The 288358-nt window shown below is 37.7% G+C and overlaps 4 protein-coding genes and 2 non-coding genes across 32 annotated transcripts in view; 1 reads left to right on the forward strand and 5 right to left on the reverse strand.

Moving 5' to 3' along the window:
- Positions 1 to 4473: 4473 nt before the first annotated feature.
- On the reverse strand, positions 4474 to 64493 carry Gxylt1 (glucoside xylosyltransferase 1). 3 transcript variants are annotated; one of them, XM_074083142.1, is made up of 9 exons: positions 64208 to 64493; positions 53692 to 53784; positions 44656 to 44827; positions 42359 to 42484; positions 38911 to 39162; positions 24257 to 24380; positions 23675 to 23847; positions 11741 to 11888; positions 9568 to 9703 (listed from the first exon to the last, which is right to left on the reverse strand). In XM_074083142.1, exons 1-8 carry the CDS (start codon positions 64411 to 64413, stop codon positions 11757 to 11759), a joined length of 1278 nt encoding a protein of 425 aa, XP_073939243.1. In that variant the 5' UTR covers positions 64414 to 64493; the 3' UTR covers positions 9568 to 9703; positions 11741 to 11756. The 3 variants fall into 3 exon arrangements, with proteins under 3 accessions (XP_073939242.1, XP_073939244.1, XP_073939243.1); XM_074083141.1 differs by lacking the exon at positions 11741 to 11888 and having other exon boundaries at positions 4474 to 9703; positions 64208 to 64489; XM_074083143.1 differs by lacking the exons at positions 11741 to 11888; positions 53692 to 53784 and having other exon boundaries at positions 4474 to 9703; positions 64208 to 64488.
- Positions 64494 to 73447: 8954 nt separating this feature from the next.
- Yaf2 (YY1 associated factor 2) lies at positions 73448 to 145299 on the reverse strand. 7 transcript variants are annotated; one of them, XM_074083146.1, is made up of 7 exons: positions 144574 to 144641; positions 120823 to 120894; positions 120631 to 120730; positions 117676 to 117758; positions 115908 to 115963; positions 75529 to 75681; positions 73448 to 74804 (listed from the first exon to the last, which is right to left on the reverse strand). In XM_074083146.1, exons 4-7 carry the CDS (start codon positions 117691 to 117693, stop codon positions 74567 to 74569), a joined length of 465 nt encoding a protein of 154 aa, XP_073939247.1. In that variant the 5' UTR covers positions 117694 to 117758; positions 120631 to 120730; positions 120823 to 120894; positions 144574 to 144641; the 3' UTR covers positions 73448 to 74566. The 7 variants fall into 7 exon arrangements, with proteins under 7 accessions (XP_073939247.1, XP_020025363.1, XP_073939248.1 ...); XM_020169774.2 differs by lacking the exon at positions 144574 to 144641 and adding an exon at positions 124584 to 124644; XM_074083147.1 differs by lacking the exon at positions 144574 to 144641 and adding an exon at positions 124595 to 124632.
- Positions 145300 to 156418: 11119 nt separating this feature from the next.
- On the reverse strand, positions 156419 to 156523 carry LOC141426065 (U6 spliceosomal RNA). Its single transcript, XR_012451174.1, has one exon. It is a non-coding gene; the product is annotated as a U6 spliceosomal RNA (small nuclear RNA).
- Positions 156524 to 184055: 27532 nt separating this feature from the next.
- Positions 184056 to 206707, reverse strand: Zcrb1 (zinc finger CCHC-type and RNA binding motif containing 1). Of its 3 annotated transcripts, XM_074083173.1 has the most exons (9): positions 206517 to 206707; positions 205344 to 205429; positions 202469 to 202497; positions 195805 to 195916; positions 195393 to 195500; positions 191905 to 192017; positions 191731 to 191806; positions 190719 to 190865; positions 184056 to 190552 (listed from the first exon to the last, which is right to left on the reverse strand). In XM_074083173.1, exons 2-8 carry the CDS (start codon positions 205425 to 205427, stop codon positions 190734 to 190736), a joined length of 654 nt encoding a protein of 217 aa, XP_073939274.1. In that variant the 5' UTR covers positions 205428 to 205429; positions 206517 to 206707; the 3' UTR covers positions 184056 to 190552; positions 190719 to 190733. The 3 variants fall into 3 exon arrangements, with proteins under 3 accessions (XP_073939274.1, XP_020025356.2, XP_073939275.1); XM_020169767.2 differs by lacking the exon at positions 184056 to 190552 and having other exon boundaries at positions 190676 to 190865; positions 206517 to 206706; XM_074083174.1 differs by lacking the exons at positions 184056 to 190552; positions 202469 to 202497; positions 206517 to 206707 and having other exon boundaries at positions 190676 to 190865.
- Positions 206708 to 206727: 20 nt separating this feature from the next.
- Pphln1 (periphilin 1) overlaps positions 206728 to 288358 on the forward strand; it is a 111927-nt gene continuing 30296 nt past the window's right edge. The window contains exons 1-12 of one of the 17 annotated variants that reach the window (XM_074083154.1): positions 206745 to 206827; positions 217243 to 217291; positions 217543 to 217634; positions 230549 to 230797; positions 235492 to 235553; positions 239352 to 239399; positions 240758 to 240829; positions 262084 to 262295; positions 271161 to 271217; positions 273576 to 273655; positions 276893 to 277012; positions 281704 to 281844. In XM_074083154.1, coding sequence (XP_073939255.1) covers positions 206759 to 206827; positions 217243 to 217291; positions 217543 to 217634; positions 230549 to 230797; positions 235492 to 235553; positions 239352 to 239399; positions 240758 to 240829; positions 262084 to 262295; positions 271161 to 271217; positions 273576 to 273655; positions 276893 to 277012; positions 281704 to 281844 — 1251 coding nt within the window. In that variant the 5' untranslated portion in view covers positions 206745 to 206758. Of the gene's footprint in view, positions 206828 to 207424; positions 207702 to 217242; positions 217292 to 217542; positions 217635 to 230548; positions 230798 to 235491; positions 235554 to 239351; positions 239400 to 240757; positions 240830 to 262083; positions 262296 to 271160; positions 271218 to 273575; positions 273656 to 276892; positions 277013 to 281703; positions 281845 to 288358 lie in introns of those variants that run through there. The other 16 variants (XM_074083167.1, XM_074083157.1, XM_074083161.1 and 13 more) reach the window with 16 other exon arrangements.
- On the reverse strand, positions 232185 to 232311 carry LOC141410644 (small nucleolar RNA SNORA40). Its single transcript, XR_012435471.1, has one exon. It is a non-coding gene; the product is annotated as a small nucleolar RNA SNORA40 (small nucleolar RNA).

Here is a 288358-nt window from a genome sequence, read left to right on the forward strand (position 1 = left end):
ATGTCCATTACTCTGAAGTGAAAGGAGGAGACAGATGCAGCACCTGCTCAGTTTGCTTATCATTAATAATGCCACAGTAGGGGCTTACAGACTGGAATGTTACTGGATTCACACACTAGGAAGGTCATTCTTGTTAGATTTTGCAGAAGAGCTGGAAAGGAGAAAGAATGGAGGTTTGAAAACAACCAAAGCTGCGGCAATCTAGATAAGAGATAAGCATGCTCTGATCTATAGGGATAGGATAAAGACTTCTAAACTTATTAACATCATCTCCCTAATCTGTGTTTTGTAGTCAGTCCTTCTGCTTGGAAAACTACCTCAACCTTCTTGCCTGGTGAGCTTTTCCTTTAGATTTCAGTACAGATGTGACTTCCTCTAAGAAGCAGTTTAAGTTGCCCTCTCTCTGTTTGCCTGTCTTGGCAGCAGCACCCGTGTCCTATTGGATTAGCTCATCGTTGGCTGGAGAGCACTGGCCGATGACAGGAGGCTCAGCAGCACTCCTGGCCCAACCCAGTCTCTTATCCCACCTCCAGTTGTGCTTGTGACAATTAATTACATCTCTAGACACTGCCAGATGTCCCCTGGGGCAAAGGTGAGCTTCTTTAACTTAGAATAAGGTAGTCGGCCTCTGTTCCTATATGTTCTACATCATGGATTTAACCAATCACAAATCAAAAATACCTGCCCCAAAAGAAAATTGCATCTGTGATTTTTAGGTATTACTAGTAATCTGGAGATGATTTAAAGTGTATGAGAGGATATGTGTGCGTTATGTACAAATATTTTATGTAGGGAAGTTTAGCATCCATGGATTTGGTTATGGGGAGTGGGGTCGTGGAACCAATGCCCCTCATATACCAAGGGACAATTAACCATTTCCCTACCACTGGTGTTTAGGTAATTCAGGAGTTTATTATGGATTTGAGTGTAACATTCATAAAGGAATCATGATGATCCCCAAGGGTGGACTAACTCCTTACACTTCCATCTGTGGTTCACATTAGCAGCATCCAGCTGCCTCTAAAAAAATATATATATCCAGATTCCCTTTGGTTTAATTTTCTTTCGGCATAAATGGAGACATTTACTGGAGAATTTTATTTAATGCCTTTATAAGGAAATTGGCCAGAGTTCAAACCCTTTTCCAAACTTAGCAGAAAATTTTGTAACATTTCTCAATTAAAATCCATTCAAACCTGAGCATCCACTGTGCAGTCACAGCACTAGGTGACAGAAACACTGCAGTAAAACCAAATGTGCCTGCCTTTAGGATATACATCCTAAACATGCTCCATCCAACATGGGAGCCACTAGCTACAAATGCTCAAAATTCAAAATGGGAAAAATTCAGTGTCAAAGTGTGAACCAGTTCACCAACATGATTATATTAACTACAGATCCAGATGATAAAATATTAGTTATACTGAGTTAAATTAAAAACATGTTATTACCAAGGCATGGTTGTACCCATCTGTAATCCCAGCACTTGGAAGGCAAAGGTAGGATTGAGTTTGAGACCAGGCTAGGTTACACACTTTCTATCTATCTATCTATCATATAGCTAAGTATCTATCTACTAATCTATACATATATGTACTTAATCTACTAATATATATATATGTATATATATATATATATATATATATATATATATATATATATATATATATATATTCTGTTGGGTAGTAGCACTAAAGGATTAAACCCCTTTTTAAATGATTAATACATATTAATTGCTAAACAACTAAACAACAGTGGGCAAAGCACAGGCAAATTTGATTGTAAATTTTTAATTCCCACAAATTTTAAAAATTTAACTATTCAAAATATTCTTTAAATAACAAAGGGAAAAGAACACTGAAGTATCAGACATGCCAGTCTCACAAAGTAGAGGTATTTCTATTTATTAATGTCAAATAAATTCCATAGTTTCAAAAGATTGAAAGATAAAATTTTAACAATTTGGCATTTACATGGAAGCTTAAGGTAGTTTTATTCATAAATTAATGTTCTCTAAATAATATTTAACTATAAAACTAGTTATTTCCCCTATCAAATAAAAAACTCATTGCTTACATTTTTTAAAAAATTTCTTTTATTCATATGTGCATACAATGTGTTTGGGTCATTTCTCTCCCCTCCTCCCTCCTCTTCCTCGCACCCCCTCCCTCTTCCTCCCACCCCCTTCCTTCCAGGAAGAAACTGTTTTGCCCTTCTAATTTTGTTGAAGAGAGAGTATAAGCAACAATAGGAAGGACCAAGGGTTTTTGCTAGATGAGATAAGGCTATACAGGGATATTCCTCGCATTACTTTCATGTACATGTGTGTTATATTCTAAGGTGATTCTTCTCAAACTGACCTTTTCTCTAAATCCTAGACCCCTTCTCCTATTGGCCTCTGATGCTTTTTTTTTAAATTTTTATTTTATTCATATGTGCATTTAAAAAAATTTTTTTGATTCATAGGTGCATCTGTCACTTTAAAGTTTCTGCATTAGTTCCTTTGCATTGAGGACATCAAATGCTATCATGTTTTTTTGAGTTTCTTACCTATCCTCATATATCCCTTGTGTGCTCTCACCTTATCATGTGACCAAAGTCCAATCCCTTGCTGTATTTGCCCTTGATCTAAAGTCCGCATATGAGGGAAAACATATGATTTTTGGTCTTCTGGGCCTGGCTAACCTCGCCGTTGCCTACACTTTTGTACTTTCTAAGTGTACTGATCTCTATTTAAGGACACTATCCTGAACATGAAACTATAAAAGAGATGAGTCTAATGTACTGATGGATGCCAATACGTTAAATCAGTGGGAAAAGGCAATTTGTATATGAGTGAATACAGTAAAAGCCATTTTTAGAACCCTATCAGTGGGCATATTTTGTGTACACGTGCAAAGCAAAAGACTGACAAGGTGCTGGGAGTACAGCTGAGTAGCGGAGTGCATCCTTTGCATGTGTGAGATCCTGGCTTCAATCCCAGCACAGCAAAGGAAAAGGGAAAAAAGAAAAAAAGACAAGGATACACACCAAATATTCTTAGTTGTAGATGGACAGGAGGGACTTTTTATTTTCATTTCATATACTTGTAATCTTAAATCTTTCTTCAATGAGGACATCTCATACTTTACAAAAATACTTTTTTTTTTGCAGTAGTGGGGTTTGAAGTCAGGGCCTACACCTTGAGCAACTCTACCAGCCCTTTTTTGTAAAGGGTTTTTTCAAAATAGGGTTGCATGAACTATTTGCCTAGGCTGGCTTCGAACCACAATCCTCCTCATCTCTTCCTCCTGAGCAGGTAGGATTACAGGCACGAACCACCAGTATCCAGCTTACAAATAATTTAAAACATGATAAAGACTACTTGGAAATACTTTCCAATTTAAAGGAACTTTTGATGTTGGCAGTACTGGGGCTTGTATTTGGGGCTTACTAGAAGGGGTTCTACCACTTGGGCCACATCCACAGCTGTTCTTAAGCTGTTTAATTCTGAGGTAGGATCTTACTTTTTGCTCAGGCTAGTCTTGACCACCATCTTATTTTATGCTTTTCACCACAGTTAGGATAACAGGCACACACCACTATACCTGGCTTTTTTCAGTTGAGAATCTCACGAACGAAAAGTTTTGCCTGAACTGGCCTTGAACCACAATCTTTCGGGATCTTGGCCTCTCAAGTACCTAGGATTACATGCTTGAACTCTGGCAACCATAGCTGAAAAACTTTTAAACTCTGCTCAGAAGCCATTATCACCTCAACAATCTTTCAAAACCCTTTACATTATGATTGTGACCTCCTAACCCCTACTATATAATAAAATATATAGAACTAAAACTATTAGATCATAACATTGTATTTTTTAAAACAGGATTATTCCTTGGCACAGAAAGGACTAATTTTGAAATTTGGCACCCCCTTGAAATTAAAGCAAATGCTTGTCAGTAAATTAAGGTATATGGTCTGTTGCCTACTCAATAGCTATCTCCCAATCTCCCTTCTCTCCTATCCCAATTTTGCCCATAAATCTGATATTGTTCCTCTTCCTCCAAGCAGCCATTCCTTAAGGGAAGGCCATTTTTAAGGCTAGGAGCAAAGCCTCAACCTTTGGAACATGATCAGGTAGCACTGCTATAACTATGAGGGCAAGTGAAGCCTTCTTATATAAATGACATAAATTTCACCCTCTGGTTGTCATCTGCCAACTGGAACATCTGCTGTCACATTGGAACTCAGAGGGGCAACCACACTCACATGGTGAGAATGGCAGGGAGAGACAAAAAAAAGGTGCCTGTGTTCTTGATGCTCTGCTGCTGAATCAGCCAGTCAGAGAACTGCCCTCTCTCTACCTAGACTACTGGTTATGAAGCACCCCAACCTAAAGATCATAAAACTGTTCTTTGTTTTGTTTTGTTTTTGGTGCTGGGGTCTGAGCCCCTAAAACTGTTTGACTACTAAAATAATTCAGACACATGATTTGAAAAAATTAAACATTTATTGGAGTACATGTTTATTTAGTAACAGCAATAGTTTCTCAAGAAAAAGATGAGCTGAACCCCTCCACACAGAACAAAGCACATTTCCACTTGTGTTAAACCCACATCTATAATTTTATACTCCTTTAATAACTTTCAAATTATAAAAAAAATTGAAGGAAGATATTCACATTATTCTAAATCCAAAATATTTTATGGTCAAAAGCAGTTTAAGTGGGTAACCTCTATGTATCACAGTACACAATGGTGCCTTCCTGCATCTTCACAACAACTGCTACTCAAAATGTATGAAAAAGCAAAATGCCCACAACTTTTTCCAGTTTCTGATTTCCACCATCTCCTTCACAGATCTTCTGCTACAGCAACCATCAAAAACCACTGGTCCAGGTCCCAAATGTTGACAACAATGAACAATGCAGCATGTTCTGCTAAATTCTGAATAAATGACATATTCTACAGCAATATTATAAGCCCTGATTATTTTTGCACAACAAAAATAATATTCCAGCATTTCCTGAAGAGATTTCATATAAAGGTTAAAAACAACTATAGTCAATTTCCTTTTTGAATGGTAGATACACTGTTGCATTCTCTTAAATTGCTTCTCAATTTGAAGGGTTACTATGGTGTGCTGTATGTGTAAAGTGCTTACCCATTCCAACTGCAAATACAAATTAAACCAAAGCCTCTTCATCAGTTCTATGTTTGATAGCAAAATGTCTGATCACAGATCCTCCAAATAGTGTTCACAGTACTAGTGGTGAGAGAAATTCTATGCAAAGGCTCTCTCATTTGAAAATTAAGTTTATAGAAATTCTAAAGACAGTTGGAATTATTAGCAAAGAGGTCACAAATTTTCCGAAAGTATGACACTGATTTGCAATCAATTAAAAATTGCCTAGACCAATATGCTATTCTATGTTTTTCCTCATAATTCTACAATTGTTAAATATTAGAATAACAACACACACATTTTTAGATTTTCTTTCTTATTAGTTTGTTTTGGCTTTCCAAGACAGGATCTTGCCATGTGGTCCAGGCTAGCCTTGAACTCGAAATCCTACTGCTTCAGCCTCCCAAGTGCTGGGATTACAAGCAAGGACCACCACACCTGGCTTTCTTAAATCTTCTAAGAGCTCTTATACTTGTCTTAAATTTATATAACTCAATTTTGAAAACAAAGTTTTGTGTTCAGTGAATTACGAAACAACAAAACACCAGAACGATTCAGCCAGACTTTAACAGGCAAAAAGGGTTGCTTTGGCAATGTATGAAAGATAACTTCTATAGTACAAATCATTTTTTATCTACTACTATTAAATATTAAAATGCAATAAGGCAATTATTACTTTAAGACACTTGAAATTGCATTTAATAAGTGGATAACTGGCGTCATACCTGACATATTGCACCCCCACCTTTCAATGAAGTCTGCCACACCCCAGTGTCCCTTGGGGATATGTGGTTGGTTTTACCTAATCCAACATTTGGGATGGCTTAAAGGGCAAAACTGAAATAAAATGTTTGAGTTTCCACATGTCTCAGCTCATATATGGTATTCAGTAAAAGATAAAATGTTGGAACATTAGTACTAAATGATCATAGTGTAACGAAGAAACATATCTAGTATCAACAAATAAACCTGGTTCTGCTGCCCACTCTCATGGTAGCCAGCACCTTTCCTGACCCTGTAAAATGGACTAAAGCAAACAGACAGCAGCAGAGGGGCACAAGTGAAAAAAAAAAGTTTACATACCATTTCTCTCCATCTCTACTTCTTGATTTTCTCACTTTCATTCCATCTTTTCTCATACTCTTACCTTTCACCACTCTCTCCTGTTCCCTTCTCTTTCCGCTCCCTTTCTCACTTCCTCTTTTCCTTCTTTAATTATTCATGTACACCATTCTTTTCTTCTCTACCTTCTCTTCCTTAAAAAGTCCTCCTTACATAATGTAAGCAAATACACACTGAGATTTATGTCAGAAAGCATTCAGCCTAAGGAAATTGACCTCTCCAAGGCAAAACAGAACCTCCACGGCAACATAAGCGTGGCATAATGAGCCTCACAGAACACTTTGCAAAAAATTATCTCTTCTGAATCTCGTCTTCTTGTGAGGTTTGAAAGGCATACTGATTGTACTTAAAAACCTAAGGCACAGAGAAAGTTAAATGACATACCTGAGGCCCATAACCCAGAAAGTGATCCAGACCTAGTCCAATATGGTCTTTTGTCATTACACCAATAACATGCAACTGAAGGCTAGCTGAGAGAGCAATAAGTAAGCAGTATGATTGTTTCAGGCTCTAATGTGTCCAAAGATACACAGCATGAACTATTCTTCATAAGGAAAAAAGTATGTACTTTCTTAAAACATCACAAAATATATTTTCTAAAGGTTTTCCAAGTCCTTTCAAGATGACTACTTTATACAAATCAAAGTTGACTACATTTTAGTATCTTTCCACTTTGGCAAAATTGTAGCCCAGAGATGGTTCTGAGGTCAGAATTGTTCTAACATGAACTCAGAGAATACATAATGTAATATATATAAACTGCATAGGTACACTGTGTTTTGTAAAAGACTACTTATACTGAAAAATATGCAACATGTTTTCTGTAATTTAACCCTATTAATTCTGAGAATTGCATTTCTTGAATTTTCAACAAAAACAATTACATTGTCTAAAGATGAAATTCAGAAAATTCATTTAAAAACTATTATAGACATTCTCTGATACGATTCATATTAGGTATTAAAAAAAAAAGACCTTTTTTTTACCATAAGCCAATTTATGGCAAAATTATATCAGGTTGGATAGACCAGATGAAGAACTTTTCAACTAATCTACAATAGGAACTGTGGAGCAGTGTAAATAAGCCACACTACAAAGGAGACCGTGGCATACAGATTAGTTGACTAAACTATGACCACACCCTATACAGTCCCAATCAACCATATCGGAGCCCATGGGCTGAGAGTCTCCATTTACTGAGAAAATTAAATCTCACAGAACTTAACTATTATAAATTCTTATCTTGTCAAGAACTCCAATTGCTTCTTCTAATTTTGAAAATCACATTTGTGATTTACCAACTATGCCAAGAATTCTAGCATCCTAACTTCCACATTAAAGTTGGCAAAATAATTTCCAGTGGTTTTCAAACTAGCTGGTATCAAAATCTAAGGAGCTTGTTAAAAAACAGAGTCATCACGTGACTTGTATTTGCACCCTGATTCTGATAAACCAACTAAACAATGACGTATTTGAGACAAGAAGGAAAATTTGCTTAAGGACTGGCTATCAGATGAAGCCAAAGGGCTGCTTTTGTTAGGAATGATGTCATTGCAGTGAGCAAAGCACTCACAGTAGTAAAGTAAAATGATGCCTGGATTCTCTTTAAGTCAACCAAGAAAGGAATAAACAGAGCAAATATGGTGTGATGCTTTATGGCGAGGGTTGGATCTAGATGATGATAACCATGGCACTATGCTCTCTACTTTGTGCAATTTTTACTTATTATTTTTTACAGTGCTAGGGTTTGAGCCCAAGGTCTCACGCATGCTAGGCAAGCAACTCTAGCACTGAGCTATATCCCCAGTTCACTTGTGTCATTTTAAAATCTCCTTCCCTTCATGATTTTTCCTTCTCTATTTAAGCATTAAAATATAACAAAAAAAGAAGATAACCACACAACACTTGAAAGACAAGATAAGTGCCTTAGCATGGTACATGCTAAGTACTCAGATCTGTAGCTATATTAGATAGCAGGTCAAGAATGCCAAAACAAATATTTTTCTCATCTTCAAGATTTAAAAAAATTGCTGGTGGAGTGACTCAAGTGGTATAGAGTGCCTGCCTAGCAAGTGTGAGGCCCTGAACTCAAACCACAGCAGAGCAAAAAAATTAACTGTCTTCACTGATATTCAAAAAAGGAAGATGTCCACATTAACCTAAAACTACTTTTTCTATAATTAGATGTAATAATCTTCCTAATCCAAATCATCCACCAACATTTTTCCTAACTTAAAGGTTCTAAACATTTGCTTTTCTGAAAATAAACTGTAAAGTCATTTTGAGGTAGAAGAAAAATCTAAATGGACCACTTTCCCCCCTACTCTACTGTCATTAAAACTACTGATCACAGAAGTATATAGCTTATACATTTTGGTCCATTGCATTTTCTACCATCATATTAATATTACTATTAAGGTTCTCATTTTATTGCAAGTATAATATATTTTGCTTCCAGAACATCCAGTAAAGCTGAAATTTTCACTTAAAATGATTTTTTAAAAAATGTCCCCAAATATCTTAGAGCTGAGTTTTGGCAAGACACTTTAACACATACAAATGAAAATACTGTATTTTTCTCTCAAACACACACACACACACACACACACACACACACACACACACACACACACAAACTCTCTGTTTTCATTATTTTTCCCCTTACTATTATAGCTCAGTGTTTTTAAATGTGCAGCTTAAAATCTAAAAATAATTTTAAACATGATTGTCACAAAAATATAGAACAGAGATGAAATGTATAAGGATACACACAGATTGTCAATAGTTACATTGGTTACATCACATTTCTTGAGAAACAGAACTTTTCTGCTCCTGTAAACAACTTTTTTCTCACACATTTAAAGTGAGGTTAGTGCTGACATAGATTATTGCTATACTCACAGTTTGAATGTCTCCACTGTGTATGAGGTACATTTTCTCCATCCATACACCCTACCATTCTCACTCACTGAGATTAACAGCCAATAGAACCATTCAAAAATATTTATCAACACTGGAATGATAGTAAGAAATGTTACAAAACATAAGAGAACAAAAATGTCTTCTTTTTGGAGCCCACGATTTTAATTTATTCTTCATTACATGAATATACTGTTCTTTTAACTTCTTCAGGAAAAAATATTACTCTGGAGATAAATAATTCCTTCCTAAATACTTCATCCAAGAGTATTCCTTCAAGCTTATCCTCTGATACTTTGCTGCTTTATCCATTCAATTCAGCAGTCATCAAGAATCACCTTTCCTTTGGTGGTCTGTCATAACGGTCTCTTATGCTTTTTGTTAGTTGCTTGATAAATATTTTGTAAATTTTTCCACAGTATGTATGCACTGTTTTCTGTAGCTCCAGTTCTAAAGGTTTTAATAGGGAACGGACATTGTCATCTTCAAAAGAACACTAGAGAAAGAAAATTAAAAGGCAAAGATATGCATAAAAATTTAATTATTTTCCAACTTCAATTAGGTTAATATTAACAACTGCCATTTAATGTCTCACAAAAAATATGTGCTTAACAAACATTTTCAATGAATTAAACAACTATGAGGGAAAAGAAAAAGAACTATGAGAGAAGGAGACAGTGATAACAAATCTCTGGGGAATCAGGGAAAGCTTTTCAGAGGATAAGGAAAGCAGAATTCATGTCAAGGGCAGAAAAGACTCAAACCAAACCCACTTGAAGGTATCTGCAATATGAAAGCTGGATTCATTATGGGGGGAGGGTGGGGGATTTTCCAGATATCCCCTTCCAAAAACCACTCTGGTAATAGTGCTGAGGCTAAATTAAAAAGGAATGAGACAGAGGCACAGAGTGGGAACAGTGCAGTATGATACCACAGTTGAGCATTTCCTAAAGAACCCTGTCCGCATAGTATAGTTTGAGGAAGTGTCCCCAAAGGCTTGGTTCCATCCCATGTGCGAGAGATGGTGGGATCTTTAGGAGGTGGGGTGTAGTAGAAGGAAGTTAAGTCACTGAGGCATGCCCTAGAGAGAATATTGGGACCACAATTCCTATTCCTTTTTTTTTTTTCCCCCTTCCTCACTGCCATGAGGTAAACGGCTTCCTCTGCTATGTGCTCCATCAAGATGTTCTGCCTCCTAATAGGTTCAAAGGCAATGGAGCCAAGCAACTATGAACTGAAACTTATGAGACCATGAGTTAAAATAAACCTTTCCTCTTTGTGAGCTCCCCTTTCTCAGGCTTTTGTTACTACAATAGAAAGCTGACTAACATACTGAACAAAAGGATCTTGAGAATAAATACTTTTGAAAACTGCTAAATATTACACACTCTTCAGAAGTATTCAGAGTGGCATAGGAAATGTCTAAAAAGTAAATCAAAACATGTATCAGTTCAATGTTTCAATGTTCATTGGCTCAATAACTTCAAAATGTATTTTTGACCAGGTTCTTTTTTTTTAACTTCAAAATATACAAATATCCTGGGGAATATATTTTGAAACACTGTACTAATAATTAAGTAGAAATAATCTGCGATCTCAACATTTTCAATCAGGCATATTTTTAACTTAGTGTTTTCAACTAGGTGTATTTACAATTAGAAGGGTGGCTGCTAACTAGCTGTGTGGAAAAAAAAAAGAAAAGAAAGATAGATCAGTCTTAAAAATAGAACACTTTACATGAAAGTTTGAAGTCAGTGAAAAATGCTGAACCACAAGAGATTCAGAACTTGAAATGTGAGAGGTGCAAATGATCTGAGATTATCCCCCTACTCCCAAGTTCACTAGCACCCAAGGGTCTTGAAGAAATGAAAGCTCTACTCTAAGCAGTTAGCGAGTCTGCAGGAAGACACAGTCAAACTACCAAGAAACAATATGAACTTATGTGCTTACTTATAACATGCATTTATCAGTGAAGAGATGCAAAGAGAACCTAACCCTTGGTATCTCTTTAGCAAAAAAAAAAAACTATGAGCATTAACTGTGAAGCCATCATTCTTGCAATGATTTTTTTAAAAAAGAAAACAATTAATCACATACTGAAAGTGAAAAAATTAATTTAAAAGGAGGGGAAGCTTAGCTAGGAACCATGTAATGAAAACAGTAAAAGCACATGGAGTGGTTCCTACATGCCAGGTGCCACTGTAAGAGTTTTATATATATTCATGTATTTAAGCCTAACAACTTCATAAAATCATTCCCACCAACTTCATCTCTCATCTCCATTTCACAATGAAGCAACCAAGGCAAGGAGTGAGAATTTTCCCAGTTAAAAGCTGGTAAGTGGCTAAGTCTGGATTCTGCCCCAGCAGCCTTGTTCCAGAAGTCCAAGCTCTCCACTACAACAAAGCAACTCCTCTCAAATGAGCAAACAAAGCCCTGCTTTCACCCTTCAAAATCTCTTTTGAAGGATGATGTTCCACCAACAGTGGAAAACTGAGAAAAGTGATATATTATCACACAGACGTGTACTTACCTAAAATTGTTTGGAGTTAAAAGTGGCTGCCAGGTTGAAGAAGGTAAATTTTGTCAAAAGTGATACTGTCAGTGTATATAAAAAAATGCATGGGAGTGACTGTGTTAGAGGCAGATAATGGAAGACCGAAGTGAAATTTCTTTTTAATCTATACAATAATAAAATAAAAGGTATTTAAGAATAAGAGGAAGTCAGTGAAAGATGTTGATTCTCAGGACTATGCAGTACTTGAGATGCAATTCATTCATTTTCATGTAAATTTAAATCCCAGTTTGTGGCTAAAGCATGTTTTTCCTTCACTAGGGAAAAAACAGAAGTCTTTTGATGTGTATTTTCTGAGATAAAAACAACGTCTCAAGAATTAGACCTACCTCAGCCCCCCACATAACAAAGCAATTTGACCCCAAGGGAGAAGTTATCAAAAATTCCTCTATACAAATACACCCAAAAGATACTGCACTCTAGCAGTCACATAATCTGTAGGGCCTGCAGGACTGCACAGCCCATACACAGCCTGCATCTAGGTGTCCCTTTCTCAGAGGCTGCAGGTGCCTTCACCTGACTTCGGGCCTCTTTCCACACTGTCCTATGCCTGTCGTGCCTTTTCCTGTCAGTCTGGTACTCATAATCCTCACAGCTTAAATCAAATGTTAGCTCCTCTCCCGACACAGTAAAACATTCCTTCCACTGTTGTAGGACCTAGTACAAAAACTTTGAGGAAGTAAAGAAGGCTGTCATTTGAAAGGAAGTCAGTCAGTCATGAGGCTGTGATGACCACAATTAGGCAGTGTGAAGGGTTTTAAAAGAACTGAATATGCATGAAAAGTACAGAAGAACAGCAGTTCAAAATCCAACAAATTCTGAGGGTCAACTACATCCAAGGAGGTACAATGGAAGGGAAAACATGCAAGACTTCTTTACAGGGACAGTTACACAAATATAAACAGGGTGTGAAGTAAATCAGAGATAATACAGAAACACTAAGGAAACAGAGTAATTCAGAATGAAATACATGAATCAGAAAATACCTTATAGAGCCATAAAATGTTTTGTTCCTATTTTGAATTTGCAAAGTTTAAAATTTAATATTTTTATCTACTGAACTAATATTTCACAATTATGTATGGACTCTAAAAAATGATTTGCTGCCAGACACAGCTATGTATTTACATTTTAAAGATGGTTCACATCCTTTATAAATCATATTGTTCAGTGCATTCAATGGCTATGACTAAGTTTCTGTTTGAAGCTTGCAAATACCCTTTTCTTGATGCAATTCTTTAAAAAATTGTACTTCTCACTGAATTATAGATAAGGGAAGATAAAAACACAAACCACAAGCATCATAGAAGACTGATTAACTTCATTAAGTTGAAAAATGGATAGATACAGACTGTAGTTAACAGAGACCCAAAACAAACACAAAAAATCATTAATTCAGTATTTGAAACCATTTAAAACTGAAGATGTTTTTTTAAATCAAGTGCAATTAATCAACTTAAAACTATTACTCAGATTTTAAAAGGCATATAATTATAAGCCAAAGGAACTAAATCAAATAAAACCAGGGAGATTTAATTCACTAATAACAGATTTTTTGAATTGTTCAAAGGAAACAAAAGAATCTCATTTTTGTAGGAATGTATTTCTTTTCTCTATCCTACAGTCTCAGATCCCCAAAAGTACGTTTCTTCATTTTTATTGCCTTCTGACAACCCGTAGTAAAGCAATATTAAAATATATTAATTTCTGAAGGCATACAGAGCCTGATACATTAAAAAGAAAATCAACATTAAATTTTATAATTTTTCCATGAGTGTAGTTACATCACGATAAACCGATTTTTTAGTAACTTTATGTGTCAAGTTTACAGGACAAGGGACTTAGCAAATAATTCTCAAACATGTCAGCCTACAATGGTACTAGCACACTTTGTCTACTTCTGAGTTTGAGAATCTGATCTTTGGAGAAAAGTTCAATCCCTTATCACAGTGTACAATCACGTTGTCATGGCACTACCTATCTTTGTCCCAGTCACCACCTTCATCTGCCACTCTATGTCTGGCCTGGCCAAGGATCTTTTCACAGCCTTTGAACCTTGCTCTCAGTTCAGATTAACCTGCTCATCTGGCAAATTCTTACTTATTCTTCAGTGCCCTCTTCACATAACTCCTGTTCAGGCCTCCTCAATTCTAGTGCAGTCTCTAGTTAAGTTCTTTATCATTACTGCTGTCAATAAAGCCACACTATACCAGAAGTTTTCAGTCACTCACACATAATGAGAATCCAGTAAACAGGGATCATTAGCTCTTCTTCTAAGCCACACTTAGGCCAAAGTAGCACTACCATTAAACAGTAAGTTTACTTATGTTCTATTTCCCCATTTAGTCAGATTAAGCAGTTTAGCAGAACAGAGTGCACATCTAGGTGAGAACTGAATAGTCACATGTACTGTTCCCTGGGTAGTAGTGAATTAGCCGCCATTGAGGGATACAGCTGACAGCAACAGCATAAATCTGAAGCTGCCTTGGATGTGCCAAATCTTGATCCCTAACATCTTCACAGACACCTGGTTCAGGTATCCACCGAGAGATATGAAGTATAATCATTTCCCCTTATCAACCCACAGTGATTACACAGAATGAGACTGAAAGAACAAGAAGAGAGGAGAACAGATATTAGGGCAAGGGTAAAGGGGGGGGGGGGCATTAACTTTTTTTTTTTTTCTAAAATCATTGTAAAGCAAATAGTTGGGGAGTGGTGGTGCATACTGTAATCCCAGCACTGGGAAGGCTGAGGTAGGAGGATCACCAGTTTAAGGCCAGCCTGTGCTACATAGAGACCATGTCTCAAAACAAAAAGAAAGCCCTATCTGTAAAAGCAACAAATAAATAAACAAATAGGCCAGTTAACCAAAAACTTAAGATATGCTCAAAACTTGTAAGAAGAAAACCATAAAACATCTAAAAGACAAACAGAAAGACAGTCCTTGTTCTTGGTTAGAATGTATCAACATCATTGTCTTTCTTGTCTATTTTCTGCTCCTGTAATCAAACCTGAAGTTGGGCAATTTATAAACAAAAGTGGTCTGTTCAGCTTACACTTCTAGAAATCCAAGAGCATTACTAGAGCATCTGCTAGGCCTTTGGTGAGGGCCTCATGGTAGAAAAGTGGAAGAGCAAGCAGGCACACATGCAAGACAGGCCGGAGGAGGTGGCAAGGATACTTTTATAACAACCCACTCTCTCAATAACTAAACTACATTAAAGTGCACTATATTATTTCCTTTGTGAATGTGAAGTCCCTATGATTCTTCCTAAAAAGGCCTCACTGGTCCCACTACTTCTCAATAGTATTACATTGGCAATTAAATTAAACATGAGTGTTGATGGGAATAACCCACATGCAACCTAGAGCAACCAACAAAATTTCAGTAGTCCCCGATGAGTTAATGTATAGAGCTAATATGGTCTCAGTAAAATTATCAACAAGCTTCTTTACAAAATTAAACAAGTTGATACTTGTGGGAAAATAAATATACAATAGCAAAGGAGCCATAGAAAAGGATAGATTATGAAGAGGGAACTAGTCCTACCAGATATTAAAACATAACACCAAGCTGTTATTATTAAAATTGTATGACGGTGGGGAGGAGGTGTCCCAAACAATATATACACATGTGAACAAATGTAAAAATTTTAAAAAAATTTTTACAGTGGGCAGACCACTGGAACAAAACAGAAACTCTAGAAATAGCAAATGGAATTATAGCATATGATAAAGTCAGTATCCCAACTCTTTGGATTGACAACAGACTTTTAAATAAATGGCATTGAAACAACAGGGGAACTATTTGGAAAAGGATCTAATGATATCCACTCCTCATCCTAAATAAGAGTAAAGATATGAATGTAATAAATGAAGTCATACATGGTAAATTCTCTTGATACCTAACTCTATAAGCTGAATGTAGCTAGGAAAAGCTCTCTTAAACATGACTGGGTAAAAAAAAAAAAAAATGCTGATAAACATGATGACATAAGATTTTTTAAGCAAACTCTTGAGTGGCATGAAATGCTATAAAACAAGTCAAACTGGAGAAAATATTCATGATAATATGTCATAAACAAAAGATTAATACACAAAGAACTTTTAGCAATTGAAGGGAGGTAGAACCAAAACCTCTACGTGGAAATGGCTGAACAATTCTGCAGACATGCTAAAACCATTGAATTATGCACAGGAAATGGGTCAGCATTCTAGTGTATAAATATGCTTTAATAAAGTTTTTAAAAAATCTACAAAAGAACAGGCAAAAGCTGGATATGATGGCACCTTTTTATCCCAGCTACTTGAGAGGTTAAGGCAGAAGGATTACAAGTTTGAGACAAGCCTGGGAAACTTAGCAAGAAGCTGTCTCAAAATAAAAAAAATTAAAAATAAATAAAAACAGGTGTATAGCTCAGTGGTAGAACACTTGCCTAGTATATTTGAGGCCCTGGGTTCAACTCCCAGAACAAAGACAGAAAAAAGTTGAGTTAAAAGAAAATTCATTTCCCAAAAAAAGATGTAAAAAAGGCTCTTAAATACATAAAAAGACACTCAACTTCATTCATACTCAGCAAAATGGAAATTAATACTACACCAAGATTCCATTTCTTACCCATAAAAATGACAAGATTTAAAAACTTAATAATATATTAAGTTTGGGCAGCAGGCTGCCCACATGGCAGGAATGCAAATGGCCCACATGGAGGGAAACAGACAATGTCTTCAATACAATAATCCCACTTATAGGGAATTTACCTTGAAGATTCACAACCCAAAATACAGATACACATACAGCAAGCTATGCAATGCTGCATTATATTATAATTCAAAATACTGACAACTTTTAAACGTACCTAACACAGAGATAATGCATTTTTCTTTTTTTGGTAGTATTAGGGTTTGAACTTGGCTCCCTGCACTTTCTAGGAAGGCACTCTACCACTTGAGCCATGCCTCCAGTCCTGTTTTGCTTTAGTTACTTTCGCAGGTCAGATCTTGTGTTTTTATCTAAGGCCAGTCTCAGTCCAAGATCCTCATATTTAACACCTCCTGCATAACTGGGATTACAGACATAAACCAACATGCCTAGTATGTTGGGATAGGGTCTTACTAACTTTTTGCCTTCGGTGGCTTCAAACAGTAATACTCCTGATTTCCGCCTCCCAAGAAGTTGGGATTACAAGAATACACCACCATGCATGGCCTCACTTCCAGAATATTTTAAGCATTAAAAAAAACCTAGCTCAAATGAATATATACAGCATGCTATTCTTTGTATAAGTAAAGAAAAATTACAAAACAAACATATCCTATTTGTTCATTTTACAAACAGAAACACAGGATGGATAAGCCAGGAAACTGTAACACTGAAAACCTATGCAGGTGAGGGAGAGGTTGATGGGAAGGGATGGGAATAAGTGATACATCTAAGTAAGGTCTTATATGGTTTTGACTTTTTGACTATATTAATATTCCACGTATCAAAAATATATATAAACAAGGACAGGGAAAAAACCTAAAACTATATTAAAACACATGGATACAACCATCTTTCAAGTAAATTAAAATAACCATACTGAAAGGGAGGAAAAAAAATAATTCAAGCAACTTCTGAACACAGTACTGAGTTCACACCCTCGCCTGAGGGCAGCAAAGAGAGAGGAGAAGTCTAAAAATAAATCTCAAGCCTTTTTTAGGAGGCTACTTTTTGGGGGGAAGGGAAGGTAATGGAATGAATGAAGCTGCTTTTATTTTCTCCTTTTTTGGGAGGAGACAGTACTGGGGTTTGAACTCAGATCTCTGCACTTGCTAGCGAGGTACTCTATCGCCTGAGTTACACCCCAGCTCTTTTTGCTTTCATTATTTTTAAGATGGGTCTTACATTTATGTCTGGGTCAGCCTGGACCACAATCCTCCCATTTATATTTGCCACGTAGCTGGGATGACAGGTGCATACCACCACATTCAGCTTTTTATTGATTGAGATGGGGGTCTCACTAAATTTTCTGATTGGGCTGGCCTTGAGCCATGATCTCCACCTCCTGAGTAGTTAAGAACCTGGCTTTCAATGGTCCCCGAAAACAAGCAGGAGTAGCAATACTTATCTCTGACAAAGCAGACTTCAAACCTACATTGATCAAACGAGATAAAGAAGGACATTCCATACTAATAAAAGGGGAAATAGACCAAAAGGAAATAATAATCATCAATCTGTACGCACCCAATGTCAACGCACCCAATTTCATCAAACATACCCTGAAAGACCTAAAAGCATATACAAACGCCAACACAGTGGTTGTGGGAGACTTTAACACCCCATTATCATCAATAGATAGGTCATCCAAACAAAAACTCAATAAAGAAATCCAAGATCTAAAATATGCAATAGATCAAGTGGACCTAGTAGATGTCTACAGAACATTTCATCCAACCTCTACACAATATACATTCTTCTCAGCAGCCCATGGAACCTTCTCCAAAATAGATCATATCCTAGGGCACAAAGCAAGCCTCAGCAAATATAAGAAAATAGAAATAATACCATGCATACTATCTGACCACAATGCAGTAAAAGTAGAACTCAACAACAAAAGTAAAGACAAAAAACATGCAAACAGCTGGAAACTAAATAACTCATTACTTAATGAAGAATGGATCATCGATGCAATAAAAGAGGAAATTAAAAAGTTCCTAGAAGTCAATGAAAATGAAAACACAACCTACCGGAACCTATGGGACACAGCTAAGGCAGTCTTGAGAGGAAAGTTTATAGCCATGAGTGCATATATTAAAAAGATTGAAAGATCCCAAATCAATGACCTAATGATACATCTCAAACTCCTAGAAAAACAAGAACAAGCAAATCCCAAAACAAATAGGAGAGAAATAATAAAAATAAGAGCTGAAATCAATGAAATAGAAACCAAAAAAACCATACAAAGAATTAATGAAACAAAAAGTTGGTTCTTTGAAAAAATAAACAAGATCGATAGACCCCTGGCAAACCTGACTAAAATGAGGAGAGAAAAAACCCAAATTAGTAGAATTAGGAATGCAAAAGGGGAGATAACAACAAACACCAAGGAAGTCCAGGAAATCATCAGAGACTACTTTGAGAACCTATATTCAAATAAATTTGAAAATCTAAAAGAAATGGACAGATTTCTAGATACATATGATCATCCAAAACTGAACCAAGAGGAAATTAATCACCTGAATAGACCTATAACACAAAATGAAATTGAAGCAGCAATCAAGAGTCTCCCCAAAAAGAAAAGTCCAGGACCTGATGGATTCTCTGCTGAATTCTATCAGACCTTTAAAGAAGAACTGATACCAACCCTCCTTAAACTGTTCCATGAAATAGAAAGGGAAGGAAAACTGCCAAACACATTTTATGAAGCCACTATTACACTTATCCCAAAACCAGGCAAAGACACCTCCAAAAAGGAGAACTATAGGCCAATCTCCTTAATGAACATTGATGCAAAAATCCTCAACAAAATAATGGCAAATCGAATTCAGCAACACATCAAAAAGATTATTCACCACGACCAGGTAGGCTTCATCCCAGGGATGCAGGGGTGGTTCAACATACGAAAATCAATAAACGTAATAAACCACATTAACAGAAGCAAAGACAAAAACCACTTGATCATCTCAATAGATGCAGAAAAAGCCTTTGATAAGATCCAACATCATTTCATGATAAAAGCTCTAAGAAAACTAGGAATAGAAGGAAAGTTCCTCAACATTATAAAAGCTATATATGACAAACCTACAGCCAGCATTATACTTAATGGAGAAAAACTGAAACCATTCCCTCTAAAATCAGGAACCAGACAAGGATACCCACTATCTCCACTCCTATTCAACATAGTACTGGAATTCCTAGCCAGAGCAATTAGGCAAGAAGAAGGAATAAAAGGAATACAAATAGGTAAAGAAACTATCAAAATATCCCTATTTGCAGATGACATGATCCTATACCTTAAAGACCCAAAAAACTCTACTCAGAAGCTTCTAGACATCATCAATAGCTATAGCAAAGTAGCAGGATATAAAATCAACATAGAAAAATCATTAGCATTTCTATACACTAACAATGAGCAAACGGAAAAAGAATGTATGAAAACAATTCCATTTACAATAGCCTCAAAAAAAATCAAATACCTAGGTGTAAACCTAACAAAAGATGTGAAAGACCTCTACAAGGAAAACTATACACTTCTGAAGAAAGAGATTGAGGAAGACTATAGAAAGTGGAGAGATCTCCCATGCTCATGGATTGGTAGAATCAACATAGTAAAAATGTCGATACTCCCCAAAGTAATCTACATGTTTAATGCAATTCCCATCAAAATTCCAATGACATTCATTAAAGAGATTGAAAAATCTACTGTTAAATTTATATGGAAACACAAGAGGCCAGGAATAGCCAAGGCAATACTCAGTCAAAAGAACAATGCAGGAGGTATCACAATACCTGACTTCAAACTATATTACAAAGCAATAACAATAAAAACAGCATGGTACTGGCACAAAAACAGACATGAAGACCAGTGGAACAGAATAGAGGATCCAGATATGAAGCCACACAACTATAAGCAACTTATCTTTGACAAAGGAGCTAAAAATATACGAGGGAGAAATAGCAGCCTCTTCAACAAAAACTGCTGGGAAAACTGGTTAGCAGTCTGCAAAAAACTGAAACTAGATCCATGTATATCACCCTATACCAAGATTAACTCAAAATGGATCAAGGATCTTAATATCAGACCACAAACTCTTAAGTTGATACAAGAAAGAGTAGGAAATACTCTGGAGTTAGTAGGTATAGGTAAGAACTTTCTCAATGAAACCCCAGCAGCACAGCAACTAAGAGATAGCATAGATAAATGGGACCTGATAAAACTAAAAAGCTTCTGTTCATCAAAAGAAATGGTCTCTAAACTGAAGAGAACACCCACAGAGTGGGAGAAAATATTTGCCAATTATACATCAGACAAAGGACTGATAACCAGAATATACAGGGAACTTAAAAAACTAAATTCTCCCAAAACTAATGAACCAATAAAGAAATGGGCAAGTGAACTAAACAGAACTTTCTCAAAAGAAGAAATTCAAATGGCCAGAAAACACATGAAAAAATGCTCACCATCTCTAGCAATAAAGGAAATGCAAATTAAAACCACACTAAGATTCCACCTCACCCCTTGTTAGAATAGCCATCATCAGCAACACCACCAACAACAGGTGTTGGCGAGGATGCAGGTAAAAAGGAACCCTCTTACACTGTTGGTGGGAATGTAGACTAGTACAACCACTCTGGAAAAAAATTTGGAGGCTACTTAAAAAGCTGGACATCGATCTACCATTTGATCCAGCAATACCACTCTTGGGGATATACCCAAAAGACTGTTACTCCAGAGGCACCTGCACATCCATGTTTATTGCGGCACTATTCACAATAGCCAAGTTATGGAAACAGCCAAGATGCCCCAGCACTGACGAATGGATTAAGAAAATGTGGTATCTATACACAATGGAATTTTATGCAGCCATGAAGAAGAACGAAATGTTATCATTCGCTGGTAAATGGATGGAATTGGAGAACATCATTCTGAGTGAGGTTAGCCTGGCCCAAAAGACCAAAAATCGTATGTTCTCCCACATATGTGGACATTAGATCAAGGGCAAACACAACAAGGGGATTGGAGTATGAGCACATGATAAAAGCGAGAGCACACAAGGGAGGGGTGAGGATAGGTAAGACACCTAAAAAACTAGCTAGCATTTGTTGCCCTTAATGCAGAGAAACTAAAGCAGATACCTTAAAGCAACTGAGGCCAATAGGAAAATGGGACCAGGAACTAGAGAAAAGGTTAGATCAAAAAGAATTAACCTAGAAGGTAACACCCACGCACAGGAAATCAATGTGAGTCAATGCCCTGTATAGCTATCCTTGTCTCAACCAGCAAAACCCCTTGTTCCTTCCTATTATTGCTTATACTCTCTCTACAACAAAATTAGAAATAAGGGCAAAATAGTTTCTGCTGGGTATTGAGGGGGAGGAGTGGGTGGTAAGGGAGGGGGTGGGGGCAGGGTGGAGAAATGAACCAAGCCTTGTATGCACATATGAATAATAAAAATGAAAAAAAAAAAAGAACCTGGCTTTAACAAAGCAATTCTGAATTATTTTAATATATTGTACATTTAGGCAAACTAGGAAATGTGTTGAAGTTGGGATCAGGATCCTAACTGTGGAACTGAAAGGGGATAAAACACAGCAAGGAAAAGGCAGCGCTTTGGAGAACTGGGTTGGAATTGGAGGCGTCAGGGTGAACAAGATTCTGTGTGTCTGTGTTCTATGTCTAAGCTTTGTCACTGAAAAAGGAAAAGCAATAAACACGCCCAACATCCAGAGCCTACTAAAGGGCATCAGAGCTCCTTTGACAGATGGCTAATTTCAGAGCTAGGGCAAGCAAAGTAGAAGATAAATCTGCAATTTTTTTGTTGGAACAGAAAACAGGAGTTATTTAAAAAAAAAAAAAAAAAAGATGGAGGCATGTCAAAAGGGTCCAAGAAGTGGCCAAAGGAGGCTCCCACCAGTCAAATCTCAAACAACTTCAGCACTAATATAATTGGAGGGAATAACGTATTATAAATCATGGGAAGCCAGGCACCAGTGGCTCACACCTGTAATCCTAGCTACTCAGGAGGCAGAAATCAGGAAGGTCACAGTTTGAAACCAGCCCGAGCAAATACTTCAAGAGACCGTATCTTGAAAACACTCATCACAAAAGGAGGGTTGGTGGAGTTGCTTAAGGTGAAGGCCTTGAATTTAAACCCGAGTACTGCAAAAAAATAAAATAAATCATGGGAAGTAATTACCTAAAGAGTTCATACTGATTAGAGATAAATTAAAACAGGCAATAATGGAGGGTTCAGCTCTTCCTTATAGAATGCTGACTTGCCAAGTGAGGTAGGGAACTCAGTACTAGAACTGGATGACCATCAATCCACAACTGCCATGGGAAAGACTGTTTTCAGCAAGAACCAGCAGTGTATGCTAAGTCTAGAAGTTTTGAAAAGAAGCAGAATATTTACATGCTACTAAAGACTACCCCACAGACTACTTCTAAGAGGGAAAATGACAACACTGAAGAGAAACTGAACAACATTTAGCTGAGTGGTCAAAATCAACATCACTGGTGCGTGAGGGGGATAGAAAAAGGTGACTATGACAGTTAAAGGATGCAACATCACATAGAATCTTCTAAGCAGGACTGGATAGTCTGAACCTAATCTCAAGGAAACGTCAGTCAGTCTAAAATGAAGAGTATGGTGGAGGGGGTGAATTCAAATATGATATATTTGATATATTTTAAGAACTTTTGTAATTGCCACAATGTACTCCCACTGAACAAAATAAAAAAAAGAACATCTGAACAATTTTTAAAGAAAAGGTGAGGGTAGAGGGGATCTAGTTTCCAAAAATGTCAATGTCTTAAAAAAAAAAAACCTAAAAAGCTGTTCATTAATCAAGTAACAAAAAGACACATAGATGACAGATTAAAGTATCAATATTAAATTTTCTGAATTTAATATTTACATTGTGATTAGTAGGAGAATGTCCTTATTCTTACAAAAATATACTGATGTTTTTAGGGGTGAAAAAGAGCACTATATGTAGCTTTCAGGCAAAGGGTTCAGAAAAATGCAATCTATAGACACAGAATCAATGACAAACCAAACAGAATAAAATGTTAGTAACAGATGAACCTCAATAAAACACTTAAGGAACTTCTTTGCACTGCTTTTGTAAACTCTCCATAAGCTGGCATGTTTTCTCAAATGAAAGGTTAAAAAACAAAGCCTTACATTTGTCAGTGCTTCATAAACAGCTCTGAAGGCTGGCTGCTTGTCATCGTGGTAAACACCTCTGTTCCCATGAAGAATGAAGATTCCTTCTTCTTCTGCTTCTCGGCAATTGCTTCCATATATACAATGATCTGGTCGATAATTCCATTGACATGGAAAAACAAAAAGGCTTTCTACAGGAAGAAAACCAAACAATGAGGCAAATATCGCTAAGTCTAAAAAAAAGAAAACATTGCAAATATTTAGTTTAAAATACAGCTGTTAGGCTGACGGTATGGCTCAGGCAGTGGAGCACCTACCTGCTTTGTAAGCATGAAGCCCTGAATTCAAACCCCAGTCCCACCAAAAAATAAAATACAGCTCTTAAAGAAAAAGACTGAAAGATGGTGGAAAACATGTTTAACATTTAGATTTCTTCCAACTAAATCAACAGTCAAGAAAAAGGTCTTACTGTCTCAAATGTAAATAAATATGACAACAATTAATATAAGTCAAAATCAAATAAATACATTTCTTCCTTTTTAACTATCATCTGTGACTGTTTTTACAAATGTAAAGAATAAAAGGAATTTAAATGATTACCTGGATTATGAAAAAACATGATATTCAACAGATCTTGATCACCCCATGTGATGTTTAGCTTATATTTTTTAAGCAATGGCATAAGTATGTCTCCCCATTGTAGCCGTACAGTTGTCATATCATTCTGTTGATAAGAACATGAAAAAGAGTCTCAGAATTGCAGGTCTAAATGGAAGCATGACAATTCCTCATTCTTTCATTAGCAACCATTAGAGAGCCACAAAGAAAAATACAAACTCCTTTTATCACAAAATCTAGTATAATTCTAAATGAGAGGAGACTGCCCTGTAGATGTAGATAACAAAAGCTACATGTAGCGATGGTAATACTAAAAGTCAGCAAAGAAAGAGAAAGTAACAATTACTACTACCCCTTAATTTTAAGATGGTGAAAGTTCTTGTCTTAAAAAGCAAAGAAAAAGGGCTGGCTGAGTGGCTCAAGTGTCAGAGAACCTGCATAGCAAGCCTAGCAAGCATGAGGCCCTGAATTCAAGCCCCAGTACCACCAAAAAAAAACAAAAAAGGAAAGAAAAAGTAGTATGTTAAACTGACCAAGATCTAAAGGACAAGATTATTGTGAGAGAAAATATAAATTTTATTTGGTAGCTACTATAATTTTCCTATTAGTTATTGTTGTTAACCACTTACTGTGCCTAATTTATACATTAATCTTTAACACAGCCCTGCACGAATACAGTTTGGTACTACCCAACCTTTCAGGCATCAGGGGATCTTGGAACATATTCCCCTCAGATAATGGGGGCTACTGTACTGCAAATAAGACACAAAACTAGAATATGGCGACTAGGGCACGGAAGCAGACTGCATGAGCTCCGTGAATCAAAAACCTTCCTGAGGTGCTGGAGCCACACCTGGCAGAAATATAGCACCAAGGAGAATCAAAACTTCGACACCATGAGCCCCCAGCCTGTACAAAGCTTCTCCACACCATGTTACACTGAGAAAACAGGAGGGCTCCCACGCCACCAGACGCCAGCTCCAAACCTGCTTAGGAGACATCTGACAGACCAACAGGTGAGCACCAAGCGTCATGAGGTATTCCCCCAGCAACATGAGCAACATGAAAAGTCAAACTATACTACCAAAGTGAAAAACAATCGGCTAACCTCCACACACGCTGACAGCAGGGGGCCGCTGACAGATCACTGACCTTGTCCAGAAAAAGTGGGCACAGAGAAAGGGGTAAGGCAAAGAAACAAGCCCCCAGTAAACCAGCACAGCAAAAACCCAACTCCAAGGCAGGACCGCTAGTGGGCTACAGAGCTGATCCCCTGAACCTGAAGACAAAATACAAACTTAAACTGCCACACCTCACTGAGGGAGGAGCTGATTAAGCAGCTGCCACTGAAAGACAGAAGAAAACAAACAACCACCTGGCAAGACTACAACAGAGCTTCCACTTAAATACCAACACCAGGACTGGATGCTGGAGGAGTAACACCAGAAGTTAAATAAAACTGAAATTCAATTGTTCCTGAAACTGGAGGTTTCTTTTGTGTGTTTGTTTTTGTTTCTTGATTGTTTGTTTGTGTTTGTTTGTTCATAGCTCCCCAGTGACTTCTTTGGGGCTTTTTTATTTTGTTTTGTTTTGTTTTGTTTTGTTAGTTTTACTATTGTGAGTTAGTTAATGCTAAATTACACCCAGACCAGGGGCAGAAATAGCAGACACACACACTTAGCTACAAACCCTATAAAGCCAGAAAACAAAATTAAACCAAGGGGAAGAAAACAGATGACTGAAACCACCAACTAGCCTATCAAAAATATAGTGAACAGTACCAAGCAGAGTGATGGGAAGATGAAAAAGGCATGGAAACCATTCTCCCCACCAAAAACAATTTAATACAAAATTCAGAGGGAAATGAAGAAAATGGATACCCAGTTCCAGACTCCAACAAAACAAAGATAAACACCACCAAGGAACCCAATGATGCCCACAAGAACACCCTCAAATAAGAAATCCTGTACGTAATCACTGAGAATTTCATGGAGATGTTACTAGATATGGTTAACCAAAACATCCAAGAGGCACACAGGAAATTTCAAGACACCAAAAAAAAATACGAGAGAAGACAAAAAATAATAATAATAAAAAAATACGAGAAGACACAGAAATAAATGAACTCATAGGAGCCCTAAATAAACACCAAAGTGAAACACTATAAATAGAGAGATAAATGAATTAAAGACAAAAAAGGACAATTTTAAAGAGGAAGTGACCTATGATATGGAAAACCTCAGAAAAATGAAACAGAAAAACAAAACACAATGGAAGGCCACTCCAGCAGACTACAACAAGTGGAAGACAGAATCTCAGAACCTGAAGATAAAAATGGAAATTAAAGGAAAAACTGAAGAGCTATTAGTCAAGCAACTCAAGACCTGTGAAAGTTATATGCAAGAACCCACCGACTCCATCAAAAGACCAAGCCTGAGAATCATGGGCATAGAAGAAGGAGAAGAGGTGCAAGCAAGACAGATTTGTAATATATTCAACAAAATAATAACAGAAAATTTCCCAAATCTAGAGAAAGCTATACCCATGCAAGTACAGGAAGCCTCCAGAACACCAAACAGACTTGACCAAAATAGAACTACTCCATGACATATTATCATTAAAACAATAAGCACAGAGAATAGAGAAAGAATACTGAAGGTTATAGGAGAGAAAAAAACAAATAACATACAAAGGCAAACCCAACAAAATCACAGCAGATTTCTCAACGGAAACCTTAAAAGAAAGAAGGGCACAGAGTAAGGTATTCTGGGCACTGAATGAAAATAACTTCAACCCTAGGATACTCTGCCCAGCAAAACTATCATTCAAAATAGATGGCAGGGAGAAATGAACCAAGCCTTGTACGCACATATGAATATTAAAGAAAAATGAAAAAAAAAAACAAAATAGATGGCGCAATAAATGACTTCCATGATAAGCTGAAACTGAAACAATATATGACCACCAAACCACCACTACAAAAGATTCTTCAAGAAATTCTGCACACAAAAAATGAAAGCAAACAAAACCATGAGAGGACAGGCAGTACCAAACCACAAGAGAAGACAAGACAAGGAATCAGAGAGTAACATTAATTCAGCTGCACACAATCAAACCCTTAAAGAGCAAAACAACTAAATGATAGGAATCACCACATTTGTATCAATACTAGCACTGAATGTTAATGGACTTAACTCCCCCATCAAAAGACACCATTTGGCAAACTGGATTAAAAAGGAAGATCCAACAATCTGTTGTTTACAGGAGACGCATCTCATTGACAGAAACAAGCACTGGCTTAGGGTGAAAGGCCTGAAGATTTACCAAGCCAATTGCTTGGCAGGAGTAGCAATACTTATCTCCAACAAAGTAGACTTCAGATTTACATTGACCAAATGACATAAAGAAGGACACTCCATATTAACAAAAGGAGAAATAGACCAAAAGGAAATAACATTTATCAACCTATATGCACCCAATATCAACGCACCCAATTTCATCAAACATACTCTGAAGGACCTAAAAACATATATAGATGCCAACACAATGGTAGTGGGAGACTTTAATATTCCCCGATCACCAATAGAGAGGTCATCCAAACAAAAAAAATCAATAAAGAAATTCTAGAACTGAATCACATCGTAGATCAAATGGACCTAGCTGATGTCTACAGAATGTTTCATCCAACTTCTGCACCATATACATTCTTCTCAGCTGCCCATGGAACCTTCTCCAAAATTGATCATATCTTAGGGCACAAAGCAAACCTCAGCAAATAAAAGAAAACAGAAATAATCCCATGCATTCTTTCTGATCACAATGCATTAAAACTACAACTCAACAACAAAAACAACAGTGGAAAACATGCAAACAATTGGAAGCTAAACAACACATTGCTCATTGATCAATGGGTCATTGATGAAATAAAAGAGGAAATTAAAAGGCTACTGGAAGTTAATGAAAATGAAAACACAACCTACCAGAACCTATGGGACACAGCAAAGGCAGTCCTAAGAGGAAAGTTTATAGCCATGAATGCATATATTAAAAAGATCTCAAACTCCTAGAAAAACAAGAACAAGCAAATCCCAAAACAAGCAGAAGGAGAGAAATAATAACAGTAAGGGATGAAATTAATGAAACAAACAAAAAACATACAAAGAATCAACAAAACAAAAAGCTGGTTCTTTGAAAAAATAAACAAGACTGACAGACCCCTGGCAAACCTGACTAAAATGAGGACAGAAAAAACCCAAATCATTAAAATCAGAAATGCAAAAGGGGAGATAACAACAAATACCATGGAAATCCAAGAAATCATCAGAGACTATTTTGAGAACCTATATTTTAACAAATTTAAAAACCTGGAAGAAACGGACAAATTTCTAGATACTTATGACCATCCAAAATTGAGCCAAAAGGATATTAATCACCTGAATAGATCTATAACACAAAATTGAAATTGAAGCAGCAATAAAGAGTCTCCCAAAAAAGAAAAGTCCAGGACCTGATGGATTCTCAGCTGAATTCTGTCAGACCTTTAAAGAAAAACTAACACCATCTCTCCTTAAACTTTTCCACAAAATAGAAAGGGAAGGAACACTGCCTAACTCATTTTATGAAGCCAGTATTACACTTATCCCAAAACCAGATAAAGACACCTCCAAAAAGGAGAACTAGAAGCCAATCTCCTTAATGAACATCAATGCAAAAATCCTGAATAAAATAATGGCAAACCAAATCCAACAACATATCAGAGATTCACCACAACCAAGTCGGCTTCATCCCAGGGATGCAGCGGTGGTTCAACATATGCAAATCTATAAATGCAATACAGCACATTAATAGAAGCAAAGACAAAAACCACTTGATCATCTCAATAGATAACAGAAAAAGCCTTCGATAAGATCCAACACCACTTCAAAATAAAAGCTCTAAGAAAACTAGGAATAAAACAAATGTACTTCAACACTGTAAAGGCTATACATGACAAACATCAGTCAACATCATACTTAATGGAGAAAAACTGAAACCATTTCCCGTAAAATCAGGAATGAGACAAGGGTGCCCACTATCCCCACTCCTATTCAACACAGTACTGGAATTCCTTGCCAGAGCAATTAGGCAAAAAGAAGAAATAAAAGGAATACAAATAGGTAAAGAAACTGTCAAAATATTCCTATTTACAGATGACATGATCCTATATCTTAAGGACCCAAAACACTCTACCCAAAAACTCCTAGACACCATAAACAGCTTCAGGAAGTTGGCAAGATACAAAATCAACTTACAAAAATCATTAGCTTTTCTATATACCAACAATGAACAAATTGAGAAAGAATATATGGAAACAATTCAATTTACAATAGCTTCAAAAAGAATACCTAGAAGTAAACTTAACAAAGGATGTGAATGACCTCTACAAGGAGAACTGAAGAAAGAGATCAAGTAAGACTAAAGAAGGTGGAAAGATCTCCTGTGCTTATAGATTGGTAGAATCAACACAGTAAAAATGGCTATACTCTCAAAAGCAATCTACATGTTTAATGCAATTCCCATCAAAATCCCAATGACATTCATCAAAGACATTAAAAAATCTACCCTAAAGTTCATTTGGAAACACAAGAGACCACGAATAGCCAAGGCAATGCTCAGCAAACAGAGCAATGCAGGCGGTATCACAATACCTGACTTCAAACTATATTACAAAGCAGTAACAACAAAAACAGCTTGGTACGGGCACAAAAAACAGACATAAAGACCAGTGGAAAAGAATAGAAGACCCAGATATGAATCCACACAGCTATGCCCACCTTATTTTTGACAAAGGCACAAAAATATATGATGGAGAAAAGACAGCCTCTTCAACAAACGTTGCTAGCAAAAGTGGTGATCCGCCTGCAAAAAACTAAAACTAGATCCATGTTTATGATCCTGTACTAGTATCAACTCAAAATGGATAAAGGACCTTAATATCAGACATAAAACTCTGAAGTCAGTATAGGAAAGAGCAGGAACTACTGTGGAATCAATTGGTATAAGCAAGGTCTTCCTTAGTTGCAGCTCAGCAACTAAGAGAGAGGATGGACAAATGGGACTTCATAAAATTAAAAAGCTTCTGCACAACAAAAGAAATGGTCTCTAAACTGAAGAGACCACCCACAGAGTGGGAGAAATTATTTGCCAGCTATACAACAGACAAAGGACTGATAACCAGAATATACAGGACACTCAAAAAACTAAACTCTCCCAAAATCAATGAACCAATAAAGAAATGGGCAACTGAACTAAACAGTTCTCAAAAGAAGAAATTCAAATGGCCAAAAAACACATGAAATTCAAATGGCCATGAAGGAAAGGCAAATCAAAACCACACTAAGATTCCACCTCACCCCTGTTAGAATAGCTGTCATCAAAAACACCATCAACAAGTATTGGCAAGCACATGGGGAAAAAGGAACCCTCATACACTGCTGGTGGGAATGCAAGCTAGTGCAACCACTCTGGAAAACAGTAAGAAGGCGTCTTAAAAATCTAAACATAGATCTGCCATATGATCCAGCAATCCCACTCCTGGGGATACACCCAAAGGAATGCGACTCAGGTTACTCCAGAGGCACCTGCATATCCATGTTTACTGCAGCACTATTCACAGTAGCCAAGTTATGGAAACAGCCAAGATGCTCCACTACTGACGAATGGATTAAGAAAATGTGGTATTTATACACAATGGAATTTTACTCAGCTATGAAGAAGAATGAAATCTTACCATTCGCAAGTAAATGGATGGAACTGGAGAACACCATCCTGAGCAAGGTTAGCCAGGCTCAGAAAAATACCGAAAACCGTTATGTTCTCCCTCATATGCAGACTTTAGATCTAGGGCAAAGGCAGCAATGTTGTTGGACTTGGGTCACACACTAAGGGAGAAATTGGGATAGGCAGGAAACCTGAAACTTGAAAGTGTTTGATGTCCCCACTGCAAAGGAGCTAATACAGTAACCTTAAAATGACAGAGGTCAATATGGGAAGGTGACTGGGAAGTAGTGAAGAGGTCAGGTAGAGATCAATCAATTCAGGTTGTAATACACTTGTGCATGGAAGCAATTAGGAATCTCTGTATAACTATCCTTATCTGCACTAGCAAAAACACTATGTCTTTCTTATTATTGCTAATGTCTACTCTTCAACAAAATTGGAGAAAAGGGCAGAACAGGTTCTGCCTGGAAGCAAGGGGGGTCAGGAGAGAGGGAGGGGCCAGGGGGAGAAATTGCCCAAACAATGTATGCACACATGAATGAATAAAAAAATTAAATAAAATTCATCACTGAATAGAAAAGAAAAAAACATACTGAATAGTGTTATTGCATCTGAAAAGGTTTATTGTATGTTTAACGTAACTTTATTGCAAGAATATTAAAATGGGTAGGAAAAAAAAACTAGATGGAGCAATAAAAGTCTTCCACAATAAACAGAAACTAAAACAATATATGACCACCAAACCACCACTACAAAAGATTCTTCAAGGAATTCTGCACACAGAAAATGAAAGCAAACAAAATCATGAGAGAACAGGCAGTACCAAACCACAGGCGAAGACAATCCTCCTGTCTCTGGCTCCCAGGTGCTAGGAAAGCATATTGTGTTTTAGTGTTTGACTTTAGTCGTATGTATGTTTTTACTCGATTTATCAATTTCAAATGATCTCTCTGAACTTCTAATTATAAATGATCAGTCTGAAAATAATAGTGACCATGGTAATAGTAACAATAGCTAACACTGAGCATGTACCATGTGCCAGTGTTCCCAGCACTTTTTATCATTATATATTAACAGGATTAACCCTAAACAACTGATACAGATCAAGATACTAAAACTATATGCATTTGAAGGACATAGTCCTCATCTTAAAAACAAACAAACAAAAAATACACACACACACACACACACACACATTTGGATGATACACAGATTTAACCATTAAAAATCAAATATGTACTTGATTACATATATATTTTAAAAATATATCTATTCAGAGAAAATCTACCAAAGAAAAATTATAGAGTTCAATGGGGTGGGGAGGTGGACAAAAGTACTAATATTATTTGCTGATGACATAACCTAGCATTATCTAAAATAACCAATGAAAAACAATGAGATATGAGTTTAGTGAGGAGGGTATCATATATAAAGGAGTTCGTGTCAATGTGAACAATGGAAGGACAGCCAATAATGGACAAAAGATATGGACAAAAAAACAGCAGAAACACAAATGTCTAAAAATTATATGAAAAGATTTACAACCATACTGGAGTACTGGAATTTTATTCTACATAAGGAAAATACCAACTAAAAATTATTTTTTAGCTACCTGGTGGTTAATACCTGCAATTCCAGTTACTATATAGGTGGAAATAGGAGAATTGTTCAAAATCAGCCTGGACAGAAAAAAAGCTAGCAAGATCCTATTTTAAAGAACAAGGGATGGCAGTTCACACCTATAATCCCAGCTATGCTAGAGACTAAGGTAGAACATTTATGGTTTAGGGCCAGTCTTGGGCAAAAAGCAAAACCTATCTGAAAAATAATTAAGGCCCAAAGGGCTGGGGGCATGCCTCACGTGGAAGAGTACTTCCCTAGCAAGCACAAGGCCCTGAGTTCAAACACAAGACAATAAAATTAAACCACCCATTCTCCAAAATATCATATACACCCTAAAAATGTGATTGTGTGTAATGACACAGAAATCAGCCAATTATATAATTAGTAAATGAAAAAAAAAAAAAAAACCCAAGCTGAAGATCTGTATAAAAGGGTGCTATAATAAGTGCTAATATATATGTGTATTTTTTTCAAAATACATTTTTGAAAAGGTTCAGAGAACATAACAAGTTTATAGAATCACTTTGAACAATAGCACGAAACTGGGAAGAGATGTATGTGGGGAGGGTCTTTTTATTTTTTTTAAGTTCCCTATATATTCTGGTTATCAGTCTTTTGTCTGATGTGTAGCTGGCAAATATTTTCTCCCACTCTGTGGGTGTTCTCTTCAGTTTAGAGACCATTTCTTTTGATGAACAGAAGCTTTTTAGCTTTATGAGGTCCCATTTATCTATGCAGTCTCTTAGTTGCTGTGCTGCTGGGGTTCCATTGAGAAAGTTCTTACCTATACCTATTAATTCCAGAGTATTTCCTACTCTTTCCTGTACCAACTTTAGAGTTTGGGGACTGATATTAAGATCCTTGATCCATTTTGAGTTAATATTGGTATAGGGTGATATACATGGATCTAGTTTCAGTTTTTTGCAGACTGCTAACCAGTTTTCCCAGCACTTTTTGTTGAAGAGGCTGTCTTTTCTCTACCGTATATTTTTAGCTCCTTTGTCAAAGACAAGTTGGTTATAGTTGTGTGGCTTCATATCTGGGTCCTCTATTCTGTTCCACTGGTCTTCATGTCTGTTTTTGTGCCAGTACCATTCTGTTTTTATTGCTATTGCTTTGTAACATAGTTTGAAGTTAGGTATTGTGATACCTCTAGCATTGTTCTTTTGACTGAGTATTGCCTTGGCTATTCGTGGCCTCTTGTGTTTCCATATGAATTTAATGGTAGATTTTTCAATCTTTTTAATAAATGTCATTGGAATTTTGATGGGAATTGCATTAAACATGTAGATTACTTTTGGGAGTATAGACATTTTTACTATGTTGATTCTGCCAATCCATGAGCATGGGAGATCTCTCCACTTTCTATAGTCTTCCTCAATCTCTTTCTTCAGAAGTGTATAGTTTTCCTTATATGTGGGGAGGGTCTTACCTTTTTATTCTACATACAACAAACTGAATTTTTGTAAGCCTAATTTAGTTTTGGAATTAACTCAGGGACTCACCCTTGCTGGGTATCGTGCTACCACTTGAGCTACACCCTCAGTACTTTCCTTCAGGCTAAACTCAGACTGTGATTTTCCTACCTTCTTCTGAGTAGCTGAGAGTACAGGTATGCACCACCACACTTAGCCCTTCTGTAATTTTTAAAACAGAGAAAGTTTTAATTTTAGCAATTCTACTACCATAATGCTTATGTATATTTACGTCAACTAGTTTCATATTTAGAAATATATATGCCTTGAAAATGTATCACTGTCAGCCCATGGTACATATAGCCTACCTCATACAATGTATTCTCAAGTATTCTTCAACAATTCATTTATGGCCTCATTTCTAAAACATTCACCTGATTGTTCTTTGTCAGTAACTGGCTACTGAGGTGCTACTTTGTGTCTAGCATCATGCTAAATATTCAGAATATAAAGATGTACAAAAGACATACCCTGCCTTCACAAGGTTGAAAACAGACCAAAAAACACTTTACAAAGTAACATATGGCAGGCCACAAACAGGGTACGGAAAACATTCAAGGAAAGGATTCCAAAAGAGCCTAATTTCTATTCTTCTGATTTTCTCTAATTAAAAAAAAAATTAAGAAAAACTGAAATATATAAATATATAGCTAGGCATGGTTGCCTGTAATCCAAGCACCGGGAAGGCTAAGGCAAAAGGATTGCAAGTTCAAAGCCAGTTTGAGCTACAGAGAGTACCCAGCTCAAAAAGTAATAAGGATTCAACACTGTAAATATAATCATTACACAAAAAACAAAGAATATATTAATAACTTAACCAATGTGGCATCACTGCCTATCGAGAATTAAGATATACAAAGAACAAAAAAGTAGACTTATTATTTTAGCTTTACATATATATATATGTAACTCTACTTTATCAGGTTGAAACTGAACAGCAGGAACCAGGTAACAACAAAGCAGAGAATTTAAAATATGACCTTTATTCTAAATGGACAATCTGTGACTTTCTGTATGGTAACATGCATGGATATATATGAAATAATTTGAGAAGTGATTATAAGTAATCCAGTTACATGGCTAAAGATCTAAACTTAATTATAGAAATTACAGAATAAGAAAAACCAAGGCAATGTTTGCTACAGATAGACAGGAAAACTATCAAGAAAAATATAGATGAGAAAATAAATTAAAAATTAAGACATTTTATAGAATCATCTCAGCCATCACAAATGAACAATATTTGGAAATGATGTAAATCTAAGTGTGTTCTTACAGGGCAAGAACAGAGTTGTTTATTAACACATGGAGGGTAGCTATGAAGTAAATTCTACCTACTGGATTTATGTAAATCAACCCTCTGTTCTTTCTCTTCATAAAATCAGTAACACACATAGAAAAAAGCTCAAAAGCTTAGAAATTATTTCAACCCCCACATCCACATCTGTAGCTGGCTTAAAATATGCCACAAACAAAAAGAAAAGAGAGATGGAGAAATTACTGAGGTATTTAAGAATGGTATTTAAGTAAATAAAAGGTAAGCAAAAAAGCAGTAGTGAATTTGAACTATATAGCTGTATTTTAATTTTTTTAATCAAATGATATTAAAGCATCACTCCAGTTCCTTGCAACATTAAACTTCCCATAACTATACAAATTTCAAATGCAGTTATTGAGAAATCACATTGTTTCTTTCCAGATAATCTTACAGCACCATCTTCTGGTATAGTATTAACAAGCATAGTCTAACAATCAGAAAAAAAGAAATCATATTATTATCCCGGTTTTACTTAGTAAAATGCTATGCTCCATAAAAATTATAACACAATGACAAACTAAAGAAAGATATTCTTTGTTACTCAAGGACAGAAGTCACCTAGCACTGGTCTCATTAATGCATCAATTCTGTAAGACAAAGCTGTATTAAAAACAAGATTCTGTAAAGTTTCAAAAATGAAAGGCTTATAAAGTAAGGTTTATCAGATCAATACAATATCAGAGTGATGAAGACTAACATGTTGGTACATGGTGAAGCAGTTCTGCAGCCTAAGCAAAAATGAGGAAACACAACTAAATGAAGTGAGGATTTTTTTTTTAATTTTATATTAACAGTGCAAGAGCATTGCATTGTGAAAATTTCAGATTCATATAGGGTACTTTGAACAAGTTCGTCCCTTCCTAAATGAGGTAAGGATTTAAACAGACATGTAGAAGGGAGAAATTACTCATGATGTCAATTCTAATCTACTAGAAGTCATAGAATAACATATGGAAAATATATACATCTAAAAACATACATATAGGTTCATAAGGCCTAATATCTCTTAGTATTTAATTTACTTCTAACTAGAAATAAAGAAATAAACAGAAAGGAAAACAGTGGATGTTTGCTTAGAAGTCAGTCTTTAGCTAAGGTTTAAAATCTGCTTACCAAGTGTCATGCTCTGTACTACATATCTTAAGAGGATCTCTTTGATAGCATAGATAAATGGGACCTCATAAAACTAAAAAGCTTCTATTCATCAAAAGAAATGGTCTCTAAACTGAAGAGAACACCCACAGAGTGGGAGAAAATACTTGCCAACTATACATCAGACAAAGGACTGATAACCAGAATATACAGGGAACTTAAAAAACTAAATTCTCCCAAAACTAATGAACCAATAAAGAAATGGGCAAGTGAACTAAACAGAACTTTCTCAAAAGAAGAAATTCAAATGGCCAGAAAACACATGAAAAAATGCTCACCATCTCTAGCAATAAAGGAAATGCAAATTAAAACCACGCTAAGATTCCACCTCACCCCTGTTAGAATAGCCATCATTAGCAACACCACCAACAACAGGTGTTGGCGAGGATGCAGGTAAAAAGGAACCCTCTTACACTGTTGGTGGGAATGTAGACTAGTACAACCACTCTGGAAAAAAATTTGGAGGCTACTTAAAAAGCTGGACATCGATCTACCATTTGATCCAGCAATAGCACTCTTGGGGATATACCCAAAAGACTGTTACTCCAGAGGCACCTGCACATCCATGTTTATTGCAGCACTATTCACAATAGCCAAGTTATGGAAACAGCCAAGATGCCCCAGCACTGACGAATGGATTAAGAAAATGTGGTATCTATACACAATGGAATTTTATGCAGCCATGAAGAAGAACGAAATGTTATCATTCGCTGGTAAATGGATGGAATTGGAGAACATCATTCTGAGTGAGGTTAGCCTGGCCCAAAAGACCAAAAATCCTATGTTCTCCCTCATATGTGGACATTAGATCAAGGGCAAACACAACAAGGGAATTGGACTATGAGCACATGATAAAAGCGAGAGCACACAAGGGAGGGGTGAGGATAGATAAGACACCTAAAAAACTAGCTAGCATTTGTTGCCCTTAACGCAGAGAAACTAAAGCAGATACCTTAAAGCAACTGAGGCCAATAGGAAAAGGGGAACAGGTACTAGAGAAAAGGTTAGATCAAAAAGAATTAACCTAGAAGGTAACACCCACACACAGGAAATCAATGTGAGTCAATGCACTGTATAGCTATCCTTATCTCAACCAGCAAAAACCTTGTTCCTTCCTATTATTGCTTATACTCTCTCTACAACAAAATTAGAAATAAGGGCAAAATAGTTTCTGCTGGGTATTGGGGGGGGGAGGGGGAGGGGGCAGAGTGGGTGGTAAGGGAGGGGGTGGGGGCAGGGGGGAGAAATGAACCAAGCCTTGTATGCACATATGAATAATAAAAGAAAAATGAAAAAAAAAAAAAAAGAGGATCTCTTTTAAACTAAGTTAGTTAGATAATCCCATTTATTGTGCTTACTTTTCAGTCAACAGAAGTGACATGTGGAAGCTAACTAGCTGGCTAGTGGTTAAACAGTGAGCAGGTGGCAAAGCTACACATAAAGCCAACTTTACTCCAAAGTCTACAAACTACAATGACTTGCAGCTTACCCTAACCAACTAATCCACATGAAACTGGTAAACAGTAGAACACAGTATATATTCAGAACGCAGTGAATTTAGTCTGCCTCTTTCACCGAACCCATAATTTGAAAGATTAGAGACAAACATGGATTTTTTTTTTTAAGTTAACTTCCAATATAGCACCATAACAGTCAACACTTATATGTGTTAGTTATTGTTTTAAACTCATTTAATCCTCACAAAAGCCCTAAGACTTTGGTATTGTTAACTTATTCCATTTCATAGAGAAAACTTAGGCCCCAAGATAGTTAAAACTTAACCCAAGGTCACTGAATTCCTAAGTAAGGTGCATGGCTTTTAACCAGACCAACAGACTGTAGTTTATGCTCTCAACCACAACTATGTGTTGTCCTAAGATGAGCACACTTTATATTCAGGTATCTTATGATGCACAGCTACTAAATGGCAACTACTTCCTGCAATGGCAACCTAGGGAGATGTTGTTCACTACTTGGTGTGTTGATTTTTCACTTCATTGTGCACGATGCCATCTGGTTTGACTCTCTGTAATGCTCTACTAAATAGAATGCTTTGAATTGGCTTTTCTTCAATTACTCTAAAGAGAAAAATTCTGGGGGGGGATAAAGAAGAATGATAGCAAGGGGGTGAATTTAAGATATATTTTAAGTGCTTCTGTAAATGTCACAATGTACAACAATAATATAATAAAAAGGAAAAAAAAGAAGAGTTCTGAATAGTCTGGATTTTTATAAAAAACTAAATTGGAAAGCAAACGATTTCAAGAGAAAAGAGTAAGGCTAAACAACTACCTGTATCAGCTGCTTACCTTGAAGTATTTCCTTCTCATTCTCGTCATGTTCATCAACATAACTCCAGAGTTGACTCCAGTTTTCCCATAGTATGGGTGCCTAGCAAACCGATTATACCATCCTATTCGAGGCTCCTCATGTTCTAGTGCCATTGCAGCAATTTGTGTGGAATTAAATTTCTTCAGTAAAGACCAAATATCATCAACAGGTCGTAAAAATAGGATGTCCGTGTCAACATACAATAGTGAATCAACTTCTTTCAGGATTAGCTATGAGAAGAGATGTTTGAATAATTAGCTATAATTCTATTTATTTATGAATTTCTTTTTCTTTCTTTTTTTTTTTAACTTGGTATTGGGGTTCAAATTCAAGGCCTCACATTTGCTAGGGAGGCACTCTCCTCCAGCCCCTAATTCTATTCATTAATTTAAAAAATAGATAAATAAAAGGAGCTTTAGTTATAGACGATATACTAATTTTAGTTACAGAAGATATACTAATTTACATCATTCCAGTATCAACTAGTAACTGGTACAGCCAAATTGAAATCAAGGCCATCTGGCTCAAGTCTATGGTCTTATTTCTAGGCTAACATCTTCCAGCAAATCAAAGAAAATGTGCACTTAACAAGGGTGAAAATAAGACTTGTCTTAGGAGAAAAACTGGCCATGTTGCACTTTCAGAGATATGTTAAATCTCCTGATGACACTTTCCATAGAGATTTTCAAGAATAATTTTTTATTCTGCCTTACCCACAAACTTTAGAACCTGGCTCTTACAATTTTAAATTTACTGCCTATCCTGGAATATTAGTAAAATTCAATGATTAGGTTAAACTTAAACCTTTTTAGTTAAGAATACAATGAGACCGGGTACCAGTGGCTCAGCACCTATTATCCTAGCTACTCAGAACACAGAGATTATAAAATCAAGGTTCAAGGTCAGCCCAGATAAAAAGACCCTATCTCAAAAATACCCAATACAAAAAAGGGTTGGCAGAGGAGCTTTAAGTGGTAGAGTGCCTGCCTAGCAAGGATGAGGTCCTGAGTTCAAACCCCTGAACTGCAAAAAAAGAAAAAAAAAATCTAATGATTGATGTTAGAGCCTAAATAGTGACCGTCTCTTATTCAGAGACTGGTGAAAAAGAGATGATTGTAACTGTGTCGTTTTTTGGGGGGTAGAGAGGAGTGAGAAGAAATGTTTGTAATATCAACACTCTGCTTCTGTATCATAATGCATCATGTGTTTACAGATCAGTGTATTCTTAGCAGACCAGGAAGACACTAAAAGCTTCAAGTTCAATATTGGCAACCACTGACAACTGGAAGTCAGATGTAAGGTTGTATGATAAGCACATCAGTATTTGTCTTTGGTTCCTTTTGGGGGAAGAAGGCACAAGCATAATTTATATTAATTCTTTTTATTCATCTATTTCAAAGGAAGAGAAGCTCAGTAAAAAAGTTTATCATTAGGAAAAATAAAGCATTGATTTTCTCAAATCTGGTTAAAAAGGTGTCAATGTAACAGTAAAGTATGAGGACAATTGGACAGGTTTCAAGTATTTTCTTTAGTACTTAAAAACTAGAATAATTAAATAATCTGGCAAATTTCATATCACATCAGCAATTAAATTTACTAATAAAGTAGAACAAAATGGCAGTAACTTCATGCTTTTCTTTCATCACTTATTATTCTTCAATAACATTTATGTATCTATTTATTTAAGGTCTGTCTCCTCCATCAGACAATAAACTATGAAAATAAGCAACCTGTCTCTTCCAGTTCATCCGTATACACCCAGTACTTTAGTACAGGCGAACGGCAGAACATAAGCACTCATATTAGTTAAATGAACATGATACCGCAATAACTGAACATAAAATTTATACTAAAAACTTATAAAAGCCTAAAACTTCTTTGGCTTTTTTCCAACCATAATCCCTCATTTGTGTGCTTTCTACAATGGAAGGCAAGACTGAGAAAGGTCCTAGGGTGCAAATTTTTTAACCACAGCATCAAAATACTGCTGAGGCAGATTTGGCTATGAAAATTATAACTTTAAATCTATTTGAGCAGAGTGGCTCAAGTGGTAAAGCACCTGCCTAGCAAGCATTAGGCTCTGAGTTCAAACCCCAGTACCACCAAAACAAAACAAAAAATCTACTTGATATCCTGGATTAGGTAAACTACAGTCTTAATATGCTAAGGCAGCCTTAAGAATAACAAAGAACTGGATGTGAGGGCGATCTGGCTGCGACATCTGTCACCCCATTGATCGCCAGGGTTGATTCGGCTGATCTGGCTGGCTAGGCGGGTGTCCCCTTCCTCCCTCACCGCTCCATGTGCGTCCCTCCCGAAGCTGCGCGCTCGGTCGAAGAGGACGACCATCCCCGATAGAGGAGGACCGTTCTTCGGTCAAGGGTATACGAGTAGCTGCGCTCCCCTGCTAGAACCTCCAAACAAGAATAACAAAGAACTAATGGTTCTTCCCCATAATTCACATGCTTTCTAGGAACATGTATGCTTTTAAATTCAGTATTTATACTACTGTAAGTATTTTCTGCTTGTTAATTTTTAAATTAACAATACTATAAGAATTTTAAATGTCATAGTTGTCTAAAGAACTACTGTGAATTTTAAATTATGAGTGAAATCACAAAATGGAAGCGGAGCTTTGTTTGATATATATTTTTAGATTAAAATGGAAAATCAGGGTTTTTCACAGAATGGCTCCACTCAGCAATGAGTTCACTACCTTATGTTTTGTGATTGCATTTATACATAAGTTAGAAAAGGCAAATGAGCGTGGTGTAAGACAGAAATGTCATTAATAATGCTATTCTTTATTTCCCAAGCTAACGCGTATAGTTTACAACTTGAAGGACTATGCTGGCAAAAGACTTGGCTCCAGTGTGATCTGACCATTACTTCTTTCCTAGAGATAAAACAGTTCATAGTAACTGCATGAGTTAAGTGTAAAAACTTATTTCAACAAAAAATTTCTAAAAATTTTTCTTTTTTCTTTTCTTTTTTTGTTGGACTAGGGATTGAACTCAGGGCCTTGCACATGCTAGGCAAACACTCTATCACTGAGCCCTGTTGTTTTTTCTGTTAATTTTGTTTTTATTTTCAAATTTTGTTTTTGAGAGATGGTATTACTTACTTTGGCAGGACTGACCTCCAACCCATGTTCTTCTTGCCTCTGCCTCCCAAGTAGCTAGAATTACAGGAATACACCACCATGCCCAGACAAATTTTTAAATTTTTAATAGGGTTTTATTACAAGTTTAACTTGTTCAATGGAAAGTTTTTTTCTCATATTCAAAAGGAAAAATAGCATATACACATGTGTACTTATTCAGTTATCTAGGCGTATTTGTAACTCTTTAGACTCATCTACATAAAAGTAAGTTTCCAATTTAAAAAAAAAAAAAACACAAGTAGGGTGGGGGTGGGGAGACTTACTGGCAAGAATAACCTCTGGGAAGCACATGGTTTGAAGAGTTTTTTCCACTCCACTGCATTCTCCTTTGGAAAGGTTATGGGGTATAATGTATAATTAAATTTCTGAAGAAATGACCAGCTGTCAAGCTAAAAAATAAAAAAAATTAAATTTAAAAGTTTAGATTTGTTTCATGTTCAATTTTCTCTGTAATATCATAAACATACAGTTATGGAATGAGAAAGACAAAAATAAGATCATATACATTTTATGTGTATAGTTAAGAAAAAGATTCTTACCTTTGTAGATGCCACAATATGCACCACTACCCAGCACAACAATAAAAGGAAAAAAAAAAAATTCTTCTTTTTCACCATTCTTTTTGTTTACATTCAAAATCTAAAAATCACAGTAATATGCCAGAAAAGATTTTACCATTAAGAATAAATTATCAGAAAATAAATTTTAAAAAGTCATCAAGTTGGAAGAGCCACACAGGAATTTGTCTTCCTTAACTTGACCTGCGTAAATTCTCTCAATTTCTAAACAAATTAGAATCGGAAAAATCAAGTGCTAACACAGTATGTATAACAAAATTTTTACATTCAAATTCAGACTAATATAAAAATAGTGCCTATTTGTGCAAAATTTTAATGTGCACAGCCAATCCTGATAAAATATTCTGAATATGTATTCAAAGCCAATTTTTAAAAAATCATTACCAAAAACATATACTGAAAATCTATAATGAGCATTCACTCTTCAATATCTTGAATGAATTTCAAAGGCACTAAACTGTTTCAAACCCACTTAAGTATTGCCTGTCATTGTTGCTTAACAGACTTGTTCTGATGGGTTTTGTTGTTGTTTTGAGGATACAGAACTTTTTTTCTGTTGGAGACAGGGCCTCGCTACATTGCTCTGACTGGCCTCAAACTCCTAAGCTCAGGAGATTCTCGACTTAGCATCCCAACTATCTAAGACTAAAAGCACATGTCACCAGGACCCACTTTTTAAAACTGCTGATTCAAGTTATCTAAAGAGCATGCAAAAACAGCAAATGGGTGGGGGGGAATGACGGGACTAGTTTATAAAGCAGGATAAATATGATGTCTTTTGAATTATGACTGTATTCAAGTAATTTTTAAAATAGTAGTATCTTCCAACATAGTCTACAGAAATACCTTTGCAGCAACACTCTGCTTTGGTGTCTGCGTCAGTTTAAAAATCTAACAGTTTCCCTTCCCAACTTATAAATCACTGAAAGATCCTTTCAATACCAACTTCAAAATGGAGTATTTGGCATTTTCATTTAACATTACAGTATTTAGTTATTTTGGATACCAAAAGCATGCTCTACCAAATATTTGATATGCTTTCATCAAAAGCAATACCAGATATTCTCAGCATCAATTGTAACAGTCAAAGAAAGCCAAAGCTTTCTCATTGTATTTTCAAGTTTCACAGTTAGTAGGCCTATTACTATTCTTTTACCCTCTAGAGTAAGAGTAATTCCTCAGTTAATATTTTAGAAAATAACCCAGATAAAGAGATCAAGATCACAAAAGTATGTATCAAAAACATATACACTAGACATAAACTCAAGTAAATTTTTAATACTTCTTGTAATCAAAGATTTTAGCAAAAAACTAAAAGACCTGAGATCACAAGTGGTATTTTTCCTTTAACATACAAATGAACTAAATTCACTTGAAAAAAAATTAAAGATCAAGCATAAAAATCCAAATCAGTTTAAAAGCTTGATTTAGTGGAGAAAAGATACAACAAAAGGGCGAGGGGAGTAGAGCGAGAGAATGACAGGACACTCGCATTTTCTTTATCACCATCTAAGGTATTAAGATCTAGGTCAATTTCTCTTATTATGTTCTGTTCCTTTATCTGACCACTAATTCTTTACAGCAATTTTTGTTGTTGTTATTAAAGAGGTTATAAGCCTGCTCTCATTTTCTACCCTCACTAACAGCCAAGTATGACTAAATCCATGCCAGAGGAATTCTGGATTGAAATGTCACCACTACTCTACAGAGTGTCCTTAAAGAAAAGGAAGGGACTGCCCTTCCTTCACTTCTTCCTCTCTTATGTCATACATTGATGGCTGGAGCTTGAGTAGCCATATTAGACCATAAGGTAAAAGCCTCATGCTGCAAATGGCTCAGCTACAACCAGAAAAAAAAACAGCCTCTCTCCAGTTTTGAAAAGCAGAATAAATATTTTTGTTCAAGGAAGGAATAAAACATTCTATTACAGCAAACTACTAAATATTCAACTCTATGAACTTGATTAAGTCTCAAATACTTACTCTGTCTTTAAAGCTATCATGTAGTTGATCTTCAGCAAAAATATGGAATTGCAGAGGTTTGACACTGAAAATAAGAGCTGACTTCAACATGATCATGGTTTCTTCCAGTCTTTCACCACAGGCGACAACAGCAAGATGCATTTTCTCAATAGGCTGTGTTTTCAAACTGTATCTAGTAAGAAAGAAAAATACATTTCCCAACAGTTTTTAGCACATGTTCACAACTACAAAGTACTTTTACCATATTCAAAAACAGAAACTCAAAACTTCTATTTAAGAAACAAAAACATATCAAATTACAAAACGTCACAATTCAAGAACCAATCAGTCATGTTTCTCAACCAATGTTCCTTACTAGGGATCCTTGAACAAAAACTGACTTTCAATTCTCCTAGGAATTCATAACTAGTCCCATTGTAGCTACAGAAAAGTTAATTCATTACTCATACTAGATACCTTAGGATATGAGGACTTAATTCTCTCAAGAAATCTGTCAAGAAAGAGACCATTGCCTGGCTGACTTGAAGGACTTCCATTCAAATTTTCAAAAAACTCATTAAAGCACATTCTTATTCTATTTAAAACCCCTTCCTACACCTCCTTCCACCTATATACAGACTACTATGAAGCAAACCAGTCATAATTTCAATCATAAACATTCCAGTATTACGCCCAGTCTTAAATCATGCTAACTACACCCCAAGATAAAAACATTTCTTTTTTTGGTGGGAGGGAGTACAGTACTGGGGTTTGAACTCAAGGCCTCACACTTGCTAGGTGCTCTACAACTTGAACCACTCCACCAGCCCTGTTTTAGGTTGAATATTTTCAAGACAGGGTCTCTCGAACTATTTGCCTCGGCAGGCTTCGAACTTCAATCCTCCCAATCTCTGCCTCCAGAGTAGCTACGATTGTAGGTGAGTCACTTCTTACAGTGGTTTAAAAAAAAAAAAGCTTTCATTAAAATACAGCCCAGAGTGGCCCAAACCTGTAATGCCAGCACTCAGGAGCAAGAAGATAGATACCTTCAGGCCAGTCTGGGCTACATAGCAAAAGCCTGCCTGGAAAAACAAACAAAAAAACATGATTTGAGAATCTCTAACAGGCAGGATTGCTTAATTTTAAAAGTAAGCCAAAATAGCCATATGCTGTTTTGCACAGAACTTTGTACACCCATAGATAAGAGGTAAGGCCCTGAGTTCAAATCCCAGGGCCACCAAAACCAAACAAACAAAACAAAAACAAAAATAAGAGGTACAATAAACCTTAAGAAAAAAGCAAAATGTTCGTAAAGGGAGAGAAACTCCTCCTAAAATCAGCCCCAGGACACCTTCTCCCAGGAATTTTAGTAAGGATTGTTTTGGCCACACTGCCCCCTCTTTTCTCCCAGTTTCCACAGGAGTAGTGTCAAGTACATTGTATTTACTTTTATCTTTGGTGTCACTTTGTAGTAAAAGCATTACATAAGGTACAGATGTCAATACCTAAATTGACAAAAGGATATTCATTTCTGAAGATGTCTATGCCTAGGACACACCTTGGTGTTCCTATACACCAAGGACGGGGAAAGCAACTGGAATAGGGAGAAATAGAAAATCAGCTTCTCTACTGCAGGAAGTACTAACTAGAACCTTCTCAGCAGTCATAGCAAACAGCCACCCCAGTAATTCTAGCCACAACTGAATAGTCTGTAAAAATGTGCTATGTGCTGGGTGCCAGTGGCTCACACCTGTAATCCTACCTACTCAGGAAGCAGAGATCAGGAGGATCATGGTTCAAAGCCAGTCTAGGCAAATAGTTTGTGAGACCCTATCTCGAAAAATACTCTTCACAAAAAAGGGCTGGTGGAGTGGCTCAAGGTGTAGGCCCCAAGTTTAAACCCCAGTATCCCCCTGCCAGAAAGAGAAAAAAATGTGCTATTTTAGTCACAGTATGAAGTAAAAGTTCCTGCAGATTTAAAGAAATGTCATCCAAAAGGACATTTTAAAGTCAAGCCTATTGTTCCATGAGTAAAAGAAATCCTCAGATAGTGCAGTATCAACACCAGCATGACACCATGACAGCAGCTGTCTCCACATGCAGTATGGAAAGCTGGCCCTGGCCAAAGAGCCCAGCAATCACAGAACTGATTCCTCTGTGGGTTCTGTGGGCTAAGCAGAGACCAGGAGAACTTTTACGTGAAAAGGCTGCAGCCCCCTGGTCACCAAGAGAGGGACCCCTGCCAGATGGTGATTTTTGCCAAAGGCCATAAGGAGGATCAACCTTCACAAAACCCCCTAGGCCAGCCAGCCTTCCCACCCACCCACCCTAAGTGATTCCAGGCAGTCTCCAGGTGCTGAGCTAAAATTCCTATTCCGAATCTACTAAACATAAGTCACTTATAGTACAACCTCTAAACTGTGTGACAGGAAAACCGCACATTTAGTTCATGTGATGGGGTCCACTTATAGACTGGCAGTAGTTTTCAAGTATCCCCGAATGACGTCATTGTAGCGTTTTCCTGAACTCGGTTCCATGAGCAACCTCCAGAGGGCCCTGAACAATGTCATGGCTTTCCCTAACTGAGCACTGTGTCAGGGGTCTTCCTTAGCTTATCTCTCATTTTCACTACACCGTAGTGCCCATTTTAGATATGAGAACCAGAAGCTCTCAAACAGAAAGGGGGGGTAGGGTAGGAGCTCAGTGCTGGGTAAAGTATTTGCTCATCATGCACAAGGCCCTGGGTTCAATTGCCAGCTCTTAAACAAACATAACAAAAAGCATGACAGTAATGAGTAACTTATTAGATTTTTTTTTTAAATGAATCCATGAGTCCAAATGATATTCAATAAAGGAGTAAGGGGAAAGAATTCCCTCATATGTGGACATTAGATCAAGGGCAAACACAACAAGGGGATTGGACTATGAGCACATGATAAAAGCGAGAGCACACAAGGAAGGGGTGAGGATAGGTAAGACACCTAAAAAACTAGCTAGCATTTGTTGCCCTTAACGCAGAGAAACTAAAGCAGATACCTTAAAGCAACTGAGGCCAATAGGAAAAGGGGAACAGGTACTAGAGAAAAGGTTAGATCAAAAAGAATTAACCTAGAAGGTAACACACATGCACAGGAAATCAATGTGAGTCAATGCCCTGTATAGCTATCCTTATCTCAACCAGCAAAAACCCTTGTTTCTTCCTATTATTGCTTATACTCTCTCTACAACAAAATTAGAAATAAGGGCAAAATAGTTTCTGCTGGGTATTGGCGGGGGGAGAGGAAGGGGGCGGAGTGGGTGGTAAGGGAGGGGGTGGGGGCAGGGGGGAGAAATGAACCAAGCCTTGTATGCACATATGAATAATAAAAGAAAAATGAAAAAAAAATTGCAAAACACACACACAAAAAAAAAACCAAATACCAACCAATACATGTAGAAGGAATAATAGAACTATAAAGATCACTATTTTGCAATCATCTTTGTAACAGATAATCTAACTAAAAACTGCATAGTAACAAAGTATTTTCCCCATACATTACAAAGGACACGAAGATACTGTTATAGTGCAGAAATGGAAGAACATCACCTTAACCATGTGATCAGATATAATCTACGTGATAAAATATTATAATGTTAAGTATATGTCACCAGCTGACTCCTCATAGCATGACCAAAGAAGAATATAACACCTCCTATACAGCACACCTGCCCCAAAGCCGGAATCTAACATGAGAAGACGGTCAGGCAAATCTAAATTGAGGTCCATTCTGAAAAATAAAACATATATATATCATCTCGTAAAGACTCCACTGTCACCCTCCCTCTCGCCATCTAAAAAACTAAGCCGGGGAATAGTACTAGAACAGAGGAAAGTAACGACATCTGTGAGCTGATGAAATGGACATCTGACTGGGTCCTGAATGGGGAGGAGACTAACAAAGGACACTAACAGGAAAAATTGTAGGTGTATTGGAAAATGCCCTTATTTTTAGGAGACACCTGCTGAGTGAGTGTGTGTGTGTGTGTGTGTGTGTGTGTTCGTTCCATGGTTCGGGGGTGGGGGGGAGGGAGTGTCAAAATGGGAGAGGCAAATAAGGAAAAAGTTAGCATTTAAACAAGGTTATGAATGACAAGTTCTTATAAAATGCAGTTAATGTCCAAACCTTAGGAATAGGCTTAGAATAGTCTTATTTTAAGAAAATCTCTGCTATAAAGGAATTATAACCACCTTTCTTATTTATTTAGTCAGCATGAATACCTTTCAGTGTATTTTTCTAGCTTAAGATTAACTTAGTATTCTTTCTATAAGAAACAAATAATATTTAGGATAGGAATTAGGATTACAATGAAGTATACGAAGTCAAACTAAATAGAGTTAAAATTTTATTTATTTATTTATTTATTTACTTGCGATACTGGGGTTTGAACTTAGAGCCTTCACCTTGAGCCACTCCAACAGTCCTATTTTTGTGATGGGTTTTTCCAAGATAGGGCCTCTCAGACTATTTGCCTGGGCTGGCTGTGAACTGTGATCTTCCTGATCTCTGTCTCCTGAGTAGCTAGGATTACAGACGTGAGCCACCAGTGACCAGCTCAGAGTTAAATTTTTAAGGAACAATCTCTTCATACTAAAACATATCATGAAACTTGCAGTTGAGTTGGGCAATGGTGGCTCATGCCTATAATCCTAGCTACCTGAGAGGCTGAGACCAGGAGGTTTGCTCTTTGAGGCCAGTCTGGGCAAACAGTTCAAGACACCATTTCCAAAATAATCAGAGCAAATGGACTGAAGCTGTGGCTCAAGCAGTAGAGTGCCTGCTTTGCAAGCACAAAGTCCTAAGTTTGAACCCCAGTCCCACCAAAATGATACCCCCTCAAGAAAAAAACCTTGCAGTTGAATATAATGGAAAACTACACTGAAAAACTAACAATAATTTCCTTAATGTACAGCTCTTTTTAAAGAAGTTTTTTCCTCTTACTATAAACATTGTGTTGAATTATACTGGATGAAACTAAAAAAGTTGGATATAAATGACTCTTGAAAAAAAATGACTCTTGTTTTAAGAGTCATCTAAAACTCCAATATGAATGCTAAGTATTAACTTCTATAATTTAAGATAATACATAAAAATACACCCCTTAAAACTGTTGAGACCCCTCAAAACAATACAACTGACCTTAAACCTTCCTTTGACCACAGAACCCATGAATCCAAATTGAATCCAAAAATCCAGAGGAGGATGATGCCTCAAGGCCGTGTAGGCAAAAGCGAGACCCCAGTGGAAAGATAACAAAAGCGAAAAGGGCTGGGGCATGGCTCAAACAGAAGAGTGCCTACCTAGTTAAAAGCCCTTAGTTCAAACCCAGCATTGCAAAAAAAAAAAAAAAAAGCTAAACAAATGTAGAAATATGTTCAAGAAATAACCAATGAATGAAATCATTTTGGCCTAATAAATGCTAAAATTATAACTGCCAATAGTTATGGTGAGTCTAGTACACTCACACAATACTGGCACAAGATTAAATCCATGAAATTTTTAGAACACAATTTAGTGATATAATTCATTCTTTGTAACATATATTCAAACTTTTTATATGCTTTATATACTTTCCTAATTTCTTTTTATTTTAGTTCTTTTCCTTCTGAAACTTCTTTTCCTTCTGAAACTTTTGCAGTACTGGAGCTTGAACTCAGGGCCTACACCTTGAGCTCTTTTTTGTGTGTTGAGTATTTTCAAGATAGGATCTCAAGAACTATTTGCCCAGGCTGGCTTCAAACCACGATCCTCCTGATTTCTGCCTCCCAAGTTGCTAGGACTACAGGCGTGAGCCACCAGCACTCAGCTTCCTTATGTAACTCTTCAATTCAGTATCTCTAAAATATTGTGTTTTAATGTATTAATTTTTGTATGATTTGAGCTTTTAAAAAAATAGATCTTGGGGACGTGGATCAGCGGTAGAGTGCTTGCCCAGCATGCGGCCTTGGGTTTGATCCCCAATACTGAAGAAGAAAAAAAAAAAAGTCCCTTAAAAATATCAAATCTTTCTCTTTATGGTGGGAACTGCCAAGCACTGGGGTATAAAAGAGAACTACAATCCTGACCTGCCACAATTTGCAGTTGTGTAAAGACAGATTTTTTTCTTTTTTTGGTGGTATGGGACTTTGAACTTAGAGCTCTGCACTTGCCAGCAGATGCTCTCCTACTTGAACCAGGCCTCCAGCCCAAGACAGAGTTTTGTAAGAAGTGGGAAAGCATGGTAATTGCTTGAACAGAGACAATCAAGACTGCTAAGGAAGCTCGTTACACAAACATCTAGCCTAATGAGGAAGTATCAGGGAAACCTTCCTGCCAATGATCCTTGTGATATTTGTTACCTGCTGATTGGCTATGAAGCATCTTGGGAGGCACAGAGCTTAAATGAAGACCATATGCTATCAACCAGTTAAAAATAGAAGTGAATAAAGATTCATAATCACAATAGATGTGGTACCTACAGAAATGGAAGGGAGGCAAAGTGGGCAGCAAAGAGAACAGGAGGGAAGAAATACTCACTGCTAGAAAGTGTCAGGAGACAGAGTAAGAAGAATCAATGAAGACTGACACAGGACAGTCATAACCCAAGATGCAAAATACTGATGAAGGAAGGTCTGAGGAGCTAGACCATGTCCACTGAAACATTAAGTTTGGAAGCATCTGAATCTACGAGGTAAAAATGACCAACATGCAGCTGGAAATACAAGTCTGGAATTCAAAAAGGAGCTGTGAATGGAAACTATGGTCCTGTGATTACCCAAGATTTAGGAAGCAGTGACAGTGAAGTCTGGGAGAGGCCAAAGAACTGAGACCTGCTCTTCAAAACTGGAGACCAACCGAGCTGAAAGAGGAAGTAGAAACTGGTATCAGCAGAAAAGTAAGACTGAGCCCCAGAAGAACAACTTAAGAGGTCAGGATGACTTCAATGAGCTTCTACTGGTAGATCTACTGCTCACAGGTGGTTCAGGTATGAAGTTTTGTTTGTTTAAGAAAGTAAAGCCAATAGGTGGGTATGCTAAGAAATTTCCTGATGATGGGAAAGAGAATAAACAGATGATGCTTTGAAGGTAAGTAGAAAAAATTGAAAGCAAGTTAAGCAAGTTGGGTATTTTGTGTTAGGCTTGGTTTTAAGGACAAAATATTCAGAAAAGAGATATGCACAAACAGGATACTCAGTAAACACATATGTGTTACTTAAGTTCTCAAAATGAGAAAAACCATAAAATGCTTTCCAAAATTCAATGGAATAGAGTGCAACTCAATGGAAGAGTATAGAATTTTAACATGGTAATTACCAAGACAGCGCTTCACGGGGAAAGTATCAAACTTTTAACCTCATAATTCAAAATCAATCTGTATCTTAATTAAGACCATGTATAAGCACAGTGTCCATATCAATGATTTTTAAAAAAAAAAAGCAAAAACACTTGACCCAGGCACTAGTGGCTCACACCTGTAATCCAAGCTACTCAGGAGGCAGAGATCAGGAGGATTTTGGTTCAAAACCAGCCTGGACAAACAGTTTGCAAGACCCTATTTCAAAAAACCCATCACATAAAAATAAAGGGCTGGTGTAGTGGCTCAAGGTTTAGGCCCTGAGTTCAAACCCCAGTACCAAACAACAAACAAAGAAAAACACTTGAGACAGGAGTTGAGATGACTTTTCTTTTTTACATATTATCTTATGTTCATTGTATACCAGAAGATTTGGTCAAAAGTATACAAAGAATTCAAATTGGGAAAGATGGGACAAAACTTAGAAGAACAGTGCCTACGAAGGGCCCTGATGCCAGACAGAATGAGACACCAAGGTCCACAGACAGTAAAGGAGAATTTCTAAGAAGATTTACAAAGGAGGTAGATAAGCTTCTAACACTGAGGCAAAAATGAAGTATTGCTTAGAGTAAATACATAATGCCTGGAGCTGGCGGAGTGTCTCAAGTGGTAGAGCACCTGCCTACTAAGTATGAGGCCCTGAGTTCAAACCCCAGTACTGACAAAACAAACAAACAAAAATACACAGTTGCCTACAGATACAGTATTAAAATTTAAATGAATCATAAAAATAATAGTAAAAATAGATTACTCTCAAAACAATGTTACTCTTAACAAGGGCATTTCCAGATACTGTCCTACTATCCCCTACCACTACCTGAGATAATCTGAGAGTCACTGCCTTATCCCATTCCTATCAACACTTGCTTCCTTCACTGAAGATCAGAGCAGGAAGGGAAAAGAGATCAGCCAACTGATAATCCTTTTTTTTTTTTTTGGTACAACTGGTGTTTGATCTCAGGGTTTCATACCTGCAAATCAGGCACTCTACTGCTTAAGCCACATCTCCAGTTCATTTTGTTCTGGTTATTTTGGAGATGAGGGTCTCTCGAACTATTTTTCCAGACTGGCTTCAAATTGCAAACTTTCTGAACTCAGCCTCCCAAGTAGCTAGGATTACAGGCATGAGCTACCAGTGCCTGACTCCAATACTTTCTTTATCAGTAACAAACAAAGCCAAACTATTCAGTAAATTAAAAGGTCAATAAACAATGTCATTTCATTTGCTCCTTCAGCAACTATAAACATTTATCCTCCCATTCCCCAATACTCAATCACTCAGCTAATAACTAATATAATTTTTCTTCAGTTGTCCCATCAACCTACAAGATGTTTTATCAGTACACAGGTTTAAATTAGATAACAAACGTGTGAATGTGTTTGTAGCTAAATGTTCAGGGGAAATCTGTCTTTATCACCTGTTTAGCATTTTATCACCTGTTACCCAAAGTTAGATCATAAATTCTTCTAACAATAGTTTATCTTAACATCCTAAAAAATTAGAACATTTACACGCAGTATGTGTTAAAAATTAGTGGTAACAACAAAATAGGAAAAAGAAATAGAAAATGATAATACAAAATTACAGGAAAAGAAATACTTTTACTTTCTATTACAGTAAAAGCTTTGAATGTCTACTATCTAATCTTACCTACACTGATCTACTAATTAAATATTAAGTGCCTACCTAAAAGTCGCTTCCCAAAAGCAGTTCATTCCACAAACATCAGAGGGCAGCATCCAATAGGGATTCCAGTAACACAGAGAGAAATCTTTACACCTAACAAACAGTGAGACAGAAATAAGAGTTCTACGTGAGTGTTTCAGTTGGGAAATAACAACATTTACTGAGCAACATGGTAACTTAACTTACTGTTTGTAACAAAATGGCAAATCCAAGTTGCTATGGTAAGTTGAAGTTTTTTAGAAAACTTATTTCTCCCTTACTTAGGGCACTGTTATTTTATATAAACTTTAAAACTTTTAAGTTAAAATACACTATAGATTGTGATATACTAAAATCCCTCCTCTTATGACACAAACGTCTGAATATTTTCTTCATGGACTACACATGTTATCCTAGAACAAAATTCATTTCATCCAAAAATGTTTTTGCTTACCCTGAAACAAAATGAGTGTCACAAATGCTGGGGGAAGAAGGAGGAAAGCTCACTAAATGCTTTTAAATTAATCCTCAACTCGAGCTACTTGCATGATGTTTTAAACTAAAAAATAAGAAATCTTGCTGATACTTAGAGCTCCATTTCATTTCTACATTATCTCAATTTCATTACATTATACAAGCTAAAATGGAAGGTCAAGTATGGTCTTTCTTAAGATTGCATGGTGGAGCTAAAATAGAAAAAAATGCCTCATATAAAAAAAAAAGCATGTTTTTCATTGTTATTCCTTTTCAAAACAAGCATCTAAAGCTTTACAACAGTGGAGGTCTGGGTACTTATGTAAGCATGAAGTAGGGGTGAGTTACTAAACCACACCACTTCCACTTTATCACCACAGTCCTTTGTTTTCTCCCTCTAAATTAAGTTTGTAAGTTACTGTGCTTACATCAGAAGGCCTGTGAAATTTCAGATTTGCACAGCTCTCTGATGTCAAGGTCTAAGGCAGGGTTTCCCAGCCCTAGAGGTATAATGAAATCACTGGAGAGACCCACATCAGACCTATAAATCAGACTCTCTGGGAACAGGGTCTGACAATGATGATTTTTTTAAATGCAACTACAGAATTCTGTATACTACTCCATAACTACAAAATTACAATTTTAAAATCACCAAAAAATGTTAACATTGTAATTTGATTTTCTTTGAAGGACATTTTCTAGTACAGCACAATAAGTTAAAAATTTTAATTTAAAGGGATGATAAAACAGAAAAAGAAAATAAAATGTATACATATCAAGCTGGATGTGGTAGTGTAGACCTATAATCCCAGTCCTTGGGAGGTTGAGGTAGGAGGATCTCGAGTTTGAGGCCAGCCTGGGCTACATAGCAAGACTGTCTCAAGAAAAAAAGTGTACATCATTAACACTTATCACTTAATTAGAAAAATTTGGGTTTGTATCCTCCTAGGCATCATTATGTATGTTTAAAATCCTACATTTGATATCAGGGAGTTAAACACTGACATAGTTCTTTTAAATCATCTTTCAGATACTGACATTCTTCCAGCATTATTTCAAGAAATCTACAGTTTATTTACAAATCACCATCTACCATGCAGCTTTGTTTAGGAAGAAAAACACTATAAATGGATACCTCCTCTGTCAAACTATTCTACAGTGGAAAACGGACATGGAAATCTTAGTGAAAAATTCTACTGTTCCATAAAAATTACTTCAAATTATGTGTTTGTAACAATATCATTTGCAGCCTCAACTTTCACACTATGTTACAAAACAAATCAGTTAAGTGTTGTTTTCCAAATCTGCTTGGTCTTAAAGTCATTTACTAATCCAGGCCTACTTAATCAAGAATCTTCTCCAGGCATATGCCTGGACAAACTGAATATTTAGCCAACGACACCAGCCAGTTAGGTATTAAGGTCAGACCTGAGTAAGAATCACTGTTATCAAGAGTGAGTAGGGCATGAACCATCATTCCTATAATCCCAGCACTCAGGAGGCTGAGGCAAAAGGATGGTCAGCTGGAGGACAGCCTAGCTGTGAGACTCTGCACCATCCTGTCCTGCTCCCCACCCAAGGGTAGAAAAAAAAACAAAACCTGAAAAGCTAGTGGCTCAAGCCTGCAATCCTAGCTACTTGGGCAGCTTAGATCTATCTGGAGGATCATGGTTTTAAGGTTCCAGGCCAGACTGGGCAAAAAAAAAATTGCCAGACCTCAGAAAAATTGGGGTATGGTAGCACACACCATGTCATTCCAGTGACAGAGGGAAACAAAGTAGGAGGACTGAGGTCCAGGCTGATGTGGGCAAAAAGCAAAACCCTATCTATAATAACCAGCACAAAAACAGCTGGAAGCGTGGCTCAAGTGGTAGAGTGCCTGCCTCTCAAGTCCTGACTTCAAGTCCCAGTACCCCCACACACATAAATTAAAGTGTGTCAACTTGGAGTTTTTATCAAAAGTATCATGCCTATCATGTATACACTCTCAGTTCAACCTCTAGGACACCCCCCCCTCAAAAAAAAAGTACTCATAAAACTTCTCATATAATTGTCTACTTACAACTTATATAGATTTTCTAATTTTGTTTCTGCAAATGATTCAATCAATATATGATCATTAAGCACAATTTAGAAAATTTAAAGGCCTAACAAATCATCCACCACTGCTAACATTTTGGTATCTTTGCTACTCATATTTTTAAGATACCTGCTCACAAATATTTGACTATGAAAAGTTCACACTTGCTGCCATCATGCAGAAGTTGCTGAGACTGCTTAAGTTTCTATTAAATAAACAACCGGGTGAGCTACAGAACACTCCTCAAACTCTGTCCACAGGCAGTACCCACCAAGGAGCTTCTAAACTAAAGAGATGCTCTGCCGTATTACAATTAAACTACATTGCTAAAGAATATCTTAACAAAGTTGATCCAAGTTGGAAAGGCCATAGACGGGAGAATAAAATTCAACTAGACCAATACATGGGACAACTTAGTAATGGGTTTAAATCTTGGGAAGCCCTGAGCCGCACTAAGCCCCCTGCACTTCTGCAAGTGCCAAACTGAGTGCCAAGTGGAGTGGATTGGGGTGGTCTCAAATTCTCTGACACTTCTATTAGTAGGTAGGTTTTATCTCCCCTCACTCAAAACCTAAATGGGTTTTCACTGCTTTGACAAGGAGACAAGGATAGGACACTGTCAATTTTTAGGCCCTTGCCTTAAGAGCATGGAGATTTCCACGCCTTATTTCTTGGAACACCCAAGCCCCCTTCTCCATGTTACAAGAAGCCCAAGACAAAGGAAAAAAAAAAAAAAGCCCAAGACACATGGAGAAATCCTTTGAAAGAATGCAGGTCAACAACCTAAGTTAAGACTCTCAGCCAAAAGCCAGACCAATTGCTAGTCATGTGACAGGGTCACTGCTATACCATTCTGATCTACCAATGTACAGGGTCCTCTCACAATCAAAGAATATTAACATCTGGTTCACAGTCTTCCTCTCAGTGCCAAGTTCCATTTTCCTCTATCCACCTATTCAATAAATTATCTGAGTGAGAATGACTAAAGTACACATATATATATGCATGTTTGTGTGTGTGTATATATATATACACAAATACATGCAAATAACAGCATAATGAAACCCAATGAAAACTTAGAAAGGAGGAGGAGGAAGGACAGGAGGGCTCAGAGTAATATAGACAGGGTAAATTTGATCATACTACATTGTACATATGTAACTAACACAATGTAGCCCATCTGTACAATTAGTTAAGTAATCTGCTGAGTGACCACATACACAGGTCAAACACTGAACACAGCAGTGAGTAAAATGAACATGGATCGTACCATTTAGTGGGGAACGATAAAATGCCATCTTGGTTGTTGCAAAGTGGGAAACATGCCCAACACCCAGGTTCCACAACACTTCACCTCCAGTAATTTCTACTCCTTCCTTTCAGTTAAGAGATCGTATCTTGGACCTTTTGAGCACCTGAAACTACAATCCTAAACTCCAATATGTAATCTCAGACTAGTCTCTGTTAATCTTGTATCCCATTAAAGTTCTGGGAAAATTACCCAGAACTCCAACCACATGCTTCCTAATAAGCCCTATTCTGTACTCATTTCCCTCCTTATTCAGACTAGATCATTTGGTTCATCCACTCACTTTCCTACATCCACAATGTCTACTTCGTTCTTTAACACCTTTCCAGTAAAAACTTAATTTGAAGCAGAACCATTCATTCACCTTCTCAGATAACTACTTAATTAACGATGCCACTAAGGTGACTAGTGAAACTATAAATTCAGAGTTTCCTCCTTTAGCTAGCCCTTCAGCCTCACTACCAACTCCATGCACAGTCCACGTGCCCATCTTCCTCACTGGAGTCCTAAAGACCTCCTTACATCAATTAGCCTTTCCTTCTCCTTACTCAACAATACTTATTTGTATAGTAGGCTATATTTTATTGTTCATACATCCTTAAGTATAAAAGGATTGTACAAACCAATCATTACCATGTGACTTGTCTGCCTCTAAAGGGAGAAGAATATAGCCCTGCCTGATTCACTGACTTGTAGCTTATTCAAATGACTTGCTTTGGTTGAAGTAATATGAACAGACATGATCTCATCCCATCAAAGTAGAAGCTCCAAATGGGATTGTGAAGTTCAACCTACACTCTCACTCATTCCCTACACAAAACTGGTCATAGCCAATGCAAGGACTGCTTCTTCAGCCTGGGTTCCAGCATGGGAAGATATACAATGCAGAGTCACAGCCATGAGCATGCAACATGTGCAAGAAATAAATGTTGCTATAAACCGCCTAGATGGCTGGAGTTGTTATGAAGTGAAGAATAATAAAACTCCTAATTCCCTTTTAAATAAAGTGCACAAGTCAAATAGTATAGTCAGTATTGTACAATCATGTCCCACTAATTCTACTCCTAAGTACTTGTTCAGAGAAAACATCTATGTTCACAAAAAAAAACATACATGCATATTCATAGCACCATTATTCATAATAACCAAATAGTAGAAAACCACCCAAATGTTCATCAACTAATGAATAAAGAAACAAAATGAAGCATATCCATTCAATGAACTATTATTGGTCATAAAAAGGAATGCAGTAATACAGAGGATGAATCTTGAAAACACTAGCTAAGTGAAAGCCAGACTCAAAGGGCCTTATTTTGTGTGACTCATTCATGTGTAATGTCCAGAACATGCAAACCTATGAAGACAGAAAGTAGTTTTGTGTTGCTGGTGGGGGAAGAGAGGTTGAAAGTGGAATGGTGGAATTAAAGCTAATGGATATAGGGTTTTATTTTTCTCAGGTTTTTTGGCAGTACTGGGGTTTGAACTCTGGCCTCACACTTGTTAGGCAGGTGCTCTACCCTTACTCATTTCCTTCCCTATTCAGACTAGCACATGCCCAACCCTTTTTTGCTTCATATTTTCAATAGGGTCTCTTGTTTATTTCCAGGGCCACCTCAGAGCATGATCCTCTTATTTACCCCTTCCTTGCAGCTAAGATTACAGGAACAAGCCACCACACACTGCCTAATCTGATAGTTTCTTTGCGTGGTAATGATTAAATGCACACAAGAGTTAATCAAATTTGCAGTCAGAGCTGGGAGCTGATGGCTCAACATCTGTACTTCCAGTTACTTGGGAGGCAGAAATCAAGAGGATCCACATTCGATGCCAGCCCAGGCAAATAGTTTGAGAAATCCTCTCTTGAAAATACCCAACACAAAAAAGGGGTGCAGTGTCTCAAGTGGTAGAGTGACTGCCTAACAAGTATGAGGCCCTGAGTTCAAACTCTAGTACCACCAAAAAAAAAAAAAAATTGCAGATGAATTTGGACAGAAAGAGTAGTTTTGGGTTCATTTCTTGACCAAAATCATGGTCACAATTTATAGAAAGGCTGGTTTTCTTTCTTCACTTATTGGAAATAAGAATATATATGCTAATAAAATACACATGCCATCTACCATTTAAAAACAACAACAACACCACCGAGGTACTGCTGTCAAGAAGTGGAATTATTTTCTTTCTTAACTCCCAAATATCCACTCTGTCATTAATGAAAAACTAGCTTTGGAGATTAAGATAGAAAGCAGAAGTTCACACTGTGAACTCATTATATACCAGCCACTGTTAATATAAACAACAAAGTAAGTTAGGAAAAGACGACACAAGACAGCAGTGTACTTTCAGACCCCCTTCTCCCCCAAAAAATTAAAGTTCAAAAATAGTGAAAAAGTAAAAGTAGTTATCCAGTTTTTGGGTAACATTCAAAACAGTAACTCCACTAAATAATCACAGTGGGCAAAGCAGAAAGCTGAGCTAAGTGGGTATGTCTTCAGTAAACGTTAACCTACACAAGCAGTGAAGTCGACATATGCAACCTTTTTCAAAATTGTGGATCAAACTGGAACAGTTTTACTATGGCTCCTCATTTCCTAAGGCTTAATGCACTTAGTTCTAGGTGGCTAACCATAACAAACTGATCAAGAGTTACACAAGAAACCTCTGTAGTGATGAGACAGGTCTCCATCTTGATTATGGAGGCAATTACATGAATTTAGACCTGTGATAAAACTGGTGACAATCTAAATAAGGCCTGTGGGTTGGATAATGTGAACATTTAGGGTTGTAATACTGTACTATATTGATACATATATATTTTAGATACAGTAATAGTGTGCTTTGGTTCTGTAAGAAGTTATTATTGGGGAAAAGTGAGTGAAAGATAAATGTGGTACCTCTGCAACTCCCTGTGAATCTGTATTTCAAGATGAAAGTTTGTTCTTTAAAGGGCAAAGTGATCGCAAATAAGCATTCACCAAATTTTGGTACTTGGCTGAGCAGGGTGGCTCAAGCCTGTAATATCAGCTACCTGGGAGGCCAAGTTCAGGAGGATCTGGTTCGATGCCAGCCAAGCACAAAAATAGTTCACAACACCCCATTTCAGCCAATGGCTGGGCACAGAGGCATGAAATTGTCATTCTTGCTACATGCGGAAGCATGGAAGCAAGGAGGACTGTGGTCCAGGCTGCCTAGGCATAAAAAGCAAAACCCTATCTCAAAAATAACCAACACAAAAAGGGGAACATAGCTCAAATAGTAGAGTGCCTGCCTAGCAAGTGTCAGGCCCTGAGTTTAACACATAGTACGACCAAAAAAAATGTGTTTCAGTAATTGAAAACTTAAAAATTGAAATATTTTATGACAGATTTTAAAAAGCATCAAGCTGAGTGTTGTCGATGTCTCAGACAACTATATTCCCAGCTACATGGGACAGTGAAGCAAGTGGATCATTTGAGTCAGGGAGTCCAAGGTTGACCTGAACAACAAAACAAGACTCTGTCTTTAAAAAAAAAAAAAAAAAGTATTTAACAATTATGTTCACTACAATAACATTTCCCAAACTTGAAGTTTACTTAAATACATTGACAGAAGACCTTTTATATATTTTAAATTAAATTAAACCAAGAAAGGCATTTTCATTGAAAACATTCCCAATAGCCATGAGGCTTCATTAACACCCGTATACAACTTAGAGTCAGGGAAAAAAAGCAGGCAGTGACACTAAGAATGTGGCAGTTTGAGTGGAGAGTTGCAAGGCCTACGCACCTGCACTGTGGCTGGGCGGAATCAAAGATGCTTGTAGACATTTTAAAGGAGACCATCTTTGATACTGCCAAGTCACCATGATTTAAAGTCACTGCCTGGGTAACTCTCATTGTCTCTAGACAATATAAGATTAATTTCTAGCTCTAAACCAGACCTTCACTTCTTTCCTTAAATCTCTAATTTCATGAATATGCAGGAAGAAAAGGGCCACACTATACACAAATGGCACTGAAACAATTATGTAACCATTTCCAAAAAAAAGTGAGCATCACACAGTACACTCCTCACCCCCTTCAAGAAAGAAAATTGGACTAAAAATTAAAATGTACAAAAAAGGTAGGGGGAAAAAAAGCCTCTAGTTAAAATTTGTTTTCTTATGGGTAATAAAAGCTAAAACTAAAGAAAACATAGCCAAAATGAAAACAAAACTTTTAAACTTCATAAGGTATATACATTATGAAAAAAATTTAAGAGGAGAGGGTACTTTGACAGACATGACACTTAGGGAATAATCTTACCATTTAAAAATAATCAATCTATAGATGCTATTTCAATTCTCACAAACTCTAATATCACAGAGACTCATATATCTAATTAATAAGGAAATGTGTTCCAGGTCAGCACAGCCAGTTCCTAGCAAAGGTGAAGTTTGTGATTCCAAAGTCCTTATTTTTTCCAGTCGTTAAATTCTCACTATACCAACTAGTGTACACAGGACCCAATAGAAACAGTAACTTGTGGCCCAACCAGATCTGAAAAGGAGGGAGGTGACCATTTCACAATGTTTATGCATATCAAAACATCAAGTTGTAAAAGTATTTCCCACATTTTATAGGTAAAGAAATTAACGCAGAGAAGTAACAATCTGACCAATGCCTCACTGTGACTCTTAAGCATTTTCTAATTACTAAAAAAGTGATTCCATTTTTTTTCACTTTTGTGGTGCTAGGGATTGAATCCAGGGTCTTCTGCATGCTAGGCAAGGGCTCTACCACTGACCAGCAGCTCCAGCCCTTGATTTTTGAGATAGGAGCTTGCTATGTAGCCTGTGCTGGCCTGAACTCAAGATCCTCCTGCCTCAGCCTCCAGAGTGCTGGAATTACAGACTTGGACCACCACACTTGACTTACAATAACGGTTGCAAACAGAATACACTAACTGGTAACAGATTTCACTAGAAAATTTTTTACTTAAAAATCAAGGTTTAGGGCTAGTGGAGTGGCTCACGAAGTTAAGAGCACCTGCCTACCTAGCAAGTGTGAGACCTTGAGTTCAAATCCCAGTGCCCCCCAAAAAAAAGAAAGAAAAATTAGTTTTTCTTTAAGGAGTTGGAAGGATTTTTTCCAAGTGTTTATTTTCATGGCATTCTGTACAAACAATACTTTTTTTTTTGGTAAGATTTGATCAATGAACTTCTGGATATAAACTTAGTCCAGAGATGAAAGAGAATAATTCTAATCTTTCAAGTAAGATGACACTGAAAAAGTATGATGCAAGCCAGGTGTGTAGGTGCATACTTGTAATACCAGCACTAAGGAGCCTGAGGCAGGAGTATCTCCAGATCTTGAGTTGGAGGCCAACCTGGGCTACACACAGGGAGAGCCTATTTAAAAAAAAAAAAAAAAGAGGGAGTGAGAGAGGAAGGAAGGAAGGAAGGCAGGCAGGTAGGAAGGAAGGAGGTCTGAGGGTCTGAGACAGTACTAAAAATTGCCTGGTTTCATTCAATATTTCACTAAAATATTGCTTATTTACAGTTCTATTCAATACAAGAAAGACAACTTTAAAGGCATCACAATAACACTAAACTCAGAAACAGTTTAGCTTCCATAAATTCAAGTCTTCAGTCACTGCGTCTCCCAGGACAGAAAACTGGAAGATGTTAAAAGCCTGGCTCTGAAAGTAGTTCTGTTTTCACAAAAACAAAGTCCTGATAACCTAGGAATTTCTCTATGATAAAATCAGAGTTAAAAAAAGAAAAAAAAAAAGACAATCCACTTTTTTGAGGCTGCTCCTGTGTCCAAACGTCCCCACTTTGATTCTGGAAATGATCATCAACTCTCGGAATATGTTAGACAGCAGCTTTATAGCTGGTCCCTCCCTCCTCAACAACGCTCTCTTTCTCCACCTCGCAGCATCTGCTCTTAGCAGAAAACAAACCCCCGGGGTCGTTCCCAGGGGTGCCCACAAATAAACGTACCCATCTTGATGGGCAGTGCCAAACGCCCAGATTTTGAGTATTAATAACAAATTGCAAAACACTCTCTTTTTCCACTTAAATCTCATGATTCCAAATCTGGCAGTGATTTCTACATACCTACCTCAATCATTATGCTGCTTTACATTTACCGATTTTTCAAGAAAGATACAACCCTGCATCCCATCCCACAAGATTTGAGTAGGGTTAAGTATCGCTCATTTTTCTTAACTTCCTGTATGTTTCAGAGTAAAACAGACTGTTTCCAAAGAAAAATTCACAACCCGCACAAATGTCAGGTCCAGATGTAACTAATCTATTGATGAAAACTGTAAGCGTTGACACAAAAATTAAAGACACTGGGGGTGGGGGCGCTAAACGAAGGCGCCAGCGTGATGTTTAACTATCTCAAGTTCAACTCCATGGAAACGAGAGGGAATCCCACTGGGCAGGGAATCTTAACAAAGTTGCAAGTTGATTCAGTTTCCAACCACATCAGGACTGGGAGGGAAGGCAAGGCAGAGCGTGCTCAGCGGTGGGCGCTGCGCGGCTCGCGGGGCTGGGGAGAGGAGGGAGGGAGCGGGGGGGGGGCGAGGGACCGCCGGAGAGCACTGGGAGGCGCGCTCCCGCCCGCGAGCGACCGGACCCGGCCAAGCCAAGCCTGGAGCCCTCGCGCCCCCAGCCCGACCTCGCCGCCAAGACACAGACCGGCCCGTACCTGTCCGACCGGCTGGGACGCGCCGCGGGGCCAGCGCCTCCCGTGCCGCCGCCCGCCAGCCAGGAAGCCACCGCGGCCTGCGGCTTCCCGCCACCGTCGCCGCCCGCTCCTTCCTCCACCGACACGGCGAGCTGACTGAAGGCGTACAGTAGTGAGCAGAAGCCGCAGGCCAGACACAGCACCACGACGCGCAGGTAGCGCCGCATCGCCCCGGACCCGCGCCGCCACCGCTGCTGTGGTCGCCGCGCCCGCCAGGGCGAACTGGAGCGGAGGGGACCACACCGCGCAGCCGCGGGAGCAACAAGTTCCTCCTTCGCCCCTGCCCCGCTCCCGTCTCCTCCCACTCTCTCCTCCCCTTCCCGCCCCTCCCACCACCCTGGCGAGCGAGGCCTAAGAGCCCGGAGCTGGTCCACATCCCGCCTAGCAGCCAAGATACCGCCTCCGCCGCCGCGGGCGCCCGAGGTCCCGCCCCCAGGCCGGTCCCGCCCCGCCCCCAAGCCCACGTGGCCGGACGCGCCGGCGCGTTGGGGGCCGGAGTCTGGTGCTTTTGGAATGTTCTCAGCGCGCCAGGCGTGGCTGCCTGGTTCTGGGTATTCCCGGAGCCCGGTAACCCTAAAGTTCTGTGCTCTGAGAGGTGAGGTAAAAGGAGCCGGGCTCCAGAGAAGGCTGTTGATCCAAATTCAAATAATGGTTCTTGCCGGTTGCTGGTGGCTCACGCCTGTAATCCTAAATACTTGGTAGGCTGAGATCGGTAAAATCAAGGTTCGAGGCCAACCTGGGCAAATAGTTGGGGAGATTCTGTCTCTAAAATAGACGGAGGAAAATGGACTGTGGTGTGAATCAAGCAGTGGGGGGTATCTGTTTTGCAAGCGCGAGGCCCTTAATTCAAATCCTAGTCCCGCCAAAAATGTATGTTGTGTGTGTGTGTGTCTTTCAACATGGTAGTCTGTGATCGTTGAGCAACCTAAATTCCAGAGTGTGTTTCTTCATCTTTAAACTGGCGAATCCTTGTCATAGGGTGATTATAAAGATGGAATCGTGTAACGAAGGAAAGACGCCTAGCACTTAGAAGGCACTTAGCCAAGCCCCTTTATGTGCCAGTCTCCTCAGCAGGGACTCTTCCTCAAGCCCTTAAATTTCTGTAATGTTGCACAAGCCACTCCAGCCAGCTATCTTCTAAAGTTCTGTTTCTTTTTGCCTCCCTTACTTCCCAACATGCTGTAATTGAGGGAGGGGAATCTGCCTAATTTTTTATTTTCTTTAAAACTTATTTGCATATCCAAAGCACAATTGGTATCCTCCCCAAAGAGTTTCTCCTTCCTTGCCTGCGTCTTCTTCCTCTTCCTCGCTGTTTCACTGACCTTTATAGAGCACTGTGTCTTGGGGTATACGGAAGCCAAGTGGGGACGAGGGTGAAACCGTGCTTACTTGGAAGTGCGTGCAACTTGGCGACACAATTAATTAGGATATGGACCCGTAAGGCTGTGGAACATACACCCAAAATTGCCATTGGTTCTACCTCTGAGTGTGGTCAAGAGGATAGCCCTGGAGTCTAGAGTTGGGTAAGGGAAATAATCCTAGTGTGATGGATCAATGAAACAAACTCTTGTGTTCAGGCATCTGTGAGAAGTTTGATACCGCCAGCTAAGGGAATGCAAGAGTGGATACTAAGTTGAGCGATAAGACAAGGAAGGGGCCAGATATTTGAGTGCCTCGCCTGGCATACCCAGTTGTTTGAACTCAAATCTGCCAGACAATGGTAAACCATTGAAGAGTGTTTCAGTAAGGAAATAACATGATCACATTTGCATTTTAGAGAGCAGATTCTGGCTGCAGTGGAGACTGGCCAGAGATGAGAGATTGGAGAAACCAGCTCCCCTGCCAAAAAGTGAGGTTTAAAAATACACACACAGTTCGTGGAGGAAAATCACACTGTTAATTGTGCAAATTGCATCTGGATCGTTGGGTTTGGCCAAGAAAAGCAATGTGGAGAAATGCTGCACAACGTAGTAGTAGCTCCAAAAGTGCTGCAGAAGTGCTGGCTCTGATCATGGCAAAGGCACTGAACGCCTCCTCCCCAATATGGACTAAATTTCTTGCCTTACCTGACAAAAACTGAAAACCAGAATGCTATCAAGATGTGTAAGGAAAATAAAAACATACATTTGTTCATTCGATAAGCATTTATTGAATATTTTCTACATGCCAGACAAGGGGCTCAGATGCACAGTATTCAGAAATACGGAGTGTACTGCCCAGGAGACAGATCAGTAAAAACAAGGAGAATACTAAATATTTCCAGTACGCCTTACAATTCTTAGGGAAATAAAGATAAACTTAATGAAGCACAGAGACTAAAAGCATTGATAAGAATGAAAATAATTTTTGAGAAAGTTGAAGGGTACCAAGAAACTAGAGTAAGAGCTAGTACTCAAGAACGTTTAAAAGATGGTTAACAAGTGTTCTCTTTTCCCGCAAACTACATGTAGTAAAAATTAATAACTTTTTCACCCATGGTTTGCTAAAATATTGGAATGGCACAAAAGGGGGCCAGGCAGTTTTCGTTTCTGCAGCAATCTATGGAAAAGACCACATCCAGAGGGATTATTCATTTACTTGACATCAAGGTTCTGAACTACATCGTCCCTTTAAGTTCCTTTTAATCCTTTAATTACCAAAGGAATTCTATTGAAAAAGTACAGAAGGCATTATAAAAATAGAAGTGGTTTTTGTATTACCCATACATCTCAAGTGGTCATCTTAAAAGTCTAAGGAATTGTGCTGACATTCCCTCAGATCATTTCCAGGATGTGTACATTTTTATATCACTAAAATTAATTTTAAGTTATTGAAAATTTTAAATATCTTGATGCCATAGTATTTCTTTCATTTATATTATATATATTCCTAAATCTATTGGTTATATCTAAATTACTAAATCCATGTTGGTCTTCCTTTATCCTATGAAAAGGTATATTTAAGTGAATAAAAAGAAATTTTAAAGTAGCAGTATTTGTTATTTAAATTAGGAGACATATCTCTATTATGTGGAAAATTCCAATTCAAGATTAAACCAAATCTCAAAAAGCTTCTGTTTAAAGGATTCACCTTGCTTTTATAAATTACATGTTGGACATATAATGGAGGGGTTTTTTAAATGGCTTTCTTAAATCACTCTAGAGTAGATTTGGAGTCCTGCTTAGCATTTCCTTCCTACCTCTGAGTTTTTTATTCTTTTTATTTTTGAAAGTACTGGGATTTGAACCCAGGGCCTTTGCTAGGTAGAGTGCATGCTAGGCAGGTGCTGTACCACTTGAGCCACACCCCAACATGAGTTTTTGATTTAAAAAAAAGTCCCAGCCAAGGGCAGTGGTGCTCGCTTCCCTAATCCCAGCACTCAGAGGGCAGATGCAGAAGGACCTCTAGTCAGATGCCAGCCTGGGCTACGTATCAAGACCCTATCTCAAAAAGCAAAAACAAAAAAATCTTATGGGAAAAGCTAAATTCTATTCCTTTTTACAGGAAAATTCAAAAAAAAAAAAAACCTATACATTAAGATATTTTGTTGTTTTAAAAAACAAAGTGCACACTTGTAATTCCAGCACTGGAGGCTAAAGGCAGGAGGATGTCAAGTTCCAGACAAGATCTTGTCTCAAAGAACTGAAATTCAGAGAGGTTCATTAACCCGTTACACAGTTAATAATGATCACAATTTGAGAATCTTGGAAAATCCAGAGTGCGTGTCATTTCCCCATTGTACCATGTTACCTCACTGTGAGTAAATAAATCTACATTCAGGTGATTTCTTTTTAATATGCCCTCTGGTCTCAAGTTTGGCCAGAAGGATATGAAGGTCACCAAGAATAACTTAGAGGCTGCCAATGACTTTTGTTAAAAAGTGTTTTCAAGTCTGACCAAGAACTCCAACATTAAAAGCAAAAAAAAAAAAAAAAAAAAATCTACATTGAGTGATAGTGATTAGAAGGGAAAGCAGAAAGGAATCCATGTTATGTGAAAATCTCATCGGACTGGTCTCGGAGGTTAAAACAAACTTTACAGAGTGTCAAGTTAGTTGCAGAGCACAAAGAATCAGAAACTCAGACAAAAAGTGAAATTTATTCTCACCTCTATTTGGCTTATACTGTATTTCTTCTTTTTCCACAGTCCAATTCCTAGAGACTTTGTTGGACTGGAGGAAAAATTGGAAAATAATTCTGTTAAACAAAAAGTTATGTCGTTAAAAGTGTCTGTTCAGACTAGTAAATGTGGGAAAAAGAGTATAACCAGGATTAGGAGGAAAGAGTGAAATGATTCTCTTCATTGGCTAAAAAAAAAAAAAAAAAAAAACCTTTTAGCTATAGGCCCCAGTGCTAGAAAATGAGGCAGTGGAAAGCCAAGCATGGTGGTGCCCAGCCCTTAGCAGAGGCAAGAAGGTCTCAAGTTTGAGGCAAACCTTGGCTTCATAGTAAGACCCTGTATGGGGTTGGGGGAAGACAGTGGAAAACCAATGAAGGGATGTCTTATGCTCCTGTATGACCTGAAAATGTAGCTTGGCTTTCATTTCCAGCTATAAGAAAGGGACAGATAAAGGGAGCTGGCCAGGTGGGGAAAGAACAAGGAACACCCACCCTATAGACATCTCATACCTCACCCAGGGTCAGTCTTTAGAAATCATTTTTTTTTGTGGGGGGAGGGGTGCTGGGAATTGAACCCAGGTCCTTTTGCATGCTAGGCAAACACTCACCCTCCCCATAATCTATTATTTTTTAAAAATTTGTTTAGCCCATGAACAAAGCATAAATCAGGGCTCATAATTACAGTATTGACCAAATTAACAAGGCTCTCCTGACACAGGTTCCTCAAAAATTGAAGGCTGAAAATAGTAAGAATTGTGATAACATCACATTTCCAAAGTCCAGAATTTAGCTGAAAACGAAATTCAGAATTCTTATTACCTTTTTCTACACAGAAATAACATCACTGGGCAGTCTTATGTTTGGTTTCTTTTATTCTTACATTTCTATAGTTTAATAGAAATGTATTAAAATGATTCTTAGCTAGGTGTGGTGGTTCACACCTGTAATCCCAGCACCCAAGAGGCTGAGGCAAGAGCAATACAAGTTTGAAATCAGTCTGGCCTCCATAGTGAGACTGTCTCAAAAACCCAAAAATGATTTTTTTTTTCCTGAGTGTCCCTCAGAGTGTTTATTTTTCTTCTGTGCTAGAAATAAGCTTTTTTATATTCTATTAAGACTACCTCTTGAGCCTAAGGCTAGATCTCTGCTATTTTGGGAACTCAGCCTACTTCCTCTTATAAAGATGTGTTCACCATCTAGGATGTCCTTTAGTTGTCTTCTCTCAAGCTACTTTTACAGTCTCCCAACTCTTCCTATTTTTGCTGATCCCAAAAGTAGACACAGGACCATTTCATTGTTGCTATTATGAATTAAAAGGTGACAATAAAAATGACATGTTCAGTCTAACTTATATCTTGGTTTCCAGCTTAGTTTCTGAATTTCGTTGCTAAAAGTGTTCATGAAAAAGTAAAAGACATGCCCTTTCTCCACACAGGTCAGCAGGTGGAAGCCTACATGTAATCTGAGGACCTACAAGAGTCCAGTAGATTGCTTTAATTCTTCAGGAATTCCAGTGGGAAGTATCTGTTTCACTGGATCCCTGACCCCAGATTTCCCACTGGGACATACCTTCACACCTTGAAATAAAGCAGTTAAAAAAATTATCACTAGTCTTATTTACACACAAGAGTTAAGCCAGTTTATAAGCACAGGATAAAAAACAAACTCAGAATCTGGAACCAAATAGATCAAGAATAAGAAGTTAGAATATAGACAAGCAGGTCATTGAGTCCTACATTATTAAATTGTGCCAGTTTTAATCTGAAATTTCTTTCCTCGTAGCTACAACAAAAGTTGAGAAAAAAATCAATTAATGTATCATTGTTCATAAAAACAGGTCAGATTGATACAGTACAGCTCTCCTGGAATTATGTCTGAGTAAAATTTATCATTTGGACAGTGATACATCTTTCTTCAACCCCTTCATGAGAAAGGAATGGCAGACCTCATTCAGCTGTCTTAACTTTTAAAAAGTAGGAGATGATGAGTTATCTCAAATTAATGGCTAAAATCTTAAACTTTTGAAATTTCAAGCTGAAGTAATAAATGGTAGCTGGCTGAAGATACTGGTCATACCCAACTTTTTTTTATCAGACCTCAAAATGAGGGCCCAACACTTTCAATGTGGATTTGCAGTGGATACTTCAGTCAGGGTGAATTTTCTAGAAAGAAAAGGGTGGCAAGTATGATCTCTATTTCTGTATTGTCTACATAGTTTTACTGTTTCGGTGGTGGCACTCAGTTAGCTTTCTCCAAGATTTCAGTTCCATAGCTTTGTCCTCTTGGCAACCAACCCCATGTACAGTGCTCACCACCCAAAATATACTTAGTATTCAATGAGTTAAATAATACTAGCTAGATCAGGAAAACACTGAAAAGTACGATAGTTAACCATCATCTATAATACTCCCACTAATGGGACAAGAAAAAAACAGCATGTGAAACATGTCCCAGAGCACTGAAACCTTCCAGAACACTAACTGATTCTTCTGTTCATGTATCTGGCCTTATCAAAGCATTTCACATGCTACAGAGCTGGCCCATTCTATAAAGGCAGGAAGAGATCTGCACTAAGCACAAAGTCTAATAAATACATTTAAAACACAGTATTTAAATGACCTAGGCTACTAGTAGAAATGTGTGCTCAGAAAAGTATGTAATTCGTGGTAAACTTCTCTTAGAGCTTCTTAACGGTGAATTGGTTTTTGATGAAAAAACATTCTAGTGTATTATGCACATTACTGCCCTAGTAAACAATTTAAGTACTCAATTTTAATGACTGAGTCATTATGAAAAGGATTTATCATAGCATGTCACTAAAACATCCTCAAAGACTGATACGCTATAAATTCTGTGTTCTCTCCCTTCATAGTGATTCTCCATTACCCAGATTACATCGTAGTGCCCCTTGCCACTTCTGCTGCCTTTCTTTTTCCCTTTCCCCTTCACTTTCTTTCTTCTACTCCTGACTTTCCTTGCTTTTGATATTAATGGGGCTTATTTTTCATCATCCTTAATAGCCAGTGAAGATATTCTTTTCCTTTTGCTTAAATGATCAGTCACATCCTGTGTTCTCTGTCACTGACTTTTGATTTCACTCAGCTATTTTTGTCACTGATGACTTTTCTGCACTTCAACTTTTCTACATTTTTTGTTCCAGACAACTCAAGGTGCCGGAGGTGGGAAGGGGTACTAAGAAGTCAAAGCATTATTTTACTGTTAGCCTCTCCTTACACACATTTTTTTTTCCACTTAATTCTCAAAATACAGTACAGAAATTTCTATCAGTGGCTTACTAGTTCCTACACTAGGTCCTTCAGAAAAGAAAAGGTAAGTTGCAGACTAAGAAAGTAAAAGGAGGCCTCAGCAGAAGCTACAACTAGACCATTTGCCATTAATGCATGTAATATACCAAAATTAGTCTTTCAAGCAACAAGGATTGCTATCTAAAAGAAAGTCAACATATATACTATCAACTTAAGAAGGCTGAGGTTTTTCTTCCTTCATTAATGTTTTCACTTTGTCTATTATAATCACTACAATTTTAGATAAATTTGATAAAAATAAAGCCTTTAAGTTATTAATAGTTTCTATTGTATAATACAAAAAGTTTTAAGAATATGCTTTCTTGTATGCCTCAATGTATACCTTCACTCTTACTTGTATTAAAGCAAGATAATAAATTCTGAAAAACATCCAAATTCTTTGTGTACGGAATTTGGTTAAAAGAATCCGCCACTAAAAACCACATGGTAAAATCATGAAACAGAGCTAAAAATGTAGCCCAAGCTGAGGCTCTGAATCATTTTGCATATTTTAACATGAGGTGCAAATATTTACAGAATTTGCATGTTTTCCTGGTGTGGAAGTATATTTGAGGTAGAGTGAAATGAAGGCAGGTGAAGATAATTGTGATTAATAAAAGGAAAACAAAATTTCAAACTAGGCAACTCAGTTCATTTCTACAGCCTCATAGTGTACGCCATCAGGTTCATTAATAAAGCAAAAATGTTCTTTGTGGGACCAAAGCAAACATCTGTGTAACCTACTCTTTTACGTTACCCAAGAGGGCATAGAAATTATTTTGTTACAGAAAGTTTTTTGTATTTTTGTAATGAGATTTTACCTATAATGACAGTAAAGGCTCACATTTACTAAACAACCAGTATGTGTCAGGTAAGTGTTAGGAACTGACATTAAGATTGACATTTAATCCTTCCCCTAACCCTATGAGCTAAGATATGACCATCATTATCCCTGTTTTATAGATGGGAAATGGGTTTGAGTTAATTTATGTGCTCAGGCTTGAGGTTTATAAGAGATTCAAACACAAGGTTTCAGTTAGCACTCTGAAATCTCTGTGTCATACTATCTTCCCACCTATGCCCTACTCAAGTAAAATCCCATCTTCTGTGAGATTTTTTTCTCCTACAGTCCATTTAAAATACATCCTGAAAATACTTGATTATGATGTAATGCCTTAACACCACAGTTTGATTTAAGAACTGGAATATTTCCCTATTACAGTTATTTTTAATTCTTGCAGTTCCCCTCAAATGAATATATAAAATATTTGAAACATGAAAAACAGAGGTAAAGACCAAAAAAAAATCATGTTTTAAAAAGAACATAACCAGTTACTTGGTATCCTATTAAAAGTATCTTATAGTAAACACAAATTTTGATTTTTCATTTAACAACACTAAAGGATGAGGTATATGAATGTTTTAATCACAGACTTTTACTGTATGCAATTAACTGTATTTCACAACTAGCATCTAACAAAAGACAGTACCACTGCGCCCGTAAAAAGTACTGCAATTAAACAGAAATTACATTATCACAAGAAACCACCAAATACAAGTGTCAGGGTCTACAGTCTTTTTTTTCTTCAAATGATATCATGATGTCTTTTATGTGCTATTTTGTATCCAAGATACCTTTTCAAATTGATTTACATTTCAAAAGTCTCCTATGGGTGGATACATACTAAGCAAACAGAAAGCAGGAGACCCCAGGAGAATTTAAGAATTACTGTGTGGTTCCAAGTTGGATTTTTAAATACAACATAACACATTTTAATTGTAAACAAAAATGCAAAATCTGTAGTCATAAAAATATTTTATTGGTAATTGTACATATTAGTGAGCGGGGCTGTAAATACTTTATTTCCGAATATGGATAAATGCATAAATTGGCAGTGTGTGTGAAAACAGGGTACTATGGTTTTCATAAGAATTGTTGTACTTAGAGGCCAATTAAACTGACTTAAGATTAGTTATTTCCAAGTTCTGAGCAACAGTTCCCATTTCTGTATTAATTAGACTCATAAGTCTATGACCCTGGATAAGTTTAGAACAAGGAAACAGTGATAAAACTATTATTTACGTTAAAGCTTTTCCAAAATTGCAGCTTTTAAAATATGGCAAGTTTCTTTTCTATTTTTGCCAAGTGATTATAATTATTTGAATTTTAATGTTTTATATAATACAGAAAATACCAGTGTTCAAAGACAATAGCACTAAACCTGAATTAAAAGCTAAGTAATCAATGTTTTATTGTTTACTAGTCTTCTAGCAAACATTACAATAAATGAATGTTTTGAAAAATAAGCAAACAAGCAAAAATGGATAAAATCAGAAACAATAATTTAGTGAAATGTGTCAAAAACATTGGAAAATGTTCATACAAATTCTTTATTTAATAACAACTTTTCTATTTAACCACACCAAGTACCAGCAGGTGTATTTAAGAGGATAACCATTATGAAAATCCTGTTGCAGCAATAGTTGATTAAGTTGATCTTTGACTTGTATACATATAACTATTTGTTTCACAATTCTCAAATAATACATATTTAGGCAGCTTGCACTATGTAACAAAAAATTTAAACTTGTTACATGCCAATAGTAGAGAATTCAAGAATTATGTGTTAGAATTCACTAAACTAAAAGTGAAAATAGACTTACCAATAACACTGCGTAATGAATAATTCAACCACATTTTCATGGCACGTAACTTCAGAGACCAAAATGTTAAATCTGTTTGGTAGGCATAAACTGCAATAAAATCTAATAAATTCTGACAGATTTTTACCTTACGTAAAACTCAAATTATGGATTGTGCACAGATGTGTTTGTCATGAAAATGTGGTATTTGTTGGCATAATCTGTATATCTGCATGGTAGGAGAGAAGTGACTAAGAAACTGAAGAAAATCATCTTTAATGAGATTCTCCATTCAATGATGAGGCTTCTCCTCTGGGGGAAGATGATCTGGACATTCCTCTCTCTGTGTTATCAGAGCTGGAGCCGCTCTGACTGTGTTGATCTGCAGAAGCAGCACTACATGCAGGCGGTGACTTTGTTTTCTCCTTAAAGTCTGTAATAATGACTGTTAGATCTCCAACGGTAACTTCCAAATGCTGAGCACTACTCCGATCCACATTTTTTAATCTTGGCCTAAACACAAAAAATGATGAATTTTTAAACTAGCTTTTCCCCTACCAAATTTCTGAGTAATACTAAGTAATATATTAGGCAAAAGTCACAAAATTAATGTATATGTAAAGTCACAAAAATATTAAATGTTTCAAATCATTAACAGTAATAAAAGTAATCATTTATGAACCTTCAATGTGCCAAAAAACTTGACTGCCTAGAAGTAGTTCCTTAATTATACATTAAATTTATACTACAATTAGCAGGCAGATTATTAGTTTTATTGAGACAAATGTTTTAGCACAACAAGGAGACAGCTGCACCACAGAGAAAGCTGATGAAAGCTAAGGTCAGGCTGAATGCAAGAGCTCTCACTCCACTGATGGGCACTGACTGTTTTGAGTGGACCCAGAACCATTTCAATTGGTCAAAGCCCATGCAATTATCAGTTCAATATTTTGAAAAATGCTTTCCTGGATGCTTTTTGAAGGAAAAAGAACAGATACAACTGTCTTTTAAAAACCCAGTAAAAGGAAAAAAGCATCCTTACATTTAAGCTTTTATTTGTTGACCTTTGGTTTGTCAGTATACCTTTCGAACTCAGGGGAACTTTCATGATACTTTATAATAAAGAGATGAAATATTTTACTTTCACTGTATATGTAAGAATATAAATATTAAAAAAGAATATTAAATGGTTAATTTTATTATTTCAAAAATGCCATAAAACACTCTTCAAATTTACCTGGTTTTCTTATGACTGTTCTTTTTGCTAGTTGTTTCCTTTTCACTTTTTTCTTTTTCTACTTTATCTTTTTTCTCTTTCTTTGATTGTGTAGGGGGCACAAACTGCTGAGTAACCTGCTGTGCAACCAACTGGGAGACAGGTCGAGGTTTCCTGTGTGCATGTTAAAAAGAAAGGTTTTTAATTATAACATTAAAATATGTTTTTATGAACGAATACTTCATGTTATGAGAATATATATTATGATTTTCATATGTAAAACATAAATTATCTTTCCTGTTCAACAAAAATAGAACTATAACCAGTTAAAATTTATAGTGCAAGATAAATGGTCAAACCATTAGAATACAACATATAAAGTAACTTGACATTTAAAATGTGTATCAAAGAAAACAGGAAGGCACACATGTAAGTAAACATGAATTTTAAAAATTAAACTAGAAACTTTATACTGAAATAGTATTTTATTGGTGCTGGAGATTAAGCCCAGGTCCTTGCAGGGGCAAAGCATGAGCTCTTCCACTAAGCTATACCCCCAGCCTCTGAAACAGTATTTTAATTTATCCTTTCTCCTTCAGAGAAGGATATATCTAAATCTCTATGGCAAAGCTGTTTGTTCTTTCCTTTAAAAGCTTTAATTTATTCATTTAATAGATACTTAAAATTGAGTGTCAAAATGTCTTACTCACATCTTTGGAATTCCTTATGTCTCTAGCAGAAATCTCACTGTACATTTTTGACTTAGGAAATCTGTTCAGTCCTTTGAGATTATCTACTTACTAATTTTGAAAGTAGGACTTTTACAGGGATATCCTAAATGTTGCCTGGTTTCCCCTTTGGCACTAGTGTAAGTTATCACGCTGGTAGCCCTGGCTCAAGGACCCCTCCAACTTTATGACAGAAATTGGGCAACTGAGGTCAAGATTCAACGTAGTCTCTAAGTTTTTAAGAGAAAGAAATGTAAGGAGAGGGAAAGCAGGAAGGGAAGCAATAAAGGAGAATAAGAGAAAAATGTATTTTAACAGATGGTCTACAAATAATGGTAACTTCATTAAAATCATCCTATTTTGGATAGCAGATTTTAGGTTTTTAAAAAAAAATCTGTTGTTTTGTTCCTTTACAGCAAGATAAAATAGAAAATGGAAAATATTGCACAATTGAACAATCGCAGCTACAAGGCTGGGAGGAAATGGAAAACAGTATGTAAAGCAGATTTCGGGAGATGGATCATGAATTTTGTTTAGAGCCTACATAGAGTGAAGCACTGGAAGGATAGCCAGGACAGATGTCCAATAAATAATTTTAAAAATAGGATTGAAAGGAATCAGGCTCAGAGATCTAAATTGAGAGTTATATAAATAAAATGGATGCTGAAAAGTATGGTAATTAATGGCTGGACTTAAGGAAGTTAACTTTAAAAAGGATTAAAGCAATGGTTCTCAAATTTAAGGTACAGCAGAATCTCCTGGAAAGTTTGCACACCTTGCTAAGTCCTACACCACAGTTTGTGATTCTGTAGGCTTCAGGATGGAGCCCAAGAATTTGTATTTCTGACTAGTTTGCAAGTTATGCTGATGTCTCTGGTCTAGAGACACCAGAAAAGAAGCTTGAAGAAGTACAATATATTTGGTGACTCCTAGTACTACTGTAGCATCAAGTTTGAGATGGAGAGCAGGGAGCAGCAAAGAAATGAAAAAGGGTGGACAGTACCCAAAAGTGAAAAGATAAGGAGTATGGTTTACCTTAAGGATGGCAAGTCACTAGAGAAATTGAGACCTAAATTTTATAAAGAGTGTTGATATTCATCTGAAACAGAAATGTGCAACAAGCAGGAGAATTGCTTGGAACCTACTTTAATTGATAAGGCAGAAATGCAAAAATAATTTTTTTAAATGCCTAAAATAAGGATGTAGCAGTATAGCTAAAACATGCTGAAGCAGAACAAAGATCACAAGGTAACTGACTAGATGTGCCCTCCTCACTTCTGAACCAACAAACATTCTTTAAGCAAAACACACAAAACTCCTTGCCCTCACATAGCTAACATTCTGTAGGCTGTAGATGTGTTCTCAATGTGCCCCTCTCCCCAGCTCAAATTCTTATGTTGAAACCTAATCACCAACGTGGTAAGACTCAGGAAGTAGGGAGGTGACTAGGTCATGAGCCCTCATGGGTGGAATTAATGCCCCTTACACCAAGTGAGAACATAGCAAGAGGTACCATTTATGAACCAGTGACCCCTCACTGGACACAGAATGTGTCAGTACTTTGATCTCAGACTTTCCTGCCTCCAAAACTGTGAAAAATAACCCTGTCTATGGTATTTTGTTATAGAAACCCAAATAGATTAAGACAGTGGGATCAAACAAAGCTAAAACAAATAATAAGCACAGAATTTTGGATGTAGGTAAGTGCTATGTAAAAAAATTAAGTAACATATGAAGTGTTAGGGAGGAGGTTGTAATGTTAATTATTATTCCTCTTCGAGGCTATATGCTCTATAAGAAAAGGGAAGTATCTTTATGCATCGCTGTATGCCTACTGCCTAGTACAGTACTGAAAAAAAATACTAGATACATAAAGAATGAATGTTAAACCAGGTGGTGGTGGCTCACACCTGTAATCCTAGCTACCTAGGAGGCAGAGATCAGGAGGATCGTGGTTTGAATGAATGTTAAAGAATGAGTGAAAAACAAAATAAAGGTTTAATGAGGAAGAAACATGTTTACTTAAAAATATTTATTTATAATTGCACATGCTTAAATGGTATAGGGTGACATTTCAATATACGTATACATGTAATGATCAGTTAAGGGTAACTGGCACATCTATCACCTTACGTGCATTAAAAAAAAAGGGGGGGGAGGTGCTGCCTTTAAGCCTACTCATTGGCCAGGATCAGGCACTTACTACACAGAACTAAACAAGCAATGAAAAAGTTATGTAGAAAAAATTTGTGATACTGGCATATGGAAAGAGCAAGTAAACTTAAGAGTGTGACAAGGCTGATAAAAAGTCTTTTTATGCTAGTGCCTAGTGAACAGTGAGTCACTTAAATTTGAGTTAGTCCAAAACTAAAAATGGAACTGAGTAGTTTGTCATCATTTTGTCTCACAAATTATTACAAATCTCAGTCTCTTCATAATATTATGACTTTGTCAACTTCATTTTTTGTACACTTTGTATTGTCATTCCTTTCACCTCAAAATTTAATGCAAATTGACAGGGTACTGGTAGCTCATACCTATAATCTTAGCTACTTGGGAAACTGAGATTGGAAGGATCATAGTTCAAGGCCAGCTCCAGCAAACAAGGTGTGGAGTCAAGAGACTCCACCTCCAAAATAACCAGACCAAAAATAGACTGGAGATGTGGCTCAAGTGGTAGAGTGCCTGCTTTGAAACACAAAGCCGTATGTTCAAACCCCAGTCCCCCTGCCAAAAAAATAGGAAGTGTGGGAGTGTGGCTTAAGTGTTATAGTGCCTACCTAGGAAGCAAAGGGCCTGAGTTCCAACTCCATTACTGAGCAAAAAAGGAAAAAGCTTTACAACAGGCATATAAAAAAATGCAAATGATTTACAAAGTGTATTGAATTAAAATAAAGTTGCAAACATTAAGAAAAACCTTTTCTTTTGAACAGAGTAGAAATTCTAAAGTTTCTAGCAATCAATAAAGTGAAGTTATTTAGTAGCTATTATTAACAAGATTTATAAAACTTATTCACTTTATTTAGTGCTGCTTTTAAATAAAGTTGTAAGTTTTCTAGGGTTTTTCTGGCTTCACCAATGATCTAAGTACCTACCATGCAGATTTTCAAGAATTCAGCTGTTACGCTGTTGAGTATGTTGATGAGTACAGAGTATTTTACAAGCATGGCATCAATCCCTTACTCCTCTAGCATTAGTGTCTGAGCCAGCACCTTCTGCTGTGATACTCTTCCTCAACATCTCATTTCCACTTTCATGGAAGAAGTGAGTAATCCTAATTCCCCAATTCACAAATCTTACAACACAGCTGCTACCAAGTCTTTTTTTGTTAACAGACTTTTTCCTTCTCCTGAATAATTTTTCCTTTTTTTAATGACCTATCAATGTGAAAATAGAAGTATAGTAAAAAAGTAAATATTAGCAAAGCATGATTTGCTTCATAAAACCATGAGGTTGAGTTAAATAGTTTTTCTTTGGTGATGCTGGGATTTTGAACTCAGGGTCTTGTGCTTGCTAAGCAGGTGCTCTACCACTTGAGCCACATCTCCAGCCCTTAAATAATTTAAAATGAGTTGTGAATTGAGCATTCTCCTAATGTACTAATAATACTCTCATTGGTAAGAATAAGATATTCAGTAATATACTCTCTCCCTAGGAGGCAAAACCAACACAGAAAGAATAATTAGTTGAATTAGTTAGGGGAGGGACTGGAACAAGGACACAAGCTGGAAAACAACCACATCAAACTAGAAATGCAGTAATATATGGAGCTGTAACTATAGCCTAGTCAGACTGGAATGGAAGGGACACAGTCAATCTGATGATAGTTCAGAATAATATTCTGCTATGTACCTGGACATAGGAGGATAAAGAACCCTCAATAAAAGGAGTAAAATATTATTCTTTTCTGTTCCTCGGTAATTATATCTCTTTTCATTTTAGGCTTTCCTAAATGGATACTATACAACTATTCCATTTTTTATTCTTGTTTTAATGATAAGGGTTAATTTTCACTTAAACTGCTCCTCAATTCTAGGACTGCTTAATATAGTTCAACTCTGGGAGAAAAGAAGATTAGACAGAAGGGTGGAGGGGGAAAGGGTATGTGTGTGTAAATTACTAAAATAGTTTGCTGCTGTTTAGCAACTGAATGAACTTGAAAAATTCTACATGGAAGGTAGCAGGAAAATAGCTGCCACTGTGCCCTATTAAAAAGAAAGTCCTTTCATTTCCAGGGATCTTACAGTTTATCATCCCCATTCTATTTGTTGAGAAACAGAAGGAAGGGAGTAGGGAATTTTAGAGTTAAGAGTTAACTCAAAAAAGACAAAAAGAAAAGACAAGATTTCATTTATAAACTACCTTTTTTATTTGTTCAGGGGTTTATCATTTGTGGTGCTGACTGTACTCTAGTAATGTCAAAGGTTCTGTGATAAGGAGTTGATGTGCACAGAAAGGTCATAGCCCAAATGTAGTACTCTTTCTCCTACTTATTTATGTCAATAATTAAGGGGTAACTTGTGAGATACACTATTCACAAATTTGGGGATCTGTATGTATCTGTAATACACCCTCAAATAGACTTAGGTCTGCTGACTTACTGCCATAAAGAAAAAGGGGAACATTTCTAGAACCAGTTAATAGATAACTACTATCCACTAGAACAAAATAGTTTTAGGAGCCATCTTACCTTTCATGTGGGTGGGAGGCCAATATATGTCAACCTGACGTGAAATTTATAAGTTCTTCCCTCCACCTCTACCAACAAAAACTGTGCTAAATATTATAAGAATAATTGTTTTTTGTTTTGTTTGCTGAGACAGGGTCTTGCTATGTAGCCCAGGTTAGCCTAAGTTGTGATCGTCTTGCCTCAGCTTCCCTAGTGCTGAAATTATAGACATTTGCCATTGTTCCCAGACAATAATAATGCTTTAAACTCTTATCAACCTAATCATAAATTAGTTTTGTCAATTTGGATACAAAAGACAGATTTAAAAGCAAAAACAACTGGGCACTGATAGCTACTGTCTATAATCCTAGCTGCTCTGGAGACAGAGATCAAAAGAATCAAGGTTCAAAACCAGCCTAGGCAAAATAGTTCACAAGACCCTAATCTTTAAAAAACCCATCACAAAAAAAAAGGGCTAGTGGAGTGGCTCGAAGTGTAGGTCCTGAGTTCAAAGCCCAGTACTGGAAAAAAAAGAAAGACTGATTCTTTTCCAAACAAAAGGGAATATTACTCATAGCTCAGAAAGAAGTAATCTGCTTAGTGACTCTCAAGTATATGGTAAATTGAAGTAATATAATAAAGCTCAATGAATAAAAAAAATTGAACCCAAATCTGTTGTGAATTTTGTGATATACTACTACTAAAAGCCCAAAAATCTTACCAAGAAAAAACTGTATGAGAAGCCACCTATATGACAAATTTGCTGTACATTTGCAAGTGTAAGGTACAGGCACTGAATATTAACCATGAACCAGACAAACATAATCACTGCTCTCATGGTATCTACTTAGCAGATGAGGTAGAAACCACACCAAAAAAAACTAGATGAAAGTAAAAAAGCACTTTGTTTTATTTTGTGGAGGTATAGGAAATTGAACTCAGGGCCTTGAAAGTGCTCTTTCTACATGAGCCAAAACCCCAGACCTTTTGCTTTTAGTTTGCTTTCCAGATAGGGTCTGGAGCTTTTGCCTGGGCTGGCCTTGGACCAGTATCTTCCTACCTACACTTCCCAAATAAATGGGTTTACAGATGTACCACTATGCCTGCCTTGTTTTTGAGATGGGGCCTCATTTTAACTTTTAGTAGAGCTCACCTTGAACCTTGATCCTGTCTCCACCTCCTGAATAGCTGGGATTACAGGGTGGACTACAGTTAACACCTGGCTGTGAAAAGCACTTTAAAAAATGGTGCTTACAGGATTACCAGAGTAGCTCAAGTAGTAAAGCACCTGCCTAGCAAGCACAAGGTCCTGTATTCAAGCCCCAGTACTATAAAAAAATAAAATAAAAAAAAAATAAAAATGGTGCTGTGATTAGTAAAAATATGAGAACTTGTTATAGACAGAGATGAGATCACTTTTGTTTTTAACAATTATACTAAGAAAAATAGCCATCACATGGATCTTTAAATATTTTTAGTATTTTAAGAAGAAATAAGGAACAATAAAAAACTTGATTAAAACTTTTTATTACGAGCTGAATGCTGGTGGCTTACATTCCAGTGATAGTGTAAAACAAATAGGAGGACTGTGGTCCAGGCCCGCCTGGGCAAAAAAGCTAGACTTTATCTCTAAAATAATCACAGCAAAAAGGCCTGGAGGTGTGGTGGAGGTGTGGCTCAAGCTGTAGAGTGCATGCCAAGGAAATGGGAAGCCCTGATTTCAAAAGTTCAAACCCAGTACTACCAAAAAATTAAAAAGAAAAAGTAAACCCAGTATTTTATTCCATAATAACTTGGTTTTGAAGGTAGACCACTGTCCCTCAGTATCCACATGGATTGATTCTAGAACACCCCTCAACTTCAATGCTAACAAAATCTACAGATGTTCAAGACCCTTATATAAAATATCATAGTATCTGCATATAACCTATGCACATATAATTTAAACTGTCTCTTGATTACTTAGAATACCCAAAAAATATAAATGTTATGTAAATATCTGTTGTATTATATTGTTTAGGGAAGAATGGCAAGAAAAGAGTCTGAATGTGTTCAGTATAGAAGCATTATTTCCCTTGAAAATTGACCCTGTGGTTGGCCAAAGGTTTTGATTTGTGTTATGTCATAGTGCTGGGGACCAAAACCAGGGCTCATGCATGGTAATACGTATGTGTTCTACCAGTGAGCTACATCCCAGCCTTAAAGCTTTTGCTTTTCTTCATTTAAAATGTAACTAACTCCTGAAGGCTATGAATAGGGATTCCCGATTTTCAAATACATCTGTAATAGATTTTAACTTATCTTTACTTCCACTTCTCACACTTGCATCAAACATTTTACTTTTGAAAACCTTAAGTTTTTAAAGACATGACATTTTCTGTGCTTCAAAATTACCAATTTTCATTTTTAGATTAGATACTGAGGAGTACCTATCTTCAGTATCTATCCATTTATGAACCATATCAACTAAATTTTTGCACCAAATATAGAAGATGAAAGAGTACAGTCACATGGGGTTTTTTGTGTTTTGGGTTGATCCCCAGCACCACAAAAATAAAACAAACATTTAGGCTCCTTTATAAACCAGCCTGTAACTATTTCCAATGTTAATGCTGTCTGTCTTTTGTTCCTCCAAGGCACTATGCTCTATGTTTGATTTAGTTATACAATACTAAGAAAATCTTTATTCACACAGTTAAATACAGTAGTCCTTCCTTATCCTTGGTGGATATGTTCTTTGAACCCAGTGGAATGCCTGATACTGCAGACAGTAAGGAACCCTGTACATCCTGTTTTTCTATGAATATATACCTATGATAAATTTTAATTTATAAATTAGGTACAGTAAGAGATTAACAACAATAAAATAGGACATTTAGAATAATATAAAATAGCATTAGGTTAATATGCTACAATAAAAAGTAATTGTAGTCTCTCTCAAAACATCTCATTGTACAGTAATATTTTCAGAACATGGTTGATGGTAGGTAACTATGGAAAATAAAACCATGAATAAAAAACTGTACTTAAGACCAGGCACTGGTGACTCACACCTATAATCCTAGCTATTCAAGAGGCAGAGATCAGGAGGATCATGGTTCAAAGCCAGCCCAGGCAAATAATTCACAAGACCCTATTCAAAAAAATCCTTCACAAAAAAGGGCTGATGGAGCGGCTCTAGGTGTAAGTAGGCTCTGAGTTCAAACCCCAGTACCAGAAAAAAAAAAAAAAAAAAGGAAAAGAAACTACTTAAAATGACAATCTTTTAACTTTAAATTCACCTTGACTCCTGGAAAGCACTTCAATTGAAATAACTTTTTTTTATTGTTTTATTATTCATATGTGCATACAATGCTTGGGTCATTTCTCCCCCCTGCCCCCACCCCCTCCCTTACCACCCACTCCGACCCCTCCCTCTCCCCTCAACCCCCTCAATACCCGGCAGAAACTATTTTGCCCTTATCTCTAATTTTGTTGAAAACAGAGTATAAGCAATAATAGGAAGGAAAAAGGGTTTTTGCTAGTTGAGATAAGGATAGCTATACAGGGAGTTGACTCACATTAATTTCCTGTGCGTGTGTATTACCTTCTAGGTTAATTCTTTTTGATCTAACCTTTTCTCTAGTTCCTGGTCCCCTTTTCCTATTGGCCTCAGTTGCTTTTAAGGTATCTGCTTTAGTTTCTCTGTGTTAAGGGCAACAAATGCTAGCTAATTTTTTAGGTGTCTTACCTATCCTCACACCTCCCTTGTGTGCTCTTGCTTTTATCATGTGCTCAAAGTTCAATCTCCTTGTTGTGTTTGCCCTTGATCTAATGTACGCATATGAGAGAGAACATACGATTTTTGGTCTTTTGGGCCAGGCTAACCTCACTCAGAATGATGTTCTCCATCAATTGAAATAACTTTGAAGCTTGGAACAGAATAGAGGGAATTTTAGTATAAAACTGATATAATTCTGGTATGCAGTTATTAATAACCACTCATATACTTTATCATAATAAAACAGATGGGTCTTATTGTACATATCAGATATTCGGAAGACAATCAGAAGGAAACCAAAAGAAACTTTGTTTTATTGTGGAGGTTGGAGAGAATCTGAGGAATGTAGTTTGAAAGCAAAACTAAAAAGTAAGGGCAGATGTGGAAAAGAAAAATTGGTAATTTAAAATTTTGCCAGTGGGCTGGGGGTATGGCTCAGTGGTACAGTATTTGCCTAGCAAATGCAAATATGAGGACCTTGGTTCAACCCCCAGCATCATAAAAGAAAAAATTTTTGCCAGTAATATTTGCCTTTATTCAATGAACTTGAAAACTAAAAATAAGCACTTTATTTTGAAATAAATTTTAAATGAACTACATATTACATGTAATTGCTGATATAATTATTAACACATAGTATTAATATAGAATAGTACATAAATAACATAGTAAGTGTATCCATGTTAAAATATGGTGCACAGAACACATTTACATAATGTATGCTGATACTTTTTTTTTTTTTTTTTTTTTTGTAGTCCTGGGGTTTGAACACAGGGCCTTCACCTTAAGCCACTCCACCAGCCCTATTTTTGTAATGGTCTTTTTGGAGATAGGGTCTGGCAAACTGTTTGCCCAGGCTGGCTTCAAACCACGATCTTCCTGATCTGTGTCTCCTGAGTAGCTAGGATTACAGGTGTGAACCACCAATGCTCTGCACTATTTGATATTTTAATGACAGACATACTTAGAAGTATGTGTCAAACATTCATGGGACACCTGCAGTCCTTCTACAGAATCTTCGTCTTCCAGTCTCCCCTGTAAAGCTATTTATTTTGTGGGGTTTAATCCCTAGTTGATAAAAGATTATGCTTTACCTATTTTTGTATCCCTAGACCTTACATGCAGTAGATACTCAGTAAACATTTCTTGATATTGAAGATCACTGAAAATGCCAGTTAAATATGGTATGTAACTATAACAGTAAATCATATAAACACTTGTTTGAAAGTTGGTACCAACTTTCAGAGATATGCTTTCTTGAAAAATATTGCTGATTCCATCTTATTTTGAGTCAGTTATTTCTTTTTCATGAAAATGGAATAGTTTAATGGACAGTTCTGCTTTTTCATAAAAATCAATTGCTAAAAAGAGCCATAAGTCATTTTCTCCACCTACAAATAATGAAATAATTATAATATTAGCACCATTTAACTTTTTGCAAAAAAAACCAAAATACAAAAAAGGCTGGTGAAGTGGCTCAAGCAGTGCCACTAGCAAGCAAGTATGAGACCTTGAGTTCAAACCCCAGTGCTGCCAAAAAAAAAAAGAAATTGAGGTATGGATTTCTGAGTCCGCATTTGCTTAGTACTCATCCTATACCTCTCATTTATGCCTAAGGTGTGGCTCTGAGGAATATAATTCTAAAACTGCTGATCCAAGGAATCCATGCTATAGCAATTAAATTTCTCTCTCAGGTTCAACATATTCTTCCTTCTTGTCACTTGCCTAAAGGTGTTTACAGAATGCAAGGAAGAATATCCTTCACCATTTCAAATATCTATGCTGGAATATTTAAGAGAGCTTGTACTCCAAGGTCTGTTTATATTTAAATTTCAACACCGAACACTTCTGTAGAAGACCAGACACAATTTCCCCTCACCTCCTAGGAGGTAGCAGCAGAGAAGACTTGATTCTTTGGCCAATTCTAAGATAATTCTTGGAAAACACAAACAAAATAGATTACTTACATCAGCTTTATAAAAGCTAGGTTAGAGTTTTCAGCAATTAATTACCTGAAAAATCTCTCACATCACTAAATAGCATCAGTTTGGTATTAGCTTTTCTCTCAATTTGAATGATTAAGGGCAACAATCTTCAGAGCTACAAATAAGTCACCCTCAACTTTTCCCTCCTCTTAGTCAAATAAACATTAGGTGCTTTCAATTTTTCTTCCATTTCATTAAAACCATTCCTCATCATTCCCATTGATACTACCCTATCCTTACCCAATACCTACTTGGTTCTGCATCTTCATCCCTCCAATCCAAGATTACTCTTCTTTAAATTAGTGTATTTAGCAAATATTTATTATGCATTATGTTCAAATCACTGTTCTAAGTACTGAGACAAAGTACTGAACAAAACTTACTATCATGTGCTATTTTATCAAGGGTATGAGTTTAACTTTTTTTTTGGTGGCACTGTGGTTTGAACCCAGGCCCTCATCCTTCCTAGGCAGGCGCTCTTACTGCTTGAGTCACCCCTTGAGGGACGACCTTAATTCTTATTTTATAGAGAAAATAGAAGCTATTCAATTAAAATCTCTACAACCTCTGACTGTACCCATAAACTCAGACTTTCCCATCCATATTCCTATTTAAGCCATTCCTCTCTCTACTCACTGAGACCCTTTTCCAGGACAGCACTCCTGTCATTAACTTCCTTTTTTCCCTGCTCCAGTATTTTCTTCTCTACTGGGTTATTCCTGTTAGCATACAAAACTTACCTTAAAAAAAAAAAAAAAAAAAGAAACTGTCCCTTAGTTTAAAACTCTTTCCAGGTGCTATCCCATTTCTGTTTTCTTTTCCACAGCAGGCCTCAAATGAGTTGTCTACACTCACTTTCCATACTTCTTTCTCCCACTTTTGTGGGCTCACAACAATCAGACTTTTGGTCTTAGTTACTAAGTGGTCTTTTATGATTCTACTGAAATTGTTTCTCTCAAGATGACCAACAACCACTTTACCATATCCAACAGCCAAATGGATATGTCTTAAGACTTTCCAACCTGCATTTATCACTCCTTTCCTTTCTGAAAAAACCATCTTAGCCTTTAGAACATTACACTCTTCTCATTTTTCTCCTGCCTCATCAGCTACTCTTCTACAGTGTCAGTTACAGGTTACTTCCCAGCTTTCCAACATTTAAATCTTGAAGTGCCCTAGGACTCAGTCTTCAGGTATCTATTCTTTCTGTACTAACCTCTCAGCTCAGCCACTATTCAAAGTGTGGCCCATCAACCAAAAGCATCAGCTCCTGGGAGCCTCTTAGAAATGTAAATTCTTAGGCCTAAAGCTTGAGAAGTGCTACTCTAGGTGACTTCTTCAGTCCTTAGCTTTAAATATCTTTATAAGGGTTCATAACTCTGGTTCCACATTAGAATTCACCTATGATGCTTTTTAAAAGTATCTGTGCCTAGAAAACAAAATTCAAATTTGTTGAATTTTATAGGATAAGATTTATAAAAGTAATATTTAAGAAAAAACTAGATTTTAAAATGGAAAGTAACAAACTGAACAGTTACCTTACTAACGAAAGTGATCCCTGTATAATTTTTTCTACACATAAAAGCTTTCCTCAAAGCTGAGGGCAGAGAGCTGTAGCTCACGAACTACCACTGAGTCCTGAGTTAATTCCTAGCACTGAAAGGAAAAGAAGGAAAGGAGGGAAAGAGAAAGGGGAGGGAGGGAGGAAGGGAAAAAAGGGAGGGACGGCTGGCTTTCCTCAAGGTCATAAATACATAAAACCCCTCCTAGTGAAACATGAAAAAAATGTAATCCATATGATCCAGCCACTTCACTCTTAAGATACATACCTAGGGAGAATGAAATACATATGTTCATATAAAAGCTTACATGTGAATGTTCGTAGTAACTTTATTTGTAGTAGTCCCAAACTGAAAACAACCCAAATTCATCTGTGTAACAGAAAGCAGATCAATGGTTGCCTAGTGACAGATGATGGAAGAGGAAGGAGGTAAGGAAGGGAGGAATTGAAATGGGGCACAAAAAAATGTCTGGGGATGATGAATGTGCTCACTATCTTGATTGTGGTTATGGTTTCACTGGTATATTCATATGTCAAAACTTACCAAACTGTACACACTAATTGTGCAGTTTAGTGTATGCCAATTATAACTTATTAAAAGCTGTCTAAAAATGTTTAATCTAACCACTAATCAAATTAAAACAGGAAAGCCTGGATTAAATTTAAATAAGAATCTGTAGGGATGGTATCAGGCTCAAATTTTATGAAGTCCCCAAGCTGATTCTAATGTGCATCCAACACTGAGAAAAACCGACTGATGCTCCGAAACTTTCATCACCAGCCCTAACCTCACTCCTAAAGTCCAGAGGTACATAATCAAGTGCCTACTTAACATTGCCATTTAGATGTCAAGTAACCTCAAAATAACCTATATTTACTGTTCAAAAACATATTCTTGATTCCCTCCTTTTTCCATCCTTCCACTCTTTCATAGTCTTCCCATCTTTAGTAACACTCCCTTCTTCCATTTGTCAAACCAACACTTGGAAGTAGTATTCATTCCCCTTTCTCTCAGACACCAGCAAATCCTTTCCACTCGTTCTTCAAAATCTATCTAGAAATGAAGAATTCCTTACTACCTTGACACCATCCTTGTAATATCTGCATAACTAATGTTCCTCGATTGTTCTGCTACACACTATTCTTCCTCAAAGCAGCCACTGTGATCCTTCCAAATGTAAATTACACTAAATTACTCTTCTGCTTAAAATGTCCAATGCTATATTAGTAAGGGTTCTCCGGAGGAAAAAAACTGAAAGAAAAAATATGTATATGGGTGCTTATTAAGAGTGGCTCACACAATCAGAGACCGAAAATTTCCACAATGGCCATCTGCAAACTGGAAAACAGTAGCTCAAGGACACACATATACACACAAAACCCCTCACTTTTAAAAACTGCGAAAAACCGTGATTCATATGATCCCGTTATTTCACTCAAATATGTACCCAGGAAGAATGAAATATGCATGTCCAAATAAAAACTTAAAAATGAAGATTTACAGCAGTCCAAGAAGCCGAGCCTCAGAATAAGAGAGGTCAATGGTGCAGCCCCAGTCCAAGGCTGGGCAAGTCTGCATTCAAAGTTGAAGAACCTGGAGTATGAAGTCCAGAGGCAAAAGCAGCAGAAAAACACACCTGGCTTGGGAAGAGTGCACAAGGGGGAGGAAGCTTCCCCTTCTGCTTTTTCTTTCTACCTAAGATCCCAGTCTATTAGATGGTGCAGCCCACATTCCGAGCAGGTCTTCCCCAGTGAGTTCCCTGACCCACCTGCCAATGTTCTCTGGAAACACTCTCAGACACACACAGAAAGGTATTTTACCAATTCTCTAAGCATCCCTACTCCACTCAAGTTAACAACCAAGATTAACCATCATAAATAGGTTCCTTCTCCCCTTCCCAACCAACGCTTTCCTTACTCCCACTTTTAAACTACTTACGTTTCTTTTTTTCTTTTCTTTTTTTTTTTTAACGGTACTAGGGTCTGAACTCAGGACCTACACTCTACAGCCCTTTCTTGTGCAGGGTTTTTTGAGGTAGGGTCTCAGGAACCACTTGCCCAGGCTGGCCTCAAACAGCAATCCTCTTGATCTGTCTCCTGAAGAACTAGGATTACAGGCATGGGCCACTGGCGCCTGGCCTTACATTTATTTTTTCATTCTTCACAAGTGCTATGCACATAATAGACAATAAATAAATAAATACTGAATTGAGAAAGCTTATTTATAAAATTATTTGTCACTTAAATTTGCACTAAGCCAGAGAAATGGTGGACAACTTTGTTTTTTAGCAGTACTGGGGTTTGAATTCAGGGCTTTGCACTTGGTAGGCAGGCACTCTACTGCTCTACCACTTGAGCGACACCTCCAGGCCTTTTTACTCTGGTTAGTTTGGAGATGGGGGTCTTACTGTTTGCCCAACTTGGACTACGATCCTCCTATTTTTCACTTCCTGCAATAGCTGGTTATGACAGGCATCTTGCAAACTTTTTGGCCCTGTGGGCCTGGAACCTCGATTCTTCCTATCTCAGGCTCTAAGTACCTATGATTATAGGCATGAGCCTGTAATCTTAATCTTTTTATTAAGGACCACTTAATTAGTGGTTCCTCTAACCTGTCTACAAATTTGAATGATCTGAGGACTTAAAAAAAAAACAAAACAAACAAAACACCCTTGTCTGGACCCTACATTTGGAGACTCTTATTTTGCCTAGTATCCTGTTTTGTTTGTTTGATTGGTTGGTTGTGAAGTTTTAAAATGATCTGAATTAAGAATCAATGCCATCGAATCTGGATACTCTTTATTAATTTTTCTAAATATACAGATTGCAGTCTTAAGAGATGTTATTTGGAGTCTGCAGAAAATGCTCATATTTTCCGAGCTTTTCTTTTATGATATAAACTGAAAGTTTACTCACTGATAAGACCAAGTCTAAACCAAGTCTTTTCCAGAGATTAATTTTTCTCTTTTATGGTTCAATTTCCATTATTGCAACCTATATTTTACGGACGGCTTAACCAATACAAGTTTTTTTTTCCCCCTTAGTTTCTCTCCTTTGCTTCATTCATGAAAATGTTTACTGTGGCAGCCTTCTAAAATGCCCTACAACAATCCCTGCTTCCCAGTATAAAGCTAATGGAATCCCATCCCTGTGAGGGGGATGGACCTAGCAAGGTGCTTCTAACAAGTAGATACATAAAACCTATCCAGATGTCACTTCTAAAACTAGGTTAATAAAGACTACTACCTTGCTCACCTTCTGTTGCCTTGTTGGCTCCCCTCTAGCACAATACTAGGAGAAGCCTCTAGCCTCTACATCTGTAATGAACTGATGTCCTCGGTCTAAATGCCAGCAGGAACTGATATGCCTGTCACCAGCCACCTAAATAAGCCTAGAAGTAATTCTTCCTGTCTTGCTTGTTGTTTTGATTGTTTTTGTGTTATTATTTTTTGTTTCTAGTTGTTTGAGTCATTGCTCACTATGTAGCACAGGCTGGCCTCAAACTAACTAGATAAGGCAAGCTGACTTCGAAGGCCTCATCCCTCTGCCTCAGCCTTTTGAGCGCTGGGGCTACAGGTGTGCATCATCACGCTTGGTTAATTCCTCACCTCTAGACCACTGAGAGAGCTGCAGCCCCAATCACAACATAGATTGCAGCCCCAGTCACAACATAGATGGCAGCCTCGTGAGAAATCCTGAATCAGAGCACCTAGATAAGCTGTACCTAGCCCGCTGACCCACAGAAACAGATAATATTTGCTGTTTTAAGCAGCTAAGTTTTGGGATAATTTGTTAAGCAGGAGTAGATAATTAATAGATATATTTACACCTGTAATAGTCTAAGTATTGAGATGCCTTCTTCACTACAGAAAATCTGGTACCCAAACTGCAGGATGGCTTCTTTGATACACCTAATTCTGATCAACTGCATCTTTATATATTACACAGAAGTTATGGTAGTCACATAACTTATACTGGACTACAACTAGTCCTCCATCAGATTACAGCACCTTCAGGGTGGGTCAAGCTGGACTCTGCTGGAAGTTACTGAAGTAAATAAAATTTGCTTTGCCCTTCAATTAACATTCTAGTTTGCATTTCACTTCTTTGTAATGTTCATCTTTTTTCTGTATTTATTCTTGTTACAGAATTTACTTTGTCGAGTTACTCTGTGCTACTGAACCTACTGCTTTTACACTACTTCTTTACCTGGGGCTGGTGAGACATTGGTTTTCAGAGTTATTACCACACAGTAACACTGGTCCTTTCATTTTACCTCTCCAGCACCTTCTACGAGACAGACCTTATTAATAATAAGCACATCTATGATTCTTTAACTGCTCCTGCACAGCTTAGTTTTCCAAGCATGGTCTGTGTACCACTCACTAGTGGGCCCTGTCAGTCTATCAAGCACTCCACCGGCAGCATGGTACAACCATAAATTTAAAAGGTAATTGTGACTCTGGAAAAAAATTTGGAGGCTACTTAAAAATCTAAACATTGATCTACCATATGATCCAGCAATACCACTCTTGGGGATATTCCCAAAAGACTGTGACACAGGTTACTCCAGAGGTACCTGCACACCCATGTTTATTGCAGCACTATTCACAATAGCCAAGTTATGGAAACAACCAAGATGCCCCACTACTGACGAATGGATCAAAAAAATGTGCTATCTATACACAATGGAATTTTATGCAGCCATGAAGAAGAATGAAATGGTATCATTCGCTGGTAAACGGATGGAATTGGAGAACATCATTCTGAGTGAGGTTAGCCTGGCCCAAAAGACCAAAAATTGTATGTTCTCCCTCATATGCGGACATTAGATCAGGGGCAAACACAACAAGGAGATTGGACTTTGATCACAAGTTGAAAACGAGAGCACACAAAGGGAGATATGAGGATAGGTAAGACACCTAAAAAAACAGATAGCATTTGTTGCCCTCAACACAGAGAAACTAAAGCAGATACCTTTAAAGCAACTGAGGCCAATAGGAGAAGGGGACCAGGAACCAGAGAAAAGGTTAGATCAAGAAGCATTAACCTAGAAGGTAACACACACGCACAGGAAATTAATGTGAATCAACTCCCTGTATAGCTATCCTTATGTCAACTAGCAAAAACCCTTGGTCCTTCCTATTACTGCTTATACTCTCTCTTCAACAAAATTAGAGATAAGGGCAAAATAGTTTCTGCCAGGTATTGGAGGGGGTGAAGGGGAGAGGGAAGGGGCTGGGTGGGTGGTCAGGGAGGGGGTGGGGGAAGGGGGAAGAAATGACCCAAGCATTGTATGCACATATGAATAATAAAAAAATAAAAATTAAAAACAAAAAAAAAAAGAAGGAAGAATTAACCTAGAAGGTAACACACACGCACAGGAAATTAATGTCAGTCAACTCCCTGTATAGCTATTCTTATCTCAACTAGCAAAAACCCTTGTTCCTTCCTATTACTGCTTATATTCTCTCTTCAACAAAATTAGAGATAAAGGCAAAATAATTTCTGTAGGGTATAGAGGGGGTGAAGGGGAGAGGGAGGGGGTAGGGTGAGTGATAAGGGAGGGGGTGGGGGGAAGGAGGAAGAAATGACCCAAGCATTGTATGCACATACGAATTAAAAAAAAATAGTAAATTGTGATGTTTTTCATAGGAACCCATCTATTGTATAATGTATAATTCAAACTCTTAAAGACTGCTTTAATTAATAAAAATGGAGAGGAAAATATTCCACAAATGCCTTAATTCAAAATAATGATGCAAAAGTAAAGACTAAATGGTACTTCAATGGAATACAAATGTTAATCAGTGTGCACTGGTGTGAGTGAGTCTGCAAGTGTGATGTTTACGCATATGTACCTGGAAAACAAAAGTGTAAGTGAGAAATGTATTGGTAAGTATCTAAAAACTGTTTTTTAGTATCTTTTGTCTCTAGTGATGAGTGTTATTTAGTATGATCTCTTGTCAAATAATGGCATGAAGTACCAAAAGCTTCTGAGTAACTTGCAAAAGAAAGTACCTCTCTGGAAAACCAAAGTAAAGTTTTAGAAAACAAGGGCACTCAAGTGGTAGAACACCTACCTAGTAAGCATGAGGCTTTGAATTCAAACCCCAATACCACCAAAAAAAAAGACAAAGAAAAGAAACAAGGGCAAAATATGCTCTTCGATGTGATGATTTCTATCACCCAAAGCAGAGAAGCTGAAAACTTCAAAGGCATAATCTACATATTATAAAGGGAAGTTTTTTTTTTTTTTAATTCACAAAGTTGGGTGAGGATGTAGCTCAGCCTGAGGTCCTGGGTTCCAATCCCAGCACCAGAAAAGAAAAAAAATCAGTTTATTAGCATATGCATTTGATGAGAAAGCAGAAGAAAGGAGAATCACAAACTTCTTTTAATATATGTGGCTGAGCACTGTATAATGTTAACAGCATACAACGTGGAAGAGTTAAGACTACTGCATGTGCATGCTATCAGATACTTTTGCTTTAGAGTTAGAACCATAAATGTGAAAAAAAATTAATTAGATCGTTATATAACCATGGAAAATCTATTTGAGAGAGAAGTAATCAGTAACTCTGATTTACCATTCATCCCAAATTACAGAAAATTATTTCCAGAGAGTGATTCTACACCACAAAGCGAACTTTGACATCAATTTGAAAAGATGGGCTAGAATCAGATAAAACACTATCTGTTGCCAGGCGCCGGTGGCTTACCCCTGTAATCCTAGCTACTCAGGAGGCAGATTAGGAGGTTCATAGTTCAAAGCCCGTGCAAGCAAATAGTTCTTTAGACCCTATATTGAAAATACCCAACACAAAACAGGATTGCTGGAGTTACTCAAGTGGCAGAGTGCCTGCCTAGCAAGTGTGAGGCCCTGAGTTCAAATCCCAGTACTGCCAAAAAAAAATGATGAAAATTAAAAAAAACACTTTGTCTAGATACAAAGTTATCTTTAAACCTTGTTTCTTTAAACCTTGGTATAAAACTAGCAATCAAAAATACAACTCCCAACTTTGATTCCATGTAGTAAGAATGGTTGTAACATTTTTTCCATAAAAAAGAAATCATAATTGAATATTGAATTTCCCATCCTAATGTAAGCGGGCTATTGTAGGGAAAAAGCATGTTACATGTCAAGGCACTGACAACATCTGAAATTACTGATTCTATGATATCTAGAGCCTTACTCAAGTGGTACTCATATCTGAAAAATATGTTTGGAATTTCAAATAGCGTAAGTATGGACACAATACAATTTATTTTACTTTCCTTTTTTTGCAGTGTTGGAGATCAAACCTGGGCCTCATGCATGCTACTAGACCAAGTGCTCTACCACTGAGTTACATCTCCAGCCCATTTTTTTTTAAGGGCAGGTTGATCATCAAAAGACTGACTTTCCCACTGACAGTAACTAGGAAGCTAATTAATATTGCATTTTCCACTGCCTCAACTTGGAATATTCAGACTTTCAGTACTGTAGTAAGATGAAGTTCATCAAAAGTGGAGACGTACAAAAACAGCCTTCAGCAAGAAATTATTCTTAAGCTCTGGCTTAAGGTCAATCTGAATATCCAAAATTATCTGAACAAGCCATTGTCTACTACCAATTCAGTAATCTGTAATTTTTAATATATTCCAACAATTCAGTGTAGCAGAGCAGGTAGTATAAATTAAGAAAAGAAACATACTAAATTATACTATATGGAGAACCTAATCTATAGTTCAAACTCAGTTATGCGCTCTACACAGAAGCCCAATAAAAAAACATTCTTTTCATATTTCTCTTTTGTAAAACAAGAATTGTGAAGGATAAAAAAGGCTGGGTATAGTGGCTCAAGCCTGGAAACCCAGTTACTCAGGAGGCAGAAATCAGGATTTCAGTTCCAGGCCAGCCTGGGAAAAAAATAAGACCCCAGTCTCAACAGATAAGCCAGAAGAAATGGCACAAGCCTGTAACCTATATACAAAGAGGTATAGGTAGGAGGAGCAAAGTTCAAGGCCAGCTCTGGTCAGAAATACAAGCCCCTATCCAAAAAATAACTAAAGTGAAAAAGAGCTAGGAGCATGGCTCAAGTGTGATTGAGAACCTGCCTAGGAAGCATGAGAGGCCTTGAGGTCAAAGTTCAGTACTGACAAAAAAATTAAAGTAAAAATACCTTAAGATGTTACATATAAGCATTAATAAATATTAATAATTAGGAAACATTTATTCTTATTCAGACAACTGTGTGTATGGAAACATCTAAAGGCCAATATGCATATGCAAAAATTATCTTAGTAAATTTTTTTACTAATGGCAAAATTACCATTAGTTAAAAATTGACTTAGGGAGGCATTTTTATAAGAACTTAATCTTTCCTTCTCATTTTTGAACAAAATGGCAATGCTACACTCTAAAGCCCTGATTTGAGAAAAACTAAAAACTATTTGGTTCCTCATCTTACCTGTGTTTCTGAATTCCAGAATTAGGGCTAGATAACTGCTGCTTCAATTTCACACCTAATTACCTTGGTGACAGCTATGCTCCAAGGTGGTCCCCCTTGAGCCTCACACCTCCTGGCATTCACACCCTTTTGCAGTCCTCCCACACTCAACAGTGCTGACTTAAAAAATCAGAATACTACAGAACTGAGTAAGGGAGACTTCTTAGGTTAGGCTTTAAGAGACTGTGACTTTCACTTATTCACTCTTGGATCACTGACTTGGGGAAAGCCAGCTGCTATGTCATTAGGACACGTGAGCAGCCCCAGGGTGAAGTACAGATGGCAAGGAATTTAAGCCCCCCTCCCCCCCCAGCAACAACGGTATGAGCAGCCATCTTCAAGATGTTTCTGCTGAGTCAAACCTGAAGATGACTAAAGCCTCAGCAGACATCCTCTTTTTTTGTTTTTTTGACACAGGGTCTCACTATGTAGCCTTAAGTTTGCTGGTATTGCAAGCTTCTGTCACCACAGGTTATGCTACATTTTAATCATAACCTCAGAAGAGATCCAGAGCCAGAATCACCCAGCTAAGCTGCTCCCAAATTCCCAACTTACAGGTACTGAGAAAATAAATGTTTTAGGGCAAGCTGTTTCACAAAAATAGCTAATAAATCTCACTACCAAATATCTTTATGAAAAGACAGTGGTTTCTGGTGTACGAAAGGGGACAAAGAAAGAAAAAGAAATGGAAACTAATCAAAGGAGAGAGAATAAATCATCATAAAGTGTTCAAAAATATTTTAGGTTGTCATTATTTCTAGGTTCCTAAGACTATTTAATTTTCTCCATATTGTCTAAATATTTAACAACATACATTTTTAAAAACTGAAACCATGTAACATGTACAATTTTATTATATAAAAATCTATTTGAAAACAAATGAAATTCAACTGTTGAGATAACTATTCAAAGCATGTAATATATGAAACTCATTGTGCAATATGCAACAGGGACTGATGAGAATAATTTCAAACACCACAGAACCTCAATTTAGTAGAAGAAACACACATGAGGAATCCAGATATGGCTTAGAATACAGTGTTCTCTGAAATATATAGTGAATAAATATGAGAAGCAGGAAATAATAAAATAACACACCTACAACTAGAACAGTCAAAGTGGAAAAGAAGTATGTTAGGAAGCCTTCCTTTAAAATGATTCTTGGGCTGGAGGCATGGCTCAAGCAGTAGAGTGCTGCCTGGCAACTATGAAGCCATGGGTTCAAACCCCAGTACCATCAAAAAAAAATAATAATAATTCTTAAACAGAGTCTTGAGTAATGTGTAGAATTTCAACCAATGGAGTTGGTAAAGGAAAGCACTGCCATGTCAAAAGGATGCATGGGAGAATAAAAGGGGGTGGGGTAGTGGTTCAAGTGGTAGAGTGCTTGCCTAGCATACACAGGCCAAGTTCAAACCCCAATACCACCCAAAAAAACAAACAAAACAAAAAAAACCTGCAACACCTGCAGGACTAAGAAGTAAAGTGAATACTGAGATTTTAGTAAGAGAAAAGGCTGGAAAGGCAAGACAGAGTCAGGCTATCTACTAAGAGGGTCTGGAGCCTGGATTTGATTCTGAATGATTAGGGAGTTATTTATCACAAGCTTAATCTATAGGGGAAATTTTATGTTAGTCTACTTTTGCATACATTTTAAATGTTCTATAAGGAAAAATTTAAAAAGCTGAGTCTATTTTCAAATCCAAACTGCTAATAATGCAAGGGCATGAGGGACAGGCTGGAAACGAGAACTGAGAGCATGATGCTGCTAACAAAAGAAATGTTAGAATTTGAAATTTGGCCTTGTGTGTTACGTGGTTTGTATACGTGCATGTGTATGTACACATGGGCATATGTTCACAGCTTACAATGGGGTTATGTAAAACTAAAACCATTAAGTCAAAAAATTGTAAGTCAAACCATCATATGAAAATCACCTGTATATACACACTGATAGTTAAATATGATGTTGTACACATTATTATCAAAATTATATGATAGCCAGGCATGGTGACACACACCTATAATCTCAGCTAGTTGAGAGGCAAAGATAGGAGAAAGGAAGTTCAAAGCCAGTCTGGAGAAAAAAGTTAGTGAGACCCTATCTTAAAAACCAAGCTAGGAGTGGTGGCATACACCTGCAGGCCAAGGTAGGAGTACCATGGTCCGAGGCTGGCCCTGGAGGAAAAAAACGCAAGACCCTTTCTGAAAAAGAACTAAAACCAAAAAGGACTGTGGTGATAGCTCTAATAGCAGAGCACTTGCCCAGCAACCTCCAGGCCCTGAGTTTAAGCCCCCATACCACAAAAAAAAAAAAAAAAATTATATATAGTGTACATTATTTTTGCAGCAAATACAAAATCTTTAGAAATCTTACTTTTTTTGTGTGTCTTAGGTTAATACTAATATTAGGTAAAATTTCTTAAGTACTAACTGATGATGCTACGATGGGCAGGGTAACACATACTAAGTATCAGAAGGAAATTATTCTAGGTATAAGCACATTTTGTTAATAACTCACATAAAAATAAACATCACTACAGCATGTACTTCTCTAAAGAATAAAAGCAGCCACATTCAATTTTGAGAGGGTTACACATAAGTTCTTTTTGTTGTTGTTGATTAAGGAGATGAGATCGCGTTATGCTCCCCAGACTGAGCCCAAACTCCTAGGCTCAACTGATCCTCTTGCCCCGGCCTCTCAAGAACCTTGGATTATAAGCATGAACCACCATACCTCCCAAGGTTTCATACAAATCTTATTCAAAATACAGTTTTAAAATGTTACACAATGCTGTAACAATTTGTTTTTATCATTTTCTTCAGACTTTTGTTTTCTTAAATAAAGATGCCTCTCACCAGAGATTTCACTGTAATTTAAGGAATGTTCGTGTTTTATTATTTTGCAGAACTGGGTTTTGAACTTAGGTCTTCACGCTTTCTAGGCAGGTGCTCTACTACAACCCTTTTTTGTGTTGGATATTTTTGAGACAGGGTCTTGCAAACTATTTGCCTGAGCTAGCTTCAAACCTCGATCCTCCTGATCTCTGCCTCCTGAGTAGTAAGGTAGTAAGGATTACAGGCATGAGTCAACGGTGCCAAGAATGTTCTTTTAAAGGTAGCTGTTCCCCAAAATTATGAAGATTAAAAAGTATTAAGCCTATTCAATCCCCTACACACACACACACACACACACACGCACAACACTGTAAAGCCTAAACCAGGTATGGTGGTAGATTACACCTGTAATCCCATCACTTGGAGGCCTAGGCAGGAGGGTCTCTAGTTCAAGAGCAGCCTGGCTACATAGTGAGACCCTTCTCAAAAAAACTGAAAAAAGAAAAAAGAAAAAATGCCTAATACCACCAATACTAGTTTGTTTCCTTTTGATTATATTACATATTAGTCTTGATTTTTCAGTCATAAGAAACCAACAAATGGTTACCTGCTGTCTGCTAACAGAAAATCTGGATCAACAGTTATGAAGTTCATCTTATCTACCTACCTACCTATCTATTTTGTGGTACTGAGATTTGAACTCAGGGCCTTATGCTAGTTACTAGGCAGGTACTCTACAATTTGAGCCATGCCCCCCAGCCCAATGTAGGTAGTTTATAGCAGAATAGTTTATGTCTTAGAATAAAAATAATATTCTGAATGAAAATACACACTCGTATGTTTGCTATGATAGGTTTATATTGTATCACAAGCTAGTAAGGACCACCTTGGGTTGTACAAAAGTGAATTAATCTGGAATGAATGAGTCATAATGAAACATTCTAAAATAAGTGAAAAGGGAGAGTTAGGAGTTTAATAATAACATTACATACAAAGAAAATCATTAAATGGGAGTTATTAGAAGTCAGAGGGGAGGAAAAGCATAGAAAAAGGGATTTCTGCTGATGAATGGAGAGTCCTAATTTAAGAAGGACAAATGAACCTCAACCAACTCTCAGCATTTCTCAACCCAAAGAAATGTCTTTCCAAAGACAATAAAGAACTATTATAGGATTCTCCAACCCCTAACTGATCCTATAGTAGTAAGCCAAGCTTATATTCCACATCAGCTTATGAAAAACAAATTGCAGTGATTTTAGTAAATTCCCTGTTTCCCATCTACTTCAGGATATCCAAAAATTACTTCAGCACACAGAGCAAAAATTCAAATGCCTGGTTGAAATGACAAACTTACAAATGCATAGGAATAACGGGTCAACCAACCAGCAGGCACAAATAACTACTTCATATTTTTGCCTTTGAGAGATGAGAAGCATAAAGAAAAAATAGAATTAGGCTCCCCAAATTGTGTAAATATAAAAGAAATTTAAGAGGGTAAATTTCATTATCTTACACAGGATAGCTCTTAACATTTATTATGTACTAATAAATGGGGGCTATGCACAAAGACTTCTACTACACAGACCACAGACAAATACAACTTACTAAAGAACATTGCCACTGCCAGGCTTGGTAGTACATGTCTGTAATACCAGCACGCTCAAGGGTAAGGCAGGAGGATCGTGAGTTCGAGACCAGCATGGGCTACACAGTGGGACTCTACCTCAAAAAAAACCAAGGGCTGAACCAGCCATGGTAGTGCATACCTGTAATTCTAGCACTTGGGATGTGGAGGAAGAAGGATTGCAAGTTCAAGGCCAGCCTGGGCTATGTAGTGAGAACCTGTCTCAAAAACCAAAAGAAGACAAAAATCAAAAAATAAGTAAGGACTGGGACGTAGATCAGTGGTACAGCACTTGTCTAGCATGTGCATGGCCCTACGTTCAATCCCCAGCACTACAGGAAATACAAACAAACAAAAAACTCTGCCACCAAGTTAATGTAGACCAACACTGATTACAAATGCAGCTCAGTTTTCCAAAATAATGTTTACTTCCTATAAACCCAGGATTAACTAAGTTATTATCACAGTTATCCTGATACAGAGTTCAATGCAAATGAAAGACACTATCACATTAGCATTCAAAGTATAAGTGCAGTCCAACTGAACACGTAGGCCTGCGTACTTTATCGTACATTAACTATACAATTACAATGGTTTTTACTGTCAATTAAAAATTAAATGTTAGTAAGACTTTATGAGTAATTAAAGAATTAAGTATTTAGACAAAATTGATTTTTTAGCTGAATAAGGTATAAATTTTAGATTTTTTTGTGGTACTGGGGATCAAACTCAAATCTTCATTCATGCTAGGCAGGCACTCTACACTCTCAGCCCTTAAAGTGTAAGATTTTTAAAAAACAAAACTCTTTACTTTTGTGATAAAATATATTACATGCTTCATTGCTTTTGATAAACATTATAATATAAAAAAGCTATTAATTTTTCTTTCAGTGGGACCAGGGTTTGAACTCATGGCTTTACACATGCAAAGCATGTGCTCTACTTCTTGAGCCACACCTCCAGCTGATTTTGCTGTAGTTATTTTGGAGTTGGGGGTTTCACAAACGATTTGTCTAGGCTGGCCTCTACCTGTAATCCTCCCAATCTTAGCCTCCCAAGGAGTTAGAATTACAGGTGTGAGCCAATGGTGCCCAGCTATTAAGCTTTTTTTTTTAGCGGTACTGGAGTTTGAACTCAGGGTCTACACCTTGAGCCACTCCACCAATCCTTTTTTGTGTTGGGTTTTTTCAAGATAAGAGTCTCATAAACTACTTGCTTGGGCTGGCTTCAAACTGAGATCTTCCTGATCTAAGCCTCCTGAGTAGCTAGGATTACAGTTGTGATTCACTGGCACCCAGTTAAAAGCTACTAATTTTTAAGGGTGTCTTAGTAATACAAAGTATCATACTAAACTCGTTATCCTCATTTACCCATTTAGTTTTAACTTCCATTTTACAGTATGAAGAAATCAAGGCTCAAAATGTTTAAGATTTCAAGTCGTACTGAGCTCCAGGTCCACCAAGTTCTAAAGCCCATACGACAATGCTGAGTTATCCTGGTAACTCAGGAACACCGTGCAGAACTTTATACAGGTTTCTGTGGGGTCATTAAGATGCTCTGGGTCATCCACCTATGTCTGCAACAGCAGCTCCAAAAACTGTCATTCTAGCTGGCGATTCTTTTGTCTCCTGTCTTGCTGTCATCTTCTCAATGTATTTGCTTTTGGGGATCTCAGTCATCTATTTACAACTCCAAACTCCAAGCTGATTAGTGTTTAATGTCTATTATCACAACCAAAAAACCCTAAAAGTTGCCAACAAAAAGATCTTATCATATCAGTAACTGTATTTTATAAATAAATCTTTTTTACTAGTGTTACAGACTGTGATGTGGAAAATGAAGACTACATATAAAGAACAGAGCTGTAATTTTTAAAGCTGCGTGGAGGCAAAGTAGCTCAAGTGGTAGAGCGCTTGCCTAGCAAGCATGAGGCCCTGAGTTCAAACCCCAGTGCTGCAAAAAAAAATAAATAAATAAAGCAAATAAAGCTGCGTGGACACTCTCGGGACCTATGGAGAGGGAGAGATGAACAATGACTACAGATTTTCTGAACCCCCTTTAAGCCAGAGCAGTTGCATTTTTGCTTTTGTAATTGGAGTTCCAAACGAAATTTCATTTAAGATTTTTTTTTAAACGTCACTGGGTGCCGGTGGCTCATGTCTATAATCCTAGCTACTTGTGAGGCTGAGGGTGGGAGGACTGCAATTTGAGGCAAGCCATGGCAAATAATTTGCAAGACCCCATCTCCAAAATAACCAGAGCAAAATGGACTGGAGGTGTGGCTTAAGCAGTAGAGCACCTGCTTTGCAAGTATGAAGCCCTGAGTTCAAACCCCAGTCCCACCAAAAACAAAAAAAAGCTTCTTTTTTTTAACTTGAAAACTATTCACATAAGCTAGCTAAAAATACTGCAAAACATACTGAATGGGAGTTATGGAAAACAGTTAAAAATTTAACAAGATGGATCATTTTTGCATACCAATTACCTAATTCTCAAACAAAGCACTGGATATTTATATAGGGTAAGATTACTTCCATATCATGCTTCTCTAATTTCTATAACTTTTAACACATTTAGAATCTGACCATAGTTTTGAGGTGCATATTTTTAATTAAGGTTTGATTAAATACTTTTTCAGTAATGTTTCATTTTATTAAGTGTATTTCAAGCTCTATTGAGATGACCAGAAGTTATTCCTTTATCCACTAATATGTTAAACTATATTAAAAATATTCCAGGTAGGCGCCAGTGGCTCATACCTGTAATCCTAGTCACTTGAGATGCTGAAGTTTCGAAGATCATGGCTCAAGGCAAATAGTTTGCGAAACCTCATCTCCAAAATAACCAAAGCAGCTGATGGAGTGACTCAAGTGGTAGAACACCTGCCTAGCAAGCATGAGGCCCAGATTTCAAACCCCAGTACCACACACACACACACACACAAAGTTAAAATAACCAAAGCAAAATGGACTGGAGGTGTGGTTCAAGTGGTAGACCACGTGCTTTGCAAGCTTGAAGCTCTGAATTCAAACCCCAGCCCCACCAAAACAAAAAAGAACATTCCAATACATCTTTACAGTACAGGAATAAATTCTACTTAGACATAGTACATTGTATTTTTAATATGCTACTGGATTTCTACAACATTCTCAGATAAAACTGATCCACAATTTTATTACATTATCCCTAGCAGATATTACCAATATGGTGTTTGCTCTATTGCTATATTTTTGTGGCACTAACATTTATTGAGTTCTTTCTATATGCCAGACACTATACTAAGCATTAATTTGTTTAGTCTTCACAGAAACCTTAACTTGGAGGTTCTCTTACTACTATTTTATAAAAATAATAGGAAATTTCAATTCCTTCTTTTTGTTCTCAGTCAGCTTAATTACCAGTGAAACTCTTCTGGCCTTGTAGGTTTAGAGTTTCAGTCTCTTCAAAGGTCAGGTTTGATAATTCTTATTTTCCTACAAAATAACGTGTTTTCCTATTGGGGTAGGAGAGGGGATAAGACACTGTCGCACTGTGTAGCCCAGGCTGGCCTCCTGCCTCATCTCAGTACTGGGATTGCAAGTGTGCACTGTCACACCCAGCTTCTATTTCTAGTTTGCTAGTTGTGTTGGCTATTCTCTTACAATTGTTGGTATCGATGTTATTTTCTTTTTCATAATCCTAATTCTGCTTCTTTCTACCTGCTTCTTTGGTTAAAAAGAAAAATGTTTGCTGATCTTCCTTATTTTTCCTTTAATCAAAGAATAAGTTTGGTTTTGTTTAACTATGTTCTCCAATTCATTACTTCTTTAGTATTCACTTTTTCTAGCCTTCAATGGGTTTTATTGTCCTTTTCTTGCATCTTTAAACTAATGAAGTTCTTTCAGATAATTTCATTTGTGCCCTGTATACTGTTTTTGTATTTCATTTTTATTGTGATTATTTTCTAGACAGACTACAATTGCCAGTTTGCAGTGTCTTCAGACTTTTGTCCTAAAATTTTGTTTCAGTTTCCTGAATATTTTTACATTTTTCAATTCAAGTAATTGAGGTTTTTGTCTTAGAAAGGCTTTGTGGCTTTCATTCTAGCTCTTGCTTTTGTTATTAACTTAAACTTTCATTGTGGAGTATATGGTTGATAATATGTCTACCTTTAATTTGTTTCAGTTTTCTTTTTAATGCAATCATTTCTTTCTAATGTAACCTGTTTTTGAAAATCTTCCATAGGGAATTGAAAAAACATTTTTTTCTCTTTACTGTAAAACAGTAGATATATTTATTATATCAGCTTTATTAATTATTAGTCACATTTTCCATGTTTTATTTTTTTAACCTCTTTGATGTGTCAAGGACTGAAAAATGTTTTAAAGTCTTCCATTACTGCCTCTCCCTTCCAGAATCTGTTTGCTTTTCACTCTACCCACTTCTATGTTTAATCTTTTGAAAAAAAAATATCTGCCAGGCATGGTGGCAAACACCTATAATCCCAGCACATAAGAGGCTGAGGCTGGAGGATCATTTGAGCTTAGGAGTTCAAGACCAGCCTGGACAACATAGCAAGACCCGTCTCAAAAACAAAAAGCCCAAAACATGAAAAATATTTGCAGTTCTCTTTATGAAATGCTTATTTTTTTCTCATGTCACATTTAGAGCTTTTAATTCAACTTTTTCCAGTAACACCAAGCCACTGATTACTTTTTTGTTTATATTTTGTTTATATTTGTTTATATCTTGCTTTAGCTATCCATTTACTTTCATTCCCTTAGTAGTTTTTGTTCTGGTGTGTGCCTGTTCTAAACATCAAGTGTATAGCTTGATGTTTTCATTTAATCTTTACTCCTGCTAAACAGCTGAGCTTATGAAAGGCATTTGTAGTTTAACAAGCACATCTGGTCTGTTTCTTGTAATTTCCCTATTTTTCCCCTTTTAGACTTAACTCCTTTTGTTTTCCTATACAGTTAATTCACATATTAAACAAATGTTAATGAAATGCCTACTATTTACCAAGCATCATGCTTAGCAAGAGGAGTGCAATGGTAAAGAAAAAAGTTAGCTGCACATGTACAATTACAAACTGTAGTGTTCATTTTTCCCTATCTCACCTAATAACACCATGGGAGACTCTAACAGGAGCAGGTGAAGGAAGATTTCTTATAAGATACAATACACTAAGATTTAAATAATACAAAGAAACAAAAGAATAGAAGAAAGACAATTTTAGGCAGAAAGTAAGCACCATGTGTACAAAGGACGCAAAGAACTTGGTTTGTTATAGAAACTGAAAAAGTCAATAAAACTAGAGAATACTGAAAAGGGAGTAACTGCCTGAGATGAAATATGATAGGCAGGCCAGATCAGGTGGGACTTCATAGGTCATGGTAAAGACCTAGGTTTTGGGCTGGGGATGAAGCTCAATGTCAGACTGCTTGCCTACCATGTACAAGGCCCTGAGTCTGATATCCAACTCTGAAAAAAATAAAATTAAAAAGTGACCTTGATTTTATTCTAGGTACAATAGCTATCCTGAAAAACTTTTTCTCCCTGGTACTGACATTTGAACTCAGGACCTCATGCCTTGAGCCACACCTCCAGTCATTTTTTGCTTCAGTTATTTTTCAGGTAGGGTCTCACATTTTTGCCCGGGCTGGCCTTGAAATGTAATCCTCTCAATCTCCCCACCTCAAGTCTAGAATACTTTTAAAAAAGAAATGACAGATATAGTATATATATCTATCTACAGATAGATACTCATTTTTTAAAAATGTTGTATGAATAAATTGAAGCATGACACATACTGAACTAGGAAGGCCAAGAGGTACACTATAGAGTAGACCAGACAAGAGGTAATGGTGGCAAATGTTGGAGATGATCAGAAGCAATGGATGCAAAAAATTTTAATGCAGGTGGTACTATCAGTCTTCTCTTCCCCCACATATAGTTTACTTATAGTTCTATGCAAAGTCACTTTTATATATAGCACTTTTTTTTTATAGCAATACTAGGGTTTGAACTCAAGATCTACACCGTGAACCACTCCACCAGTCCTTTTTTTGGTGATGGGTTTTTTTCTGAGATAAGGTCTTGTGAACAATTTGCCCTGGTTGGCTTCGAACCACAATCCTCCTGATCTCTGCCTTCTGAATAGCTAGTATTACAGGTGTGAGCCACTGGTGCCCAGATATAGCACAATTTTGTTGTTCTTATAATGAAGACATATCTATTTGTTTACATAAATGTATTTATTCAGTAAGTATTTATTAAGCACATATTACTAACAAATAATGATCTGGGTATAGGAAAGAAGAAAAAAACCCTGGTCTTACAAAACTTACAAATTATAAAATAAAATTAAGCCTCTTTTCATATATCTGATTATGTCTCACAATAACATTCTAAATCAGTAACATAAAACTTTTTTGGTGTTATTTATTCAACTCAATAAACTTTTAACATCTATGTTTCAAGTCCTTTGCTACAGGTACACAGAATACTCACTCATGGAGCATACATTCTAATAGACACACACACACACACACACACACACACACACGCAGAATATCAAGTACCAGGCATTACCAGAAGAAAAAATACAACAGGCTACTGGAATAGAATGTTATACAGACCTGTTATTCTTCTGGAAGTAAATGAGTAAAGCCCCTGAGATAATGTTACACTTCAACAGAATCTTGAAAGAAGTGAGGGAGGTAAGCCAAGTAGGTATTTGAATGTGAAACATTCTACAAAAGGCAAGATCAAGTACAAACACCCTGAGGCAGGAAACTGACATAGTCAAGGAACTCTAAGGTTACAAACTACCTAACTGCAGTGAGCAGGAGAGAAAAGGATAAAATGAGTCTGAAGAGGCAGCCAAGGACCAGATTAGATAATGCCTTCCTGTGGACAGTAGAAAGAACTTGGAATTTTATTCTAACTAGAATGCAAACTAAATAGGATGGGAAGGTTCTAGCAGAATAGCAGATCCAATTAATGTCAAAATAAAAACTACCTGTTTCCTACTTGGAGACCAGATGGCAGGGGAACAGTGCAATCAGAGACACCAATCAGAACTTACTGTGATAGGCAGGCAAGAGGTGGTTTATATTATATACTTATATATATTACAAGTATTCGAACTGATGGAAATCTAAATATATTTTATAGGTATAGCATATAACATTTTCAGATGAAGGGCTGGTGGAATCATTCAAGTGGTAGAGCACCTTCCCAGCAACTGTGAGGCTCTGAGTTCAAATCTCAGTGCCGCCAAAAATAAAATTCAGAAGAGTGGGAAATACAAGGTAAGTGCCACCAAAAATAAAATTCAGAAGAGTGGGAAATACAAGGTAAGAAAGAGTTATTGAGACAGGAGGAAGATCTGGGGAGAGCCGGCTGCTGGTGGCTCATGCCTATAATTCTAGCTACTCAGGAGACAAAGACCAGGAGGATCCCAGTTCAAAGCCCTGGGGAAAATAGTGTGTGAGACCCTATCTCAAAAAAAAAAAAAAAAACACTACAAAAAAAGGGGCCGGTGGAGTGGATCAAGGTGAAGGCCCTGAGTTCAAACCCAAGTACTGGGGGAAAAAAAAAAAAAAAAAAGATTTAGAGGAGAGGGATATATGCTCAATTTGTACATGTTGAGTTTAAGATGCTTAGAAAACATACAAAGGGAGTTGCCTAAGTAACTGCCTAAGAGTTCACATGTAACGAAATGAGATATTCATACCTCACTCTAGAAAACACTGTCTTATAGTCACACACTAAACATATAGCCGTCAAATATCAAGATCTTCTAAACACCAATATTAGTTAAAATAGTACACTAACAGGTAACTAACACAACAGACACAGTTTTAGCTTTTAGTTTATAGTTTAATGTGAGAAACAGAAAAATACACAAGCAGCTAAAATGTATCATCTAAGCCCTATTATTGGGAAAGTCCAAGTTACTCAGGAGAATCACAGTTCAAGGCCAGCCCAGGCAAAAAATGAGTGAGACCCCCCAATTCAACAAAAAAAGCTGGGTATGCAGGTGCACATCTGCAATCCCAGCACTCAGGAAGCTGAGGCAGAAGAATTATGAATTCAAGGCCAACCTGGGCTACATAGTGAGACCCTACCTCAAAAAAAAAAAAAAGAAACAAACAAAAAGTAAAAAGAAATATTAAGTTTTGGAAGTGTGGAAGAAAGAAACCACCACCTTTGGCCAACTTACATTTCATCTAAAGAACTAGACAGAAGACGACTAGAACACTGTTCAGCAAAAGATACTATTATTTATGAGGCAGTACACACATAGAGGGTATGCAAAGGAAGAGGACACAGTGGGGCTATAAAAGGGCATATTAATTCAGAAAGATTTAGTAATAACACAGTATAATAACTGGTATAAAAATTTTAAAGTAGGTTTTGCAGAAAAAGTATACTGAATCTGAGTTTCCCCAGAGGGCACAAATGACACCAAAAGAGAAGAGTCACAAAGATACAAATTTCTGTTTATAAGATGAACAACTACCCATGAACACTTTAAAATAAGCAGAATTGGAAAAGCCTTGAAAGTATGGAGCTTCCCATGACAGGTGTTTAAAGAGGTCATCAGAAATGTGTGTATGATTTTGTTTTGAGTGGTAACTGTCCTTTTAATTCTAGGACTTTAATGAGGTCAAACAAGTAAGTGCCAGTGTATTATACAAGCAGTAAATGCACAAGTAATGCACAGACAGGGAAATCAATTTAGGCTAAGGATGTGGGAACTGTGATGATTTCTACTTTGATAGAGAAATATGAAAGAGAAAGTAGGCAGAGTGCTTGTGCCTGCCCTGGAGAGCAGAGTGTGAGAGCCTATGAGAACTTCACATGAGCACAGCCGTGTCAAATAATCTGCAGGAAGGGAGCGGGAGCAAAATGCAGCACTGCTGCTTGGATGTGTACACCATGACCTTCAGACAGACACGGTACCAGTACAACCAGAAAGTAGCAATGGCAGGTTCCCCCTGTTCTGATAACTACAAGGTCATGCCACCCTGAGAACTGCTGCTGTGCTGACTTCACTATCCCACTTCCTTGTTTGCTGCTGTATATAACAAACTCACTGGAGGTGGCTGAGGCTGTTGTGTGTCTCCACCAGAGCAACCAGCCCACCTGATCCCAGCTTTTCGCATGTTTGTCTTTTGTGCTTTCTCAATTTCCCATCTCTCCCAGTTAGGTTCCTAGGACAAGCTCACGCAAGTCACAAGAGCCTGCAAGCCCACCTTAGTCAGATGTGGAGTTTGAACCAGCCCATACAAAAAATTAGAAGCACCCAATCTCAAGCCTCAACCAATAAGCAGGGCATGATGGCATGTGCCTGTCATCCAGGTATGGCAGAGGCATAAACAGGAGGATAACGGTCCAGGCCCACCTGAAAAATGCAGACCCTACCAGAACAATAACTAAAGCAAAAATGGCTGGTCATGTAGCTAAACTGGTAGAGCACCTGCCAAGCAAGCACAAGGTCTTGAGTTCAAACTCCAGTATCCGCATCCCGCCCCCCAAAAAAAGAAGGAATTTAGGCAGAGATAAAATCTTTTGGCTAGATGTCAAAAGTTCTCAGTAAATGAAGACGGATATTAAGTAATAGAGGTTTGACTCATGAATGAATATAACCAACTGATATTGGTTTAGGGAGTAATATACTATTAAGTAAAACACAGGATAGATCTGACAACTAAACTGATACATGAAAATGAATGAGAATTAAATGGGGAAGAGGGAGGAACAGGTGGAAGGAAGTCAGGCGTGTGTAGGTGGGAAGAGACAGAGAGTGGGAAGAAAGGTAAAATAACGTCCAGAGATCAAAACATGTGCAAAGGTCTGAAGTAACAGATCACAGAAAGGATGGAGAATAAATAGCTAGGACATAACTTTAAGATGTGGCTGGCAAGAACTACAGCTGAAGAAATAAACTGGAACCAGACCATAAGGATTTCTGAGCCATTTTAAGGAATGTGGAATTATCTTCAGGTATCCCCTAAACTTTACTAAAAGTTTCATAACAAAGAAAAGAAAGTTAAAAGTAGTAAGGAATCAGATTACCTAAAATAAGAATTCCAAGTCCAATTACCTACAGACTAGATAAATAAAAAACCCAAGTAAAGTGGACCACATGTAAGAAAAACCCAAGAGACAACAGGAAATTATGAGAAATGTGGAATGCAAAAGCCCTAACTAAGACTGGGGCAGATGTGATTCAGTATGCTAGATCTTCTGAGTTTTAAAAAGACAGAAATTCAAATTGTCAAGATTAATCTCATTATTTTAATACTGACAATTAAACTTCTTTGAAACATGATTCAAGCCAAGTTAAGAAGACCAAACAAAAGACCATGAGTCAAACTGCTATTTATAGAACCCCCAAAACAGTGGAAGGAGATATTTAAACACTTGCTGAAGATCTGAGCAGAAATGACAAGTAACCACTTGAAAAGACACAGTGACTCTCTTATTCACTTCTGAAAAGGATTTAACATTTAGTTGGTCTCAGCAAATATTTAATAATGAAGCAAACACTGGAATTTGCTGAAAGTGTCATGGCAGTAGATAGGACAAAAGAGAACAGAAAATATAAATGAGAAAACTAATCCAGTGCTTCTTTGCTCTAGCATTAGCCTCTTCTATTGGTTTTTAGTTCCTCTCACAGTCAGCTGCTGGCACATGCTGCCTAGATTCTTTTATGTCACTTGGTGTTCTTTCTTTGGCTAAGTAATGGAAATTTGGCCAACACACCAGTAACCACAATTAGCAACTATCGGCTTTCATCCAGCTAGGGGCAATGAAATTAAATAGGATGAGTGATCACACTGGATAGGAAAAGAATAATATTCATTGCTTTGTTTCAACTTCAAGCCAGAAACTAATGCTAATTCCATGGCCTATCTTAAAGCTGTCCACTGTTGCTGAAAATGCTATCTTATCAAGGGTAAGTAATAGTCAAATGCTTCACTAATTATGCTGGGCAATGCAACAAAATGGTATGCCTGGATAGCAGGATAAAGAAGAAATGAGGTAGAGTTTGAGATTCTGCTAGAATGGAGTTGGTATAACAAGGAAGTAGGTATAAAGACTGCATACTTGGAACAGATATGGAAAGTAAGCAATAATGAAGACAAGAAAATAGGTAGCTCAGGAAATCTCGGTTTTGAATATTTATAGTTCCACCTACTAGGAAGGCTTAGGCAGAAGAAAAGCTTGAGCCCAGGAGTTCAAGGCCAGTTTGAGTTAACACAGGAATACCCTGTCACAGGGGGAAAAAAACAAGCAAAATTTGGTACCATTTGAAATAAACAAGAAAATTCTGCTGGCATAGGGATGCATGAATAGTCAGTATTGCAGGTTATAAATTCATTTACAGAGCATAATTTTCTTAAGTGCCCCTCATCTCAGAAAGGTGAAACCAACAGGCTATCATTATTAAGTCATGTGCTTGTACTTTAGATGGGGCTCACTTTGCAGTATTTTCACTCTCAGATTGTATCTACAAGGGAAAAAGAGCAGAGAACAATGAGTTGATTTGAAAAGCTCTATGCATGAGTATCTAAGGAAAGGATATCCAATCCCCATAAGGTGAGATGTTGGATTTCACTTTATAAAAAAGAAACCATCACATAAGGAATACTCTGTTTCTTAGCAATGACTTTAACACAAGAGATTGTTACCCTGCTGGGTAACAAATAGTAATGCATTAACCTACCTACTCTAGCCTATGTAGAAGGCTTGGGTCTGACATTCCAATATTCTAATAAAAAGCAGGAGACAATATTCCAATTAAAAGCTTATGTGAGAGCTGGCAGAGTGGCTCAAGTGGTAGAGCCCTGCCTAGCAAGCACAAGGGCCCCAAGTTCAAAACCCAGTATCAAGGGGGAAAAAAAAAACTCAGAGGAGAGAAACTTCACACTTCATCTAAAGCAAATAAGTAAACCTAGACATCAGATCTATGGAAAGACTTACATGCTCTGTGAAATGTAGGAATAGACAGTAGGATTTCAGATTACTAATGATCATGATGAAAGCTGTATAACCATGAACAGGTGAAGCAATGAAAGAAAAAAGACACTTGCGGCACCTTTAATGAGAAGGAGAAGGAGACTTAATATAAAACCAAACTTTTCCAGATGCTCTGCACTATACAATACAGAAACCATGTGTGGGTACTAAGCACTTGAAATGTGCCAGATCACAGTAAGATATGCCATACCTATGTAAAATATACCCTACATTTCAAAGACTGAATATGGAAAAAGATTACTGTAATACATTACTAACAACTGAAAGGATAATATTTTATTTATTTGGAACTAAATAAGACACAGTATTAAAAGGTAATTTACATTGTACTTTTTTTAATTTGGCCACAAGTAATTTTAACATACATGGCTCCTTTTTGTATAGTATTTTAATATATTTTATATTTATTTTATATATTATATATTTTGTATTATATTTCTATTGGGCAGTGCTAAATTACTCCTGTTTATTAACGTAAGCCTTAAATTCATATGATTTTTTAAAAACACGTTATTACTGAATTTAATGTTTTGTTCCTTTAGTTAATATTAAGCTTGAGAACATCTTGGATAAGATGACATTAAGGTAAGAACAGTGACAGCTTACCAGACTGTCCAAAAAAGAGAGCCCAAATTTCTGGGCAGAGGCTTGAGCAGCAGAGTTGTTCCACCAAATAGTAAGCAGGTTCTCTTTGTGTTCTCTCTAGCAAAACGGTGACATGGTAAGAAAGAAGCACTGTGTACACAGAAGCAGGATTCGGATTCAACCAGGCTTAGCTGTATCCATCAGCATAATAGTATGCTCTACTTGGGGATCTGCTTGCTACAATCCACATGTTCAATTTATAGAGTAAACATTCCTTGCTAGGATTTATTCAATTTTACACATTCTCAGAAATTTCTATTTATATTTTGCCCTTTTGAGAATTTCACGTACAAGAACTCTAACTTACCACCAAAGAAAGCACATCTCTCTTGCTAAAGTGAAATGAAATAACAGCCATTACTTTTTATAAGATACCCTGACAAATTTTAAAAGGCACTGAATTTCCCACATTACAAATATTAATATCTGAAAACAATCTACCTAGAAACTTGAAGAGAACAGGATTTTAAGAAATTACAAATTTCACAAATATAAACAGAACACAATCTTATAAGATAGCACTGACTCAAAGACAGTGAATACAGTAACACAGAGAAAAACAATTGTCCTATCCCAACATAAGGCAATTAGCTTGAAAAAAATGTATTATATTTGGCAAGATAAAAATTAAATGAATATTTGAGATCCAAAATTTCCTACAGAAAAAGTTTACTCAAGTCAAGAGTTCTTTGGCACAAAACAATTCAAGGCTTCAAATAGTGCACTCAAGTCAAATTACCTTAAGTGTTAACAACAAATGGAAGAAATGGAACCAATGGAAGATACCCCAAGTAGTTAAAGGAGAACTTTGGATAAAGGTGCTAGCTAATTTGAGAGTTAAATATGAAAGTGCATCAGTTATTCATTCAAACATCTAGGAATCTACTAAACATAAGACATTACACTAGAGCTGAGTGTGGTGGTTTACACCTGTAATTCCAACTACTGGGGAGGCTGAGGCAGGAGGATTGCAAATTAGAGGTCACCCTGGGCTACACAGGGAGACCCCGGAGATTTGGGACAAAGAAAGATAGGGAAGGGAGAAAGAGAGAGAAGAGATGAAGATAGAGAAAGAGAGAGAAAGAGAGAAATTATACTAAATTTTGGAGATACAATGGTGAACAGACTATAATGTTTGACCATTACAGAGTTTATTTTTTGGTAGTTTCGTGAGAGAACAGGAAGTAGGGTCACCATCAATAATTTCCATGCCCAATACCAAAACCTTCCCTCCTTCTTCTATTTGTATTTGAAGGAAGAGAGGCAGAGACGGAGGAACAGGAAAAAAGAAAAGAGATCTGCATCTAACAACTGAATTAAGTCATCCTCTTTAGCTCCTTCCCTGTAAAACTCTGAGCTGAGTAAAGAAACAAGTTAAAGTCTACTCACCTCCCTCTCATCAATACCTAGTGCTCACCTGTTGGCTATCTCAGAATGAGGTTAATTTAGTGTTATTGTTCTAGGCTATTACTTTATTTTTCTACTATAGACCAGTATCAAGAATAAATGAAAACTGAAACAATAAAAGTCAATCCTTACAGGGATTTTTTGCACAAAAATAAGTAGTCATGCATAGTCTATAGGGAAAAACATGCTGTCTATAAAGCTAGTTTCCTTTCTACCACCATCACCAGATCTCCCTCACATCCAGAGGTAACTACGGCCATGAATTTGCTGTAAATGCTATCACTTTCCATTTATAAGGTCTCTCCATATCACGTACATCAAAAGGCAACGTGAAAACTGGAGCCAGGCAACTGAGGCTCAAATCCCAACTTTGATCTCAGCTCTGCTGTTTATGATCTGTGGGTCAGTACTAGGGTTTACCTATGGTTTGAGAGTATCCCCAAAGGTTTGTGTGTTAGAAGCTTGGATCACAATGTAGTCATATTGAAAGGTGAAGGAAACTTTTAAGAGTAACTACCTAGTGGGAGGTAATTAGGTCAATGGTGACATCACCCTCACCCTCAGAAGGGATTAATGCTGGTCTCACACCATGAATTATTTTTCTCTAGAGCAAAATGTTTAAAAAAAAAAAAAAAAAGCAAGACTGGCCTCTCACCATGTGATCTCTTCTGCACATGCTCCCACCACTGTGATGCCATCCACCTTGAGGCCCTCAACAGAACCAGAACAGATGGGGTTACCTGATTACAAACATTCAACCTCCAAAACTGTGAGCTATATAAAACTGCTTTTTAAATAAAGGAGTTTGTTATGGCAAAAGAAAACTGACTAATACCGTTATTTACCCCTTGATGCTTCAACATTTCCATATGTAAAATGAAGATAATGAAGAGCACCTATCTCTGAGTTCTCATGAGGATTAAAATAATTAATATTCACAAAGTGCGCAGAATAAACATCTAGACACAGAAAGTACATTTGTTTCTTAAATTAAAAAAAATCATCAAAGATAATAATCTAAATGTAGATGATATAATCAATCATATTATAACTCCTTTGTATTTTATTTGTATATGTGCCCTCCTACTGAGAGTCATTTAGTTTTTTCCTAATGAAAATCTGCATACAAATCTCATAGGGCAAACAGTCAAGTTTCTCTACACTAATACCTTGACTAGTAATTAATTGTCGGATACTAGGAAATGCACATTTTCAACTGCATTAACACCCCCTCCTGGGCTTTGCAATGTAATGGATGAAAATTGATAGCTCATAGGCTTTAAACTGTATCTCCCTACAAATGAGACTAAGTATCTTCAATTCATTTGACATTTCAATTTCCACTTTCCTCTTCTGCAAAGTGCTTTTGTATCTGTTGCTCATTTTATTCATATCATCAGTGTGATGGTTGTTTTTAAATTTTATTTTCTTCTCTCTTTAATCTCATTATATTTTTCCTGAAGACTGGAATGTATTTTAAGGATTTTTTTTTAATGGGAAGTAGAGACCTATTTTCCTCTCCATATAAAAACAATTCAGTCTATTTTTTCTTCCCTTGATGATAGGAAAGGCCATCTTTTGCATTTACTAACTTCCTGAATATGTATTTCTGAACTCGATTGTACTACATTAATCTGTCTTTTCCCATATTAATACTACACCATTTCAAATGCCATAATTTTTTTAATTGGGATATTGCTTAAAGTATACAACTACTGAGCACACAGCTTGATTTTAAATTTAAATACATATATCCCCCCTATGTGATTCAACCCAGACCAAGATACTGACATTTCTCACACTCCAGACTATTCTAACCCTTCCTTATCAGTACCATGTTTCCCAGATAACTGCTATTCCAATCTCTTTTTTTGAAGAGGGGAGGAGCGAGTAGGGAACTGGAGATTGAGCTCAGGGCCTTGTGCTTAGTAGGCAGATATTCCACTACTTGAGCCACTCTACCAGCCCTTTTTGCACTGATTGTATTTGAGATAGAGTCTCAATTTATATCCAGGCCAGCCTGGATCTCAGTCCTCCTACCTGTGCTTTCCCACATAGCTGGGATGACAGGCATGTGCCATTCACACCCAGGTGCTGGTTGAGAGGGTGTCTTACAAACTTTTTGCCCAGGCTGGCCTCAAATGGTAATCCTCCTGCCTCCTGAATGGCTGGGATTATGGGTTTGAGCCACCATGCCTGGTCTACTATTTTGTTCTCTTATCACCATACATCAGTCCTGTTTTTGAACCTCCTGCAAATGAAATCATATAATATGTAATCTTTTATGTCTCACTTCTTTTATACAACATTAAGTCTAGAAAATTCATTCTATATTGTGTGTAGCACAAGTTTATTGTTTTTCATTGCTGTGTAGTAGTTCACTCTAAATACCGCAATTCTAAAACTGGTCTTGATATACACACTGCCAAGTTCCTCCTCATTGTTCTTCTTCTTCTGTAAGTATCTTGGTTATTCTTGTTCCTTTAACTTTTGCACATGAGGCTCACTGTTCACAAAAAAGAATCCCATTGAGACTGCTGTCTAAAACTACATGCAATTCACAGAGAATTAACTTTAGTAAAATTTGTTATTAAATAAATTTTAAATAAACTTCCTACCCATGAAGAGTATAATCCTGCCTTTTATTTCTGTCTCTATATTTTTCAATAATATTTTGGGTACTTTATAGAATTTCCTATGAAGAAGATACTTTTCATTTTTTAAATGACAATTGCCAATCTGAATGTTGACCATAAATGTTGAATGTTGAATTCTCTTATTAATGCAAACAGTATGTTCATTTCTTTTAAATTTTCTAGGAAGAGGCTCATCTCATTTCTCTTCCTTTCCAATCCTTTTGGATTTTACTTCTTTTTATTGCTTATCTTGTTGACAGAAATATACTTGTCTTACTTTTGACTTTAATGAAAACGTGTCTAAGGTTTTAGTGTTACACGTGACTGGGAGTGTGGCTCAAATGGTAGAGTAACTGCCTAGCAAGCACAAGGCCCTGAGTTCAAACTCCAGTACCACAGGGGGAAAAAAAGATTTCCAACCCTTTAATTTAATACATGAATTTATCCCTAAGCATATTTCCCTTGTACCTCTCATGTTTTGGTACAATGCTCTTGCTGTGACACAGTTCTAAGTATTCTTTTGAGGCAGTCAGGTTCTTGCTTTGTAGCCCAGGCTGGCCTTGAACTCTTGGGCTTAAGCAATCCTTGCCTCAGACTTCCAAGTGCTGAAATTATAGGCATGAGCCACTCTATGCAGCTCTACCACATGATTTCCACTCATTTTTGTGGTTTTTCTGAGATGGCAGGGAAGGGGGTGGTCTCACTATGTTGCCCAGGCTAACATCGAACTCCTGCCTCAGCCTCCCACATTACTTTTTTTAATTCTTAAAAGTGTTTTATCAGTTTTACTTTAGTACTGCTTCTCCACCATTCTCTGTATTCCCTCTTCTGAAACTCCAATTTAGGCATATGCTTTCGTACTTTTCATGTCATCTTCCTGTGCTATTCTGGAAGAGTTCAAATTAGTGACTTCTCTCTTCAGTTGTGTTTACATACTTATTTATATTTATTATCTCTGAAATAATGATTTTTGTTCAATTATAATGCAATGTGCTCTTAACGTAAAAAAGGGAAGAGATATATTTTAAGGAACTTTTAGGCAAAATGTTCTTTGAAAAGGTCTCCTCTTTAATGACAAAAAAAATGTAGCTCTTAGGGGTTCTACTGACTGCTATTCTACAAAGCTGGCCCACTGTGCCGCCTGCATCAAGAAAGAAGAGGCTCTATTCTTCCCACTTTAGAATTACAGAAGGCAAAGCCCAGTAAAGTTCTTTTAACAACTTTCTCCTCGGCTTTTTTTTTTTTTTTTTAATTTCAAAGCCACAGAAATGTCAAAAGTAAAATGAATACCCACACACCTTTCATCCGGTTCAAAATTGTTAACATTTATCACCTTTGCTTTATTTCTTCTTTTTTCTCTGTCTACATACACATACACACCCTCCCACCTAAATAACCACATGCCCTTTTCTCTGAACCTATTCCTGAACCCATCAAAATACCTTACTTTCAAATATTCCAGAAAATATCTTCAAATAAGAGAACTGTCAGTATAACCACCATGTCACCACTACACAAACCGTGAGATTCAACAGAACCTTAGATAGATGTGCAGTATAGACTGAAAACTAGTATTCAAGTCATCTGACTACATGTTCTTTATCTTGGCTTGTCTAATAATTGAATATGAATTAGTTCTATGGTTATTGTCATTATTTAGAAGAGATAATCTGTCAAAGAACATTTTCTTTGTTTAATGACGTTATAATTAGATTTCATTTGCTCCTTAATTGGACAGGTATTCTTACAAACAATACCTGTCGAATTATCCAAGTAAATGAAACAAAAGCTTCAGATTGCAGAAATTAAAGCTAGATAAACAGAATGGAATTGAACTAAGTACCCAGAATATGGATGAAAATTTTATTAAGACAGCTATAGCAGGGCACTACTACAAGTTCTAGGTACTAAAAATGCCTTAACAGTTATCTGATAATAATTCAGAATAAGAGAAAAACCAAAAATAAGAAAATTTACTTAATTCTAACATTTACGTGCCAACTCAACAAATTACCTACAGAATCAGAGAGCTCAAACTGAGCCAAACTGAACCAATTCTTCTACATTTCACACATCAATAAGCCCTTTCATTACTAATAGGGAAGTGGTAAATATAATTGCAACATACCCAAAATTATTTTTCCAATATACCTTTAATGAGGATAAGAGACAAACTGAAAGGTATGTTATTAAGCAGCACTAGTCAGACTAGGGGTGGAGCTTAGTGATAGAACATGTTCAATGCACAAGGCCCTGGGTTTGATCCCCAGCACCTCAGGAGAAATGGAAGTAGGGAAGAAAGGGAGAGGGAAAGGGGAAAAGGAAAAGGAAAGGAAAGAACTGCTAATCAATTGACATAGAACTACCCAGTGTTTAGTACTACTGTGTCAAAATAATTTGATGAAACTTGGTATGTGCATACATTGTACACTTCAAGTTTTTATTTCACAAGACATCATAAATAGATTCATGAAAGAATTCATCATGTAGTTTTCCTATGCTGCTTTAGAATACAGTATTTACCAAAAACTAATAAATATGTAATTTTAGAAAAATTAGGCAAATAATCACTTTAAATTACTGCCACATGTTTTATTAATGTAGTCATTAAGTTTGTTTTATCATTCATAATCCACAATAAACATGGAAAAAGAAGCTGTTACAAACAACTTCCTTTCTTTCTAAAGAGAAGAAATTTGAGGAAAAAAAAAATCTCAAGTTTGTGAAAGCCAGATTACTTACCAGTAACTTGAGTTATCCTATTGGGTCTTTTCCCTCACAGATCCACCTCTCTTGCCCTTCTGTGCAGCATGAGAATCTTCCTGATGGGCATCCACTGGAACTGAGGGGGCATGCAGTACAACGTATATGTAAGAAAGTTGGGGGTAGGGGATTTGGGAGATGCTAGAGACATGCTTCAGTGCACTTGCTTACCTTCCTGAATTTGGAAATTTCAACGCTTCCTTGGTCCTCGAGGCATTCACAATAACTTCAAAGAATGTGGATCTGTGGAGATTACCCAATAGGAGAACTCCAGTTACTGGTAAGTGATCCAGTTTTTTCTTCTCTATCAGAATAAGAAGATTATTTAATTTTATTTGAGATTATTAACACATGTAGAACTATAGGAGAAAGGGATGTAAATCTACCAGACAGCTATATGTGCACATACCAAAGAAAACATTTTCTTAACAGAGTGTCAACAGAAACTCCTGTTATTATCAGAAACACAAGAAAAAGAAAAAAGATTTGAATGGAATCATTTTAAAACATCCACTACTGCCAGATGCCAGAGGCTCACGCCTATAATCCTGGTTATTTGGGAGGGTGAGATCAGGAGGACCGGGTGATATGAGGCCAATCTGGGCAAAAAGTTCGCAAGATCCCATCTCAACCAATAGCTGGGTGTGGCAGTGTGAACCGCTCAGCCCAAGCTACACGGGCGGTTGAGTTGGGGAAGGATTGTGATTCCAGGTGAGCCTGGGCAAAAGAGTTTGTGAGACTTTATCTCAAAGGAAAAAAACTAGTCATGGTGTCATGTACCTGTCATCCCAACAGAAACAGGAGGATCAAGGTCCAGGCTGGTTTGGACAAAAAGCCAAGATCTCATCTCCAAACTAACCAGAGCAAAAAGACTTGGAGACAATGGCTTAAGTGGGAGAGCACCTGCCTAGCAAGAACACATCCTGAGTTCAAACCCCAGTATCATTAAAAAATAAGTAAAATGTCCACTATAATGGGAGCTGTATTTTAAAAATATAAGCTATCAAACTATTCCATTTACTGAAACATCACCAATTATTTCTTAGTATCAGTACAAGATAAATAATTGATCAAAATCTGCCATTTCTTAAGATTATTAGCAACCATGGTGGCTTCTATACTAAAATATATACCGTCACCATGGTTGGTTAACAATCTTTTAGACTTTAGATTAAAAGCATCAATACAATTCCTACTGTCACCCAATTAAGTCTTTAAAATAATCTTTTATCACCTAGTAATAAACCAACCACACATGCACATTAACTTATGCCAGTCACTAATAAATAATAATGCTAATTTTAACTTAAATCCTTGCAACAAAGGGAATACAGTAAATTTTTATAAACTTTTGAAATAGTTTAACATAACCAAAAAGGTCATTTAGAGACTGGCACTGAAAGCTAGGTTTTGCTATCATTACCATTCCATAAACCCAACTAAGGTGAGTGTGTGTATGTGTGTGTTGTGCTGGGAATTGAGCCCAGGGCCTCACACATGATAGACAAGTGCTCTACCACTGAACTACATTCTCAGCCTTCAGAATGATGTCATCAGAGCAGCTCAGGAAAAAAACTGCAGAGATTTGGATATCCTGTGTGACTGCTATAATGCTCATCAACAAATTTGTACTCCTTAGTAGTCAAAACCCAAATCAAACATTTCACTAAGGAAAAACTGCATCATAAAATCAATCTGAATTTAGGAATAAACTGCATAGATTAGACTGTGGCAGCTAACTCACTTCTACTATCACCCTTAGCTGTGGTTTTGATGATTTCAGGTACGTTATTTCTAATTGTCATTTAAGACTCAAAATTCTAATATCTGGCATTATGGTTATGAAAATTTTTTCTTCATGTAAATCCTGGAAGTCTGTTAATAGTGTAATATCCAGGTGCCAGTGGCTCACACCTGCAATCCTCACTACTTGGGAGGCTGAGGTCAGAAGGATCACGATTCAAGGACAGCCTGGGCAAATAGATAATGAGACCCCATGAGCAAAATGGACTGGAGGTATGGCTCAAGCAGTGGAATGTCTGCTTTGCAAGCATGAATCCCTGTGTTCAAACTCCAGTCCATGAAAAAATAAATTTTTGTATTAAATACACATTTGCACATACTTAAGTAACATCACTGATGGTTCAAATGTGGGTTGAGTGTACATACACACAAAGATAGGTAGATACACAGTGGAGTTAAACATTAGTTAACCAAAATGAGGTCAAAGTAAATTATAAAATTACCTAGTAAGTAATGTTCTTTATAAAAACTGCCTTCTTTTTAACTCCTTTAGCTCATGAGACAGCTTAGGTAAAGTACAGAAACTTGCATTATCTGCTTTTTCCTAGCTAGACCTACCTTCTCACTATCACCCAAAAGGGAAAAGCTCTAGAGGGCACATGAGTTATAAATTATGACAATGATATTCTTGCTCTTTTTATACTTGACAAAAATCTATCAAGTTCATTGTCTAATTGACCTTTTTAGTCCCATGTACACTTACACTTCTCTCAGAGTCCCCAAATTATAAATACCATTTCATTTCTTAATAAAAATTTTCCTTTCTCTCAGTTTTATTCCACTACTACTTCCTACACCAACCCATAAAGAAACAAAAGCAGTGCAACTGCCAGGCATTGGTGGTTCATGCCTGCAATCCTAGCTACTTGGGAGGCAGAGATCAGGAGGATCACGGATCAAAGGCAGCCCAGTTCTCAAGACCCTATCTTGAAAACACCCAACACAAAAAAGGGTTGGGGCCAGGCACCAGTGACTCACACCTGTAATCGTAGTCACTCAGGAGGCAGAGATCATGAGGACTGAGGTTCAAAGCCAGTCCCAGTAAACAGTTTGAGACCCTATCTGAAAAACCCCATCACAAAAAAGGGCTGATGGAGTGGCTCAAGGTGTAGGCCCTGGCCGGGTGCCAGTGGCTCCATGCCTATAATCCTAGCCACTCAGGAGGCGGAGATTAGGAGGATCTGGCTCCAAGACAGCCATGGCAAATAGTTTGAGAGACCCTACCTTGAAAATACCCATCACCAAAAGGGCTGGCAGAGTGGCTCAAGGTGAAGACTCAGAGAGTTCAAGCCCCAGTATCACAAGGGGGAAAAAAAAAAAAAAAGGTGTAGGCCCTGAGTTCAATACTCAGACAAGAAAAAGGGGGGGGGGGCTAGGATTGTGGCTCAAGTGGTTGAAAGCCTGTGAAATACTGCCTAGCAATCATGAGGCCCTGAGTTCAAACCCCAGTAACCACCAAAAAAAAAAGAAGTACTATTTTGTTTACCCAAATTAGCCTAATTCAAGATGGCAAACTATATTCATTTGTAAAGGAATAGCAACAGAACCTACTTCACAGGGCAATTATAAGATTTAATTAAATGAATGTAAGTAAAGCATTTAGAAACAATACCAAGAATCTAACCTGAATCAAACTATTAACATAACCACCCAGAAACTGGATTATTTTCAGAAGACTTTCTACACCAATTGTGGAGCCATTAAAAGAAGAAATTCTAAACTTAACTCAAATTTGTTCTTTACATTAGTAGTTGCAATATTATTTTAAAACTAATTTATATATTGCAAGATAAAGTAAGTAATTTACATTAATGATATTAGGAATCACAGTTTGCAGCAAAAAAGAACCACAAAAACATGTTAATGTTAAAACTGAATTGTACCCTAAACTCAGGAGGCTGAGGCAGGACGATACTGAGTTCAAGGCCAGCCTGGGCTACACAGCAATATCCTGTCTCAAAATAACCAAAGAAAATCTGGGGGTGGGAGTATATGCCAGTGATAAAGTGTTAATCTAGTATGTGCCAGATTCTAGGTTCAATCCCCAGGACCACCAAAAAAAAAAAAAAAAAAAAAGAAGGGCGCAAAGAGAACTGGGGATACAGCTCAGTGCTAGACCACTTGCCTACCATTTGCCTACCATGCTTGAGGTCCTGCACTCAATCCCCAGCACTGCAAAAAATAAATAAATAAAATTTAATTGTAATACCAATAAAAATACAATTTTAATAATACATACAATTTTCAAAACAGTTCATGAAACATTCAGACAATAGTTACCAAGTAAACTACACTATCATACCAATATGTAAATTATATCAGCTAATACTACAAAATAAACCACAGTATTAGATTTACTTTAGTAAAGGCTGATACTCAGACTTTAAAAGTTGCCAAATATTCCTGCAAATTGTTTTCCATGTTACAATAACTAACTTCCATAGTTTGAATCTTGTAACTCCAACTGCCAACAAATTATAAAATGAAAATATGAGCAAACAGTATCTATCCGTGTTGTTGACTGATATTTGATGGTTGAGACACTAATATCCAAATTTTGTGAATGTGTCAGAAGTAATAGGATGTCACTTTCAAAAGTTAAAAGGTCTGTGACTTCCTTTTGGGGGGCTTTGCCTCGATGTCTGTCAGGTGTCTTGCTTTGGGGCTAGCCAGCTGCCATGTTTGGGGCAACCTTACAGAGAAGCCCACATGGGCAACAGCTTCATGAGTAACTTGGAAGCAGGTGTTCTAACACCTGCTGACAACCGTAAGAGTGAGTTCAGAAGTAGATCTGAGGTGACTGCGGCTCTGGCCAACAAACTGACTATAGCTTTGTGACTGAAAAGATGAAGCAAAGAACATAATTATAATATTAAGATTAATCTGGTGGAGCATGGTGGTATATGCCTGTAATCCTAGCACTTGGGAAACTGAGGCAGGAGATTCTGAACTCAAGGTCAGCCTGGGCTATGTAGCAAGTTCCAAGCTGGGCTAGAGTGAGACTATCTCAAAAAATAAGTAAAAAATTTAAAAAATAAAATTAATCTTACCAGATTTTGAAGCCCTGATTAGTTTTCAAAGCAATTCTTAATAACATCGCTAAAATGTAAGTGCCTATTTTCTGTGTAAAACTGATTTTATAAAACAATGGTAAATTTTTCTGACAATAAATTTCAATATATTCTCAGGTCAACAGCAATATTTACTATAACAATGAGTGACTCTGAATGTCTCATTTTCCTTCCTTTGAAAGGGAAGTTATTCCTCTTTTATTTCCTTCTCTTTTTTTGGCTGGGGGCGGGGGGGGGGGTGCTCCCGCAATGCTAGGGTTTGAACATGGCCTTTGTTATACCACTTGAGCCAAGCCCCAGCCCCAACACTCATTTTTGTTTCCAGTAAATAAATAACTTTTAAGTAGCAATTCCTCTCTTACATTTTGCTTATGGTTAATCGTCTGACTTTAAAATAATACATTCACTATCACTAAAGAAGGATACAGGGCAGGGGGTAAATTTTCCTGGTAAAATGCTCACATAGCATGTACCAGGCCCTGGGTTCAATACCTGTACCTAGAAATACAAAACAAAAGTGAATATAAAGCCATAAGTACTGACAGTTCCCTACTTTTTTTTTTCCCCTGTGCTGGGGGGATAGAACCCAGGGCCTAGTGCATGAACCTAGTGCATGCTAGGCAAGTGCTCTACCACTGAGCTGCATCACCAGCCCCAAGCCATAAATACTGAAATGCCACACCTTTCAGTATCTTCAGTGGATGTTCATTAATTACCTTTTTCATGGAGTCACACATCAAGGTATTAACAACACTAGGGTACAAACCCATCCTATTTGAAGTAATCTCAAAATATTAGTGCTCTGTTATCTTCCACCCAACTAAAGGAATAGCCTAACTAGTTTTTCTGATTCCACTCCTGCATCCTGCCAACACATTCTCTTTACAGGAACCACATAACACTTTTTTGGCTTCTCATTACACTTCCAGTCAAATCTAAATGTCTCCGTGTACAGTGGCTCATGTCCAAAATCCCAGGTACAAATCAGGAGGATCAAGGCTGGAAGCCAGCCTGAAGAGGGGATGTTAGTGAGACCCCACCCCCAATTCAACCAGTAAGTTGGACAAGGTGGTACATGCTTATCACCCCAGTTACGTAGAAGGTCCCAGGTAGGAGGATCATGGTCCAAACCAGAACCAGGATATAAATGCAAGACCCTATTCACATAATAACAAGAGCGAAAAAGGGATATGAGCGTGGCTCAAGTGGTAGAGTACCTGCCTAGCAAGTGTAAAGCCCTGAGTTCAAACCCCAGTACTGAAAAAAAAAAAAAAAAACCTAAATGTCGTATCATTTAAGACTAAAATGTGATCTCGTAGTCTTCCCACTTCAGCTTCATCTGATGTCACCCACCTCTGCCTCACCAGACACCAGTCTTTGCTCAATATAAAATGAACTTTCTTACTGGAAGGACTTTACACTTGCTGTTAACCAGAAGTTTTTTAAGAATACCTCCTGTTATCCTTCCGTTTATGGCTAACTCACCTCCCCAGAGAAACTTACTATGTTATATTATTATTAGAATTACTATTTCAAATAATTCCCCTTGTTATCACTATCTGCAACTATTTTAGCTGTATTCTTTGTTTTGAATCTGAAATTCCATGAGTAAGGACATGTCTTGTTCTCTTTTCTGACTTCATTACCTAGCCCAGCATCTGCTCCATAATAGCATTCCAAAAGTTGTTTAATGAGTAATTGAAAGATTTTCAAAATTTACCAGCTACTCACTGATTTTCAGTTCTGAACCGAATAGCCAGGAAGCTATTTCTTATACTATCTATGCTCTAAATAACTTTCTAACTCAGGAGTCATAAAACCACAATCTTCCCAGGCAAGTTACTCAGGAGGCAGAGACCAGGAGGATCACGGCTCCAAGACAGCCAGGGCAAATAGTTTGAGAGACCCTATCTCGAAAAAACCCTCACAAAAAAAAAAAGGGGGGGGGTGGCTGATGGAGTGGCTCAAGGTGAAGGTCCTGAGTTCAAGCCCCAGCACCACACACACACACAAAAAAAAAACCCACAATCTTCAAACATAAATCCCATCAAATCCAATGTTCTTAAAAAACAGTTATCACTTTATAGATCAAAAACAGTTTTTTTTTAAAAAGTGCTGTGACTTCCTTAGTTAGCTAATCAATAAAAAATACTATGATTCAAACCTCCTAAAAAGAGAAGACTGGGGCTGGCACAGTGATTCAAGTGGTAGAGTACCTGTGTAGCAAGTATGAGGTCCTGAGTTCAAATCCTACTACACCCAAACAAAAGAAGTTTCTTCACCATACATGAAATAACTACGTAATTTCCCAAAAGCTTTCAAAGTTACCATACACTTACTTAACTACTTAAAAAAAAAAAATTCCTGCCACCAAGATATCTACTCAGAGTTTTGGGGTTTTTTAATTAATTCCATTATGATCTAAAGCTACAATTAAGACCTACCTTTTGTATGGTTTTTAAATACAGGTTCTGAGGGGGGAAGGGAAGGGACGGAGGTAGAGGGGAGAAATGACCCGAACATCGTATGCACATATGAATAAATGAAAAAAAAATAGAAAAATAAAGACAGGTTCTAAAGACACTAAATAATTATAGCATTATTCCTTGGGCACAACGTAGTTACTAATATAATTTTACTCATCTTCTATCTACCAATATTAACCTCCTTTATTTAACCTATAAGATATAATTCAGGACTATTATAATTATCATGAAAAGCTTATGGCAAGCACTATATAGGATTATTATATTGTTCAAACTTAAAACGTACCTCTAAATACTATACACATTAAAACAAATGTCACACTGGAAGTGACAGCACACACCTGTAAAACCAGCATATGGGAGGCTAAGGCAGGAGGATCAAGGCCAAGGCCAGTTATCCAGCAAGACCCTGTCTCAAAAAAAAAAAAAAAAAATTACTTGGGCTGTAGGTGGTCCAAGCAGAAGAGTGCCTGCCTAGTAAGCATGAGGCCCTGTGTTTAAACACCAGTGCCACCAAAAGCAAAATAAAACTACAAAAAAAAAGAAAAAAACATACGACTCGACAGAAAAAACTGAAATGCTATCTGGTGAACGTAAAAGCCAATTCATGTGATTAAATGCACCCTAAGCATCCTCTTTCCTCTCTTTCTGTAATAATATACTCCCCTGTGCTTCTTACTTCCTAATTATTTTTGTCTCTTTCATCATCTTTGGAGGATGCTCATCTCCTGAAAAAGAAAAAGATGTTTCTCAAAGGTCAGTGCTAGGTCTCTTTCCTCTTGCTATGTGGTCTATTCTCTCCCAGATCTGTCAGACGTACTTCCTTGGTAATCATACATGCTAATGATTAGCAAATATGTATTTATAGCCTAAACTTTAATCACATATCTAACTGAACTGCCACAGATTTTCCCTCTCAGACTTCTTCCAGGCTCCTCAAGTTTAACAAATCTAAAATTGAACCTATTCCCCAAACCTGTGTCTGTGAAAAGTGCCACCATTCACCGAGCTGCTTAATTAAGCCAGAACCTACATTCATTCCCAACTTTCTGTACAAACCAATTTCCTACCTCCCATAATCATGTTCAATCAACCATCAAGTACTATAAATGTTTCTCCTGAACACATCTAAAATCTATTGTTTCCCTCTCCCCACTAGCACTGTCCTTGTTCAGGTCACTACTGTATCTTACCTAGCTAGACTACAGCAATGACTTCTACTGAATGGTTTCTCTGCCTGTCATTAAAATTCAGCAAACAAGCAAGCACGTCAGAGTAAAATGGAACTGGCTGTGTGATTCCAATTATACACTGTACTGATGTAAAAGAAAACATTTTTAAAACTGCTAAACAAGTTGAAAACAAAGGTAATGTAGTTTGCAAGATGGAAATTTAAACTGCAATGTGATTCTCAGACCAATGGTACTGCCTCAGGAAGACAACAGTTCAGAGACACAGAAAGGAAAAAAAAACACATTTTCAATATACTATGTAAATACAACTATCACTTTTTGCACAGAATACTTCCAGGCATTTATTATGGCCAAGGAACAAGGGAATACTTCTTGAGAGAGATAACCTGAGCAATTATAAAGAACAAGAAAGAAATTGTGGAAGAGGAAATACAGGACAGAAGAACCAGCGTAATACAGAAGAGAGCACAGTGAGATAAAGACAATATCCACACTGTGACAATTCCAACCTTGACAGCAAGAATTTAACTATGGCAAATAGTAAAAATAGATAGATAGATAGATAAAACACTTACTTTTAACTGCTCAACTCTTAAGTCTATATTCACTGCTTATACTACCAGCGTATTTCCTAGATGTTAAAACTTACTGCTATGGCCTACATGCTTATTTGACAATTCACATCATGATACTAGGATATATATCCTCTTCTCTTCCTCTCTCACACACGAGAGACTGAGAGAGACAGTGAATAACTGAGTGAGTGAGAGAGAGAGAGAGAGAGAGAGAGAAATAAAGGAAGAGGGAGAATAGGTAAATAAAAGTATCCTTGAAGCAATTTGCGGAAAATGTTATTTTTAGTAGGAACCACTTACTCTCACGCTCTGGTTTCGTTAGTTACCACATTAGAACCCATTATGTTTTATAATGGGGACTACTGTAAATAGTCCATCCTATATGGATTCTATTATTTAATCACCACTTGTGTATTTGATTGCTGTTGCTAACATTTTTTGAGGACTTACTATATACCAGGAGCTGTGTCTAAGTATTTATAAGGATTATCTCATTTAATCCTCTCAAAAATTCCGAAGTAGTATTGTAACCTCCATTCTACAAATGAGAAATAGTGATGCTCAAAAAGTTGGGTAACTTTTAAGAGGTTTCAGTGTTAAGTGGTGAAACCAATATCCAAACCCAAAAGAGCTCCAGAGTCCATACTCTTAGCCACTACACTACATAAAATTGCAGGGAACTCCTAAAAATTGAAGTTCTCTGGTTTTTTTTGCTTTCTATTATCATACTGAATATAGAAAAAATTACAAATAGGTAAATGTAGAAGTAAAACTAGGTATTTTCATGCACTAAAACTATGAACATGTAATAAAATCCTATACAAGTATAAGATAAGATTATAATTAATATGTAAACTGCCAAAGAATGTTACAGGAAAAAATGTAAAGCTAAAATTGGCAACAAGGGAATACTGATCAAATTTGATAATCATATTCAGACAGATAGTGGAATAATCTTATTAATTTTATCACAAAGCATAATTTGATAACATTTATGAATTTAACATATCTCTCATCTGTAAATTATGCTGCTTATTATTTACCCAATCAATTCTTATGTAGTTTCTTGCCTTTGAAATGTGAGGCTAAGAAGTTCAATCACTGAATTGAAGAAGTGGCTCAAATGGTAGAGTCCTGAGTTCAAACCCCAGTGAGGCCACCCCACAAAAAATGTACAATCACAAGTAAGTCAGCCTGTGCTAAACAGAAGAACTTGTGGGGTAGAACGGGGCAATGACTTTCAAAGATTATTTTGTAAAGCACTTTTATGAACTAAAAATGTTACATCTAATAAATAAAATACATGAGAGCACAGATTATTTGGTTGAAGTTTGTGGGGGAGCATGGAGCCTAACGTCCTTGCTCCAACTAGCAGCCACTAACACAATTCCATAAAACCTTGAGGGCACCAGTCAACACAACTGAAAATCTCTGCTAGGCACAGGTGGTTCACACCTGTAATCCTAGCTACTTAGGAGGCAGAGTTCAAAGTCAGCCCCAGGGAAATAGTTCCAAGAGACCCTATCTTGAGATAACCCATCACAAAAAAGGACTGGCAGAGTGGCTCAAGTAGTTAGAGCTCCTGAGTTCAAACCCCAGTGCTTCCCCCAACCAAAAAGAAAAATCTCTGTGCCCTTCTAAGGCACAGGCACGTTTCTTCTATCCCAAGAAATTTGTAACTTGAGTTTAAATGGCAAACCTATCTCCTCTTTACCAACTACTTCCTGCAACTTGCTCTTTCACAAGAGACTTTCCAAGGATGGCCTTGGACAAGCTGTATAGATGAAGGGATGCAAGGCTCTGTTATGGATATCAGGGACAAGGAAAGAGGGAGGAAGTATAACATTTTTGGACATAACCGAGGTTATTCATGGAGGAAGTGTCTGCCAGAGAAGGGACACCATATATATAGACAGAGGTAAGAGAGATATCCATATACCCACAGGCCTATACACCCATCATACATAAAAAAGGAGGGTAAAAATCCTTTAGAGAAAGCAGCTTAAGTGGAATGAATATCTGAGACCTGCACATCTCAGCATCTTATTGTGAAAAAACTAGAGCTTTGTTTCTCAAACTTTAATGTGTGTAAGACTAATGAAAACACAAGTTCTGATTCAGTAAGTCCTTAGAGGAGCCTGAGAAGCTGCATTTCTATTACACTCCCAGGAGATGTTAATACCACTGGGCAGTGACCACACTTCTATAACAAGGGCCTGCAGAACGATATGCCCCAGTGTGTTCTAAATTGGGGGGGGGGGGGTCCTGTTCAGATAAGACTGAGAACTGTTCCATAAATATGCCAAAACAAATTGGGTTTTGGAGGACTTACTTCTCAGAAACTTTTATTTTTTATTTATTTATTTTTTAAAATTTATTTATTTATTTATTTATTGTGGTACTGGGGCTTGAACTCAGGGCCTACACCATGAGGCACTCCACCAATGCTTTTTGTGAAGGGTTTTTTTCAGAATAGGGTCTCACGAACTATTTGCCCAGGCTAACTTTGAAAAATAATCCTCCTGATCTCTGCCTCCCGAGTAGCTAGGAGTCCAAGTGTGAGCCACAAGCACTCAGCTTATTGTTTGTTTATTTGTTTGTTTGTTTATTTTGTGGTACTGGGGTTTGAACTCAGGGTCTTCACCTTGAACCACTCCACCAGCCCTATTTTTTTTTGTGATGGGTTTTTTCCAAGATAGGATCTCTCGAACTATCAGCCAGGTCTGGCTTTGAACCAAGATTCTCCTGATCTCTGCCTCCTGAGTAGCTAGGATTACAGGCGTGAGCCACAGGGACCTGGCTCAGAAACTTTTAATTTATTAAATTGTAAAAGTATATGATAAACAGTATCTTCCAAACATTCCTATTTATTTTCAAAGAACATTACCTAGGACCATTTGTGAATCATACTCCCACCACATTGGTGGGAGTAGTCATGTGAAGTCAGAGAAGGTCTTTGATTAAAATGTCTACTCCTTGGGCTATGGGTATAGCTCAGTGGTAGAGCACTTGATTGATTGAAGCCCTGTGTTCAATCTTCAGCACCTCAATCAATCAATCAATCATTATTTTAAAAGGAGAGAAATAAAAAGTTCTCCTCTTTTCTCCCATTCTTTCAATAACAGATACTTCAATTTCTACTTTGAAGTTCTACCACTTGAACCATGCCACCAGCCTGCAAGTTCCACTTTTAAATGTTAACCTTCATGAATAAAAAAAAAGAAACACAAAATTATTTTAGAAGTAGCTCCCTCTAGCTAGAAAGATAATAGGCATTTGTTTTCTACCTTATCCTTCTTTAGAATCTTCAATTGATTCTTTTATCATGAGAGAGTGATCTTAAGAAAAAAACTCTATCACCCATTTCCCCCAGATTATTTACATTCAAACTAGACAGAATTACTTTATTCAGATTTGCATAAAACATAAAAGTTTTTTTTTACTAAAGGAAGAACCATTGGTGAGATGAAAAAAACAATAATCAAAACATTTCAGACATGAGACTTTGGGCCCTGGGGAGACAAAAGATAAACAGCACAAATGGATGAAAAAGATGAAAGGAGACCAAAACAACTTTGCATCATCTGCAAATGCGCCTAGAGCTCTACCTCTCTGCATCAAATATTATCTACTTGCTGCGTTGTAGGCTGACTGTCTCTAGCACCTCTTATAATAGAAAAGTAGGATACTATACAAAAAAACCTGCATCAGACGATAAAACATATAAAGATTAAGTGGTTCAACTTGTACATCTAAAAATTGTCAGTGTAAACTTTACCCCCAGTATTCACACAGTCACACATTTTCACATATAATCAAAAAGGTTAGAGATTATACTGCCAGTGGTTCGTAGTAGTTTTATCACAAATAGAGAAATAACCTTTGCTGGGATTTCTGCTAAAAAACAGGATATCAAAGAAGTCAGAGTACACGGGAAAATAAATGTCTCTATGAAAGTCATCATAATAAATTTAACAAACATTTGTACTTCAGAGATACTAAAATAGGGAAAACAGTCATTTTGTTCTTCATTCACCATCCTACTAGAATAGATTTTACATTTTAACAATTTAGTTTTTATTTATAAGCAGTAGGTTCAATGTTGTTATAAATCATCAAGATGTACAGCACTAGATCTAGGTTTAAGGAAAATTATAAGACGACATCATTTAAATGCTATCACAGTGGGACAGAGGAATGGCTCAAGCAATAGAGCACCTGCCTAGTAAGCTTGAAGTCCTGAGTTCAAACTTCAGTACCACCCAAAAAAAAAAAAATTCTATCATAGCAAGATAATAAAAAGGGACTGGGCATTCAGATATCTGAATCTCACACTAACCAGCTACTACTCACCTTGAACAAGCCACAGTCTCTCTGGTCTGTTTTTTCACTATCAATATGATATTAGGCTAGAGCCATTAGTTCAAAAAAAAAAAAAACAAGAAAGGACCTGATCCAGCCGACTTCAAAACATTATTTGTTAGTTCTTTAAGACAATACCACAAGAATCTTTTAAATATAGCTGAAAATCCCCTCCATGAAAAAAGTGTCCTCAAACCATTTCAAAAGTTTAATACTAACATCCTAGGATAAACTCTTGAAGATCTTCCCTCTGAAAACTTGTCTTACTCCACTCACTGCATCAAGTAATAACTAATCTGTCTCAGAAAACAACCAAACTCTCTGGAGACTCTCAAAAGTTTCCTTCTATCTCTAAATTTCTGAGTAATCCTATACTTCTCTATAATAATATTATCAAATAGATTCAGAATATTTCAAAACAGATTATTATCTATCATAAAACAGCTCATGTAACTAAAGATACTTAGTAATCACGAAAGCCAATAAACAAAACACTCGTAGATGTTCAACAAATATTTGGTAAAATGGATAATTTAAAGTTGAAATGACAATGCTTTATATACTTGTAACACCAGTAAAATTACAAACTATGTGGAGAATTACTTAGGGGAAATATTTTTCTAAACATAAGGTTTTATTATATTCTTGAATTAAAAATCAATTTTCTCCCAAGTATGCTGCCTTATATCTAACTTTGAAGGAAAGGGGAACAAGCAAAGAAACATCTTACCTAGCTAGGACAGCTTCATAAACCTCTTTGTCAAAGAGAAAAGAGAGAAAAGATCACCAGGAGTCACACAAGCTGGGTTCATGCAGGCTCTAATAAAATCTTGTACCTGAATGACCATTTTCCTCACCATCTATGGGGTAGTCTGATAGCAAATACAAGGCCACAAAGGCATGCACCCTGAACAGAGTTAAGTCCTACAGGAGTGTAAAAAAAAATACTGCTTTTACTAAATTCCTACCTCCAAAAGCCACCAATTGAAACTAGAAATTAACTTGGCAACAATAAACTCTCCAAATGTATTCCTGAAGAGTAAAGGCCTCCCCATTTACTAAGCACTTACTCTGTGCCAGGCACTGTGGTTATGGGCTTTACAAGATTTTTAATTCTTCAGTGATAATTTTAAAGAAAAGGGGAAAAAAGTCTGAGTAACATCTTAAAGATCACTACCAATACAACCAACAAGATACCTCAGGAAATAAACATTCAACTTAATAATGTACTATTGTAAAGAAAACCTTTTATGCAATACTGAGGTGTGAACTCAGGGCTTCACCTTGCCAGGCAGGTGGTCTACCACTTGAGCACCAAACCTTTTGTGCTTCAGCTATTTTTCAGATAGGATCTCAGATTTTTGCTTAGGGCCAGCCTCAGATGCGATCCTCCTACCTATGCCCCCCACATAGCTGGGATGACAGGTGTGCACCGCCATGCCCAGCTTGTTGGCTAAAATGGGGTCTGCTAGCTTTTTTCCCAGGCTCAAACAGCAATTCTTCTGATCTCTGCCTCTCAAGTAGCTGGGATTACAGGTATGCACCACCACACCTAGCCTATTACAAAATTATTTTATTTCCCCAAGACAGTTACTGGGATAAAAATTTTTTGAGGCATAGTCTTGTTATGTAGTCCAGGCTGGCCTCAAACTCATGATCCTTCTGCTTTAGCCTCGTGAGTGCCAGAATTAGATATGCTTCACCATGCCCAGCCCACTAAGACAATTTTTAATTAAGTATATGTAAAACTGGCAATCCGTATCATGATATAAATTTGTCATAGGCAAAGCATTGGTATAGACCTTTCCTGTGTTCAGAGTATGATTCTATATACCTCCACTTGCTCTCAAATCATCCTATATGACTGGTAAGGAAGACAAAATTAGAATTGGTATAAAAGAAACCCAGATTATATGAATCCCGGGTGATGTTTTCACCCTTTTCACTTTTTGTTATTGTTGTTTTTTGGAGGTACTGGAGTTTTAATTCAGGGCCTCATGCTTGCTAGGCAGGCACTCTACCACTTGGGCCATTCCACCAGCCCTGTTTTGTGTTGGGTATTTTCCAGATAGTCTAAAGAACTATTTGCCTGCGGCTGGCTTCAAACCACGAGCCTCCTGATCTCTGCCTCCCAGGTAACTAGGACGACAGGCATGAGCTACCCCCAGTTCACTCTTCCCACTTTAATATAGGGATTTATAAAACTATCCTAGTTAGGCAAAACGTTTCTTTGTTTATTCTTTGCATGAAGGTTAGATACAGGGCCACCACACTTGGTAGAAAATTTTAGTCTACTGAAATCTTCAGTTATACAACTATCATCTTTACAATAGCAGTTTCTTTAGCAAATATATACATACATAGCTTCAAAGAGAGCATGTGCTTTAACCAGCTTGACTGAAATTTCTTAGGGAAGAGGTAATCGATCAACTTAGAAATGTACCATGCTGTTAAGGCATGGTTTACTGAAGCACTTTACAAATAATGGCCATAATAACTGACTTCATACTTAATTTGAGAACAGGTATTCTCCTCAGACTATGTTAGAAAATTCAGGGGTGGGGGCAGGGGGGAGAAACGAACCAAGCCTTGTATGTACACATGAATAATAAAAGAAAAATGCAAAAAAAATGCAAAAAAAAAAAAGAAAATTCAGTTTCAACTCCTTCTTATGCTTATTCATTCGCAAACACACTCTATGTTGTGGTCCAGAATTCAAACTCTTAGAGGGTTGTAACTGGGAATTATCCACAATTCTGTACTCTAAGCATAATTCATGGCCCAATAAGAATGTGCAGAATTCTAGAATTTTGTTCGGTACCACTTCCAATAATTCATCCATGTATACTGAAGGGCTCTTTTCCAAATAGTGACATATCCTATATCAGAATTCCCACTTTTTCAAAGGTTATCTTTTTAAAAACCCAATAACCTGTTCTTTCTAACACCTATATACCTATTTCAACAAACCTCTATTGCATACCTATTATTTCCCAGGCACTCTGCCAAGCAACTGTGAAAAAGATAATGAAAAACTCCAATTTCTCTTAAGAAATTCATAGCATAGCAAGGAAGTAGACGTATACATGCTGCTGAATGCTATAATATAAGCAGACATCACAAATAGACCTTGAAGAACTATTCAGGTTATAGAAAGAAAACACAGCTACTCCTCATAGCTTTAACCAATGAGTATCCTCTCCTCTCTTGTTAGTGCATCCACTTAGGAGAGAATACTCAAGCTTCATGGGAAAGAAAGTTACAAATTAACACTGCATTTATGAGAAAATTCTGAAGCTAAATGAAGACCACATCAGATGTATCCACAAGAGACACACAAAAGGAGGCAGGATTAGATGGGCCTCAGAGAATGTCACAGGGAATAGATACACGACCTAGGTAATAAGCAGGAGTTCACTAAGCAGGCAAAATGATAGCAAAATTCTAAAAGAGACAATCCAGAGGAAGACTGCACATGAGGGATGAGTACAGGTTAGAATCAAAGTTGAAACAATGACAATTTCTACACTTAGGTTACAGAAAGGAGTTTATGTTACATACAGGTAAGGTATTTAGAATCAGATATAGTTATGCAGAAATTGGTATCAGAGACTTATTAAGAAAAGGAGTGCTAGAGCTATAGGAAACTGTGTTTCAATTTAAAAACAAAAAGTCACCAAATACCACTGACAGTGAAAGAAGACTGGGATTAGGACACCAAGTTCAACAATAAGGTAGTTTATCATTTGGTTGACGGCCTGGCTCAAGTGAAAGAGTGTTAACCTAGCAAGTACAAAGCCTAGTACCATTAAAAAAAAAAAAAAAAAAAAAAGGTCATTAGTTATGAGAGATATAGCAGCAGGGCTGGAGGAGTGGCTCAAGTATGAGGCCCCGAGTTCAAACCTCAGTACCACCAAAAAAAAAGAAAAAACACAGTCAAGAATAAAGTACAAAAAAGAATACCTAAGGAAGTCAATCTGTTGTATGCAACGACCCAAGCCAGCAATTCACAAACGTTTTGACTTCAGGATCTCTTCATACTCTTAAAACTCTCAAAAGAGTTTTTGTTTAATCTGAGTTTTTCTATATCTATTATATTGAAAATAAAAACAGGTACTAGGAGTGTAGCTCAATGGTACAGCAATTCCTAAGCATGCATGAAGCCCTGAGTTCTATCTCCAGTAATTCAATACATATATTCGTTAGTTCATTTTTAAAATGAACCAGGAGTGATGGTACACATTTATAATCCCAGCACTCAGAAGGTTGAAACAGGAGGATCATGAGTTTGAAGCCAGTGAGACGCTGTCTCAAAAAAACATATCACTTGGACAACCTAACCACTACGGCCAAAAAAAAAATATATATATATATATCTATCTATATATATATATAGATAGATATATATATACGTATATATATAGATAGATAGATAGATATAAAAATATATATATGTATATATACACACACACACATCTCACATTTTAAATGAAATAGTTTATGAAAAAAACTATACTTTCCAAACAAAGATAATTTTACATAAAGAATGGCATTGTTTTTGTTTTGTTTTCTTTTGCAAACCTCTAACATCTGGCATAATAGAACACATCTGGAGTGTCATACCTCTTTCTGCACTGAATTTGTTGCAGTATCTTGTTTTGGTCCAAGAATATAAAGTATATCTGTACTCCAGCAGGTATGTAGTTGAAAAATGGAGGGATTATTTGAACAGTTTTTATTTATTTATTCTTGAGACAGGGTCTTGCTTTGAAGCCCAAGTTGACCTCAAACTCTCAATGCCCCTACTTCTTCCTCCCAAGTGATGGGATTTCAGGTGTGTGCCACCACCATGCCTGACTTTAACATCTTTTTCATATAATTGTGTACACTCTTCTTTGATTAAAACACAAATGGTTGTTTCTAAAGGTTTAGTTGCAATGTGAAATCTAAAAACATATCAATGAAGCTTTCATAATGTTCTCTCTGAAGCCCTTTAGTATTTTGTACTTTCAACTGACTATCCATGTGTGGTTTTGTAACACACATTGATTATTAGGAACTATTGGTTCACTGAGTTATGTGCATTTTCCAAATGTTGGCATATTTCACCGTAAAAGATCAGAAATTACATCCATTGATATCACTACCAATTAAAGTACTTGAGGAAAAACAAAAGATGAAAAAAAAGAAAAAGTAAAACATATACACACAAAACCAAAAAAGTACTCAGAAGCTCAAAAGCTCACTGCTGTGGTTATAAGCTTTCAAAAATTGGAGGGGAGACAAAAGAGAATAATGGAGGGGGTGAATTCAACTATGATACATTGCAAGAACTTTTGTAAATGTCACAGTGTACACACAAATACAACAATAATACGACAGTTTTTAAAAAGACAAGCCACATGATGGAAAATATTTGAAAATTTGATAAAGGATTTGTATCTTGAATACACAAGAAATGTCAAAATGTAACAATGATGAAAATAAAAGTGGGCTCATATAAAGGAAAATATACAAATAAGCAATAAAAAGATGATCAATATCAAAAAAGTAAAAAAATCTAGTTTTCTTGAATTCTAGTTTTCTAGATTTTTATCCTTGATAACAAATGCTAATCAATTGTTTTCCTTGAAATGACAGACTCACTGTATCAATTTTTGAGAAAATATCTGCTAAATATCCAAGTCTGAATAGCCAGTTTGTCAGGCAGTCTTTCAACTAAAAATGGTGTCCTACAAAAAAAGCAGCTAGCTGTGCTTGTGATTCAAATAACTACCCAAGTGCCTTCTCTTTGGAATCAACCACTGGACTTTGGTATGCAGCAGAACTGCTCTTCGTATACTTCTTATTTCATCAGATAGACTACTGGAAAACATACGAGATTTAATAACACTAGCAATTTTTACTACTTCATCAAGGGTATTCTTAGGTGAGATGGGCATTTTTACTGCATGTGCTTGGTGGTGAAGATTACAATGAACATGGCATTTGGTGCCACTCCTTTGATTCAGGCTAAAGTGCTAGCAGTTTTACCTACCACACTGTCTCAGGCACAGTCACCACAACTGTGAACACAGTGAAAGGGGCAAATAATAGCTCAGTATTATTATGAAAATAGCTTGAAGCTCATAGATTAACTTTTATAAAAGGGTCTCAAGGATCCCTATGGTTCCTTATTCCACACTTTGAGAACCACTACTACACAAACACTAATCACTTTCACCACATCCCTGTAACACTGAACCTATATGAATACTCTAACCCAAGATAAAGAGAGGAGGAAAACAAACAAAAATCCTCCTAGAATAAGCAGTCTCTGAATGACAAGAGGTTGCTGGAAAGGTTACTCGACAGCTAGGGGAAAATCAAAGGTAGCAATTCTGGAAAAAAAATAAGTAAATAAAACACTGAATTAGATGTCCTTCATTTTTTTTCCACTCCTATTCCCACACCAAGAGCTTAGGAGAATCTGTTTCAAACTTCATATTAAAAGACAGAAAGCAAGTATGACAAGATTTTCATCAGATTAACAGTTGATTTCTTCAGTTTCTTCAAAATGTGAACCTTTAGTTCCATTTTATAGAAGCTGAAATAATTCTTTCTTTTTACCAATAAGAAGATCCTAACCATAATACTGTGTTTAGTTGTAAAATATTTATTTTAATATTGGCTCATACACAGAAGAAAGATATACTAATAATACTTCAAAATATGACAGAGTTCAAAGTGTTTCTCATTTGACAACAAAATCATTAAATTTTACAGAAGAAGCAACAAAACTTTGCTCACCATTGTATGTCCAGTTTTTGTACAATAAAAGATGCTGAATGAAGTGACGCAAATGAGGTATGAACCCAAGTTACCAGACTCCTATTGTCAGACCTAGGGCTCTTTTTATATGACATCTTTTCCATAGCTCCCTACAATAACATCTGTGAGAAACCTAATACAACTATCACTGTATACCCTGAGAAAAGAGAACATTTCTTGTTGTACTAGAAACCCTTCTATGAGCTAGGTATTATTTTATAGGTTCTCATTTAGACCACAGTTCAAAACTAAAGCAAACAGCTATATCTAAATGTTGCTATCTGAATTAAGCAATAATTTTCCACTCTTATATGAAAATACTAGTTTTAAGTCATCAATTACTACCTTCACACAGACTATACCAAATATTTCATTTCTCTGATGATTCAGAATAGTTCTTAATTTCCTAAAGTGTATTATGCTTGTATTTGGGATTCTTAGTGCCTCAAAAAGAACTTCAGATATAAAGGAAGAGACTGAGCAAGGACCTCTGACAATAATTTGCCACTGTGGCATCTTTTTTCTCTTGAAAATATTCCGTCAGTTTGATATTTATCACTTTCTCATAAAACCAATGTAGAAAATTCAGGTAACTAAGCTATCTTGTTATTTACATTCTAAAATTTTAGAAAGAGTACTGGCAGAGTGGCTCAGAAGGTACAGCGCCTGCTTAGCAAGTGTGAGGCCGAATTCAAACCCCAGTACTGCCAAAAAAATAAAAAGAAAATTTTAGAAAGAGATTAAGCAAATCTAAACTAGTTCAGGTCATCAAGTAAGAAACTGAAATTCAATCATCAAAATGGCATAAGTTTAAAGAATATAATTTAACAATTGAAACCATGTCAAATCACATTTTATTCTGACATACATGCTACAAATATGTAACCTCACTTACAGGATGACATGACCTACTAAAGATAAGAGTCTTTAAAGAATATGGGTGTGTGTGTGTATATATATGTTTGTGTAATTTATATATAGTATCTATATTTTCAGTAAAAACCTTGAAAAGGAGACAATGAACTCCTGGCTCCCTGGAGACTTAAAAAGAAAAAATGTCTCAAATGTCTAGGAAGGCTTAGACTTGGCCTTGCATTTGGCTACTGAGACAGAATCAGTTCACAGGTCAACCTGACCCAAGGGATTCAAATCCCTCCTGCTGGTCACACAAACAAGTCATTAGCAAACTGCAGCTTTCTGTTCTGCAGCCATCCAGGTTCTGCTTTGGTTTTCACCAGCCTTATTCTTGAAACTACCCTAACTGCTAATTAACATGTCAGCTGTGGGAAAATACTTCTTCCAACTGCTGAGACTTGCTTCTCAGTAGTGTTCTGCAGTCCTTTAATCTTGTTTTCCTACTGTCAGTGGAGAGGGAAATACTTTGTGGTGTGAGCAATATCTGCCTTATTATCAATGCCCTGTTCCATTGTCTGTAAAAACATGGATTTCACTCTCAATTTCAGAAACAGCAGTAAGAAAGTAAGAGAACAGAGAAATAAGAGCCCTCAGGTGTAACTTAGGGCCAAAGTCAAAGGGAAGAGAAAATTCAGAGAGAGGAAGGAAGAAGCTGAGAGGTCGCAGTGCAGAACACTTACTTTTAGGAACAGAGTGTCCCTTAGACTTCTGGTGAGTTGCCCAGAGCCTCTTCAGTTTCAATCCAAATGACAATGCGTCTCTGAGTCCTCCTCAAGTAATGTTTCCACCACTAAAACTTGGATCTACAAGAGCTCGGATGTACTGGTAAAAAAAAAAAATGTCAGGGGCCCCCAGGTGGGCCTCAAGCCTCTTTTAAAGCAGGCCCACTTCTCTGTCCTGGGCCAACGCCCCTGTGCACTCTAATCCTTCTTCTTCCAGGAGCCACGCATTCAGCCTGTTTCTTCTCTTCTGAGCTGCCACCACCTACTCTATTTCTCAGGGTTCCTCTAACCCCAAGGCTGGCTGTGGAGTAGGACACCAGCTTCCCCCCTTCCTTGCTGTCCCTGCAAACAAACATACAGGCTTTTCTAATTTCAGCATTTTGCCTAATGGCTACAAGAAAATAGAGGAAACAACAAAAAGCAACAACATAGTACCAGAAATTAAGATTGTAACTGTCTCCACTTAAAAGTACCTGTCTCCAAAAACTGTATTTCCTAAATATCACTTAGAGTATTTTAAAAGCCACAGATTACTAACACAGATACATACACGTATTCTCTGAACCAAATCCAACCTTATAAAGGCATAAAGATACTCTACTTTTCAAAATACTTAAAACACGGGTCCAAAAATGGCAAACAGGTAACTTTTGTTAGAATGTTCTCGTCTCCCCTTGAATCTGACAGATGTTAAGCTTTTAATTTTTTCGTCTGTTTATTTGATGAGACAGGGTCTATCTCCGTAACTCACACTGGCCTGAAACTTGCTATGTAGCTCAGGCTGGCATCGAACTTGTGATCCTCCTGCCTCAGCATCCTGAGTGCTAGGATTACAGGCACACATCGCTACGCCCAGCTTAGAAGCTTCTTTTTAAGGGGTATCACAAAAAACGTTCAAAATGTTTTATTCAAAACAAATGAGAACCATACAAAAAGCATATTAGGGACAAGTATGCCAAAAACAGCTAGTTTCACTGAGAAAACAAATTTAGAGATTTGTCTCTACATTTTAAAAATTTTAATGAAACTATAAACGGGTTAGGATACTTTTAGAAATCCAATTTACTAAATATTTATGTCAAAATTATATAGGCCCTCTTTTTTAAAGCAACAGGAAACTTATTAGTGTACTTATTGTGGTAATTTAGACTCTAATAGACTTTATAATTGTCAAAATAAATAACCTTATGTAAACATTAAACTATAAATCACAGGATAATGAATTAATTCGAAGGCTACATCCCTATAAAGGTGAAGGAACTCTGTAAGTGTTGACAGATCACAAATGCCACTGACTTTGAATTTCCTGGATGATTTTCTTTATTCACTTAATTCACTTCAGTGGTTTTTTAGAAGACGGTTGTAATATTCTAAGCTTATAATACAATTAGGACCAAAAATAGGCAGAGATCATTTTCTCTATTTGTCTAATAGATTGCCATTTAATCAAACTAAAGATATCCAGACAGACTTTCAGTAAAAACGTGTTCTGGTGACTGGGCTCACCCCCAACTACTTATTTACAAAAATATTGGAGAACTGGAATAAAAGCACGAAGCAAACCTTGTTCTGACCCTTATCTATTAAAAAAAAAGAAAAAAAAAGGCGAGAGAGAAGTTCGATCTACTAGGCATTCTGCAGATACTTTTTGAGGATGAAATCAAATCGCATCCTTTGCTCTAGGATCCCTGCACCCTAGCACAACAATGCAGCCTACGCTTGCAGACCGGGAGGAGTGGGGAGGGGGTCCTGCACCAGCGGTTGAAATGAAATCGCAGTAGCTAATGCTCCCTTAAATAATTCACAGCCCTCGGCAGCAGAAAGCCTTGGAGCCTCTCAACGAGCCCCAGCCGCCAACCATGGCCGGGGTCGCGCGCGATCTGTGGGGGCTGCGATTCGCGGGGGCGCGCGTGTTGCGGGCTGGGGAGAGGATTTGGGGGCCAGCCGCCGCAGGGGCGTCGTCTGCGGGGCGGCCCGGGACTCACCGGGTGGAGGTGCCCTTCCGCACATCGCACATCATGCACTTGAAGGCCTCGGCGCTGTTCCGGAAGGTGCAGACGCTACAGTCCCAGTAACCCTCATCCGAGGATGGCTTCGGCTGTCGCTTCGGCCTGCAGGACACAACCCGGACACGACGCAGCGCGGGGTCACCAGCAGGCCGCGCCCGGCGCCCAGGCCCGCGGCCGCCCCCGCCCCGCCCCCCGCCCCGACTCCGCGACCCCCGCCCCCGGGCCCCCGGCGCGCCGCGCTCCGGCTCGGAGGGGGAGGGGACCAGGAAGGGGCTGGGCGCGAGCGCGGCCGCGGTCACCGGGGGCCGCCGCCATCGCGGCTCCATTGTGGGGCGGCCCCTCACGCGGCAGCGCTCGCCAGCCGCGGGGCCGCCCCCGTTCTCGCCCCGGTGCCTGGCTGCGAGGGGACCGAGGTGGCCGCCCGGAGTCCGGTGCGCGGGCCCTGCCGCCCTGCGTGTCCGGGCCCCGGGGGGCCCAGGCGCTGTTACCTGGTGGGGCTCTTCTTGTCTCCCATGGCTTGGCTACCAACGCACGCCCGAAGTCGTCGCCGCGGCCGCTGTTTGTCAATACCGAGGATAATGAGCCGGGCGGAAGCGGGCGGGGGGAGCAAGAGGGGGCGGGGAAGGCCGCACCGCCGCGCTCGGAAGCCGCGGCCGGATCCCACGCAGCCTCCAGCTGTCGGGGAAACTCCTGCCCGGCGCACGTGACCCGCGCCAGCCAATCAGCGGCCGCGCCGGAGACTTCAAACGCGGCCAGCGCGGCGCTGCACCAGCGGCGACTTCGCTGACCGGCAGGCGGGTGGATGTGTTGGAGGTGCGGGGGTGGCCGCCCAGCGCCCCGCTCCCCTTAACTCCCTGCTTGCGAGGGCCCTTGGCGAGGAATATGTCCTGCAGGGTGGCGGGGTGCTCCGTGATCCCCAGAGAAGCCTGGTTCCAAGTGGGGCTCCTCCAGCACCGGACCAGGACCTCTAGGTAGAACCGTTTTCCGGGTCTCAGCACCCAAGGGACCCGGAGGAAAGCGGAGCCCACATTGAGCGCCATTGCTAAATGCCTTAAAAACGCTGTCTGGTTTTATGCACACCAATGCTCCATCAGGTAGGGTTTGTCACCCTTAATTTAGAAGACACGAAACCGAAGCTCCAGAGAGGCTAGGTGATTTCCTCTAGGTTACGTAATTAGGAAATTACAAAGCCAAGAGTGACCTTGGTTAAATTCCAGAAACGTTCTTTTGGCCTCCCGGCCAAAGCTGCAGTAGCTTCTTAGAAAAAGAAACTAATATTCCTAAATCGTTTTATTATAAACGAGTTTGCAAGAACGCTTATAATCCCAAGCACCCGGAAGGCTGAGGAGGACCAGGAGTACCAGGCCAGCCTGGGCTATATAGAGAGACCCTGTCTCAAAACAACAATTAAAATAATAATTTTTAAAAACTGAGTGCATGTGCCCTGAACGCTGATGACTAAGAAAAGAACACCTTCCCAGATCTCATTACCTCAACACACTGGAGGCCTTGTACTAGATTTAGCCGCTAATTTGTATGCTGTCTGAAGTTCCAGTCGCACCTCAATAATCCACAGTCAGATTAGAGGCAAAATGCTGTTAACATTACGCCACCGCTCTGATCCACTGCTAATGGCTCCCAGACTCCTGAGTGTGCATTTTCCCTACCTCCCCATCCGAAAAGCTGCCTCCTAGCAGACTGCGGCTCAAGTCGTTTCCTCGCCAGCCCTACTTAGTGCACCAGGTTCGCTTCTACAAAGAACATTTCCGTCATCTCTCTGGGCATCTGTCTGGGTTTACATTAAGTTCACATCCCTTAAAACAATAATTTGATAGCCTAAAAAAGCAAGGAAAGGATACTCTGGAGTTCTCAGCCTGCTTTCCCTTTTCTGATAGATCTTGGAAATTTTGCTTGATTTCTACAATTTTCAACTTTTTAATTTACAAAATGGCCTCTATATGGGGTTGTGTGTTTTATAATAAAATAATATCTTTAACCGCCTTTTTTTTTGGCAGTATTTTTGGGGGTTTGAACTCAAGGTCTCTAGCTTACTAGGCAGGGGCTCTACCACTTGAGCCACTCTGCCAGCTCTTTTTTGATTGGGTATTTTTCAATATAGGGTCTTGCAAACTATTTGCCTGGCTGACTTTAAACTGTGATCCTCCTGATATCTGCCTCCTGAGTAGCTAGGGTTACAGGTGTGAGCCAATGGCGCCCAGCATTTTTTTTTTTTTTAAATCTTTTTGAGACAGAGCTTCACTATGCAGCCCAGGCTGGCCTGGAACTCAGGATCCTTCCTGCCTCAGCCTCCCAAGTGCTAAGATTATAGGCATGGGCCTTCATGCCCAGCTATAAAATAACTGTTTTGGGTTTTTTTCCTGGCAGTACTGGGATTTGAACTCAGGGCCTTGTTCTTGCTAAGCAGTTTTTGATCCACTCATCCAGCCCCTAAAATAACATTTTTTTACCCCTACCCCCTCTAAAATAACACTTTTTGAGCACTTTGTGCCAGGCCCTTTGTAAATCTTACAGAAATGCATATTGTAAAGTGCTCAAAGTACTATGCAAATGTTCTCATCAAGTAGTCTAACTCTTCATTTTAAAGACAAAGAGTTTAGGGCTCAGGTTAAGTGGTAGTCCTTCAATGCACAGGGCAAGATTAGAGCTCGGGTATCCTGTTAGTCTTTCCCCTTGCTTTCTGACTAACCAGATCACCGCAGTTCACAGTGGTGATTTTTGCAAATGTCACTTCTCAAGTCTCAAACCCTGATTTAGAAACCCAGAAAGCATAAATATGAAGTATACAAGAGAAAGAAATCTATGGCCCAGTCTTAATCCCTCAGTAATGCAATGGATAAATTTAATTAGAAGTCACTTCATTTTTTCTTCTGTACAAGAGTTAAAATTATTGTCAACCAGGGGCTGGTGGCTCATGTCTGTAATCTTAGCTACTCAGGAGGCAGAGATCAGGAGGCTCTGGGTTCAGAGTCAGCCCGGGTAAATAGTTGGAGAGACCCTATCTTGCAAAAACCCATCACGAAAAAAGGACTGGTGGAATGACTCAAGGTGTAGGACCTGAGTTCAAACTCCAGTACCACAATAAATAAATAAAGTAAACTCCACTCCTGAATCATGAACTCGGAAAAGGCAGGAACTTTGCAAGGTTTTTTTCTTTCTTTCTTTCTTTCTTTTTGGTGGTACTAGACCTTGAACTCAGGTCCAGGGCCTACATCTTGAGCCTCTCCACCAGAGCTTTTTTTGTGAAGGTTTTTTTTCAAAATAGTGTCTCACAAACTATTCACTCAGGCTGACTTCGAACTGTGATTTTCCTGATCTTTGCCTCCTGAGTAGTTAAGATTACAGGAGTGAACCACCAGCACCTGGCATTTCACAGGGTTTTGTTGTTCTTTGTTTTTGTTTTTTGAGGTATTGCCTCACTACAGAGCCCAGATTGGCCTGGAACTACTCTATAGCCCAAGCTGGCCTGTAAAGGAACTTACTTGTTGTCTTCATTACTGTCTCTCCAGCCCCTACAGCAGTGTGACACCTATTTGGCACACAGTAAATATTCTGAGTATAAGCACATTAACTTGTGTCACAATTCTTGAATGAGGTATTTTTCTATATTGGGACTTACAATTTTTTAAGCATATTGCATGCAGTGGGTGGTCAATAAATGCTGAAATTTCCAACAACTTTTCAAACTGAACTTGACAACTCCACCAGCCCTTGTAGAAGAACCAGGAACCTAGTTTTTGTATAGCACAAAAATACATGCCCTTGCACTAAACCACTACTTCCTCTTTATGGCATTTCTCTAAGAAATATCTCTACCTATACTAGACTACCATGGCAAAAGTAATACAGGAGCTACTACTATTTCACCACAAAAAGTCACATCTTTTCCTTATAGTAGTTCCTTACTATCTAGAACAGTGGACCATGGCGGATAGAGAAGGTATTTACCACTAGAGGGCCAGGTTCTTACCCATTCAGAATCTGTTTAATACATTATACCTGTGTTCAGTACTTTAGTCATGTGGTTCACAGTGACACAAGTCCTTTGATAATAATTTTAAGCTGGAGGCATGGCTCAAGTGGTAGAATACCTGTACAGCAAGTACAAAACCCTCAGTTCAAAGCCCAGTACTGTCAACACAATAGTTTTAACAGTTTCACAGTAGTTATGAAGTTGTCTAGTGAGGTACCTTTTAAAAATTAAATAATCCCTAGGTCATTGATAAAATAATGGCTATTTATTATCTATTATGCTTCCTGGAGTAGGAGAGACTGAAGAGGTTACAGAAAGTGTACCTAAAGCTGTGTACAAGTGAACAGTAGTATGTTCTCTCTGGAGTGAATATAAATGATTAAGAGCCCTTAGATCAGCAGGCAGACTGTGGGACCCTAGAGACCCCAGCCTGTTCTGATAAGTTCTAAGTTTACTAAGCTAACAGAGCAAAGTTAAAAACCATGCACGGTACTTTTTCCCCTTATCCTTGGGAGATACTTCCCTGAACCCACAGTGGGTACCAGAAACCCACTGAAAGGCACTAAATTCTGTATGTACTCTTTTTTTCCTATACATCAATACCTATGGTTAAGTTTAATCAATTATTTGGGGGGGGGGCAAAATGGAGATTGAACTCAGAGCCTCATGCTTGCTAAGCAAGCATTCTATCACTTGAGCCATACCTCCCTCAAGTCTTTTTAGTTTTTTAGATAGGGTCTTATGTGTTGCCTGAGCCAGCCTTGGATGGTGATCCTCCTACCTCTGCCCCCTGAATAGCTGGAATTATAGGTTACGCCACCACATCTGACCTGAATTTCATTTATAAATTTTCACAGTAAGAGATTAACAACAATAAAAATAAAATACAGCTGAGCATGATGGATCATGCCAGTAATCCCAACACTTGGAGGTGGATGCAGGAGTTGAGTTCAAGGCCAGCCTGGACTACAATAGTGAAACCCTTTCTCAAGAAAAAAATTTTTAAAAATAAAATAGCATCATTTTAACAACATAGTCATGTAAAAACTATATGAATATCTTTCTCAAAATTTCTTCCTGTATTATAGTCACTCTTCTTGAGATGATATCACCTATGTGGTAAAATGAAATGAGACGAATGACAGACATTGTGATGTATCATCAGGCTTAACCAGGTAAGGTTTACTTGAGCACAGAACTGTGATACTTCAATGATTGATCTGATAACCGGGACTACTACTATATATATATAAGTAATATGCTGTCAGAATATAGCGTGGGTACCCTGGACAGAAGGATATTTCAGGTCCCAGGTGGAACAGAGCAGCAGGCTGTGAGATTCCATCACAGTATTCAGAAGTGTATGTGATTTAAAATTTAGGAATTGTTTATTTCTGGAATTTTTCACTTAATATTTTCAGACCATGGTTGACTGGGGGTTGCTGGAATAAATAGAGGAAAGCAAAACCCTGGGTAACAAGAGACCACTGTGTTGATCTTGGATACACTCATTAAGCAACAAGAGCTAATAACTGAAATCATCTTGTTCATAAATGGGAGGTTGGGGTACCTAAGGGAGAAATGAGCTACAAACCTTCACTGAGAGAAGACTGTTAAAAGGAAAGATAGAAATAATAGGCTGCAGATGTAGCTCAGTGGTACAGTGTTTGCCAAAGGCCCTGGTTTCAATCCCCAACACTGAAAAAAAAAAAAAGGCTACAATAGTAAAACCAACCACATTTAAAAGGTTGATTTATGTGTGGCTTGATTGATTGGTTCTTGTTTTATGTTTGCAAAATGGAGAAGCCCTTACTGATTCTTTTGAGTATAAAATTTATGTTAGCTGGGCTCATGCCTGTAATCCTAACTACTCAGGAGGCAGAGATCATGAGGATCAAGGTTCAAAGCCAGCTTCAGGCAAATAGTGCATGAGATCCTAGCTCAAAAAAAACAACACAGAACAGGGTTAGTGGGGCAGCTCAAAAAATACAGTACCTGCCTAGTAAGTGTGATGCCCTGAATTCAAACCCCAGTATTGCCAAAAAAAAAAAAAAAAGAGAGAAAGTTAATGTTACCAGTTGTGTTCATTTTCTAGGGTGCTATAACAAAGTATTGCAGGCTACGTGGCTTAAACAACAGAAAATTATTTTCTCACAATTCTAGAGGCTACAAGTTCAGATCAAGATGCTGGTTTTCTCTCAGGCCAATCTCCTTGACTTGCAGATCTCCTGTCTCGGTCCCTCTGTCCTCACATGGTTTTCCCTTTGTGGGTGTCTGTGTCCTAATTTCTTCTTCTTATAAGGACACCAGTCCTTAGATTAGAGCCCATCCTAATGACCTCATAGTAATTTAAAGACCCCAATTCGAAATATAGTCACATTCTTAGTTACTCCTGGGGCTTGGGACTTCAATATATGAGTTTGGAAAGAGATGCAATTCAGTCCTCAATATCACTATAAAAAGTTCAAGTATCAGCAAATATTTTTAAAATTAACATATCTAGCTGATACTATAAGACATTCACAATCCTAATGTGAAGCCCTTAGACTGGATGTGTTTGGTAAAGCAGGTAGGAATTTTCAAAAGCACAAATAGTACTTAATTACCTAACACTCTGATTAGTTCCAAGGTAGTGCCCCATAATCAAACACTGAAAAACAAATATTCAAACTAAGTGGGAAAACTAAAGCCTATGAATTACCTCACATTAATTCTCAGTTTTTCCTGCTAAATGATTACATGTCAGGTAAAATATGAAAACACATCCAGTTTTCATTGCTTTTTGAATTACAGAATTGCATACAGGTTGTGGATCTGTAAGAATTTGAATAAGAATTAAGATTTAAAAGATTAAGATTAAAAATGCTCACATTCAGGCTGGGCATGTAGCTTAGTTGTAGAGTACTTGCCTAGAATGCATAATACCACAGGCTTCATTCCCAACACTGCCAAAAAAAAAAAAAAGTCCACACTTTCCACTTTGGGAAATAAACCTTGAAGTGTGTGAAAAACTTTTCCACAGAAACAGTCACTGTAGTTATTTTAAGAAACATTGAGAGCAATGTGTGGGACTATAATCACAGCTATTTGGTAGAATGAGCAGGAAGATTGCAAGTTTGAGGCCAGCCTGGGCTACATAGTGAGATACCATTGTTAAAAAGAGAGAGAAAGGACCAGGCATGGTGACTCATACCTGTAATCACAGCTACTCCAGGAGGCAGAGATCAGGAAGATTGAAGTTTGAGGCCACGTGGGCAAAAAGTTGTTGAGACCCCATGTCAATCAATAAAGCTGGACATGGTTGTATGGACCATGATGCCAGCTACATTAGAGGCATGGATAGGAGGATTAAAGTCTGAGACTGGCCAGGTTAAAAGCAGGAGACCCTGTTTGAAAAATAACTAAAGCAGAAAGAGTGCAGTTCAAGTGGTTGAGTGCCCATCTCACAAATGTGAGACCCTAAGTTCAAATCCCAGTACTACTGCCAGGCGCCAGTAGCTCACGCCTGAAATTCTAGCTACTCAGGAGGCAGAGATTAGGAGGATCACAGTTCGAAGCCAACCAGGACAAATAGTTTGTGAGACCCTATCTCGAAAATACCCATCACAAAAAATGACTGGTAGAGTGCTCAAGGTATAAGACCTGAGTTCAAGCCCAAGTACCACAAAAAAAAAACTATACACACACGTATATGTATATACATATATATATGTATTGATGAGGAATTTGTGATAAGAGGCAATACTTATGTTGTAATGTGAAGAATGTAGAATATAAAATTGAACATACAATATAAGCTGAAGCTTAAGAAGAGCTCAGAAAGAAACACCAAAATACTAATGGAGGTTTAGTAGTCTCACAACTTTGTTTCACCATGGTTTACCTGTTTTCTAAAATTTGTGCTTATTTGTTTTATAATACTAGGAACTGAACACAGGGCCTCAAGCTTGCAAGGCAAGCACTCTACCACTTGAACCATGCCTGCTGCCCTTTTGCTTTTACTTTGTTTTTTAGATAGAGTCTTGTGCTTTTGCCCAGCTGACCTGAGACAGTGATCCTCCCACCCGCCCCCTCACCAAGTAACTGGGATTGTAGGTGTGCCACCACATACACCCCTGTTTTCTAAAGTTTGCTCCTAGTCTTTTTTTTTTCCCCAGTGCTGGGGGTAGCTCCTAGTCTTATGTACCCTCTTTACTCTTCAATTCTCTCCCTGTATCCTACTTCTTTCTAATAGGTCTCTATTTCATCTCAGGGTCTGCCCCTAACTACCTCTGAGCAGTGCTTAATTCCTCCTGCATTTTCTCTTGTCTCCAAAGCATCCCAGGACTAGCTTTAAAGTAGCCTCCTGTTTCTACACATTGGCTCTCATCTACCCACCCTAAATCCAGGAAGGAGTGAAAAGGGAACATAAGAGTCATTAAGAGTTAACCTTGAGCATAGCGTTAAGAAGCGTTTTTCAAGACTTTACCCCACACCTCTAAGAAGGGAGGTGTGGCTCATGAGTGCTGACATCCCAGAAGGGCTCATGTAAAGCTGGTTCTGTCTATGTGGGGAAAACTGAAAACTTCTTCCCAAGAAAGGAACTGCTGTTCTGGGCTGATGCTTCCCCAGGCAGGAGGAGGACTGAAAGTGGAAGGTAATAAAAAGCCAACGAGAAGCACATAGCAAAGGAGCATCTCCCTCCTTCTTCCAGCTTTGTTTACTTTTCCTTCAGTCAATCCCTTAGCTAGGCTGAGCTCTTTACCTGGTAAGGTGACCCAAATAGCTAGACATAGTTAGTTATAAGTTCACACCTGTAATCCTAGCAACTTGGGAGGCACAGATCAGGAAGATCACAGTTCAAAGCCAGCCCGGCAAATAGTTGGCAAAACCCTATCTTGAAAACACCCAACAGAAAACAGAGCTGGCAGAGTGCCTCAAATGGTAGAGCATCTACCTAGCAAGCATGAGGCTCTGCATTCAATGCTAGTACTTTCCCCCTACCCCAAAAAAGAGATGACCTAAACCTTCATTCCTGAAGAGTTTGAGTACTCAGTGGTCCTGATTTGGTTTACTTTCTATAGCTTCCATTAACTTTTATTATTGGACACTGAAGTACTAAGTGGTACTCTCAAGACTACCTTGAGCTGAAGACATAGTCATGTTGACCCTCACAGTGCATCAGTAATCCAATTTCACCTTTGTAGTCAGGTTAAATCTCCCTATCCAGTAGAATAACTGCCTCGTTTACCTGTTGGTTCAAGTGGCACAAGGGGCACTAAATACCCAAGTGGCGTTTTATCTCCCAATTCAGTAGAATCAAGGATGTGTCTCATCCCTGGGAATCAAGGCCTCCCACTAAGCAGAGTTCAATGCTGAGGGGATAGAAGGCAAAACGTACGGGCGTAGGTATAATCATGAATAGAGACACTCCCTTGTCCATCTCCTGATTCCTATACTAATCTGGCATGGGAAAGGCAGCACTATATATTGACCTCTGATTCAATCCATACACTGATAGCCTCTCCACCTTTTGGCTAAGATTAAAACCCATGTATCCACTGTGTCTTGTAAGACAGCCTTCCATTCTCTCAGGAGGTTGTTTTTGAATCAGTGGAGTCACTGTTCTATTAGTCTAGGTGCTTCTAGGAGACAGAGTCTGGTGTGAGTAGTGAATTCTGTAGAGATAAGCCTATTCCTACAGCCTTTTTTCATGTGAAGTAAGTTCATTAATCAGAATCAACTTTGCACAGAATACAATAAAAATGAATAAGGCCTTTTGGGAGTCCCTTTATGTGCCAGAAGAGCGTTATTGGCAAGGCAGGCAAATCCATACCTATTCTCCTGAAAAGGTCTCTGTTCCCTTCCATAGGGGAAGTGGTTAGACATATTCAACCACTCACCAGGGCTGGCTTGTCCCTCCAAGGAAGCATGTCATATAGAAGACCCCGTGTGGCTTGTCTTATTGGCTAGTAAGGCACTCATCAGTAGCAGGGGAGCAAGGTTACAAGGTCATCCTGGTGGGAAGGTCATGTTGCTTCTCCATTATGTATAGCATAACTACTTTGCACATGAGCCATTGAGAAAGCACTAGGATAGCTGGAGAAAGTGACTGACATTAAGAGAGTGAGTCACACTGGGCACCAGTAGCTCACACCTGTAATCCTAGCTACTCAGGAGGCAGAGATCAGGAGGATCGTGGTTCATAGCTAGCACAAGCAAATAGTTCACAAGACCCTATCTTAAAAAACCCCTAAAAGGGCTGGTGAACTGTCTCAAGTGATAGCACACCTGCTTAACAAGTGGGAAGCCCTGAGTTCAAGCCCCAGTACTGCCAAAAAACTGAGTCACTTCATCTAATTATTGAGCACTTCCTTTACAGAAGATGCCCTTTGGTGAATAGTTGCATAGGACACAAACATATTAGTGTTCTGTTGTCCATGCTGAAAGGTCCATCCATACATATCTTCAGGGCAAACAACATGGATAAGCAGATTGCTCTAAAATATAGTTCATAAGAGAATTTATTTCAACCACTGCTCTTCAGGGCCACCTCTCATCCACATCTATTAGGTACCGGCATATCATGCGGAACGATTTGTAAAGCAAGCGTGCAATTGGGATTGTTCCCCTCCTCAAACCCATCACTTGTAAGAAACTCCTCATGAGGCAAGAAGTGTGGGTTGACAGAAAGGAAGAGTCATTGTTGATGGAATCTTCCATTTCTGCTTATGTCTGATATCTTTTTTTTGGACTCAGGGCCTCACCCTAGCTAGGCAGACATTCTACCACTTGAGCCACCACTGTTTTGTGTTAGGTATTTTTGAGATAGGTCTTGTGAACTGTTTGGCCATTTGAACCATCATCCTTCTGATCTCTGCCTGCTGAGTAGATAGGATTATAGCCATGAACCACTGGTGCCTGGCTTTATATCTAATATCTTATTGCCATTTGCACATGATGATAGATCGCCTCCATGCCCACATAAACTTATGGTTTGTCTCCTATAATGGCCATTTCAGAAAGGCAAGCTTTGTATGACCCTTGATGTCAAAGCCCATGTCTAGGCATTCACTCTCTACCCAGGGCTAAATAGCAATATAGGAGTAATATTAAAAAAAAAAAGATAGGAGTAATATAATTTTATATTGTCTACAGAAGAGAGTGTAGGTTTTCTCCAAACCCCAGAAGTCCACATTATGATTTTTCCCTGATGCAAAGGGTATTTGCTTACTATGTAATAGAATGAATATTTTAAATGTATGGTTGAGTATTTTTAAAATTTCTTATATTTATTATTTTATTTCTTTTATTCATACAATGTTTGGGTCATTTCTCCCTCCTTCCCCCAACCCTGAGTATTTTTTTTTTTTTTTTGGTGGGACTAGGGATTGAACTCAAGGCTTCGCCCTTAAGTTTTAAATGTTTGCTAGGCAAATGTTTTACCACTTGAGCCACACCCCCAGCTCATATAGTATTTTTATTTTTATGTTAGAAAACTTTTGTTAAGACAATGTTCTAGCTGGGCACAGTGGCATTTGCCTGCAATCCCAGCACTAAAGAAATGAGGCAGGATAATGAGTTGGAAGTCAGCCTGGGCTACATAGAAATAATTTATTAAAAAAAATGTTCATTTTATTTTATTTTAGCATCACTGGGGTTTGAACTCAGGGCCTCTCTCTTGCAAGGCAGATGTTCTTACTGCGTGAGCCACTCCACCAGCACCATGTTCTTTTGTCCTTTGATCTTGCTCAAAATTCTATTTTAGTGTCTCTTATTTTCTGCTAAATTTTCCTTCACTTTCCTATTGTATTTTTATTATATTTTCATCCTCTTGTTTTATTGCCTTTAAAAAGTATGGAATGCTTCACGAATTTTGTCACCCTTGTACAGAGGCCATGCTAATCTTCTCTAATACCATTCCAATTTTAGTATATGTGTTGCCAAAGTAAGCACATATATTGCCTTTCCACCTGATCCTTTTCCAAGTTTTCCTCATTTTTTTGACTTTGTCTTCAAAGCATTTACCTCTCCTTAAGTTTCCTATTCTTTTTACTTTTTTACCTCTACCTTCCATTTCTTTCTTTCTTTCTTTTTTTTGTCAATACTGAAGTTTGAACTTATGACCTCACTGTACCATTTGAGCCCCTTTTGCTTCAGTTATTTTTACTTATCTTGTTATTTTTGCCCAGGGCTAACATCCAACCACTATTTTCCTACTGATATCCCCTGTATACCTTGGATTACAGGTGCATACTACCATGCCTGGCTTATTTGCTGAGATAGGCTCTCCCTAACTTTTCTTTTTTCGGCCAGGGCTGGCCTGAAACCTCCATCTTCCTGATTTCTGCTTCCCAAGTCACTGGAATTATAGGTGTGTGTTGCTATGAGTAGTCCTGTGTTTCCTGATTAATTATATTTTATTTCTGCTAATTCTTATTAGTGCCATTTAAAGTGGTTACCACATGCCCTGGAGATAATATTTTTATATTTATTCCTGTGGGGTTTATAGGATTCCATTCGAAAAAATGCCAGTGAAAACATTCAGTGTGTGTGAATATTTATTACAGTATGGTTAGATTAGATGTTGAGAAGGCCAGAGTTCTAAGTTCGATATCCTAAAAATCAGAGAGGGTCTCAAAATGAGATTCTTTGTTCTCTGCAGTTATAATACATCAGTAATTCCACATACCCTTGCAAATCTGCATTTTTAGATATTAAAGGAGTGCAAGGAACATGATTTTATGTACATACACATAGCCAAGAAAGGTAATAGTTCCTGGGGGCCTGTGGCTCAGACCTGTAATCCTAGCTACCCAGGAGATAGAGGTCAGGAGGATCATGGTTTGAAGGCAGCTCCAAGCAAATAGTTTGTGAGACCCTATCTCCATAAAACTGATCACAAAAAAAAGAGCTGGTAGAGTGACTCAAGCAGTAAAAGTGCCTGCCTAGAAAGTGTGAGGCCCTCAGTTCAAATCCTGGTGCTGCCAAAAAAGAAAAAGAAAAGAAAGTTAATGGCTATTTATTATTAAAAAATAGCATTTTAATAAACTCCAGTTAGAAAGATTTTATCCCTAGTCATATATTAAGGGATTTTATAAGCTTCCAATGCAACGTATAAATATTGTGCTACACCTAGAACCACTAGAAGGTCAAATATATTTTAAACATTCTTATATGAATAGTTTTGACCCAGAAATGTCTACTGTAACGTATCTAAACAATTTAAAAGTATCTAAAATCTCTCTGCCAATAAATAGCACAAACACAGCTGCAATATCAAATTTCACAGTAGGAAAAATAATATTTTCCTGAGACATGATCACGGAGAGTGATATTTAAAGAGGAATTTCAATCTGTTGTCCTAAATATCTTCATGAGAAAATGATTGAACTAATATCAGTTTTTGAAGTCATATAAATAAAACTCCCATGGCTCCCACAAGGATTTCTTGCAACAAACACATTGCCATTCAAATAATCCATTTTATTTGCATATTATATTCTAGAAGCAAACACATCTTATCATGTAAGTGGTATACTCAAGTGACATAGTTTACATGTTATATATGACTTTACTCTTCTCAGGTTAGTATATTTAAATTTTTATGATGAATACATTTTAGCAATGTTATGGTTTGAATGTGGAATGTCCCTACAGGCTCACTGAGTTCAATGCTTGGTCCTCAGCTGGTGGCACTACTTTGGCAGGTTCTAGAAACTTTAGGACCTACCTGGAAGAAGTAGTTCACAGAGGGCAAGTTCTTGGGGGTTATCTTGTCCCTTGTCCCTGGTCCCTTCCTTGGTCTCTTCTTCCTGTCCGTCATGAGGGAAGAACCATCTCCAATACTCTCCTGCCACCATGATGTTCTGCCCAAGAGAATGGGGCCAAGTTACCATGGACTGAACCATCTGAAACCAAGAACCAAAATAAATGCTTCCTCTTTTAAAGTTGCTCATATCAGTCAGTCATTCTGTCACAGCAACGAGAAAACAACTAAGACAGGCAACAAGCCAAAACTAGTGGTTTAGGGCATTATCTATAACCAGATGCCTGGATCCAAACTCTGGCTCTGAGCCAGGTATGGTGGTGCACACCTGTAATTCCAGCACCCAGGAGGAGAGGCAGGAATATGTCAAGTTCGAGGCCAACCAGTGCTACAGAGTGAGTTCTAGGCCAACCTGAGCTACATAGTGAGACCCTGTCTCAAAACAAACAAAACAAAAAATAAAATAAAAACCAATCTGGCTTTGAAACTTATTAGCTGTGTAACCTTGAACAAATTACTTTACCTGGTGCCTCACTTTCAACTCCATAAAATGGGGTTGATAGTAATATATATTTATAGGATTATGATGAGCATTAAATCAATCAATATATGTAAAGCCCTTAGCAACAGTGCCTAGCACTTGTAAATAATCTCTAAGTGCCAGCTGTTGTTCAGCAGGATAGCTGGACTTATCGTTTACTACCTGAATCATACTGTACAAATTCCTGAACCTTTCTGCACCTGTTTCCCCACCTATAACATTGGAATGATAACAGTAACTCACAGAGTTACTATGGGCTGGGATACATGAAGTACTGTGGCTGTATATAGTAAGCTGCATTTACCTGCAGTCCTTTCTTGATCACTTGTGTGCCGGTGCGGCCTGATAAAAGGTGTTGCCTGTTTATCCCCAAGTCACAAAAGCCCAAATTCCAGCGTAGTGGACTTTCTAGGCAGCCTGTCTCTCTCAGGCCACTGAGTATTCCCATGGGGTGGCCAGGCCATCTGCCAGAATTCTTTCTGCCCAGACCTCCTTATTCCCCTGTGAGGAACTAGAAGTTTACAAATAAAAAGAATTATGATTATTTGCATTTATTTTAGTTGAAACTACGAAGAGAGAGGTATAGAATTCCCTGGAGGTTCTCTCTGGAATTAGCTCTGGTTCTTTTACTGAAGAACTGTTTTGGATTTTTTGTGTTTTGTTTTTGTTTTTGTTTTTTTAGCATTTTTACATTTACTCATGTGTATACATTGTTTGGGCCACCCTCCCCCAAACTGTTTTTAAGCTAAGTATTTTCTGTATCTAAATAGTTATCAAATTAGTTATCACTTAGCTTCTATGGGCTCAATTTTCTCACTTGCAAAAATGAAAGGATGGTGTTTTTTTTAAATCTCTCATATCTCTTCTAGTCCTAAAATTCTAAAATTCTACCATTCTGTCTACATAGTGCTTGGATGTTGTGTAACCTGAGCGAGATGGAATCCTAGTTTCTTTTTTGTTTCCTCCCTTTCTTCCTCCCTCTCTCCCTCCCTCCCTTCCTTCCTTCTTTCCCTTTCTCTGTTCCTTTCATTTCTTTCTTTGTTTTTAGACAGGGTCTCACTTTGCAGCCCAGGCTTGCCTGGAACTCCCAGTCCCCTCAGTGCTGGTATTACAGGTGTGCCCCACCACACCCCAAATCTTAGTTTCTATTTGAATTAAAGCTGAAGCTCCAATACACTGATTGTGTGTTGGTGACAGTTTCCTAACCTGTAGGTCACAACTAATCCTATAATTTACTTTTATTATGGGAAGAAAAGGACCGAAATATTAAATTGTAATGTTTATCATTTCTTCTTCCTTCCTTCCCTCCTTTTCTTCTTTCTTTTTCGACATGTTCTTCCTATGTAGCCCAAGCTGGCCTCAAATTTACAATCTTTCTGCCTCAATGCCCTAACCTCCTGCGAGCTGGGATTACAAACATATGCTACCATGCCCAACTAATTATATACATTTCTAGAACTTTTTTGGTTTTGGTGGTTCTGGGGTTTGAACTCAGGGCTTCACACTTGCTAGGCAGGTGCCCTACCACTTGAGCCACTCTGCCAGTCCCGCATTTCTAAATTTTGTTACAACACTCCTGAACTACTTTGAGATAACAGAATTTTATAGATTTGAAAGCATATAAAAATGTTTGCAAATCACAACATACATTTTAAGTTTAAGTGGGGAAGTACATGTATAAAAAAGTTCTTTGTAGGACTAGCTGGTAAAATGTTCAAGAGACTTCATGTACAGGAGGGCAGCCCGGCCAGCTGTGGGCAGGATAAGCAGCTCTGCTTTGCTTTGATGGTTCTAGGTTTCCACATTTTTCAGTCTTATTTATTTATTTATTTTACAGTACTGTGGTTTGAACTCAAAGCCTTCACCTTGAGCCACTCCACAAGCCCTATTTTTGCGAAGGGTGTTTTGAGATAGGGGCTGGTGGAACTATTTGCTGGGACTAGCTTCAAACTGCGATCCTCCTGATTTCTGCCTCCTGAGTAGCTAGGGTTACAGGTGTGAGCCACCAGCACCTGGACAGTCTCTTTTATTTAACAGATGTTTTTTGTGGCTATGTAGCAACATTTCATTATGATTGCAGCTTGTATTTCCCTTATGACAAACGATGTTGCACATTATTTTCATGGGCTTACTAGCCATTCATGTATCTTCTTTCATATATCATCTCTTCAAAACTTTTGCTCATTAAAAAAAAGTGAAGGCCAACTTGGTGGTGTACTCCTGAAATCTCAGCACTTGGGAGGATAAGGCAAGAGGATTGCATGTTCAAGGTGGGCTGGGCTTCATAGTGAGACCCTGTCTCAAAAAGATGGAGGCCAGGCAAGGTGGTTCACATCTGTAATTCCAGCTACTCAGGAAGCAGAGATTGGGAGCATGGAGGTTCCAGGATAGACCATGCAAAAAGTTAGCGAGATCCCATTTCAACCAATAAGCCAGGCATGGTGGCATGTACCTGTAATTCCTGTTATATAGAGGCATAGATGGGAGGCTTGAGGTCTGATACTGACCTTGGGAAAATTCTCAAGACCCTACCCAAAAAATAAGGCAAAAAAGGGTTGGATGAGTGACTCAAGTGGTAGAATACTTGCCTAGCAAGCATGGGATCCTGAGTTCAAGCCCCAATACCACCAAAAGAAAATGTTTGCCTTCTTAACATGAAGGTTTTAAAAGATTGAAGTAAAATATGCATAATATTTAACTTTTTTTTGGTGGTACTAAGATTTGAACTCAGGGCAGGCACTCTACCACTTGAGCTATGCCTCCAGCCCAATACTGAACTTTTTGCCCGTTCATACGTGTACAGTTCTCTGGCTTTTAATATAGTCCCAATATCCTGTCAGCATTACCACCATCTAAACCCAAAATGTTTTCATCCTCCCCATTGATAACTCTGAACTCATTAAACAATAAACCCCCTTCCTGTATTCCACTCAGTCTCTGGTTGCCTCTGTTCTACTTCCTGGTACATTGGTTTTCCTCTTCTGGGTACCTCATATAAAGGGAATCATACACTATTTATCACTGAGCATTAATGTTTTCAGAGTTCATCCATGTTGGAGCATATATGAAAATTGCATTCCTTAGTATGGCTTAATAATATTCCACTGGATCAAATTATTGATCTTAAGACATCTTTTTATGTTGTTTGCAAGTCCTTTATCAGATATATAATTTGTAAATTGTTTTCTCCCAGACTGTTGCCTGCTTTCTAAAGTTTTCTTTGAGGTTTTTCAAAAAGCAGTAAGTTAATTTTGGTGAGGTTCAATGACTCAATTTTTCCTTTTTTTTTTGGTATTGGCCTTTGAATTCAGGGCCTACACCTTGAGCCACTCCACCAGCCCTTTTTTGTGATGGGTTTTTTCAAGTTAGGTTCTCCTGAACTATTTGCCCCAGCTGGCTTCAAACTGCAATCCTCCTGATCTCTGCCTCCTGAGCAGCTACAATTACAGGCATGAGCCACCAGTGCTCTGCTCAATTTTTCCTTTTAAAGACTGTTCTTGTTTTCTGCAGTACTGGGGATTGAAGCCAGGGCCTTATATTTGCAAGGCAAGTGCTCTGTGACCTGAGCCACCCCCAGTCCAGGACTGTGATATTTTTCTTTTTTGTTTTTTTTTTTTTTTTTTTTTTGGCAGCACTCACTCTTGCAGGCAGGCACTCTTACCACATGAGCCACTTTGCCAGCCCTTTTTCTGTGATGGATTTTTTTGAAATAGGGTCTTGTGTACTGTTTGCCCAGGGCTGGCTTTAAATTGTGATCCTCCTTATCTCTGCCTCCAGAGACACTAGGATTACACATGTGAGCCTGGCAGGATTGTGATTTTGACACTGTATTTTGGAGCTCTTTTTCTTAAACCAATGTTGTAAAGATTATCTTCTTTGTGTTCCTCTAAAAAGATTTTTTTTTCTTGGACTGAGGTTTGAACTCAGGGCTGCACACTTGCAAAGCAGGCACTCTACCACTCCAAACCATTTTGTTTTAGAGGTGGATTTTGTGAACTATTTGCTGAGACTTGCTTTGAACCATTTAAGTTTATGATCCATTTTGAGCAAACTTCTATATAAAATTTCAGGTATGGATAAGGTTTACATCTTGCATGTGGGTCCAGTTGTTCCAGCACAATTCGTTGGAAATATGAATCTTTCTCCTTGGAATTGCCTTTGTGCCACAGTCAAAATCAATTAACCACATTTTGGTGGCTTAATTGTTAAACTCTGTTATGTTCCATTGATCCATGTGTCTGTACTTTTGCCAAAACCACACTGTCTTGATTACAGTTGATTTATAGTAAATCTTGATACCAGACAGTGTATCTTTCAACTTTCTTCTTATTTTATTATTTATAACTTCTTTTTTGAAATTGCTTTGACTATCTTAGTTCCTTTTCCTTTCTGGAATCGGCTTGCTAATATTTATAAGAAATCCTGCTGAGATGTTGATGAGGTTGGGATAGTTATTAATTTGATGGGAATTGATATCTAACATTTCTGATTCTGAATTTCTGTAACAAACCCTTCACTTCTAAATAAAATATAAGGTTGGCATAGCCAACCCCATATTGAAAATGAAGTTCTCTCTGTCTCTGTATCATTTGAATTATTTGTAGGCAATTTCATGTTGTGATGGATTATGACCTGTTATTAAGCTTTAATGATACAGTTATGGTCCTTTTCATTTGTTGGTTTTGTTGTATTATTATCCTTATGAAAATGGTGATTTTTCAACTATTTAGATCTTGAAGGCTTTTTTGGGAGGTGCTGGGCCTTGTACATGCTAAGCACACATTGTGCCATTGACCATCAAATCCTACATGAGCTAAAGTTTTGGTGTGTTTATTGTAAACTACACAGAACTAAGCTTTACAATTTTAACTATTTTATTATTATTAATATATATTTTTTTGAGACAGGGTCTCACTATGTAGCTGAGGCTGGCCTGGAATTTACTCTGTAGCCCAGCTGGCCTTGAACTCAAAATCCTTCTGCTTCTGCCTCCTGAGTGCTGGGATTGCAGGCATGCATCACCATGCCCAGCTTTAACTATTTTTAAGTGTATGTATGGTTCAGTGGTATAATCTATTATAACACTGTTGTTCAATCATCACCACCATCCAACTCCATAAATTTTTTCATCTTCCCAAACTGAGCCACTGTACCCATTAAACAGTAACTTCCATTCTCCTCAGCCCTGACAATCACCAATTAATTTCTGTATATGCATTTGACTGTTCCAGGTACCTTATTGAAATGGAGTTACACAGCGTTTGTCCTTTTGTGGCTGGCTCATTTCACATAGCACAATGTCTTTGAGATTCAAATATGTGTCAGAATTTCCTCCCTTTTTAAGACTGAATAATATTCCAATATTTATGCTACTTTTTTTGCAGTACTAAGGCTTGAACTCAAGGTCTACACCTTGAGCCACTCCACCAGCCCTTTTTTGCAAAGAGTCTTTTTGAGATAGAGTCTTGGGAACTATTTGTCCAGGCTGGTTTCAAACTGCAATTCTCCTGATCTCTGCCTCCTGAGTAGCTAGGATTACGGACATGAGCCACTGGTGCCAGGCTTATATGCTACATTTTTTAAGCCACTCATCACTTGGTGGACACCTGGGCTGTCTCCACCTTTTAGAAATTTTGAGTAATGCTGGTGTGAACATGAGTATATAAACAGTTTTTGAGTCTCTGCTTTCAATTCTTTTGGGTACATACCGAGAGTGGAATTACTGGGTTATGTGATAATTCTGTATTTAATTTGTGAGTAACTGCCATACCAATGAACTATTATTTTAAAAGAATGATGCAATTATTTTGCATGTTATTGATAGATTTATGAGAAAGATGTAAAAAAAACTGGATTTTTTTTTTTTGGTAGGACTGGGGTTTGAACTCAGGGCTTCACTCTTATAAAGCAGGCACTCTACTGCTTAAGCCACACCTCTAGCCCATTTTGGTTGGCTATTTTGGAGATGGGGTCTAGCATTCATTTTGGTTGGTTATTTTGGAGATGGGGGGCATCTAGCAAAGTATTTGTCTGGGCTGGCCTCAAACTGCAATCCTCCTGTTCTCAGCCTCCCAAGTAGCTAGGATTACAGGTGTGAGCACTGGTGCCCAGCTTGGATTTTAGATTTTAAAGAACAATATTGTAGATGGTGGGAAGAGTCTGGAAGAATATCATGAGATTAAGCCACACCCCAGCTTCCAGATTTTAAAATATTAACAGTCTTTTTATTATGACCTCATCCAAAATTTGTCATAATACTGTTTTTCAAAATCTATGAGGAGGTGAAGAGGGGGATAAGAAAGAGTAATAGAGGGTGAGAATATGATCAAAGTACATTATACACATGTATGGAAGTATCACAATGAAACTTCTTTGTACAGTAAATATATAAATAATAAAAAATAAAAATGTAATAATACAAACATAAAAATGTAAAGCATTACATTTTAAAAAGCCTATGAGGATCTGGGGAGAGGGGGTGACACATATGCTTGTAATCCTAGCACTTAGGAGGTTGAAGCAGGGTAGTGAGCTTCAGGCCAACCTGGGCTACATAGCAAGACCCTCTCTCAAAACAATAAAAATCTGTGGAGGACTGGGGATCCAGCTCAGTAGTAGAGTACTTGCCCAGTATGCATGACACCATGAACTCAACCCTAATTACCACAAAAGAAAAATGTAAACCAGAATTGTTGGAAAGAAAAGCAAAAGTTCAAGAAGCAAATGAAAGAAAACCCATGAAGAATTAAATATTTATTAAGCAATTGATATTTGTTAGCATAGTGCTAGATGCTGGGAATTTAATAACAAGACCCTAGTTCACTTGGAATCTATTGCAGACATTGAAACCAAAAAAAAAAAAACAGGTAAATAGCCAGGCACTGGTCACTCACACCTGTAAGCCTAGCAACTTAGGAGGCAGAGATCAGGAGGATCTCAGTTCAAAGCCAACCTGGGCAAATAGTTCAGAGACCCTATCTCAAAAAAACCCATCATAAAAAAGGGCTTGTGGAATGGCTCATGGTGTAGGAGCTGAGTTCAAACTCTAGTATCTGAAACAACAACAACAAAAAGGTAAATAAATGAAAAGGATACTCACATCTTAGATGAAAAGTACTTATGATTCATCACATACAGAAGTGGTGCAAAGTATCCAATAAACTTTTCTTTCTTTCTTTATTTTTGAGGCAAGTTCTCAATATGTAGCCCAGGCTGGCCTCAAACTCACCATCCTCCTGCCTCCACCTCTTAAGTGCTGGCATTGAGAAAGACTCTTCTTGACGGAGCATGAGCCTTGGCCTCTTCCACTCTAACACCACTGGAGGTCTTGGTTTGAATTTCAGAGTCCATTAATCCTAAAACTTGACTCATCTCTGTCATCATCATCACCCTCATAATTGCAAACCACAATGCCCCTCATCTGCCAACATTTCTACTATATTCTGTCTTTAAAAATATTGCTGTCATATTACTGCTTTTCATAGTCAGCCTTCTATGTCAGCAGGTTCCAAATCTTTGGATTCAACCAAGTATCAAAAATATTTGTGAAAGCCAGGCACCGGTGGCTCAACTTGTAATCCTAGCTACTGAGGAGGCAGTGATCAGGAGGATTGCAGTTCGAAGCTAGCCTGGGCAAATAGTACTTGAAGCCCCATCTTGAAAATACCCTTCACAAAACATTGCTGGTGGAGTGGCTCAAGGTTCAAGCACCAGTACTGAAAAAAAAAAAAAAAAGTGAAAAAAATGTGTCTGTGTGAACATGTGCAGATATTTTCTTATCATTATTTCTTGAACAATATAGCATAACAATTATTTACATAACATTTATAATGTATTAGTTAATATAAGTAATCTAGAGATATGGGAGGATTCAAATAGGTTTTATGCAAAAATAGATTAAGAATCCCTAATCCAAAAATCTGAAATCTGAAATGCCCCAAAATCTAAAACTTTTAAGCACTGAGATGATGCCACAAGTGGACATCCACACTTGACTTCATATGACAGGTCATGGTCAAAACACAGGTACACTTAAAAATATTGTATAAAATTACCTTCAGCTTATTTGTATAAGCTGCATACAAAACATAAATGAATTTCATGTTTAGACTTAGGTGCCATTTCCATGATAATCTTATTTTATATGTTCAAATGTTCAAAAATCTGAAAAAATCCAAAATCTGAAATACCTGGTCTCAAGCATTTCAGATGAGGGTGCTCAACCTGTATGTGCCATTTTACATAAGGGACTTGAGCCTCCATGGATTTGGAACCAATCCCTCACAGATATGGAGGGCTGAAGGCACTTCCTCCCCAGCAATTCACTCTCCTGCTGGTGGCCATCCACACCCTCCAGCCCTTCCTCTTGTGCCTTTCAGAGCACTCTGCACAAACCAACCAACCCTTTTCTCAAGAACATTGCTTTTCCTTTAAAGTGTTTTCCTCTTTGAATTGCCTTCTAGATGGCTTAGGGCCAATTTTGTGGATAAACTCCACTTCCTTCTCCATCTGATAATCTGGTTCTTATTTCTCCTTTGTTTCTCTAATACTTGAAAAAAAGTCACTATGTGGTTAACTTGATTGTACGACCTCTTTAGAGGTCTTTTAGAACAACATGAGATTGTAATAAAGGAATATTCTGGTACTCAGTGCTAATTGCTTACCCAAATCTATTGTCTCCGCTTACTAACAGAACACTGGTTTTTCTTAGAATGCCAGTTATTCCATATCAAAAAATTTTCATTAATACCATGAGTCACATGCTAAGAATGGTGTCATTGGAAGCAAGGAGGAGTCCTGGGCACCTCCTGGAGCTCTGGGAGGATCCCCAATGATCTCATGAAGGTGCAATACCAACCCTGACATTTTTAGGCTTTTTATTTCATAAGAGCAATACATTCTCTATTGATTAATCTGTTCTAGGTAAGATTCTCTTACAAACTACCAAGTGGAAATCTAATGCTTAAACACTGTATCTCAGTTTCCTTACTGAATGTTCCTCCCTCACTCTAATCTTCACTAGCTGCCTTCTTCTCATATTGCTTTGACTATAACCCATGGAGGAGAGGTTGTTCATCCTGTCACACTACAGATAAAAAAGGCCATGGAGGGGTCAATCAAGAGATCCTAGCTACTCAGGAGATCAGGAGGATTGAGGTTTGAAGCCAGCCACGACAATAGTTCTGGAGACCCTATCTCAGAAAAACACATCACAAAAGACTGGCAGAGTGGCTCAAAGTGTAGGCTCTGAGTTCAACCCCAGTATAGCCAAAAAAAAAAAAAAAAATTTGAGAGAGAGGGAGAGAGAGAGAGAGAGAGAGAGAGAGAGATGCCTCTGCTCTGAAAAGTGACTTATACCCACCTCTGACACAAAGCATAGCTGTCAGGGAGGAGATGTGGAACCCTGGGGACAGATATCAGGCCTGGGAGGGCTTCTGCACAGGTAAAAGAGATTATTCCCCACCCCAAGAGATCCATGACAGTGGATTGAGAATCAACAGAAGAAGCAGTGGCCACGGAGGGAAAGCAATCATCACAACACACAGTTGGACACACAGCCTAAGAACCTAAATATAATACCAGTGACAGAGTCTGTTTTAAACCCCTGCAAAAACTGTAAAGCGTATGTCATAAAGTACTGGCCATGTAAGAACTTTCCCTGTTCTCTCCTTTCTTCCTTTCTGGTCCTGGACCTCCAGGGGCCAGAAGCTGTGAACATCAAGCTGAGGAAAGAGAGAAAAAAGGAACTAATGGTTCCGGTAGCAGCAGTGAGGAGGCCTTCTTAAGTAGGCTCTGGCTGCAGGAAGGAGAGGAGAGGATTTCATTCAAAGTCAATCTGACATGGTGATTCTTACAAAGAACTGGCCATACTAATATCTACCTTCAAACTGTGTTTTTTGTGACTTCAAATGAATGGAAAAGGGTCTATTTTGTAAGAGAGACCTGAAGAGTCATGGAGGCCTCCTGGAGCTCTGGAGGGAGCAGCAAATCTACTTCCCTCACTAAGAAATTAAAGGAATAATCGTTAAAGGCATGAAGTTAGTTCATTAATTACAACCCTTGTGAAATGACATGGTTGCAATTCATCTATCTTGTTTTCTAGGGATTTAAGATGGGGGAAAGGCATATGTAGAGTCTTTACAATAGATAGAGCCAATACAAATACAAGCAGCATCATATATACATATAAATATAAATATAACATGTATCCAAAAGTGGGACTGTTAGAGGAGACTAAGGGAGGAGGAAAAGAAGAAAAGAATGACAGAATGAATAATAATGAAATACATCACACCTGTGTAGGAACAAGACACAAAGAAACATACTGAAAACTTGTTGAACAATACAGGGTAGGGAGAAAAGGGTGAGGAAGAGCAGTGGAGGGGGTGGTAGACTGATTTAAGCACAATATATTTATAGGTAAAATACCAAGGCAAAATTCTACTGAACAATGAATAGACACCTAAACAATAAAGGAATGTAAAACAGGTCATGTTAAGGGGAGGGCAGTGGTGGAAGGGGGAGGGTAAAGGAAGAGGGTAAAGGAGGGTGAATATGGGTGATATGCTTTCTATACAAGTATGAACATGAAATATTGAAACCTGAGGAAATCACCTTAGGAAGGGGAATGGAGTAGGAAGGAGACTAATGGAAGGGATGAATCAATTTGGGGTATAACACATGCATATATGGAAATGTCATAATAAACCCCCATATAACTATAATATACTAACAAAAAAATTTTTTTGACATAGGGTCTCACGAACTATTTTTCCAACTGATAGCTATCCTGATCAAAGAAAAGAGTTGTTTTTGTTTTTTTTTTTCTGCAGTGCTGGAGTTTGAACTCAGGGGCTATATCTCCACTAGTCCTTTTTGTGAAGAGTTTTTTTGAGATAGGGTCTCACGAACTATTTGCCCAGGCTGGCCTCAAACCTCAATCTTCCTGATCTCTGCCTCCTGAATAGCTAGGATTGTGGGTATGAGCCCAGCAGCAAAAATATATTATTTTTAAAGATGAAGGGACAGGAAGGTAAAACAGGTCCTGCCCAGGGGTGAACACCTATGGGAGCGGGGAGGGCATAAGGAAAGTGTGCAGTAGGGTGAATATGGTAGATGTATTTTCTATTCATGTATAAAAACAGAACAATGAAAACTGTTGAAATTTCTCTATGAAGGGGGGAAGGAAGATGAGGGAGAATGATGGAGGGGATGTATCTAATTAAGATATACTGTAAGCACATATGCAAATGTCACAGTGTAACCCCCTGTAACAACTATAATATGGTAATAAAAATTTAAAAAAATTTTTAAAAAGCCAGGTGCCAGTGGCTCATGCCTGTAATCCTAGCTACTCAGGAGGCTTTTTTCCCCAGTTTGGATTCCCTTTCCTTTCCATCCAAGACCCTCTAGTGCAATATTTCAATTTACTATACTATTTCAGACCCCAGCCTGGTGTTGCATCTCATCCTGGCAATTAATTTTGCTGTCTGCCCTTTTCCGGTTTTATACACAGGCTGATGAGCAATACTGAAGAAAAACCACTTAACCCACACCTAGCAAATTCCTAGTCTACAAACTCAACTGTGCTTCTAGTACTTCTTGCTAAATCTTTTATGTATTTTCTTGGGTCATTTCCCTCTTCCTCTCACCTTATCGAGAGGAAGCTATTGTAATTCTTTGCCACTCATTTCAAGCTCTGTACCCTGAATGAATCATATTTCATAGAAAATGCTGAAGCAATTTTTGTGGTTAAGTTCTTTCCTCAATTCCACCTGGAAATTTACTGATTTTTCATGTCCTTCCCAATTTTCTTTTTTTTTTTCTCTTCTTTTCCCAATTTTCTCTAGTCTCAGGTAGAAACCATCTTTCTACTCGCTGAATCGATTTTATTCACCTGTGGTACTTGTGAATCACCAGGGCTTTTGGTTAAAATGCAAGTTTCAATTCAGTAGGTCTGGGTAGAATCGGAAATTGTTCACTTCTTTTCCTTTTTTGGGGGGTTTGAACTCAGGGTTTCAGGCTTGTGAGGCAGTTGCCAGAAACGGTGCATTTCTAACATGCAGTGCTGATGGTACTAGCCCATAGAACACACTTAAGGTAGAAAGGCTGTTGTTTGGTATCTACTCATCTCTGTTTGCTCCCCGAAAATCCTTTCCAAAATCTTTTCTTCTTATGTCATCACCCTGTCTTATACCTTCCCTTTGGCATTAATTTTCCATGGTTGCATTACAAATTACATAAAGACTAGCATCTGAGAAATCGGTTTTCATGAATTTAGAATCCAGGCATGTGTTAGATGGGGACTCTGGCTCAGGGTATCTATCACAAGACCCCAATCAAGTGTGTTCAATTCCCAGTACTGACAAAACAAACAAACAAAGCAAAACACCAATCACGATGTCATCAGGGAGCTCGGTACCACCAGAGATCAGGAGCATCAAGGTTCAAAGCCGCCCAGGCAAATGGTTTGAGAGACCCTATCTCGAAAAAAATTTATCACATAAAAGGGCTGGTGGAGAGGCTCAAGGTGTAGGCTCTGAGTTCAAACACTAGTACCACACACACACACACATGTCAGCAGGGGCAGGGCAGGGCAGGGCTCAAACAGAAGAGGTCTCTTACCTCGTATGTGAGTGGCCCTGGCATCAATTCCCAGACACACACACACACACAATGTCAGTGGGGCAGTGGGCATCACAGAGGTTATCTAGGGCAGGACTCCCTTCCAAACTCACCTGCTTGCTGGCAGGACTCAGTTTTTTGTGTTTGTTTTGTTTTGTTTTGTTTAACTTAGTAGGGGAAGAGGAGGGGCTTAGGCCAGGGGACCTAATAGGGAAGGGGAGGAGGAAGGACTCAGTCTTTTGCAGGTTGTTGTTCTCAGGGCCTCAGTGTGCCACTGGCTTCTGGCCAGGAGACTCTACTAGCTGTTTCCCATGTGGATGTCTCCCTAGAATAGCTTACAACATGACAGCTGGCTTCCATCAGAGTGCACAGAGAGAGCAAGATGGAAATCCAGTCTTTTCATAGTCCAGTCTTGGAAGTGACATTCTATTTTACTATAGCCCATTTGTTAGGAGCAAGTCACTAAATCCAGCTCACACTCACTGGGATGGTGTTGCACAGGAGCAGGACCACTGGGAGGCAAGGACCACTGGGGGGCAAGGACCACTGGGAGGCAAGGACCACTGGGGGCCATCTTGGAAGCCATCTACTACACCTTCAAGGATTGGCTGCCTCTTAAAAGAATCTACACTTGCAGCCCGGTGCCAGTGGCTCATGCCTGTAATCCTAGCCGCTCAGGAAGCAGAGATCAGGAGGATCATGATTTGAAGCTAGCAAATAGGTCTCGAGCCCCTGTTTTGAAAAAACCCTTCACAAAAAAGGGCTGTAGTGGTTCAAAGTGTAGGCCCTGAGTTCAAACTCTAGTTCTGAAAAAAAAAAAGAATCTATTCACTTTCTCAGTTATGTCAATTTTCATTCATTATTCAGATTTTGGTTGCCACTCTCACTACTTATTGAATTTCCCCTAATGTCAAATCCAAAAATCACTTCTCAGGACTCATCTTACTTAGCTCTCATAACATCACTATCTCCTATTTTTATTCTCACTCTTTGAGACAAATCCTTTTTTAATACTCTTTCTTGGCCCCTCTTAATCTACACATATTTCAAATGTACATGTTGCTTAAGTTCCTGTGTTTCATCTTCTTCTCATCTTTACCTATATCTTCCATTGTCACAGATACATGATAACGCTAAAGAATTTTCTTTGGAACTCCAGAACAGTGTATCTGACTTCTTGCTATCCACTAAGCATCTCAAAACTGAACTCATCCTTTTCCCCAACTATGTTTTTCTTCGTGCTTTTTATGTCTTGGTTAACATTCTGATATCCTCAACTGCCCATGTGGGAAATCAGGATTTATCTTAGAATCTTGTCTGTCACCCTCCACATCCAGTGAAACCCTGGGTCTTGTCACTTTCAACCCTTTAACATGTGCCTGCCCTAGCTCCTCATACTCCCTCAGCAATCTCTTCTAAGGCTGGGGGTGTGGCTTAAGAGGGAGAGCCCCTGCCAAGCAAAAGCAAAGTCTTGAGTTCAAATCCCAGCACTACAAAAGAAAAAAAAAATCTATTTTCCATGTTGTAAACGCTATGGGGGGGGAGTACCTTGCTGACCTCTGAATCCCTAGCACTAACCCTGATAGAAGGGTTCTTTGCTAAATATTTCTAGTTGGCCTCTTAAAACTAAAACTTAATGTTCTAGAGCTTAAAGGTCTTTAATGACTTTTAATTACTCATCCAAACTTCTTAGTATTCTATTTGTCAGTGTGTAATTTGTTTGTGTAACAGAGGAACTCAGATGCCTAAATTTTTTGAGGACTTTAATCTGCCTCTACATTTTTTTCTGCCACTTCCTATGCTAACACCATGTTTGCTACTACTTTTCTTGAGTTCATTTCTAAGGTGCTGCTTCTAAGTTGTCACATGCAGAGAAAACACTTTGAAAATCTGAAGGGATGGATAGCCAGGCTCATGCCTATAATCCATGGAGGCAGAGACCAGGAAGATCTAAGCCAGCATGGGCAAGTAGTTCAGAAGACCCTAACTTGAAAAAAACTACACAAAAAAGAGTTGAAAGAGTGACTCAAGGTGTAGGCCCTGAGTTTAAACTCAAGTATCACAAAAAAAAAAAAAAAAAAAAAGAAATCTGAAGAGCTATCTTTTGGGTAAAGTATGAGCATTGGTATAAATATATAAATATTGTAACTTTTTCTTTGGTTGATCACAGCTTTTTCCCCCATTTTCTACTTCTTGGTTATTTTGCAGAGAGAAAGGTTGTTAGATGAATACCTTTTAGATAATTATAATTATTACATATAGCAATGAAATATAATTATATATTGTATATAGCAATAAAAATAAATATCCACATCAGTTTTGTATATAGCTTGTATATGGTAGATGGAACTAGCCTATTTTCTCTTTTCTTCCATTTTTTAAAACATGTATTCATTGTACAGGGATGATTTGTTGTGATAATTCAGAATAGCCTTACATTGCACATTGATTAGATTGTCCCCCTCCAACTCCCCCCCACAGCCACCCCCTTCCCATCCCACTTGAACTAGCCTATTTTCAAATCAACATTCTGTTATGTCAATCTGAATAAACTATAAATGACTTTCCCATTCACTTCATTTTCTTTTGGCAGTACTACTGTTTGAACTCATACCTTAACACTTCCTAGGCAATTGCTCTACCACTTAAGTCATGCCCCCAGGCCTTTTTGCCTTAGTTTGTTTTTGAATAAGCTTTGAGCACTTTTGCCTGGGCCAGCCAGCTTCATCTCCTGAGTAGCTGGAATTACAAGCATGGGTCTCTATATCTGGCCTCCATTCACTCCATTTTCTTCAACTTTATCCATCCCTTTCTTTTCCTGCTTTTCTATCACTGCAATCTCAAAAGACAGAAGTTAGGTATAGAACAATGTAAATAACTGTAAAACAGCTGGACACTGATGGCTCACGCCTATAATCCTAGCTACTCAGGAGACAGAGATCAGGATGATCTCAGTTCAAAGCCAGAGACCCCATCTCAAAAAACCCTTCACAAAAATAAGGCTGGTGGAGTGGCTCAACAAGGTGAAGGCCCTGAGTTCAAGCTTCAGTACCAAAAAACAAACAAACAAAAAACTGTAAAAGAGAAGTCTCAAAAAATTTAAATGCTTTCTGTTTCCTATCTTGTGATTTTTTTAGTGGTAAAAGTATGTAAAATTACCATTCCACTGGCTTATGGATAACTTATCCCTCTTACCCATATAAATTAATGGAGATGGGAGAGTGTTATTTAAATAAATGCACCACTGATACTTTTTTAAAAGGGCCCATTTCTAAGTATTTAACCTCTTGTCTAAAAAAAGCAAAAACTAAATCTACTGAACAACTCTATCTATAAGTGAGCTGATTGGTCCTGCTAAAATAAGACAAATAATGTTTGGAACCACTTTCAATGACAACACTCTTAAGAGATATATGTGCAGACACAGACACATGAAAAAAGCAAATAAGCAAAATGGGTAATCCATTAGAGATCCCAGTTAGAATTAGCTGTGAGAGTCTGTGTGGGTGCTACAAAGTAGATCCACTGGAGATGAGGCTTGTTGATTCTGTTTATCTGAAGTCAGAGCCAATAATCCCAGTGATCCCAAGAATGGTGATACATGTTTTTCTACATTTAGAAAGAGCCAACTGGCAGAACCTTTGCAAATGGGCCAATTCCTCCTCTTAGTAATGATACATATAGAACTCTGCTGATTTACTGCTTGCTGGTCATGTGCCTTGAGTTTTTTCTTATTAGCAGAACAGATTTATATCCATTCACAAGCTTTCTGGCTCTGTGCTTTTGCCAAAACCTGAATGCACTTAAGAGACAGAAGGGTGAAATTCATATTTAGGGAACAAAACCAAGCTACTTGACTCATGGGAATCTGATGTTAGGCTCTATCAAAGGTCAGGTTTGGGACACTGTGCCAGACAGTGGAGGGGCATCTGTAAGGCTTAGTGTTCTTCAATGTGCTGCAGCAGCACGTCTTTGTTAGACTGTGCAGAGAGCTTTCTTCTGCTCTCTCTCCATTTGCTTCTTTTCACTCAGGCTGATCCAAATCTTAATTATCTGTTGGGTTCTGCTCTTTCTGTTTATCTCTACGAGTTTTTATCATGACAGTGGGCAACTTGGTTTCTGTCCTTGACCAACCTCTGATTCTGCTTTTGCTTTATTTTACTAGGTCTCATTGACCTGTTGGGTCATCCTTGGTATCCAGTTTCAACTTCTGTCCTGCTTTTATTTTAGCTCTTGCCTAACAGCCTGTCAACACCTTGATCAATCACCCAGCACAAAATACAAAGACACATTAGAATAGCACAAGCTGGTTTTATTAGCCCCTGTGATCTCCTGTCTACTAAAATGGCTTATTTATAGTCTTTGGTTGAAACTGGTTGATAGTGTTGAATTATAACTTTTAAGGAAGAATCTTGTGATGGGATGGGTAGAAAATAACATTTCTTTCCTCACTCCCATCGTCCATGTGTGTAACATGAATGCTGAATATTCATGAGAGGAAGTATTTAATTTACTGAACTAATCCAAGCTGAAGCCCCCTTTGAGACATAATTTGGAGTTATTAGTCCACAAAAATGAATGTAGAATGACAGGCCTATTAATTATGAGACAGAACTCTAAGAAAGAAAAATCTTAATATTTTCCCTTAATTAATGACACTGTATCTGTGATTTCTATAATTTTCTGATTTTTGTCTCAGCTAAGAGCTAAAATTGTTCATCATACCAGCACAAGGAGGCCCATACCCCTATGAGTTAATGTTTTACATATTTTAACTCCTTCATCAGAGCCACCACTCAGTATGTAGTGGAGATTTTTTAGCTCTTAATGGATCATTTCATTTCAGAGGCAATGTCTTTGTTGTGAGGATTAAATCAACTGAACAGAGCAGCAAATGATATAGATTTTTCTATTATAATTTGTTAAAATTGTAATAATGGATTAGTGTCCTGTTGGTGCTGGATGGTACTTAGTCAGGAATGTTTGAGTTTGGTCTTGGGCCTATTATTTCTGTTTGTGATAATGTTGAGGGAGCTATATACACCATGGGGACAAAGCATTTTTTCATTGTTAACTGTACCTTTGGCTCCAAATTCTAATGTAAAACCACAGAGATCTTGGCCAGAAAGGTAGAATTCCACTTTTTTAGGCTAGAGGACATAAATGCCAATATGCAAAGCAAGCCAAATGGCACTTCTGTGCTCTCCTTCCTTCCTCATCCTCTCATTCACACTCAAATACTGAAACTTGCTACGCCACTGGTATGAAATGACACAGAACTAGACAACAAGGGAAGAAATAACAAGAGAAAAGTTATTCCCTGAGAACAGAGTACATTCCTGGACCTACCCATGCCAGAGTTAAGACACAAGCCTGATTACATGAAAAGAGAGGCAGAGAGCAGAGAAAGATGACATGATTTGGCTTCTGCTAATTCCCAAGTCTTCCTTCCATAACCTAATGAGTGCAGAATTGAAAAGAAGAGGAAGAGCTGGCTCCATTTTGGAAGTACAGCATTAACTTTCACTGCTATCCTAGTCCATTAGGGCTTGAAAAATGGCCATGCACAAAGCCACTTTTCAAGGCCATTAAAATGGTTCATAAATCAAATCAACTCAAAACATCCAAACTGCTCTTTGTGGATTGAGTCAGAGGACAAAGTGACAGAACAAAGTATTACCTTTGCCTATGAGCAATTCCTATCTTCCAGAATTGTGAAGATAATTGGCAAAAATGTGTACATGGCATATAGTAGGTCCTCAAATTGAAGTTATTTTTCTTTGTTTTGCTAATTTTTTTTTTTTTTTTACTGTACTGGGGTTTGAACTCAGGGCCTACACCTTGAGCCACTCCACCAGCTCTTTTTTTGTGATGGGTAATTTTTGAGATAGGGTCTAATGAACTCTACCTGGGCTGGCTTCAAACCAAGATCCTCCTGATCTCTGCCTCCTGAGTAGCTAGGATTACAGGTGTGAGCCACTGGCACCCAGCTTGTTTTGATAAAATTTTAAAGGAAATCCTATATGCTAGACATAGAAACATACAAACTGAAAGAAAAAGTAAATCTTATATAGTATTTGATATAATAATTGCATCTCCCAGAACTGTAGCAGAAAGTGATCGTCTAAGTTTTAAAAATTTAAGAGTGATTTTATATCTGTCAGTAATTGGTGACCACATATAGTACATGGGTATAGATTTAAAACATTTAAGATGAGTACAGTGTTTGACAGTTATGTTCCATCTAGATTTAAGTCACATTTAGAATTTGGCTAGGATGTTAGCCAAAAGAGATTTGCTATAGTTTCATGAGACAAAATTATAGCATGAATCATCTCTCTAGTCTATTCAAATGAAGAATTTTTTCTCAGAAAACCACCAGAGTTCACAATTTGATGAACATGTGCTTCTGCAATTTAATTCTTTAATGAATTTTTTATTAGCATATAATAGTTGTACCAGGGGTATACATTGTGACATTTACATATGTGTTTACAATATATTTTAATTAGGTTAACCCTCTCCATCGTTCTCTCTCATCCTCTCTCCCCTTGATTCTTTAATTTCAAGTAGTATGGCAGAGAAGGCATATGTGATCTAAAGGTACATATTTGGGGTTATCAGATGAGAACTAAGTGAAGGAATGCATTTTCCTATTTAAAAGGAGGTAGAGGTAGTGGCTTGATATTTTCCAAGATAAAGCTATCATTTAGATAACACAGAACATAAAAATGCAGATAGGTATCTTTGTAAGCAAGAATTTTAAAAGATCAGTCATCATTTTTTTTGACAGTGTAAGACAAGTGCAAAATGTTGAAAGAACATGTACTGAACTCATTATTTAATACTGCAGGCACAGAATATCTAAGTTCAACTTAAGAATTCCTGATGCTTGTGGTGAAGATGAAAATGCAGGTTTAAAAAAAGTTCATAGGATTTAACAGGATTATGAAGCATTTCTTCATTTATACTGGAATTTTTTATTGGCTGAGCTTTCACAGTAAGTCAGTTCAATCTTTAGAGCTATTGTAACTTCAGAGTATTAGCATCTGGCATTCTAACTGCAGTTAATTGTGATGCCCTTAAGTTACTAAAAAAAGGTAATAGAAAACTGACTTAAGCACAATATATTTACATGTAAAATACCAAGGCAAAAATTCACACTGAAAAATAGACACCTAAGCAATGAAGGACAAGAATGTAAAACAGGTCATGTTAAGGAACGGGCAGGGTAAATGAAGAAACTAAAGAGGGTGAATATGGTACTACTTTTTATACAAGTATGAATATGGAGCACTGAAACTTGTTGAAGTTACCACAAGAAGGGGAATGGGGTAGGAGGAGAATAAGGGAGGGAATGAACCAATTCAGGATATAATATACATAGAAATGTCACAATGAAACCCCATGTATAACTACCACAAACTATCAAAAAACAATTTTTTAAAAATGAAGGATAGGAAAAACAGGTCCTTTCTAGGGGTAGGTAACAGGGGAAGTGGGGCAGGCATGAGGAAAGGATGAAGGAGGGCAAACACGGTGTAAGTATTTTGTATTCACATATGAAAATAGAACAATGAAACCTGTTGAAATTGTTCTATAAAGGAGGGTAGGGTAATAAAGGAGAATGATAAGAGGGAGTGAATCAAATTAACATATATTGTAAGCACTTATGTAAATGTCACAAATACCTTCATATACAACTATAATATGCTAATATAAAAGACAGTAGTGAGATAAAGTCCAACAGAACTCACTGTTTAAATGAAATGTGCTATTTAAACTGACTCTGCATTAAATTAAGCATCATTTAATATGAAAACATGTAGGCTATTTGTGACTTGGTTTCCTCATCTATAAAATAGGCATGCCTCCTTTTTTTTTTTTTTTTCTGGTCTAATGCTGGAGATAAAACCCAGGGTCTTACCCATGCTAAACAAGTACTCTACCACTGAGCTTTACCCCAGCCCCTTTCCTTTGGTTCTTGTGTATATTAAATTGGAAAATACATTTAAAGTGCCTGGAATGGTACTTGGCAGATAATGAGTAGTCAATTTAGAATATGTCATCAGGAGTGCTAGTAGCGTATGGGAATAGTGGCTTGTTATGTCATTATTTGAAAGTCAATAAAGTATGTATTGTTTTAGAATTTACCCACCTGAAATGTGAAACCATTTTGTATTTGCTAAAAAAGAAAAATAAAATTTCAGAAACACAATATTTAGTGAATGCATAGTAATACATAATTAAAGCCATTAAGCACAAAAAACAAAATATAATAAACTGAAGTTGTTATACATAATACATAAAGTAGTGATATTATCATTATATATTTTATTGTTTTAAAATTCTCCCTGAATCCAGAGGCTCCCTATAAAAACATTCTAAATTATTAGTGTGCTAAAACTCCGTTATAACATAACTTGCTAGAACTTAGATTTGTATACATGTATCAAATCATTTCAACTGAAAATTAAACTTTTTCCTAAAACCACATTTCATTAGTTTTAAAAAATCTCAGCTTGTGGAATGGCTCAAGTGGTAGAGTGCCTGACTAGCAAGCATGAGGCCCTGAGTTCAAACTCTAGTACCAGAAAAAGAAAATCTACTAATTTTTGTGCTGGAGACTTAACCCAAGTCCTTATGTATGTTAAGCATGTGCCCTACCACTGAACTACTTCTCTAGCTCTAATCTTTGATTAAAATATGAGTCAAATATGTGTCTGAGAAATAAATACTACAGTGTTAGCTAAAAGAGGTATTAAGTTTCTTCCCTGTGCTAGTCAGTCTTATCATCTCTGTGATCAACTTAAAAGGAGGAAATAACTCAAAAGGAAGAAATATTTTTTGGCTCATGTTTCAGAGGTTTTGGTTCACTATAGTGGGGAGGATGTAGTGGAGCAGAGCAGTTCACACTATAGTGGCCAGGAAACGGAAAGAGAGCAAGAATGCCTACACTACCTAGTTTTCTCTCTTTTCCTCTTTTATTCCATACTGACCCCCAGCCCGTAGAATGGTGCTGTCCACACCAGATTGGGTCATCCCTCTCTAGTCAATCTTTTCTGTGAATGTCCTTACTGATATCCTCAGAGGTGTGCTTTGTTAATCTCTTAGGCTTTTCTTAATCCAATCAAGTTGATAATCAGAATTAACCACATGTGACCTGGCAGAGTGGCTCAAGTGGTAGAACACTTGCCTAGCAAGCATGAGGCCTGAGTTCAAATCCCAGTGCCATGAAAAAAAAAAAAGCCATGAACTTTTAGCTGGGTGCTGGTTGCTGGTGGCTCATGCCTGAAATCCTAGCTACTCAGGAGGCAGAGATCAGGGGGATCACAGTTCCCAGGCAAATGAGTTCCCACCAGAATTACCCATGAAGCTTTATTTACAGCAGTCTGTGGCTTCTCTAGTCCTCCTCTCCAAACTTTTTCATATTCCTCCCACAAACCAGTTCTAAAGGCTTCACACACATCATAAGTAGTCATAGAAACAACCTATTTCCTTGGTACTCATTTTCTGTATTAGTCAGGCTTTTAGTTGCTATGACAAGATACCTAACATAAGTAACTTAAAGGTGAAAGAATTTATTTTGGCTCACAGTTTCAGAGTTTTCATCATGGTGGTAAGAGCATGGTGTAGTAAAGCTTAACTTCTGGAGGGTAGGAAGAAGAGGGAGAAAAGGGAGAGAGAGGAAGAGAGAGGGAAAGAGAAAGAGACTACAGCAGTTGTGGGCTTTCTCCCTTTTTCTTCCATCCAGGCCCCCAGCCTATGCGATGGTGCTACCCAGGACATCCCCCTTTAGTTAATCCTTTCTGTAAATGTTCCCACAGACACACCAGAGGTGTGTTTTATTAACCTCCTAGGTGTTTCTCAACCCGGTCAAGCTGACAATAAAAATTAACCATTATACTCCCCAACACCAGGATTTTCATATATTTATGATAAGACATGCAATTTCTAACACAACACAGTGTAAGAGGCTCTTGAACAGCTTTTGCTGAAAACAGTGACTCCTTACTTGGGCCCACAGATTAGAAGTAGGAAAAAAACATGGCATCTGTCCTCCATTTTGTATCTGCCTTTGCTCTGAGCCTGTCTCTCTGCAGTCACCTTGCAACCACCTAGAATCAAGGAAGGACAGGAATGATATAGATAACATCTTCATAACAAGGGATGGAAACTACCACCACCAATAGACCCTCCTCTGGATGGACCACCTGCCTGGCTCCAGATTACAATATGGAACCTCTCCCAGAACAAGAACTGAGATAATGACCAACGAGGCCAAACTTGTGACTGGAACTGTTTAGCTATACACACCTTTTGTCCCGTGCCCCCAGTTCTTTTGTCTACTTAAACCTATAGCTCATATCTGTACCCTGAAGATGGGTTGAATGCTTACTTGCCTTTTCCCACAGCATGTCCCAGGCTGTGTAATAAACCTCCATTCTCTGCCTTCTTATTTGGCATTTAGAAGCGAGTAGCAAGACCTGGCATGTGGAATCTAGGAGTTTGGATACTGGGTCCAAAACTGCGGTTTCAATAACAGTAGAATTGGCATAAGTATTCTCCAGGTTTTCATAAATTATGAATCATTATTAACTCTGTAGGGTACCTTTGTAAATTTGGTCTTGAAAAATTAAGCCACTTGAGGGGGCAAGTGTAGGGGGGAATTAAGTCACTCTTGAAGCTTTTGCACATCTGAGATACATTATTTTCTCCCATGAATTTCAACTGCATCAATATGCATTCAGCCCCATTTCTATTCCCTCTTTATAATCTAAAGTGGATTCTTTCATGTTTGGAAAGAGAATAGTAACAGTTGCAAAAAGGATAGAAAAATGGAGTCTCCAAAATTCTGAGGATTAACAAGGAAAAAAAAAACACAGATGGGAAAGGAGTGGTATGAAAAAGAGAGGGAAAGAGAGGTACTGAGTGAGTATAATCTAGCTCCAATCCTAATCTGTCCTCAGATCTGACTACAAACTTTGGAATCGTTTTGGCAGGTGGAGGCTATGGTTATCTGAAGACTTAAATGGGTTGGATGTCTAAGGTAATACACTTGCATTACTTCATTCGGAACTGGTCATCTGCTGAGAGCTCACCCAGAACTTCGGACCTTCATGTGTATTGGCTTTTATAGCAAGATGGCTGGGCTCCCAAAGGAATTGCTAGCATCCCCACAGCAAGCATTTCAAAATGCTCAGTTGGGAGCCACAAACTTCTTGCAACCAAGCCTTGGAAATCACTAAAGTCAGCCCAGATTCAGAGAGGAATTCCATCTCACAATAGAAAGAGTAACAAAGAATTTGTAGCTATCTTTAACAACCATGGATATGAAAAAAAAAATTAGAAATGAAAGTCATTATGATCAAAATTAAGCACTCAGTGCATGGGTTTTACAGAATTTTCACAAGGCCGAAGGAATTATTAGTGATCTAGAAGACAACTGTAAGGGACTATCCAGAATATAAAAAGGGCTGGGGATGTAGCTAGTGGTAGAATGCTTGCCTAGCATGTACAAGGCCTGGGTTCAATCTTCAGCACTGCAAGTAAGCAAACAAACAAAAACAATGAAAACAAAATGATAGGAAGCAAGAAAGGAAGGAAATAAAGAAAGGTATTTTCTAGGCAAAACAAAAGAAAATGATCCTAGATAGAAGTTCCACGATACAGGAAGAAATGAAGAGCACAAATGTGTAAATTATGGGGAAACCTAAATAAACATGGACTGAGTAAAACAATAGCAAGAGTTTCTTCTGATATTCAAAATAAGTAGAAAATGAGATACATTGTAACACTAATGTATAAATCAATAGGGGAGATAAAGCACTATTTACCACTAGAATTTTGCTAAGTCATGAATGTATTTTCAAGTCCAGATATAAACCCTAATAATTATTGTGGACTGATTTCTTCAAAGGCATTGATGTCTTTCAATAAAGGAAAAAGTATGCCTCCCCTCCATACCCAACAAATGGTACTGAGGCAGGCAAAAATTAGGGAAAGTTTGGGACTCATAGAAAAATATTACAACTCAAATTAATCACTATCTGGCTCAAATTACTACCCTCCTGATCTCTGCCTAGTGAGTAGCTAGGATTACAGATGTGAGTCACCGGTGCCCAGCTTACGCTTTCCCTTTCTTGGGTGGCTTTGTAGCAGAGTGTTTTTCAGTGGGATGCCTCCTGGAAAACAGCTTTTCCCAGCACCTTATGGTGAGGATTTATAGTTCCTCTCAAAGTGTCTACCACTGGTGTCTACCAGTGGGTTAGCCACTGTCCTGAGGTGGAAGGGTTGTAAGGTGTACTTTGTCTTGGACATTGTCAGCATTGCCAATAGTGGCTTTTTTTTTTCTTTTAATCTGCTGTATTTATTAGAATTCTATTTGCTTATTAGCCAATCCTATTATCTCAACCCCTGTTATAGTTAATAATTCTTTCTATATCCCCTTTCAAATTACCATTGTGGGTTCCCTCCCTCCTTTGATTAGGTATGAACTGAAAATGAACTAAATGTTATAATTATAGACAGAAAATTTCAGACACCATTTAAAAGCACTCAAATATATTTTGCATACAAAGAGGCACAGCTAAAAATATAGAAAAAGACTGAAAGTAAACTTAACAAAATTCTTAAACCAAACCCACCAACATACAAATAAGACAATACATTTGTATTAGTCTGCTCGGCTGCCATAACAAAACACCAGAGACTATTTTGTTTAAGTAACAGAAATTTACTTTCAATAGTTCTGGAAACTGGACTTTTCCTAACAAAGTTTCTAGCAGGGCTTGATTTCTGGCGAGGGCTCTCTGTTCTAGACTTATAGAGGCCTTTTATCTCCCTGTGGTGTGGAGAGCAAGGGGGCGCTCTGGTGTCTCTTCTTATAAGGATACTAATCCTATGGGATCACCTTCATCCTGAAGATTTTATCCATTAATTACTTCCTTAGTGGCCTCATCTCCAAGTAACAGCCACACTGGGGGTTAGAGGGTTTACACATGAATTTTAGGGGAACACATTCAGTCCTTAACACACATGAACAAGTAAGGATTTTTTGAAGGAAGACAGTATAATTGATTCACTATCAGAATAAAAGAATTCTTTCAACTGAAAAGTTGAAAAGGATTCTTTCAACTGATGCGGAAAAACTAACAGTGGGTGCTACTGAATATTCATTAGTTGAGAAAATTTAGGATTCCTTAAAAAACTAGGAATAGAAGGAAATTTTTTTAACCTACTAAAAATTGACAGTAAGTCATCACAGTTAATGGCTCAAGCCTGTAATCCTAGCTACTCAGGAGGCAGAGATCAGGAGGATTGTGATTCGAAACTAGCCCAGGCAAATAGTTCCACGAGACTCTATCTGGAAAACCCTTCACAAAACCAGGGCTGGTGGAGTGGCTCAAAGTGAAGGCCCTGAGTTCAAGCCCCAGTACTGCAAAAAAAAAAAAAGGAGTAAGACAAGAATGTTGGTCCTCACCATTTCTGCTTAGTGTGGTGGAAGCTTTAGTTAGGGCAAGAAAGCAAGAATAAGCAGCAAAAGGTGTTGTAACAATTCCATAAACTGATGGCTTAAACAGCAATTTATTTCTCACAGTTTTGGGAAGCTGGACATGAAATCAGGAATTATGAGTGCCCTCCTTCTGGTTCACTGCTGGTGCTGTCTGGCTGTATCCTTACATGCAGTGACAGCAAGTTCTTGTCCTCTTATATGACAAGTCCCTAATCCCATCATCGAGGTTTCCCCCCCACCAGCGAAACCATACATATATATGCATATACATATATAAAATTTTTTATTTTTTTCCCCAGTATTGGGGCTTGAACTCACGGCCTACACCTTGAGCCACTCCACCTGCCCTTTATTGTGATGGGATCTTTTTGAGATAGGGTCTTGAGAACTATTTGCTTGGACTGGCTTTGAACCACGTTCCTCCTGATCTCTGCCTCCTGAGTAGCTAGGATTATAGGCATGAACCACCAGGGCCCAACTGCAAGACCACATTTAAACCTAATTCCCTCCCAGAGGTCCCACTTCCAGTTACCATCACTCTGGGGATTAGGGCTTCAACATTTAAATTTTGGGAGGACACAAACATTCAGTGCACAGAGTCTGGGGGTATAGTTTGGTGGTGTAGTGCTTGCCTAGCAAGTGTGTGACCCTGGGTTTGATTAAGACTTCTTTGAAAGATTAGGAAGTCAGTGTTGGACAGATAAATTTGGGACTCCAAGGGCCTTGTACTGGTGGCTCACACCTGTAATCCTAGCTACTCAGGTGGCAGAGAGCAGAAGGATCACAATTTGAAGCCAGCCCAGGCAAATAGTTTGCAAGACCCTATCTCGAAAAAAAGCCCTTCACAAAAAAAATATGGGTGGTGGAATGGCTCAAGGTGAAAGCCCTGAGTTCAAGCACCACTACGGCAAAAAAAAAAAAAAAAAAAAAAAAATTTGGACCCCAAATTTAAGAGAGTTTAAACTTCCAACTAGAGATTAGTTGGAAAAAAATTGTTTTGGATGGTACTGGGGTTTGGATTCAGGGCCTCATGCTTGCTAGGCAGATGGTCTATTATTTGAGCCATAGGCCCCTTGCTTTATTTTTCAGGTAAGGTTTTGGGTTTTTTACCTAGGACTGGTCTCAGACACGATCCTCCTATCTATGCCTCTTGCATAGCTGGGGATTGAACCCAGGGCCTTATGCATGCTTCATAAGCATTCTACCTCTGAACTACATTCCCAGCCCCTAAACTTTTAACTTCAAAAATTGTAAGCTCTTCTTTTTTTAATAAGCTCTTCTGAAGAATATTTCCATCTCATAAAAATCATTAGCTTTCTTCATAAAGACAGGAGATAGAACTGTTTAACCTGATTTAAACATTATTATAGGATGTGTACATGCATTGAAACATCACATTACCTGTTAATGTGTACAATTTTATTTTTATGTATCAGTTAACAAAAAACTTAAAAAGGGACAGTTCTAAGCCAAATTGCTATTCTTAAATTAAATGGAGCTTAATCTACCTTCTCCTACTTGATAAGGCAGTGATATAGCTTATAGCAATGTATTTGTTGTCAAACATCATGGCATAGTGGTTTAGTGAACTGATTCTAGAGCTAGTTTGTTTGGACTGAAGTCGTTGTACCACTTACTGGCTGTGACTTTCGGTGAATTACTTTGCCTTTCCATGTCTCAGTCCTGTTATCAACATAATGATAAAATAGAACCTCTCTAAAAGGGCTTTAGCTTTTATTTGTACTGTGTTTAGAACAGTGGCTGCTGCTTAGTATGTGGTACAAATGATCTTTTAGATAATTTGTTAAAAACCTGTCCTGTATTTAACTTGTTTTAAATATATTCCTAAAGCATTAAACAAACAGTATCACTTCTATCTTTTCCCCCCAAGTGCTAGGGATTAAATCCAGGGACTCATGTGTTTTCTAACATGGAGGTACATCCCCAGCCCTGTCATTTCTTTAAAAGGCCTTGCATCTGAAAGATGTGCTGTGAAAAATGGAACATTCCTACTTTCTGTAAAAGCTATTATGTTTTTGGTCTGCTGGCTTCTATGTACTAGATCTTACTTCTTAACTAAAATTATAAATTGGTTCTATTTGTAATAGTACATGAGTATTCTTAAATTTGGATCTTATAAAAGGAAATTTAAAAAAGTTGACAATGATTAACTCGTTATATGGACTTAGGGTTTGGTCTCTGATTGCAGTTACTCACATTGTTAAGTAATAGTGTTTATGAAATGACTTTTAAAGGAGGTTTTTGCCTTCTTTCCATGTGTCCTGCCTGTGGGCCGTGAGGATTCTTTATCATCAAGAAATTAGTTCTTTGGGGTCTTCAGCCTTTGGCTATGATGAAAGGAGGGCTTTAAGCTGAAGTCTTTTGACCTGAAGATACCCATGTTGATTCCAAACTGAAAACAGATACTACCTACAGGGTCCATAGGAACATTCTTAGCCTACCTAGGTTAGACAGGACTGGCCTATTCCTTATCTCCATGAATGGGGTTCTGTGACCTGGCCAATTAAGACTTTTCTTGAGACTTTTGCTGGAACTATCGGGAAAGAAGAGTTCTCTTTGTTGGGATTCCTAGCTTTAGAGATACTGGTGATCATGTCTGCCACCCTCTGAAGAAAGTTTATTGGGAACTGAGGTAGTACAGAGGAAAGCAGTGTTAAGTGACAAAAGATGCCTGGCCTTACTTCCAGCTATTCAGGAGATAGAGATGAGGAAGATCATGGTTTGGAGGCCAGGCAAAAAGTCAGATCCCCCCTCACCCCATTTTAACCAGTAAGCTGGGTGTGGTGGCACATGCCTGTTTCCAGTTACACAGGAAACATAGGTAGGAGGATCGAGGTCTGAGGCCAGCCCTGGGCAAAATCCCAATACCCTATCAAATAACTAAAGCAAAAAAGGGCTGGGCATGTGAAGTGGTAGAGCTTCTGCCAAGCAAGCATGAGGCCCTGAAATCAAACCCCAGTTCTGCACAGTATCTGCCCCTACACCCCCGAAATGCCAGCAGGTGCAGAGGTTGTGGCTTGGTGGTCTAACTGCTCTTTACAGAAAATTTCCAACCACTTTTTGTTTGAACATTTTTTTGTGTGTGATAAAATATACTTAACTTTTACCATTTTACCTATTTTTAAGTGTACAGTTTAGAACATTCACAGCATTGTGCAGGATCCCCACCATCCACTTCCAGAATTTTTCATCATCCAAAGCAGCAACTTCATACTCATAATGGTAACTCCTTTCTACCTCTTTTTCAGCCCCAATCTCTAGTCTATTTACTGCCTCTTTGAATTTACTATTTTCTGTTCTAGGTGCCTCACGTAAGTGAAATCATACAATATTTGTTACTTTGTTTACTTTTCAAATAACTCATGTTAAGTAAATTACCCAATGTCCACAGCTTTAAGTTGTAATATGGCCATAGAAACCTAGGTATGCCTGTCAAACTATTTTTAAAAAATTTTGCAGTGTTGGGCTTTGAACTTAGGACCTTACACTAGCTAGGCAAGCTCTTTACCACTTGAGCCACACCCCTAGCCCCAAAAAGACCACAATGAATTACCACCTTGGTAATGGGCTTCCCACCTCCATCATGTGCAATAATATAGAATTTTTCATATCATTAAAAGTATTTGGAATATTTTAATGCTTCCTAATAATCATTTGGACACATCATACTTTTATTTGATGTTGACATTGTTTTGAATTTTAAAGAATATACATTTTGGGGACGGGTGGAGTGGCTCAAGTGGTAGAATATCTGCCTAACAAGTATGAACCCCTGAATTCAAATCCCAGTACTGCCAAAAACAATTTATTTTTGTATATAAATACTTGTTTTTTTTGTTGTTATTGATTTTTTTTATTTTGAGATAAGGTCTTGTTTTATAACTTGGGCGGCCTATAACTGGCAATGTAGCCCAAGCTGGCCACAAACTCATGATTCTCCTACTTCAGCCTCCTGAGTGCTGGGATTACAGATATGTGCCACCATCCTCGGTTAACACCTGTATTTCTGATGAGAATTGTGGAATAAAATAATGTAATTTTTTTTTTTTTTTGTGGTACTGAGGCTTGAACTCAGGGCCTACACCTTGAGCTACTCCACCAGTCCCCACCCCTTTTACCTTTCCAAAGGGTTTTTTTTGAGATAGGGTCTCTCAAACTATTTGCCTGGGCTGGCTTTGAACTGCCGTCCTCCTGATCTCTGCCTCCTGAGTAGCCAGGATTACAGGTGTGAGCTAGACACCCAGCAAAACAATGTAATTTCTGATTCAAAGAATAGAATGCACTTAATATTTGACACTTAATGCTAAATTATCCTTTGGAAATGAGCCAATTTACAATACCACAAGTATTCTATCATTTTTGACACAGGCTTTTAAAAATAATTAGATAAAAATGTTACACTGCTTATAATAGATTAGTAACTAATGATAAAAATATTTTCACTATTTTCTCATTTGGCAGTATTGGGGTTTGAACACAGGGCTTCTTGCTTGTGAGGCAGGGCCTCTAACAGCTTGAGCCAAGCCTCCAACCCATACTATCTTTTGAAATAATCTGTTTATGCCAATAACTCATTTTCTATTACAGACTGTTTTTAAGGTATTTAAAAAAACATTTTTAGGCAAATAGTTCAATTTTTTTATACTATTTTACTGATTAGAATGTACTACATTCAATCATTCTGTCTGATTTTTCATCTTTAGATTTGGAAGTTTTTTTTTTGATACAGGGTCTTACTGTACAGGACAAGCTGGCCTCTTAACTGGTGATTCTCAGCTGAGATTATAGCTGTGTACCACTACACTTAGCTGTGAGATTTGGAAGGTTCTATGCTGGTGGGCTGGTTAACACTTTCACTTCCTTTCAAAAAAGGAAATACGTTTATTGCTTTTAGTACTTAAAAAGGTAATATGGGGTGTTTGTACAAAGAACTATTCAATTACTACAGAAACATGGTCTTGCTATGTAGCCCAGCCTGGAGTCAAATTCACATGTAGCCTATGGTAGCCTGGAAGCTGCTATGTAGTCCATGTTGGCCTTGAACTTGTGATCCTTCTACGTCTGCCTCCTGAGTGCTGGGATTAGACATTTGCCACTACACCTGGCTTCACATCATCTTAGTACCTATCTTTTTTTATGGGATAACAATACCATTACTTGGAAAGTTCATAGTATTGAGTTTCCTTATTTTTAAAATTTCAAGATTAATTACTAACAAATTTGGATTTTCAGAAGTCGTTCAGATTTTGGAATATTTCTATATACATGAGGTTTGGAATATTTCTATATACATGAGGTGTTTTGGGGTATGAGATTGAATTCTAAACATGAGATTCACTTATGTTTCATACATACTGTGCACATATACCTTGAGGTAATTTTCTGTGTGCATGAAACGAAGTCTCACAGTATAGCATTCCCACTTGAGGCATCATGCTGGTGGCTCAAAGTGTTGGATAATGGAACATTTTAGACTTTGCATTGTCAGATTACGGATGTTCAACTTGTGTTGTGCTAAGGCAAGACAGAAATAAGACACTTTAAAAATATTAAAAAATTTCCTATTATTTTGTAGTAAAAAACTATGTTATTAAATGTGCCTGTGTTCAAGTACTAAAGTAATCTTTATTCCCCAACTGAACTTTGTACTCCAAGATTTTTTTATTTTAAGAATATTTACATAATAAATACAACTTTAATCACTAAGTTCTTCCTCATCACTGAAGTAAGCACTCTTCTTTATCCGTGGGCGTCTTGAATCATCTGATGTTGAGGGACCCCCTGCACTAGGTTTCCATTTGTTTTGTTCTTCTTCAATTTTGGCTTGCTATAATGTAATTCGGAAAACAAACAAAATAAAGCCAGTGTTATTTATGGTGCATTAATTCAACCATGGCAAAAACACAACACAAATGCAACTTACTTCCCACCCTCCCAGGCCATGCAGAAGGTCAGATATTCCCCTAATCCCCATATTTTGTCCCAGTCATAGCATTGCTCAAAACCATCCTAGGCAATTTCTAAAATGTCTTTTAAGTTGAGCTAAACTCACTTTAACCAAGTGAACAGTTCTGCTCAATTCTGTAACAAAAACAGATTCACATTAAAAGTGTTGTGAGACCTTTAAAACCCAGAAAAAGCAAATGGAAATTTTTCACTCACACAAAGACTTAGAGAAACTGCTTCCTGCCTCAGACTTGAGACATGAACAATAGACAGAGGTGATCATGATGAAATACCAGTAAAGAAAGCAAGGAATATAAAAAAACTTTAACCCAAGGCAATTATACCACGACACCTTTTATCTTTCTCATTTTAATTTTTAAGCTTTCTTTTTATACATGTTTCACTATATAGCCCAGGCTGGCATTGAACTTGTGATCCTCCTGCCTCAGCCTCCTGAGTATTAGGATTACAGGTGTGTACTACCATGCCTGGCTATTTCTAACTCTCAAGCTATACTGCCCAAGCTAGTCTTGAACTTCTAGGTTCAAATGACCCTCCCATTTTAGTCTCTCAAGTGGGTCACTGTGCCCAGTAAAAATCCCTTAGAACATTAAATATCAGATAAAGCCACATTCTTTTTTGTCTGTTTTTTGTAGGGCTGGGGATTGAACCCATGCTAGGCAAGTGCTCTGCCACTTGAGCCATCATCCCCAGCCCCAGAACCATTTAAAAGAATAATCTGGTACCTGGAATGCTATGGCCTGACTGAGACTGTCAAGAGCAGGATCTTCACCTTCGTCTTCACTTTCTTCTACTGCTTCACTAAATCATTCAAGAAAAAAAATTCCGAATGTAATCTAATAGTAGTAAAAAGGTAAAAGCAGCACATTAAGGAATTTAGTAAGAATAGGTATACATACATTTCTTCTTCTGGTTCAGGAACTTTCTTTTTTTTCTTTTTTTCTTTCTTCTTTGGAGGTTCACGTTCTCCAAGCATATTTTTAGGACAGGCATAACTCAAATGTCCACTTTCCTTTGGTTTCATATTAGAAAAGAAAGGAAAAATACCATACTTGTTGCTATTAACAGAAACTAGCTTGGTACTCTACAACTAAACAGTTTCAGAATTAAAAAAAAAGAATATTATCGTACTGGGAATATACAAAGGAAATTAATGATAAAACCCATTACTTTTAATACTTTGAAGGAAGAATCTGTGATGTAATTCCAAACAAGCTACTTTAATAATTTAGGGAGTATTTTAGCAGTTTCTCTAAAAGTAAAATACACATTTTCCCCTCAAACACTTTAAATCTCAAGTTTCAAGATATAAGACAGTTCAAAATCTAAATGAATCATCTATCCTAAATGTAAAATTTCTAACTTATTATTTGATAAAGTGGGTATAAAACTACTAACTTCAAGATGTTGCTTAACTTTTTTTTTTGGTAGTAGTACAGGGGGTTGAATTCAGGGTCTCATGCCTGCTAGGCAGCTCCTCTGCCACTTGAGCCATTTTACCAACCCTTTCTGTGATGGTTTTTACAATTTCTTTCTTTCTTTCTTTGCTTGTTTATTTTTCGGCACTGGGTTTGAACCCAGGGCCTCATGCTTGCTCAGCAGGTGCTCTACCACTTGAATCACTCCACCAGCCCAGTGATGGTTATTTTTGAGATAGAGTTCCACTTTATGCTCTGGCCTAGACCACAATCCTTCTTGTGCTTCCCTGTGTAGCTGGGATAACAGGTGTACACCACAGTGCCCAGCCACTGACTGAGATGGGGTCTTGCAAACCTTCTGCCCAAGCTGGCAGCCTTGAACCTCGATCCTCCCGATCTCTGCCTCCCAAGTAGCTAAGATTATAAATGTGAGACACCTCACCTGCCTTAACATTCTACTTTAAAAAGAAGTGGAGTCTGGGGATGTAGCTCAGCAGTAGAGCTTTCCTAGTATGAGCAAGGCCCAGGGTTCAATTCTTACTACTGCAAAACAAAACCCATATTCAAATGGTATTATTTTGGACATAATTTGAGTTGAGTAAAAGACATTAAGTTTTACCTGTTTCATACATACACACACTTTTTTTGTTTTGTTGAGACACGGTTTGCTATGTATCCTAGGCTGACCCTGAACGATATCCTCAGCCTCCCAAACGCTGGGATTACAAATGTACACCAGCCTTTTCAATGTAGCTTAACATTTTAAATTACATTATTGGAGACTGTGGATGTATCTCGGTGGTTGGTATTGCACACACACAAAGTCCATGTATTTATAATCCTATTTGACTGACTGGACTAGACTATTATTCATAATTAGCTAGAACACTGAGTTGTAAGACATAAGAACTCTGAACTATGTGTACATTAGCTCACTAAAATATGTTTAAGGCACACGAGTTAAACTGTTGTGTGAGGGAGACTGAGCCAAGATTAGAACAGAAGAAAACTCATGCTTTTCAAGTATACTGAGAAAGCCTGAAGTAGACTATGTACTTTATGTTGGGACATTACTGACTCCCAGAGGTGTTATTTACTGTTACTGAGCTGCATAGAGAATGTTCTTAAGAGAAGCATTTCCCAAACTGTCTTTTAGAATAATGGTATACCAAAAGAGGCATCCCATATAAAAAAATGTTTAATGGTGAAATAACTGGGAAAAAGAGAATAAAGTAAACAGATTTGGGGGGGGGGGGGCGGCGAACTTAAAAGAATTATAAAAATGTACACAGTATAACATAATAAATTTTTGGATCCATAAAACCAAAGGAATACATTACAGATTTATCTAGAGTTTCTCAGATAAGTTTTTTTTTCTTTTTGCAGTACAGGGGTTTGAACTCAGGGCCTACACCTTGAGCCACTCTGTCAGACCTTTTTTGAGATAGGGTCTCTCGGGACTATTTGCCTGGGCTGGCTTTAGCCTTGATCCTCCTGATCTTTGCCTTCTGAGAAGCTAGGATTACAGGTGTGACCCATGGGCACCTGACTTAATTTCTCAGATAATTTAATATCTACTTTAAATATAGGAAATGAGGGCACATTCTAATTTGAACCTAACTACCCTGTCTCCTCCTTTTAAAAAAGTTTATTATTTATCTATTTATTGGTTTCCTGAGACAGGGTTTCACTATATAGCCCAGGCTGTCCTCAAACTCACAATCCTCCCTCAGCCTCCTAAATGCTGGGATTACACCAACATGTCTGACCAGCACTTCTTTTTATACAAAATATAAGACTCTGAAACAGTTTCAAAACACTCACTTATCAGGGTTTACAGTCATAGAATTTGACAGAATTAGTGTGTATCCATGTCATTGCTTGCTTCCTCCTTCTATTCACCTACCCATTTTTCTGCCTATATTTCTTTTTTGGTGGGGAAGGGGAGTAGGAATTGGCAACTGGGTAAGGATGACAAGTCATTTCCTTGTATCTTCCATATGATTTTGTAGCTAGAAAAATGTCTCTCAGTAATTTTCTCTCCAGCTCTCCATTAATACCTCTGGACCTAATTTAAGTATTTTATCTAGGCATTTTAGAAACTGATGACTATAAGACCCAGACTGAAATTCTTTTGGTACCATTATGGGTCTTGCACAAAATACTTTTATGGCTGTGTATCATTTTGAATCTTCATTTTTTTTGTTTTTTTGTGATAGGGTCTTGAAATGTAGCCGAGACTGGCCTCGAATTCCTGATCCTCCTGCTTCAGCCTCTGGAGTGCTGGGATTACAGATTGTGCTACGACGCCTGGCTTGTGTCTCTTTTATAATCACCAAGACTTTGAATGGCTCAGTAGATCATGAGGAAAATTAGGTAAAATGTGGGGATAGTTCAGTTGCAAAACATTAGTATTACTAACAGAAAAAAAATCAAAACAGCCAGATGTGGTGGTGCATATCTGTAGTCTCAGCTACTTGTGGAGATGGACCACTTGAACTCACAAGTTTGAGACTAGCCTGGGTATCAAAGCCAGACCCCTTCTCAACAACAAAAATTCCAAAGAAAACATCTTATAGATGTGTCATATGATAATGTTGGCACTAAACTGTTAAGCTTAAACACTGGTAAGTATAATAGAATTTATGGTTCTATAAAAACATAGAACCAATATTTTATTAACAAAAATTTATGAGTTACTAAAATTTTTCAAGACAATTAGATAAATAATTATTATAAGACTTCTTAGAAAATGATCTCAAAGATTTAGAATTTGGAGAAAGTATCATTCTGTAGTACTGAAACCAGTTTATCTTTAGATACTACATTTCAATGAAATTTAGTCTCTAAGTAAAACAACTTTTACAACCTGATTTTAGCCAGCCAGAAATTTTGGTTGAACACCCACAGACTGATGTGGAAAATATCTTAAGTTATGAAAGAGTTCAGTATCTTTTGGGTTCACTTACCCCACATTCATAACACTTAGACTTATCGAAGTAGTTTCGCCTTCGGATGAACTCAGCTGCTCTTCCATTGTCAATAGCAATGCTTGCCTTTATCACTCTACCAAATAACTAAATCAAGAAAAAAAGTAAATGCAGAGGAATATATTGCACTGAAACTCCAAACTAGTCATTTGATCCTACTTCCTCAAATTCCGTTTTATTTTTTGGATTATTTTAGCAATTGCCTCCACATACATGTGATAAATTGTATCCTGTGATATTTTTCTTTCTTAGATTCTACCAGTATTTTGGGAACCCATGCAACTTTGATATCTTTTTCCCCATGACCATCACTATATCCCCACATTTTTTTTAGCCTTGATGAGTACAAAGACTTTTAGGTTAAAAACCCTGATGAGAATGAATGGCTTACCTGTCTATTGTTTATTGCTCTTGTGCAGTTAAGTGCAGAGTCTTTATCCAAAAATAAAATAAATGCAACTCCTTTACTTTTCCTAGTATCTTTGTCCTTCATTATAGTAACCCTTAAAGCATAAGCAAAGAGCCAGTTAAAAATGAAGCAGAAATAAAATAGATATTAGTAACTCCTTGAGAAACTCAAGTATTTATTTATGTGCAGTATTGGGGTTTGAACTCAGGGTCTATCCCATTGGTGCCAGTGAAACTCAAGTTTTTAAAAAAAGGGATTAAATAAAACACTTACAAAGTGTGAGAAATTAGTATATTTAAATAACAGGGTATCTCTTCAAAGTCATGAAATACCAAGAAGAATGGAGGGGATGTATCTCAGTGATAAAGTGCTTGTCTAGCATGCACAAGGCCCTAGGTTCCATCTCAGACACTGCTAAAAAAAAGAAAGAAAAAAAAAAGAGAAAGTGATACTGACTTAATAAAATGAGCACGGCTGCGATAAGGAGTTAATCAGAGCTTGAAAGGTGACATCAAGAGGTGTCAGGGAGAATGGAATCTTGAAGAAGCATAATCCTCTCTACTAACTCCCTCACCCTGCAAAAACACCCCAAACAAAGCTGAGGAATTCTCTTTTACACAGTAAGTATACTTACTTTCCTAAGTAAGTATATTATAATTTAAAAAATTATTATAGAATATTAGATTTAGAATATTATAATTTAAAAAATTGTATTAGCATGTAATAATTGTACAGGGGAATACATTATAATATTTACATATGTGCTTACAATATCTTAGTTAGATTTACCCCCTCCATCGTTCTACCTCTTTCCCCTCCCTTTCTTTTAGAACAATTTCAACAGGTTTCATTCTTTTATTTTCATATATAAATATAAAACACATCTACTATATAGCGTATTTGTTCTTCTTTTAAGGAATTTCCAGTTCAGTGGTTCTTAGCCCTACCACCCAATGTACCCAAGTGACAGAACAGTAATGAGAGCAGAGCTTGCTTTCTCCTTCCCCTCAATCATCCCTAGTCCCCGAGGTCCTTGCTAACCCATTCATTTAGGTTTTTTTTTTTGGAGGGGGACCCTGGGATTTGAATTCAGGGCCTCATACTTGCTAGGCAGGCGCTCAACTGCTTGAGCCCACTCTGCCAGTCCTTTTTTGTGACTTTTTTTTTTTTTCTTGAGATAGGGTCTCATGACTATTCGCCTGGGCTGGTTTTGAAACTCAATCCTCCTGATCTCTGTCTCCTGAGTAGTTAAGATTACAGGCATGAGCCACCAATGCCTGGCCATCATTTAGTATAGTTTAAGAACAGTGTTCAACAGAGCTCTTTGAAGAAGGGTTAATTCCAAAACTAGAACAGGTCAGGAAGGTAAGAGATTGAAACTTATTATTTAAAAAAGTAAATAAAGAAGCCAGTTGGAAGGGCGGACCATGGATCAAATACAGGACAATTTAAGTATCAAAATAATTAAGCTCAGTAATGAATTACAAAAGACAGAAAGAGAAAGAATTCATAAGTATATACCAATAATAAATAAGTTGGGAAGAAAAGTGAGTGCCTGCTTACAGTAGAATGCCTAGGGACTACTGGTAAATGTAATGTGAGCACGGGAGCTGGAAAATCACAATTTTCTAACCACCTGGTAAAGACTGGATCAGGTAAGAACCATCATGTTAAATCTAAAATGAAATTATGTGGAGCAGGGCATTTGCATTGACTTAGAATGTCTCCCACTGACTGCAAATTAATTGCAAAGGGAAAATGAAGCATACAGTGGGGAAGCTAGGTAATACCTTGACTGAGTGATTAATACTATCACTAGTGAGAGACAGATGGGATTTGCATGTCTCCAGGTGATACTCTGAAAAGGATACATCATTTATGACGTATATGTGCCAGTAAAATACAATACAAAACATCATATAAAAAGTAAGAAAAAAATGATGGAGGAGGGTGGTTATATTCTTTACAAATGTTCTAAAGTAAGCTAAAAAAGGACCAGGGATGTAGCTCAACTGGTTGGGGTAAAGTCAGAAAATTTTTATGAAAATAGATCATGGTGGCCTCTTAAAATGTGATTTAAGTCGAGGTTTCAACGTAAGGTGAATAAGCCTTTTCCTTCGTCTTTTAATGCAGGGCCTTGCTGTGTAACCCAGGCTGGCCTGGACCTTGAGATCCCCCTGCCTCAGGAATGGGATAGGCATGCCACTGTACTGGGCTGTAAAATAATCTTTTGTTGGTTTGGTCTCAGCTGTTAACTGATTAACTTCCTAATCTTTTTCTTCCTCCATCCTTAGTCCTTGCGATTAAGTTTAAAATAAATGAGAATTTTTCTTTTTATGCAGAGTATCTATTTATTTAATGGGCTTAGAAAAGAAGAAAAGTCAAGAAGTTGACAAAGGCTGAAATTTAGACTGGTTTTCTTCAAAATCACCACAGTACTGAGTGAGGATGTGCAGTTGCTTTAACTTTTTGGAATTTTCATATTTATGAAGGTCAGTTTAAGGTCATAAATATTTTCTTTTTTTTTTCTTTCAAGTGCCATTTCAGGGATGTAGCTGAATGGCAGTGTTTGCTTAACTAGCACTGCAAAAGAAAAAAAAAAAAGCTATTTCAGAAGTGCTAGCGTTCCATGACATCCTTTGTTAATGACCTCTCAGTTGTCCTCTTTTTTCTTCCTGCTTTTTTCTTATCTATGGTGGTGATTACTCTTTCAACTGTTTATTCTTATTGATTCCTTCATGTTAATTCTCTTGTATACTATAGTGAGTTTTCCACATAATAATTACATAGACCAACACCATTCCTTTGCTCAAAAAAAAATTTTTTTTTGGAGTTGGGGGTCCCCTCATGGAGCCCAGGATGGCCTCAAACTTGGTGGTATTACAGACACACACCACCACACCAGAGTTAATCTTTGGTTCCTTAAATTACCTATTCCCCCTCATACACCCCCTCCCCCCACAAATCAATATGCTTTCTGACTTGGCTCCTACCTCATTTTTCACTACTCCTTCCTACTCACAAACTATGAGATCTAGTGGCTGGGGGCCTGTATAGGAAGCTCAAGGCCCTAAATTCATAGCTCTCCCTCCTACAAAAGAATAAACCATGAGGTCAAGTCACTTAATGTTCATATAAAATGGATTATACTTCCCCGAACTGGTGTCTCTGGAAGTCTTTTACTCCTTTCACTTCTTAATCTTTGCCTAGTAAAATTTGCCTTGGGCTGGGTGTCAGTGGCTCACACCTGTAATCCTAGCTACTTGGGAGGCTGAGATCAGGAGGATAGTGGTTGAGGCCAGCCTGGGCAAAGAGTTTGCAAGAGCCCATCTCCAAAACAAGAACAAAATGGACTGGAGGTGTGGCTCAAGCAGTAGAGCACCTGCTTTGTATGTGTGAAGCCCTCAGTTCAAATCAGTTCCCGCCCCTGCCCCCCCAAACACATAAAAAATTAATTGCCTTGGGCTGGGGTGACTCAAGTGAAAGAGCTCCTGTCTGGTAAGGGCAAGGCCCTGATTTCAAACCCCAGTACTGCCCACCCCCCCAAAAATTCAATACTTTTTTTGTGGCCTTTATTCAGGGTCTAGGATCATGTGTTAGTTCCCTTATATCTTTGAATGGAAATAATTTCTTCTCCTTTCTGTTAGAGTCTCCTGAATTATTTGTTTATATGTAACAATGCCCCATCTTGCCTGTTTGAATAAACTCCTTTAGTGCTGTCTCTGTAACCTGCATGTGCTTAGCTCAGTATGTTGAGAAAAAAGAAATGAGAAAAGTAACTTCTCAAGAGTACACCTAGGTCTAGGAATGTACCTCAGTGTTTGAGTGTTGCCTAGCATGCACAAGGCTCTGGTTTGATTTCCAGTACCACAAACAAACAAAACAAATGAAGAGAGTGCACCTATATATTTATTTATTTGAGTATTGTTAGTTACTCTACTAACTTCAAGCCCCAACAATGAACACTACAGTGAAGACAGGAGTACAAGTTACCCTCACGAAAAAGTTTATGGTCTAGTGATGGAGACAGACCTGTAAACCAATTATACTTCTTTATGGTAATAGGAAAAAGAAATTATACCAAGGATTTAAAAGGACAAATCTATGATGACTTCCAGGTTTCTGATATGTGGCAAGGGGTAGAGTAGCAGCATTTCCTGATATAAGATAACATACTCGTTTAACCACGTAATATGAAGCAGTCACAATTACTAGAATTTCTGTCATCCTTAACACTTCTTTCTTGCTCATCCAGCCCTTATGTACAAAACAAGTGTATCACTAGAACAACCTACTTACTTACTAACAATCTCTCAAATCTGACCAGCTTCTTCCTCTCTACTTGCATCATCTTATTCTACATTTCTTTCCTGGATACAATTAGGTTTCAGATTGGTCTCCCTGAATTTGTGTTCTAGGGCAAGCCTGGCATAAAGGCAGACCTTATCTCAACCATAACCACCACCTACAACAGGGAAAAAATGTCTCTGGGTAGTTTTAGGTAGGGGCCACTGTACAGAAAGAAGATGAACAGAGGTTAACAATGCTTCAAAGGCCAACTCATGGGAGGTGAGGATGGCACAGGTGCAGCTCAGTATAAATGACCAGCTGTAGAGATGTCTGAAACCTGATTAACAATAGCTTTCTGACTCCATTTTAAGTGCCTGGAACCAATGCTACTCTATTTTGATTTTTTTTTTCCTCTAGGCACTTCCAATCTAATTTCTACACACTGAAGCCAGAATAAGCTTGAAATAATTTTAGGGCATGGGGATGAACTCAGTGATAAAGTGGACATTTAGCATGTGTAAGGATCTAGGTTAAATCCTCAACACCACAAAAGAACATGGGCAACAAGCAAGACCTGCTTCCATGTCTGGAACCATACTGTGCTTTCTCCTTCTTGCTGACTCATGCACTTCCAGTTACACTGGCCTTTGTGTTTCTTGATTTCATTTTATTTTCTCTTGCCACAGGGCCTGTGCACAAGCTATTTCTTATACCTGACATGTTCCTCTCTTTTTTTTTTTTGCATTTTGAACTCTTACTTAGGCTTTAGGTTTCAAAGGACACTGACCTAAGTAAGCCTTCCCAAATTGTGTAGATCAGGTCCTTTGCGTCTTTAACTTCATAGCATTCTCTTGGTTTATAATTATATATTTGTATGGAGATTCATTCAGGTACTTTGGCAGAGAGGCAAAAAAAAAAAAAAAATCCAAGAAAAGGTAATGGTATGTTTTTAAGTCTGTTATCAGGCTGCTGGATCCAAATCTTGTCTCCATGATTAACTAGAAATATAACCTTAGCTTTGCTGTGTGCTTTAGTTTAATCATTTAGACTATCAGGATAATAACAGCTACCTTAAAAGGCAGTTGTGAGAATTAAATGAGATACTATAGGTGAGAAAAATGTCTAGCATACACATATGCGTATCTGTTACAAATCATCACTTTTTTTTTTTTGAGGTCTTAGGGTTTGAACTCAGGGCCTTGAGCCACTCAACCTGCCCAAATTTTTTTGTGATAGGTTTTTTTCAAGATAGCGTTTCTCAAACTATTTGCCCGAGCTGGCTTCATACCACAATCCTCTTGATCTCTGCCTCCTGAATAGCTAGGATTACAGGTGTGAGCCACCAGCTCCTGGCTATTACTATTGTTTTGATTGATGATGACTATTCAAAACTCTGTATGGCCAAAAAGTAAGCCAGATGCATTTTCAATAATGATTTGTTAATAGTAAATTAATTTAAAAAGTAGTTATCAATCTCAAGATGTAAATAACAATCTCAAATGTAAACTTCAATTGTTTAAAGCTAAAAGAAAATAACTAATCAAAATAAATATGCTCTCTATTTTTGGGACTCCTCCCACTTTTTTGGGTGGTACCAGGGCTTGAACATAGGGCCTTGTGCTTGCTAAGCATGTGCTCTACCACTTATGCCATTCCACCAGCCAAATTTTGGGGATTTTAAATTTATATCAGAATATATGAAGCAAAATGACATTTTTACTTTTTTGCTCCTTAATATACTTGCTTGCTTTAAAACAGTAAACTAAATGACAACCTCAAAATTGTTTTCACCCTTACTCTCAGCCCCAAATGAAATTATCATCTATTACCATTTTTGTATGTTTCCAGTTATCTCTAAGCCTCTATAAGTCTCATAAGCACTCTGCAAGTCAGATGCATTGAAGTATTTTTATACTCTTTGATAAACGGCAACACATTTACAATATACTTGATAAAACACTTTCTAGTAACCAAAGTATTTGTTTACTCAGTCTTTACTTTCTTTTGCCTCCACCTCTGGAGTGCTGGAGTTATTCATAGGTGCACACCACGACACCTACTGAGTCTTTACGTCTCATATTGGATAACAAAATTAGTTTCAGCAATATGGTAAGAAGTTCCAAAGGTTGTTTAAATAAATTATGATATATAAGCTAATACTAAAAACCACTAAATCGTTATGGTACATGGAAAGCTATTTGTAAACAGGTATAATATCAAATTAAAAACAAAATTGCACCTATAAAGTCCTAAAAATCGTTGTTTATGTACATAGACAAACAAATGAAATACATGTCAAATGTTCATAGTATTTTGTTCTTTTTTATATCAAGTATCTTGTAATATGAGTACTTACTTCACAACTTTGCCATACTTGGAAAATATCTGAAACAAAAAACATATTTATTTATATTGATTTATTTTTGTTTTTTTATACAGTCTTGCTATATAGCTCAGGCTAGACTCCAGCTTGTTATGCAGACCAGGCTGGACTTGAACTTCTGATCCTCTTTCTCAGCCTTCCAAGTGCTACTGTATATTACCACACTTAGCATAATTTGTAATTTAAAATATTGATAAAAACTTTAAAATTAAAAAATTAAAATTTCAGGTCATACATACTAACCAAATTATTATATTTTTATGAAAAAACTATGGGCTCATAGTGTGCCTCAAGTGGTAGAACACCTGCTTAGCAAGTATAAGGCCCTTTGTTCAAATCCCAGTATCATAAAAAAAAAAAAATCGCCTTCAGTCTACAAGAATATTTTCTACACTTGGGGGTGGATGAGGCAAGAGCACTGTGAGTTTGGAGCACACGCATGGAAGCAGCTGTGTTCCTGTGGTATATCAAAGACAACTATCAACTGCTAACAACTATCACTGCTCCAGCCTAACTCTGTGCTTCAAAATATCAATGCTGTGAATAGTACTATTCCTTTTCCACACCCATGGTCTAAACAATCCTAAGATGACTGACTGCTTATGAAACAAAAAACCTACAATGAGAAACCCACTTCTACTTGGGCATGGTGGTGTTCATTTATAATCCCAGCATTCAGGAGGATGAGGCAGAAGGATCATGCATACTATACCACACTCTGACAACCATTACTTTATTTCTACATCTTCACCCTAATTTCATCTTCTGCTAGTTTCAGCACCTACACACTTTTAACTCCTATTTGTTATATAATAAGTCTTATTAACTATATTACATTGTTATCTATTATGAGTTTTATTAGATATTAAGTCTTTTAGAATATGCTAATACATGCAAACAATAATCATAAAATTTTGAGTTCTAAGATTACTTGCACAATGCTGCAATGCAAAGTCCAATGCACTGGACTTTGGTGTTAGCAACACTGGATTCAGAGGACCAGTACATTTTTCTACGTAACACTTGCTTTTTTTTTTTTTCATTTTTCTTTTATTATTCATATGTGCATACAAGGTTTGGTTCATTTCTCCCCCCTGCCTACGTAACACTTTCTAATGGCTTCTCATTTCACTCAAGAGTGTAGCCAGTCTTCACCAGGCTTGTCAGGCATCCCTAGAGTGGGATTACCTCAATTGCCCTTCTTCTTCTGAAATGCTTGTCCTCTAGACATCTGTGGTTTACTTGCTTCAAGATTTTTATCCAAATCACCTTTTCAGGGCATTTCTGACCACCTTAACTAAAATTTCACCATTTTCTGCTTTACTTTTTCCCCTTAGCACATCCTTAGTATCTAACATATAATTTTGAGGGCTTTTGTTTTTGAGACACAGTATCACTATGTTGCCCAGGCTGGTTTCAACCTCCTCAGCTGAAGTGATACTCCTGCCTCAGCCTCCCAATTGCTGGAATTACAGGGAACCATGAATAGCTTAATTTGACTTTTTTCATATTTTTACATTTTTAAAAACAAATTTTAATCAATTTATTTTGGAATAGGGTTTTACTATGTAGCCCATGTTGTCCTTGAACTCATGATCTTCCCAGCTCAGTCTCCCAGTGCTGGGATTATAGCAATGATCCATAACGCCCAGCTTAATTTACTTTTGTTTTTTGCATTGTTTCTCTTGCTATACTGTATCTTTTTGTTCATTGATAGGTCTTTTACATTTACTGGTGCTCAGCATTCAATACATTAGATCTCTTATTTTTTGGGGGGTGGTGGTGAAAAGGACGTGGTACTGGGGTTTGAACCCAGGGCCTCATGATTGGAAGGCAAGTGCTCTGCCACTTAAGCCACAGACCTTTTGTTTCTTTTTTTTTTTTTGAAATAGCGTCCTTGCCTGGGCTGGCCTCAAACTTTTGATCCTCCTGCCTCTTGAGCAGGATTACAGGACATTGCATTCTGCTTATGTCTCTATTTTGACAGAAACTGCTATTTTTGTCTGTTCTTTCAAACTCAAGCTAACTTAATTAATCAAGTACTATGTAGAGCATATGCAGAATCTTTCCATATCTACCAAAAGGAGCAAAGAGAATAAACTTGAAAATAGGATTCATATCTTTTTACCCAGTCTCTCTCAGCCACCCATCTGCAGGACAGGTGGGAGTATGAAATTTTGTTCTGTTAGGTAAAGATGTGAAAGAATATGTTGGAAGGTATTTTTTTCCCTCACCTCAATCACTCTTATTCTGAACTGAAAACAAAATATATTAAACTGTTAGCTTCTATGTAAAATATGTGAACCAAGTATGTAAGTTTACTGTAGAATGTAAAGATATACTTTCAGAACCTGACCGTTAGGGAAGGGATCTGTTTGCTCTCCTTAGACTTTTCCTCCAAAACCTCCACCCCATTAATGTTCAAAAGTCAAGTAAGCAAATAGGAAAGACTAACCCACTGCAAAATGCACCCATTTCATTATGCTAGTTGTATCACAGGTGTTGGATTTTTTTTTTTTTTTTGAGACAGAATCTTGTGATGTAGCTCAGGTTGGCCTTGAACTTTAGAACAGTCTCAAGTGCTGGGATTATAGTTGTGAACCATCAAGCCTGGGTATCTTTTACGTTTATAAAAGAAATTGCTGTTCTTTATAAAAGCATTGCAAGTACTCTTTGGAAATTAATCATGTTCGTAATAGATGTCTTTGGTTTTCATGGTTTAAGTGCATTATAATGCATCTATTAAGAATATTGCCAAGGAAAACTATTTGCTTAAGCTATAGTCTGCATCACAACCAGAGAACCCAGAACCCATATACCCAGTATATGTAGTAATTGTAAAACTTACCCGGTATAAGTCATTGTTTGTAAGGGAGAAGGGCAAGTTGGATACATACACTGTACTCTTACTTGGAGCCAAGCCACCACTCATTTCTAAAATGGAAAACAAATGAGTCCATAAGCAATCTAAGGCAGGTGTTCCTCATTTCAAGAAAACCCAAAATGTTGGCAATCACCAGTTATGGCAGATTTATACACCCTCTTTCCATTTTAAGAAGTTAGCAGGGTGCATTAGGGAATTCCTTTCCCCAGCCACCACTAAGTTTTTAATTGTCCTTCTTTAAAGGGTCTTTAACCCTTTTTAATGCTGGACTGCTTGTGTATGTATGGAGAGGAGGATCTTTAAAAAGATGGAGGAGAAACCCAGGGGGTACTCTTAACCTCTTCCTAGACCAAGAGCAAGAAAGTGCTTTCCAATTATGTAGACTACCTTGCCCACCCACCTCAGGAGATACTGAGCCACTAAATTTTTTTTTTTTTGCTAATACTTTGGTTACCTTTTCTGGTAGTCTTAATATTTTTCTCTGAAGTAATGCTAAGGTAAGAATTTAGTATAACATTTTGAAAATATAAAAATTCTTTCCAATCCTTAATTTTGTGCATTTATACCTAATTATGAAATGATGCATTTTATTACGTGAATAGGTTCAGAACTTTGAAGGGATAACGACATACATGTTTATAAATATATAAACCGCAATTAATTTTCAGATCTTCTTTTACAAAGTCAGAGAACTGCCCGTGAAAGTTGTATCAGACCTAACCTAGTTTAGGGTTTTTTTCCCCTGGCGGTACTGAAGTTTGAACTCGGGGTCTTGGCGCTTGTAGGCAGGCGCTCACCACCTGGGCAACGACCCTGGTCCCAAGTTCACATTTTCTACAGAAAAAGCGTGCAAAACGTTAGACTACGACTAACACGAATAGCAAACAACCGATTATAAGGACAAGTGATGGAAAAACACCCCGATGATCAGTGTTTGGGGGATTACTTCGAAAACTCCAGGAACTCAACATGGTTTTACAGTCTCTCTTTGAAACTGTGGATACATTGGGCACTGCGGTAAGAAATGCGAAGGAGGCAAAGGCCGGCGTCGGAGAATAAAGAGGGAGCGGTGAAGAGGGGGCAAATCCTCTGGGCTGCCGGGTCAAGGGAAAAGGCCGCAGTCGGACAGGCGTTTACCTTCAGGTGGGGCGGGTCCGGGGGACCGAAGAGCGCGAGTCCGCGGCTCGGCTGGGGCTCAACCCCAATTTTTCCTCGTCCCTAACTGCAGCATCGGCATCACCGGTCCGGCACAGATCAAAAGCACAGACCGGTAAGCCGCAGCAACAGCAGCAGCCGTCTTCCCGGATCCCCTTTAACCCCGGGCACTGAGGCGGGCCCACAGGGCGGCGCGTTTGCTGACGTCACGGCGCGCGCCGGAAATGCCTCCCTGGGATCGCGGCGGCGAGCGGACTACTACATTCGCGGGTTTTCCCGGCCGCAGGGAGTCGGTGAGTGTGTTTTACTTTCCCGGGAGGTGGATGGGACTCGTGCACCCGGCTGCTACACGCTCCGGGGTTGCGGGGGAGCGTTTTTCGTGGCAGAACGTGGAGTCAACTGCTGCATTTGAATTGTGCAGTATTTGTGCCCTTGCGATTGAGGGAGGAGAGAACGCAGTGGATTTTGGCATAAAGGAAAATCTTGGCTCTGAAATATAGGTTCGCTTCTCTTTAGCAGCTTTATATGCAAAAAAGAATACTAAACTAGGTAAATTCGGTGACTCGAGATCAGTCAGGAAGTCGGTAATTTTGTTGAATTGAGTGCGTTGGACATTCCCAGCTCGGTATTAGGCGCTTTGGGAGGTAAAAAAGAAAAAGTGCAACACAGGTCTTTTCTGGCAGAGATCTCTCGTTGGGGAGACAGCCGTCTTTGGGAGACTTGGAGTCACAGAATGACTCATCTCGAGAATTTCTTAGGACAGATGATGAACTTCTTGGCACCTTTTTTTCTTCCTCTAAGTCTGTAATGGACACACACTAGGCCCATCATTCCTACAGAAAACTCAGAAAGTAATGCGAGGTAGTTTATACTGAACTTCTACCCACCAGCACGTACAGACCAGGCCTCTAACTACTACTCCCTGGGAGCCTGCGTGCCGGCAGCCTGGAGCCCAGAGCCTGTCCTGGAGCCAGCACAATCAATCCAGACTGAAGCCGCTATCTGCTAAAGGGACGAAGTGCAATCCATCCAGGGCAGCCGAATTTTGAGGCATCAGAGCCTCTGCGTCCACCAAAGGACCGCTGGGACTAACTCTCTTGGCAAACTTGTGGCCAGCCAAACCTACCATGCTTCACATCCCTGTTATCCTTGGCTACCGCCCAACATGTAAGCCCCTTTGGTCTTCTACACTCTCTCCTCATTTCCATGCCGGTTTGTGCGTCCTTCTCCTTGGTTAAGGCTAGTAGTGTTTTTCCTTTTTTCTTCATTTCACGCCTTAACACTCCAGCTGTGCTCTATATAATTTGCTTAACAAACTCTCCTGCATATTCAACCTTTTTATTGAAATTCTCTTTTGTCTCCTGACCTTAACCAACACGTGGTTTTCTCATTTCAATTGAACCCTTTCTCTGACCCCTGCATTTAAGGTTGGCTAGCCGTATTGAATTGATTTCACTTCCTGAAACTTTTTTTTCCCCTCTCCAATATCTTTGCAAAGTCTCTTTTTTCTCTTTGGGATATTCGGTTTCCCTGCTCGCCCCCGCCCCCCCCCCCCAATTGCTAGCTGTTACTTTTTGTGTTTTTTTTTTCTTTTTCTTTTTTTTCTTTTTAGGACAAGGTCTTGCTCTGGAGCACAGGCTGGCCCAGGTCAACTGCCTCAGCCTCCCGAGTGCTGTGATTACAGGCTTGTACCATTATGAGTGGCTGTTAATTTAGCTGTTAATTGATTTGTGGGTTTTTCTTAATTTCTCATAGAGTTAGGTATTCTTGCCATTCTTAAGTGCCTTATCCTTCCTTTCTAGCAATTGCTTGTGTCTTTGCATTTCCTGCTAAGCTAGGCTTTGGGGGAGGGGAGCTGAGTTTGTCTTGCTTATCTTTGGAATTCCAGCACCTTAATGCAGTTTTTGGAGCTTGATAGGCAGTTAGGTATTTCTTGAATGGCCACAGGTACTGAACATATGGTTTCAGAAGTCAAGGGACTTAACAATAAAGAATGTGTAAGAACCTGTGAAACAGGTCAGCTGCTGCTGAGTTTTAGCTAATTGTGGCTTGTAAGAATACCAACCCAGTGTTGCCAGGACATCTAATTTGTTCAAGAAAAGTTGGAAATATAACTTTAAAACAATGATATCTCTCAGTTTTTAAATGTTGGAATGAAATTTTATTTTAAAAGAACTGAGCTAGCTAAAAGTTACATGTGACCTCTTTGGCACTAATTTGGAGTCTGTTTTAACTATTGTTGGGTTCAGATAATGGAGTTTTCAGAAAACAACACATTTTGAGCTTGGCCTTGATATATGGAGGAATTTGAGTGAGACAACAGGAAGAGGTATTCCAGTTTGGAAAATAATTGGTTGGGTGGGAAGATAGAAGGAGGCATGTAGGGGACAGAGTTTGGATTTACTATGCTTAATTAATAAGAAATCACTTGGGGTTTTTTTTTTTTTTTTTTTTGGGTATCGGGGTTTGAACTCAAGGTCTATACCTTGAGCCACTCCAGCAAACCTTTTTGTTCTTTTTTTTTTTTTTTTTTTGAGATAAAGTTTCCTGAACTATTTGCCCAGGCTGACTTCAAACCTCAGTCTTCCTGATCTCTGCCACTTGAGTAGCTAGGATTACAAGCGTGAGCCAGAGGCACCGGCTACCACTTGGGATTCTTGATCAGTGAAACCACATATGAATATACATTAGGAGCTAATTGAGTATACATTTTTAGGTGACATGGATTGATAAAGCACTGAAAGGCTGACCAGTTAAGACCTTAAACTACATGGAGATGTGAAGTAAGATTTAAATTTAGCGGGGCTGGCAGAGTGGCTCAAGTGGTAGAGTGTCCACCTAGTAAGCGAGAGACCCCGAGTTCAAACGCCAGTACTGCTGAGAAAAATGAAAGAGTTAGATTTATAAATATAGGCAAATATCTGGCATTTTTATCTACTTGTGTAATTTCAGTTAATTGATCACTAAAAATGGACAGGAAGCTCCTATTTATTGTATTTAATTTAAAATAGTGAGTCTTAGAAAAAGAAACATTTTTTGCTGGGCAGTGGTGGCTCACTCCTGTAATCCTAACTACTTAGGAAGCTGAGGTCAGGAGGATCCGGTTTGAGGCCAATCTAGGCAAATAGTTCATGAGACCCTATTTCTAAACAATCAGCGCAAATTGGACTGGAGGGTATGGCTGAAGCAGCGGAGCAGGTGCTTTGCAAGTGAGAAGCTCTGAGTTCAAACCTCAATTCCACCTGCAAGAAAGCTTTTTTTAAAAAATTAATTGTAGTTTTAAACTAATACTTAAAAACATAATAACTGTATACTAATGGGGTGCCATGTAACGCTTTGATACATATATATAGTGTAATGTTTAAATCAGGTTAGACATGTCTCTACATTTATCATTTCTGTATGCAAAAACTTCCAAAATTCTTTCTTCCTGTTTTTTGAAATGTACAATACATTATTGTTATCCACAGTTACTCTGATAAATAATGGCATACCAGAATTTCTTGCTTCTATGTAACCAACTTAGTATCTGTCAACCTTTTCTCATCTCTCCCTTTCCCTATTTTCCCTGCCCTATGGTAACCACTACTGTACTCTCACTTAAAAGAAGTACATTAATCCCTTGGTGTCCAAGGGTCTATGATTTCAAGGAGCCTGCTGTGGAGGAAAAACCACGCATGTCCATGATGCACAGAACTCATTTTTCCAATAATGCTACCCTTCTTGGCCACGTGCTCTCCGTCAACAAATGTCAGCTCTTCACTTGAACACTTTAGTTAAGCACGTTCATTTTTGCCTTGCTTTTTGGGGCACCTTTTTTTTTTTTTTTTTATGAGACTGGGATTTGAATTCAGTGTTCTGCACTTGCAAAGCAGGCAACTCTACCACTGCTCTGGTTATATCTTGTGAACTATCTATTTGCCTGGCCTGGCCTTGAACCATGATCCTCCTGATTTTAGCCTCCTAGGTAGCTGGGATTACAGGCATGAGCCACTGGCACCTGGCCACCATTTGCTTTTGGGGAGGCACATTTTCACAGAATGGTCAGGGAGACACTCAGCAGATCACAGGACAGTTTCAATACAACTGATGGTAAGTGCAGGACTGACTGAGAGCTTCTCCACATTCACTGAGTTGTGGAATGCATGCAGGGAAAATTAAAATTACTGTTTTTGAAATTGTTAATTTTTTCATTACTACTTTTGACTGCCATCTGGTCAAAACTGCCTGTGATAAGTCCGTGAATAAGGGCCTTACTGTATTCTTAAAGTGACTTGTGAAACTAGTAGAGAATGTAGTACTTTAAATTGCTATGTTTCATGGTTCCAAGCAATCAGTGGTCTCCTTGTCTTTAGCCTCTTGTCTTTTTATTCTCCAGTCCATTTTGTAAGCTTCCAGGTTAATCCTCTATGGAATCTCCCCCACCCCCCACCTTATTCCCAGACTTAAAAAGCCTATAGTGAGCGCCTTACTTGGAATTTTGCTTTGGTACCATTTAGTGCTCTTTAATCAGTTTGTTCTGTCTTCGCCTGACTCCTCTGTGAAGCAGCAGTGATATTAGAAATGGCTGACTTTAAAATCTCCCCGGATTTAGTCTAACTCCAGGCTTAACTTGACCCTGAAATTTCACCTTTTCATTCCACATGAAAGCTTGCAGGCTTTCATGTGAAATGGGAGAGATACTATCTCTGTCTTGAGGATTGTATGGGTAAAGGGTCTATGTTTTTTGAAAGTTTATTGCACAAATTCTTTTCACATTGGGGAGAGGGAAGGAAAGCTTGTTGAACGCTTGTGTAGATTTATTTCCCTGTTCCTTTGCAATCTTTGGTCAGTTCTATCCTTGTCCTTTATTTTCTGTCTTCCTCAATGCCTCTTAAGATTCTGCTTCAATTTTTTTTTAAGCTTCCTTAAAATTTTTCTTAACTATTACTTCCTGCATGTGTTTCTCCTTGAGTTCCAAACAATGCTGAGTTCTAGTAGGGACTTTGCTCTATTTTGATCATTTTAGTTGGCATCAATGCTAATTTTTTTCAAAGTTTTTAACTAGTTATGTTCTAAAATGTATTTTTAATTTAGTTGTCTGGACTTTTAACATTTTCAATAGGGACAGGATTATGTAGTTTTCAGGTTCAAGTCATCCCTTAAAAGTACCTTAGTGTTTCAATTTAGGGTGTCTGGGATATGCTTTCTTCCCTTTTAGTTAGTTGGTCTTTGAACTCAGGGCCTCACACTTGGCTAGGGAGGTGCTCTACCACTTGAGACACTCCACCAGCCCTAGTTAGTTGATCTTATCCTGAGATGAGATGATTTTAAGATTTGAGAAAAACTTAAGTGTGCCCAAGGTCAATTATAGAATTTCAGAGGATAGGGCCTAGATGGTGTTACTTTTAAAATCGCTTTAGATAATTCTAGTGTGTAGCCAGAGTTAAGAATCACTGTTTAAATGCTAGAACTAAAAAGTTCTGATTGTTACCTTTTGCTCAGAAAAGTGAAGTGGTATTAGTGTCAAGTGACAGGAATCATAAGTCCTCACAAGAAGCTTTCTGAAGAATTAAAAAGGTACCAACTCTTCTACTGTTGGGTTTTCCAGAATGGCTTATGGGGTGGGCATGTGAAGTATTTATTGATTTGGCCAGTAATAAGTACCTCTACACTGCTAAGAAAAAGGAGCAACGGAAGTGTACCGTCATTGCCTTCACAGTGCTGTTTAGTTTTGGAATGTGGAAAGGAAAAAAGTAAGTAGAATATAGTTACATAGTATTAACTGTAGTGGTGTGTTTTGAAGGGCACAAAGAACGATGAGTTTAATTTCTTTTTTTGGAGAATATAAAAAAGTTAACATTTAAGCTGAATTCTCTAGGAAAGAGTAGAAGGGTGCAAAGATAAATAGAAGAAAGATACTCATGGCAGAAGTAAAGGTGTGTTGAGAAACTGGGATTCTTGCAGAACAAGTGGTTTGGTAGTTTCAACAAGTAACAGGAATAGGGAAATATAGATATATGTGGTTCACGGAGGTGATAGATCTAACTGGATTTAGTGAATATCTGGATTTGTGAAAAGTTTGGGGTTTCATATAAATACTGAGCACATTATGCAGCTTGTTCTAAGGGTTTAATCAGCGAACACAGAGGATCCAACTTTCATATAGCTCCAGTAATAAGGGCATTTAGTGATTGTTCACTGGGAGTCAATTTAGCTGATTGGTTGTGGGATGATTGATTTCCTAAATCTGGACAGTGTCATAACACATGCCACTAATTAGAGGGTTTGTGTGCATAAAAGCTATTTTAGCATTGTTTAAAAGATAAAGATGATATTTGAATTTAAGGTAACATTAGCATATTCTCTCCCCTTACTACCTTGTAATACTTTCTGTACCATCTCCTCTTCCTGTAATGTCTGTTTCTTTCTCTGTTACTTTAATTCAGGATTCAGCTTGAGACCCATCCTCCTTACAGCCCTGTGTTCTTTCTTTCATATTTAATTGAAATTGACTTCTATTTTGTTTGAGTAACTGTACAAAATTGCGTGTGGAATCCTTCATATTTTTATTCATGCCTTCCCTTTTTTTTTTTTTTTTTGTCAGTACTGGGGCTTGAACTCAGAGTCTACTAGGCACTTGAGCTACTCTACCATGTGCCTTCCTTAATCATAAATTTATTAAGGATTTGAGAAGCTCAGTAATTTAGCATGAGGCTTTGCCAGGGCAGTTTGATTTTAGAGTTTTCTGTACTAATGGATGCTAATTTGCTACACCAAGCCTTATTTAACTTCATCATTATAATGTGTTCTATTTGTATTCTCCTGAAAATGTATAGTAGTTTAGGTAACAGTAAAACATTCTGATATTGCTGTTTTGGAAAAGTAGTAAGTAGGTAGGGTAAATAGTTCATTTAAAAACTAAATACTTGATGTGTGTGGTGCCTTACACCTAGCCATTTGGGAAGATGAGATCAGGAGAGTTGTGGTTTGAGGCCAGCCTAGACAAATAATTCTTGAGACCCTCATCTCTAAAATAACCAGAGCAAAATGGAATGGAAGTGTTTCTCAAGTGGTAGAGCATGTAATTTGCAAGTACAAAACCCTAGCTCAAACACCAGACAGGTCTAAAAAAAAAAAAAAACCAAAAAAACCTAAACATTTGCATATTTATGTGAATTCATTATTTTAGTGTACTCAACAGGAAAATAGAGATAAGTTTAAAAAATGATTATAGGAGATTATAGCCTAATTCCTATATTTAGGCACAGTATTTACAGAAACTTGAGCAGTTTGTAAAGGAAACTTTATAAAACTCGATGTACAAAAATTGAAATTTAGGATTGGAGGCATGGCTCATGTGGCCCTGTGTTCAATCCTCAGTATGGCAAGACAAAAAAATAGAAATTTTAAATTAAGATCTTTTAATAAAAAGTGTCAACTTGGGCTGTCGGGGTGGCTCACATGGTAGAGCATCTCCCTAGCAAGCATGAGGCATTGAGTTCAAATCCCAGTACCACAAAATAACCCAAAAGAAGTGTCAGCTTTTCAAAGGAGAATTTATTTATTAAACATTTTAACTTGCAACTGATTGCTGTAGCTCCTTATAAGGTGAATCCTCCATAGGGCACCATCAGGAGTGAAGTCAGATAAGCAATGTTGCTGTAGAAATGACTGTAAGATTTGAAGTGTAGGAGTTTTGTGTGACTGCTTACTGTTACCTGGATCCTGCTGGTTTCTTAAAGGAGTTCAGCGTATAGGTTGATATCTTACAGAAGTGATTGTTAGCAAATTCAGTAAATCTTAAGTGGTTGGGATAAATTCACATTTTTGGCTTTCTTTCCTTTTTTTTTGTTTTTAACAGAACCCAGGGCCTCATGAGCACTAGGCCTACTGTCCCTATCCCCAGTCCCCTCAGCTATGTTTTATTTACTTATGTACTTATTCGTATACTTGTTCATTTACGTATGTATTTATTTATTTGCTTATAAATACAAGGGGTTTGAACTCAGGGCAATATAGCAAGACCCTGTCTAAAAAAACAAACAAAAATCCTAAAAAATGCAGTTCAGTGACATTAAGTAATTTGTACTTTCACATTGTTGATAACCATTAGCATCTGCCTTCAAACTTTTTCCATCTTCCCAAACTTCATGTCCATTAAACAGTAAGTCCCCATCTGATAAATTTAGTTTTAAGCTTTTCGCTTCAAATTATTGAGGCAACTTTATGTTAGCTCTTTGATACATTTGTTCATGTCTAGCTCTTTCACAAATGAATTTAACTGGTCTCTTGTCTCTTGCTAGTGTATGTCCTAGATGGTCCTTTTTGAATTCCTCTGTGATTTTGTGTTTTGCTTAATTCTAGCTGCTGCTGCCTTATTTCCAATGGCAGTGTTTTTTGTTTTTTTTTTTTGTGGTACTGGGTTTCGAACTCAGGGCCTACATGCAGAACCATTCTACCAGCCCTTTTTTGTGATGGGTTTTTCTGAGGTGAGGTCTCAGAACTAATTGCCTGTGCTGGCTTTGAACCATTATCTTCCTGAGTAGCTAGGATTACAGGTGTGAGTCACTGGTGCCCGGCTACCAGTTGGTAGGTTTTCATCAAAATTATAGTCTTTAATTTTGCTACTTTTTAAAAAAAAACTTATATGAATTGTGGATTTTTTTTGGTGGGATGGAGGTTTGAACTCAGGGCTTCTCACTTTGCAAAGCAGACATTCTACCGCTTGAGCCATACCGCCTGTCCATTTTGCTCTGGTTATTTTGGAAATAGGGTTTTCACAAACTATTTGCTTGGCCTGGCCTTGAACCACGATCTTCCTGACCTCGGCCTCCCAAATAATTAGGATTATAGGCATGAGCCACTGAGGCCTAGCAATTGTGGATTTTTTTTTTTTTTTTTTATTGAGACAGGGTTTCACTATGTAGCCCAGGTTGGCCTCGAACTCATGATCTTCCTGCCCCAGCCTCCTAGACTGATTCTTAATGTAATTAAAATATTGTCATCTGTGAAACTCATAGGCAGAAATTTAGGAGTGACCACCTACAAATATGGCCTTATTTCTGTAATCCCATCCATAGTGAGTCACTTGACAAAATCTCTGGGACACTTAGGTGAGCCTAATCTTTCTGATAGAGCCACTCCTATCCTTTGGAGTTCATGTAAAGTGACAGAGCCCAATTAGATTTAGAGCATACCCCTTCCCAGCTGGCTTTTTGAGATGGATTCTTGCTGTGTTGCTCAGGCTGGCCTTGAACTCCTGAACTCAAGTACTCAATGGCCCCAGCCTCCCAAGTAGCTGGGGCTACAGATCTGAAGCACTGCATGCAGCTTAGGTTTTTTTAAAAGATAAAAATATTTTGCACCATTACAGTTTTCATCTTAAGTCTCCCATACCCTATTTTGATTTTCATTTTACCTTGGTTTGCTCAAATGCCCCTTAGAGTTTTGAGGGGAAGTCAAATTCTCCCATCAATTTTTACATAGTAAGTGTAGTGTATCCTTTGATAATTTAATGATTGTTGCTTTGATTTCTCAATTACTTTTGAACATGTGACCATTTTCTGCCAAATATCAACTGTAGGGATTTCCAGACTGAGGATGCCAACTTTTTAAAAAAAGAAAAACCATGAGATATTTTAAAGTCAATATTCTTAATATTACAGCTAAAAGTGAACTTGAACATCAAGTGCAGTCTTCTCAGAAATAAGCATGAGAGAAATGGGCAAGGGATCAACTCCCAGCTGGCAAGGCTGAAATATAATAGGTCCTTTACAAAAAAGGTTTGCAACTGCCTAGTCTATGTCGCCATTTCATATAAACTGTTTTCCTTTGTCTTATTTTTGTTTACCTTGTCTTCTGCCTATTCACAGTTTCTATTTTCTTTTTTTTTTGCAGTGATACTGAGATTTGAACTCAGGGTTTCATGCTTGCCAGATAGGCACTCTACCACTTGAGCCACACCCCAGTCCAACAGTTTCTATTCTATTTTCACTTGCTCTTGTAGCTGTGTGCCCGTGGACTCTTAATGTACCATGTTCACCCTCTATGCAGACTGTAAGCCCCCAAAGTAGGAGGAATTTCCTACCCTCCTTTCTCTCCAAACCAAAGAAATGCTGACAAAAACCTTCATTTTAATTCAGATTTTACAAGGGCATCTTTGCATCAAAAGAAGTTCATATCATTTGTAGGGAGTACTGGCTTGCAGCTAGCTACTTGAGAGACTGAGATCAGAGGCCAACCTTGGCAAAACATTTGTGAGACCCCTTTCTCAACCAGTAAAAAAACCTCAACATGGTGGTGTGCACCTGTCATCCCCTCTATGAGGGTAGCATAAGTAGGAGGATCAAGGTCCAGGCTGGCTTGGGAATAAATGCAGACCTGGAAAAATAAATAAAGTGAAAAGGGCTGGAGGCATGGCTCAAGTGGTAAAGCATCTGCTTAGTAGTTTAGGGACCTGAGTTCAAACTTCATTGCCAAAAAAAAAAAAAAAAAAAGATATCTGTGGGTTCAGGGTTTGTTGAGTGTGTTTTTATAGGATTGTTCTTTTAACACTTTTTTTTTCCCAATAAAACAACTTCACTGAACACACAGAAAGAAGGTATTCTAAGTATGTAGAAAAGCAAAAAACTGCTGTTACGCAAACCACTTATCAGGACATTAGAGTAGCTTTGTCCATCTACCTTTTAAACTTCATTAAACTGAACCTTTTCTGTTTTTTTTCTAGATGAGAATGAAAAAGTATTTGTGGTCTATAGCTCTTCCTCCCACAATGGGTGAGAACAATTTTGTTGAACCTTAAAACCTTGAAAATAGAAGGAAAGTGGGCCTATTTTTAAAAAGAAAAAAAAGAAAAGAAAATCTCAGAATTGTTTGGAATAAACATTGCTTTAATCACTCTTTCCCCTTTGGTCTCTTGCATTTCTTCCCAAAAGATGTCTGGAAAGTAATGATTCACTTCTTCCTGTTTTCTCTGTTACTTCCTAATAACATAAAAACCATACTTTCGGTTTTCTTTTTTCTTTAGTGGCTTGCAGAAGAGATGAAATGTGGTCTGAGGGACGGTATGACTATGAAAGACTTCCAAGAGAACGAGCACCTCCTCGGAATCACCCCAGTGTAAGTTACTCTTCCAGTGTCTAAATCAATCAGACATGCCAAAGCTTCAGGTTGAAAAATAGATCAAACTTATCCTTTAGAAGTTAGAAAATAGTTGTCAGCGTTTTATTTAAGTAGAAAGTCTATATTTTATATTTCTTACATTTGTAGAACAAAGGGTTTATGTTGAACTTAGTTTATGAAGAAAATTTTAGTTTTTATAAAGTTCATACCGTCCATTAGCAAAATATTTGAGGACCTGCTCCTCCTATTGGCTGTCATTTATTTGTCTCTGTTCTATAAATGTTTGCAAATTGAATATACAAAATTCCAAGGGCAGGTTTTCATTTTAGAAGATGGTAGCTCTCATTCTAAGGCAGGAACATGTTAATATTCCTAGTTAGGATTCCAAAAGGTATGCCTCCATGAGGTCAGGCAGCTTGTCTAGTGAATTAGAATTGCTGGGGGCTCAGGGACAGACAGGCAGCTTCTGCTCTGTCCTACTGCTTCTTTCTGTTGCTCTTAGAGTTGGGGATTTTGAGTTTGGCCCTTTTTCTTCCCAGGGAGCTTGCTATTTTGCTTACTGTTCAGAACTCTATCTAGTACCCAGTACATAATAGAGACTTGATGTTTGTTAAATGAATGTATATACTCTGTCTCCATATTCCTCTATGGAGGCCTAAGTGGCAGTTTAGGGAAGATCAAGAAACTGTTAACTTAAACGTCTGCACAGGCCCGTTCTGAGCACCACGGCATTGGGGTTGTGATGATGGTGTGTGCACATATTATAGATTCAATATGTGCCATCAAAGGGCACAAATATTTGTTTATATGTTACATGTTTTCTATGTATGCTATAATAATTAATCCTACCGCTCATATAGGTGGGCAGTATCATCTTCAGGGCTGCCCTTGGCCTGAGTAGCAGCTCATGTTGGGGTTGATGCAGGTGATATAAGGTGGAAGAAATGAAGAAGCCCATCGTATTACAGGATGGGCAGACTTAATTATTGTCTTATGTCATTTCTTTCTAGGTTAAGAAACACAGTAGCCCAATTTTTAATTTTTTTTTTTTAATTTGGTAAAGTTAGAGTTTACCCAGAAGAATAAACAAGTGATAATAGGTGAATGTGACATAGATGAAACACAGAGATGGAAAAGGATGCCTTTTAAAAAATATATTTTAAGCTCTCTTCCCCTGCCAAGGGTGCATACTATTAGAAATTTAAAACACTCTATTTCAAAGATAAATAAAAGATTTTTTTGTGTGGTTATGCTACCAACTGGGCATTGATCTGCAGGACTGTGGTTTCTTACCTGAGTAAGCAGGTGGTTGTGTTGATTTAGTATTCCAAGATGTGTGATGGCCCCAGGTAGGGAGTATTGAAGGATCTGACTCAGAATTAGTGAGTAATGTACTATGTGATATGGGCTAACTAAGAGCGGGAGTGAGGCTGTAAGAGGGACAGTAGATTAAAACAGGTGAGGGACTGAGGGACAAGAAAGGTGAGGTCAAAGGCTGGCGTGTGGCATAAAGATAGGCAGTTGGTATTTTAGGTGTGATATTTCCATGATGGAAGGGTTGTGGGTATACATCAGTGTTTGGTGGGAAGAGAAGATTAATAAAATTGGAAGTGAGATTAAGAAAACTTTGAGCTAGATTTGGCTTAGTGATTTATATCAGAGGTTCTCAATTTTAGCTGTTCCTTAAAATTACCTAAAGAGCTTTGTTTTTAGTTAGTTATTTGTTTGTTTATTTTTAGCATGGTATTGGGATTTGAACTCAGGGCTGAGCCACATTCCCAACTCCTCAGAGAGCTCTTTAATTTCATTGTAGTTGTCTATTCCAGATAAATTAAATCATCACTGTGGATAGGATCTGGATATCAGAATTGTTTAAAAGTCTGCAAGGTACTTCCTAACATGCAGAGTTGAAAATACAGATGTAAAGCTGAGGGTCTTAGCACATACTGGTAATCTCAACATTTGGGGAAGTGGAGACAGGAAAATTTTGAGTTCAAGAGCAGCCTGAGTTACGTAGGCAATTCCAGGCCAGCCTGATATTGCTGATGATGACAGGAGTTGAAGTAAAGATGAGAGATGACTGAAGTTTTTGTTGAATGAGCATATATATTATGATAAAATCTAAACAAAACCAAACACTTTCGTTTAGTGCAGGTATGTAAGTGTGAAACAGAGGCTTTTTTCCCTTCAAAAAATAAGGTCCTCTTGAGACCCTAAGCCCAAACCCCAGTACAGTAAAAAACAAATAAAAAAACTCACAAAACACCACCAGTAAGCAGGTAGGGAGAAAATGCCTTATACAACAAGTGCCCTTATAATCAGACTAAATATCTTTCTTCCTTAAGTTATCTGGCTGTTTGGTTCTTCCTGGAGGAGGAGGTGCCTCCTTTTCTCTTTTTGAGAGCACAAAACCTGCCCTCACTGTATACAGGTTCATTCCTCTTATTCTTCTTTCAGTTCTACCAGATTGGTCTTCTAGTCCCCCAGTCCACTCTCCTAGGTTATAAACCTTCCCATATCCCTCCTTCCCGGGACTTAGGTAAATTTTTTTTTTTTCTGGTGAACTTGCTCTGATTTTGTAATTTGTTCCTCTCCCACCCCCCGATTTTATAATTTGAAGCTTCCTTTTCCCCTCCATATATTATGCCCTTTAGAATGCTCTTGGAAATTGTCCCTTGCTTTCTATGTTATACTACATTTTAGTTAAATAAAGCATAGGTTCTTCTGTTTTGTTCTTTTGGTGGTGTTTGTGAAGCTTAATGTTCTTAAAATAAAAATGTATAAAATTAAAGGAGGCCACTTATGTTAATACAAATATTAAGTCATAAAACAAATTTGTGATGTAATAACGTGTACTTTTTTAATATGTGTGTTATTCAGCTTCCCAGTACTGTAAACAAATACCTGAAATAATCAGTTTATGAGGAGAAAAAGTTTCTTGTGGCTTAATGGTTTTGAGGTGTCTGTCCATGATAGATTGGGCCTGTGGTGAGGCAACATATCTTTATGTTGTGAGTATGTACCAGAGCAAAACCACTCACTTCATGGCCAAGGAGCAAAAAAGAGTAAGGGACCATAATCCCCTTTGAGGACATGCTCCCAGTGGCCTCAAGACCTCCCACTAGGCCTTACCTGCTAAAGGCTTTACCACCTTCCAGTAGCACCTCTCTGAGCAACAAACTTTTACCACATGGACCTTTGTGAGACACTGAAGGTCAAAACTATAGCAACATGTCATTAACTATCATGAGCTACTGGTGGGAGTTTCATTGATATAATTTTAGAGTAGTGATGACTGTAAATGATTAATGCTAGCAATAGCTGAAAATGTCTGTGATGTTAGTTGATGATAGTCAGAGGTAAGCTATTGCTGTTGTATCATTTAGTAATTCAAGGTGAAGAAGTGATTTCTTATCTTTTTGGGTTTTTTTTAAATTTATATTTCATGTAGCACAGGCTGGCCTTGAACTCACAATCCTCCTGCCTCAGCCTCCTGAGTGCTGGGAGGTACTCTTAGGCATGTACCATCAACTTGGTGAAAAAGTAATTTCATATTCATATCTGCTTTAAGTGGACTCACTGCATCGTTGGATTAAAGTGTTTGACATTAGAAGTAGAACCGTAAAATAAAGTTATAGTTTCAGACTTGGATTTAATAAAATTCTAACTTCTTTAAAGTTTTAAAATACTTGCTTAAAAAGCAGAGATATGAAAACAAGGAAGAAATGACCCACAATGTATGCACATGTGAATAAATGAATAATAAATAAAAAAAAAAAAACCAAAAAAACAAGGAAATGAGAGACCATGTGATATTATCTCAAAAGTCATTGGACTGGGGGCAGAGCTCAAGTGGTAGTATTTGCTAGCAAGCATGAGGCCCCAAGTTCAAATTCCAGTACTTTGAAAAAACAAAACAAAACAAAGCAGAAAGAAAAGTCATTGCTATATTGCATGTACAAGACTATTTATAAACAGCATTTTTAATGGGTATTTAGGCAATAACCTGAACACCCAAAATGGAGTGGGTAAATTGTTCAAATGATACAGCAGTGGGAGTGAATGGACTCTACGCATGCAATAACATAGACGTGTTTTCACACACATAGCTATTGAAAGAAAGAAGTCAGGCATAAGAGTATAGCCTGTATGTTTCCTTTTATATAAAGTTCCCAAACAAGCAAAATATGAGGATAGCAGATTCTTCTGGGAGGAGGTGGTAGTGACTGCCAGAGAGCACAAAAAGGATTTTATGTGATGGAGTGGCAGGGCAAACGCAGTATGTTTACCTTATGAAAATTTATCCAGCGGTACATATATGCTTTGTGCACTGTTTTGTAAATATGTCATGTCTCAATAAAAAGTTTTATGTTTTGAAAAGGAAGAATGTTTTTTAAAAATTAAATTTTAATTCTTTAAAAAGTGAGAATTCCCTATCATTCCTGGGATGAGGGAATATGTTGTTCTATTTTATTTTGTATATTTGGGTTTTATTCTCTAACCAAAAAGCAGTTTTGTTGCATTTCTCTCTTTTTGGTCATACTACACCCTTTGCCCCATTTTTTTCTAATTCTGATGTATCAGAAATATTTGTAAAGATTTGGATGTGGCATAAGGTGTGAGATGAAGGGGGACTGGACTGCCGGAGGTACCTGCTATGCTAGTATCATAGAAGCAGCTGTCTTAAGAGCTTCTGGTTTTGATAGACCTGGAAAGGCAATTGGATACTCATACATTTTGGTGCTGATAATAAATAAGCTTGAGTGTTGGAAATCTTATCTTAAGCATACAGCTTAGCAAATGTATGAGTCATTATTATTTCACCTATTGGTATTCCTTTAAGTTATTCCTATAAAGGTGCTTTCTTGTGAATTTTTGTTTAGTCTTAACCTTGGATAGAGAGAATGAAAGAAGTATACTACAGAGAACATGATGTAAGGATGCACATTCCCCTATAGGGCAAGAATCAGTTATCACAGAATATTTACATTTAGCTTCTGGATGCTTATCAGCACACCCTCCCTCCTGCTTTTTTTTTTACTTTAAGATTTTTGAGACAGGGTCTCACTATGTAGCCCACCCTGCCTCAAACTCATGATCCTCCTGCTACTGTGCCTCAAGTGCTGGGATTGCAGGCAGATACCACCACTCTCAGCTACATTTTTTTAATGGGAAATTACATGAAGTAAAAAAATCTTTTTTTTTCCCCTCTCGATCTTTTTCTTTCTTTCTTTCTTTTTTTAATTCATTTATTCACATGTGCATACATTGTTTGGGTCATTTCTCCCCCCTGTTCCCCACCCCTACCCTCTCCCTGCAAAAATCTTAAAAGTGTTCATTTGCTGTGTTTTAATTTAAAAATGTTCTTTTGTGTAGCTCTATTGTAGGAGGAATTTGAATTTCTTGGCTGACATAATTAAAAAAACTTTAAGTTGTCACTATTTCCAGAACAGCTATAAATTCTTGGCCATGTTCCTTAGTACTATGTCTTAGTTGTAGGGGGCAGTATTAATTTCTAGTATTTTGACTCGTTGCCACCAAAAACCATTCGAATAACTCAGAAACACCAATATTTCACTTAAGAATGAGTGAGTGGGCAAAACCAATAATTGCAGCAGTAAAAGTACAAGTAAGACCAGGTGTGGTGTGCATAATACTAATTGCATCACTCAGGAAGATCTTGAGTTCAAGACCAGCCTGGGCTGTGTAGTAAGACCAAGACCCTGTCTTTCAAAAAAAAAAAAGCTATAAAATGAGGGATCATATTGAGGAAGCCACAATGCTTGTGAAAGCAAAAGACTACTGGCCTGAGCTATGGTTCATATGGTATTTTTTGGTAAAACACGTGATGTCAAAAGTTAAATAAAAATCAGATGGTAAAATAGAACATACATTATGTATGTGGCACTTACCGTGTGCCAAGTGCTTTTACAGGTGCTGGAGATAGAACAGTGAATAAGACCAGTAAGGGTTTCTGTAGGCTTACTGCATATTGTAAGTTGACTGAGATAGGAAATGTCACTTTTCATACATGCCATCGTACTCTGCCAGTGGTTAGTGTGTTGGTTGTTCTCGACTTTTCTTTTTCTTTTTTGGAGCAGGGTCTTGCTTTGTAGCCCAGGTTGGCCTTGTACTCTCAATCTTCCTGCCTCAGCCTCCCTTGTGCTGTGATTGCAGGTGTGCACCACCATGGCTGGATTGTTTTTGAGTTTTTAGAAGGAAAAAAAGTATGTAAAAATAGACAATATAAGCAAATTCTCAAAGAACACTCATCAAAACAGTAGCTATCAACTCACCTTTAGTTGTGGTTTGTCTGTTTCTACCACTTTCCTCTCTCCTAGATTATTTTGACATGAATGCATAATTCATATTACAAATGTAAATATTTCATTATGTGTCTTTAAGAATAAGTGGGCTTTCCAGTAACATTTTTATTTTAAATAAAAGTTTCTCTGTTAAAATGAATCCATGTATATCTTAAGGACACATTGGAAAATAATTATTTTGTTTGTTTTGGTGCTGGGATTGACCTAGAGTGTTATGAACTGTAAGCATGTGTCTGTCTACCATGAAACTGTATTTCCAGTCCCATGAAGTGTTCTTTTGGGTAGGGTGAGGGGACACTAGGATTTGAGCTTCAAGGCCTCCTGCTTGTCAGGCAGGCACTTTAATACTTGAGCCACTCTTCCAGCCCTTTTTTTGTGATGGGTTTTTTTCAAGATAGGGTCTGTTTGCCGGGTCTGGCTTTGAGCCATAATCGATCCTCCTGATCTCTGCCTCCTGAGTAGCTGGGATTATAGGTGTGAGCCACCAGTGCCTGGCTAACTCAGAGATTTAACATCAGTGTTTAAAGCATAGATTTATATATAAAATCAAACATTTCATTTCTAAAATGAAAGCATCTTTCATAACTGTGTTACTAAGTGGAATGTTTAGCAAATTAAGGTATAATTGTTTGGTTTTTAACGAGACACAGTGACCATTTCAGATTTCTAAATTGGAAAATGAATTAGATTTTTTTTATTCATTTATTCACTTGTGCATACATTGTTTGGGCCATTTCTCCTCCCTACCCCCCATCCTCCCTACATGGCTTTTTGACTATATTTTTTATTAACATGAGCAAACTGAACAGCTATTTCACAAACACTGGAGGGAATTATGGTAGTAGCTGTCTCACTCCTAATGTAATGACAAATGTGAAAGTGAATTTCATAGTAGAGCTTTTATGCCAAAGTTTTTCTTTTTATATCTTGTTAGAGCTGATAAATGATTGAGCAAATTCACCTTTTTTGTTTTTGCTGTTACCATGGTTTGAACCTAGGATGTTTACATTTGCTAGACAGGCATTCTGCCATAGGCCATGCCAGCAGCCATTATTTAAAAATACTGAGAGATAGGGTCTCATTGTATAGCCCAGGCTGGCCTAGAACAAGTGATCCTCCTGCCTTACCAATTTCTTTCCTAGTATTTGAAGTTCATAATTGAAAATAACCCTGTTACCCTTAATTTAAAAAAAAGCATTCTTATGAAGTGTAAAAAAAGAAATACAAGGGATACAAATGGGAAAGGAAGAAGTTAACTTATCACTATTTGCAGATGATTTGATTATAGTTAAAACATCCTAGAGATTCTACCAAAAAAACTCTCAGTTCTGATAAACATTTTCAGTTAGCAGAATATAAAATCAACATATAAAAATCAGTAGCTTTCTATATCCCAGTGAAAAGAAGGCTGAGAAAGAAATCAGGAAAGCAGTCCTATTCATAATAGCCTCAAAAAAAGTAAAATACCTCAGAATAAACTATAGGTAAAAGACCTCTACAGTGAAAACTAAAACACTGAAAGGAGTTGAAGATGACAACCAAAGATGGAAAGACTGCCTAAATTCATGGGTCGGCAGAATTAATATGATGCAAATTGCTACTACTAAAAGCAATGTACGGTTTCAGTGCAGCAGCATCAAAATCCCAAGGCATTCTTCACAGAAATAGAAAAACCAGTACCAAAATTCAAAAGACCTTGATAACCAAAGCAGTCCTGAGCAAAAAGAGCAATGCTGGGGGTATCACAATACCTGACTTCAAATTATACTACAGAGGAATGGTAAGAAAAACAGCATGGTATAGGCTCAAAAACAGTGGAATAGAATAGAGGACTCATAAATAAAGCCACACAGCTATAGCCACCTTCATTTTGAGAAAGGTGCCGAAAACATACATTGAAAACATACAGCCTCTTTAACAAATGCTGCTGGGAAAATGATATCCACATGTAGAAGACTGAAACCAGATCTCTGTCTCTCATCCTATAGACAATTAATTCATAAGGTATCAAAGATCTTAATATTAGACTCAGAACTTTGAAAGTAGTACAGCAAAATGTAGAGAAAGCACTTAAAGATACAGGCTCAGGCAATAACTGTCTGAATAGGACTCCAATATTGCCCAGGAAATGAGAGCAAGAATTGGCAGTGGGATTGTATCATATTTAAAAGTTTCTGCACATTGAAGGAAACAACTATGAAAATGAAGAGACAGACTACAGAATGAATGGGACAGGGGCTTAATGTCCAGAATATATGAAGAACTCAAAAAAATGAAACACTAATAGAATAATCCAGTCAATAAATGGAAAAATAAGCAAGCGTCTCAAAAGAAGCACAAATAGCCAGTAAATACTTGAAATGACATACATTGCCATAAAGTAAACGTGAATGAGTCTATCCCAGTCAGAAAGGCTGTGATCAAGAACACAAAGAACAACAAATGCCTGCAAGGATGCTGAGGGGTAATGGGCCGGGGCAGAAAAAGGAACCCTTTATGTACTGTTGGTGGGAGAGTAAAATATTGCAGCCAGTATGGAAATCAGTTTGGCGGTTCCTTAAAGAAGTAAAAATAGAGCTACCCTATGATTCTTCTATAGCACTCCTTGGCGTACATCTGGAGGAATGTAAGTCAGCATACACTAGAGACACCTGCATACCCATGTTTATTAAGGTACTATTCACAATGGCCATCTTACCAAAATCAGCCTAAGGGTCCATCAACAGATAATGAATAAAGAAAATTGGTCTCAGCAGGCATGGTGTCTTATACCTGTAATCCCAATTACTACTGAGGTAGAGATGGAGAATATTGCACTAACAGGCCAGCCTGAGCAAAAAGATAGTGAAACCCCATCTCAACAAATAAGGTGGGTGGTGTGCATATCTATAATCCCAGCACATGGGAGGCATAGATAAGAGGTTCACAGTCCCAGCCACTCCTGCTGTGGAAACTGTGAGACACTATCCAAAAGATAACTAAAGCAAAAAGAGCTAGAGTCTTACTTGGCTTAAATGGTAGCATGCTTGTTAGGCATGTTCAAACCCCAGTACTGGAACAAAAAACAAAGGAAAATGTGTGTGTATGTATGTTACAAAGGGGTTTCATTGTGATGTTTCCATAGATGCATGCAATGTATTTTGATCAAATTCACCCCCTCTATTAAGCTCTTTTAGCTTCCCCATTTTCTAAACAGTATTTAGTAGGTTTTGTTACACTACCTTCATATATATGTATGTATGTATGCATGTATATGTGTATATATTTTTATGTTACACATATATGTAATACATATGTTCCATATGTATATATGTAGCATACTTCAGTCCTTTTCACCCCTTGTACCCTCTCCTTTCCCCATCCTCCCTCTACTGGTCCCTCATATTATTATCGTAATCATTGTCATCATCGTTTAAGGTCTAGATTCCATATGAGTGAAAATGTGTGGTATATAGACACAGTGAAGTTGTTCGGGCATAAAGAATGAAACTGTGTCATTTGCAAGAAAAATAAGCCCAACCCAGAAAGACAAATATTACATGTTTTCTTTCATATGTGGAATCCAGATTTAAAAGAAAAAGATACGAAAGTAGAAGCAGGATAGTTTATGAAGAGGAATGGGAGCAGTGGAATATGGGAGTGGGGATGAGAGTATAGCTGGTATATGTGAATATGACCAAAGTGTATTACATGCATGTATAAAAACATCATTGTGAAGCTCATTATTTTTTAAGGCTGGCAGAGTGGCTCAGGTGGTAAGTGCACCTGTCTAGTAAGTGTGAGGCCCTGAGTTCAAGCCCCAGTGCCACAAAAAAAGAAAAAGAAAACCATTATTTGTACACTTGATATATGCTAATTAAAAACCTAAATGATATTCTTACATTTATGTTTTTTATTTCTAGTTTGTAGGTAATGGTTCCATTGTTTTCCAAGGTAGTTTTAAAATGGAAGCTCCAAACTTAATGCAGTTACATTAGCATTTAGAAAGGAACATTATATGTTTATAACTCAATATAAGATTTGTACAATAATTTAAAACAGAGTTTAACATGATACCTCCACCTGTAATCCTGGATACTTGGAAGGTGTAGATGAGGAGGATTGCAGTTTGAGGCCAGCCCAGGCAAAAATTAAGTGAGCCCCATCTCAATAAGCTAGACAGGGGTGTGCCATTATAGGTACGTGGTAAGTGCAGATAGGAGGATTGTGGTCTAGGCTGACCTAGGCATAAATGTGAGACTTGTTAAAAAACTGAGATGAAAAAGACTGTGGGCATGGCTCAAGTGGTAGAGTGCTTGCCTAGCATATTTGAGGCCTTAAGTTCAAACTTCAGTACTGCCAAAAAAAAAAAAAAACAATTAAGAATTTCAGAGTTATCAAATGATAATTTTTCCATTCAGATTTGGTAATGCAGGTAACGTTGAACATTCTTCCTCTGTTCCCCCTCTCCCCTTATGCTTTGGGTGGTTTTTTTGTGTGTAGGGTCTCTATACCTGAGCCTGCCTAGACTGAAGTCCTATATTTATGCCTTCAGTGTAACTGGGATAACAGGTGCACACTACTGTGCCCAGTCATTGATAAACATGGGGTCTCAAAACCCTGGTAGGACTGGGTTGTCCACAAACTGCAATTCTCTGACCCGCACCATATGTAAGATTAGTCTTGAATCACAGTACCCGGCCATGAACTTGCTTCTATTTCTTTTTTCTTTTCTTTTTTTTTTCAACTTTCATAATAACAACCTTTGAAGGAGAGCATCTGAAATGTTTGTGAATCATCATAGCTCCTCCCCCTCCCCAGTCTCTCTCTCTCTCTGTTTTGTGATGTTGAGAATTGAACCAGGGTCTCCTGCATGCTATACATACACTGTACCACTGAGTTACATCCCTGACCTCCAGTTATCATGGATTTTATTGGGAAGAAAAAGATAAAGCATATGACATGAAAGTATAGTCCTTTGTCACAGAATCCTACAATCATCTTTATTTTCTTAAATCTTTTCATATAATGAGGGCATTTTCTTTAAGATTAGGTGTCTAAAATGCAGAGATAGTACTTAGTAATTAAACACTTTCTCAGAACATAAAGAAAATGCACGTTGGATATTCATTGCCAGGTACAAGAGTTGTCATTAGGGAATTTTTTCTCCTGCGGACAAATTATGAGTGTTTTCATTTATTAATTGGTAAAAGCAATTTTAAAAATACATAATTTGTTTTATCATACATTTTATATACAATCTTCAAATAACTGTAAGTAGGATGGTTGAACAAAGGAACAGGATACTTTCTAAATCATAAGCTGTCTGTAGAAGTGTATTGATACACAGACAAACATTTAAGGATATTGTGGAATGAGTTTTTATAGTTTCTTGGTATAGAAGAATTAGCTATTCTAATTTTATGATCAGCAAAGTTTGAATTAGAACTGCTGCTCTAATTCATAATTTCGCTAATTTTGGTTTAAACCAAATTTTCTTAAGAAGCTCCATGTTTGTTTAGATTTATTTGAAATCTTCGTGAAAGGTAGTACCACATTTTATGTAAGTAGAATTTATCTTTTAACTCCCTCTCTCCCTCCCTTCCTTCTTTCCGCTCCTCTCTTTCTACTGGGGATTGAACTCAGGGCTTTTTAGCATGCTAGGCAAGCACTCTCAGTTGAGTCACACACCCAGCCCTTTTGTTTGTATTTTGTTTTTGAGTTAGGGGTCTACCAAACTTTACCTGAACTGGTCTTGAACTTGTTCTTCCTCCCTCTGTCTCCATAATTATGTGTATGCTCCACCACTCCCGGCTACAGGTTTCTTTCACATATATTTAACTTTACATTGATAAATGTACCTTGAACGCCCTAGACCAGACTGTAGATACATGTTTTGAAGGTCTGTGCTTCTCACTTGTGATAATCAATTTTGTTACCTAAGACGAGACATTCTCTATGTGTCCAGTTCCCTATGTCTCATGACAATCTCTTTTAGTTGCTAAAGTGTTGCTACATCAAGATAATATTACTTTGAAAACCTAATTTAAATTTTTTTTTATCAAGTTTTGTTTTGCTTGTAAAGTCAAAGGCTGTCCTCTTTACTGCTGGTGGAAAAATAGCAGAATGTTTTCCTTTTGATCTTTCTAGCTCAGTGTCATCTCCCTGTTTGCTGTCGCTTGTATGTAAAAATCTTGTGTTTATTTCAGAATAGTTCAGACACAGCAGACCAAACGTGTTATATTGTTCATGGTTTTATTTCTAAATTCTTAGGAACTTAAGGATAGTGCTACTGTAACATTCTTACTGAGGTTTATTTTTTATTAAAATAACTTAAATTTTCTTTTTCTTATGATTGTTTCTTTACATTGCTTGTGTGTTTGAATGCTTGGCTTTTTTCATTGAACAATTTTGTTTCCTTTAATCCATGTGAAGACTTTACTGTTAATTATATTCATGTTATTTCATTTAATGCATTTTTGTTTGTTTATACATTCTATTTGATTAAGAATTCAAGAACTCCTGTGCTTTAAAAAAAAAAAAAACCTTTCCAAAACCAAATAGAGAAATTAGTGATTTTTATATATTTCTTTTTGTCTGTTTTAGGATGGCTACAATAGAGTAGTTAATATTGTGCCAAAGAAACCACCACTGCTAGAAAAGAAACCACCACTGCTAGAAAAGAGACCACCACTGCTAGAAAAGAGACCACCACTGCTAGAAAAGAAACCACCACTGCTAGACAGACCTGGTGAAGGAAGCTACAATAGATATTACAGTCATGTTGAGTACCGAGACTATGACGAGGGCCGCAGTTTTTCTCATGATCGAAGAAGTGGGCCACCACACAGAGGAGTATGTAAATTTCCCCGCATACTAACTTTTATTTCCTATAAGTTTAAAGCTCATGTAATTAAAATTTATGTGACTGCCATGAAAGCACTTGAATAAGTACTACCTACTGGAGCTCTTTTTTTTTTTTTTTTTTTTTTTTGGTGGGGGGACATGGTTTTGCTATGTAGCCTAGACTGACCTCAAATTTAAAATCCTGCTGCCTCAGCCTCTCAAGTGCTGGGATTACAGGTGTGGGCCACCACATCTGGGTAGGTGCTCTGTTGATTTGTCTGCTGAGGTTGTCAAATGGGAAACATAGTCAAGAATCTTGGGGTGCTGGACAAGGTAGGTAAGCACTGTGGATAGCTCCAAATAACATTAGTTCCAACTTTCTTCGTTTTAAACTTTGTTTCTTTCTTTATTTCATTCGTTTATTTTGTCGTGCTAGCTATCAAGTCCAGAGCTCTACACATGCCAGGCAAGCACTCTACTGCTGAGAGTTATTTGCCTTCCAAGTGGCTAGGATTATAGGCTCGAGCCACCAGTCCTGGGCCAGCTTGGTTTTTTATTTCCTAAATTGTCAGCATTCACAGAGCCATACAGTCTATTGCTTTGGTGCTAATAAGTGATGACCAGGGGTTACCATATCTTACTGGGTCTGCCCATCTATAATTACTTTGTTTTCATCATGATGAAATGCTATAGGTAGGGCATGTGAAGGTGGTTGATACTCTCATTTTTGTTATAGTTCCTAAGATCGATTTGCTAACTAGATTAGGTTGCATACAAAACACTGTGTTATGTAGTAAGCACTATTTAAATGTTAAATGCTATTATTTGTTTCTCTTGATAATCTTGAAGTAGGTATGTAAAGTTAAAATGATTTGTTATTTTTTCTTTTTGTGGTACTGAGATTTGAATTTGGGACCTCCATGCTTGCTAGGCAGGTGCTCTACCACTCGAGCCATGTCCCCACCCTTTTTGTTCTTTTAGTTATTTCTCAGATGGAAATAACAGTCCCAGGCTGGACTGGCCTGGGACTGTGATCCTACTGATCTCTACTTCCTGAGTAGCTGGGATTATAGGCGCATATAACCACACCTGGCCATTTGCTATTCTGAGCGAGAGTGTTAATTTGATGCACTCTCTCTGTCATAGTTTGTATATTTACAGTGTTCCTCTTCTAGTCTATTTTTCTACCTTTTCTCTTTTTTCCTCTCTCCTATTATATATGATATAGTAATTACTCTATGTATTTAAATGCCGTTTATAATAGAATTTGATCTCCTGTTGGTCAGTGGATTTGTTCCCATGCTTTACACTTGAAGAAATAGATGTAAGAGATATACTGAGGATGAGTATGTGTGATTGTGTGGTTATTCTGTAAGTAACCTTTTTTTTTTTTTTCCATATTCCTTCTTACATGTATCAAAACTCATACTGTACAATGGGTGTTCTGGGTTGCACAAGAGGATTTATTTTTGCATCTGTCTATAAGTCTTTGTTCTTAAGTTAAATAAAAACACACAACTGCTACTCTAAGTAACCTTTGACAACTCTAATGCAGTCATGAGACCACTCACTGTTTTCTTATGTTTGGAGTGTTATAGCTTCTTTATTTGTCACTGAATTGATTTTTATTTCATTCCTTTTTTTAAGTGTCATGCTGTTCTTTAGTAAGAGGGATTCAGTGTTGAAAGGGACGCAGTGCATTTTCTCTATTTTAGAAATACTGAGTTTTGCCATTAGAGCCCTTCTCGCCAGATAGTCTCAGGGAGAAGCATTGTTTGTCCAAGCATAAACATTTATTATCTCTTTTGTAAAAACTCATTGTAGTCATCCATTGTAGACAGAAAGTTTTGTATTTGTTGACCAGTTTTTGAAACCTAATGAACATGATGTTCTTACTAAAAATTTACAGCATAGGCTGAGCACCAGTGGCTCACGTCTATAATCCTAGCTACTCAGGAGACAGAGATCAGGAGGATCGCATTTCGAAGCCACCCCAGGCAAATCGTTCATAAGATTCTTTCTTGGAAAAACCCATCACAGAGAAAGGCTGGTGGAGTGCCACAAGGTGTAGACCCTGAGTTCAAACTCCAGTACCTCAAAACAAAAAAAAAAAAAAAAAAATCTACAGTGTAAGTGCTTCAGCAATAGCACTGATGTTTTGCACTGTTCTTGCAAATAGTTTGTCTAGGCTGGAGTGTAGCTCAGAGTTAGAGCGCTTGTCTACACTGTGCAAGACCTGATTCAATCCCCAGCACCACAGAACAACAAAGAACATTGGTTTGTCATCGTGCTTTATATAACATTTAAAAAAATTATTCATTAAATTTCCTTCAAGGAAACAATAAGCACAATTGTTGTAATCTTTGGTACTCTCATGGCACTAATTTTTTTGAGGGGGTTGGGGGAAAGTTTTTTTTTTTTTTTTTTAGTTTTACAAGTTGTAATTGGTTTTATTGTTCTATCTTCATACATGCATAAATGCATGTCAATCTTTCACCACCACCCTGCCCTGCTTTCTCTCCTTTTTTCACCTCCCCCTTTCCTATTAGTCGCCCCTTCCAACAGTCCCTCTTTTACACTTAAATACATTTTTTTTTTAGGTCTAGATCACACATGTGAGACAAAACATGATATTTGGCTTTCTGAGTCTGGCTTATTTTACATACCTCATGATCTCTAGTTCCATCCATTTTCCTGCAAATGACATGATTACATTTTCCTTTATGGCTGAATAATACTCCATGGTGTATATACATCACAATTTCTTCATCCAGTCATTGTTGCTGGACACAAGCTGATTCCATAGCTTGACTTTTGTGAATAGTGTTGCTATAAACATGTTGTACAGGGCTCTCTAGTGTATGCAGACTTAGATTCCCTCAGATATATGTCCAGGTGTGGTATAGCAGGATGAAATGGCAGTTTTATTTTTAGTTTTCCCTGTATCCTGTTAAGCATTTGTTGTGTTCTTGATGATTGTCATTCTGACTGGGTGAGGTGGAATCTCAGTGTAGTTTTGATTTGCATTTCCTTTATGGCTAAGGATGGTGAATATTTGTTCCCGTATTAGCCATTAGTACTTCTTTTGAGAACTGTCTAATTCCTTTTCCCATTTATTAATTGGATTATTCTTTTGGTGTCTAATTTTTTGAGTTCTTTATATATTCAAATTTATTGAGAATTTTTGCATCTATGTTCATCAAGGAAATTGGTGTATAATTTTCTTTTTTTGTATCTTTATCCAGTTTTAGTGTCAGGGTAATACTGGCTTCATAGAATGAGTTTTGTACTATCTCTTCACTTTCTATTTATGGAATAGTTTGAGGAGCACTGTTTTCCTTTTTAATGGACTGTTAGAATTCAGCAGTGAATCTACTCAGTCCTATTCTTTTCCTTGTTGGGACACTCTATTACTGCTTCAGTCTCACTGCATCTGTTGTTTATATTGTTTTTCTTCAAGTTTGGTAGTTCATATGTATCAAGAAATCGATCCATTTCATCTGGATTTTCCAGTTTATTGGAATATAAGGTTTTGAAATATTCTGTAATCTTCTGAATTTTACTGGTGTGTGTTGTGATATCCTTTTTTCTCATGTCTAATATTATTAAGTTGGGTCTTCTCCCTCTTTCTTTTGGTTAGTTTAGGTAAGAGTTTGTCAATCTTGTTTATCTTTTCAAAGAGCCAACTCTTTGTTCCATTATACTTTGTATTGTTTTTAGTCTTCATTAATTTCTGCCCTGATCTTTATTATTTCTTTATTTTGGGAATGGCTTGGTCTTATTTGTCTAAGAGCTTGAGATACGCATTAGGTTTTTTTGATGTCTCTGATTTTTTTTTAATATAACACTATAAACTTTCCTCTTAGGATTGCTGTTGCTGATGACACTAATTCTTATCTGTAGTTCACTTATATAAAGTACTTAATTGATCCAATATTTTATTATAGCCATTGAAGTTTTATTTTGCTGATTTTTTTCTTTCTCAACTTTAGATTCATTTTGCTTGCATAATCATAGGATATATGATGTTAAGGAAGATGTTGAAGATAATGATTCAGCTTTATCAGCTTTTCTGATTATAAGTGGTTTGCATATTGCATTCTGTGCATAACTTTAAAGTAATTGGGTGTAGATTACTATGTGGAGGACACAATGTGCTTCATTTGATTAATTTTAAAATTAGTGCCACATTATCACTCTAATGCAGTTTATCAGTATGTCAGTTTTTATTACTTCTAATTGTGATTTTTAATGAGAGGTAAGAAAAATTGAGCAAGAACAGGAGGAAAAATAGCAAGTTGTTCGTTGAAAATTTAATTTGAAAATTGATGAGAGAACTTGAGAATTGAAAGTTTGAGAGGTATATGCTTGACTAAATTTAGCCTGTCTTCAGACAGCCATTAACTGTTGTGATATTGGAATTTGTGTCTTTGGCAATGAATCTGTGCAAGTTTGCCAAGTGTATAATTTTTTTAATAGAGACATCTGATACAAATTTTCTGTCAGTATACTTTTAATCATTGAAATAGATGACTTGCTCTATCTTCTGTATTTTTTATACCTTTGAAGCTTAGGGACATCTAGGAAAGTATTTTTGCTTCATAGTATTTTGACTTTAGAGACTCACTTCTAGTAGCGCTGTTATATATATTCTGTGTGTCCAAAATAATGTAATATGTCTAAGTAAGTTTTTTATGTTACAGGATGAATCTGGCTATAGGTGGGCAAGAGATGATCATTCTGCAAGCCGACAGCCTGAGTACAGGTAAAATGATGAAAGTATACCATGACTATTTTAATACTTGACTCACTGAGATGTATGCTGTGGAAATCCAATCTCAGATAAATAGATGAGCTATTTTGTTAGGATTTAAGTGTTTAAAAACAGTAAGCATTATATTTTCTGACTGTAATATAAATGTTCTACATCTATTGGCATTTTATAATTGATAATAAAATACATAGTTTAAAATAAGTTGTTTTAGAAGTAGCCTTCTGGAAATACTTACTTCCTTACAATGCATCTTTGATCAATGAAGTTCTGCTGGGAAAATGCATTTTGGAAGGCTTCGGTCATTGTTAGCTTTGGTTACTTATAGGAGGCATCTGGTAGAGTAGTTAGGGGGGATCAAATGGATGGACAGGTTTAAACAGGTGATTTTCTTTTTGGCAGCACTAGGGTTTGAATTCAGGGTCCTATTTTTACTAGGCTGGTGCTCTCACCACTTGAGGCACTCTGCCGATCCTTTGTGATTTTTTTTTATTTTCCTGTAGTATTGGGATTTGAACTCAGGGCCTGTAGGCCCTTAAGCCACTCCACCAGCCCTTTTTTTGTGATTGTTTTTGTTGAGATAGAGTCTTGACACCTCCAAAAAGGAGAACTATAGGCCAATCTCCTTAATGAACATTGATGCAAAAATCATCAACAAAATAATGGCAAACCGAATTCAGCAACACATCAAAAAGATTATCCACCACGACCAGGTAGGCTTCATCCCAGGGATGCAGGGGTGGTTCAACATACGAAAATCAATAAACGTAATAAACCACATTAACAGAAGCAAAGACAAAAACCACTTGAGCATCTCAATAGATGCAGAAAAAGCCTTTGATAAGATCCAACATCATTTCATGATAAAAGCTCTAAGAAAACTAGGAATAGAAGGAAAGTTCCTCAACATTATAAAAGCTATATATGACAAACCTACAGCCAGCATTATACTTAACGGAGAAAAATTAAAACCGTTCCCTCTAAAATCAGGAACCAGACAAGGATGCCCACTATCTCCACTCCTATTCAACATAGTACTGGAATTCCTAGCCAGAGCAATTAGGCAAGAAGAAGGAATAAAAGGAATACAAATAGGTAAAGAAACTGTCAAAATATCCCTATTTGCAGACGACATGATCCTATACCTTAAAGACCCAAAAAACTCTACTCAGAAGCTTCTAGACATCATCAATAGCTATAGCAAAGTAGCAGGATATAAAATCAACATAGAAAAATCATTAGCATTTCTATACACTAACAATGAGCAAACGGAAAAAGAATGTATGAAAACAATTCCATTTACAATAGCCTCAAAAAAAATCAAATACCTAGGTGTAAACCTAACAAAAGATGTGAAAGACCTCTACAAGGAAAACTATACACTTCTGAAGAAAGAGATTGAGGAAGACTATAGAAAGTGGAGAGATCTCCCATGCTCATGGATTGGTAGAATCAACATAGTAAAAATGTCGATACTCCCCAAAGTAATCTACATGTTTAATGCAATTCCCATCAAAATTCCAATGACATTCATTAAAGAGATTGAAAAATCTACTGTGAAATTTATATGGAAACACAAGAGGCCACGAATAGCCAAGGCAATACTCAGTCAAAAGAACAATACAGGAGGTATCACAATACCTGACTTCAAACTATATTACAAAGCAATAACAATAAAAACAGCATGGTACTGGCACAAAAACAGACATGAAGACCAGTGGAACAGAATAGAGGATCCAGATATGAAGCCACACAACTATGAGCAACTTATCTTTGACAAAGGAGCTAAAAATATACGATGGAGAAATAGCAGCCTCTTCAACAAAAACTGCTGGGAAAACTGGTTAGCAGTCTGCAAAAAACTGAAACTAGATCCATGTATATCACCCTATACCAAGATTAACTCAAAATGGATCAAGGATCTTAATATCAGACCCCAAACTCTTAAGTTGATACAAGAAAGAGTAGGAAATACTCTGGAGTTAGTAGGTATAGGTAAGAACTTTCTCAATGAAACCCCAGCAGCACAGCAACTAAGAGATAGCATAGATAAATGGGACCTCATAAAACTAAAAAGCTTCTGTTCATCAAAAGAAATGGTCTCTAAACTGAAGAGAACAACCACAGAGTGGGAGAAAATATTTGCCAATTATACATCAGACAAAGGACTGATAACCAGAATATACAGGGAACTTAAAAAACTAAATTCTCCCAAAACTAATGAACCAATAAAGAAATGGGCATGTGAACTAAACAGAACTTTCTCAAAAGAAGAAATTCAAATGGCCAGAAAACACATGAAAAAATGCTCACCATCTCTAGCAATAAAGGAAATGCAAATTAAAACCACACTAAGATTCCACCTCACCCCTGTTAGAATAGCCATCATCAGCAACACCACCACCAACAGGTGTTGGCGAGGATGCGGGGAAAAAGGAACCCTTTTACACTGTTGGTGGGAATGTAGACTAGTACAACCACTCTGGAAAAAAATTTGGAGGCTACTTAAAAAGATGGACATCGATCTACCATTTGATCCAGCAATACCACTCTTGGGGATATACCCAAAAGACTGTTACTCCAGAGGCACCTGCACATCCATGTTTATTGCGGCACTATTCACAATAGCCAAGTTATGGAAACAGCCAAGATGTCCCAGCACTGACGAATGGATTAAGAAAATGTGGTATCTATACACAATGGAATTTTATGCAGCCATGAAGAAGAACGAAATGTTATCATTTGCTGGTAAATGGATGGAATTGGAGAACATCATTCTGAGTGAGGTTAGCCTGGCTCAAAAGACCAAAAATCGTATGTTCTCCCTCATATGTGGACATTAGATCAAGGGCAAACACAACAAGGGGATTGGACTATGAGCACATGATAAAAGCTAGAGCACACAAGGGAGGGGTGAGGATAGGTAAGACACCTAAAAAACTAGCTAGCATTTGTTGCCCTTAACGCAGAGAAACTAAAGCAGATACCTTAAAGCAACTGAGGCCAATAGGAAAAGGGGACCAGGAACTAGAGAAAAGGTTAGATCAAAAAGAATTAACCTAGAAGGTAACACCCACACACAGGAAATCAATGTGAGTCAATGCCCTGTATAGCTATCCTTATCTCAACCAGCAAAACCCCTTGTTCCTTCCTATTATTGCTTATACTCTCTCTACAACAAAATTAGAGATAAGGGCAAAATAGTTTCTGCTGGGTATTGAGGGGGGGAGCGGGAGGGGGTGGAGTGGGTGGTAAGGGAGGGGGTGGGGGCAGGGGGGAGAAATGAACCAAGCCTTGTATGCACATATGAATAATAAAAGAAAAATGAAAAAAAAAAAAAAAGAGATAGAGTCTTGAGAACTATTTGCCTGGGCTAGTCTTGAACCAAGATCTTCCTGATCTCTTGCTTCCTGGGTAGCTAGGATTATAGGAGTGAGCTACCAGTGCAGAGCTGACAGTTTGTTCCTGTTACTTGTTTTGCAAAGGATTTCACAGTTATTGTGTTGGAAGTTGTAAAAGCTGCCTGTGAGGGCTTGAGTATGAAATTTCCCCAAGTGAAATTTGTCTTTAAAATTTGAAAGTGTTGAAAGCTTGTTTTAACCAGAGGTGGGTGCTATTTTGAGACCTACTAGACAGGTTAGGAAGTGGGGCCTAGCTGGAGGAGGTAGGGTCACTGGGACATGACCTTAAAGGGCGTCTCGTTCTGGCCCTTTTCCGTCTTTCTCTGGTCCCTGGGTGCCATGAGGTGAGTCTTCTGTCATATCTTCCTGCTGATATTCTGTATCACCGTAGGTCCATAGCAATGGAGCAAGCCATCCATGAACTGAAACCTCTGAAACTGTGAGCTAAATGTTTATATCCTTTAAGTTGCTTTCCCTCGGTATTTAATGTCACAGCAGTGAAATACCTGCTAATACAGAAAATTTGTACCAGGAGTGGAGTTGTCGCTGTGACTATCTGGCCATGTGGTTCCTGAGCTATTAGAAATGGTTTATGGGAGGAAAGGCAGGCTAGAAAAAACTTCAAAGGCTTTAAGTGAAGCTTAATGGGTGATTTTGTTGTGAGCCCAACAGATCACAATACCAGTAGCAAAGTGAATGTAAGTGGAAAGCAGTTTGGACCCAAGGCCTAAACTACTGGGATTGCACATGCCAGGTCCACCCACTAGCCGCTCGCTATATGCCAAATAAAGAGGCATGGTGAAGGGCAGAGAAGGAGATTTATTACTTGGCTGGGGACATGCAGAAGAAAGAGGTAGAGAATAAGCACTCAGCCCATCTTAAGGCATCTTCGGAGTGTAGACATGACTATCAGTTTAAGTAGACAAAGAACTAGGGGCAATTACATACACATAATTAACCAGTTCCAGTCACAGTTTGTGTGGTAATTATCTCAATCTTTATTCTCAGAGTAGTTGTGTCCTGCAGGTGGTCCATCCTGAGAAGGCTTTATTGTTGGGGATCGTTTTGGTCCCTTGTCATGAAGATGTTACCATTTCTGTCTTTCCTGGAATCCAAAGTGATTGCAAAGTGACTGCAAACAGAATGGCGTAGAGCAAAAACAGAAATAAAACGGAGAGATGACAGGCTTTTCTCCTGTGGGCTTGGCTTAGGATTCTGTGCTTTTCAGCAAAAGCAGTTTAAGACTGTAGAGGACTGTATCTAGTATGGGACTAGAGGTCATTCATGTTACATTGTTTTAAAGAACTTGCATAAGTTTTGTCTGTGCCCTCTGACAGATTTTGAGGCTTAGTTTAAAGGCAATGACTAATTAATCTGGCAGAGGAAATTTCAAGGCAGTCAAGCATTCTCACCATGGCATGGTTATTGCCAGCAGCTTTTACGCAAGTAAATTACAGTCAGAACTATGAGCAAAAAGCAGAGAGGGAATGTTTGAAAAACTTGCAATTTGCCCAGAAGTGTGTGTAATGTTGGGGCCAAGGAAAGTGTGGATGTTGAGGGGGTGAACCTTTAAAAAGAATACCTTGCATCAGGACAATAGGAAAGATGCCTTGAGGACATCTCAGGAATTGACCAGACCCCACCCATTGCAGGCTCTAGGCTCTGGAGTTTCTAAGGGTCCTTGCTGTACAGCCGTGACTTGGGAGTAATTAGCAGGTTTTACCTTGGCTCTCCTTAGACCCTCAAGAATGCAGTAGATGAAATGGTTATGACTCCATTCATCCTTGTCCTTTTCAGGGTCCCACTTATGGTCATACGGAAGCACTGCCTGATCTCCTGTTGGAATTGGGAATTGAGGTTCCCTTTTAGGTATCCAATGCCTTTGTTTTTATTCTCCCTTCCCCTCCTCATCCTGTGAGGACCCAGTCTGAGACAGGCCTGTAGGGCCGCTTTTATCTAAGTGATAATTGTCTCCAGGTGTGACTGCCTGATCTAGTACCTGCTGTTTCTCCAGAGAAGTGAGGGTCTGAGATAGCAATAGCATTACATCTTTCCAGCTCAGTTTTAAGTTTTGGCTGACTTCTCTAAATGCCTGGATGTACTGATCTGGGTTTTCTGTGTAATTTCCTAAATCCTTTTTTATTTCTTTAAGTTCACTCACTCTAAAAGGAATGTGAGCCCTGTCCCCTCCAGGAATCAACTGGAGGGGGTAGAGTCCTGTGGGACAGCATCCAGTGTGTGAGGTAGCTGGGTAAGGGGGGAGACGGGGAGCTGATGGAGCATCAGATGGGTTTTTTGGTTCAAGGGAGTTTGGGGGCTTGTTGCAAAGAGTTACCATCGTCTGGGTATCTAGCCTGCATTTGTTTAGCCATTCTGGGTGATTTCTCAAGAAAAAGAACAGTTGAATATATGGAACTTTGGTCCACTTTCCCTGCTTTTTACAGAAGATAACTAATTGAAGAATGGTATTATAATTAATGCTCCCTCCTTCTGGCCATCTTTCCTCATCTCCCAGAGGATACTGTGGCCAAGCTTAGGTGCAGTAAGACTTCAGTCACTTTTGCTGAAGACTTTCTGGATCAAGATCTTTCCGATGTTTTAATAAGCAGGCAAGGGGGGGATTCTTCCTAGATCCTTGAGGCTTGATTCCTCATCTAAAAAAGGGAAACAAGGGAAAATTGGTCACCTTAACAGAGGTTTCTCCTTTTATCTAGGTGTCCCCAGATGAGGATAAACTCTAGTGGGAGAGGGCGTCCCGCTCTCCCTTGCTCCTTCCATTGCCAATTGTGGGTAAAGTTGTGGAGGATTTACAGATATATCAGGTGCACCCACCCCCCTGAAATGATCTTTGGCCAATCTTTCATCTATTTCAACTTGCCTGTTTGCCTTGCGACCCAGGTAGGCCTAGTTCTCCTCTATCAGCTGAAGGCTTATAATTTAAAAAGTGACTTTATCAAAGTAACCAAGAGGGCTTGCATGGCGAGAGAGAGGACCCCTGTAGAGGCATGGATGGGGACTCCTGATGAAGTAGACTTTTGTCCCCCTTTATATTCTGTGAAGCATATATTGTTGTTTTTTTTTTTTATGAAAGAGAGAGTGAGAGCATCTGGAGGCTTTTGCTCTGGTTAGGGGAGAAGCGAAGACCTGAGGTTTTTGCCTTTTAACTTTTTTTTTTTTTTTCTTTTTCTTTCCCTGAGGGCATACTGGCGAACCAGTGAACCTGATGTTTAACAAAGACAGTTGTGCCTAAATTGGAGTCTAGCACTTTCTGCTGCCTGTAGGGATTTTTCCCAAACTCCCTGAAGAAAGAAGCTCACTGCTGTTTAGAGCAAAGGAGGGGAGGGGGACACTCACCCTGAACTACTTGGGAAAAGGGAAGGAGAGGCTGAGGGTTGAGGGGAAAGAGAGTTTCCAGGCTCAACACATGAGGGATTATTAGTCATCACTGCTGTCCAGGTCAATCTGCCAAAAAGTAGTACTGGAGCACTGGAAGCAAGGGGTGACCTCCATTCTCGGGCCACGGAAACAATGAAGGAAGCATAAGAGATCTGATTGTCTGTTTGCTGTGGACATGGCTGGAGGGGTCTGAGATTTAGACACCTTTGGAGCCTCAGGGTGGGTCAGGAAGTTGTGTTCTCCAGCCTTTGGGTGACACTGGGGAGTGTCCCGGCCAGAACACTTTTTTTGGCTTGAAGACAAACTTTCCTTTCCATCAGATGTCAGCTGTTTTCAGACCTCCTCTTAAGTGGGTCAGATCTTGAAAGAGAGAGTTAGAGTTTAAAGAGAGGAAAAAGAAAAAGCCTTGGTGCACTGAAGTTGGGTTCTGCCCACGTAGCATTGTCAGTGCGGTATAATCCCCCGCCTGGCGTCTGAGTTCCCTCATTGCCTGCCTTACAGCTGTAATGGGTGCAGAGCTTTTCCTCAGTTTCCCAAGGGAGAAACCGTCCTTAACAAGACAGAAAGAGAGAAAAGGTCGACCTGAGAGTTCCACCATAGCTAGGCTGTAGTGGGGGTCTCTCCTGGAAAATAGACTCCACCAGAGTGCTGGATGCTCATGGTCGCGTTCCTAAGCAGCCTTTCCCAGTTTGGCACAACCTATACCGACCTCAGGTGATGGCTGGTCCCTTCTTGGTGGCCAAATATGATGCATGGATGACACATGCAGGAATTTCAGGTGCTCAGGGTTCTTGAGCCTGCTGTGAGAATGAAAGCACAGACACTCTTAACAGCAGAGGTCAGAAATATTTTATTTGTAGATAATTTATTTGTAGAAAAGAGAGGAGAAACACTGCATGTTGGGGAATGCAGGGGATCCAGAAACTCCCGTGAGTCAGGGTGGGGAGTGGGTTTTATAGCCTTTTTTTTGCATTATCTGAGGGCTGAGATGCCTTTTAGATGCAAATGGGCATTTCCTAGGGAGGAGAAATGTCTCCTTGACCTCCCACTGTCTGTCCTTCACACATGCCAGGTCTAGCTACTTGCCCTTATAGCCAGATAAAGAAGCACGGTGAAGGCAGAGAAAGATTTATTACACTTCTTGAGACAAACAATGGGAAGAGGCAGAGTAAGTACTCAGCCCATCTTCAGGATACTGACATGGTGTTATAGATTTAAGTAGACAAAAGAACTGGGCGCAGAGAGCAAGAGTATGCATTGTAAACTGTTCCACTCACAGATGTGGTCTGGTTGGTTGGTAGCTCAGTCGTTGTTCTGGAGTTGTTATCTGGAGTCAAGCAGGTGGTCCATCCCTGGGAGACTCTACAGTTCCTTGTTATGAAGATGTTACTATTTGTCTTTCCTTCAATCCAAGTACTGGTGTGAATTGTTGTTGTGAGGTGTCGAGGGTCTGTGCCTTCACAGGCCAGAGAATGGGCTTGTGAGGCAGTTTATTAACTTGTGAGTCAAAGCTGGTATATGAAGTAGGATTTATCAAAGAGAAAGGAAAGGCTACAGCTAGAGCAGTGCTGCAGAGCCAGGAAACTGGTGGCTTTCTGCTCAGGTGAAGGCTGGGGTTTTATGGACATTTTAACTCGGTTTGGGTAAGGGTTAGGTGGGCTCTTCTCATTGGCCATGGATTCACAGGCTCTCTTGGATGAGGACCCTGTATCTCCTCTTCAGGATGCAGGAATCATAGTGCTCTCCATGGGGGATGGGATGCTTATTCATCTGCCCTTTAGGTCTCCAGACCCAACAATTGCAAGGTGACTGCAAAGATAATGGCTTAGAGCAAAAACAGATACAAAATGGAGGTGAGATGCCATGCCTTTCACCTGCATTTAATTAGTTCATGGGCCTGAGTAAGGAGTCCATGCTTTTCAGTAAAAGCTATTTAAGCACCTCTTACACAATGAAAGAAAAAAAAATTGACTAGTACACGCTCCTTTAAAGACGTCTTAATGAACTATAAGTAAACAGAACCATAGTCTCAGAATGGCAAGGAATCAACTGTCACAACTCCATAGGTCTCAGGAGCAGACAACAAAATTCAGTGGATCAGAGCAAAGCAGTTTATTATTCACAGAATAGCAGTCAGCAGGAACATGAGCATGGGAGAGCCAGTTTCCTCCTCCTACATCCCACAGGACAATGTCACAGGCAGAGATGGTGGCTCAGTACCTTTTGAAGCAACCATGAAGCAAACCAATCCTCCATTTCCTGGGAGGGTCCAGCCATTCAGTAGTCATGCTGTGATCTCCTTGACCTATTTAATGGTTTCTGTAGCCAGCTACAGAAACTGCTCAATATCAGTGTTAATTATGTCTTGCAATTCAACATACACAGCTGGTACATGCAGGAGCATTCAAATCCCATGTCAGACTGTTTCATACAAAAGAAGCAATAGAAAGAAATGCTGGAAAAAAATGCTTTGATAAAATTCAACACTCAATAGTTATAAAAACTTACTGCACAGCCATCTGGGAGTGGAAGGGAATTTCATTGACCTAATAGACTGGTGTTTGCTATACTAAACTGTAAAGTTAGAACATTTGCTTTAAAATCAGAACAAAGCAATGACACCTGGTGTCACTGCTTCCATTCAGCATAGTAATGGAGGTCTCAGCTCTTACAATAAAAGAAAAATAAATAAAGGCAAAGGCATAAGGGTTAGAATGGAAAAAAAAAAGACCCAAACTATTTAAAAGTGATGTAATTATCTGTTCAAAAAATCTAGAGAAGTCTATAGGCTATTAGAAATACAGGAAATTAGCAAATTTCAACATAAAATCAACTATCAGAAGCATAAATTTAAAATGTAATTTAATAATAAAGACTATAGTGAATAATGACATAAGTCTACCGAAAGCATGTGAGCTCTATAGACAGGAAATTATATGTTCTTTCAAAGGATGCAAAAGAAAACCTGAATGAAAGGAGCTATATGTGACATTTTTGAGAATACGATCAAAAAGATGTTAGTTCTACTGAAATTAAGGTACAGATTCAATATGGTTTCAGTCAAAAAGCCAACGATTTTCCCTCATGGAAGCTCATTCTAAAATAATGTGAAAAATAAAGGGCCGAATGTGAAAAATTGCCTTGAAAATGTGAAGAGTTAAGATACTACATATCCAAAATTATAAGGGTGAAGTAGTGGAGATCACTGTAATGGCACAGTTATAGTCAAATACAGCAGTGAAACAGACTCTACAAACAAATGTGGGTATACCTAGGAGCTTGGGATAGAGTATTTAAGACACATGTACAAAAAAATGCACTTTTAAATAAATAGTGCTGGCACAAATATTTGAAAAACATGAAACTGAAGCCTGGTGTGCCAGAATAAAATCTGATGTCATTTAGACCTATACATAGACAACAACAAAAATCTTTTTTGTTGTTGTTTAAATTAGCTAATACTTTATCTTTCTCCCATAAGGAAACATTTAAGAAATTTATTTACACTGTCCTTTTCATATTCTAAATAACAGTTTCTGTGTTAATCTTAACTCTTTGTCTTTTTTGGTTTTTTGTATCTATGTGCATAGAATTTTACATAAATGAAATCCTATATATGAGTTAGGTGTGGTGGTGCATTCCTGTCCCAGCACTCAGGAGGCTGAGACACGAGGATTTTGAGTTTAAGGCCAGCCTGGGCTACCGAGTGAGATCCTGTCTCAAAACAACAACAAAAATCACATATATGGATATCTAATCATAACAGCCATGTTACCATCTTGAGATATGTTATCTTACTGTCAGATAGTCACAATTTTTGATTGGTGTTAGGATGTTGTACATGCTTTCCTTTTTTAAATCTAGTTGCATGTGGAAATCCCTCCAAGTTATTTGATTTAACTTTTTCTTTTTTATTCATATATGCATACATTTGGGTCATTTCACCCCCCTCCCCCCACCCCCTTCCCTTACCACTCACCCCAACCCCTCCCTTTCCCCCCCACCCCCTCGATACCCGGCAAAAACCATTTTGCCCTTATCTCTAATTTTGTTGAAGAGAGAGTATAAGCAATAATAGGAAGGAACAAGGGTTTTTGCTAGTTGAGATAAGGATAGCTATACAGGGAGTTGACTCACATTAATTTCCTGTGGGTGGCAAGACAAACTAAGACAACTTAGTTGGTGCGCTGCTAGGGTTCCAATAAGAAAGTTCTTGCCTCTACCTATTAATTCCAGAGTATTTCCTACTCTTTCCCATATCAACTTTAGAGCTTGTGGTCTGATATTAAGATCCTTGATCCATTTTGAGTTAATATTGGTTTAGGGTGATATACATGGATCTAGTTTCAGATTTTGCAGACTGCTAACCAGTTTTCCCAGCAGTTTTTGTTGAAGAGGCTGTCTTTTCTCCATTGTATATTTTTAGCTCCTTTGTCAAAGACAAGTTGGTTATAGTTGTGTGGATTCATATCTGGGTCCTCTCTTCTGTTCCACTGGTCTTCATATCTGTTTTTGTGCCAGTACCATGCTGTTTTTTTGTTATTGCTTTGTAATATAGTTTGAAGTCAGGTATCGTGATACCTCCAGCATTGTTCTTTTGACTGAGTATTGCCTTGGCTATTTGTGGCCTCTTGTATTTCCATATAAATTTAATGGTAGGTTTTTCAATGTCTTTAATGAATGTCATTGGAATTTTGATGGGAATTGCATTAAACATGCAGATTACTTTTGGGAGTATAGACATTTTTACTATGTTGATTCTACCAATCCATGAGCATGGGAGATCTCTCCACTTTCTATAGTCTTCCTCTTTCTCTTTCTTCAGAAGTTTATAATTTTCCTTGTAGAGATCATTCATATCCTTTGTTAGGTTCACACCTAGGTATTTGATTTAGGATTGTTTTATATATTCTTTCTCAGTTTGTTCATTATTAGTGTATAGAAATGCTAATGATTTTTCTATGTTGATTTTATATCCTGCTACCTTGTATAGCTATTGACGGTGTCTGGGAGCTTTTGAGTAGAGTTTTTTGGGTCTTTAAGGGATAAGATGATGTCATCTGCAAATAGGGATATTTTGACAGTTTCTTTACCTGTTTGTGTTCTTTTTATTCCTTCTTCTTGCCTAATTGCTCTGGCTAGGAATTCCAGTACTATGTTGAATAGGAGTGGAGATAGTGGGCATCCTTGTCTGGTTCCTGATTTTAGAGGGAATGGTTTCAGTTTTTCTCCATTAAGTATAATGCTGGCTGTAGGTTTGTCATATATAGCTTTTATAATGTTGAGGAACTTTCCTTCTATTCCTAGTTTTCTTAGAGCTTTTATCATGAAATGGTGTTGGATCTTATCAAAGGCTTTTTCTGCATCTATTGAGATGCTCAAGTGGTTTTTGTCTTTGCTTCTGTTAATGTGGTTTATTACGTTTATTGATTTTCGTATGTTGAACCACCCCTGCATCCCTGGGATGAAGCCTACTTGGTCGTGGTGAATAATCTTTTTGATGTGTTGTTGAATTCGGTTTGCCATTATTTTGTTGAAGATTTTTGTATCAATGTTCATTAAGGAGATTGGCCTATAGTTTCTTCTTTTTGGAGGTGTCTTTGCCTGGTTTTGGGATAAGTGTAATACTGGCTTCATAAAATGTGTTTGGCAGTTTTCCTTCCCTTTCTGTTTTGTGGAACAGTTTAAGGAGGGTTGGTATCAGTTCTTCTTTAAAGGTCTGATAGAATTCAGCAAAGAATCCATGAGGTCCTGGACTTTTCTTTTTGGGGAGACTCTTGATTGCTACTTCAATTTCATTTTGTGTTATAGATCTATTCAGGTGATTAATTTCCTCTTGGTTCAGGTTTGGATAATCATATGTATCTAGAAATCTGTCCATTTCTTTAAGATTTTCAAATTTGAATATAGGTTCTCAAAGTAGTCTCTGATGATTTCCTGGACTTCCATGGTGTTTGTTGTTATCTCCCCTTTTGCATTCCTGATTCTGCTAATTTGGGTTTTTTTTCTCCTCATTTTAGTCAGGTTTGTCAGGGGTCTATCGATCTTGTTTATTTTTTCAAAGAACCAACTTTTTGTTTCATTAATTCTTTGTATGGTTTTTTTGGTTTCTATTTTGTTGATTTCAGCTCTTATTTTTATTATTTCTCTCCTATTTGTTTTTTTGTGACAAGTTTTTGAGAATCCATCTGAGCACAAAAGAGCTGGGAGTGGCGGCACACACCTATCATTCTCAGCTATCATGAGGTAAAAGGATCACTGTCCAGTCTGGCCTGGATAAAAAGCAACATCCTTTCTCCAAAATAATCAGTTTTTACTGATTAATAATTACCCCTTTTTAGGCTGGAAGTATGGCTCAATTGTAGAGCTCTTTCCTAGGAAAGAGCTTTTTAGTCAGGTTTGCCAGGGGTCTGTCGATCTTGTTTATATTTTTCAAAGAACCAACTTTTTGTTTCATTAATTCTTTGTATGGTTTTTTTGGTTTCTATTTCATTAATTTCAGCTCTTATTTTTATTATTTCTCTCCTATTTGTTTTGGGATTTGCTTGTTCTTGTTTTTCTAAGAGTTTCAGATGTATCATTTGGTCATTGATTTGGAATCTTTCAGTCTTTTCAATATATGCACTCATATCTATAAACTTTCTTCTCAGGAGTTACTCAGTTTCCAGCTGTTTGCATCTGTATGGGAGTAGCTTTCTCTATATTTGGGAAATTTTGTCTTGTACCTTGTTGAATATATTTTGCATTCCCTTCTGTTTTGTTTTGCAATTCTGTTTTGTTCTTTTTTCAAGGTTTTCTATATCCTGGATTGTTTCCTCTTTAATGTTGTCTATTTTTGTCCTGAGTTCATTTATCTCTTTATTTATCGTGTTCTTTGTTTCACTTTGGTGTTTATACAGTGCTTCTGTGGTTTCCTTTATTTCTTCTTTTGCTTTTTCAAATTCTCTATTTTTGTTGTTTGGAACTTCTTTAGCATCTCCTGTATATTTTGGTTGATCATATCCAGTATCATCTCTATAAAATTCTCATTGAGTACCTGTAGTATTTCTTCTTTTAGATTATTCTTGTGGGCTTCATTGGGTTCTTTGGCATAGTTTATCTTTATTTTGTTGGAGTGTGGATCTGAGTATCTGTTTTCTTCATTCCCCTCTGGTTCCTGTACTAATTTTTTGCTGTGGGGAAACTGGTTTCCCTGTTTTTTCTGTCTTCCTGTCATTGCTCTTGGTGTTGTTATTGTCCCTGTACTGTGTGCAATTAAGTATTTTCTAGCTTGTAATAATAGCAGTGGTGATATCTAGAATGGAATGGTGAGAGGAGATGGAAAGCAAAGAAGTTAAAGGAAAAGGGAAAAACAAACAAGTAGAGAAAAAGAAAACGAAACATCAAAACAGTTTCAAAGGTATAAACGGGGAGAGATAGTGTACTAATCAACTGTAAACTGAACAGGCATTAGAGAGACAGAGGATTGAAAATAGTAAAAAAAAAAAAAAAATCAAAAATAAATAAAGGAAAAATAAATAAAATAAATAAAAAAAAATCCCTAAGTTCAAATGCAATAAATTTTCAGTTTTAATAATTTTGGTGTTTGATTCTCAGCCTCCAGTCCTGGAGATGGTGCCTCAGTAGTTCTGTGGTTGTCTCATCAAAGGGGAAAAAGACTGGAAAACCAAAATAAAACAAAACGGACAAAACAAAAAAATAAACCCCAGAAAGTGTCCCAAGTTCAAATGCAATACAGTTTTTAGTAAGTTTTTCAGCATGCAGGTGTACTTTGGTTGTTGTCTCATCAAATGAAGAGAGAAAAAAAAGAGTCTGGAGAGAGTTCTGTGAGTGGTTCTCTGAATCTGTGGCATGTGCTGCTGTCAGCCTGCTGTTGCTGGAGGCTTTATTTGTGCAGATCTGAGGAGCGAGCTTAGCACTCACCTGGCCCCGCAGGCTTTGTTTATTCAGAGTTCTCCTGTGCGGGAGCCTCTGCTAGAAGCTTTCCACTTTCCAAGCACACTGGGGGAGGTGACACTGCACCTGCTTTCTCAGGCCTGCATGTTTATTTACAGCTCACGTGGGAAGTGGGTCCTCCCCCCTCTCCTGTGGAGTTTTCCTCCCACCGCCACTTTTAAAAGCTTTCCCAGTCCTGGTTGCTCGGCGTGTGCCACCACTCCTGCCTTCTCCGGCTCAGCTTGTTTATTTACAGTTCCGTGAGGGATTCTTCTCCCCCATCTTCGGTACCCAGGCGCCCCACCCTCTTTGCTACCTGTTTGTTTTTTGTTGTTGTTTTTGCTTATTATTCAGGTTTTCTTTTTTCCCTGGGTGGGGGCAAGTCTGTGCAGGGGGCTATGCTGATCTGGCCCAGGGTTGTCTGTGGGGTACCGCGTACCGCTTACCTCACCTTGTGGTCCACGTCTTCCCAAGCCGTCTGGACGCTGGCATCTCTGATTTAACTTTAACTTGTTTCTTTTTAGTAATCAAGTTATAATTCATATTGAGCATACTCCAAGTAATTTTGCTAGTCAGTATGTCTACAGTACAAAGTGTTACTGCAGGAAGTCCTAGCACGTAATATCTTCATGTAATAGTACTTTGGTTTTTATGGGCTGGATTGTCAAAAGCAAAATTTCTGAGTCAAAGGGCATGTGTATTTTGACAAATGTCACCAGTGTGCCTTCTATAGAGGCTATAACATATTTTAGAGGAAACATGAGTGCTGCAGTGCAATCAGTTTTATAACCCATGCAGAGAAGTACTTGCGGATGTTGGTAGTGTTTGAGCATGTAGGAAATTCATGCTAGTAGGTAGTTTGATTTTTGCTGGTGGGGTGCACAACACAATGCTTTGTACTGTGTGAAGAAAACATGAGAACATTTGAAATGGGTTTTGAAATTTATAGAAAAGTTGTAAGAACAATTCAAAGGGCTCTTGTCCTTCACTCTTGTCTCTTCACCAGGTACTCCATTAGTTTCTAACAGTGACCTGGCATTGTGTACAAAAAGGTTGGTTCTGGTCCTACAGATGGCATTTTTGTAGACTTCTTCAGTATGGAACATCTCCTTAATCTTTCCTTGAGTTTTATGGCTTCCTGATTTTGGCAGGATCAATACTGGAAGACTCTAAAAATACTATTTTCGTTATCATTTTATTAGTAATAGTAGTATTTTTTGCTGGGGATCAAACCCAGGACCTTATGCATGCTAGACAAGTGTTCTGCCCTTGATCTACACCCCCAGCCCAAAAGTTTTTTTTATTAGAATATTTCTTCATGGTTAGTTCTTTTTTAATAGAATATTTCTTCATGATTTGCTGGAACAGTCCTTGAAGTGATTTTGTATTCTTTTAACCGCTTCTTATTAGGTTGCACATGTTGTTGATTTCCCCCCTTATTGGTGGTGTTAACTTCATCAAGACCAATAAGATTAATATGGAATCTGCAAACTCTTTTTCATTATGAAGTTACTCTTCCCATCTGAAATTAAGGTGTTTTTTTGGGCTGTACCATTCCTCATACTACTTTTAACCACTAGTTTTACAATGTATTGTTTTAAAGAGATTTTATCTTTAATTTGATTATTCTAGTGATTTTTGTCATCTTAAGCATTATGATTTTTGATAGAGAATACCAATATAAAATCTTTTTTGGTTTAGTTCAGTGGTACAAGTTTTTATAAAGTATGTCCTATATGTAGAGCACTGCCCTGTATCACTAGGTTACTGTCTAGTGAGTAAAATAAATGCACAAATAGATAATGTGATACTTGCTGAGGTTGTATAAAGTGCTGTAGGAAGATAAGTGCAGAAGCACTCATTCTGTACTGTGGTTTAGAAAAAGTTTACTTTACTGTTGACAGTAAAGGGTTTGGTGCTAGGTCAGAGGGCTTTGGGAAGAAATTATCAAGATAAGTAATATTTGCTGAGGTACAAGGGAGCTTTTAACTCACCAATGGTAAGAAAAATATTACTGAGTGGAATAGTGGCAGTTAGAGACTGACACCATATTTCATCCAATCTATAGACTTGTGTTATTTTCCTCTATGATATGACCGTTCAGTGATCTCAGTGAAGAATCACAGATTTTGGAATTCATTGAAGCTTTGGGCTGACTAAGATTGTGTATGAGAATTGCAAGGGTGGAAAGTGGTTGTTATTCAGAGTGGTTAGGCTGGAAGGGCAGTGAGTGAGGCTGGTATGACAGTCATGGACTGCTAAAAAAATAAAGGAGACTAAAGATACCTGGAAGTTGTAGGTGGAATTGTAGTCGGGGTAAGGAAACTGATGGAATGTGATAGTGGAATGTGAATTCTGATGAAGGGCACCTGTGGGTACGATTGCAAGATTTAGAATTTAAGTGTGTGTGTGTGTGGCTAAAATATTGTAAAGAGATAGGAGGTGCTTAAAGAATTGTGAATTTATAGTATCACACAGATTATGCCCATGAATTTTGAAATGTTAACAATGAAGAGGGTAGGATATATGGTAGTAGTGTAGCCTGTCATTGTGTTAATGTCTTTATGGACTATGATAGGGGGTATAGTTGGATGGCACAAGCTTAAACAAGTTTATTGGACTTCCCCTTTTCTTAACGATGTTGGATTTCAAATAATCCTGTATTCCGTATACCAAGGATGTTGAAGTGGGGTCATCAGTGTGTATTTACTGTTCAGTAGCTTAAGGGAAGATAGTGTTTGTGTTCAGCATACTCAATTTCAATAAAAGGAAGAAGTTGGAGAAATTGGTTTTGAAAGTTTTTGCAAGAACAATTTAAGTTACTATATTGTTACTTAAGTATACAAAAATGCCTTTGTTCTACATGAGATGCTTACAACCCTAAATACAGGTAAAACAGTTAAAATGTTTGTTCCTCTGTGGGAATAAATGCTCCTGTCAGTGAAAATAATGGGTACGTACATAGTCAGGGAGGAGACGTAAATGAGTGCTGGATTGGAGCAGCTGAGACTTTTGTGCTAAGACTCTTTGCTATTTGGGCCCAGCAAGTTCTGCTTCAATGTTGTTTTAATGATGATATGTCATGGGGTAGTTCTAGTTTGATCTGGTGTGTTTGGGGTCTTCGAGGCCTCTTGCATCTGTATGGGAATACCTTTCTCTAGATTTGGGAAATTTTCCGTTATTGTTGAATATATTACGCATTCCCTTCGCTTGCACCTCTTCTCCTTCTTCGATGCCCATGATTCTCAAGTTTGGTCTTTTGATGGAGTCAGTGAGTTCTTGCATTTTCTTTTCACAGGTCTTGAGTTGTTTAATTAATATTTCTTCTGTTTTTCCTTTAATTACCATTTCATCTTCAAGTTCTGAGATTCTGTCTTCTGTTTGTTCTATTCTGCTGGATTGTTGTTACTGTCCCTGTACTGTGTGCAATTAAGTATTTTCTAGCTTATAATAATAACAATAGTAATATTTAGAATGGAGAGGAGATGGAAAGCAAGAAGTTAAAGAAAAGGGAAAAACAGACAGACAAGTAGGAGAAAACAAAACAAGGAATCAAACAAGAAAGTTTCAAAGGTATAAACAGTGTTAGTGTACTAATTGACAGTAAGCTGAACAGGCATTAGAGAGACAGAGGATTGAAAATAAAAAATAAAAAGAATAAAGATAATAAAAATAAAAAATAAGTAAATGAAAGAAATATATATATATATAAATAAAATAAAACAAAGTGAAAAATAGAAAAAAAAAACCTCCAAGTTCAAATGCAATGAAGTTTCAGTCTTAATAATTTTGGTGTCCGTCTCAGTCTCCAGTCCTGGAGATGGTGCCTCAGATGTTGTTCTGTAGTTGTCTCATCAAAGGGGACGCATAAAGTAGAACAAAACTGCACAAAAAAAAAATGTACAAAGTGTCGCAAGTTCAAATGCAATACAGTTTCGGTAAGTTTTTCAGCATGCAGGTGTAGTTCGCTTGTTTTTTTATCAAAGGCAGGGAGAGAGAGAGAGAAAAAAAAAAAAAGTCTGCCTGCACGCTGCTGTCAGCCTGCTGTTGCTGGACCGTTATTTATGCAGATCACAGGGGTGAGCTTAACACTCACCTGGCCCCACAGGCTTTGTTTACTCGGAGTTCTCCTGTGTGGGAGCCTCTGCTACAAGCTGTCCACTTTCCAAGCACTCTGGGGGAGGTGCACTGCATCCGCTTTATCAGGCCCTTGTGTTTGTTTACAGCTCACGTGGGTCTTCCCCTCTCTCCTGTGGAGTTTTCCTCCCTCCGCCACTCTCACAAGCTTTCCCACTCCTGCTGGGCACGGGCTCCTGCCTAAGCTTCTACTGCCCACCCGGCTTGTTTATTTACATTTCTGGGAAGGATCCCCTTCCCCCTCTCTTCCGTGCTCACTGTGTCCCACCCTCTTTTCCTTGTGTCTTCATTGTTCTTGTTGCTTATTACTCAGTTTCTCTTTTTTCCCGGGTGGAGGTCGGTATGTCCAGGGGGCTATGCTGCTCTGATCCACGGTTGTCTGTGGGAGTAACGCGGTACCGCTAAGCTCACCTTGTCTGCATCTTTCCAAGCCATCTGGGCGCCGGCCACTGGCGGCCCAGGGGCCCTCCTGGTTTCTCCGTTTAACTTGAAGTGGAGATTCTCTGCGCTGGTTGGAGGTGTGGCGGGATCAAAGTTTTGCCTCTTCTTGGTGGTTTTGCCTGCAAGGTGTGTCTCCAGCATCTCTCCAAGATTTCAGTATAGGAGGCTCGCTTTCTTCTTCCTCCCTCTAGCCGCCATCTTGGGATCCCCTGCCCCAAGTGATTCTGATCAGTAAGTGGAATCTTAGTATCTGTGTTTTTAACAAGTCTCATGAATGATTGTGTTGCAGAGGCTCTGGAGATTGGAGTTTTAGAAACACTGGCCTGTATTTGCTGCTGATGACTTGAGAAATCTGTATTTTTGGCTTTGGCTTCTCTTCTCAATTCTTGCTCTCTTTCCTATGTGGAATAATCCATCTTTTTGTTTGTTTGTTTTTTGTTTTTGAGGAGCCAGGGTTCAAGACAGGATCTGACTATGTAGTCCAGACTGGCTTCAAACCTATGAATTCTTCTGCCTCTCATCTCCTCAGTGCTAGGATTATAGTGTGGACACATTATCTGGCTCAGAAATTTTTATTAAATTGAAATACATAATTCTTGCAAAGACTGCTTATTTTTCTCCATACATCTTACACACTTAGAGTCCATTTCTTATCCTTGTTTGTAGATAAAAATAGGGTCTTGTGACCAACTTTTTGCCAATGGAATGTGAGAAGGAGTTCTAATTCTACATTTATTCATTAATTCATTTTATTTATTTTTCTGAGATAGGGTCTTGCTATTTAGCCTATCTGTCCTTGAAATCATGATCCTGCTGCCTCTGCCTCCTGTCTGCCAGGATTGCAGGTGACACTTTAAATGTATTCTTCCAACATTTGCCCCCTCCCTCCCCTGTTGCCAGGTGGGCTTTGGAATGGAATGACATCAAACGTGACCTTGGAAGCCAAATGTAATAGATCAGTGGTTATTGACTCTGGGACTTTGGATTACTTGGTGGGGCAGAATCTCACCTTCCTGGAATGCCTGCCCTGGACTCTTCCCTAGTCATTACATAAACTTCTTAAGGGTTTGAGTCATTACTTTTTTTTTCTTGAAGTTTTTTTTGATATTTTATTATAGCTGTTTAGGCATATCTTATATTCACAAGGATAGACGATATTTCAGGTTTTACAGATCAAACTGAATAACACAGGTAAGATTGTCTCTTTCAGAATACATTTTAGTTGGGGAATCTCATGCCTAGAATGTTTTTAGCTGTGATTTTTATGGAAAGAGCTCTGAATTTGGTTATCAAACTCATAATTTCAGGTCAACCCTCAAGAGAGGTGTTTGGTGTTTTTTTTTTTCCTGGGTTTTTTTTTTTTTTTTTTTTTTAGACTAGAGTAAGAGGTAACAGTGCCCCCATTTCTCCAGTTCACATTAGAAAAAGATATTTGAGGTATATGGTTGATTTACTCTTAAAAGTTTGTCTTGCCACGCACAGGAAATCAATGTGAGTCAACTCCCTGTATATATCCTTATCTCAACCAGCAAAAACACTTGCTCCTTCCTATTATGGCTTATACTCTCTCTTCAACAAAATTAGAGATAAGGGCAAAATAGTTTCTGCTGGGTATTGGGGGGGGGGAGAGGGAGGTGGTGGAGTGGGTGGTAAGGGAGGGGGTGGGGGCAGGGGGGAGAAATGACCCAAGCCTTGTATGCACATATGAATAATAAAACAATAAAAAAAAATCTGTAAAAATAAAAAGTTTGTCTTGTTAGTTGCCAACTGATTCTTCACAAAGTGATTCTTGAAATCTTAATCCCTTTTGAAGTTCTGTTGACAACAAAGGAAGCAGCATACATTGTGTGGAATATTTGTGCAGTTTTGAATGAGGAGAAGAGAAAAATTAGGTCCTTAACAAATAATGTGCTTTCTTTCTCCTCCTCCTTCCCTCTTTTTATATCCTTTCCTCTTACTTTACTGAATTTTACTGTGCTAAAATTGAGGGACTTATTTATCTGGTTTGACTGGTGTGAGTGGCTAGACTCACTTCGGAAGTGTGTACTAAGAAGAGAATCTGAGCTTTAGAAAGCTACTTTTGAAACTAGTATGCCAGGTAATTAAGTGTGGATGGTCCAAGGACCCCATTTTGAGAGGTAACACTCTTGGGATGTTGGCTCTTCCCATCTTTCGTTCTCCAGGTGACTTTGTCTCCTTTGTTTGCCCAGTGCTATAGGTGAAATATTTGTGATGAAGCCAGACATACTGTCTCAATTCAAACAAGCCATGTACTTTTTGACAATAAAAAGCATCAGTTCAGTAAAATATGTATCTTTTGAAAATTATAAGCATTCTAGTTGTATTCTTTATATTTTTTCAAAATCCCCTTTTGATCTGCTGTAATTTATTGCATTGAATTCATCATGTCATATATATATTGATACCCTCTTTCCAACATAGCTAGAAACCCAATCATTTGAAGGCTGTATGGTAAGTGGAACTTTGTCTTACTTGCAGTGTGGTTTCACATCGTTATTTATGAAAAAAGGCATTAAAGACAGGCCCAAGTCTCCAGTATTCTTTCACGTCAACTCAGCATGCTTGAGTCCAGGTTAGAACAAATGAACAAAATTCATTATTAGAATCAAGATAACACTTGCCCAAAGAAAATTATACTAGTTGGCGTTGGTCGAATTTTGGAGCTAATTTCAAGTATTGGAACCAAGACATTTTTAAAGAACAATGTGAGTAAAGAGCTACTTTCTGTTAATCAATTCTTCTCTTTATTTTTTGGAAAACTAGTGATAATCTGTAGAGATTTTATGTTTTGATTTTTAAGTACTTAGTCACATTATATGTAAGGCTTTAATTTATACTTTTCTTCAAGAAATAGTTGTGCACTTATATAGAGTAACTTCATATTTTACTTGTGTGATTCTAAGTAGTGACACTTTCCCTTTTTTTTGTACAACTATAGTTTGAACTCAGGACTGTGACATGCTTTTCTTAAAAACAGGAATATGTTCTGAGAAATGTGTCTTTAGGCAACTTTGTTGCTTTGCAAATGTTGTAGAATGTACTTACACAAACTTATGAGAACACTCATATATGCAGTTCATCCTTGACTGAAGTGTTGTATGCAGTGCATGACAGCACACAGATTTTCTTATTAAAAATTGGATTTTTACATCTGAAGTTATTTTAAACAATGTTAAGTAATATACAAGATAACAGAAACCTGTAAGTATTTTAAACAAGTATTAAGTTGGTTAGGGATCTATAGTTACCTTTCAGGATTTAGATCATAAAGAAGCCAGGCTGGGAAAATATTTGCCCAGTCTGGCCTAGAATTATTATCTTCCTGATCTCAGCCTCCTGAGTAGCTAGGATTATAGGTATGAGCCACTGGTGCCCAGCCTTCACACCATACTATCATAATAAAAAAGAAAATCAAGACTTTGAATTTATATTTTCACCCTAATTTATCATAAATCATGCTTATAAGGTGGAGGATAAAAATTTATGAAAATTAGGCTGCATGTCCATGTTTGTTGTAGGTCTGCTCACAATAGCCAACCTGTGAATCAGCCAGGGCACCCAACAACCAATGAACAGGAAAGGAAAGTTGTGTCTATATCATGGGCTGTTACTCAGTCATAAAGAGAAATGAAATCGTATCATTTGCAGGAAAGTGTATGGAACTGGAGATCAGTTTGAGTGAGATAAGCCCAGCTCAAACGGCCACGTCATGTTCTTATTCATTTGTGAACCTAGAGCTAAAAGGATGATGATGGTACACGAATGTGTATGGGGACCGTCTGTGGGGTGTAAATGAGTGTGAAGGGGGAAAGGATATTGAGGGGTGAAGAGGTTTGAGTACACTATATACACACATATGAAGATAGCATGGTGAGACCCACCAAATACCTTGAAAAAAAAAAGGGAGGAGTGGAGAAAGTTAGAAATATAATAGAGGGGGTGAACTTGTGGAAGGTACACTGAACGCATGTATGGAATTACCACAATGAAATCTTGTATTATTACTGTATGATAATTCAGAAGTAAAATTAAGGGCTGGGATGTAGCTTGGTGGTACAGCGCTTGTCTAGCATGTATGAGGCCCTGGGTTTGATCCCAGCACCAAAAAAGAAAAGACAAAATTAAAAAAAAAGAAAATTAGGACTCAGCAGTTTCATAAAACTAACATGTTATACACTATGGTTTGAGTGTCCCTAATCAAAATGCATGAGATTGGAAGTGTTTTAGGTTCCACACTTTTTAAGGTTTTGCAGTATTTGCATTGACCTTGGTGAATGAGCATCCCCAGTCTGAAAATCTGAAATCTAGAATACTCTCAAATCCAAAATTTTCTACATAGTTTCCATCAGAATTCACAGTAGCTGCATGTATGCCTTTGTTAATGATGAAATGAAATGAAAATGATAAACATTAAGGCAGGCATCTTACTTGCAGACTATTGGAATGTTTTGATCGTTTGAAACGCAGTGCAAACTACATTCAGTAGTGGGTCTCTGCCAAAAAAGAGAAGGAATTGCAAGTGTTCTGTAGTGTTTTATGAAATCAATTACAAAATGTCAGATGTTTACAGATACAGTTGTATAGATTGTGGGAAGAAGGTGGCATTCTGACAGATTTGCAGTCCCATCTAGAGACAGACTGTGTGTGTGTATTTTAAGTATCTTTTTAACCTCATTTTAACTACTAGACAGGAAAAAGCATCTTAACTTTAATATCTTAAATATTTAGTGATACGACTTTCTGTTTTCCACTGAATTATCTTTATGTCCTTTGTCTATTTTTATTGGTATGTTAGTCTTATTTCTAATGGTTTTGTTAATATTAAGTAAATACAAACATTAACATTTAAAACTTTGCTGTTGCTTTGTCTTATTGTTTATACTCGCTCTTCAACAAAAGTAGAGACAAGGGCAGAACAGATTCTGCTTGGAAGTGAAGGGGTGAGGGGATAGGGAGGGGGTGGGGGTAGGGGGTAGAAATGGCAAAAACAATGTATGCACATATGGATAAACGAATAAAAAAAGTAAAGGAATGTTAGCCGGGCAAAAAAAAACCATAAAACTTTGCCATCAATATGAGAATTTTCTTCTTTAATTAGAAATTTTAAAAATGTTTTTATAATTTTTGGTTTGACACAGAATGTTGGTATGTAGTAGAGGCTAGCCTTGAACTCTTGATCTTCTTGCCTCAGCTTTCTGACTACTGGGATTGTAGGCCTGCATCACCCACTGGGCTTAGTCCCAGCCTTTTTGAGCATTTACTGCCACCTCTCTCACAAATTCTAGTTAGATGGTAAGCTTCCTCAGAGCCTGGTAATTCTCCATAGGGTCTGTCATATAACATGTATTATACATACAGTAGCAACCTGAGAAAATGAGTTCATTGACATTGCTACTTTCTCAAACAGCATACTTAGGATAATTGCCTTTTGTGATGTTTTTGCTGAAATTGGTAAGCAGTAGAAGAGGTGGATATGAAGGGAAAGATCTACATTTTTCTGAGTGACTGAAGTCTAACATCCCTGTCTTGTCTCCTGGCCAAGCTGGTAGTCCAAACTGCTGTGATTTTACTGCCATCTGGTGTTGGGATTAGGAAACTGTAGTTGAGCATTTTGTGTTTTCAGTCTTTCCTCTGAATATGATCTTGTCCATCTCTATCCCCCAAGCAAATTTTTAGTAAGAGCTCACTTAATTTTAATGTAGAAAAACCTAATCCCTTTCTTAGAATGTTCTTTCCTTTGCTTCCTGGACAATCACTCTTTTGTGTTTTCTTGTGTTTTTCTGGCCATTCTCTCATTCTTTTGAGATTTATTCTTTGTTTCCCATCTTTTGTTTCTCCATATATATATATACACATACATATTTCTTAGCCCTACATTCTGGGCCCTTTGTTCTTTTTAGCCTTTGTTTTCATCTGTACTCATGGGTTTAAATACTGCTTTTTTGCAGACAAATTTATATCAATAGCCAATTTTTTTTTTTCTTCTTGAGGATTATAGTTCAAGGCCAGCCTTGGCAAAAAGTTTGTGAGCTCCATCTCAACCAACAGTTGGGCTTGGTGGTATGTGCTCCTGCCATCCTAGCTACCGGGGGGAGCATAGATAGCAGGATCATGGTCAGGCTGGCCTGGGCGTAAAGTGAGACCTTATCTCAAAAATACCACAGCAGAAAGGCTAGGGGTGTGGCTCCAGTGGTAAAGTACCTGTCTAGCAAGTGCTGGGCCCTGAGTTCAACCCACAGTACTACCAGAAATAAGGAATTTTAATTATGAAAGTAGAATAGATTTGTAAACATGGTATTTAGGGCTGGACAACAATCTGTATACTAAAGATACAAACTCTGAGAACAAAAATTTCTTTTTTTTTCTTTTTATTTATTTAAATTTTTTTAGAGAACAAATATTTAATAATTATTTGCTAGGGTTTCTTAACCTCAGCATTATTAACATTTTGGACTAGTTAATTTTTTGGTGCATGGGGATGAGGGGTGAGTGCCTTGGGTATTGTAGGATTTTAAACAGTTATCTGGCCGCTACCCATCAATACTCTCCTACCCCCATGACAACCCAGAAGTCCTCCACACATTTCTAAATTCTACTCTGCGGAACAAAGAAGTACAGGTTGAGTATCTCTTTTCCGAAATGCTTGGGATCAGTAGTTTTCAGAGTTTTTTTTTTTTTTTTTAAATAATGCTTAAATTTTACTGGTTGAACATCTCTAATGTGAAAATAAGAAATGTATCAAAATATGAAGCTTTCTGAGCATCATGTTAGTACTCAAAAAATTTCAGATTTTGCAGGTTTTTGGGTTAGGGATGCTCAACCCTAAGAAATAGGACATGAAAAGTTTCACTTGGTAAATCTTTGGCATTTCTAGGTGTGTTTGAGAGTATAGTAGTTGTGTGGTTTATTAATGACAAGAGAAGTAGAGACTGCAGGACTTCACAGAGTAGAGTTTGTGCTTGCTTAGAATAAAGTAACTTGAAATTAACCACCCAGTTCTACTTCAAACTTTGAAAAAGTGGTGCATTCTAAATCACATTTCACTGCTAGTTTCATTTTGTTTAGTGACTTCAATGCTAGGTGTTGGAAACAAAGGGGAACCAAGACTGCAAGTTAGAGGTTAGTTTATAGTCAGAGCTTTGGCCATTTGTGAAAAAAGCTGTAATTAAATTATTGTATTTTTTTCTTCAAAGGGACATGAGAGATGGCTTTAGAAGAAAAAGTTTCTATTCTTCCCATTATTCAAGAGAACGGTCACCCCATAAAAGGGATGCTGCATTTTTCAGAGAGTCACCTGGAGGCCGCAAGGACTCCCCACACAGCAGATCTGGCTCTAGTGTCAGCAGTAGAAGCTACTCTCCAGAACGAAGCAAAACATATTCATTCCATCAGTCTCAACATAGAAGTATGTATTTTTAAGACTTTTTCTTTCACAGCTTCCACTGATGAAAGTGAATGAGTCATACTGGCTTACAGGTGCTATAAGAGATAATTTTTTCTTTTTAAGTATTTCTTTTCAAAAATTTCAAATTTACAGAAATCTTTAAAGTATAGTGAATACCGTACACAGTTTTTCCTAAGTATATCCCTGTCACCAAGGAACTAGAATGAACGTATTTTCTACTAGCTAATAACAACTGTATCAGTAATTATATAAAATTACTAATTATGTAAAATATAGCTTTGATACAAAAATGTAAATTAGCTAATGTGACATGAGCATGTCAGGCTGGGAGAAATAGTTGTCATGAAGGAAATGACACTTAGGCTCATCTTATTTCACATTTCTGCAATTGCAGAAATGCATTCTAAGTAGAAGGAATTATAAACAAAGACATAGAATACAGAAAAGTCGAGGTGGTTTTCTTTCCTTTTTAACTTCCTTCCCATTTACTGTCTTTTTCAAATAAGACCTCTGATTCAGCAGTGTTTGCCTCCTGCGTGGTGAGAATGGTGGAAGACTGCTTGTCAGCACATTGTCTACCCTTGGAGCTGTTCTGGTTTCCTGTGTTTTGCGAACATTTATCTGTTGTCTATTATTTGTAGAGCTAGATTTATGAGGCTTTCCAAAAAGTATATTTTTGGGTACAGGTGTATGAATGGTCATGCAGGAGCTAAAACAAACAGCAAGTTACATATGCCTAATTACTTAACATTTGCTTGAGAAACATTTGCTTCTAAAAAACTGGAAGCTGTACTGTGGAGACTAGCGTTAAGTGTTTTCCCCTTTCCTTTTATCTCCCGAACCCTCCAGTCCCATCAGCACACACATGCAAACAAAAATAATCAAAATCCCCAAACAAAAACGCTTTAAGAAGAGAAACACTTTTAAACTATTGGGTACTCTCATGTCCAGACACACCCAACATTAGGCACAGACCTGTTAAGAATTTTTTTCCCTATACAGTTTCACTTAAATTCAAATCCATTAATGATATTAAGAATATATCTTTGGAAAATGGTAATGAAGCCCTTTAAAATTTTATATCTTTTTATTTTATTTCATTTGTTTTTTGAGACACAAAGTTGAGGCTAGTCTCAAACTTACAATCCTTCTGCCTCAGCTTTCCAAGTGCTGGGATTACAGGCATGCATCCCACACTTAGCAGATGAACCCTTTCTAACAAAACATAAATAAAATAGTAAAACAGAAATGAGATTCTTATTTGATAGCTTATAGTGAAACTATCAAAGGTAGATAGTGGTGAATTAGCTTTAATTTTTCACTTGTCCTGTAAAACAGAAATTTCTGGGGAGAGCATCTTCTCTCTGTTTTTCTCTACTTTGTGTCTAAAACTCTTAATATATTGGAATGAAACATGTATGAGCCATGGTGTGATGCTTCTGTCTTAGAATATGTGTCCTTTGAGGTTTAATGTCTTTACTATCTGGAGTGATAGAAAGATAACAAAGTTGGGAAACCAAAACATTGGGTAAGTTAAATGACACAGAGCTTCTACTGCCTGTTTATTTTCTTTAGTCTTTTGAATTTGAAAGTAAAGTTCATTAATTGAGATAATTGTTCTGGGAAAACTCTCAACAAGTTACTTTGCTTGGTTCCTTAACTACTTAGGTTATAGAAGGAAAATGGTTTCTATATTCCTTTTTTGTGCTTTCAGAACACTTAAGACTGGTTCATAAAAAGTTAATGCAGAAATCTCATTTTAAATAATAAGTGGAAAAAATTATTTGACATATTTGTGATATCAGTTGTTGCTTTAAACCTGACTATTGGAGTAGGGGCATTAATCAAGTGGTAGAGTGCTTGTCTAGCAAGCATGAGGCCCTGAGTTCAATCCACAGTACTGTAAACAGACAAACCACTTGAATGTTACAGATATTGATGGCACTTTGCTTTTCTTCAGTGAAGGCCTGAGAAGCAAGTCCTTCAGTTACCAGTAGTGTAAACTGAATTAATTTTAGCATTTTGTTAAAATTTAGTTTTCTAATGTAATTGAAATTTTCATGAGGATTTTAAATGGCTTTATAAATACAAACTGTAGCTTAAAGTAATGATTTTTTTATTCTTCACACCTTCATTTTTCTAATTCTTCAACTAAAAAAATTTTGCCTTTTCATTGTTTTCATAGTAATTTTACCTGTTTCATCAACTGGGCCACAGTAACTGTTGAAGGACTAATTCTTCATGGTTCTTACATGTATTTAATATCTCTTCTGTGGTAGAGTCATGAAAAAGTGCATATGTAGTGTGATAAGTGGGGAGATACTCTCACGATGCTGTGATTGGCTCCCAGTCGCCCTGTGATGAGCGGGGGAAGCACCCAGCATCACACTTGCTGTGTTGCTAAGCTGTGGCATTTGATAGGTTAAGTGTATTATAAATGCATTTTCAGCTTATATTATTTCCAACTATGATGGGTTCACTGGCATAGAACCCCACCATAAATCAAGGAGTATCTTTCTGTATATTTTTATAGAAGTCTTTAAGCCTTCTAAAAATTAAAAGACAATAAAGCAATGGCTGCCTTTATGGAGCACTTTATGTGCTGCAGAGCTCTACCCATCTTATATATGTAGCTCACTAATTTCTGTGACAGCCTTGCAGTGTGGATTTTTTCATGGAGAGTTGAGTTTCATGGAGATAAAGCAGGTTGCCTCTGATTATGTAGCTTCTGAGCAATTGAAATGGGATTGCCCAGTTTACATCATTCTGTAGAATCTTAATTACTAGGACATACCTCTATATGTACAAAACTGTGTCTGTAACTCTTGGAGGAGCACCATTATATCTTTCACCTCAGGCTTAATATAGTTGGTTACTTTTGCTGTTCCTTTTTGATATGGTTTCCAATTCTTTTGCTTTCCCAGTTTTTCTTTTCCTTTTAAGTTATAAAATTAGAAGTGAACTTTTTATTTTGGCAACTACATTTAACTACTGGTCCTTATTGAGAGTGTAGGCAGCTGAAACCTAAGCCATTTTCACAGGAATAGTATTAAATAAAATATCTCTTGGTCTGTACATTTTCCAGGTATAATTGCTTATGTGTCATTAATACATCAAAAATTATATATATGTAAATGCTAAATGTAGTCTAATTAATTTTGGCTTATTATTTTTATAGAGATCCTAAATCTCATTTAGTGATCCTATACATTACAACTTAATAAGGACAGTTTTCTTTTTCTGCAAATCAAGGGTGTCTGATGTGTTTTTATTAATGATTAATAATTTTGTTGTGTAGCATAAGGCCAAATATAGAAACCTTTACAGAGATTTCTGTGTTAACCTCTACCTTTGATTAGTATTGATTGCTGTTATTCAACCAGTTGTTAGGGGGACCCCTCCCCCCAATTTTGCCATTATTTGCCTTTATTTCCCCTTGAGAATCTCATGGGAGACATTATCAGGTGCTTTCTTGACAGTTGCAAAGCATTTCTTCTGGTGAAACAGTGACATAAAGATAGCCTTTCTTTATTTTTGTAAATCCATGTGGCTTATAGGAGTGATTTTTGTGAGTATTCACAAACTATGTATTAATTGATTCTAGACATTTGCTAGGGATTAATGTCAAAGTTACCAGTGGTACTTATTTATGAGGCTGGGTATAACATTTGGTTGAATTTTTAAAATATTGTTACTGTGGAAGATTTGCCTGTCTGTTTTTCTGTAGCTCTGACTTTGGGTCTTAAACCTCCCAGCCCCCCATTTCCTTTTTTTTTTTTCTTGACATTTGCAGACATTTAAAAGGAAGCCCAGTAGGGCAGGCAGGGGAGTGGCTCAAGTAGTAGAGCACCTGCCTAGCAAGCTCAAGGCCCTGAGTTCAAACCCCAGTACCACAAAAAAAAAAAAAAAATTAAGTCTATTGTTCATGTGTATTTAATTCTTTTTAAATACCTGTTCTGCGCCAGACATCAGTGGCTCACCCTAGCAGCTACTTGGAAGGGAGACTGAAATCAGGAGGATCATGATTTAAGGCCAGCCTAGGCAAATAGTTTGTCAGACCCCCATCGCCAAAATAACCAGAGCAAAAATGAATGAGAGGTATGGCTCAAGCAGTAAAGTGCCTGCTTTGCAAGTAGGAATCCCTAAGTTCAAACCCTGATCCCACAAAAAAAAAAAAAAAAAAAAAATTCTTCTTAGATAACTGAAAGTGTGTAAGAATTAAAAATGATGTTTTAAGACTAGTATATCTGACCTTCTTAAGATGATCTTGGGAGAATCAGAGGTGGTGCAAATCTCAACACCTTTACTGGTGTCCTTTCCCTGACATTTTTGGGTATCTTTAAAACAGAATGTTCTTATGTGTAGGCATTTTCTGTTTCGTATTTTCTTGAGTAAACCAGCAAGTTTTCTGAGAAATCATGTTCTTAACCCAAAGCCACGCAATTCCCATGTCTTTTCCATGATCCAGAGAAACAGTCTCAGTGTTTGTGTAGCCACATCTTCATCTGTTCATAGTTTACTTTCTATTTCTTTTTTTAATGTTTCCATTTCAAAGCTTCAGCTGTTGAAGGAGAGGTGACTATACTACTTGTGTTGTGAAGTTGTCTTGAATTCAAAGGTATTTGTTTTGTCTCTATTTGCTAAGCATTCTATTGAGAGGCCAGTAGTTTATAAGACTTCATGTTTGTGATGATTTCTTTTTTTTCCTGTAGAACCTTTTGTTCTAGTATAAGTTATCAATAACAAATAGCAGCTAGTAGAGTTAGATGTCTCCTGGTTAGGTTTAGACTTGCTTTTAGTAGAAAGAAAGTATATTTTTGAAAGATCATGTTAGATTTGCAGCAATTACTATGAAACTCTTGCCGAACTTTCTGAATGTTTTTGAATCATTAAGCTGTTTCTATGCTTTTAAGTTCACTTCAATGGGAATTTTTTTTTTTTTTTTTTCCAGTACTGGGGTTTGAATTTGGCTTCACGCTTGCTAGGTAGGTGCTTTACCACTTGAGCCACTCTGCCAGCTCCTCAGTGGGAAAAACTTTTTAAACCTGGTATAAGAAACCTGTTTAGATGCTCTTTGACTTAAAATAGGCCCATATCCCAATAAACCCCATAACTTGAGACTATTGTTAAGGCATTTAATATCCCTAACCTTCTTAACTTCATAGTTTATCAACACAGCACACTGTAGAGTTTCAGTTGTTCATGGTTGTGATTGGCAGGACTGACGGTGAGCTGTGGTTCACTAGCATTGCTCAGCATTGAGAGTGTCATACAGTATATCATTAACTCTGGAACAGTTCAAAATTTGAAATATGGTTTCTACTTGAATGCAAATGACTATGCCATGTAAATGGCTACGCCACCACTGTGAAGTTAGAAAATTGTATGTTGAACCATAGTAAGTCAGAGACTATTTTTGAAATTCCTTTTTATTTTTTCTTCCTTATTTATTCTTTAATTCATCAGTATATACACATGAAATTCTATTTCCATACTGCCACCCACAGAATTTTTCTCTCCTGTTTTTTTTCTTTTTTTTCTTTGTCCTGATTTAAAACTTTTTTTGTGGTAGCGGGTACCCGACAAACTATTTATTTATTTTTAAGCAAGCATAGCAAGACAAGAATGATGTTTAAAAACAACCTTCCTCAAGCAGAAAGTTAGGGTCTACTTACTAGAATCCTGTGTGAGATGAATTTGAGGTAATGATTAAATACCTGAGAAGGATATTGTTACTTAGAATGCAAAGCAGTTAGTGAAACAGATTTAAGAGTCATCTGTATTTGTGGGTTGAAGTCAAGTAAGAATAGCAGAGCAAAAAGATTGAGATCAAGAGGAACATTCACATTTAGAGAACAAAAACCAATAGAAGAGCAAGAAAAAGATGTAGGGGGACCAACACAAAAATACAAAGGTATTAGGATCTGAAGAGTCCTCAAAGGCCCCTGTCTTGGCTGCTTAGACAATAGCCTATAGCATTATTGGGAGGTGGTGGAACCTTTAAGAGGTGGGGCCTGATTGGGGAGAAATTAGGTCTTTGAGTGTGAAGAGTATTTTTGGACCCTGACTCTTCTGCTGTCTCTGTCCCCTTGAGATGGTCAAGCCTCCTCCAGTGTGCTTCTGCCATGACACATTGTGCCACCACAGGCCCATAGCAGTGGGGCCATGTGACATAGACTTTAACTTCCTAAATGGTGAGCTAAAGTTATTTATCAGGTATTTTGTCACAGTGACAGAAAGCTGACTAGTACAGGTATGAAAATCAATGCCAAAATATGAAATCTTGTGTACAAGTCATTAAGGTGCTATGATAGAGGTCAAGAATGAGACCTTTAGTTTTAATATGATCCCGTCATTAGAAACTTTTGGGCAATAGGCTTTTTTATTATATCATGTCGTGTTACAAAAAAAACACCTCAAAACTTAGTGGATTAAAAAAGATAACTACTTATTTGTTCAAGATTCTGTGTTTGGGTGGTTTTACTGGTTTGTTAGGAAGTAATTGAATGGTCTAAGCCTAATTGAAGTATCACAGATGGGAAATTGTAACTAAATGTGTCTCTGAAATTTGGAATAAAATTAATAAGTAGATCTCCAGGGGTGTGTTGAACTGACTCTTTTGGGTTAAAAAAATACCTGATTCTCTGTATTTGCTGATATTTGTAGATAAATTCTTCATCCCAGATGACTGTCTTGCTGCCAGCATGGAATAATGGAACTCAAAGTTGGAAGAGATGGATATGGTCCACTCTTACTAGCTAAAATGAGTTGAACTAATAAGGCTCTAGTACAGGTCTCTAATGACTATTCTTATCTATTGACTTGATGTGAAATAGAATTAGAGGCATCTTCATGAAATAAACGTTTAATAAAATAGGATTAAATGAATGGATGAAGAATTTTATGTAAATAAGAGGGGTAGGAAATAAAAGTAAGAATAAAGTTAATAGTGCAGGAAATAAATGTCTGTCATCATGCACTAAACAGTTGTGGTTGGTAAGCTGTTTGGCCAAAGCAAACAGAAAAGGAGCAGTAGTAGTTTTCAGTGTGCCTTACTCTAAAACAAATAAAAATAGATCTGTTGCTCAAGAGGAAGAACTTGCCTGATAACCAGTGAATAATCAGAAAGGGATACTGTGTCCTCAATATTATTGGGAAAGTAGGATGGCAATATTTGCATGCTGTGTCTTGAAACACATTTTAAGGCAAGTTGCTGACAGTGTCAAAACAATTTAGAAAATTTCAGGTTCCCCCATCATCCCTAGGGAAATAAAGTAAAAATGGCAATATGTGATCTATGATAGAAAGATTTGAAATAAATGTTAAGGAGTTTATTTGTTCTTGCTGTCAGAATATGTGCCCTATCTACTGTCTTTAAAATGTTTAGAAAGCACATTTCCTGTTAAGAGTTTGCAAGTAAAGAAGCTAACAATATTTCAAGATTATAAATACAGGAAAAGTTGGGGTAGATTTGTTTTTAAAGAAAATCCATATTTGAAAGTTGCATGATCAGCCAGATTTAGTAATAGGGTTATTTGTTGAGAATAAGTCAAAATGACTATTTGATAATTTTCTCAGTATTATTTTTTGTTGTTTCTAGTGGTAATTCATCTTTCACTCTTCTGTCCCTCTTTTCTCCCTCCCCTCCTTCTCGCTCTCCCCCTTTCTGTGTGAGAGAGAGAGAGAGAGAGAGAGAGAGAGAGAGAGTGTGTGTGTGTGTGTGTGTGTGTGTGTGTGAATGATTGATCCTTTACCAATTCTTTGAATGTGAACTTGATGGAAGGAATTAAAGTAGATACTTGTAGTGAACAAGGCATGCTCCTTGTTCAAATTTTAGTGTCCTTTTCTAATTCATTTCTGCCCATGCTATCCTTGAGTGGCCTCTCTTAATACTTGATTAGCTTCTGGCCTTTGTAGAGGAGTTTAAAACTTTTCCCTCACCTTCTGATGGTTCAGTAATTGAGATTGAAATATACTGACAGTAGACAGATCAACTGGGGAAAAGACAAGTTTATTATGTGCATATACAAACACAGGGGTCTCAGATCCTTCTTTTTAAATTTAAATTTTAAATTTTTTATTGTGCTGGGGGTACATTGTGACATTTACAAAAGTTTTTACAGTATGTCAAATATATCATACTTGAACTTACTACCCCCAATCCCCCATCATTCTCCTTTATCCTCCTTACCCCCATTCCTGGATTTTCAAAACTATTCCAGGAAGATCCTTTTATTAAGGGCCAAGTAATTGACCTTTATACAGAATTAGAACAGAGGCTTGGGGCTTTTGGTTGGGAGGTTCTACTAGCTGTGGAAGGGTGAGGTGGTGGGGGGAGGGGGATCCACAGAAAATAAAAGGCTTTCTTGTTATGCAGAAAAAGTCTCAGGTGATCTTTGAGCTGCTCTCAGAAGAATAGTGACAACCTGTGAGAGTCTGTCTGATTGGGGTGCTAATCGGTGGTCTCTTCTTATGATAGGATCTTCATTAAATCTATTTCTTGCACATTAAGGGGAACACAGAGAAAGCCCGTTTTTGTATCCACTATTTTAGTAATGTAGATAAATGTAAATTTCTTTTATAAAAGGGTAGGTTTTCAGAGCCAGTCATGTATCTGTTTCTCTAAATTGCCATCTCAGTGTGCCAAAGAAGTGTACTTTGGGTTGGTATATCTGGTCTCCCAAACTTTATGCAAAGATTTTCCTGTACTAGCTCAGCTCGAAGATATAGGGTAGGAAAGAGTTTAGGGTCACCAGCAAATGCTCAGAAGTTCCTGTTCTCATCGTTCCTACTTCTGGGGTCTTATCCTGTCCCTCTGGGCACAGAGGTGCTGGTGTTAATTCCTCCCTGCCCACCTTTCCCTAGAGCCCGCGCGTGCTGGTGCCTCCTACAAATGGCAGAATGAAAGAAATGCAGAAAGAGGTGAGTGTTGAGTGAGACTCCAATTTGGGATTTTGAAGGGGTGGGAGGCTTGAATTGATGGAAATGGGAAAATTATATAACTGCTCTGTTAGTGTATTGTCACCAGATGTGGATACCAGTATAGGAGGGGACCCCTAGTAGGATTTGGGAGGATATGGGTACATTGTCTGGGCTAGCCATTTCTGATCAGGACTAACCACCCCCCAGGAGTCTAACATCTATAGAATAAGTAGGTTAGTGGCAGGTAGGATCAAGGGATTTCTATTTACCTTTTTTGTGGTCTTTGACTGCCGTATTTATCATCTTTTTCTTTGTCATTTGCTTCTTGTCTGGCCCTCACATTCATGTAACTGGTATAGATGAATATATTTGGATACATGATAAGCCACCTGCTTTCTGTCTGTGTTCCTTTGCTTCTGCACACTGAGATTGGTTGATACCTGCTTAACTTAGCCTTTGAGCATAGTAAACTGCTTATGACAGTGTTGTCGTCGCAACCCCCTCTCCTCCACCGGCTGAGCCTGCAATTATGCCTTTAATTATCATGGTCTGCTGTGCTGATTGGTCCAGCACCTCATCTTTTAAGGGATTGCTTACATAAGTAGGATGGGGAGGTTATTGAGACCTAAGAGTAGAAAAATAAGATTCATCTTTTTGCCTAAGTTTGAGTACCCACTCGTGTCTTAAGGCCTCTAGTTAAGTAGGCCATAGCTATTCACAAATAACATATACTTGTTCTTTGGGAACTTTTGATGTAGTGGGATAGGCTGACACTATCACATTACAATGTAGAATTTGTCACATGCAATGTAAATGCAATAAAGAATGACTAAATTATGTTCTTGGACATTTGGGAATGTAGTGATGGTCTATATTATATTTCTTTTGATTTTTTTAAGGTCTATAGGAACTTTTAAGTCTGCTTAGTATGAGAGCCTCTTATGATACGAGGATATGGTACCCTAAGCTCCTAGGTTATATATTTTTAAAAACTTAAAGAAAAAAAACAGAACATTATTTTTTGGTGGTATTGGGGTTTGAATTAAGGGCCTTGTGCTTTTTAGTCACTTGAACCATGCCACCAGCCTTTAAAAACTTTAAAAGCTTCTAAATTGGAATACGCAGCCTAGAGCAGGGGTTCTTAGCCTCAGCACTAGTGATGTCTGAGGTTGGATGATTCTTTGTTATGGGGAGGGACTATGTGCCATAACAGGATGCTTAGCAGCATCCCTGGCCTGTACCTAGAATATACCACTGGCAATCTGTCATTCATGACCGTCAAAAATATCTTCACACATGGCACAGTGTCTGAGGGTAGGAGGTACAAAAGTGTCCATGATGGAGAACCGCTGGTCTAGAGCAGGCCTCTGGTCTTTAGAACATTGAAAAGAGGTTTTGTTTACCACTGTCATATGTGGTTGGAGGCCTTTGAGTCTCAAGGCTCTTGCTTAGCTCTCTTAGCTGCAGCAAGGAAGGAAGAGCTGGCTTTGCCTCAGTCTTGAGGTCATTTGGTCTCTGCTTTTGCTCTTGACTGCTCTCCTGGCCTTAATTCACTTTCTAGGCTTGACCAGCTTCTGTGTGACTTCAGACTTGGTGCTGTTCACTCCTTTTCCCCATGGTGCTAATAGTCTTAGTTTTTTTAACAATAAGAGCAGAAGATTATATGTGAAAATTTAATGAAGTATTTTCAACTAGTAACAGCGCTAAGATTTAATTTAAGCCTATTTTTTGGTTGTTATGGAAACTGCTAAAAAAAGATATACATACAGCAATTTGTGTGAATAAAAGATAAAGGTTAATGTCTTTATCTCATAGAGATTTATTTTAACCCATTAACAAATATTTGGGGATTTATTCCTGCCAGGCATGGGATTAGTACTCTGAATTATTGTTTTGTTATTTTATTATCCAAGCTGTGTAAGCATTTTAGGAGTGTCTCCCAAATTTCCTATACACAGCTTTCCTTGAGCTCTACCCTAATTAGCTAGCTCTGTTATGATTACATAATAGCTATGGTAAATACCCTTGCATTTATATTGTGATAATATTAAATTATCACTTAGGAGCAGGAAAGTGGAAGTATCACATCATGATTAAAAATGTGTTTTGCCCACATCTTCTCTGTGGTTTTGTTTACTTAGAGTGCCATATATGATATCTTTTGGTTCTGAATTACTTCAAATTTTTGATATTGTCAACCATTAAGAGGGGTAACTTTAGATATTAACATAATTTAATAATTAATTTAAAACCTTAACTTTGGTACTAAAGTAAGTCTGTTATCTTCCTCATTAATTCTGCTGTATAATCACCTAATTGGAAACAAATGAGCTAGAAATCTTATATTTTCTTATATAGGTAAAGAGAGACCTTTGCAGTCTTTGAAAACATCAAGAGACACTTCACCTTCAAGTTCTTCTGCAGTTCCTTCATCAAAGGTTTGTTACTTTTCTAAAATCAGTTTAGAGTAGAATTACAAAGTTAGGTGGACTATGCAGCATAGATGTTCTTCCTCTGTATTGTCATACCTATTGGGCTAATTTTCTGCATATAAAAACTGAACTTTAAGTAACCATAACTTGAAATAGCTGCCAGAATAAACGAGCATTTTTCTCATAGATTTTTCTAGGTTGTATTAAAATCGGGGCTCACTGCTGTAGTCCTTGCTCATTTTGACCATAATCAGGTGGGAATACATATTCATATGGGCACTTTTGTAGATTTTACTTTTGTTCTAGGAGCTAGGGGTATGGGCAGAAACCTTAACATTTATTAACATTTATAACTACTCAATTATGGGCACTATATTATTTTCTTATTAATTCATATAGAAATCTCATAACATAAGTAGGTATTAATCTCCATTCTATAGCAGATTGAAGGCTCAGATGTTAAATAATTTCCTCAAAGCTATAGCTACTCTTTGCAGTATCTTTTGATTCCTAACTTCCCAGCATCTCAAAACATGTTGTAAAGACAGGCACTGTGTTTCTAATTCTCAAAAATTTACAATTTGAGGATTTGCTGTTTCCATCTTCTTTTTTCTTTTTTAAACATAGACATTTTCACAGTGCCCACACCCTTTCTCTTGCCCGTAACAATTGTTACTTATATTCTCTTGTTCACTTCTTTTTGCTCTTCTTTCTTTGATAGTTCTGACTTTTCAGTAAGAGTAGGCATCACCTGGCAGTCTATTCTGAGGCTTCAAGGAGCAGAGGCTTCTCTGCCTCAAAAAAGTTTCTTTGTGACAGCTTGTATCATCAGTTTCTTCAGAACCTGAGGGTTCTAGAATGCTAGGCTGTTTTTTGTTTGTTTTGTGGTGGATCAAACCCAGGGCCATGCCCTTGTGCATGCTTGGCACTCTACCACTAAGCTGCATCTCCAATTCTAGAATGCCTGTTTTTGTTTTCTAAAGACAGGTCTCACTGTAGCCCAGGCTGGCCTCAGCCTCTGAAGTGCTTCGACAGGCATGCCCAGCCAATGCTGGCTGTTTAAGTAGCTAACATACTTCTTTTTTGGTTCTATGTTAACTATTTCAAGGATGTTTTACCCATCTGAAGAACTGGCTTGTTTGTCTTGTCAGGTAACAAATAGTAAATAGATCTGTTTATCCAAGTTACTGTGAAAATTTAAATTATTGCTTATGAACTATTAATTTCCCCTGAAGTGTTACCTTATTTGTGGATAAGTCACAATATAGGACTTTGGGCTACCTATAAAAATATTTTTTGATGGGAAACAATCATAATGAATTTGAGCCATTTTTTTCTGATAGCTTTACATAGATGGTTGCATTTTCAGAATTAGAACCTAAGGTCTGAAGGTGCTGCTGAAGTGAGAGCACTTGCCTAGCAAGCATGTAGCCTTCAGTTCAATCCCCAATACCACCAAAACCAAAAACAAACATAAGGTCTTAAAATGAAATTAGAACATTGAATTTACGTTCTGTATTTTATATATACTAGGGAAGTGTGGCCCTGTGTCCTTGCCCAGGGTCACATGGTAGCTGTGGAAGGCTTTGTTTGCTACATGTCCTGATTTGGTGAGGAACTTTTATTGTAAGCATGATGGTTGCCCTGTATAAGAATATTTTTTTGCTGTTAGAAGTTACTGTCATATAAACATTTAATCACATATGAATAGAAAGATTGTTAGGGTAGGTTTTTGCTTCATTTCTTACTAGAGAGAATTTATCTTTTAGTGTTTGCTCCCTAACACTCAAAAAAATTAGGAATAAAAATTTTTTCTTGAATATAGTTTTTTTTTTGTGTGCTTTTTCTTTTTTCTCCCCCTCCCCCCATTTTGTTTGTCTGTTTTTTACAGAGTCTTATTACTATGTAGCTCAGGCTGGCCTTGACCTTGACATGCTCTTGCTTCTACCTCCCAGTTGCTGGGATTACAGGCATATACCACCACACTCAGCATTCTTCTAACTTTAAAAAAAAAACCTTGTATTTCTAGTAATAATAAACATAATACTTTCCAATGCATTTTTAACCTTCAGTATAGGCAGAACATTGGAGTGAGGCATTTAGGCTTCCTGAGTAACTGGTATGTACTTTGAAGGGAAATTTCAGATTTTCTCTTCCTTCTGAAAGTTTGATAATTTTAGTCTTGTACTAACACTCATAGTAGACAGATTCACAGAACACAACCAAAGTTTATTGTACATTTAGGCATAGAAGTCACACACAAAGTATATGAGACCCAAGAACAGACCCCGGTGGTTGAAGTTTATATAGTATCTTGTACATGAAGGAGTAGGAGCGTGGCTCCTAGGGTGGGGGTTACTATGCAAGCTATGAGAGGTTCAAGAGAGGAGCTCTGAGGTCAGAACTACCTTACTGTGCAGACCAACTTTCCTGGGTAGTAGCCAGAAAGACGTTTTATTTTCTTTGCTTTTGTTGTTCCGCCATGAACTGATTTGTCTTTTCCAAATATATTTTCATACAATAGATTTATGTCAGTGAATATGAAAGAGAAAAAAAGAGTATCAGCATTATCTTAGACATTTTCAGGTCTATTACTTCTCTTATTTCTCATAGCTCCTTTGTGGAGAGAATATTATTAGCCCCCATTTTGTAAATGCCCAGGCTCAAAATATCATAAATTATGTATATGAAATCAATCTTTTTAGCAAGTGACTAAACTGTACTGCAATCCAAGTCTGTCTTTACTCTAAAGCCCATACTTTATTCATATTGTATTTGATTAGAGAAAGGCACTAGAAGACTCAAATGTTGAAGTTTAGGTTTAAAAAGTGTGTAAAGAGTAGGATTTATGCCATTTATTGCGAAGTATAAAAATAAGATACTTAGACTTTTCTGTTGTATAGGAATTTTTTGTTGTTTATTTCACTGAATGTAATTAAGGACAGAAAATTGAAATCAGTATGATGTTTATATTCTGTATATGGTTAGTATGAGTTGTCAGTGTCTTTTGCTTTGTTCTTTGGATGACTTCCTGAAGTTTTATGTAAATGCAATTGAGTCAGATATAATAATGTCCCAAAGTAATGACTACTTAAGGAAACCTATGTTGAGTATTTTTGGAAGGACAAAAAAAAGTATGCATTCTCCATCCAATTTTAAGTGTTAGCAGAGTGTACTTCTTGAGTATTTGAAGCTTAAAAGCCCTTGAGAGTTTTAACAGAATTGCCTTTTGATTTTTATTAGGTGTTAGACAAACCCAGTAGGCTAACTGAAAAGGAACTGGCTGAGGCTGCGAGCAAGTGGGCCGCCGAAAAGCTAGAGAAGGCAGAGGAGAGTAACCTGCCAGAAATTTCTGAGTTCGAGGTATGGTGTACCTTCCCTTTTATGTTTTGCAGCCTAGAGTTTTGTCTAGATTTTAGATTATGAGTAGGAATTATTTGGTTCGCTCTAGAACTTTAGCATATATTTGAAGGAAAATTTTCCCTTGGATTATTAAATTTACCACACAGAGTATAGTCTAAATATGGAAGACTCTAAATTCAGTAATCACACTGTGCCTGAATGTCTCCAGTACTTTAGGGGTGTAGTAAGGTATGAATATGGTGTACAGTAAAAATGCACTATTTATGTACTTCTTTCGATAGTCTTTGCTTTTAAAAGTATTTCAGAGGAAATCATGCTGAGCCACTAGTCATAAACCAGTGAATTCAGAACAAACGTCTAATTTGACTTGTATTGTGGGCTCTGTTTATATTGATGTTACTACTTTATGCAAATTACTTGATATTCCAAGTGTGAAATTAAGCATTGCTTGGGCTACCTGAGACCTTTCATGAATGTTGATTATTGAAAAAAAGAGAACACTTTTGGGTCCATAGAAAACTGTGTATGGAATGTTCATATTAAAATGGGGGTAGTACTAGGGTTTGAGCTCAGGGCCTTATTCTTGGTAGTCAAGCACTCTAGGACTTGAACCACATCCTTGGCCCTATACTAAAATATTTTTAAATGAACTGAAAAATTTCTGTATAACCTACAACATCTGTAAAAGGGAAATGGAGAAATTTCATAGGCTAAATTAAGTTATTAGATACAGGATTTGATGCTGGAAAAGTTAATTTTGACTTGATAGGCAGAGAATATAAAAATATCTCTATTGTAAGAGTTATTTATATCCAAAGTAGAGCTCTGGGTCTTGATGTACTTTGAGATAACTTTCATAGAAGGTTTTTTGATAAAAAGGATTAAGCATTGGAATTCTGTATTACAATAATACACTTCCCTATTACATCTTCACATATTATCAAAGATCCTTTCCAAAATAGCTAATGTACCATGCTCATGAGAAGTACAAACTGTACCAGAACTCTGATACTTTTGTAAAATCTTAATCTCATATTTCGATAGCAGTTAAATAGGTCAAGATATCCCTGTTATTGTAGCTTATATAATAGAGGTATTTGCATATTCTTGAGTAAATGTAACAGAAATATCAAGCTGTACTTTTTAAAGCACTTGCTAGCACTATTTAAAAGCATGGACAATATAGTAATGGATCTAATAAAGTTTTTAAAAATAATTTTGGCTATTTTAATTAAAACAGCGGTTTTTACATTAACAATAAACATGTGTGTCAAAATTGCTATTTGGGAGTAAGAGAAACTTATGGTTTCTTTCATATTTTTATTTGTGCAGGTATTAAGAATATATGTAAGCAAGGCTTCATTTCATGTATATAAGAATTAACTGTGTGTTCATTCCATCTCCCTGTCATTTTGTTGTTTTTGTTTTTGCATTATTGGGGGATTGAACCCAGGGCCTCACACTTGGTAGGCAAGTGCTATGACACTGGAGCCACACCCCTCCCCATCTCCCATTGTTTCTCATATGTCTTAATTTGTAACAGAACTTCATTATCTGCCTTCTGCTTATGTTTTCTCATTGCTTAGTTCACATTTTTTGTGAAAAATATATAGTAGCTTTAAATTCACAATTTAGTCTACTCTGTTGTGTTAAACACTGCATTAGAAACAGCATCCTAACCATCAAGGAGGTTGTAGTCTTCAGTTTTGTAGAGATAGACTTTATCTTAAATGTCTGCAAAAGTTTTGCTTTTGGCTGTCATAATAAAAGGTAAGTTTTTTGAAGGTTATCAGAACGTCCCGATAGAAGAGATCACTTTAATATTTGAACATGAAAATGTGACCTGTGTTGTTTCCACGTATAAGGTACTCTTTGTGCTTCAATGTTTCTACTTTGTTCAAGTCTAGAGTGTGCCTTCCATGACTCTTAAATTTATATTCATTCAAGAGAAGCAATAATGTTGGAGATAGTGAGACTCAGGGTCTTTCTTGGTTCCACTTTCCTTTCTTACCTACTGTAAAATTTATGCCCCTTTAAATTTCACTGGTGGTCTTACTAAATTTTTTTTCTTCTTCTTCTTTTTGGTATTGTTTCCATATATTGAATGTATCTTAAGCTCTTGCCTCATTTTTTTCTAAAGGATATGTATTAATTGAACTAAACTTAAATGCTAATGAGCTTTTTATTGCCAATTTAGTTTTTCTTGATTTTTGTTTTGTAGAATCTCATATTGGCTCTGGTGCATTTCTTATGCATCCTAATTTATATTTTTTGGGTGTAGGTCCAGTGTTTTTGCCACTTTTGGGGGTGTGGGGCAGTACTGAGGCTTGAACTTGGCCTTTTGCCTGCTAGGCAGGTACTCTACCATTTGAACCACATCCCTAGACCTTTCTGCTTTGGTTATTTTTGAGAGCTTGTTTGGAGGTTCTAGCAGGGGAGCGCAGCTACTTGTATCCCCTTGACCAAAGAATGGTCCTCCTCTATCAAGGATGGTCGTCTCTTTGATGGAGCGCTCAGCTTCGGGAGGGATGTACATGGAGCGGTGAGGGAGGAAGTGGATACCCGCCTAGCCAGCCAGATCAGCCGAATCAACCCTGGCGATCAATTTGGTGACAGATGTTGCATCCAGATCGCCCTCACATCCATGCTTTGGTTATTTTTGAGAATAAGGTCTTGCATTTTTGCTGGGGCTGGCCTGGACCATGATCTTCCTATATTTTATGCCTCCTGTGTAGCTGAGATGAGAGATGTGTGCCACCATGCCCAGCTAATGGTTGAGATGGGGAATCTCACTTTTTTGCCCAGGCTGGACTTGAACTCTGATCCTCCCAATCTTTGCCTTTTGAGTATCTGGGATTACTAGTATGAGCCACTGCACCCAGCCTGTCTTTGTCACATTAGTGCTGCTGAACCAGAATACCTGAGTCTGGGTATTCACAAAGAATAGAAATTTCTTTCTTACACTAGTGGATGCTGGGAAGTCCAGGAACAGAGCTGGTAGGTCTAGGGTCTAGTAAAGCCCTGGTCTTGGCTTCTTACATGGTGCCTAGAATGCTGCATTGCCTGGAGGGGAGGACAGCTGTTCCTCAAAAGACAGAATAACAGAGAGCAAAAAGAGAGCTGACCTATTCCTTAAAGGCCCTGCACCCATCTAATCATCCCCCAAAGGCCTCACCTTCTAATACAGTGTATTAAATTGCAGGGTGAATTTTGGAGGTACGAACATCTAAACTTTAACAGACTAGAATCATGATGAAATACGAAATTCCTATTTTAAGTATGATGTAACTTTTGCAATTTTTTGTTAGCTTGTTTTACTGGGGGTAGATTGTGACATTTGTGTTTGTGTTTTGCATTGACCTAACTGAAGCAGAACCTAGAGACAGAATTACTTTCATCTTAAGATAATAAGAATACTGGTAGTATAAATAATCTTAACTTCCTTGTCACCATCCATGAAAAAGTTACACCCTTGTTACTGTGCAGTCCCCTGTCCTGCAGTCATGCTTCACCTATAATCTGGTGTCATTGCCCAGGCCATAAGGTTTCTTCCTAAGCAGCAGAAGTAAGAGGATGTAGAAATTTTGGGAACTTTCTCTGAGGGTTACACAATAACAATATGGATGTAATGACATGGTATTAGAAACCTGCCACTGACACTGAAATTTCCTTCTTAAGTGATTCTTATGCTTTCAATTTAAATTAGACAATACATATATGTGTCAGAAATTCAAATGGTGTCAAGGTATTCATGGTGTGTCCCTTGCATCCTACTCCTTACTTTTTTATGGCGAAAACTTCTGTTAGTTTTTGCCTACAGGTAGTAGTCTAGATCATTTATGCATATATGTATACATAAATGTATATACATGCCCATACTACCACCCCTTGTCCTTTCCACAAGTTGTCATTATCTTGATAGGGAATTACCTCCATGCCATGGCATTTTTATCCACTATTGAATTATTGCTGTAAAACAGAAGTAATCATTGCTTTGTTGGAGTTTTCTTTTCATGATTTCAGTGAGTTCTTAGGTTACAGGAGCAAGGTGCTTTAATTTCTTGGGAAAGACCTCTTTCCCAAGTTCTCTTTTATTCTCTCTTTTTAAGAAGAGAGGATTATCTTAGTCTTTTCTTCTTCTTTTTTTTTTTTTTCTGAGACCAGGTTGTAATATATAGCCCAAGTCAATCATGAACTTGCAGTCTGCCTGCCTCAGCCTCCCGAGTGCTGTGATTATGGGCGTGTGCCACCATAACAATATTGTATTCCTTTATGTGTGTGCATGTCTGCCACTTCTAGCTGGTCTTTTCTTCTTTGGTGTTCTGCAAATAGTTGCTTAAGGAATAGTCTTGAAACAGTTCATTCTAGCTATACCTTAATTTAGAGTGAAAGCCTAGAGGCTTTGTCTTACCAAAAATTAAAAATAGTAATCATTCCTGGTATCCTCTTCACATATGCTCATTGTGCAGAATGAGATGAAGGAATCTTTAAAAAGTTACACCTAGAACTGGAGGTGTGGCTTAAGTGGCAGAACACCTGCTGTGCAATCATGAAGCCCTGAGTTCAAACCTCAGTATTGGGAAGAAGAAGAAAAGAAGTTAGACCTAGCACTTTCTTTTAAAATAATCAGCCACTGAAATGCTCTCTGTCCTTTAAGAAAGTAATTGTAGATTTCTCATTCTTTTTTCAAGATGGGAACTGCGGCACCATTATTCATTGACCAGACAGAAGAGCCTGAGTCCAACGCGACTGATGGTACAGAGTTATTTGAAGACAGTCAACTGACCAGTCGCTCTAAAGCAATAGCATCAAAAACCAAAGAGATTGAACAGGTAAGAACCCAGTCTTCTTAAGTTACATAATTTTTGGTTTGTATCAATATGCATATTTAAATATTTAATGAATAAATATGCTTCATTTGTCTTTTTCTACTTGTGACTCTGAAATCCATTGAAAATATATACATATTTAAATTGTATGAGTTTATTTCACAGTCATTTTGATCAGTGTGGTCTTCCGTCCATGTTTGTTTGTTGTTGGTACTGGGGTTTGAACGGAAGGACCTCACACTTTCTAGGCAGGTGCCACATCTGCGGCCCTTGTTTATTTTTAAATAAAGAACCAACCAGCTTTTTTTTTGTTGTTGTTCTGTGTTGTTTTGCAGTACTGGGGCTTGAATTCATTTTCCTCATGCTTGCTAGACAAGCACTCTGCCACTTGAGCCATGCTGCCAGCCGGCTCTTTTTTTTTTTTTTTAAGAGAAAATTAATGGTGGAGGATAAAGCAATTAAAATCTGCCAAACTACCCATTAATGGTGGCTCAAACCAGTAATCCAACTATTCTGGAGGTACCTATGAGATTGGGAGGGTAATGGTTTGAGGCCAGCCCAAGTAAAACATTCTCTACCATCTCAGTCAGTGGCTGGGCATAGTAGTAAGCACCTGTCATGCCATGGCAGGCTAGGCTGACAGTGGTGGAATCGTGGTTCTAGGCCATCCTGGACAAAAAGTTTTTTTTTTTTTTTTTTTTTTAATTGTTTTATTTATATGTGCATACAATGCTTGGGTCATTTCTCCCCCCTGCCCCCACCCCCTCCCTTACCACCCACTCCACCCCCTCCCGCTCCCCCCCCTCAATACCCAGCAGAAACTATTTTGCCCTTATCTCTAATTTTGTTGTAGAGAGAGTATAAGCAATAATAGGAAGGGACAAGGGTTTTTGCTGGTTGAGATAAGGATAGCTATACAGGGAGTTGACTCACATTGATTTCCTGTGCGTGGGTGTTACCTTCTAGGTTAATTCTTTTTGATCTCACGTTTTCTGTAGTTCCTGGTCCCCTTTTCCTATTGGCCTCAGTTGCTTTAAGGTATCTGCTTTAGTTTCTCTGCGTTGAGGGCAACAAATGCTAGCTAGTTTTTTAGGTGTCTTACCTATCCTCACCCCTCCCTTGTGTGCTCTCGCTTTTATCATGTGCTCAAAGTCCAATCCCCTTGTTGTGTTTGCCCTTGATCTAATGTCCACATATGAGGGAGAACATACCATTTTTGGTCTTTTGGGCCAGGCTAACTTCACTCAGAATGATGTTCTCCAATTCCATCCATTTACCAGTGAATGATAACATTTCGTTCTTCTTCATGGCTGCATAAAATTCCATTGTGTATAGATACCACATTTTCTTGATCCATTCGTCAGTAGTGGGGCACCTTGGCTGTTTCCATAACTTGGCTATTGTGAATAGTGCCGCAATAAACATGGGTTGCAGGTGCCTCTGGAGTAACCTGTGTCACAGTCTTTTGGGTATATCCCCAAGAGTGCTATTGCTGGATCAAATGGTAGATCAATGTTTAGCTTTTTAAGTAGCCTCCAAATTTATTTCCAGAGTGGTTGTACTAGTTTACATTCCCGCCAACAGTGTAAGAGAGTTCCTTTTTCCCCCGCATCCTCGCCAACACCTGGCTAATGATGGCTATTCTTATGGGTGAGGTGGAATCTTAGCATGGTTTTAATTTGCATTTCCTTTAGTGCTAGAGATGGTGAGCATTTTTTCATGTGTTTTTTGGCCATTTGAATTTCTTCTTTTGAGAACGTTCTGTTTAGTTCACTTGCCCATTTCTTTATTGGTTCATTAGTTTTGGGAGAATTTAGTTTTTTAAGTTCCCTATGTATTCTGGTTATCATTCCTTTGTCGGATGTGTAGCTGGCAAATATTTTCTCCCACTCTGTGGGTGTTCTCTTCAGTTTAGAGACCATTTCTTTTGATGAACAGAAGCTTTTTAGTTTTATGAGGTCCCATTTATCTATGCTATCTCTTAGTTGCTGTGCTGCTGGGGTTTCATTGAGAAAGTTCTTACCTATACCTACTAACTCCAGAGTATTTCCTACTCTTTCCTGTATCAACTTAAGAGTTTGTGGTCTGATATTAAGATCCTTGATCCATTTTGAGTTAATCTTGGTATAGGGTGATATACATGGATCTAGTTTCAGTTTTTTGCAGACTGCTAACCAATTTTCCTAGCAGTTTTGTTGAAGAGGCTGCTATTTCTCCATCATATATTTTTAGCTCCTTTGTCAAAGACAAGTTGGTTATAGTTGTTTGGCTTCATATCTGGGTCCTCTATTCTGTTCCACTGGTCTTCATGTCTGTTTTTGTGCCAGTACCATACTGTTTTTATTGTTACTACTTTGTAATATAGTTTGAAGTCGGGTATCATGATATCTCCAGCATTGTTCTTTTGACTGAGTATTGCCTTGGCTATTCATGGCCTCTTGTGTTTCCATATAAATTTCACAGTAGATTTTTCAATCTCTGTAATGAATGTCATTGGAATTTTTATGGGAATTGCATTAAACATGTAGATTACTTTTGGGAGTATAGACATTTTTGCTATGTTGATTCTACCAATCCATGAGCATGGGAGATCTCTCCACTTTCTATAGTCTTCCTCAGTCTCTTTCTTCAGAAGTTTATAGTTTTCCTTGTAGAGGTCATTCACATCTTTTGTTAGGTTTACTCCTAGGTATTTGATTTTTTTTGAGACTATTGTAAATGGAATTGTTTTCATACATTCTTTTTCCGTTTGCTCATTGTTAGTGTATAGAAATGCTAATGATTTTTCTATGTTGATTTTATATCCTGCTACCTTGCTGTAGCTATTGATGATGTCTAGAAGCTTCTGAGTAGAGTTTTTTGGGTCTTTAAGGTATAGGATCATGTCGTCTGCAAATAGGGATGTTTTGACAGTTTCTTTACCTATTTGTATTCCTTTTATTCCTTCTTCTTGCCTAATTGCTCTGGCTAGGAATTCCAGTACTATGTTGAATAGGAGTGGAGATAGTGGGCATCCTTGTCTGGTTCCTGATTTTAGAGGGAATGGTTTCAGTTTTTCTCCATTAAGTATAATGCTGGCTGTAGGTTTGTCATATATAGCTTTTATAATGTTGAGGTACTTTCCTTCTATTCCTAGTTTTCTTAGAGCTTTTATCATGAAATGGTGTTGGATCTTATCAAAGGCTTTTTCTGCATCTATTGAGATGATCAAGTGGTTTTTGTCTTTGCTTCTGTTAATGTGGTTTATTACATTTATTGATTTTCGTATGTTGAACCACCCCTGCATCCCTGTTGCTAGGTACTCTACCACTTCAGCCCCCACCCTTCCTTTTTGTTGTAGGTATTCTTTTCAAATAGAGTCTTGCATTTATGCCTGGGTCAACCTGGACCATGATCCTCCTATTTATGCTTCCACCTAGCTGGGATAACAGGCATCCACTACCACATCCCGCCCAGCTTTTGTTGATTAAGATGAGCTCTCATGAACTTTGGCTTGGAACTGCAATCCTCTCGATCTCTGCCTCCTGAGTAGCCAGTATTACACATGTGAGCCAACTTGCCCACCCTAGGTGCTCTCTCTGTGTGTGTGTGTGTGTGTGTGTGTGTGTGTGTGTGTGTGTGAGAGAGAGAGAGAGAGAGAGAGAGAGAGAGAGAGAGATTGGGGCTTGAACTCAAGGCCTATACCTTGAGCCACTCCACCAGCCCAGTTTTTTGAAGGGTTTTTTTGAGATAGGGTCTGTGAACTATTTGCATGGTCTGGCTTCAAACTGTGATTCTCCTGATCTGTTTACTGAGTAGCTGGGATTACATGTGTGAGCCACTGGCACCCAGCTAAATGCTTCTTTTTTGGTGATGTTGTTGTCTAGTACTTTGAATAAATGTAATGACATGGTTATGTATAATTTCCAAAAACGTATTTGAAATGAAGAACAAAATTAAGCCTTTTCTCAAGATGTGTTCCAGTTTCTGCATTTTTAAATCCGTTTCCTTTGCTTGGTAGGGAAGAATCTCAGTACTAGTTGAGATTGTGTAGCTGGCTGTGCACACCAATGGCGAAATATGAAAGGATAGGAGACTTGTCATGCAAATCAGTAGAGTTTGGAAGTGAAGGTGGTCAGTAGCATCAAATGCTTAGAGGAATGGAAGGAAAATGGAGATGGAAAAAATCTTGTTTAATGCTGTGGCAATGATTGTTGCCTTATAAGATATCAATTAAATAAGAGCATAAATGAAGGTTTGCTTATTAGGCATGTCTTTAGCATAAATATGAATGTCATTGCCCTATACAAAATTGCTGTCGTTTTGTTTTTGTTGATATATTTTTAACTTTTTAGTTTTTTTAAGTCACTTGATGTTTTTGTTTCCTTTTCTCCTTACCACAACTCCATGAAAACAAGGATTTTGCTTTGCTTAATGCTTTATCTCCATCATCTGGAATAGTGATTAGCGTGGAATAGAAAAAAAAAAATCTGTTGGATGGATGATTGATGAAGTTAGATACCTGAAAGTGACTTTTAGCGCACTCCCCGAGTCACTTGAAATCAGGGACTTAACCCTGATTCCCTGACATAGTGCCTTGGATCTATACGTGGTAGTAAGTGTTTGTTAAATTGTAGTTCTTGTTTTTTTGGTGAGGGGGGCTTGGCGGTAGGGTGGAACTCAGGGTGGTGTCCATGCTGGGCAAACATTCTACAGCTGAGCTATACCTCCAGCTCCTTAAGTTGTTGTTCTTTAAATAGATTCTCTTAAGAATATAATCAGTAGAGTCCTTGACTGGAATGACAGAAGAGGGCATGGTTTGGATTTCCATTTATTAATATTTCATTATCTCCACATAGCAGTATTCATAGTTAATCGCTTTGATCTTTAGAAAGTGGGTTACCAGGTGTTACAGCCTAGCTTAGCAGTACACACAAAATTATTTAGCATGAAGTCAGCTTTTGTAGTGCTCTGCAGGAATATATATATGTGTATATATGTATATATATGTATGTATATCTATATTTGATCTATAAACAAGACTATATCTGTTTACATCTGTTCAAGCAAATGAATTATCTGGTGCTATTGAGATACTGAGATTATTACAGGCAAGGACAGATGTCCTAAAGGAAGAAAAGTATATCTAAAAGGGAACTGATGTTACCATAGAAGTAAAAACACTTAATAGAAGGGCTATAAAAGACCTGGGCACAGTAATACACATCTATAAGCCTAGCTGCTTGGAGATTGAGTCAGGAGGATCTCAAGTTTCAGGTCAGCTTGGGCTACAGAACAGGTTTCTATCTCAGAAAAAAACAAAAACTCAAAACACAAAATGTACTGTAAAATAGAAGACTTAATAGAAATTCTGATTTTGCTAGAGTTCTTTGGTTTTCATATATTAATAACATGTTAAGCTAATATCAGAAAGCCAGTAGATGATACATACTTTGTTTTTCCCAGTACTGGAGTTTGAGTTACACCTTGAGGCATTCCACCAGCCCTTTTTTATGATGGGTTGCTTTGAGATAGGGTCTCCCTAACTATTTGCCTGGGCTGGCTTTGGACCGCAGTCTTCCTGATCTTTGCCTTCTGAGTAGCTAGGATTAGAGGTTTGAGCCACTGGTGCCCAGCTGATACATATTTTTTTTTACAGACTCAAGTATAAACCAGTAATTTTTGAAAATAGGGAAGTAGCTTTAAGGATTTGAGCTTCCAATTTTGTTTTGAACTTTTACATGTTTATTTTTAGAGATTAAATAACCAAAATGGATAAAAAAAGGTGACAACATGAGAAAAGATATAAATTTGCCCCCTTCATTGAAATGATCTAATACAGTCTACCCAAATATGCATGCCCTTAAACCTCAAAGAGCTGTTGCATTTGTGGTCATTTAGCTTTAAGCCAAACTTGGGCCTGGAGTTTTAATTTATTTTATGCTGAAAATGCTTCCCTAAGTTAATAACTATTTTGGGATTTAATAGCTGAGTTACCTAATTTATTAGGGGTTAAGAGTACAAGTGATTTTTTTTTTTTTAAGGAAACATAAGTCTAAAATCCTTAATCCAGAAGACATCCGATTATATCTCTGAAATACTTTGTTGATAGAGATGGATCATTTTGAGTCATCTAACTATTACTAGAATGTTCTTTGGTGGATAAGAGCCACCCTGTTACCCAAGTACATTTAGCCCTCTTATACTTTGGAGTCTAGGATGTAACCTCTTTTCTCCTCCAGTCCCTAGGTTATCTTGTTAAAATACAGATTCTGACTTGGTAGATCTGGGGGTGGGTTGAGAGGTGAATTTTCTTACATGCTTCCTTGTAATGCTGATTCTGCTAGTGTACATACTGAATTCTATCTCAGAAGTAGGAAACTTTTTTCTTAAACTCTGCTGTTATTTCTAATGGGTTAAAAGGTTGGAAGCCAGTACCACCTTAGTGTTATGTGGGTTAGAATTGTATCCTATATATTTTTAATTGAGGTTCAATTAATCTACAATGAAATGTATATATCTTAAATATTCAATGGGA

The sequence above is a fragment of the Castor canadensis genome, chromosome 8, assembly GCF_047511655.1.
Source record: "Castor canadensis chromosome 8, mCasCan1.hap1v2, whole genome shotgun sequence".
Classification (NCBI taxonomy): domain Eukaryota; kingdom Metazoa; phylum Chordata; class Mammalia; order Rodentia; family Castoridae; genus Castor; species Castor canadensis.

What these genes read in the sequence shown, in the direction of transcription:
- Gxylt1 (XM_074083141.1), bottom strand. Translation starts at nt 64,413, where the DNA reads ATGCGGCGCTACCTGCGCGTCGTGGTGCTGTGTCTGGCCTGCGGCTTC. An exon ending in ATGATAGCTTTAAAGACAGA is followed by an intron (nt 42,485 to 44,655) that starts GTAAGTATTTGA and finishes TTTATTTTTTAG; the next exon opens with CTTGACAGCTGGTCATTTCT. An exon ending in CATGTTTTTTCATAATCCAG is followed by an intron (nt 23,848 to 24,256) that starts GTAATCATTTAA and finishes TTCTTCCTGTAG; the next exon opens with AAAGCCTTTTTGTTTTTCCA.
- Zcrb1 (XM_074083173.1), bottom strand. Translation starts at nt 205,427, where the DNA reads ATGAGTGGTGGCTTGGCTCCAAGTAAGAGTACAGTGTATGTATCCAAC. An exon ending in GAGCAATAAACAATAGACAG is followed by an intron (nt 195,501 to 195,804) that starts GTAAGCCATTCA and finishes TTCTTGATTTAG; the next exon opens with TTATTTGGTAGAGTGATAAA. An exon ending in CCTGAACCAGAAGAAGAAAT is followed by an intron (nt 191,807 to 191,904) that starts GTATGTATACCT and finishes TGAATGATTTAG; the next exon opens with TGAAGCAGTAGAAGAAAGTG.
- Yaf2 (XM_020169775.2), bottom strand. Translation starts at nt 145,111, where the DNA reads ATGGGAGACAAGAAGAGCCCCACCAG. An exon ending in CGGAAGGGCACCTCCACCCG is followed by an intron (nt 120,895 to 144,573) that starts GTGAGTCCCGGG and finishes TAATCTCCACAG; the next exon opens with ATCCACATTCTTTGAAGTTA. An exon ending in AAATTTCCAAATTCAGGAAG is followed by an intron (nt 75,682 to 120,822) that starts GTAAGCAAGTGC and finishes ACATGCACACAG; the next exon opens with GAAACCTCGACCTGTCTCCC.